The sequence below is a fragment of the Symphalangus syndactylus genome, chromosome 14 (assembly GCF_028878055.3).
Source record: "Symphalangus syndactylus isolate Jambi chromosome 14, NHGRI_mSymSyn1-v2.1_pri, whole genome shotgun sequence".
NCBI lineage: Eukaryota > Metazoa > Chordata > Mammalia > Primates > Hylobatidae > Symphalangus > Symphalangus syndactylus.
Genome location: NC_072436.2, coordinates 92911471 through 93199828, shown reverse-complemented (window position 1 = coordinate 93199828; position 288358 = coordinate 92911471). Strand labels below are relative to the sequence as shown.

General features: G+C 40.6%; 2 protein-coding genes, 1 long non-coding RNA gene, 1 other non-coding gene and 1 pseudogene across 16 annotated transcripts; 3 read left to right on the top strand and 2 right to left on the bottom strand.

Annotated features, from left to right (window-relative positions):
* The first annotated feature begins 44995 nt into the window (after window positions 1-44995).
* Window positions 44996-72533, top strand: MSH6 (mutS homolog 6). 11 transcript variants are annotated; one of them, XM_055240842.2, is made up of 10 exons: window positions 44996-46370; window positions 56052-56248; window positions 61569-61738; window positions 64277-65255; window positions 69052-69317; window positions 70531-70648; window positions 71231-71320; window positions 71797-71951; window positions 72045-72244; window positions 72363-72533. In XM_055240842.2, exons 1-10 carry the CDS (start codon window positions 46111-46113, stop codon window positions 72442-72444), a joined length of 2517 nt encoding a protein of 838 aa, XP_055096817.1. In that variant the 5' UTR covers window positions 44996-46110; the 3' UTR covers window positions 72445-72533. The 11 variants fall into 11 exon arrangements, with proteins under 11 accessions (XP_055096817.1, XP_055096811.1, XP_063474117.1 ...); XM_055240836.2 differs by having other exon boundaries at window positions 64277-66821; XM_055240841.2 differs by having other exon boundaries at window positions 46001-46370; window positions 64277-65957.
* A 1133-nt stretch (window positions 72534-73666) lies between these two features.
* On the bottom strand, window positions 73667-174848 carry FBXO11 (F-box protein 11). 3 transcript variants are annotated; one of them, XM_055240857.2, is made up of 23 exons: window positions 173836-174848; window positions 105536-105663; window positions 105313-105394; window positions 104756-104900; window positions 101806-101935; window positions 100730-100813; window positions 100521-100653; window positions 98892-98998; window positions 98697-98808; window positions 98500-98606; window positions 98277-98414; window positions 88719-88936; window positions 87799-87884; window positions 85893-85987; window positions 84488-84610; window positions 84306-84391; window positions 79289-79365; window positions 78737-78880; window positions 75845-75955; window positions 75128-75235; window positions 74692-74800; window positions 73893-73991; window positions 73667-73811 (listed from the first exon to the last, which is right to left on the bottom strand). In XM_055240857.2, exons 1-23 carry the CDS (start codon window positions 174059-174061, stop codon window positions 73682-73684), a joined length of 2778 nt encoding a protein of 925 aa, XP_055096832.1. In that variant the 5' UTR covers window positions 174062-174848; the 3' UTR covers window positions 73667-73681. The 3 variants fall into 3 exon arrangements, with proteins under 3 accessions (XP_055096832.1, XP_055096831.1, XP_055096834.1); XM_055240856.2 differs by having other exon boundaries at window positions 104756-104897; XM_055240859.1 differs by lacking the exon at window positions 173836-174848 and adding an exon at window positions 173423-173669.
* Window positions 117850-117954, bottom strand: LOC129463295 (U6 spliceosomal RNA). Its single transcript, XR_008651092.1, has one exon. It is a non-coding gene; the product is annotated as a U6 spliceosomal RNA (small nuclear RNA).
* LOC129461644 (ubiquitin-ribosomal protein eS31 fusion protein-like) lies at window positions 151594-154405 on the top strand (annotated as a pseudogene).
* Window positions 174849-174963: 115 nt separating the features above from the next.
* Window positions 174964-175795, top strand: LOC129461647 (uncharacterized). The gene is made up of 2 exons (XR_008650634.1): window positions 174964-175323; window positions 175645-175795. It is a non-coding gene; the product is annotated as an uncharacterized lncRNA (long non-coding RNA).
* Window positions 175796-288358: the final 112563 nt, after the last annotated feature.

The window sequence follows — 288358 nt, the reverse complement described above, 5'->3', positions numbered from 1 at the left end:
CCTGAAACTTAAAATAAAAATAAAACTTTAAATTAAAAAAAAAAGGCTTTTTTACCATCTATCCTCTCTGAGGACTGCTACCTGTGAGGCCTCATCTATATAACAAAGCCATCTTTGCAAGCCAGGCCTCTTTCTTTCTCCCTTTCACACCATGTCTTGCTACTAAACATGATTTACCAACATAAACCATTTGGGGCCATACTCTTAGCCCGCATTCTTTTTGTAACCTCAAGATGGTATATAAGTTTCTATATCTTATTGTTGGGTTGAGTCTTCATTCCGAAGGCTCCCATGTAAATACATTAAATAAATTTGTATGTCTTTCCTCCTATTAATCAATTTGCCTCATGTCAGTAGTTTTTCAGTGAACTTTTAGGGGCCAATGGACATGACCCCCACCAGGGTGATGGGCAAGTGCACGGTTCTAGAACCAGACTGCTCAGTCTCAAATGCTAACTCTAATTCTTACTAAAACTTGGGAAAGTTACCCGACATCCCTGTGCCTCAATTTCCTGTTCTGTAAAATGGAGAAAATGTAATACCTATTTCATAGGATCCTTGTGAGGACTGCATTAACACATGAAAAATGGAAGACAGCCTGGCATGTAGTAAGCCCATGATACGTGTCAACTATTATTTGCCTTATTTTTACCTATCTCAGTTTTTCTCCTTCTCTTCGTACCCCTGATAAATCTGCAACTGTTGAATGGCTGATTTTTCTTTTGAAGACACTTCTTAGGCTTTTAAGTCATTTAATAGTCAGCTTACCACATTGCCATGGCCTTCCTGGAAGATCAATATACAGATGGCCTCCAACTTATGATGGTTCAACTTACAATTTTTAGACTTTACAATAATATCAATTTGATATACATTCAGTAGAAACTGTACTTTTCCCAGGCTAGCCATATGTGGTACTATACTCTCTCAAGATCCTGGGTAGCAATGATCATGAGGGTAAAAAACTGGTACGCTACAGTGTACTGTGTTGCCAGTGTTTGCGGATACTGTGTTTTATGCTTTCACAACTCATTATGTCTGCAAAATGCCCATTTGTGTCTCCTGCCTCTGGTGAGAAGAAGAGGAAGGCAATTACCCTTGAGATGGAACTCAAGATCTTAATTCCTCAGCATGAAGGTGGTAAGGCAGTAATGGCCATCTCAGGCTAGTTAGGACTTTCACATTCCATAATTTCCACCTTCTTAAAGGAAAGAAGTGCATAAGTGACGTAGTGAAATGATCAGCCTTGGTTAAATCCACTGTCATCACGAAGAAAAGAGGTGAGCTGACTGATGATATGGAAAAATTACTTGTCATGTGGATGGAAGACCAGATACAGAAGCACATGCCACTTAGCCCTCTGATGATCCAGGCTAAGGCAAGAAGACTTTTCAATACTTTAAAAGAGCGTGCTGATGATCTTTTGGATATGTAAAAGTTTATAGCAAGTCATGGGTAGTTCCAACACTTCAAAAGTTGTCATCATTTTCATAACGCGGAGGTCAGCAGTGAGGCCACAATTGCAGATACTAAATGTGCCAAAGCTTTTAAAGAAGAGCTGTGTAAGATAATTGTGAATAAGAAATACTAGTGAGAGCAAATATTTAATGTCAATGAAACAAGCTTATTCTGGAAGCGTATCCTGGAGCATCCATACATTCATCAAGAGCATAGGAAGATGCCAGGATTCAAGGCATTCAAAGACCTTATAATGCTGTTTTTGGGTGGAAATGCTGCATGGTTCAAATTCTCCTCTTGGAGAACCCTAGAGCATTCAAGAATGTGAATAAGCATATACTTCCTTTTTATTATTGCCATAACAAGAAAGCCTGGATTACAAGCCTTGAAAACAAGTCGGCATTGTTTTCAGACTAGTTTTTAAACTGTGTTATGCTATTGACAAGAGGATATTGTAGGCAAAACAGCATCTGATTCAAAATTCTTCTGATCTTAGACAATGTTCCAGGGCACCCACAGCATATCATCGACATGCATCCTCATGTAAAGGTTGTGTATTGTCGCTGAACACAATTACACTCATTCAGCCAAAGAACCAAGGTGCAATAGCTGCATTCAAAGCATACTATTTATGCCAAATGTTCACATAGGCTGTTGAAGCAATGGAATCTGGCCAGACTCTCCAAGAGTTTTGGAAAGGTTTTAACATTCTAAATACTATCTGGAACATTGCTTCAGCTTGGGAAGAAGTCACACAGCAATGCATGAACGGCATTTGGAAGAAAGTTTAAAAGACATATGTTGAACACATTCAAAGGCTTTAACAAAAATTCTGCTGTTGATGAAATAGTAAGTAACAAGATATTAGTGCTTGGGAAACAGCTAGAATTAGACATAAATAAAGAGGATATTCATGAGCTTGTTGGCATTGAGGCTGAAGAGCTTTCTAATGAGGAACTGATCAAACTGGAGGAAGAAATAAGTGAAGAAGCTGAGGCAGAAGAAGAAGTTATACCTGAGGCACCAAGAACAGTCACAGCAAAGAAACTGGAGGAGGTGTTTGCTACTATCAGCAGTGGGGTATAAACCTTAGAAGAAATGGATATCAGTGGATCCATTTTCCACATAATCTTTACTGAAGATTTGTAAGAACTGACAGTGAGTTACAATATGCTCTAGCTTGCTATACAGAAATACATAATGAAAAGAAGAAACAAACTTTACAGTCAAAACTTAGTATCTTCCTGAAGAACAGGATGCCTGCTAAACCAACAATAAGTGTCCATGCCTCAGTGCCTTCTGCCAGCTATTCTCAACCCTCATCAGAAGAGAGAGAAATTTATCACCTTGTCACTGTAGCATCCCTATCATCCAGCAATTAATTTTAGTTCAATGCTTCAAACATTCTTCAAGCCCAATGTGCTTTCAGCTATGCACATTAATGGTGAGGACCCATACAAGCATTCTGTCTTTCATTTTCAGTACAGTATTCATAAATTACATGAGCTAGGCCAGGTGCGGTGGCTCACACCTGTAATCTGAGCACTTTGAGAGGCCATGGTGGGCGGATCACTTGAGGCCAGGAGTTCGAGACCAGCCTGGCCAACATGGTGAAAACCTATCTCTACTAAAAATACAAAAATAAGCTGGGCATAATGGTGTGTTCCTGTAATCCCAGCTACTTGGGATGCTGAGGCAGGAGAATTGTTTGAACCTAGGAGGCAGAGGTTGCAGTAAGTCAAGATCGTGCCACTGCACTCCAGCCTGGGCAACAGAGTGAGACTCTGTCTTAACAAAAACATAAAAAATAAAAAATTACAGGAGACATTCCACACTTTATTATAAAATAGGCTTTGGATTACATGATATTGCCCAACTATAGGCTAATATCTGAGCACAGTTAAGACAAGCAGGCTAAGCTACAATGTTTGGTAGTTTAGGTGAATTAAATGCATTTTTTACTTATGATGGATTTATCAGGACATAACTTCATTTTAAGTCAAGGAGCATCTGTATAGATTTTTTTTTCACCTTAGTTATTCATTCTCAATAATTACATATTACAGAAAATCTGCTTTGTGAGTTATACAATTTGGCTGGTAGTGAAAGGTGACCAGCTGAGTTTTGATTACCGTGTCCCACACCACCACCCTAAAGGCCAAGGTACATGTATGACCCCAGAATTGTCTGACAAGCAAGGCCTGTGCTTCTCCTATTGGACTCATTCCATTCTTCCTCCATTAGCTTGGGATATCCCCAATGGAGGGGACTTGATCTGCCTGGTTCCATCAGGGAATCCTCAATATTGGAAAATCCTTCTTTCATAGGACCAGGAGTTGTCCAAGAGTAAGGTCTCAGTGCTTCAAATCCACCAGAGATTTCCCAGAAAGGCATTTCTACCTATCCCACTGGAATGGGATCATTGAAGAGTGGGGCCTATGTCTACTCCGAGGCTGAATACTTTTTTTCTAAATACTTTAATATTTTTACCACTGTCAGCATAAAACAATCAAGAGGCTCAGACTCTAATCTAAAGAGAGTTTATTCAAGCACAAAGTGTAAGGACTGCTGCCTGGGAAGCACAGATTCCAAAGAATGAAAGAAAGTCAGTGTTCTGAAGTGTAGGAATTTGGAATTGTTTACATAGATAAAGTTTAGGGAAACTTAACAGAATTTCAACATCTTTCTGTTTTTGTTTTGTTTTGTTTAGAAACACCCTGTTGCCCAGGCTGGAGTGCAGTGATGCAATCATAGCTCACAACGGCCTCGAATTCCTGGGCTCAAGCCATCCTCCCGCGTCAGACTCCCAAGTAGCTGGGATTACAGGTATGCACCATCATGCTTGGCTTCAACATCTTTCTATATAAGGCTTAATGCATAGTTACAATGATTCTATTAGCCAAAGGGGACTTTTTCTTTTGGGAAGGGTATTGTTAACATCCCACAGTGAAGATGTAAATCATGGGGTATTTTGCACCATCTGGTCTCAGTTATGTACAGGACAATGAAAGAGGCAGTTACTCTACAACATTTTGTGATTTGTGATTGGAAGTGGAGAGGTCTGGTCTCTGATCTCTCCTAGTCATTTGCAGAATAAGAACAGTGAGGAAGAGAGTTAATATAATCTAAGAAACAGAATGGTAATCATGCTATGTGACTCAGTCTCCAGGGCTTATGGCAAAATAAATTTAGATGGTCCTGAAACTTTATTTTCTTTTACACCATCATAGTTCTAAAATGGATTGCTTTTCCCTGACTTCTTTTTTTTTTTTTGAAATGGAGTTTCACTCTTTCACCCAGGCTAGAGTGCAGTGGCGTGATCTTGATTCACTGCAACCTCCACCCCCCGGGTTCAAGCAATTCTCCTGCCTTAGCCTCCTGAGTAGCTGGGATTATAGGTGCCCACCACCACACCCAGCTAATTTTTTTATTTTTAGTAGAGATGGGGTTTTGCCATGTTGGCCAGGCTGGTCTCGAACTCCTGACCTCAGGTGATCCACCCACCTCGGCCTCCCAAAGTGCTGGGATTACAGGCGTAAGCCACCACGTCCAACATTTCCTGCCTTCTTGAGAAGAATTCACTGAGTATCATTTAACCTTTCTTTGATAATTGAAAGCTATAGTCATATACACCAATGGCTGTAGAGTGATGTCATGATTGGGGCCATGTAAGGCATGCAGGTTGTTTATGCTGAAGGAAACCAAAAATATGCCACCCTAAAATATACTTCTTTGGCATATTTTGAGATGGCTATTCTGAGGGGCTGCAAACACGAGAATAGTCCTGAAAAACTGTCTTTTGTGGGGGAGACTTGCATCTGTAGAGGAAATCAACATTAGTGGAGTGAAGTAAACAGCAGATGCAAACAGGCTTTCTCTGAAGCCCCCTAATCCAAATTTAGGAAAGGCTGACTCACATGAAAAGAAGAGCAAAGGTCTGGTAGACACCTTACCCCAGGCTGCCACCTATTTTTTCTGAGAGCTGCTACCTTTTGGAGTTTTATCTGCATAAAAAGACAGCCTTTCCCTGCCTTGCTTTCTTCGCTTCATTGTTCCATAACCCGTGAGGCTACCTCCATCCCAAGAGTCCCCAAACCCCTATCGTTTCTGTAATCTCTGAATAGTATTAAAACTTCAGCCATCTGACCCCTCCTTTGAGTCTCATACTGTGTGTATAGCTCCTATGATCATATGCACATTAAGTTTGTATACCTTTTTCTCCTATTGGTCTATCTTTTGTTATAGAGGTATCCCAGCTAAGAAGTTATGAGGATTGAGAAAATAAATTATATTTTTTCTCCCTTTCAATACCCTGCTGTAAGCTGAAAATAAAATTCTTTTTTTTTTTTCAAGACAGAGTCTCGCTCTGTCGCCCAGGCAGGAGTGCAATGGCACAATCTTGGCTCATTGCAACCTCCACATCCCAGGTTCAAGCGATTCTTGTGCCTCAGCTTCCTGAGTAGCTGGGATTACAGACATGCACCACCACGCCTGGCTAATTTTTGTATTTTTAGTAGAGACGAGGTTTCACCATGTTGGCTGGGCTGGTCTCGAACTCCTGACCTCAAGTGATCCACCTGCCTCGGCCTCCCAAAATGCTGGGATTACAGGTGTGAGCCACTGTGCCCGGCCTGACATATTTTTAAATGGCCTTGCAAAGCTGTCTCTTGTGGAGAAAATCTATATTCTTTAGAGAACTCCCTCTTCTTTCCAAGTTTTTTCCTGATCCAGGAAAGAATTAACTAAGAGTCTGGCACATCTTAAGCCCTCATAAAAGACATTTACTATCTATTCTACAAATAAGAACTTTGGTCTCCACAACCCGTTAGGCCAGGTTGCACTGTGTTAGGGCATTCTTGCATTGCTATAAAGAAATACCTGGCCAGGTGCAGTGACTCATGCCTGTAATCCCAGTACTTTGGGAGGCCAAAGCAGGTGGATCACTTGAGGTCAGGAGTTCGAGACCAGCCTGGCCAACATGGTGAGATCCCGTCTTTATGAAAAATACAAAAGTTAGCTGGGCATGGTGGCAGTTGCCTGTAATCCCAGCTACTTGGGAGGCTGAAACGTGAGAATCACTTGAACCCAGGAGGTGGAGGTTGCAATGAGCCGAGACTGTGCCACTGCACTCCAGCCTGGGCAACATGGCGAGACTCTGTCTCAAAAAATAAATAAATAAATACCTGAGACTGGGTAATTTTTATATATATAAAAAAGAGGTTTAATTTGCTCATGGTTCTGCAGGCTGTACAAGCGTGGCACCAACATCTGCTCAGCTTCTAAGGAGGCCTTGGGGAGCTTTTACTCATGACAGAAGGCAAAGCAAGAGCAGGCATGTCACATGGCAAGAGAGGGAGCAAGAGCCGGGGGGAGGGGGGGTGATGCCATACACTTTTAAACAATCAGATCTCATGAGAAGTCACTCACTACCATGAAGACAGCACCAAGCCGTGAGGGATCCACCCCCAAGACCCAAATGCCTCCCACCAGGCCCAACTTCCAACATTGGTGATTATATCTCAACTTGAGATTTTGGGAGACAAATATCCACACTATATCAACCCCTTATCTTAACCCAGACACTCGCTTCTATTGATTGCAGGTCTTTAAATAATAACCCTTTCAACCAATTGCCAATCAGAAAATCTTTGAATTTATCTATGACTTGTGAGCCACAGGTTCATGTTCTCCCACCTTTCTGAATCAAACCAATGCATAACTTACATGTATTGATTAATGTCCTATGTCTCCCTGAAACATATAAAACCAAGTTATAACCCAACCACCATGGGCACATGTTCTCAGAACCTCTTGAGATTGTGCCTTGGGCCTTGGTCACTCATGTTTGGCTCAGAATAAACCTCTTTAAATATTTTACAGAGGCCGGGCACAGTGGCTCACGCCTGTAATCCCAACACTATGGGAGGCTGAGATGGGTGGATCATGAGGTCAGGAGATCAAGACCATCCTGGCTAACACGGTGAAACCCCGTCTCTACTAAAAATACAAAAAAAATTAGCCAGGTGTGGTGGCAGGCGCCTGTGGTCCCAGCTACTCGGGAGGCTGAGGCAGGAGAATGGCGTGAACCCGGGAGGCGGAGCTTGCAGTGAGCCAAGATCATGCCACTGCACTCCAGCCTGAGCAACAGAGCGAGACTCTGTCTCAAAAAAAAAAAAAAAAATTTTTTTAACAGATTTTGACTCTCTTCATCGACACTGCCCTAATGTCTTGAAGGAAACCAAAATATTCCACTCCAAAATACACTTCTTTGGCATATTTCCTTTTTTTTTTTTTGAGATGGAGTTTCACTCTTGTTGCCCAGACTGGAGTGCAATGGTGCCATCCTGGCTCACTGCAACCTCCGCCTCCCGGGTTCAAGCAATTCTCCTGCCTCAACCTCCTGAGTAGCTGGGATTACAGGTGCCTGCCACCACGCCTAGCTAAATTTTTTCATTTTTAGTAGAGAGGGGGGTTTCACCAGGTTGGCCAAGCTGGTCTCAAACTCCTGACCTCAGGTGATCCACCTGCCTCGGCCTCCCAACGTGCTGGGATTACAGGCGTGAACACCACACCTGGCCCTCTTTGGCATGGCTAAGGCCGGGCGCGGTGGCTCACGCTTGTAATCCCAGCACTTTGGGAGGCCGAGGCGGGCGGATCACGAGGTCAGGAGATCGAGACCATGGTGAAACCCCGTCTCTACTAAAAATACAAAAAATTAGCCGGGCGTGGTGGCGGGCGCCTGTAGTCCCAGCTACTCGGAGAGGCTGAGGCAGGAGAATGGCGTGAACCCGGGAGGCGGAGCTTGCAGTGAGCCGAGATCGCGCCACTGCACTCCAGCCTGGGCAACAGAGCAAGACTCCACCTCAAAAAAAAAAAAAAAGATGGCTATTAGAAGGGTGGAAATACACAAAGAGCTTAAAAGCCATCTCCTTATGAGAAAGATTTGCATCTGCAGCAAGAATCTGCATTGATGCCGCCAGGCTGTTTCTGAAGCCCTCCCCTATCTGGATCTGGGCAAGATTAGAAAGTCTGACACCTTAAAAGTCTGAAAGAAACACCTACCATCTATTCTTTCTGAGGGCTGCTACCTGTAAGGTTTCATCTGCATAACATGTTCTCCCTATCCCAGAACGTGTTTTGCCACAATCCAAGGTGGCATTCCTTCTGTAACCTCAAGATGGTACACAAGCTTCTGAACCCCATGAAAGGGTGGGAGTAATCACTCTGTGGTTCTCCTTGTGCACATTAATAAATCTGTATGTCATTTCTTCTGAGAAAAGAAAAACAGCTGAGAGAAGTCTGAGCTGTGTGAGGTATGCAGGTCCAGAGAGACATGAGTAAGGGACTTCAGTCACACCTCACCACATGCGTCCATGTCTGGGGGCAATTGCTTAAAGTCATTTTGTTCCTGATTAGCTGCCTCACCCATTATCTTCATGTTCCTGGACAAAGAACAATGGATAGCCAATCAATAGCTTATGTTATTTAAATGTAAATTATTGGTAAAGAATTTAGGAACTGCCTCTTCTTTTCCTTTAAAAATCAACTTGTATCTGTTGCTAATCAGAGGGCAACTTGAATCTATGCTCCCAGGTTGGAGTCCTCAAGCTTGGCCCAAATAAACTCTCTACTTACAGTACGTTGGCCTCAGCTTCTTCCTTTTAGGTTGACAAATCTGGTGAAATTGGCAGGATTCAAAGTAACTCCCCCAACCACCCTGTGTTTCTCTCTGAAAGTGATACTTGGTACCAGCATGAACATTCCCTCCAGTGTCCCATCTGGTGTTTTGGGTGAGTTCTCCTGAATTAGAACCTCCCACTCTTTGATTGAAGGTCCAAACGTTGTTTGAACTATTTTTCAAACCCTCTCTGTCCTGGGGAGAGCTTCAGGCTTTGCCTTTTAACAGGACATTTGAGTAAAGAACTCTTCAGGGAGCTACCTTTTTTCTCCCTCTGCCTTGGTATCAGGGGTTCTGGTCAAAGTTTTTCTACCCCTGTGACACAGCAGAATTTTTGATCAAAAGATTGACAGTTAGGTACTGGTGGTTTCATTTTGTTGGGGCTCAGAAACCAATACCCCAAAAGATGGCATTTTGACAGATTGAAATTAAGAAGCCTCAAAGTCTCTCTGACCTCTCCCTCCCACCACTGTCTCCCCTGTAGAGGTTGAAGTTCCTTTATCTGCTTAAGATCCAGACCCACCAAGGAGAACGACTGTTTTTTGCTTCCCCTCCCTGTTTTCTCATTATCTATCACAGAAAATAAGACCAAGGCGTAACCACACCTGAACAGACCTGTTTTAATGACAGTTTCCAAGGATCATTTAAATTCCAAAGCGAACTATTTACAAGTTCATCTCTGTTCCCAGATCCATTCATTCTCCCTAATAATCCCCTCAACAGAATTCTTCTTCTCCCCACCTCCATAACCTATTTTGCCAGGATCCAAGTCCCCATTCTTTCTGTAACCTCAAGATGGCATATAACCTTCCATTTGTGGAGAGTTCTTAGCATGAGAGAAAAAAAAAAAAAAAAGATGGTTTCTGAGCTTCTGTACTCATTAGGAGGTTGGGTCTTCATGCTGAAGGCTCCTGTGTATACACGTCAAACAAATCTGTGTGGCTTTTCTCCTATTAATCAATCTGCCTTATGTCAGTGATTTTTCAGCAAACCTTTAGGGGACCAAGGGCTTTGGCCCCCATGGTTTCATATAGCTTGCTTTTAAGATTGCAGCTCAGCCAGGCACGGTGCCTCACATCTGAAATCCCAGCACTTTGGGAGGCCAAGGTGGGAGGATTGCTTAATCCCAGGAGTTCGGGGCTGCAGTGAGCTGCGATCACGCCACTACACTCCAACCTGGCCAACAAGCACGACCTTGTCTCAAAAAAAAGAAAAAAAAAAAAAAAAAAGGTGGCTGCTGTTTTCCATCACTTGAAAATGTGGACTTAGCCTTTCATTTGTGACCAGTTCCTGTTAGTTCCTAACTGAAAAGTGTACCCCCTTTTTGCTCTTCTGGACACGTATAACATGACAGTCTGGTCTCCCATGCCTTGATCACTCTGCTGCCACATGGTAGTTAAAGATAGTGTGAGACACGTCACACTTTGACCTTTAACACATTCCCCCATTGGCCACTTTTGAAAAGTTCTTAAATTATGGGAAATCGCTTCAAAATCTAAGCAAATCAGCTTCAAAATCTAAGCACTCTTTTTAGAAATACCAGCTGGATTTATGTATAACCCTTATAGGTGTCTTCTTGTAAATATCTAGGAAAAGTGAGCTCGCTTAACCTGGGACACTCACAAGCAGCAGAAGCCAAAGTAGGGATCTTCTGAAATGTCTAAAATAATTCAGCTGGGCGCCATGGCTCGCACTTGTAATATCGGCATTTTGGGAGGCCAAGGTGAGAGGATCACTTGAGCCCAGGAATTTGAGACCATCCTGGGCAACATAGTGAGACCTCTCTACAAAAAATAAAAAAATAAGTGGGAGGATCACTTGAGCCCCACAGGTTGAGGCTGCAATAAGCTGTGATCACACCACTGCACTCCCGCCTGGGTTGACAGAGTGAGACCTTTCCTCAAAAAACAATAATAATAACTAATTCATTTGCATTCACAACTAGAAAAAAAGCTGGTTTTAAAACCAGACAAACTGAATGGGAGACCTAATTTATGTTTTTCCTGGCTGAAATCTGATAATAAGAGATTTGAAAAGATTCTTTTTTAGAGTTCTATGGGAAGAAGTCATCTTCACTAAAAGTTGATATTTAGTACTAAGAGCAGTGGCTCACTGCTACAATCCCAACACTTGGGGAAGAATTGATAGCAGCAGGAGGCAGGCAAATATCTAGGCAGATGGAGGTGGGGTCCCCTGTGAAACCCCACCTTCAATCCAAAGAGTTTAAAGCCTGAAAGCCAAGCTACAAGTCAAGTCTACAGACTGGATTGGGAACCTCTCTTCCCATTTGGTGCGCTTTCCTCTGTTTGATCCTCACCATTCACCTATTTTACATATCCTACCCTTCCCTAATTGTTTTTTTTACACTGTCTTCCCCACCTTTGAGTGGTGTCTTTCTTTTGGGTCTTTTGCATACTCACAAACCAGTCACCACACACTCCCCAATTCTGATCCCATAAAAGCCCCAGACCCAGCCACACTGGGAGAGAAATCACCTGAAATCAGGTGGGAGACCACCCTCATGTCCCCTCTCCACTGAGAGCTGTTCTGACACTCAATAACATTCTTCTTCTCCTTCCTCACCCTTCAATTTTCAGAATAACCTCATTCTTCTTGGATGAAGGACAAGAACCTGGGACCCGCCAAACAGTAGGGGATGAAAGGAGCTATAAGCTGTATCCCTCCCATCCTTTGCCAGTGCCAGGCAGCTGCCCCACATGATGGGAAGCGGCTTGCAGGGCCAAGCCAGCTGGGAGCCATGGGCTGGAGTGGGGTGGTGGGAAGAAATAAGCAGAGGCCCTGCCAGCCACAGAAGTTTCCAGTTGGCAAAGTGGGACTGAGAAAAATCCTGCATCAGAAAGAATGAGGCAGGAGGATTACTTGAGGCCAGGAGTTCAAGACCAGCCTAGGCAACATAGCAAACCCCGTCTCTACAAAAAATGTTAAAAAAAAAAAATTAGTCAGGCATGGTGGCACAGACCTGCAGTCCTAGCTACCCAGGAGGCTGTGTTAAGAGGATCGTTGACCCCAGGAGTTCAAGGTTTCAACGAGCTGGATTATGCCACTGCTTTCAGTCTGGGTGACAGAGCAAGACCTTGTCTCAAAAAAAAAAAAAAACAAAAAAACAACAAAAAAAAACTGATATTTAGGCTATAATTTTTTTGAGAAAAAAAATTTCTTCTTTTTCCTTTTTTTGATTCTGTTTCTGGGATTTTTCTCAGTCAGCTAAAGCCCCTTTTTAAATGTGTTTGATCCCTCTGTTTGCTTCCTATCTTATTGGCATGATTTTTGCTGAGAAAAATGTAAAACTTCATTGGCCCTTTTGAAAGCGGAAAATCTTCCCAAATTGGCTCCTCTAAGACTTGTTCTTCTATTTTCTTCCACATCTGCTTCTCCTTCCTTTTGTCATTTTCAATACCACATGAAGCTTAGAAGAGACTTCTAATGACCCTGAGACCCCTTGAAGAACATAGAACACAGCACCACTCACCTGCTTTTTGGAGTTTCTGTTTTCCTTATGGAGTCTGAAGTGTTGTGGGCAATTTCTTTCAGGTCTAAAGCTCTATTCCTTTTTTGCATTGTATCACCTAATCTCTTTGGTTTTAGTGGGTTCCATGAGTTGCTTTGTGCTGTGAGCGGGAACCTGACGGTTGTGTGTGCACTGGCTGACAAGTCACTGGTGAAGGCTGCAGTTTTGGAAATGGCTGACGGGGATACAATGAATAGTTGCTACTGCAGGCAGGGCACACTTTTCTTTGTGCATTTAGATGAGAAAGGCATCATTTGAACACTTCAAGGGTGTAAGAGTGCTCATCATTGAGGGATAAGACTCCCATGGGGGATAGGCTAGAATGGGTTTATTGGGTCACTCACCACATGGCTGGTCTCATGGCATTTCCAACTTTTGGGGAACCAGGATTCAATAAAAATGGGACCCTTGATTTTAAAAATTTTGATGCCCTGCCTTCCACTGGTGCCTGCTTTTCACATTTAAATATTTAACCCTGAAGACTACAAATGCTTCCTTTGCCCTATTCACTAAAGTGTTCCACCCTAAAGTCAGTAATCTAATTAAGAAGAAACAAGCTAAATTGAAAAGACCACCTATCTAACTAGATTGGTATTTAAAATAAGACTTCTGGCATTTAGCTGGCTATTTTGTAACACTTTGTAAAATAAATATCTATAAAGGAAATCTCAATTTTTAAGAGCATCTTCCTACACTCAAGCCACAAGAAAACCTTTATAATGGGAAAGATATTGCTTAAAGTTTACATAACAGGCTGGGCATGGTGGCTCACACCTGTAATTCCAGCATTTTGGGAGGCCGAAGTGGCCAGATCACTAGAGGTCAGGAGTTTGGGACCAACCTGGCCAACATGGTGAAACCTCATCTCCACTAAAAATTAGCCAGGTGTGGTAGCCTGTAATTCCAGCTACTCTGGAGGCTGAGGCAGGAAAATCACATGAACCCAGAAGACGGAGGTTGCAGTGAGCGGAGATTGTGCCACTGCATTCCAGCCTGGGTGACAGAGAGAAACTCCATCTCAAAAAAAAAAAGATGACTTTTCCAAAAGGAATGCCTGTAAGTCCAAGAGAGCCATGTTAGGCTTATCTGGTATGTTAAAATCATACAGGAAACATTGTCAAGTAAGAAATATTTGTATAACTATGTTATTGATATGTTAATATACTTTGGATCAGTGTCCCCACCAAATCTCATGTTAAATTGTAATCCCCAGTGTTGGAAATGGAGCCTGGTGGGAGGTGATTGGATCATGGGGGCGGAGTTCTCATGAATGGGTTAGCACCATCCTCTTGGAACTATTCTTGTGATAGTGAGTGAGTTATCATCAGATCTGGTTGTTAAAAGTTTGTAGCAACCCCCACCCTTCCTACTCCAGCCATGCAAGATGTGCCTGCTTCCCCTTTGCCTTCCACCATGATTGTAAGTTTCCTGAGGCCTCTGAATAAGCAGAAGTTGCTATGCTTCCTGCACAGCCTGCACAACCATGAGCCAATTAAACCTCTTTTCTTTATAAATTACCTAGTCTCAGGTATTTCTTTATAGCACATAATGGACTAATTGGTACTGAGGAGTAGGTCATTGCAATAAAGACACCTGAAAATGCAGAAGCAGCTTTGGAACTAGGTAACAAACAGAGATTGGAACAGTTTTGAGGGCTCAGAAGAAGATAGGAAGATGAGGGAAAGTTTGGAACTTCCTAGAGACTTGTTAAATTGTTGTGACCAAAATGCTTATAGTGATATGGACAACGAAGTCCAGGCTTAGGAGGTCTCAGATGGAAATGAGGAACTTTTTGGTAACTGGAGCAAAGGTCACTTTTGTTATGCCTTAGCAAAGAACTTGGAGGCATTGTGCCCCTGCCCTAGGGATCTATGGAACTTTGAACTTGAGAATGATGACTTAGGGTATCTGGTGAAAGAAATTTATAAGCAGCAAAGTGTTCAAGAGGTAGCCTGGCTGCTTCTAACCACTTGTTCCCATATGCAGGAGTAAAGAAATGATGTAAACCTGAAATTTATATTTAAAAGGGAGGCAGGATGTGCACAGTGGCTTATGTGTGTAATCCTAGAATTTTGGGAGGCCAAGGCAGGCGGATTACATGAGCCCAGGAGTTCAAGACCAGCCTGGGCAACATGGACAAACCCTGTCTCTATAAAATAAATAAATAAATAGCCAGGTGTGGTGGCACATGCCTATAGTCTCTGCCACTCAGAAGGCTGAGCCCAGGAGGTCAAGGCTGTGCAAGGCAATGATTGTGCCACTGCATTCTAGCCTGAGTGACAGAGACCCTGTCTCAAAAATAAATAAATAAAAACTAAAAGGGAAGCAAAGCATAAAACTTTGAAAAATTTGGAGCCTGGCCATGTGGTAGAAAAGAAAAGCCCACTAGCCGGGTGTGGTGGCTCACGCCTGTAATCCCAGCACTTTGGGAGGCCAAGGCAGGCAGATCATGAGGTCAGGAGTTTGAGACCAGCCTGGCCAACATGATGAAACCCCATCTCTACTAAAAATACAAAAATTAGCTGGGTGTGGTGGTACATGCCTGTAATCCCAGCTCCTCAGGAGGCTGAAGCAGGAGAATCATTTGAACCCGGGAGGTGAAGTTTGCAGTGAGTCGAGGTTGTGCCATTGCACTCCAGCCTGGGTGACAGTGAGAGACTCCAATTCACAAAAAAAAAACAAAAAGAAAAGAAAAGCCCACCTTCAGGGGAGCAATTAAAACCAGCTGCATAAATTTTGTGTAACTAAAAAGAAGGTAAATGCTAATAATGAAGACAATGGAGAAATGGCCTTGAAGACATTTCAGAGACATTCACCACAGCCCTTTTCATCAAAGGTCTGGAGACTTAGAAGGGAAGAATGGTTTCCTGGGCCAGGCCCAGGGCCCCATCACCCTGCACAGCCTCAGGGCACAGCTCCCTGCATCCCAACCACTCCAGTTCCAGCCTTGGCTCAAAAGGGCCCAGGTACAGCATGGGTTACCACTTCAGAGAGTGCAAGCCAGAAGCCTTGGTGGCTTCCACAGAGTGTTAAGCATCCAGGTGTGCAGAGTGCAAGAGTTGAGGCTTGGGAGCCTTTGGCTAGATTTCAGAGGACGTATGGAAAAGAGTGGATGTCCAGTCAGAAGCCTGCCACAGGGGTGGAGCCCTCATGGAGAATCACTTCTGGGGCAGTGCAGTGGGGAAATATGGGGGTTAGAGCTCCCTCACAGAGCCCCCATTGGGCACTTCCCTGTGGAGCTGTGAGAAGAGGACCACTATCCCCCAGACCCCAGAATGGTAGATCCACTGACAGCTTGCACCCTGCACTTGGAAAAGCTGCAGGCACTCAACATCAGCCCTTGAGAGCAGCCCTGGAAAGCCACAGGAGCAGGACTGCCCAAGGCTTTGGAATAACACGCCTTGCAACAGTATGCCCTGAATGTGTGACATGGAGTCAACAGAGATTATTTTGGAGCTTTAAGATGTAATGACCACCCTGCTGGATTTCAAACTTGCATGAGGCCTGTAGCCCCTTTCTTTTGACCAATTTCTCCCTTTTGGAATGGAAACATTTATCCAATGCCTGTACCCTCACAGTATCTTGGAAGTAACTAACTTGTTTTTGATTTTATAGGCTCATAGGCAGAAGGGACTTGTCTTGTCTCAGATGAGATTTTAGACTTTGGTCTTTTGACCTAATGCTGGAATAAGTTAAGACTTTGGGGGACTGTTGGGATTACAGGTGCACACCACTACTCCCAGCTAATTTTTTTTTTGTATTTTTAGTAGAGATGAAGTTTCACCATGTTGGCCAGGCTGGTCTTGAACTCCTGACCTCAAGTGATCTACCCACCTCTGCCTCCCAAAGTGCTGGGATTACAGGCGTGAGCCACCGTGCCCAGCCATGAATACAAGTTTCTGATAACTTTGGAGATCATATCATTGGATTAAGTAAAAACTTTCAGAATTCTAATAAACTGATGCATCATTCATGAATATTGCTAACCCAACATCAAGCAAAACAAGAATCAATTATATGCAGCTGATCTGATAAAGGGATAAAATGGCTTTTATGACTTTTCATTTGAAACACTGCTGATTCCTTTTATATTTTGTTCTGTAGAATCAATAAAACTTTTGTCTTTTGAGTAATTTATAGCTTATAGACATGGAGTAAAAGATACATTTATTAGCAAAATGGAAACATTTACCTGTCTCTCTCTACCTGATTTCTCCAAAGTTTAAAAATTATTCATGAGTATTCTTATTTTATGGCAATCTAGTTATTAGCATAAGTTTAATAAGAATCTATTCTTCTTGTAAAAAAAAAAAGAATCTGTTCTTCTTGTAACAAAGCACGTTGGAGACACTGGTTGTTTTATTAAGGGTTTGACTGAAATGTCACATTTTCAGCTATGACCAGACAGCTTTAAGGAACTAGGATTGACATTAGGAAGCCAATAAACACCCTTGGAAAAACTGATCCCATACTTTAAATTTGCAGTTCACATGGTTGCCTTGAAGTAAATAAAGAATGTCACTTTCTTTTTCTGATTATTATTTTTTTGAAACAGGATCTCATTCTATCACCCAGGCTGGAGTGCAGTGGCACTCCACCATAGCTCACTGCAGCTTTGAACTCCTACGCTCAAGCAATCCTCCCATCTTAACCTCCCAAGTACCTGGGACTACAGGCATGCACCACCATGCCCAACTAATTTTTTAAAAAAATTTTTTGTAGAGAAGAGGTCTCACTATGTTGCTCAGACTGGTCTTGAACTCTTGGGCTCAAGCAGTCCACCCACGCTGGCCTCCCAAAATCTTGGGATTACAGGCATGAGCCACCACACCTGGCCAAGAATGTCCCTTTTGAGAGGCTCAGGAACCTCAGGATATTATGGACACCTGGAGAAAAGAAGAAATCACCCAATTTGTACATATATTACAGGTTCAGTCTAATGGTGAATCCTTGGCTTGGCTTCAAAGTCTTGAAGGTTTTAAAAGTCTAATTTTAAATTCCTTATGAAAGTTCCAGCAGGCTGGGTGCAATGGCTCATGCTTGTAATTGCAGCATTTTGGGAGGTCGAGGCAGGAGGAATGCTTGAGCTCAGAAGTTCAAGACCAGCCTGGGAAACATGGTAAAACCCTGTCTCTACAAAAAATACAAAAATTAGCTGGGCATGTTGGTGCATGCCTATAGTCTCAGCTACTCAGAAGGTTGAGGTGATGGGATCGCTTGAGCTCAGGAGGTTGAGGCTACAGTGAGCTGAGATCATGCCACTGCACTCCAGCCTTGGCAACAGAGTGAGACCCTATCGTAAGGTAAAAGGTAAGGTAAGGTAAGGTAGTTCCAGCAAAGCCAACTTAAAAGAACCTATATGGCCATTACTATTCTTGTTGTACCTTATCAGGCAACGTATAATACTAAAACTTGCTTTTGAGGCAGAGTCTTGCTCTATTCCCCCAGGCTGCAGAGCAGTGGCACGATCTCGGCTCACTGCAATCTCTGCCTCCCAGGTTCAAGTGACTCTTGTGCCTCAACCTCCCAAGGAGCTGGGACTACAGGTGTGCGTCACCACATCCAGCTAATTTTTGTATTTTTAGCAGAGAGGGTTTTGCCATGTTGGCCAGGCTAGTCTTGAACTCCTGACCTCAGATGATCTGCCCACCTTGGCCTCCCAAAATGCTGAAATTACAGGCATGAGCCACCGAACCTGGTCTGAGACAACTGTTTAAAGTCAGTTTGTTCCTGACTAGCTGCCCTATCCATTATTTTCATGTTCCTGGGCAAAGAACAATGGATAGCCAATCAATAGCTTATGTTATTTTAATGTAAATTCTTGGTAAAGAATTTAGGACCTGCCTTTTCTTTTCCTTTAGAAACATACTTGTAACTGTTGCTAATCAGAGTGTATATTCAAGGCAACTTGAATATATGTTCCCAGGTTGCAATCCTTAAGCTTGGCTCAATTAAACTCTCTATTTATATTCATTTTGCCTTAGATCCTGGCAGGGTGGCTCATGCCTGTAATCCCAGCACTTTGGGAGGCCAAGGTGGAGGGGATCACCTGAGATCAGGAGTTTGAGACCAGCCTGGCCAACATGGTGAAACCCCGTCTTTACTAAAAATACAAAAATTAGCTGGGCGTGGTGGCAGATGCCTGTAATCCCAGCTACTCTGGAAACTGAGGCAGGAGAATCACTTGATCCTGGGAGGCAGAGATTGCAGTGAGCCAAGATCTTGCCATTGCACTCCAGCCTGGGTGACAGTGAGACTCTGCCTCAAAATAAACAAAGAGTGAACTCTGCCTCAAAATAAACAAACAAAAATAATAATTTTGCCTCAGGTTCCTCCTTTTAGGTTGACATATCTATTAATCTACCTTTTGTGAGTTGACTTGTCAGAAAGGGACAGGGAAGTTTTTTTTGGCCCACATGTGGTGAATCCATTACCGGTGGGTCAGCAGCAACCTCAATTCCTGCCTCCTCAGAAGAAAGAATTTGAGTGAAGGGCATAAGGCAGGTTTATGAGCAGCAGTGAAGGTAAGTTTTAGAACAGGAGTGAAAGTTTATTTAAAATCTTTAGAGCAGGAATGAAAGGAAGTCAAGTCCACTTGGAAGAGGCCCAAGCAGGCAACTTGAGAGATCAGTGTGCAATTTGACCTTATGGCTAGGGGTTTTATACGTTGGCACACTTCCAGGGTCTTGTTAATTCTCCCTGTTTCTCCTTGGGGTGGGCTGTCTGCATGTACATGCCTGAGCCCACTTGCTCGACTCCTGAGATCTTATCAGGAAGCTGCCGATCACCTGTTTTGGTGTTTTCTCTCTATTAGGAGACTGTGCTTCCCTGGCGCTGGCTGTGACCAATTATTATTTTAGAGAGACAGTTTGACAACTGCCTGGCCATCACGATGGTCACCTGACATTTTTGGTGTGTGGGCTCTGCTTACGCCCGACCAGCTCCCTGCTGTAACACACGCAGTCTAATGGACTTTCCTGCAGATTAAGTGTATGCCCTTCCTCCTTGGCCCCTGCTGATGCTACCGGTTTCAGGGCCCATCTCTTTGGTTCTCTAAGGTAAAAAATGAACCTGGAAATTAGCAATGTTTCACTATTAACAGCACTAACAATGAGAAAGAGAAGAGACAGGAGCCAGCCTGGCACCCAGAGCCAGGCCGTAGTGTTCTGCTGTTGAACACTGATGCTCAGGGAACATCAACAGAAGACAAGGCCCCTTTGAGAGTGACAAAGAACAAGACTGTTCATTCCATCATCATTTCACAACACAGACCAAACAAGAACATTGCCCAAACCACAAAAATGAACAAAAGTCCCTGTTTCTGTCTCATAGGAGTGAGTGGTGCTTCTTTTTCAATTACAGCTTTAGCCTCAGTTTGTTCTACTAGATGAGAAATATTAAGATTCCAGCTGAGCCGGGCGCAGTGGCTCACGCCTGTAATCCCAGCACTTTGGGAGGCTGAGGTGGGCGGATCACCTGAGGCTGGGAGTTCCAGACCAGCCTGACCAACACGGAGAAATCCCATCTCTACTAAAAATACAAAACTAGCCGGGTGTGGTGGCACATGCCTGTAATCCCAGCTACTCGGGAGAGTGAGGCAGGAGAATCGCTTGAACCCGGGAGGCGGAGGTTGCAGTGAGCCGAGATCGCACCATTGCACTCCAGCCTGGGCAACAAGAGTGAAACTCCATCTCAAAAAAAAAAAAAAAAAAGAAAAAGAAAAAGAATCCAGCTGAGCACAGTGACTCACGCCTGTAGTCTCAGCTACCTGGGAGGCTGTAGTGGGAGGATCACTTGAGCCTGGCAGGTAGAGGCTGCAGTGAGCTGTGACAGCCTGAGTGACAGAGTAAGACTCTGTCTTTTAAAAAGAAAAAAAAATTATTAAAAAATAAATAAATATTAATTCTCAATAGAGCCAGGTAATGGTTTACACCTGTAATCCCAGCTACTGGGAAGACTGGGGTGGGACGATTGCTAGAGACCAGGAGTTCAAGACCAGCCTGGGTAACATAGTGAGACCCTGTCTCTATAAAAACAAAAAACATGAGATCATGCCACTGCACTCCAGCCTGGGCGACAGAGCAAGACTTGTCTCAAACAAACAAACGAACAAACAAAACCCTGTAGTCTCAGCTACTTGGGAGAAGAAGGGAGGAGAATTGCTTGAGCCCAGGAGTTCAAGGCTACAGTGAGCTGTGACTGCACCACTGCATAATAGCCTGATCTCACTCTGTCACCCAGGCTGGAGTGCAGTAGCACAATCTAGACTCACTGCAACCTCTGCCTCCCAGGCTCAAGCGATCCTCCCACCTCAGCCTCCCAAGCAGCTGGGAACACAGGCGTGTGCCATCATGCCCAGCTAATATTTGTATTTTTTTTTTTTTTTTTAAGTAGAGATAGGGTTTCACCATGTTGCCGAGGCCGGTCTTGAACTCCTGAGCTCAAGTGATCTACCTGCCTCAGCCTCCCAAAGTGCTGGGATTACAGGCATGAGCCATTGCACCCTGCCAAAAAGATTCTTAATAGAATTACACCCACTTTCTGACTGTATCTAATCCAGAGCAAAGCCTGTTTCTTTGATCACTCCTCAAAATCACATAACAGAAGCCCAAATTCTTAATAAATTCATAGTATGCAGTTCTGCAAGTTTTGAGATACAATGTTTAATGCAAAGGGGAGGATCCCAGTGGAATTACAGGAACCACAGCAGGGCTATTGGGAAGCTTTCTGTGCCTCTCAGATCTCAAACCTTTGTAGAAACCTGTTTATGCTTAAAATGTGGGTGAGGAGTACTCATGAACTAGACTTACATATTTTGGATCAACACAAACTCCAATTAGGAATATGATACTTTCTGCTCCCCTCCCACTCCCACACTCCAGATTATCCTGAGAGAGTAATATGTTTAGTTGTATTGCACTAAGGAGAAAAAAAAATGAAACTGCTCCAAAAATTATTAGTAGAACAACGTCTGCCAATAATGATTGCTTCAATAATGGAGCCCAAAATAGAATGAACAAAAAATAAAGCTGTTGAGACATCTACAGGTTTGGTTTCAGCAAGTGTTTGCCACTATTTAGAAGACATAAAAATGAACTTCGCAATGAGCAAGTAGTGTTTTATTTCTGTAGGGGAAGTATTTATCATTTAACCCATTTCCTTTCCTTTATTAAACACAAAGGCTGGACCCAGTGGCTCATACCTGTAATCCCAGCACTTTGGGAGGCTGAGGCAGAAGGATTGCCTGAGCCCAGGAGTTTGAGACCAGCCTAGGCAACATGGCAAGACCTTATCTCAAAAAATATATAAAACAAAATAAATTTTTAAAAAAGCAACAGGAAGGGTCTCACTCTTTTGGAAGATAATAGCATAGAGTATAAAAATGCATCTGAGCTTTGTGTACATGTGAAGCTATTTGGTCCATTGTAGCTAAAAGTTTGAATTTGGGGCTAATGTTTTATTTATTTATAGGGTCGTGCACTATTGCCCAGACTGGAGTGCAGTGGCATGATCATAGCTCACTGCAGCCTCCAACTTCTGGGCTCAAACAATCCTCCTGGTTCAGCCTCCTGAGTAGCTAAGACTACAGGTGTGGGCGACCATGCCCAGCTAATTTTTTTCTTTTTTTTTTTTTTGAGACACGGTCTCCCTCAGTTGCTCAGGTTGGAGTGTAGTGGTGCCATCACAGTTTACTGCAGCCTCAACCTCCCAGGCTCAAGCAATCTTCCCATTTCAGCCTCCCAAATAGCTGGGACTACAGGTGTGTACTACCATGCATGGCTAATGTTTTCATTTTTTGTAGAGACTAGCTCTCCCTGTGTTGTCCAGTCTGGTCTCAAACTCCTGGGCTCAAGCAGTCCTCCTGCCTGGGATTCCCACAGTGCTGGGATTACAGGCATGAACCACCAAGCCCCACCTAATTTTTTAATTTTAATTTTTCTTTTCTTTTGCAGAGGTTGGGGGCGGGGGATTCTCACTATGCTGCTCAGGCTGGTCTCGAACTCCTGGCCTCAAGTGATCCTCCCAGCTTGGCCTCCTAATGTGCTGGGATTACAGGCATGTGCCACCACTCCTGGCCAGGCTAATGTTTTAAATGTAAAATAAGAATATTGATAGTCCAGACATTGTGTTGCATTTTATTCTTCTGTGCCCATGGTCATTTCAGAAGGAACTTACGGTTCCTTGAAGCAGAAAGTAAGTTTGCATTTCATAGTGGGTTGGAGATGAGAGCAAGCTGGGAACCCACAGCAGGGAGCGCTGTCTCCTTCTTCTTCCCATCTTATTTTCTCAGGAACTTGGTGGATCAGGAAGAAGCCTCAGACTGGAGCCCATGGTAATTTTCCATTCTCCTAGAGACAGTATTCCTTGTTGCTATGCCTCTATAATGCCCCATATCTGCCTATGAGCAGAAGGAAATAATCATTTTCTTCTCTATGGCAGTGTTTTGGTTTTCATTCCTTACTGAGCCATTGTTAATCATGGAATTGTCAGGGGAAATCATTTTAATCTCTTTAGGGGTGTTTTACAAGCCCCTGAAGGTGATTCAAGTACATCTAGGTAATATTTCACTACTAAATTAGAGGATGAATGAACTGTTAGAAAAACTCATTTGCTGTGTAACTTGACTGTCTCTATCTCTAGAGGTGGCCCCCAGCTGAATGCCTGGCTGACAGGCACGGCCTCCTCCTAGCTGGCTCCCCTCCTGCTGCCTTGGAAACAGCTGCAGCCCCCATTTTTGCTCTCCCCTGGCACACTCCTAATCCCTGCTGCTGTCTTAACTGCTAACTGACTAGAGCTCTGGAAAACCACAATGGGAGGGTTTGCAATTAAAGATACCAGAAAAACTTGTGAGAATCAAAGAGCTGCAGTATTGTGGTGGGATTATAAGCAGGGAGGCTGATGTTCTGAGGCAGGAGTAGGTAGCAAGGGAGATTGCTCTAAGGATCTTTGCTTTACCTGCTTCCAACCTGAAGAGCTTTCAGATTTTTTTTAACTTTTATTTATTGTCTATTCATTTTTATTTTTTTTTGACACAGTGTCTCACTCTGTTGCCCAGGCTGGGGTAGTGGTGTGATCATGGCTCACTACAACCTCGACTTCCCCAAGCCCAGATGATCCTCCCACCTCAGCCTCCCGAGTAGGTAGGACTACAGGCATGCTCCACCATGCCTAGCTAATTATTTTATATATATATATACACACACACACACATATATATATACACACATACATATATATATACACACACACACACACATATATATATATACACACACACATATATATATATGTATTTTTTTTTTTTTTTTTTGGAGACGGAATCTTGCTCTGTCACCCAGGCTGGAGCGCAGTGGTGTGATCGCAGCTCTCTGTAACCTCTGCCTCCCTGGTTCAAGTGATTCTTCTGCCTCAGCCTCCCAAGTAGCTGGGATTACAGGTGCGTGCCACCATGCCTGGCTAATTTTTTTCTGTGTTTTTAATAGAGATGGGGTTTCACCATGTTGGCCAAGCTGGTCTCAAACTCCTGACTTCGGGTGATCTACCCACCTTGGCCTCCCAAAGTGCTGGGATTACAGGCGTGAGCCATCATGCCCAGCCTGCCTGGCTACTTATTTTATTCCTTTTTTTTTTTTTTTTTTTTTTGAGACAGAGTCTCACTCTGTCATCCAGGCTGGAGTGCAGTGGCACAATCTCAGCTCACTGCAACCTCTCCCTCCCGAGTTCAAGTGATTCTCCTGCCTCAGCCTCCTGAGTAGCTGGGATTACAGGCACGTGCCACCACACCTGGCTAATTTTTGTATTTTTAGTAGAGACAGGGTTTCACCATGTTGACCAGGCTGGTCTCGAACTCCTGACCTCAAGTGATCTGCCTGCTTTGGCCTTCCAAAGTGCTGGGATTACAGGAATGACCTAACACACCCAGCCCGGCTAATTTTAATATACATTTTTCTTTTTTCGAGATGGAGTCTCGCTCTGTCGCCTGGGCTGGAGTGCAGTGGAACGATCTTGGCTCACTGCAACCTCTGCCTCCCAGGTTCAAGCTATTCTCCTGCCTCAGCCTCCCAAGTAGCTGGAACTACAGGCACCCACCACCACACCCAGCTAGTTTTTGTATTTTTAGTAGAGATGGGGTTTCACCATGTTGGCCAGGCTGGTCTCGATCTCCTGATCTCATGATCTGCCTGCCTTGGCCTCCCAAAGTGCTGGGATTACAGGCGTGAGCCACCGCACCCGGCCTAATACGCATTTTTTAATAGAGACAGTATCTCCTATGTTTCCCAGGCTGTTCTCAAACTCCTGGGCTCAAGTGATCCTCCTACCTTCACCCCGCAAAGTGGTGGGATTACAGGTGTGAGCCACTGCACCTGGCCTTCTGAAGCGCTTTTAAACTTGCAGGTTTTCTACTCTTTCCTACCTTCCAGAAACTCCTCCTACCCACGGAATCTGCCAGCAGTTGGATTCTTGACTGTCTTTAGGACTTTTCCTAATCTCAGCTTCTCCATCTGTGAAATGGAAATAATCAAAGGGTAAACTGACTTGCAGTCCTGGTCAGGCCACTAATTGGAAAGGGTGAAGGGAGCCAAGATATTTCCAAAAGGTGGAAAAAGCCTTTTTTAAGACAGAGTCACCCAGGCTAGAGTGCAGTGGCGTAATCTCGGCTCACTGCAACCCTCTGCCTCCTGGGTTCAAGTGATTCTAATGCCTCAGCATCCCAAGCAGTTGGAATTACAGGCGTACGCCACCATGACCAGCTAATTTTTGTATTTTAGTAGAGATTGAGTTTCACCATGTTGGCCAGGCTGGTCTCAAATTCCTGACCTCAAGCAATCCGCCCACCAAGGCCTCCCAAAGTGCTGGGATTACAGGTGTGAGCCACTGCACCCAGCCAAAAAATACTCGTTATAAAACTTCCTTGAGAACCCAGAATTGAACAGTACGCTCTTGGAAATAATTATTAATGTATTCTGTATTCTCAGAGCAATATGACAGAATCCCTGCTTTATTAGCCTGACCCAATCAAAGCTCACAGATCAGAAGAATTGGGAAGAACCTCAAAGACCATTTAATTAGGGGCTCTCAATTCAGTTGCTCATTATAATCACTTACTGAGGTTTTTAAAAAACACCTTGCCCGAGCCTCAACCTAAGACCAGTTATTAATACATCAGAGTCTCTGGAGGGGGCCGGAGGCTACTTTTGCTAAAGCTCTCTAGGTGACTTCCGTGTCCAGCCAGGGCCAAGTGCCATGGTTCTGGTCCAACAATCTCTAAACAAGGATAAAATAACCTGAGAAGGTTACATGAGTCAAACCAAAGTCTCATAGCAAGCCAGGTACCATGGCTCGCGTCTGTAATCCCAGCACTTTGGGAGGCTGAGGAAGGAGGATTGCTTGAGCCCAAGAGTTCAAGACCAGCCTGGGCAACATAGTGGGACCCTGTCTCTACAAAAAGTGAATTAAAAAAAGAAAGAAAGAAAGCAAAATTAGCAGAGTGTGGTGGTGCACACCTGTAGTCCCAGCTACTCGCAAGGCTGAGGTGGGAGAATTGCTCTAGATACTGAAAGTTTTTTCCCCTTGTCTTGTTGCTTCTCTAAAAATGTATCGTTCTTTGTTGAAGATGTTATATAAGCTGGAATTGAAAGCCACCTCTTGGCAGGGCGTGGTGGCTCAAACCTATAATCCCAGCACTTTGGGAGGCCAAGGCAGGTGGATCACCTGAGGTCAGGAGTTTGAGACCAGCCTAGCCAACATGGTGAACTGCACTCCTGCCTGGGTGACAGAAGGAGACCCCATCTCAAAACAACAACAATAAAAGTCTCGTAGCAATAGGAGAGTATGGCTTGTGGCAGCTGTAGGGGAGGAAAATTATTTTTTTCCTCAACTTCCGTAGGTTCTTGGTTGGAATGGGCCCCTGTAATGAAAGACAGATTAACAAGAGAAAAACGAACAGAAGTTTATTAGCATGTATATTTCATATCTACATGGGAAACACTCAGAGAATGAGCAGCTCTCAAAGAGGTGGCTTTCAATTCCAGCTTATATAACATCTTCAACAAAGAACGGTAAATTTTGGGCCAGGCATGCTGGCTCACCCCTGTAATCCCAGCACTTTGAGAGGCCAAAGTGGGCGGATCACTTGAGGTCAGGAGTTCGAGACCAGCCTGGACAACATGGTGAAACCCCGTCTCTACTAAAAATACAACTAGCTGAGCATTGCAGTGGCACCTGTAATCCCAGCTACTTGGGAGGCTGAGGCAAGGAGAATCACTTGAACATGTAAGGCAGAGTTGCAGTGAGCCGAGATTGCACTCACTGCACTCCAGGCTGGGCAACAGAGCAAGACTCCATCTCAAAAAAAAAAACAAAAACAAAAAACAACAAATTAGCCGTGCATGGTGGTGGGTGCCTGTAATCCCAGCTACTTGAGAGACTGAGGCAGGAGAATCACTTGAACCTGGGAGGCAGAGTTTGCAGTGAGCCAAGATTGTGCCACTGCACTCCAGCCTGGGCAACAGAGAGAGACTCTGTCTCAAACAAACAAAAAATAAAAGGATTGGTAAATTTATTTTTAGAGAGGCAACAATATAAGGGGAAAAAAGACTTTGAGTCTCCAGGGGTTACAACTTAGGGGAAGGCAAATAAATGGCAGATAAAGGTAAGTTAGGAAAGCTTGTTAATTAGATTCTTCTGGAGCCATCTCTAGGCCCATAAGGGTGTCAAGTTGTCTTCAGTGGTTAGTTAACCTTTGTCCTCCCTGACAGAAAGGTGGGTGCAGGATACGTTTTGTCTGTATATGTACGTCCTGCTTTTCGGTAAACACAAGGAGGGCAGAGAGTTTTCCTGCATCTGCTACTTTCTTGCCTTCAGCTCAACAATCCTTCTGTGAAAGGCATATTTTGTGGTGCTATGTGCTGATCTTCCACACAGCCAAATGGAGGCAGAAGTCACGGAGGAACTAGAAGGATGGAAAACTGCAGGAGAGTCTCGTTGCCATCACTCAGTCAATCAACCAGTTCTGGATACCTGCCATGTGCCAAGCCCTGACTGCAGTAAAAAGGATACCAAAATAAATTACTCACTGCTCTCAAAGAGCAAACTGTTTGCTGGCGGACTTGACCATATACCAATGACTGGAGGAAGGGGAAAGTAAGCTTTTTTTTTTTTTTTTTTTTTAGTAGATACGGGGTTTCACCGTGGTCTCGATCTCCTGACCTCATGATCCACCCGCCTCTGCCTCCCAAAGTGCTGGGATTACAAGCGTGAGCCACCGCGCCTGGCCAAAAGTGAGCTTTATGGTCAAAGATGTTCAATGGCAATATTTAATTAATTAATTTATTTATTTTTGAGACAGAATTTTGCTCTTGTTGCCCAGGCTGGAGGGAAATGGCGCGATGTCAGCTCACAGCAACCTCCACCTCTCGGGTTCAAGCGATTCTCCTGCCTCGGCCTCCCGAGTAGCTGAGATTACAGGCATGTGCCACCACACCCTACTAATTTTGTATTTTTAGTAGAGACGGGGTTTCTCCATGTTGATCAGGCTGGCCTCAAGCTCCTGACCTCAGGTGATCCACCTGCCTCGGCCTCCCAAAGTGCTGGGATTACAGGCGTGAGCCACCGTGCCCGGTCTGGCAATATTTATAATAGTAGAAAACAGAAAACAATTGTTCAGTAGTGGAAAAGTTTTTGTGTTTTTTTTTTGAGATGGAGTCTCGCTTTGTTGCCCAGGCTGGAGTGCAGTGGTGCAATCTCCGCTCACTGCAACCTCTACCTCCTGGGTTCAACTGATTCTCCTGTCTCAGCCTCCCAAGTAGCTGGGATTACACGTGCCCGCCACAATGCTCAGTCAATTTTTTTTGTATTTTTAGTAGAGACAGGGTTTTGTCATGTTGGCCAGGCTGGTCTGGAACTCCTGACCTGAGGTGATCCACCTGTCTCGGCCTCCCAAAGTGCTAGGATTACAGGCATGAGCCACCGCGCCCAGACCAGAAATTTCTTAAATAAACACTAGGTTGTATTTGTTACCGGAAAGGGGTCACAATTCAGACCCCAAGAGAGGGTTCTTGGATCTCACTCAGGAAAGAATTTGGGGCCGGACATGGTGGCTCACACTTGTAATGCTAGCACTTTGGGAGGCCGAGGCAGGCAGATGACCTGAGGTTAGGAGTTCGAGACCAGTCTGGCCAACACAGTGAAACCCCATCTCTACTAAAAATACAAAAATTAGACAGGCGTGGTACTGAGTGCCTGTAATCCCAGCTACTTGGGAGGCTGAGGCAAGGGAATCGCTTAAACCCAGGAGTCAGAGGTTGCAGTGAGTTGAGACTGTACCATTGTACTCCAGCCTGGGCAACAAGAGCAAGACTCTATCTCAAAAAAATAAAAATAAAGAAAGAATTCGGGGCAAGTCCACAGAGTAAAATGAAAGCAAGTTTATTAGAGAAGTAAAGAAACAAAAGAATGGCTACTCCATAGGCAGAGCAGCCCCAAAGCCTGCTGGTTGACTCTTTTTTTTGAGACAGTCACACTCTGTCACCCAGGCTGGAGTGCAGTGGCATGATCTCAGCTCACTGCAACCTCTGCCTCCTGGGTTCAAGTGATTCTCATACCTCAGCCTCCCGAGTAGCTGGGATTACAGGTGTGCGCCACCACACCAGGGCTAATTTTTGTATTTTTAGTAGAGACAGAGTTTCACAATATTGGTCAGGCTGGCCTCAAACTCCTGACCTCAGGTGATCCGCCCACCTCGGCCTCCCAAAGTGCTGGGATTACAGGTGTGAGCCACCAATCCTGGCCTGGTTGACTATTTTTAATGGTTATTTCTTGATTATATGCTAAGCAAGGGGTAGATTATTTATGAGTTTTCCAGGAAAGGAGTGGGGAATTTCCAGAACAGAGGGTTTCTCTTCCTTTTAGACCATATAGAGTAACTTCGAGATGTTGCCATAGCATGTATAAACTGTCATGGTGCTGGTGGGAGTGTTGTTTAGTATGCTAATACATTATAATTAGCATATAATGTACAGTGAGGGTGACCAGAGGTCACTCCCATTGTCATCTTGGATTCGGAGAGATTGGGCTAGCTTCTTTACTGCATCCTATTTTATCAGCAGGGTCTTGGTGACCTGTATCTTATGACCTCCTGTCTCATCCTATGACTAAGAATGCCCCACCTCCTTCAAATACAGCCTGGCAGGTGTCAGCCTCATTTTACCCAGCGCTTCTTCAAGATGGAGTCACTCTGGTTAGAATGCCTCTGACATGTTTACTTGATGCAATATTTTGGAGCCATTAAGTTCAGTTGTCCAAAGATATTTTAATATCACAAGGAAATGCCCTCACTGTAAGTAGAGAAATCATATATGAAATTGTACATAGGCTATGATCCTAAGTTAGATGCATAGACAAAAAGGCTAAAACACACCAAAATGTTAACAGGTACTGGGAACAGGGTACTTGAGTTGTTGAGAATGGGATGCTTCATTTTCACTTCTTCCTTCCTTTTCTGTTTTTCAATTGTTATTATATTAGTCAGTGTTCTCTAGAGGGACAGAACTAATAGGACATATATATATATATATATATATATGTATAGGAGTTTATTAAGTATTAACTTACATGATCACAAGATCCCACAGTAGGCTTGAGGAGCAAGGATAGCTACTCCAATCCCCAAAACTGAAGCCCCACATTGGAGTCCAATGTTCAAGGACAGGAAGCATCCAGCAGGGGAGAAAGATGTAGGCTTTTCATGTTTTTCTGCCTGTTTTATATTCACTGGCAACTGATTAGATTGTGCCCACCAGCTTAAGGGTGAGTCTGCCTTCCCCAGCCCACTGACTCAAATGTTAATCTCTTTTGGCAACACCCTCGCAGACACACCCAGGATCAATACTTTGTATCTGTCAATCCAATCAAGTTGACACTCAGTATTAACCAGCACAATTATTATTACCTTTTTTTCTTGTGTTAGGGTCTCATTCTGTAGCTTAGACTGGAGTGCAGTGGTGAGAACATGGCTCACTGCAGCCTCGAACTCCTGTGCTCAAGTGATTCTCCCACCTAAGTTTTCAAGTAGCTGGGACCACAGGTGCATGCCACCACACTTGGCTAATTTTTTAAATTTTTTTTGTAGAGACAGGGTCTCTCTCTGTTGCCTAGGCTGGTCTTGAACTCCTGGGCTCCAGCGACCCACCCACCTCAGCCTCCCAGAGTGCTGGGATTACAGGCGTGAGCCACTGCATCCAGCCAATTTAATTTTTTTTAGAGATGGGGAAATGGGTTTTGTGAAGGGTCTGCTAATGGGCTATCTGGAAAGTCAGAACACAGGTCTCCTGTTTTTGAGTCTTGATCTGGGTAGGTCTGCAGTCTGCATGCCTGGGCCGGCCTGAGGAATAGAGGGGAGGCTGTGGTGAGTGGGGAGGTGCCTATTCTGGGAGGGCTGGGCCTCACTGGAGACCTGGGGTTTGCTCCCCATCCTTCCCACCCTCCCAGGCAGGAATGGAGACTGGGGAGCTGCACACCTTCCAACGAAGTGATGCAAGGAAGTGCCTGTAGGGGACGGGCTCCTTGAAATTATCACCAAAACAGGCCGGGCGCGGTGGCTCACGCCTGTAATCCCAGCACTTTGGGAGGCCGAGGCGGGCAGATTACAAGGTCAGGAGTTCAAGACCAGCCTGGCCAATATGGTGAAACCCTGTCTCTATTCAAAATACAAAAACAATTAGCCAGGTATGGTGGTGGGCGCCTATAGTCCCAGCTACTTGGGAGGCTGATGTAAGAGAATTGCTTGAACCCGGGAGGCAGAGGTTGCAGTTAGCCAAGATCACGCCACTGCTCTCCAGCCTGGGTGACAGAGCAAGACTCCATCTCAAAAAAAAAAAAAAAAAAAAGAAATTATCACTAAAACAATCTTTGAAACAAACCTAGGTTTGTTTTGCCTGAGGTGAGGCAGAACATTACCTGAACAAAATTTTAGGAGCTTCTGGCAGAGAGAGGGCAGTCTGGTTTAAGGTGGGCATTTCAACGCACAGACTTCATTAAAATTCGGTGAGAAGCATCTTACAATAGTTCAGATTAATGGATACAGCAAAGCAAGGGTTTAGAGGCAAAGATGTTGAAGAGTCTTGGGGAGTGAACTGTCTTTTGATGTTTCCTATTAAATAACTGAACACTGGCCGGGTGTGGTGGTTCATGCCTGAAATACCAGCACTTTGGGAGGCCGAGACGGGCAGATCACTTGAGGTCAGGAGTTTGAGACCAGCCTGGTCAACATGGTGAAACCCCGTCTCTACTAAAAATACAAAAATTAGCTGGGCGTGGTGGCTCATGCCTGTAATCCCAGCTACTTGGGACACTGAGGCAGGAGAATCTCTTGAATCCGGGAGACAGAGCTTGCAGTGAGCCGAGATTGCACCACTGCACTCCAGCCTGGGCAATAGAGCGAGACTCCGTCTGAAAAACAAAAACAAAACCAAAAACACAAATAATCGAACACTTTGATGTTCATGTAAATCAGGATTTTTCCATCTCAGCCCTTTTGATTTTGGGGGCTAAATAATTCTTTGTGGGGGTGGGGGGTGCTCTCCTGTGCATTGCAGAATCTTTAATAGCATCCCTGGACTCTACTCAGTAGATGTGGGTAGCACCACCAGCACCATCCCAGTCTGACAACCTCAGATGTCTCCAAATGTCCCGGGAGAGGGGGGTGCATTTAGATTTTAATGAGTCTTTCAGGAAGTTCCTGGAATGAATAAAGTCATTTGCAACTTTTATCATTCTTGCCAAGAGTTTCCTATAATAGTAAAATCACATTGATAAAAACAGTGGAAGAGTAAAGTAGTGTTGATACAGACTACAAGCCTGGTTGGGGAAGACGGTTTAGGCTCGCACTCACACCCTCGGCTCAGCCTCCTGCCTTGCTTCTCCCAGTCCTGTGGGGTTTGGACTTCTGTCTCCTAGTCTCCTATTCATGGTCAGCTTTGTCCTAGAAGAGATTACATCTCTGAAGTCCACAACCAGGCTGAGCACGGTGGCTCATGTCTGTAATCCCAGCACTTTGGGAGGCTGAGGCTGGTAGATCACTCGAGGTCAGGAGTTTGAGACCAGCCTGGCCAACATGGCAAAACCCTGCCTCTACTAAAATACAAAAATCAGCCAGACACAGTGGTGTGTGCCTGTGGCCCCAGCTACTTGGGAGGATGAGGCAGGAGAATCGCCTGAACTTCTGAACTGCAAAGGCAGTTTCAGAAGGTATCCTCACCCATTTCTGTGCTGAAGTTCAGAAGAGGGGAGGACCCCTCCTGCCACTCAGTTAGTGAATGTGTTAAAGAAAAAAATGCTTCATGACACTCGTTGAAGATATAACTATCTTTATAGTTATATCTTTATTAAAGGAGGGACTATGAAGATAGCTATAGAAACCACTGCAATGGGCTGCTGAAGGTGGGGAGAGATTGGGAGATTGAGCTCAACTCCAAACACAGCACTGCAAGTAGGAATGTATAGCCAAGGAGCAGTGGCGGGCAGAGGTGGGTGATGCATGGAAATTATTAAGAGGAAACACTGGGGGAAGGGGATATCCTGGCTAAACTGATCTGACAGGATTCTTGTTGAAGGCAAGCAGAGTGATCAGACATTACCTGGAGTGCGGTGGAGGATAAGGAACCTTGTTAGATATTGTCAACCTAAAAGGAAGAGGCCGAGGCACAAAATATAAAGAGTTTACTTGAGCCAAACTGAGGACAGCTGCCTGGAAGACTCAGACCCAAGTAACACTTGGATATGAGCTTTGTTTGATCTTCGTCACAAGCAAGTTTTTAAAGGTAAAAAACGGAGGCTAGGGAGCAGACTGATACAAAGTTGTTTGTGGGCCAGGCCCAGTGGCTCATGCCTGTTGTCAGGAATTCTTCTCATTGGTTGACAGAAATAGCATTGATTAGTGATTGGCTATACGTTGTTAAGCTGTAGGGCGTGGTAACAATGTCTAGGACGGCATTATTAGGTTAATTTATAGCTACTTATGGCAATAACGAGCCGTTTCAAGAGAAGAAGGCATAGCTCAAAGAGGGTAGTTAGGGCATGATTGCTTGTCTCATTTTAGAGTCTCTCTGGGAGTGATAATTTAAAAGAACTCACCTCCTAAAATAAAAGTGATCAGGGTTGGGCGCGTGGCTCATGCCTGTAATTCCAGTACTTTGGGAGGCCGAGGCGGGTGGATCACCTGAGGTCAAGAGTTCGAGACCAGCCTGGCCAACATGGCGAAACCCTGTCTCCACTAAAAATACAAAAATATTAGCTGGACGTGGTGGCATGTGCCTGTAATCCCAGCTACTTGGAAGGCTGGGGCAGGAGAATCACTTGAACCTGGTAGGCGGTGGTTGTAGTGAGCCGAGATCTCGCCATTGCACTCCAGCCTGCGTGCAAGGAGGGAGACGCCATCTCAAAAAAAATAAAAGTGATCAGCTATTGGCCGGGTGCGTTGGCTTGTGCCTGTAATCCCAGCACTTTGGGAGGCTGAGGCAGGAGGATCACCTAGGGTCGGGAGTTCGAGACCAGCATGGCCAACATGGTGAAATTCCATCTCTACTAAAAAAAAAAAAAAAAAAAAAAAAAAAAAATTAGCCTGGAATGGTGGCACACGCCTGTAATCCCAGCTGCTTGGGAGGCTGAGGCAGAATTGCTTGAACCCCAAAGGTGGAGGTTGCAGTGAGCCAAGATTACGCCACTGCACTCCAGCTTGGGCAACAGAAGTGAAACCATCTCAAAAAAAAAAAAAAGTGATCAGATATCAAGGATGGGGAGTTCTTGCTCAACTGACTTAGGATTCTTGTAAAAATTGGATAATGCAAGCTGGGCACCATGGCCAAAGCAGAAGGATCATTTGAGGCCAGGAGTTTAAAACCAGCTTGGGCAACATAGTGAGACTCCCATCTCTACCAAAAAAAACCTTTTTTTTAAATTAGCTAGATGTAATAATGTGAGCCTTAGTCCTAGCTATTCGGGAGGCTGAGGTGGGAGGATCCCTTGAGCCCAGGGGTTTGAGGCTGCAGAGATAACACAGAAACCCAAAAGTCAAGCCTAGCTGGAAAAGAGCTCAGAAGTGCCTGAGTAAAGTTTGGTCAAGTAGAGAATTTTTGTCAAAAGTGAGGCTGGAATCCCAATGCAAAGGTCTGATTGCACAATAGGGTTGCCAGATTTAGCAAAACGATTGCACTGGACATATGCTAAAAAAAAGTATACCTTTCCACAAAAGATGGTGGCCTAGGAAAAAAAAATACTATTTGTTTATCTGAAATTCAAATGTAAGTGCATGTCTCTTTTCAATACTCCTTCTCTGACCTTGCGTGGTGCTTGCCTTTGGGATTAGGGCGAGGGGTGTGGGGGTGCCGGCCACTGAACTGGAAGACCAGGGGCCAGACCCTGGAGTCCAGGGACAGTGGGAAGATGAAAGAGGGGCTGCAAAGCCCAGTCTCGCGAGCTTGTTCCGGCGCCTGGCCAAGAATGCCCTCTGGTGGCCACACGGCGCCCTGCACCCGCAGCCAGCGCAGCCCAAGCAGTGGGGACCCGTGAGGCGGACACCTATTCTTGGTTCTGACCTCTACTAAGAGCACAAGTTCGCTCCGGGACTGTAGAGAAGGAAGCCGGGAGGACAGGACAAGTTCAGAGCCACCTGGAATAGATTTTTCAAACCAGGCGTCTCGACTGGAGGCTCTGATCTGCTCCCTGCCAAGGGTCAGCCACTCTGTCTTGCCGGGGCAGCTGATCTGCAAGATCCTCATACCCCTGAATTTTCAAGGCCCAAAGGAGCAAACCGCTGATATCTGCTCTTCCTCAAACCTCTCACTGCCCACCACCCTCCTGGCCCCTCTGCTCACTTCCAGGGTGTGGGAAGTCAAATCAAAACTTAGGGCAAGCCGCCGCAGTGGCACGTGCCTGTTAGTCCCAGCCACACGGGAAGGAGTGGGAAAGAGGTGGGAATCGCTTGACCCCAGGACTTCCAGACTGCCAAGCGCTGTGATCAGGCCTGTGAACAGCCACTGTACTCCAGCCTGGGCAACACAGCAGGACCCTGTTTCTAAACAGGTGAATAAATGAATTAATACAATTAAGAAAGAAAAAACAGCCAGGTGAGGTGGCTCACGCCTATAATCCCAGCACTTTGGGAAGCCTAGGTGGGCAGATCACAAGGTCAGGAGTTCAAGACCAGCCTGCCCAACATAGCAAAACCCTGTCTCTACTAAAAATACAAAAATTAGCCTCGTGTGGTGGCATGCGCCTGTAGTCGCAGCTACCCAGGAGGCTGAGGCAGGAGAATCATTTGAATCCGGGAGGTGGAGGTTGCAGTGAGCCAAGATCACACCACTGCACTCCAGCCTGGGCAACAGAGCGAGATGCCATCTCAAAAACAAAACAAAACAAAACAAAACAAAACAAAACAAAACAAAACACTAAGGGCAGTACCGGGGGCAACTCATTATTAAAACCGGCCAGGGTGAGTCCCTTTCTGGGGTGGAAGACTGGTGTGAATCTGCTTTTCAGTCGATCAGGTTGATCATACAGGGTCCACATGTACCCCTTCTGGGACACATTCCTTCCCCAGACTTTCACTGTGCCCCCCTGTGCCCCAGGATATTTCCAATTCTGAAGGTGTGAAGGTTGTGTAGGGGAGAAAAAGTGTATTTGCCTCACCCATCGTGAAGTTCATGCCTGTAACAAAAGACATTAGCTAGAGAAAAGCATCATAAATTTGTTTTTTTGTTGTTTTTGTTTTTGTGACGAAGTCTCACTCTAACACCCAGGCTGGAATGCAGTGCCATGATCTCGGCTCACTGCAAGCTCCGCCTCCTGGGTTCACGCCATTCTCCTGCCTCAGCCTCTCCGAGTAGCTAGGACTACAGGCGCCCGCCACCACGCCCGGCTAATGTTTTTGTATTTTTAGTAGAGACGGGGTTTCACTGTGGTCTCGATCTCCTGACCTCGTGATCTGCCCGCCTCGGCCTCCCAAAGTGCTGGGATCACAAGCGTGAGCCACCGCACCCGGCCTTGTTTGGTGTTAAGTGTTATTTAACACAGGGAGAAGAAAGTTTGTTCATTTCAGTTCTTTTTTTTTCTTTTTTTTTTTTTTTGAGACAGAGTCTCGCTCTGTTGCCCAGGCTGGAGTGCAATGGCGTGATCTTGGCTCACTGCAACCTCTGCCTCTGGGGTTCAAGCAATTCTCATGCCTCAGCCTCCTGAGTAGCTGGGATTACAGGTGTGCACCACCACGCCTGGCTAATTTTTGTATTTTTTTTAAATAGAAATGGGGTTTCGCCATGTTGGCCAGGCTGGTCTGGAACTCCTGACCTCAAGCGATCCACCCACCTTGGCCTCCCAAAGTGCTGGGATTACAGGCATGAGCCAATGTGCCTGGCCTCATTTCAGTTCTAAGCTTCATTAACTAAGTGTTCTCAGGCAAGAATCTTTTCTTCAGGCAAGCACCCTTTAATAATAAAAATAATGATTATACAGTGCTTACTCTATGTCCAACAGCTCTGAGCACTTTATGGGCATTAACTCATTTAATTCGCACAACAACTCCGTGAGATGAGTACTACTATTTGCCCAATGTCATAGATGTGCCTAAGCACAGACAGGTTAAGTAATCCACTCAAGGTCACACAACTAGTAAGTGGGAAATCTGGGCCCCTACGTCCAAAATCTGAATCCCTCCCTCCCTCACTTAGCTGCTTAACTTCTCATTTTCTCCTTATATTGAAGGGGTTGGCCCAGAAGATAAAGGATGTTGGGGAAAAACTTTTCCTCTATATTCTTAAGTTGAAGTACTGGATATTTGCAAATTGAAGTGACAAAAGACAGATTTGCAAATTTGTTTATGCATGCAATGCCCATATTCACAGGAGTACTCTATGATGCACAGCTCAAAGGGCTGGTTAAAATTTGCGGCTTGTACACTGTAGTAGGGGAAGTCGAAGGGGCAAGACAAGGCTCCTATGGGAAGAATGCACAGGTTTCTTTATGAAACACAAATGAGTTTTTAGGAAAACAAACTGGAGATAAAAGTTTGTGATAACATTTGCTTATGCAGGGGACCATGGTCTTTCTATTATATCTTCATAGCCATGAAACTCCCCTGGAGAGGGAATCTGAAGTAGGTTTACTCTTGGTCTCTTTCCTGGTAGCTTCTGGAAGAAGAAATATATAGCAGTCTTCATTTCTCAAAGGTTTCTGCTTTTCTTATAAAAATTAGCCTGCACTTGGCTGGGCATGGTGAATCACTCCTGTAATCCCAGCACTCGGCAGGCTGAGGCAGGTGGATCACTTGAGGCCAGGAGTTTGAGACCAGCCTGACCAACATGGCAAAATTCCATCTCTATTAAAAATACCAAAAATGAGACGGGCATGGTGGCGGGCGCCTATAATCCCAGCTGCTCGGGAGGCTGAGGCAGGAGAATCACTTGATCCTGGGAGGCAGAGGTTGCAGTGAGCCGAGATCATACCACTGCACTCCAGCATGGGTGATGGAGTGAGACTCTATTTCAAATAAACAAACAAAAATTAGTCTGCACCTGTACCTCTGGCTATTGGGGGTGGAGGTGGGGTGCTGAAGTGGGAGGATGGCTTGAGCCTAGGAAGTCGAGATTGCAATGAGCAATGATTGTGCCACTGCACTCTAGCCTGGATGATGGCAAGACCCTGTCTCAGAAAAAAAAAAAAGTTTCTTCTGCTTTTAGTCAGATTTAGGAAGCTCCGAGAAGGCTTCTTTCTGCATCTGTTGAATCTCAAATGTCTTCAGCCTAAAATAATCTTTATACACCAAATCAGGGATTCTGAGTGGTTCCCCACAGGGCTTATCCAGTTCCATCATACTTTGGCTCATTGTGAAATGGCAAAGGGGGCAAAAGCAGCCTGAGGGGAAGGGAAAGATTTGTATTTATAGTGCGTACATTAGACGCCTGGCAGCAGTTTTCACTTCATCTCATTCCATCCTCCCCATACCTCCATAAGCAAATATTAGTGAATCCCCATTTATCAGATTAGGAGACCAAGGCTCAAGTGCAAAAAATTTACCCAGGGTGCCCACCCTGTACCTGAGGTTGCCAGGATTGAGAACAGGTCTGCATGGCCTCAGAGCAGGACTGATCCCAGAACAGTGAATGCAGAGGGCAGGAATGGCCAGTCAGTTGGGAAGCAAGACTGGGGCCAGACTTTGGAGATCAGAGGCTGAGACCGTATTAGAAAAGTACCTTGCAATTCCACCTAGGATGGCTTTGGAGAGCTAGAGAAATGCTGGTGCTAGCCCTCCCCATCTCTCTATCACCCAAGGCCGTTTGTGGTCTGAGATAATGAAAGTTTCCAGCCAGTTAGTCGAGGTGGCTCATGTCTGTAATCCCAGCATTTTGGGAGGCTGAGGCGGGAGGACTGCTTGAGCTCAGGAGTTTAAGACCAGCTTGGGCAACATAGGGAGACCCCATTTCTACAAAAACAATTTTAAAAATTAGCCAGGCATGGTAGTAGTGTGCCTGTAGTCCCAGCTATTCTAGAGGCTGAGGCAGGAGGACTGCTTGAGCCCAGGAGGTTGAGACTGCAATGAGCCATGTTTGCACCACTGGTGACAGAGCCAGACCCTGGCTCAAAAAATGAAATAATAATGGATGTTAGCCACAGGATGGAGAAGATAGCTGGAGTGGGGGAGGGGAGTGCCTCCAGGCCATGGAAGCCCTCAGGCCCATCTTCCCTCTCTCCAAGTGGACTCTGGGCCTGTCTTCCTCAGCTAGTCTCCCAGAGCCTCCACCACACTTTGGGTACTTAGGGGAGTACACAAGAGGCTTTGATTTCTGTACCCTTGCTGACCAAAGGTAGACTGCAAGTGCTATTTCTTTCCACCTGACTTGCACAAAGTTTCTCCCCTACTTTTTCCTGAGAATTGAGGAAGTTAAAATAAGCAAGGAATGAGAAATTTGAAACATTCCGTGCCATTCATCTGGCTGGGATAACAAAGAGAAAGTCAGCTACAAAGTTAAACAGGAAACACAATCTCTCCCAAGGATAAACTGCCATCCCAAAGTAGCATAAGGAAAACTGTTTTTTTTTACTCTTGGCAATCTCAGAAATCTTGTTCCCTAAAGTCATAGGCTTTCAGAAACTTTGCTGGCTGAAATTATTGTTATTATTTATTTATTTATTTAGAGACAGGGTCTCAGTCTGTCACCCAAGCTGGAATGCAATGGTGCGATCACGGTTCACTGCAGCCTCGACCTCAGGGGTTCAAGTGATTCTTCCACAACCTCGCCAGTAGTTAAGACTACAGGCATGCGTCACCATGCCCAGCTGGTTTATTTTTAATTTTTGTTTTTTTTTGTAGAGAAAGGGTCTCACTCTGCTGCCTAGGCTGGTCTTGTGCTCCTGGACTCAAGCAATCCTCCCACCTCAGCCTCCCAAAGTGTTGAGATTACAGGCGTAAGCCACCTCTCCTGGCCTTGCTGTTTGAAATTATATCAGCGAAAATGAAACATCCCACTCTTGCCTGGAGCATCTTACTTTGACACAGAAACAGCTTTGATTTACAACCCAGGTGTATAACTTTAGATACGGGATTTGTGGACACTATTCCACATCTATCTTAACTTTGTTGTTTCCAAGGAAATGCAACCTTGCGTGGACTTTGTAGTCTAGCTTTGTCTTTACACACAGCTAGATTTGAACTTTCAAAACACTGTTTCAGGTAAATTTATCCTAAACTCCACCCTCTCCCTCCCTTTTGTAGTTTGGTGAGATGCCCCATGGTTCCTCTGCTGTGGAGGCTCCGCCGCTGTGGAGGCTCCCCCACTGTGGAGGCTCCCCCGTTGCAACCAGCAAAACAAACCCTGACTTTGGCAGACTACAGGCTTGTCCCTGGTGATCGTGAGCTGCTTGGGCTAGGACAGAACCGTCACAAAACATGTCCCTCCTTTCTTCATCCTTGACTTTATCTCCCAAGGCCCAAGACAAAGACACAGATTGCTGGGTCACGCTGTTCCTTGGATGGGCAGAGAGGGGAACACAGGGCACTGTATTCTTCTGGAGAATACTTGTTTTCTTCTTCTGTTTTGTGCGTGTGTGTGTGTGCGTGTGTTTTGTTTTTGTTTTTTTTCTGAGACAGGGTCTCAAGGTAGGAGTGCAGTGGCCTGAAGATAGCTCATGGCAACCTCAAGCTCCTGGGATCAGGCAATCTTCCTGCCTTGAGCCTCCCGAGTAGAGAGTTGCTAGGACTACAGGCACGCGCCACCACTCCTGGCTAAATTTTTAAAATGTTTTTGTAGAGAAGGGGATCTCACTATGTTGCTAGCTGGTCTTGAACTCCTGGCCTCAAGTGGTCCTTCTGTCTTGGCCTCCCAAAGTGTTGGGATTGTAAGTGTGAGCCACTGTCCCTGGCCAGTTGGTAATTTATTTGTATAACTGTCCAATTTATTGAATACATATGGTGTGCCAAGCACTGGGCTGAGGGCTTCATAATGCTCTTTCACTCAATGCTTAGCACAACCCATGAAGAAGGTAGTGTTAACATCATCCCTGTTTTACAGATGTAGAAACTGAGGCACAGGCTAAATAACTTGCCCAACAAGCTCATGCAGTTTAGTAAGCAGCTCAGCTGAGATGTGAACACAGACTTTGAATACAGAGCTCTTAACCAGTAGGCCAGAGGTTCCCAAACACCTAGTATATTTACTACCTTAGTACTTTCCTGCCACATCTCCTAGGCCAAAACAACTCCATTGATTGTTATGCAATTTACTAAGTGTAGCCATTTGAAAAAAAAATACATATAAAAGAAAAATATTTTTATTCAGTTTTCGAAATAACCCATATATAGTCATGGAATGTATGTGTTGGTTGGGCATTGCAGACTAAAGATAGTTTAGGGCTGGGCACGGTGGCTCAGGCCTGAAATCCTAGCACTTTGGGAGGCCAAGTAGAGAGAAGGGCTTGAGCTCAAGAGTTGGAGACCGGCCTGGGCAACATAGCAAGACCCAATCTCTACAGAAAATAAAATTATCAGGGTGTGAGGATGCACACCTGCAGTCTTAGCTGCTTGGGAGGCCGAGGCAGGAGGATCAGCCTGGGCAACAGAGTGAGACCCTGTCTCGGAAAAAAAAGACTTTTATTCAGATATGCATGCAGGAGTTTACAGAAAAAAAAAATATGAGTCCAGGAGGCTGTTATTTGGCATTTATACAACTTTTTTTTCTTGAATCTCTAAATCTACTTTATACATACCACTTAATAGGGGAAGAGGAGGGAGAAAAAGGCTTCTATGGGAAGAACAAATAGGTTTCTAGGGGAACAAATGGGAGATAAGAATGTTTGTTTTTGCAGGTGCAAGTGGTCTTTGTCTTTTTTTCTGGCCACTAAAACTCCCCTAGAGAGGAGATTTACGGCAGCTTCACTCCCAGAAATTTCTGCTGTTAGTCACATAAGGGAAGCTTTGAAAAGGCATCTTTCTGCATCTGTTGGCTCTCAAATGTCTTCAGTTCCAAGTAACATTCACGCCAATTCTGGGGGTCTGAGTGGTCCTCACATAATATATGTGTTCTCCTGTCTTTTAATGAAGTTTGTGGGAGGCATCTAACTGTAGCCTCCAAACTTTGGCCCATAGGTACTACTGTCCTCATCAAAGATGAGGAAACAAGTTCAGAAAAGTATTAATAGAATTGCTCCGAGTTATCTGCTTGGCTAGCTAGGATCAGAGCTCAGTTCTCCATTTTACCCAAAGCATAGGCTGTTAACCTCTTACAACTGGCGCATCCCCTCTGAACCTCCATTTCCTCCCCGTAAAAGAATAACATCGGCCGAGCGCAGTGGCTTACACCTATAATTCCAGCACTTTGGGAGGCAGAGATGGGCGGTCACGAGGTCAGGAGTTTGAGACCAGCCTGGCCAACATGGTGAGACCCCATCTCTACTAAAAATACAAAACTCAGCTGGGTGTGGTGGTGCCTGTAACCCCAGCTACTCAGGAGACTGAGGCAGGAGAATTGCTTTAACCTGGAAGGCGGAGGTTGTAGTGAGCCAAGATCGCGCCATTGTACTCCAGCCTCGGTGACAGAGCAAGACTCCGTCCCCAAAAAAACAAACAACAACAAAAAGAGAATAACGTTACATTCAGTTGAACCAAAATGAATTATATATTAATATTTGTACTTCAAAAACGGTCCAGCTTGGCTGGGCGCAGTGGCTTATGCCTGTAATCCCAACACTTTGGGAGGCCGAGGCAGGTGGATCATTTGAGGTCAGGAGTTCGAGACCAGCCTGGCCAACATGGTGAAATCCTGTCTCTACTAAAAATACAAAAATTAGCCGGGCAGTAGTGGCGCGTGCCGGTAATCCCAGCTATTCGGGAGGCTGAGGAAGGAGAATTGCTTGAGCCTGGGATGTGAAAGTTGTGGTGAGCTGAGACTGCACTACTGCACACCAGTCTGGGAGACAGAGTAAGACCCTGTTACAAAACAAAACAAAACAAAACAAAACACCAAAAAACCAAAAAGGTCCAGCTTGGGCAACATAGTGAAACTTTGTCTCTATAAAAATTTTTTAAAAAATTAGCAGGGCACTGGGCACAGTGGCTCACACCTGTAATCCCAGCACTTTGGGAGGCTGAGGCAGGCGGGTCACTTGTGGTCAGGAGTTTGGGACCAGGCAGGCCAACATGGTGAAACCGTGTCTCTACTAAAAAACAAAAATTAGCTGGGCATGGTGGTGGACACCAGTAATCTTAGCACTCAGGAAGCTGAGGCATGAGAATTGCCTGAACCTGCAAGGCGTGGGGGTTGCAGTGAACCAAGATGGCGTCACTGTGCTCCAGCCTGGGTGACAGAATAAGACTCCTCAATTAAAAAAAAAAAATTAGCTGGGCATGGTGTTGCGGGCCTGTGGTCCCAGGTACTCAGGAGGTTGAGGTGAGAGGATTACTTAAGCCTGGGGGGTTGAGGCTACAGTAAGCCAAGATCACGGCACTGTACTCCAGCCTCTGTGACAGAGCCAGACCCTGTCTCAAAAAAATTTTAAAAAGGGCAAATTTTGGCAATTTCACATAGTTCAACCTAGTATAAAGTGGTTGTAATAACTAAATGAGATAAAATGGTGTTAAATTGGAAGTATTATAGTATTTCTGTTAACAACATAGGGCTCCAGAACCAGCTTCCTTGAGTTTAAATCCAGACTCCACCACTTTCTAGCTATGCAGTCATGGGCAAGTTACTTGACCCATCTGTGCCTCAGCTTCATCCGTGATATGGAGATACAGGATAAACAGCCTCTTACGTGCAATTCTGAAATCCAAAAAGCTCTGTAAACCAAAAGTTTGGGGGTAAATTTGGTAGCAAATTTGGACCTGAGGCTATTTATAGTCTATATTCTGTATTCTTTCTACTTAGTATGAATAAGCATGTAAGTTTTACTGCATGTTTGACTTCAGGATGTTCCCCCAGACTCTCTGGGAGTGTTACATATGCCGGTGGGGGAAAGAGACCAACTCTCAAATTTTATCTGAAACAGTTGGTTTCACTGTGCTTGCTTGGGTAGCACATATACCAAAATTGGAATGACCCCTGCACAGGGATGAAATGCAAATTCGTGAAGCATACCGTATTTTTCTTAGCACATACCACCTTTGGCAATATTCTTTTTTTTTTTTTTTTTTTTTTTTTAGACGGAGTCTTGCTCTGTGCCCAGGCTGGAGTGCAGTGGCGCAATCTCGGCTCACTGCAAGCTCTGCCTCCCGGGCTCACACCATTCTCCTGCCTCAGCCTCCCGAGTAGCTGGGACTACAGGCGTGTACCACCACGCCAGGCTAATTTTTTGTATTTTTAGTAGAGACAGGGTTTCACTGTGTTAGCCAGGATGGTCTCGATATCCTGACCTCGTGATCCGCCCACCTCGGCCTCCCAAAGTGCTGAGTGCTGGGATTACAGGCCTGAGCCACTGCGCCGGGCCCCCACCCTTTTTTTTTTTTTTAGGTTGATTTTATTACTTGCCTAGCAAAGGAGAACCCTCTGGCAGAAAAGTCTCCAAGAACAAGGCAAAGAACTAATCTTACATAGGTTTTTACCAATGTACAGCTGTTGATTGTGACTGGTTTCCGGTAATCTGGATTTCATATTTATTTACAGTTTGGGATAAGGGGACAAACAATTGTCTGTCTTCCACTTTCTTTCTTGAATTTGAATACAACCTTTTTATTCTCATAGCCTCTTAGCTTTCTTTCTTTTTTTTTTTTGAGACGGAGTTTCGCTCTTGTCGCCCAGGCTGGAGTGCAGTGGCGCGATCTTGGCTCACTGCAAACACCTCCTCCCAGGTTCAAGTTATTCTCCTGCCTCAGCCTCCCAAGTAGCTGGGATTACAGGCGCATGCCACCACGCCCGGCTAATTTTTGAATTTTTAGTAGAGACGGGGGTTTCACCATGTTGACTAGGCTGGTCTTCAACGCCTGACCTCAGGTGATCCGCCCGCCTCGGCATCCCAAAGTGCTGGGATTACAGGCGTGAGCCACCGCGCCCGGCCTTCTCATAGTCTCTTAGCTTTCTAAAATTTGAAAAATCCTGTAAAGACATACCTGGGCCAAAGGGTTCAGATAACGGACTGTGGCCCTTAAGTACCTACCTCACAGGTTATTGAGAGGATCGATTTAGTTACCAGATATAAAATGCTGAGATCAGTGCCCGGCAAAGGAAAACTTTGTACAGCTGCAGGCTTTTACCATATACAACAGCATCGTTAACGAATGCTATTACAATATTCATTTAGCATTTACCAAGTGCCTGCTCTGTACAAATCTTGAGAATACAACGTGAAGGTGAACTGCTGACTAAACTTTGGTCCCTTTCGCTCCGGCTCCTTGCGAAAATGCTCTAACGGCAGGAGGTCACACGAGCGCCGGACGCGATTCTCCCCGCGAGCCCCTTTCCCGGGCCTTTCGGGTTCTCCCAGTTATCCCTGCCCAGGCGGTGCTCGCCCCCGCTGTTCCCGCTTCCGGTCCAGAGAGGGAGGGCTTTCCGAGCCCGCTAGCCCCGCGGCCGCAACCAACCTCGGGTCGGAGTGTTCCGGCCCGGCCAGCCCCGCGGCGTGAGGTAAGTGGAGCTCAGCAGTTCCCCGCGCGGGGCCCAGGCAACGGCGGCAGGGCGGGCCCCTCACCGCTAGCGTGCCAGCCCCGCCCCTCCCCACTATTGTGCCAGCCCCGCCCCTCCCCACCATTGTGCCAGCCCCGCCCCTCCCCACGTCGCCGCGCGCCCGGGGGCGGGGCCTGGCGCGCACCGCCCGCGCACGGCGAGGCGCCTGTTGATTGGCCACTGCGGCCCGGGTTCCTCCGGCGGAGCGCGCCTCCCGCCAGGTTTCCCGCCAGCAGGAGCCGCGCGGTAGATGCGGTGCGTGTAGGCGCTCCGTCCGACAGATCGGTTGGGCCTTGCCAGCTGTCGCTATGTCGCGACAGAGCACCCTGTACAGCTTCTTCCCCAAGTCTCCGGCGCTGAGTGATGCTAACAAGGCCTCGACCAGGGCCTCACGCGAAGGCGGCCGTGCCGCTGCTGCCCCCGGGGCCTCTCCTTCCCCAGGCGGGGATGCGGCCTGGAGCGAGGCTGGGCCTGGGCCCAGGCCCTTGGCGCGCTCCGCGTCGCCGCCCAAGGCGAAGAACCTCAACGGAGGGCTGCGGAGATCGGCAGCGCCTGCGGCCCCCACCAGGTAGCGGGGTGGGGGTGGGGTCGAAGGCAGGGGCATAGCGGCGGGGCGCTTGGAACCCAGCGAGGGGAGGCTCGCACAGGGGGTTGGAGGGTGCACGGCCTGGCCTTGGACTCGGAGGAGGCGGGGCCGCAGAGTTGGCTTGAATGAGTGCAGGGGTCGAGTCTGGAGCATTTGGGGGTGTAGCTTGTAAACAGGGTCGGAGGAGAGAGGCTGTGCAGGAAGAGGACTGCAGGGAAGACGCGGAGAGTTCGGGCCTTTTGGAGGGAGGAGACGCGTCCCGCCAGGTGGGGGTGCTGGACTAAGGAAAGGGCGACGCGCGCAGCTCCGGGTGGGGAGGGGGCGTGGGAGGTGGGAGCACTGGGGGTGGGGCGAGAAGGGGAAGGCGCCGGGCCCACTTGGTGGGCGGGGCGGGGCGGGGCGGGGCGGGGCGGCGGGAAGGAAGAATGCCTGTGGGAGGCCGAACGCCGAGAGCCCGGTGGTGTGGGGTGCGAAAGAAGGTTCTTTGGCCGGCGCGGAGACAGTGAGTTGGGGCTCCAGTAATCGATCGAGGTAGACACTTAGAGGTAGTTAAAAGCCGCGGTCGCCGAGACGCCTTGGGGACGTTGGGCCTTCGGCCTACGTGAGGGGCCGCCGAGGGGGGTGGGCCACGAGCTGCGAGCCCGGGGGGGTGTGTCACCATGGGGACCGCCGGGCCTGATTGGGCGGGGTGCGGGCGGGGCGGGGCCGGGGGGAGCCGAAGTGTTGGAATCCGGCTGGGTCCTTCGGTAGGTAGGCTGCACGTGCACCGAGACGAAGATAGAAGCTATATTTTGACGTATGTGGAAATTCGTGTCGAGTGGAAAATATTTTATTTTATGAAACAGTGTAATTTTTGTGGGGCACCACTGGGCTTTTAGAGGCCTTAATCGGGCGCTGGGCAAAGATGTGTGGATGTGACCCCGGGGAAGCCTGCCGGGAGTTGTCCTCACTTTATGGGCAGTTAAGTGCTTTTTTTTTTTTTTTTTTTTTTCCTTTTTGAGAGTTTCGCTCAAGTCCAGGCTGGAGTGCAGTGGTGCGATCTCAGCTTACCGCAACCTCCGCCTCCCGGGTTCAAGCGATTCCCCAGCTTCAGCCTCCCGAGTAGTCGGGATTACAGCAATGCGCCCCCACACCCCGCTAATGTTGTATTTTTAGTATAGACGGGGTTTCTCCATGTTAGTCAGGCTAGTCTCGGAATTCCCGACCTCAGGTGATCCACCAGCCTTGGCCTCCCAAAGTGCTGGGAATACAGGCGCCAGCCACCGCGCCTGGTCTGTTTAGGGCTTTTTATCCGGGCAGCTGGCTACATTTTGAAAAGCTTGCTTTTACCGTTTGCCAGATATATATATATATATATATATATATATATATATATATATATATATATATATTTTGAGACGGAGTCTTGCTCTTTTGCCCAGGCTAGAGTGCAGTGGCGCGATCTTGGCTCACCACAACCTCTGCCTCTCGGGATCAAGAGATTATCCTGCCTCAGCCTCCCAAGTAGCTGGGACTACAGGTGCGCCCCACCACACCTGGCTAATTTTTGTATTTTTAGTAGAGACGGGTTTCACTATGTTGGCCAGGCTGGTCTCGAACTCCTGACCTCTTGATCTGCCCGCCTTGGCCTACCAAAGTGCTGGGATTACAGACATGAACGACCGAGCCTGGCCGTTTGTCAGATATTAAACACAAAGTTTAATGGTCGCTATTTGAACAAATGAAGAAATAGAGGCTCAGAAAAAATAACTCATTCAAGATAAGAGATCCAGTTAGTGTCTTTTGTTTTGGTTTTGTTTTGAGATGGAGTCTCGCTCTGTCGCCTAGGCTGGAGTGCTGTGGCTCTTTTTCGGTTTACTGCAACCTCTGTCCCCCGGGTTCAAGTGATTCTCCTGCCTCAGCCTCCTGAGCAGCTGGGATTACGAGTGTGCGTCACCGCGGCCCGGCTAATTTTTCACCATGGAGTTTCACCATGTTGGCCAGGCTGGTCTTGAAACTGCTGACCTCAAGTGATCCACCCACTTCAGCCTCCCAAAGTGCTGGGATTACAGGCGTGAGCCACCGTGCCCGGCCGCTAGTTAGTGATTTTGAGTAATGGATTTCAAATCCATTTAGATCCAGTTTAAAGTGTCCTAAAGGAATTCCGAGATTTTTCTAAGTGTAATTATAGTGTTACCCTTGTTTAAGCGACCCTTTGCCGCAGTTTAAATATATATAGTTGTGCATTAGTAGAATATGCTTGTGGGGAACAGAGCCAGCATCCGCAATAACAAACTCCTGGTTAGAAAAGCATGACGTATTGTTTACTTGAGCATGAATTGATTGTTGAATCCAAACCAAACGGGTGTATTTATTGTAAGGACGTACTTTACATTCATATTGAATAGCATATGTTATTTGTTTCTTGAGGTTGAGTTTAAGAGACTTGCAAACATAAAACGTTGTATACACTTCACCTCCCATTATGGAGAGGATTCCAGGGTATTCAAGAAAGATGGGCATTTGATACTAGGTTTCTAAAGAAATTGCAGTGTCTAGATCACTCTGCCGAGCACAGCATTAGGCATTATGGATCCTGGATACAACCATGAACACGACAAAGCAAAGGGGCAATTCTAGACTCCAAGTGGAAAGGGGACAGAGAGGATGCGGGTCAGGCTAGGCTCTCAGCTCTGTAAACCGAAACCAGAAGGACAAATAGGGTTAGACAGATTATAGTGAGAGTGGGAAGCTGGTTCAGGAAGAAGAAGGTCTGCAAATTGTGGGTAGGATGAAAGAAAGGAGGAGGAGGCAGCATTGGAGAAGTTAAGCAGAGATCCAATCATGAACAGTCTGATGAGCTACAGAGACATTTGGACTTACTCCATGAATCATTTAAGCCTTAAAACATGTTGAGCTTTTTTTTTTTTTTTTGAGACGGAATTTCACTGTTGTTGCCCAAGCTGGAGCACAGTGGTGTGGTCTCAGCTCACTGCAACCTCCGCCTCCTGGGTTCCAGCGATTCTCCTGCTTCAGCCTCCCAAGTAGCTGGTATTACAGGTGCCTGCCACTACGCCCAGCTAATTTTTTTTTTTTTTTTTTTTTTTTGAGGCAGAGTCTTGCTCTGTCGCCCAGGCTGGAGTGCAGTGGCGCAGTCTCGGCTCACTGCAAGCTCCGCCTCCCGGGTTCAGGCCATTCTCCTGCCTCATCCTCCTGAGTAGCTGGGACTACAGGCTCCCGCCAACACACCCGGCTAATTTTTTGTATTTTTAGTAGAGACGGGGTTTCACCGTGTTAGCCAGGATGGTCTCGATCTCCTGACCTCGTGATCCGCCCGCCTCGGCCTCCCAAAGTGCTGGGATTACAGGCTTGAGCCATCGCGCCCGGCCTCCAGCTAATTTTTGTATTTGTAGTAGAGACGGGATTTCACCATGTTGGCCAGGCTGGTCGTGAACTCCTGACCTCAGGTGATCCACCCACTTCAGCCTCCCAAAGTGTTGGGATTACAGGCGTGAACCACTGCACCTGGCCGTGAGCCACCGTGCCTGGCCCAGCATCTTTTAATGTTTGTCATTTAGATTTCCTCTTGTGCTGAAGTGTTTGTCTTTTGCTGTTTCTTTTTTTTTTTTTTTCCTAGTTCTTTGTCAGTTGTGTGTGATGTAAATGTCTTCTTTCACAATGAGTTCTTTCATTTAGTTATGGCTTTGTTGTTGTTGTTGAATAATAGAGGTCTGTGTTGCCCAAGCTGGTCTTGAACTCTTGCTCTCAAGCGATCCTCCCACTTCAGCCTCCCAACCTATTGGGATTACAAGTGTGAGCCACCACACCCAGCCTTATGGCATCTTTCGATGAACAAATTATTGATTATAATGTGGAATTTGTCCTTTTATTTTCTCTGTGGTTAGTGTTTCTATAGGTTTTATTTAAGAAATCCACAGGGAGGCTGGGTGCAGTGGCTCATGCCTGTAATCCCAACGCTTTGGGAGGCCAAGGCAGGCCAACATGGCTAGACCCTGTCTCTCCGAAAAATACAAAAATTAGCCACGCATGGTGGCGTGTGCCTGTAGTCCCAGCTCCTTGGGAGACTGAGATGGGAGGATCGCTTGAGTCCAGGAGGTTGAGGCTGCAGTGAGCCAAAGAGATCATGCCATGCACTTCAGCCTGGGTGGCAGAGTCAGACCCTGTCTGCCAAAAAATAAAAAAAAAGTTGGTGAAAATGTTGATTTTATATTTTAGGAACAACTAGTAGTTGACACCATAATTATGGGCTAAAGAGAAAGCAAAAATATTGTGATTTTAAACCAGAATTCAAAAGATCTGTTTAACGTATGTTGAGACAAAGTCATTACTTATTATATCAAAGTTTTAACATTTATTTTGTGAGCTGTCAGCTTTTCCTCTTAACATTTTTCCCCACTGTCTTAAAAAACCCCAAGAATACCAGACATTTAAGCTTAAATGTCTTAAATACTTAAAGCTTTAAAAGCACTTGCAAAATCCTAAAATCATAATTTAAGGTGTTTTTGGAGGGCAGGAGCAGTGGTGGCAGGCAGTGTTTTGCTTTGTTGCCCAGGCTGAAGTACAGTGGCAGATCTCGGCTCACTGCACCCTCGACCTATCCGGCTCAAGCGATCCTCCCATCTCAGCTTCCTGAGTAGCTGGGACCCCAGGTGCACACCACCCCATGCCTGGCTAATTTTTAAATTTTTTTGTAGAAATAAGGTCTCACTATGTAGCCCAGACTGGTCTCGAATTCCTGCGCTCTCAAGAGATCCTCCCAAAGTGCTGGGATCATAGGTGTGAGCCACCACACCTGGCCTATTTTGGCATTCTTGAAAACTGCAGGATTACCACAGATAAAATTTTAAAATTACCTTTAAAGAATTAAAGTTTACACACATAAAAAGTTTGGTTTGTTAGCACTGAGTGAAGAAAAATTTTGAGAAATGTTTAAAATTTTTAGTTTTGTTACACAATACATTTTACTACCTGTTTAATTATCTTTTTTCGCTCAGAAACCAGTTTCCTGGGCCCAGGATGTTTAGTGGTACTCTTTTTCTTCAAGCTTTTTAGCATTGGAGGAACTGCATATTACTAAAATTTTTAGTCTTAGCATTTTATAGCTTACTGCTATTTCTTTTCTTTCTTTCTTTTTTTTTTTTTTTTTTTTGAGATGAGGTCTCACCCTGTCACCCAGGCTGGAGTGCAGTGGCACGATCTTGGCTCACTGCAACCTCCGCCTTCTGGGTTCAAACGATTCTCCTGCTTCAGCCTCCCGAGTAGCTGGGATTACAGATGTCTGCCACCATGCCCAGCTAATTTTTATATTTTTAGTAGAGACGGGGTTTCACCATGTTGGCCAGGCCAGTCTCGAACTCCTGACCTCGTGATCCACCCGGATCGGCCTTTCAAAGTTCTGGGATTACAGGCATGAGCCACTGAGCCCAGCCTTTTTCTTTTTCTTTCTTTTCTTTTTTTTTTTTTTTTTTTTTGAGACAGAGTCTTGCTCTGTACCCAGGCTGGAGTGCAGTGGCATGATCTGGGCTCACTGCAACCTCCACCTCCCGGGTTCAAGGGAGTCTCCTGCTTCAGCCTTCTGAGTAGCTGGGATTACAGGCGCCTGCCACCATGCCCAGCTAATTTTTGTATTTTTTTAGTAGAGGCAGGATTTTGCCACGTTGGCCAGGCTGGTCTTGAAATCCTGACCTCAGGTGTGATCCGCCTGCCCCGTCCTCCTGAAATGTTGGGATTATAGGCGTGAGCCACCGCGCCCGGCCCAGCATACTGCTATTTCTTTCTTTCTTTCTTTTTTTTTTTTTTTTTTTTTTGTGAGACAGTCTGTCGTCCAGGCTGGAATGCAATGGCATGTTCTTGGCTCACTGCAACCTCTGCTGCCGGGGTTCAAGTGATTCTCCTGCTTCAGGCTCCCAAGTAGCTGGGATTATAGGCCTCTGCCACTGCACCTGGCTAATTTTTGTATTTTTAGTAGAGACGGGGTTTCACCATCTTGGCCAGGCTGGTCTTGAACTCCTGACCTCGTGATCCACCTGCCTCGGCCTCCCGAAATGCTAGGATTACAGACCTGAGCCACCGCACCCGGCCCATACTGCTATTTCTTTTTTTTTTTTTGGATTCGGAGTCTCGCTGTGTCGCCCAGGCTGGAGTGCAGTAGCGCGATCTCGGCTCACTGCAAGCTCCGCCCCCTGGGTTCACAGGATTCTCCTGCCTCAGCCTCCCTAGTAGCTGGGAATACAGGCGCCCGCCACCACGCCCGGCTAATTTTTTTTTTTGTATATTTAGTAGACACGGGGTTTCACCACGTTAGCCAGGATGGTCTTGATCTCCTGACCTCGTGATCCACCCGCCTCGGCCTCCCAAAGTGCTGGGATTACAGGCTTGAGCCACTGCGCCTGGCCCCATATTGCTATTTCTTAAAAGCAGAGAAATTATGTGTGAGATTCTGTAAGTATAATGGTATATAAAGGATAAAATGATGTTGAAAAACAAAATTTTTTGTTTAAATGCTTATGTTTCTAATATTTTATTTCAAAAAGGAATTTATTTCAAAACTGATAATGGTTGGATCCAGCTTTTCACACAAACTTGTTTTTCCTAGTGAGGATGCACATTTATCCTGTAAACAAATTGAAGACTTTTTTTAATTGCTTGCTTAGAAATGAAATAATTCTTTTCTAATGATCTTTTAAAGCATGAGACCTCACTCATCATTTAAAACAATTTATACCGTATTTTACACATGACAAAGTTCTAAAGTAACAGCCCTTTTCTAAGACTAAAGTTACAGTCCTCCCTTTGTATCTGAGGGGGATTGGTTGCAGGACCCCCCTGTGAATACCCAAATCCTTGGATGTCCAAATCCCTTATGAGATGTAGTATTTGCATATAACCTATACACATCTTCTCCTGTACTTTATCTCTAGATTACTTACAATACCTAATACAATGTAAATGCTTTGAAATTAGTTGTTCAACTATATTTTAAATTTTGCATTTTTTTTCCTTTTTTTTTGAGACAGAGTCTTTTGCTCTGTTGCCCAGGCTGGAGTGCAGTACAGTGATCACAGCTCACTGCACCTTTAACCTCCCAGGCTCAAGCTGTCCTCCTGCCTCGGCCTCCCAAAGTGTTGGGATTACAGGTGTGAGCCATCATATCTGGTCACTGTTTTTTATTAGTTTAAAATTTTTGATTTAAAATTTTTAATCTAGGTTGGTTGAATCTGGACTGGAACCCAAGGATATGTTTGTTGAGCATACTGTATTTACTTCAGAATAAAACTAGAATGCTTAACTTATATGTTAAAAATACTTTATTTGGCCAGGCATGGTGGCCCACGCCTGTAATCCCAGCACTTTGAGAGGCCAAGACAGGAGAATCATTTGAGGTCAGGAGTTTTGAGATGAGCCTGGCCAACATGGCAAAACCCTGACTCTACAAAAAAATGCAAAAATAAGCCAGGTGTGATGGCGTGTGCCTGTAGTCTTGGCTATTCAGGAGGCTGAAACACAAGAACCGCTTGAACCGGGGAGGCAGAGGTTGCAGTGAGCCGAGATCGCGCCACTGCACTCCAGCCTTGGCGACAGAGCAAGACTGTCTCACGCACACAAAAAAGAAGGCCAGGTGTGGTGGCTCACGCTGTAATCCCAGCACTTTGGGAGTCTGAGGCGGGTGGATCATTTGAGGTCAGGAGTTCAAGACCAGCCTGGCCAACACGGTGAAACCCCGCCTCTACTAAAAATACAAAAACTAGCCAGGAAGTAGTGACACACGCCTGTAATCCCAGCTACTCGGGAGGCTGAGGCAGGAGAATCACTTGAACCTGGGAGGCAGAGGTTGTGGTGAGCCAAGATCATGCCACTGCATTCCAGACTGGGTGACAGAGTGAGAACCTGTCCCCCCCCCCCCCAAAAAAAGAAAACTTGATTACATATTATAGTTATCAGTATAAAACTTTTTTTTTTTGTTGGTTTTTGTTTTTTTTGGAGACGGAGTCTTGCTCTGTTGCCCAGGCTGGAGTGCAGTGGCGCGAACTCGGCTCACTGCAAGCTCCACCTCCCGCGTTCACGCCATTCTCCTGCCTCAGCCTCTCCGAGTAGCTGGGACTACAGGCGCCCGCCACCACGCCCGGCTAATTTTTTGTATTTTTTAGTAGAGACGGGGTTTCACCGTGGTCTCGATCTCCTGACCTCGTGATCCGCCCGCCTCGGCCTCCCAAAGTGCTGGGATTACAAGGGTGAGCCACCGTGCCCAGCCCAAAACTTTTAAAATGAGGTCTTTTTTGCACATACCTTTCAGGTCTCAGTCAGAAACTTGAGTTACATTTTTTTTTTTTTTTTGGAGACAGAGTCTTGCTCTGCCACTCAGGCTGGAGGGCAGTGGCCTGACTGTGGCTTGCTGCAGTCTCAACCCCCTCAGGCTAATCTTCCTGCCATAGCCTCCCTAGTGGTTGGGACTACAGGTGTGTGCCACCACACTTCGTCAGTTTTTTTGGATTTTTTTGTACAGTCAGGGTCTCACTATGTTGCCCAGGCTGGTCTCAAACTCGTGGGCTCAAGTGATCTTCCCTCCTTGGCCTCTAAAGTAGCTGGCACTACAGGGGTGTGTGCCACCACAACCAGCTAATTTTTTAAAATTTTAAGTAGAGACCACGCCTTACTATATTGCTTAGTCTGGTCTTGAATTCCTGGTCTCAAGTGATCTCCCTCCTTGGCTTCCCAAATTGCTCACATTACATGCGTGAGCCACTGTGCCCGGCCTATACTTACATTTTTTGAAGAAAGGGATACTTTATATTCCATGATTGGGTCTAAATCATGTGGTTTCAACTGGCTAATTGTTTTTCTTAAATGTCTAAAATGTTCTGGTTATGTGCATCTTTTAATTTTGAAGTTATTCTGTGAAACCTTTAAGCAGGCCTAGGTATCTAATAGGTAGAGATTATCAGCAGTTTGTGGCCTCCCCATCACTGATAGGCAGCTCTTCTGTATTCTGTTAGATTCCTCCCCCCTGCCGCTGAAAACTCACAGGGCTAAATCTGTTTTTGTGAAGATTCAAAATCTGGTTTTGATTTTGTAGCAATATATACTCTGGCACGTTAGGCCCTCAGTTGTTGACTTGAGTTTTTCCATAACTAGTTTGGAGGGGGAGGGTAATAGAGTGTTAGATAGCTTTTGGAATACATAGGAGTGTAACTGGAAAAAGATTCCAAGCAATTCTAATGAATTAGATAATTTACCTGATTAGTAAATTATATAATCAGTATGCTTTATAATAATATTGTGAGTTAGATCCTGTTTCTGATATGTACATACCATATCGTATAGGTGCTACTAATTTGGAGAGCATATACAGTGAGTCCATGCCTTTTTCCTGCCATCAGCATTATACCAAAATTCTGCCATGGTTTTTAAACTTTGATTCTGAGGAAGTTTCTCACCCTAATAACATAACTACATTTGTGTTTGTCTTCATAGTTAATATGCATTATGATATCAGCTTGCATACGTTTTTAAAATGACTTGAATGTCTGACTTTAAAAATTATTCTAGAATTTCTGTGCTTCAGCATTAATGCCAGAAGACTTGGAATTGTTTATTTGTAGGTAACTGCCTTTAAGGAAACTTGACCAAATATTAACTAAGTTATGTATTTCCTTTTGGCAACAGTTGTGACTTCTCACCAGGAGATTTGGTTTGGGCCAAGATGGAGGGTTACCCCTGGTGGCCTTGTCTGGTTTACAACCACCCCTTTGATGGAACATTCATCCGCGAGAAAGGGAAATCAGTCCGTGTTCATGTACAGTTTTTTGATGATAGCCCAACAAGGGGCTGGGTTAGCAAAAGGCTTTTAAAGCCATATACAGGTAAGAGTCACTACTGCCGTGTGTGTGTGTGTGTGTTTGTGTGTGTGAGAGACAGGCAGACTTTTTTCCATATGATGAAATTAAGTGTATTTTACCCCAGTAAATTGCAAGGGGTGGCAGTTGTGAAAGCTTCTGGCATGGGAAGGGGATGTAATGTGGTCTCTAGCTGGTTTGTTTTGTAGAATGGAATTTTTATTTCTGTCCTTTGAGTGACTTACAGCAATTATACCCTTAATAAGGGTAAACTAAACTGTCCCCCCATCTTGAAGGGTCCAAGAGAAAGTTAATGTCATCAGGATACATAGCCTATAGATCAGCGACATTCCCTAGGAAAGATGGAGATGCATACTACCTGGCCTCCAAACTACCACTAATGAACACATCTGAGTTGAATTTCACACCAAACTCCTGGAACCATAACTTTCTTTTCCCAGACCTAGTCTTGTTTATCACAGACATCAACAGCCTGGCATGTTTAGCCTCACTTGGGCTAGGTGCACCCCATCGTCTCTTGTACACGTTCTCTTTCTTTCTTTTTTTTTTTTTCTTCTGGTGACAGAGTCTCACTCTTGCATAGGCTGGAGTGCAGCGGCACAATCTCGGCCCACTGCAACCTCTATCTCCTGGGTTCAAGAGTTTTTCCTACCTCAGCCTCTTGAGTAGCTTGGGATTATAGGCACACACCACGTTGCCTGGCTATTTTTTTTTTTTTTTTTTGAGACGGAGTTTTGCTCTTTTGGCCCAGGCTGGAGTGCAATGGTGCAATCTCAGCTCACTGCAATCGCCACCTCCCGGGTTCAGGTGATTCTCCTGCCTCAGCCTCCCGAGTAGCTGGGATTACAGGTGCATACCACCATGCCCAGCTAATTTTGTATTTCTAGTAGAGTTGGGGTTTCACCATGTTGGCCAAGCTGGTCTTGAACTCCTGACCTCCAGTAATCCACCCACCTCCCCCTACCAGAGTGCTGGGATTACAGGCGTGAGCCACTGTGCCCAGCCGCCCAGCTAATTTTTGTATTTTTAGTAGAGACGGGGTTTCACCATGTTGGCCAGGCTGTTCTCCAACTTCTGACCTCAGGTGATCTGCCCACTTCGGCCTCCCAAGAGTCTCCAGTCTAGTATGTTGTTGTACTCGGTGTTGTAAAATCCAAACAAGGGTCAGTTTCCCAGGTAACTGGGAAATTCCCAGAATCATACTCTTTCGTCATAGTGCTCATCCTACAAAAACGGGTTGGGGGCATTTTGTCTAAAATTAAATCTAAATGGTGATCTGACATACAGGTGGAAAGAGAATTGGGAAGTTTTGTTCTGTCTTCTACCAACTTGCCATATAATCTTGGCCAAGCAAAGTAACTTGTTTTTTTTTTCTTTTTTTTTTATTAATTTTTTTTGCACACAAAACGAACATTTCCTAAAAATACGTACGAACAAAAAGATGCATATCAAACATATTAGGAAGGTTGCACATGGGAAGACGGGGAATAGAAATGGGGAGTGGGAATTAAAGAAAATAAATGAGAGAGGGACTTTGTATGGATCAATGATAATAACTCAATCCTCTATTTGACAAAGAAGAAGGAGAAGGAAGAGGAAGAAAAAGAAAGTGGGATAAAGGATCAGAAAGGGAGGAAAATAGAAAAAATTAGAGTATGACTCCAGGGTAGAACTGTTTTGTTGTCGCTGGGTTGGTTGGTTGGTTTGTCTGTTGTATTTTTCATATGTTTCGCCATGTTGGCCAGGATGGTCTCGAACTCCTAGCCTCAAGTGATCGACCCGCCTCAGCCTCCCAGAGTGCTGGGACTACAGGCATGAGCCACCACGTCCAGCCCAGCCCCCACATGGCTTCTGGCCTCCGTGGTAGACCTCCCAGACGGGGCGGTCGGGCAGAAGCGCTCCCCACATCGCAGACGGGGCAGCCGGGCAGAGGCGCTCCTCGCTTCCCAGCAAAGTAACTTGTTTTTTCTTCTAATCTTTTTAAAAGAAATAGAGACAGAGTTTTGCCATGTTGCCCAAGCTGGTCTCAAACTCCTGCCTGAGCTCAAGCAGTCTGCCCACCTCAGCCTCCCAAAGTGCTGAGACTACAGGCATAAGCCACCATGCCCCTGGGCTCAGCCAACTTTTTTGTTCTGTTTTCAAGAGATGGGGGTCTCACTCTGTCACCCAGCCTGGAGTATAGTGTTGGAATCATAGCTCACTGGAGCCTTGAACTCTTGGGTTCAAGTGATTCCCCCCTGCTTTAGCCTCCTCAGTAACTGGGACTAGAGGTGTCTGCCACCACACCTGGCTAATTGTTAAATAGTTTTTTTTTTTTTTTTTTTTTTTTAAAGAGATGAAGGTCTTGCTATGTTACCCCCAGGGTGGCCTTGAATTCTTGGCCTCCAGTGATCCTTCTGCATCAGACTCCCAAGTAGTTGGGTGATCTGGCTAAAGTAACTTATTTTCTGATACTGTTTACTTATATTTAAAATGAATCTCATTGGGGTTGCACTGGGGCCGGGCATGGTGGCTCACGCCTGTAATCCCAGCACTTTGGAAGGCCAAGGCAGGTGGATCACCTGAGGTCAGGAGTTCGAGACTAGCCTGGCAAACATGGTGAAACCCCGTCTCTACTAAAAATACAAAAATTAGCTGGGCGTGATGGCACATGCCTGTAATCCCTGCTACTTGGGAGGCTGAGGCAAGAGAATTGCTTGAACCTAGGAGGCGGAGGTTGCAGTGAGTCGAGATCATGCCACTGCACTCCAAACTGGGCGACAGAGAGAGACTGTCTCAAAAAAAAAAAAAAGCTGGGCGCAGTGGCTCACGCCTGTAATCCCAACACTTTGGGAGGCCCAGGCAGGTGGATCACGAGATCAGGCATTCAAGACCATCCTAACCAAGATGGTGAAACGCTGTCTCTACTAAAATACAAAAATAAGCTGTAATCCCAGCTACTCGCGAAGCTGAGGCAGAGAATTGCTTAAACCTGGTAGGCGGAGGTTGCAGTGAGCTGAGATCGCGCCACTGCACTCCAGCCTGGGGAACAGAGTGAGACTTCATCTCAAAAATAAATAAATAAAATAATACATAAATAGAATGATCTCTCATTGAACCAGATGATATATGAAGTCTCTTTTAGGACCAATTTTGAGATTTAGAAAAGTTTGGCAGAATTACCTTTTTTTTTTTTTTTTTTGCAACGGAGTCCCGCTTTATCACCCAGGCTGGAGTGGAATGGCACAATCTCAGCTCACCTCTGCCTCCTGGGTTCAAGCGATTCTCCTGCCTCTGCCTCTGCCTCCCGAGTAGCTGTGATTATAGGCGCCCACCACCAGGCCCAGCTAATTTTTGTGTTTTTTAGTAGAGTTGGGGTTTCACCATGTTGGCCAGGCTGGTCTCGAACTCCTGACCTTAAGTGATCTGTCCACCTTGGCCTCCCAAAGTGCTGGGATTAGGTGTGAGCCACTGGGCTGGCCCAGAATGACTTTTAAAAAGAGATCGATAAGGCCAGGCGTGGTGGCTCACACCTGTAATCCCAGCACTTTGGGAGACTGAGGTAGGCGGATCACCTGAGGTCAGGAGTTGGAGACTAGCCTGGCCAACATGGTGAAACCCTGTCTCTACTAAAAATACAAAAATTAGCCAGGCATGGTGGCACATGCCTGTAATCTCAGCTACTCAGGAGGCTGAGGCAGAATTGCTTGAACCCGGGAGTCAGTTTCTTTTTTTTTGAGATGGAGACCCACTTTGTCACCCAGGCTGGAGTGCAGTGGTGCAGTCTTGGCTCACTGCAACCTCTGTCTCCGGGGTTCAAGTGATCCTCCCGCCTCAGTCTCCGTAGTAGCTGAGACTACAGGTGTGCACCACCACGCCTGGCTAATTTTTGTATTTTTAGGAGAGATGGATGTCACCATGTTGGCCAGGCTGGTCTTTAAACTCCTGACCTGAAGTGATCCACCTGCCTTGGCCTCCCAAAGTGCTGGGATTACAGGTGTGAGCCACCACGCCCAGCCCTAAAGTTGTATTTTGATGGAATGAACTGTTTTGAGAAATAAATTTTAACGCATTGAGTCTGAACTGGGCTACCCTTTCAAAATGTGAAGGCCCCTTAAAGTAGCACATTGGTTGGTTATTCTTTTATGTATTTAGATATATCTGATCTGGTTGTCTTTGGGACAAACTCATATTTAATATCATAGCTTCATGTAACTGACAGTGTAGTCTTTGTCTTCCTGAAGTGTTTGTTTGTTTGTTTTTTTGTTTGAGATGAAGTCTTGCTCTGTCACCCAGGCTGGAGTGCAGTGGTGTGATCTTGGCTCACTGCAACCTCCGCCTCCCGGGTTCAAGTGATTCTCCTGCCTCAGCCTCCCGAGTAGCTAGTACTACAGGCATGTGCCACCACACCCAGCTAATTTTTGTATTTTTAGTACAGATGGGGTTTCACCATATTGGTCAGGTTGGTCTTGAATTCCTGACCTCGTGATCTGCCCACCTTGGCCTCCCAGAGTGCTGGGATTACAGGTGTGAGCCATTGTGCCCAGCTAGTAAGTTTTTAAGAAAGGTTCTCAAACCCCTTTTAAATCTTCTGTCTCACTTGAAGAGGTAGGCCCTACCTGTTCAGGGCTGTAGCCCCAGGTCATTAGAAGACAGACTAAGTAGTCCTGGGTGACCCCGTAGAGCACCTTCAAGGAGGTAAAATTGGTGATTTTAGTTTCACCGGTAGTTTTTCCCTGAATATTTATTCCTTTTGTGCTTTATTGATCTATCTATATCAATAAAAAGTAATGGGGCATTACAAATTATACTTGTCATTCTTGTTCATTAGGGCAAATGTTGTAGGTTGAGTCAAGTGTCCAGCCAACAAGTTATTTTACGTGTGTGTGTGTATATACATATATATATACACATAATTTTTTTTCTTTTTTCCCATTGAGACAGGGTCTTGCACTGTCGCCCAGGCTGGAGTGCAGTGGTGCAATCTCGGCTCACTGCAACCTCTGCCTCCCAGGTTTAAGTGACCTTCCCACCTCAGCCTCCCAAGTAGCTGGGACTACAGGTGCACACCACCACCCTTGGCTAATTTTTGTATTTTTTTTGGTAGAGATGGGGTTTCACCACATTGCCCAGGCTGGTCTCGAATTCCTGACCTCAAGTAGTCCGCCCACCTAAGGCTCCCAAAATGCTGGGATTACAGGCGTGAGTCTGTATACACCTGGCATGTATATATTTTAAGATAGAGATGGGGTTTGCTGTGTTGCCCAGGCTGGTCTTGAACTGCTGGGATTACAGGCGTGAGCCTCTGCACCCAGCCCTTATTATTTATAAATACATTTCTTTCTAGGTTCAAAATCAAAGGAAGCCCAGAAGGGAGGTCATTTTTACAGTGCAAAGCCTGAAATACTGAGAGCAATGCAACGTGCAGATGAAGCCTTAAATAAAGACAAGATTAAGAGGCTTGAATTGGCAGTTTGTGATGAGCCCTCAGAGCCAGAAGAGGAAGAAGAGATGGAGGTGGGACACTGCAAGCATTCAGTTGTTATTTATGTTAGGGTGATGGGGGAAGAAAGGGGGAGGGTGTATGAACAAGATACCTTGTTTTATATATGTGTGTGTATATGTATTATTTTATTATACATACATGCATACTTCTGTACTTCCCTGGACTGTAGGATAAATTAGGTTACTTAGAATCTCAACAGCTAGCATCGTTTTTCTTAGTTTTCAAGCCTACTGGCAGGGTAGGCAAGAGGTAGTACCATTTTGGTAAGAAGTAGAGAGCTAGGGACAGTAAAGATGGAGTAATATATATATGAGGGTATAGTCAGGCCCTAGAAATTAATTATCCAGTTTTATGTTTTTTATAAAAAAACTGAGATGGGGTCTTGCTATGTTGCCCAGGCTGGTCTCAAACTCCTGAGTTCAAGGGATCTGCCCGCCTTGGCCTCCCAACGTGTTGGGATTACAGGCGTGAGCCACAGCGCCCAGCCACAGCTTTATGCTTTTAATTCTAAAACTTTTTTTGTTGTATTTTGCATTGATAAGAATAGATGTTAAATAAACCTTGAAATACAACCTTGGCTGAAATGTTAATGGTCATGGATAAAGTGAATTAAAACTTGTCAGGGGACAGGTGTGGTGGTTAATGCCTGTAATCCCAGCACTTTAGGAAGCTGAGGCAGGTGGATGTCTTGAGGACAGGAGTTCAAGACCAGCCTGGCCAACACAGTGAAACCCTGTTTCTATAAAAAATACAAAAATTAGCTGGGCGTGGTGGCACACACCTGTAGTCTCAACTACTTGGGAGGCTGAGGCATGAAAATTGCTCGAACTTGGGAGGCAGAGGGTGTAGGTGTAGTGAGCCAAGATCGCACCACTGCATTCCAGCCAGGGTGACAGAGCAAGACGACTGTCACCAAAAAAAAAGAAAAGGCTAGGGAAGTGAAAAAAATTGATTAATTTAGAACAAGCTTGTCCAGTCTGTGGCCCAGGATGGCGTTTAAATCAGCCCAACACAAATTCATAAACTTTCTTAAAACATTTTGTGATTTTTTTTGTTGTTGTTGTTGTTGTTTAGCTCATCAGCTATCACTAGCATTAGTGTATTTTATGTGTGGCCTAAGACAGTTCTTCCAATGTGGCCCAGGGAAGCTGAAAGGTCATTATTCTCTGATCTATCAAATTAATAAGCTGCATCCTAAAAGACATTCATCTGTAACTAAGCTCAGTTTCATGTTTTGTTCCTTTTTCAATAGATGAGATAGGGAATGAGCAAGTTAATAAAGTGGGTATTTTAATTTTAAGGTTGAAACTAAGGATCATAACTTTATCAGAGGTCTAGAACTGGATGGTAGCTACAGAGATCATTTAGCCTAATACTGGTTTAACAAATGATCCGGGAGATCCATGATACGTGAATGTGCTAGGTCTGAGATGAGACAGCCAGTTGTGGAAGAGGAAACACTAGAACCAGTATAAGTTGCTTACCGGTTTCTTATGCTATTAATGAGCACATTGCCTCCTGATAGTTATGATATATGGTCACGCTAACAGCTTTGTCATTAAATAGAACTCCCATGGCAGCAATCACTTAATCCTGTAGTTAAAGATGGGGTCTCGCTATGTTGCCAAGCTGGCCTTGAACTCCTGGGCTCAGCGATTCTCTCCACAGGCACCTGCTACTGTGCCCGGTGCAGCACTTTGTGTTTTTGAACATAACCTCAAGATGTTATTGTCTTCATAGTAAAACAAAAGATGAGGCTTAGAACTGGATCACTTTGCCTGTCTCTTCTTACCTCCTCCCAGTTCAAAATGCTTGCATGTCTTAATAGCTAGCATTCCCTTGATTTTGCACTTGAGCTCAAACTCAAGCCTCAGCACAATCTTTTTTTTAGTTTTAGTCTTTTAGCCAGAGAGTCGACTTACCCCCCATACCCACTCTGCTTCCTTCATAATGCTGCTTTCCCTGGGCAGAGAATCCTTTCCCTTCTTGTATTATGTCACTTTGTGGGGTTGGTGTCTGCCACACTTACAGCAAGTCCAGAGAGTTTTTTTCCACCATGTTTGCAGGAGAACTATTGTCATGGAAAATGACAATTGTTTTAATGTCTGGTGAAACTGAAGTTGATGTTCATTGAGAAGTTTCAATTTCTAGAGGTGGGTTCTTTTTTTGGCATATGAAGTTGCAGCATATTAAGAGAATTTACAGTAGTACAGATGGCTCCACAACTTATGATGGGGTTACATAAACTAAAAATGTGTTTAATACACCTACCCCACCGAATATTGTAGCTTGGGCTTAGCCTAACCTATCTCAGACGTGCTCAGAACACTTAAATGTTAGCCTAAAGTTGGGCAAGATCATCTAACACAAAGCCTATTTTATAATAAGGAATTGCCTATCTCATGTAATTTATCGAATACTGTACTAAAAATGAAAAACAGTAGCTGCACGGGTACCATTATAAAGTCAAAAAATCCTAAGTCGAACTGTCTATATTATGGTTTTCCAAATTTTGATTTGTTTTTAAATACTCTTTCCTTGCCTGGCAGGTAGGCACAACTTATGTAACAGATAAGAGTGAAGAAGATAATGAAATTGAGAGTGAAGAGGAAGTACAGCCTAAGACACAAGGATCTAGGCGAAGTAGCCGCCAAATAAAAAAACGAAGGGTCATATCAGACTCTGAGAGTGACATTGGTGGCTCTGATGTGGAATTTAAGCCAGACACTAAGGAGGAAGGAAGCAGTGATGAAATAAGCAGTGGAGTGGGGGATAGTGAGAGTGAAGGCCTGAACAGCCCTGTCAAAGTGGCTCGAAAGCGGAAGAGAATGGTAACTGGAAATGGCTCTCTTAAAAGGAAAAGCTCTAGGAAGGAAACGCCCTCAGCCACCAAACGAGCAACTAGCATTTCATCAGAAACCAAGAATACTTTGAGAGCTTTCTCTGCCCCTCAAAATTCTGAATCCCAAGCCCACGTTAGTGGAGGTGGTGATGACAGTAGTCGCCCTACTGTTTGGTATCATGAAAGTTTGGAATGGCTTAAGGAGGAAAAGAGAAGAGATGAGCACAGGAGGAGGCCTGATCACCCTGATTTTGATGCATCTACACTCTATGTGCCTGAGGATTTCCTCAATTCTTGTACTCCTGGGATGAGGAAGTGGTGGCAGATTAAGTCTCAGAACTTTGATCTTGTCATCTGTTACAAGGTGGGGAAATTTTATGAGCTGTACCACATGGATGCTCTTATTGGAGTCAGTGAACTGGGGCTGGTATTCATGAAAGGCAACTGGGCCCATTCTGGCTTTCCTGAAATTGCATTTGGCCGTTATTCAGATTCCCTGGTGCAGAAGGGCTATAAAGTAGCACGAGTGGAACAGACTGAGACTCCGGAAATGATGGAGGCACGATGTCGAAAGATGGCACATATATCCAAGTATGATAGAGTGGTGAGGAGGGAGATCTGTAGGATCATTACCAAGGGTACACAGACTTACAGTGTGCTGGAAGGTGATCCCTCTGAGAACTACAGTAAGTATCTTCTTAGCCTCAAAGAAAAAGAGGAAGATTCTTCTGGCCATACTCGTGCATATGGTGTGTGCTTTGTTGATACTTCACTGGGAAAGTTTTTCATAGGTCAGTTTTCAGATGATCGCCATTGTTCGAGATTTAGGACTCTAGTGGCACACTATCCCCCAGTACAGGTCTTATTTGAAAAAGGAAATCTCTCAAAGGAAACTAAAACAATTCTAAAGAGTTCATTGTCCTCTTCTCTTCAGGAAGGTCTGATACCCGGCTCCCAGTTTTGGGATGCATCCAAAACTTTGAGAACTCTCCTTGAGGAAGGATATTTTAGGGAAAAGCTAACCGATGACATTGGGGTGATGTTACCCCAGGTGCTTAAAGGTATGACTTCAGAGTCTGATTCCATTGGGTTGACACCAGGAGAGAAAAGTGAATTGGCCCTCTCTGCTCTAGGTGGTTGTGTCTTCTACCTCAAAAAATGCCTTATTGATCAGGAGCTTTTATCAATGGCTAATTTTGAAGAATATATTCCCTTGGATTCTGACACAGTCAGCACTACAAGATCTGGTGCTATCTTCACCAAAGCCTATCAACGAATGGTGCTAGATGCAGTGACATTAAACAACTTGGAGATTTTTCTGAATGGAACAAATGGTTCTACTGAAGGAACCCTACTAGAGAGGGTTGATACTTGCCACACTCCTTTTGGTAAGCGACTCCTAAAGCAATGGCTTTGTGCCCCACTCTGTAACCCCTATGCTATTAATGATCGTCTAGATGCCATAGAAGACCTCATGGTTGTGCCTGACAAAATCTCCGAAGTTGTAGAGCTTCTAAAGAAGCTTCCAGATATTGAGAGACTACTCAGTAAAATTCATAATGTTGGGTCTCCCCTGAAGAGTCAGAACCACCCAGATAGCAGGGCTATAATGTATGAAGAAACTACATACAGCAAAAAGAAGATTATTGATTTTCTTTCTGCTCTGGAAGGATTCAAAGTAATGTGTAAAGTTATAGGGATCATGGAAGAAGTCGTTGATGGTTTTAAGTCTAAAATCCTTAAGCAGGTCATCTCTCTGCAGACAAAAAATCCTGAAGGTCGTTTTCCTGATTTGACTGTAGAATTGAACCGATGGGATACAGCCTTTGACCATGAAAAGGCTCGAAAGACTGGACTTATTACTCCCAAAGCAGGCTTTGATTCTGATTATGACCAAGCTCTTGCTGACATAAGAGAAAATGAACAGAGCCTCCTGGAATACCTAGAGAAACAGCGCAACAGAATTGGCTGCAGGACCATAGTCTATTGGGGGATTGGTAGGAACCGTTACCAGTTGGAAATTCCTGAGAATTTCACCACTCGCAATTTGCCAGAAGAATACGAACTGAAATCTACCAAGAAGGGCTGTAAACGATACTGGACCAAAACTATTGAGAAGAAGTTGGCTAATCTCATAAATGCTGAAGAACGGAGAGATGTATCATTGAAGGACTGCATGCGGCGACTGTTCTATAACTTTGATAAAAATTACAAGGACTGGCAGTCTGCTGTAGAGTGTATCGCAGTGTTGGGTAAGACTTTGAACAAGCTTGTTCCTCAGGCTTTGATAAGTAGTGCTCTGTGCCAGCTGTATATTATCTCTAAACATAAGTAATAAGGTATATATACATATTTGCATCCTGACTAGGCTGCCCACAGCAATTTAAGTTACTTGAAATTCGCTGTTATCTTAGTAGCCCTTTAGCCTTTCTTCATTTTTTTTTTTTTTTTTTTTTTTTTTGAGACATGGTCTTGCTCTGTTGCCCAGGCTAGAATATGGTGACACAACCACGGCTACTGCAGCCTCGACCTCCCAGGTTTAAGTGATCTTTTCACCTCAGCCTCCCAAGTAGCTGAGACTACGGATATGCACCACCATGCATGGCTAATATTTAAATGTTTGTAGAGAGATGGGGTCTCACTGTGTTGCCAGGACTGGACTGGTCTTGAACTCCTGGGCTCAAGTGATCCTCCTGCCTCAACTTCCCAAAGTGCTGAGGTTACAGGCATGACCCATTGCGCCTGGCCCTTTCTTCAGTCTTTAATAATCGAACAAAAGGGCTTTTAGACAGTGTCTTGCTCTGTTACCCAGGACAGACCTCTCGTGTCAGCCTCTTAGGTAGCTAGGATTTACAGGTAAGCACTGGCGTGCCCCGCTTTATTTTTTTGGTGGGGGAAGGGGGAAGGGAGTTGAAGCTTCCCTATGTTGCCCAAGCTGGTCTTGAACTCCTGGCCTCAAGTGATCCTCCAGTCTCTCAAAAGTGCTGCGATTACAGGCATGAGCCACCACTCCCGGCCCAAAAGATTTTTAAATGTGTTATACTTCGAGACAGGCTTTATTTTAGATCAGATTTTATTTATCAATAAAAAGTTGAGCTTTTTATTATTTGGTGAATACTGTTTCAAGGTGGTGCTTTGTTACACTATCTGTTGATCCATCATTTTAAAATTTCGTTTTATTACAACCTTTGCATTTCAGTGTATCCATCTGCATACAATTTTAAAAGGTCAATCATTCCTTTTTTCTGTAGCCAAATTGTCAAAGATTCTTTCCTGCAATTGATTTTTCAAAGCCCTGAGTTAGGAATTTACAATTTCGCAACCATCTCAACTTCATAAGCAATTTTGTTCTTTAAATGTCATGGCCTACATTACCTGGAACCATTGCTGTTTTATAGTTTAGGTTTATGTTGTATATGTTTTTTTAATTTTTTAGAGATGGGGTCTTGCTGTTCTCAGACTGGAGTACAATGGGATGACTAGCTCATTGCAGCCTCGAACTGCTGGGTTCAGGCAGTTCTCCTGCCTCAGCCTGCCGAATAGCTGGGACTACAGGTGGTCACCATCATACCTGGCTAATTTTTGTATTTTTGGTAGAGACAGGGTTTTTACCATGTTGGTCAGGCTGTTCTTGAATTCCTGACATCAAAGCGATCTGCCCGCCTTGATCTCCGAAAGAGCTGGGATTACATGCATGAGCCACTGCGCCCAGCCCTGTTTTTTTTTTTTTTTAAATAACTGTAGTTTACCTGAATTTGTAACACAGTAACACAGAACTATTTTGATCTGAACGCAAGTATCTAATGGAACAGAATAATATACTTCCTTTTAGTGTGTTGCATTTGGCTACTGGGTAATTTAAAATCCTTCCTCAGCACAGGTGTTCAAAAACCAGTCTTCAGAGATTGTTTTAATATCAGTGTGCCAACTTTGGCACATTTTGCTAAGTAAGAGGCTTAAGTGTAGCATGTCTCTGCGGTTTTTGTTTTTTTTTTTTTTTTGAGACAATCTCTCTGTTGCCCAGGCTGGAGTGCATTGGCACAATCTTGGCTCACTGCAACCTCTGCCTCCCAGGTTCAAGTGATTCTCCTGCGTCAGCCTCCCAAGTAGCTGGGATTACAGGCATATGCCACGTGTATTAGGCACCGCTAGTTTTTGTATTTTTAGTAGATGAGGTTTCACCATGTTGGTCAGGCTGGTCTCGAACTGCTGACCTCGTGATCTGCCCCTCTTGGCCTCCTGAAGTGGTGAGATAAAGGCGTGAGCCACTGTGCCTGGCCTCTGCTCTATCTTTTAGCTTTCCCTTGGCACTTCTCTGGTCCAGATGTTAGAGGATAAGTATTTTGAGGGGGGAGATCTTTGGACTGTAATTGAAAGTTATCTCTCTTATAATGAAATGTGTTATAACGAAGACCTGTAAAACACTTAGGCTGATAAAACCCCCAAACGATGAAGCCTCACTTTTACCCTCTCTTTTAACAGATGTCTTACTGTGCCTGGCTAACTATAGTCGAGGGGGTGATGGTCCTATGTGTCGCCCAGTAATTCTGTTGCCAGAAGATACCCCACCCTTCTTAGAGCTTAAAGGATCACGCCATCCTTGCATTACGAAGACTTTTTTTGGAGATGATTTTATTCCTAATGACATTCTAATAGGCTGTGAGGAAGAGGAGCAGGAAAATGGCAAAGCCTATTGTGTGCTTGTTACTGGACCAAATATGGGGGGCAAGTCTACGCTTATGAGACAGGTAGGTAACTGATTCTTAAAGTCATTTGTGACTTAGGAATAACATACTTAGGTGATCATTTTCCAAACACAGTTACATAAAATTCAGCCAGTGACTTAATAGGAAGCAAAGGGAAATACTCCCTGTGTTATAAAATTGAGAATTATATTTACCTGAAACATTGCTGCTTAATGTTAAGGGGAATATATGTTAAAAAGGGGAAGGAGGTCAGTCATTCAGGTCATGAGGCTCTTTGACTTGAATTCATTTCCTCAGAGGTTAGGTATATTCATAATGAACAAAAATACAAAGGCTGTATGAAAAGATGAAAATGTTACAGGTTTATCCTTAAATTAATTGGACTCATTTGCAGAAACACAAATGAGGTAAGAAAGCAAATATAGTTCATGACCTCTAGCAACTGTTGAAAACTCTTCTTTAGGGATGACATGCTGGCCCTTTTTTTGTTATTGCCAAGGTTGAAGTGCAGTGGCACCATCACAGCTCACTGCAGCCTCAAACTCCCAGGTTCAACCCATCCTCCTGCCTCAGCCTCCCAAGTAGCTGGGAGTACAGATGTGCACCATTGTGCCTAGCTGATTTTTTAAAAAAATTTTTATGGCACTGTATTTATCTTCTCTTTATAACCAGGAGTTGACCAGCCGCAGAACTTGTAAAGTTTTTTGTATTTTTAAAAGGTTGTAAGAAATAGTAGTAGTTGGCTGGTCCCCGCTGCTCTCCTGCATTATAGTATACTTTTGTTCACCTAGTTTGCTAGAGACAGGCAGTATAGTGTGTATAGTGATTTCCAAACTTTTTCGTTAAATCAGAATCACCTGAAAGAATGTGACAACGTGTAAAAAAAAAAAAAAAAGTGCAGAGATTCCATCCTGAAATGGATTCACTTGATTGGAATTGATTCTAGGCATCTCAGTAGTTTTAAAAAGCTCCTAGGTGATTCTATTCTGGCTACCATTGAGAATCACTAGGGTAGTGGGTTGGTAAGCAGGCTCTGATGTTGTTTTAAAGGCCAGTGAGGCCCTATGCCTCTTGTCTCTCTTAGCCTCAACTTTCTCCATTTTAGCAAATGGATTTCAGAACAGAACCAACCTGCACGGGATTGTGAAAGTTTTTTTAGAGTGCCTAGCTCTTACATAAGGGTTCATAAGAAAGACAAAAGTTTATGAAACTGTTACTACCAGTCATAAAAGACCTTTTCCTCCCTCATTCACAGGCTGGCTTATTAGCTGTAATGGCCCAGATGGGTTGTTACGTCCCTGCTGAAGTGTGCAGGCTCACACCAATTGATAGAGTGTTTACTAGACTTGGTGCCTCAGACAGAATAATGTCAGGTGAGTTTTTTGTTTCCCACTTAAGTTCTCATTCATTCATTTAGATGTGATAAAAGATATTTGCTTCTTGTATATGAGCCTTTTAAATCTAGTATTTGATTTTTCTGGTGTTACTTTAAAAACATCACTTTCTAAGAATTGCATAGTCTCTCTTTTTTTTTGAGATGGAGTTTCCCTCTTGTTGCCCAAGCTGGAGTGCAATGGTACAATCTTGGCTCACTGCAACCTCTGCTTCCAGGTTCAAGTGATTCTCCTGCCTCAGCCCCTCCAGTAGCTGGGATTACAGGCGCATGCCATCAAGCCCAGCTAATTTTTTGTATTTTTAGAAGAAGTGGGGTTTCACCATGATAGGCTGGTCTCGAACTCCTGACCTCAGGTGATCTGCTTGCCTCGGCCTCCCAAAGTGCTGGGATTACAGGTGTGAGCCACCGTGCCCGGCCAATAATTGCGTAGTCTCTTAATGAGATTTAATCTTTTATACCAATATGTGTAGCTCATGATAGCTATATAACCTAGAAGATGAATTTATGTAATATGACTTGCAAAATGAGTATTCATTTGTGATTTTTTTTTTTTTTTTAGGTGAAAGTACATTTTTTGTTGAATTAAGTGAAACTGCCAGCATACTCATGCATGCAACAGCACATTCTCTGGTGCTTGTGGATGAATTAGGTAAGACATTAAACTTCTCATTTGAAGGCTATCTATCTTAAAAACATTTGTACACAGAACTATTTTTCTAGAAGATTATCTGAAGTACATCTAAACAATATGAAGGTCTTCAGAGCATGCACTCACCATTGTGGCACAGACCCATAGTTGGAGATAAAAGGTGATATTGTGAAAGGTTTTTGATTACCCATTAATTACTAGGCCTTACACTGTTTAGTTATAATAAAACACATTTGTTATAATACGGGGATGAGAACACTAATAGGACAACTCAGGAAGTTTATGACCTTGAGCGATACTGTATTTAAAGGAAACCTCACTCCCCATGCGCTGCTAAGCAGACTCGTTTAGCTAAACAAGGCCTATTTATAGAATGCTTTTAGATGTGGATGTACTAACCAATGCTATTTTTCTGTCCTAGCATTTTTATTTTAATTCCTTTGAGTTACATCCTTATGCATCTTTTACTTTAACAGGAAGAGGTACTGCAACATTTGATGGGACAGCAATAGCAAATGCAGTTGTTAAAGAACTTGCTGAGACTATAAAATGTCGTACATTATTTTCAACTCACTACCATTCATTAGTAGAAGATTATTCTCAAAATGTTGCTGTGCGCCTAGGACATATGGTATGTGCAAATTGTTTTTTTCCACAAATTTGGTTTTTTGAGAGGGCACTTCTGTTGCTAGCACATGTATCGCTAATATTTTTCTTTCTTAAGGCATGCATGGTAGAAAATGAATGTGAAGACCCCAGCCAGGAGACTATTACCTTCCTCTATAAATTCATTAAGGGAGCTTGTCCTAAAAGCTATGGCTTTAATGCAGCAAGGCTTGCTAATCTCCCAGAGGAAGTTATTCAAAAGGGACATAGAAAAGCAAGAGAATTTGAGAAGATGAATCAGTCACTACGATTATTTCGGTAACTATAATGGAATTATAACTGACCTTAAGTTTCAAAAAAAACAAACAGTAAAAGGGGAAGGGATGATATACTATGAAAAAACAAAAAACAATTTTTTTTTTTTTTTAATTTTAAGGGAAGTTTGCCTGGCTAGTGAAAGGTCAACTGTAGATGCTGAAGCTGTCCATAAATTGCTGACTTTGATTAAGGAATTATAGACTACATTGGAAGCTTTGAGTTGACTTCTGACAAAGGTGGTAAATTCAGACAACATTATGATCTAATAAACTTTATTTTTTAAAAATGACCATTTTTCCATTTTCTTTCTAGGAAATTAAACCCTTTTAATTCTTATCTACCTTCTACATAATGGTTATTGAATACTCCACAATATATTAAGTCTAGATGTTATGGTACATGCATACACTTTCAGGCTGTTTTATACCCACTGTCACCAATACACATAAATGGGGGAGGAAAAGCTATGAAACTGTATAGGGCTGTATATATACTTGTCTCAGCTTAATGCAGGAAATTGTTTTAATTTCCAGCAGTTTTGTCTAAACTGTTCAAAAAAAAACTATGAACAGAGTTCAAATACAGGACTGTTTTGAAGAGACTTTCTAAAGTGTACTTTAAAACATAGTAGTTTTTTACCTTTCACAAAACTGAGTTACAAGAATACTTTTGTTTTACAGTGCATCCCTTCCTAGGAAGTCTCATTAAAACACTCACTTTTTCTAGGGGTGATTTTGAATGCTGCACAGGGAAGGGAAGGAAATAATAGTCTTAACTTTTCTTAAAGGATACCAGAAACATTGCTGGATATAATTTAAGATTAGTGTTTTCTCTTTCATAGAAAGAACGTACATACTGGGACATGAGTACAGTTACAGCAAGTCTAGGTGTGCTAACAAAACAGGGCACATTCAAGTACAATAAGATTTTGCTTGAAATTAAAAACAAACTACATGAGATTAAAGCATTAAAATCATATTTCTCAATCTGAATACATGTTAAAAAAAAAAAAGGAACGCAGAAGTGCTAGCTCACATTTTTACCATGTTACAAAAGCAATTGGTACCCATGTCCATAAAAGCAGCAACAAAGCTGCTTGTCTATTGAAGATTACTACTGCAAATTGGACTGCATTCAATGCTAGTTGTAAAAACACCAGCTTTTCAGAAGTTGGTATCTGTACAAAATTGCAGCTTATTTTCTTCACTTCTGTCCCTTCAAGTCTTTACACAGTAATGCTAAAACACCCAGCTTTGAGATCCTGAGTCAATATATTGCCACTTTCTTTTTGGTAGCTTGAGCTTCATAGTGTCAACTGACCTTGTGTATCCATTTTAATACAGTCTCTTCCTGTAGCATGGGCAAATATTTTAAATCTTCTTCCAAAAAAATGTTTTAAGTTATGATGTTACAATGGCAGGACTTTAGGGAAGGAATTCAGTTGTGCTGCAATGTATTAGATTCTATGGGTGGAGCAGAGTCATATAGTGTATCTGTATCATGTGTAGGCTCACCAGCTAATGTACAAGGATTAGACAGTGTTCCAGCACCACAGTCACAGAAAAACCTAAAGCAAAATGAAACCCAAATATTAGAAAAGTGAGGGGGAAAGTAATTGGGTAATATATCAAGCAAGTGTGCTACATACCTATCATGTCTAATAAACTCTACATCATGTCCCTGATGGCACTTCTTAATGCAGTTCACACATATGGCATTTCGATCTGTGGTGTTACAAGTATGACATCTAAAAAGCAAAAGCTTAAATTACTTTTCTCAAACATGTCATTAATGCAAAACATTCCATTCTGTTTATATATTACCCTATGACCTTTGGCTTTAAGAGGACCAAAACAAAATTCTTTGTGGCTCCAGCCCAGATTAATTCTGAAAAGGAACTTTAATGGAGTAAGTGATTTTCCTGTCGTCTGTGTCTTCTGAGGGAAGAGGAATGATTTCTAAGTTGTATAAAGGCAGTTCTTTCCACTTTAAAAGCCTCTCAAATCTTTCTGGGCTGAATCAATTGGGAGGAGTGAAGAGTCAAAACTGTCACGGTGATTGGGATATATCAAACACTTAACCCCGACATCTTTACCTTGAAATTTCTAGGAAAACAATACATTACACAACATGAGTTACATGACGTCAGTTACTGTAGTATTAGGTTTTTCCATAGTTATGGTCTTTGTTTTGTTTTGTAGAGACAGGGTCTCCCTATGTTGCCCAGGCTGGTTTAGAACTCCTGGGCTCAAGTGATCCTCCCACTTCAGCCTCTCAAAGTGCTAGGATTACAGGCATAAGCCACCACGACTACCCACAGTTATAAAATTGATTAAAAATTTGTTAGTTATAGTCTCAACACTGGCAAATAGCCAAAAATGCTAGGCATTAATTTAAAAAGGAAATCAGTCTTCCTCTTTCAGGACTCAAATATATTTCTAAGTTACCTGTAGAAATCATGCATGGGATAGCTGGTATAACTTGAAATTTTATATAAACATTGGCCTCTACTAACAGCCTTTTCTATGGCATCTTGATTGTTCATTATTTTGTTATCTGCAATAAAAAAGAATAAAAATCCAGAGGACTGTTAATATTTTAAAAATTAAAGATTATAGGATTATTCTAACAGAAGAGCCACTATTTTTAAGAGCTTTAAATGAAGCTAACCAATGAAATAATTGTAAGAAATCAGCTAAGAATAGAATTTTCCTTGTATAAGATACTCCAACCATTTAGAACCAAAGCTCTGTTTCTTTCAAAATCTATCTTAAAATGTTGCCAACTTGGAGAGTGACATAAGGAATCAAGCTATAAAACGGCTTCTGATTATCTTTCATAGCATATTGCATATATTTATAGGTATAACAGACTCCAACATACCTTTCATTGTCACATTAACACCAGATGCTAAAAATAAGCCTCCAAACCGGTTGTTAAAAATCTGATTGCCTTCTAGTGTTGCAGTTGCGTGATTTGTAATTTCAATACCTGAAGTAAAATTTACAAAGTAGATACATCACTTTATACTGCTTCTTAAAAACCTGAAATTAGCAAGCAAATGTAAACTGCTGCTTTTATAAAAGTACATTAACCCTCTTAATGTCTACTAAATAAAATGCAGATACTTATTTCAACCACTAACAGTAACATTCACTTATCAATGATTATGGTCAAAACCGCAATTAACTTTCTCACCAACCTAACTGTCTTAAAGTTTAAATACATGATACTTGGATTTCATTTGCATCCATTCTAACATCTGTGTTTCTGTTGCAGATTTAAATTGGTAAATTCATCTGAGGAATTCAATCTATCTGTATTCCTAGTGGTAATACAAGCCTGCATTTATTCTATCCCAATAAATGTTTCATAATCACGACTAAGCAATAAGAGCAATATTTCTTAGAAGTCCGGCTTAGAGTAGAAGAATCCAGAACTTGATTAGGTGCTCTTGTAAGTGAATGAATAAACGGGCATTCAGCCACTTCAGCACACTTTGCACATTTTAGTTAATAAGCAAAACAGAATGAATATACTACACATCAAATACTTTGCAGAACTATATATAAGCCACAGGTAAGAAAAGAAAATACAAACCTGCAGCAAATCCATCAAATATTCTGTTTTTCCTTAAGATTGGATGACTATTAGTGCTGATGAGAACACCTGCTTGAGCGTTCCTGAAAATATCATTTTCTTCAAGGAGACCTATAATAAAATATTTCCTTAGATTAAGGCTAATGCATATAACAGACTCTACTAACCTTTTTGGTGGTATTTAGGTTTGCTTTTAGTTTCTTATTTAACTGCATGGTAAAATTCCCAGGACTATTTTTTCAGCCAAAACCAAGGTTTATTAGTAATTCAGAGGTATTAAGGATCTAACAAACTTGCTAAAATGACAGGTAAGAGCATTCTAACCAATAGTCTGCCATCTCCATGACAGCAGGGACCATGTCTAAGTTTACTCACCACTTCATCTTCAGAGCCAGGTTCATAGTTGATTCTCAATGAGTATTGCTGAATTAAAGTTAATTCCTTTGAAATATTTCTAGAACCTTTGTATTCTCTTATTTTTAGTTTAGGCAAGCAAGCCCTTATTTCTGGCCTTTATTACTATAATCATTTCCTGATGAGTTTCCTTTATTCCAGTTTCATCTGCTGCATAGTTTCCAATCAGTTCACTGCAACTCTTATCATGCCTCTTTCTCTAACAAACTGCTTTCAGAATAAAGTTTGATATCACCTTGCCTTTCAAAATATCCCTCCAACCTACTTGTTTGTCTTAATGTGAGACATGGTTTTATTTCTGTAGACATTTAACCCCTCTGGTATTTCACATTATTGACCTAAACTTTCATCTGGATGAGTGGGAAAAATCTGACTCTGCGACTTCTTGGGGTCCTCCTTCTGTTCACTCTCTGGGTATTAATATTTCTGGGTTCTGTCCCTCATTTCCCTCTGCATACTCTTTGGGTGATCTTACATTTTGCAACTATTACATACACGCTGTTGCTTTTTTATTTTTGAGACAGTCTCACTCTGCCACCCAGGCTGGAGTGCAATGGTGCGATCTTGGCTCACTGCAACCCCTGCCTCCGGGTTCAAGCAATTCTGCTTCAGCCTCCCACGTAGCTGGGATTACAAGCACCTGCCACCACACCTGGCCTTTTTTTTTTTTTTTTTTTGTATTTTTAGGTTTCACCATGTTGGCCAGGCTGGTCTCAAAACTCCTGACCTCAAATGATCCACCCACCTGGGCCTCCCCAAAGTGCTGGGGTTACAGGCATGAGCCACTGAACCCGGCCACTGTTGCTAATTCTTAAATCTATTCCTTTAGCTTAGTATAATTAATCACATTCTGGTCATAACCAATTTGGATATTCCAGAAGACAACCTTGGATTCAATGTTTAAAAACTGACCTTACTAATGTTTTCCAGAAACCATTTCCTATATAACTCACCTCAGTGAAAAGGAGTCACCCAAATCAGAATCCTGATCATCCATATTTCACTTTTCTTTCAACCCCCATATTAAATCAATGACCCAGTCCTGTTGGTTCCACCCTTTTTATAGATACGGTCTTGCTATATTGCCTAGGCTGGTCTCTAACTCCAGACTCAAGTGATACTCCTGCCTTAGCCTCCGGAGCACCTGGAAGTACAGGTGTGAGCCACTGCCCAGCTGGTTCTGTCCTTTTAAGTATCATTAACATGTCCCACCACCCCCAACCTTTTCACACCCTTATGCTATCATTTTAGTTTAGGCTCTCATTATTTATTGCCTGACTTATTCCAAGTCCCTGTCTCTAATCTTGATTATTTCCACTAAACCTCAAGTGCTATTGCTAAGATGGAGTCCAAACTCCTTATTGCATATAGAAAACCTCATGATTTGGGCCTTGCCCCTTCCATAGCCTCAACTTTCTGTACCTCTTCCCTTTCAGTTTCCTCTAGACGCACTCCATCACACTATACATTTTATGGATGTAGTGCTGTTTTGATTTAGCGTATCTCTAGCATCTGTATCATAGTGGTTGGTACAGAGGTGTTAAATCAGTATTTAAAGAATAAAAGTGAAATAACATCTGGAATGGTCTGTTTGCCTCTCCCAAACCCATTTGCCAGTAAATATCTACTCATTTTTCAAAACACAGCTCAAAAGTGATTTGACTTGCACGAACCATTTCTCACCACCTTGCAAATAAACCATTCTGTATTGTGTGTCTTCACTATATTTTGTAAAAACTATCTGAGATATGTCACTTTACTGAATTACTAGATTATAAGCTCCTGGAGAGTCTGTCAATGGAATCATCACTGCTTGGCTGTAGTATTAAATTTTGTTCATTAAGTCTTGGTATGTTAGAGTAATAACTAGCTATTCTATGTAAGATAAGTACAAATGTTGGGTTATTGACATTTCAGGAACAGTGATTTGCATTTGGCAGCTCTGTGAATCTCTGTATACATGCATCTGTAAGGGGCAGGCACTATGGAACTTTTGCCTCAATGCAAAGTGAGTTGACCTTTATGAATACCAAACCAGGCACATTTTGGCTTCATTAATTCCACTCTCCAACAAACACAGTTGAAAACAGTTACAAAAGCAATACCCGTTTACTAAAGACATTTTCAAATATTTCAGGTCAATTAATTTCTCACACCTATTTCTATAACTTGACTTTGAAGTTTATTATAATCATATTACTATTCTGAATTTTAAAAGGTCCAGAGAATGTAAACAAATTCTATCTTTAAAAAGGCTTACTGACAACTGCAGACTCAAAGTGGCTACAAAAGGAAAAGTATTGTAAACATTTGTCTCTTAACTCTAGGCACTAATCTCCTAAACCAGCTCAACTTGATAAGGAAAAAGACTTGAGATTCACTCATTTATAACTTAGTTAGCAATGTCATTGATCATTAAAGATATGGAAGAATAATGGAAAACTGGATTTTTCACTAATGCAAAATTAACAACAATACCTCGACCCCCATTAAATATACAGATGCCACCATCTCTTCCATCATGGATTTTATTTCTTCTTAGTGTAGGATTACTATCTGTCTTAATCCAGACTCCAGCCATTGCATTGTCAAATATTTCATTGTCTTCTATACAGCCTAGACCTATAAATGCAAAAATGTAGGTTATCTAGAAGGTATATTTCTTTTTAATTTTTTTTTTTTTTTTTTTTTGAGACAGTCTTGCTCTGTTGCCAGGCTGGAGTGCAGTGGTGCGATCTCAGCTCACTGCAACCTCCGCTTCCCGGGTTCAAGTGATTCTCCTGCCTCAGCCTCCCAAGTAGCCGGGAATACAGGCGTGTGCCACCACATCCAACTAATTTTTGTAATATTTGGTAGAGACAGGGTTTCACCATGTTGGCCAGGCTGGTCTTAAACTCCTGATCTCGGGTGATCCACCCATCTCGGCCTCCCAAAGTGCTGGGATTACAGGCATGAGCCACCGTGCCTGGCCTAGAAGGTATATTTCTACAGTTTATTAACACAGAGAAAAAGATGACAGATTAAACCTACCAGAATTATAAACTAGAATTCCACCATTCTGTCCTCCCCAGATTTTGTTGCGTCTAATTTTGGGGTTGCTTCCAGTCCTGTAAATAGAATAGAAAATAATACCATTTCAATAGCTTCTACTCCCATATCTTCATGTTACGTGAGGTAAACAGTGGAGAAATCCACATAAGTCACGTAGTAAGAATTAACTAGACAATGGAGTCCAAGATGCCCTGAGAAGAAAGTGGTTTAATTTTGCTTAATCTTGTATTTCCCACAGAACATACTTTACTACAGATTATTACTGTAGAGTTTCCTAACATGTAAACTATATGGGGTTATATTAAGTGACTTATATATTCCCCTCATATGTAAAATGAAGGAATGAATTACAGGCATACCTTGGAGATAACTGCAGGTTCTGTTCCAGACCACCACAATAAAGAGAGTCGCGTGAATTTTTTGGTTTCTCAGTGTCTTTACATTATACTGTAGTCTATTAAGTATGCAATAGCATTACATAAAAAAAGCACATACCCTAACTTAAAAATACTTCATTGCTAAAAATGCTAATAACAATCTAAGTCTTCGGGGAGTTTTTTTTGTTTGTTTTTGTTTTTTTTTTGTTGTTTTTTTTTTTAAGAGATGAGGTCTTGCTCTGTCACCCAGGCTGGAGTTGCAGTGGCATGATCATAGCTCACTGCAGCCTGGAACTCTTGGGCTCAAGCAATCCTCCTGCCTAAGCCTCTCGAGTAGCTGGGACTACAGGTGCACGCCACCATGCCCAGTTAATTTTTGTATTTTTTGTAGAGATGGAGTTTTGCCATGTTGCCCAGGCTGTTCTCAAACTCCTGGGCTCAAGTGATCCACCTGTCTCAGTCTCCCAAAGTGCTGGGATTACAGGCATGATCTACTGCGCCTGACCAACTGGCAGTCTCTTAAAATAAGACAATTAGGTTTGCCACATAGATTGACTCTTCCTTTCACGGAAGATTTCTCTGTAGCATGCAATGTTGTTATAGCATTTTGCTCACAGTAGAATTTCTTTCAAAATTGTTGTCAATCCTTGCCAACCCTGCTACTACTTTATTAACGGCTCATGCAATATTCTAAATCCTTTGTTGTCATTTCAACCATGTTCACAGCATCTTCAACAGGAACAGACTCCAAGAAAAACCACTCTTTGCTCATCCATAAGAAGCAATTCCTCATCGCCCAAGTTTTATCATGAGGTTGCAGCAACTCAGTTACATCTTCAGGTTCCATTTTCTAATTCTACTTCTCTTGTTATTTCTACCACGTCTGGAATTAGTTCCTCCACCAAAGTCTTATACCCCTGAAGTCATCCATGAGGGTTGGAAGCAACTTCTTCCAAACTCCTGTTAATTTTTTTTTTATCCTGGCCATAAAAACATTTATTTTTGTATTTAGGTTTGATGAATGAACAGCCATGCAGAAATGTGATTAGACACAAAGGATTTGGCCTAATGGTGATGGACAGAGTTGGGAAACCCAACAAAGCCTCTCTGTACAATTCCCCTTCCCCTGGGTACCCCCCTCGGGAATGAGGATCTTCCAGGGACAAGGGAGAGAGTGACCTTGCTAGGTTTTATGGCTGGGTTTGAGAGAAAGGAATTCCAGTTTCTAAGACCTGCTTTGAGGAAAAGGAATTCTGGTTTCTGGGACTCAATTTGGGGGAGAAAAGAGGGCAGGAACCAGGAGGGAAGGACAAAGACCTGACTTCTGAGGCCTTCCAGTCTCCTCTGGGTCATAGTAGTCCACATGCCAAGGTGCCACACTTCGGGGTTTAATGAGCCCTGACAGCAGGTCCTTGCAGATTTCACAGGTAACTTGTGATCCAAGTAACTGCCTTTCAGTCTCCCAATTTCAGAGGACTTTAGCAAAGCCTGGTTGAAATTGGCCAAGTGTTAGAAGAACCTCTTCAAAGCTGAAATTCATTGAGTTCTTCAGCTGAGGGCGTAAGAATCCCAGATGTAAGGTTAGCAAGAGTTAGAAGTTCCGGAGTCTTCCCTGCATGCCCCAGCTCTTGAGCATCAACAGGCCAGAAGCTCACAATATCTGATCCTCCTGTGGCTCAGCAGGGATGTGTTTTAGAGCAGCATGTTCAGAATGAAACTGGCGCACGTCGTCAAGCCTTGAGGGCCTTTTGAAGTCATGCGTGGCCCAGACTGGCCTCATGGGAACACAGGTGCTCCAGCACTCGTAATGTGTTCAGGACTAGGTAGGGGGGAAACTTCAGCCCTGAAAACATCCCCCTGCTGTCTAGACCAGCCTGCCCCATGGCCAAGGGTGGTGAGAACTCTGGCCACCCCTTGGGTTGCACCTCTGCCAGTACTAGAATTTTGCCCTTCGTGGGCAGAAAAGCTCAACATTTGGCTCAGGGCATAACTGTAATTTTTTTTTTTTTTTTTTTTTTTTGAGACAGGGTCTCAGTCATCCAGGCTGGAGCACAGTCGTATGATCATAGCTCACTGCAGCCTCAACTTCCTGGGCTCAAGCGATCCTCCCACCTCAGCCTTTCGGGTAGCTGGGACCACAGGTGCATGCCACCATGCCTAGCTACTTTTTTCTATTTTTTACAGAGACAGGGTTTTGCTATGTTGCCCAAGCTGATCTTGAACTCCTGGCCTCAGGAGATCCTTCCACTTCAGCCTCCCAAAATGCTTGGATTACAGCACTTTTTCAGATCTCCTCCCAGGAATCATGAATGTTCTTAATGAAATCTGGAATGGTGAATCCTTTCCAAAGTTTTTCAATTTACTTTGCCCAGATCCATCAGAGGAATCACTATCTATCAATGACAACTACTGCTTTCTAAAAAGTATTTCTTACATACAAAAATTTAAAAATTGAAATTACTCCTTGATCCATGGACTGTGGGATGGATGCTGTATTAGCAGGCATGAAAACAACATTAATCTCCTTGTACATCTGCATCAGAATTCTTGGGTTACTGGGTGCATTGTCAATGAGCAGTAATATTTTGAAATATTTTTTCTGAGCACTAGGTCTCAATAGTGGACTTAACATATTCAGTAAACTGTACTGTAAATTCACGTGCTATCATCCATTTGTTGTTCCCTTTATAGCGCACAGGCAGAGTAGATTTAGAATAATTCTTAAGGGCCCTAGGGTTTTCAGAATGGTAAATGAGCACTGTCTGCAACTTAAAGTCATCAGCTGAACTAACCCTTAACAAGAGATCAGCTTGCCCTTTGAAGTCAGGCATTGACTTCTCCCCTCTAGCTATGAACGTCCTGGATGCATCTTCTTCCAATATAAAGCTATTGAGTCTACACTGAAATCTGTTTAGTGTAGCCACCTTCAACAATGATCTTAGCTGTATCTTCTGGGATAACTTTCTGTAGCTTCTATCTCAGCATTTGCTGCTTCACCTTGCACTTAGCTTTTTTTCTTAAACCTCATCAATCAACCTCTGCTAGCTTCAAACTTTTCTTGTGCAGCTTCTTCACCTCTTTCAGCCTTCATAGAACTGAAGAGAGTTGGGTCCTTCCTCTGGATTAGGAATTGGCTTAAGGGAATGCTGTGGCTGGTTTGTTCTTCTATCCACATCACTAAAATATTCTCCATATTAGCATAAGTCCATTTTTTGGTTACTATTTTATTTTGCTTTGAACCCTGAGAAACTAAGCAATAAGGTTGTTTTGCTTTGCTTTCTTATCATTCATGTGTTTACTGGAATAGCATTTTTAATTTCTTTCTAGGACTTTTCCTTTGCATTCACAACAAGAGGCCTAGCTTTTGGCCTATTCAGCCTTTTGACATACTTTCCTCACTAACCTTAATCATTTCTAGCTTTTGATTTAAAGTGAGAGATATGCAACTCTTCCTTTCACTTCAACACTTACAGAGGCCATTTGAGGATTACTAATTGGCCTAATTTCAATACTGTTGTGTCTCAGGCAATAGGGAAGCCTGAGGTGAGGGACAGAGATGGGAATGGCTGCTTGGTGGAACAGTCAGAACACACACGACATTTACAGATGAAGCTTGTTGTCTTGGGTGCAGTTAATGGTGTTCCAAAACAATTACAATAGTAACATCAAAGATCACTGATCAGGGTGGGTGTGGTGGCTCACGCCTGTGATCTCAGCACTTTGGGAGACCGAGGCGGGCAGATCACCTGAGGTCAGGAGTTTGAGACCAGCCTGACCAATCTGGAGAAACTCCGTCTCTACTAAAAATACAAAGTGAGCCGGGCGTGGTGGCACAAGCCTGTAATCCCAGCTACTTGGGAGGCTGAGGTTGCAGTGAGCTGAGATCGTGCCACTGCCCTCCGGCCTGGGCAACAAGAGTGAAACTCCGTCTCAAACAAACAAAAAGAAAAGGATCATTGATCAGAGATCACCATAACAGATATAATGATAATGAAAAAATCTGAAGTACTCTAAGAATTATAAAAAAGAGACAGAGACAGGAAGTGAGCACATGCTGCTGGAAAAAAATGGCAAAGAGATCTGCTCAACACAGTATTGCCACAAAACTTCAATTTGTGAAAAAACACAGTATCTGTGAAGCACAATAAACTGTAAAGTGTAATAAACAGAGGTAAGCCAGTATATGATCATTAGTACTGCTAGAATTCCAAAAACTTAAAATATTAGAGGGATATCAAAAACTATTAATTTTACAGAAATAGCATAAAACAGAAGCTTCATTTTATTGAGTGCCAATGATATGCCAGGCATAATGCACAAGTATTTTAATACAGACTTCCACTCTCCAAGTATGAAGGATCATATTGGCAGCTGATGTGACTCTCATAGCGGAAAGCAGAACAGTGGAAGTGAGCTCTTATGGCACATGTGCCACTGGCTTCTGTCCTCACCTAGACCAAGGAAAGCTACATTCTGACAATTTAAGTCAAGATTATTTTAAGAATGTGAATACAATAGGGGGATAAAGATTGGGCATTAAACAATAAGCAAATTTCTTCTACACACCCCACATACTTCTAACTCCCTCCCAAAAGAAAGCCAAATGTGAAAACATTTACCTTATCTGAACCCCTGAATACATATGATTATAGATATCATTGTCTTCTAGCACTCCATGTCCATTGTCATAAAAATAAACACCAACCTAAAATTAAAAAAAAAAAAAAAAAAAAAGCTTTTTCAAGGGACAAGTTTTTACAAAACAATATATTTCCCATCCGAGAGTCCAGGCTAATCCTACCTGCTTGCCACTGTGTATCCGGTTTCTTCTCAGTACTGGAGTGCTGCCAGTTGTCACCCAGACTCCAGCTAGAGTGTTACTATAAACTTCATTCTCTTCTATTACTCCTTGTCCCTTTTCATGCTAAATAAAAATTACACTGGTTATAATATATATCTTCTATAAGCAAGGCATTTATAGTCTGTTACCCCCTTTACAGACAGTTAAAAAATTTTCCATTTTTGTTTTTTCATCTGAGTAAGGAGGTAATGGCAACATTCTTTTTGTTTTGTTTTGTTTTGAAATGGAGTCTCGCTCTGTCGCCCAGGCTGGAGTGCAGTGGCACAATCTTGGCTCACTGCAACCTTCACCTCCCGGGTTCAAGCAATTCTCTGCCTCAGCTTCCCGAGTAGCTAGGATTACAGGCGTCCGCCACCACGCCTGGCTAATTTTTGTATTTTTAGTAGAGATGGCATTTCACCATCTTGGCCAGGGTGGTCTTGAACTCCTGACCTCGTGATCCACCCGCCTTGGCCTCCCAAAGTGCTGGGATTACAGGTGTGAGCCACCGCGCCCGGCCAACATTCTTTTTATGTAGCCTCTACCTGAGTTTTAAGCATTCAAAAAATTTTATACTGTTCTTTAAGTGGTTTTATACTTTTAATATCACAGTAAGAGTAGTAGTAGCATTCAAATTTTTCTTTAGCAAAAGAAATTAATTCACCCTAGGATGTGTAACAAACTGACGACCTCTCATTTAGTAATAAATTAACAGTTACTTCAAACCTATTTCTGGAGAAATCAATTCAAAATGATATGGCTTCATGTTCCCAAAACTTTTACTTTTAGCAGATAATTGAGGACATGTGCATCTCTAGAATCATAAATGAAAATTAAAAGTCATGCCTTGCATAAGGACCTTTTTGAAATTTCCTACATTTTCTTACTTGAATCAGTTGCAAAATTTTAGATACCATGAGTGAAGACGATTAATACACAGGTTTCGAAATTTTGAAAGTTAATTATATTTTAACATAAATTCAAGTGAAAAAGTGGCAGAACTTCAGAGACTCATACAGTAGTCATACTCGTAAAATTCTGGTGTAACAAACAGACTGCAAATGAACTGCTGCTGAGGTTAGCCCACATTGCCAATAATAAAGACTTTAATAAAAAGGTGTATCTCTTATGCCTAAATTTAGTCAGCTGCTGATTAAATTTTACATAATTAAACACAAATTTAAAATCAGAAGTCATTAAGATACTGGCAGGGAGAACAAGAACGTTATTTATTGTCTAGCTATCAAAGACAGTCACAAATTCACACTTCAAAAGTTGAATATGGCCTACCTAAAAGCTTAAGGAGAAACCCTTTATCCCCCTGGTTTTGATGCATGAGTTTATAGAACTATATACATTAACTTACCACATAAATCCCACCATGCTGGCCATCATGAATTTTGTTATGCCGAACAATTGGACAACTGTTTGTCCTAATTTGAATTCCTGCTAATGCATTGCCTATTTAAAAATAAAAGTTACAATGTCAACATTTGTGAGCCTAGGGAATACAATAAGGATTTTATATTAGGTAGTGGTTAAAATTCTTACACTAGAATTTTAGTGACCATTACAAGACAAAATTAAGAGAACTAGAAGTGTAAATAGATGCAGAGAGCTTCAGGCTGTATAGCATAGTTGTGCTATGCTATACTGTGCTATGCTATACTGTGCTATGCTATGCTATAGTTGTGGAGCCCAGCTGCCACATTTCAAATCCCAGGAATTCTACTTCTTGTGTGACCCTGAGTAAGTAATTTAACCTCTTTGTGCCTCTGTATACTGATCAGTAAGTATCTTTGTGCCTCTCTATCCTTATCAATATTTAATGGTATCAACCTCACAGTGTTGATGTGAATATTATATGACTTAACTCAGGTTAAGACGCTCTGCAGAGTGCCTACACTTAGTAAAGCTTTATGTAAGTATTAACCAGGTTAGAGTTACCAGAAGCGAAAGCCCAGGCACATATTGGTGTCTGGCACACAGATATCTACTGATTGTTTGCTGATTTAATGTTCCTAAAACTTTAATGAGGAATAAATATTTTCTTTCTGTAATTAGTACAAAGTACATTAAACTACCACAGAAACAATTAACTATTAAAAAACAGAGTGAAACTATGGAAACTGCAGATACTCCTTGGGACTAAGGTCTTATTTATATTTTCATTCCTGGTATCTGGCATAGTGCCTATGAATAAATATCACGGAATAATCTTTATTAAGAATTTAGGCCGGGCGTGGTGGCTCATACCTGTAATCCCAGCAATCTGGGAGGCTGAGGCTGAAACAGGCAGATCACTTGAGGCCAGGGGTTGAAGACCAGCCTGGCCAACATGGCAAAACTTGTCTCTATTAAAAATGCAAAAATGGCCGGGCACGGTGGCTCACGCCTGTAACCCCAGCAGTTTGGGAGACCGAGGCGGGCGGATCACAAGGTCAGGAGATGGAGATTATCCTGGCTAACACGGTGAAACCCCGTCTCTACTAAAAATACAAAAAATTAGCCGGGCGTGGTGGCGGGCGCCTGTAGTCCCAGCTACTTGGGAGGCAGAGGCAGGAGAATGGCATGAACCTGGGAGGTGGAGCTTACAGTGAGCTGAGATCGTGCCACTGCACTCCAGCCTGGGCGACAGAGTGAGACTCCGTCTCAAAAAAAAAAAAAAAAAAAAAAAAAAGCAAAATTGAGCCGGGCATAGTAACATGCACCTGTAATCCCAGCTACTCTGGAGGCTGAAGCATAAAAATCACTTGAACCTGGGAGGCAGGGGTTGCTGTGAGCTGAGATTGCATCACTGCACTCCAGCCCAGGCAACAGAGTGAGACTCTGTCTCAACAACGACGACGACAACAAAAATTAAAGGGCAGCGCATGAGACTCACACCTGCAATCCCAGAATTTTGGGAGACCAAGGCGGGAAGATCGCCTGAGGCTAGGAGTTCAAGACCAGCCTGGGCAACGTGGCAAAACCCAGCCTCTACAAATAAATGAGTGGGGCATGGTGGCACATGCTTGTAGTCCTAGCTACCAGGGAGGCTGAAGCAGGAAGATCGCTTTGAGCCTAGAAGTCTGAGGCTGCTGTGAGCCATGTTTGTGCCATTGCACTCCAGTCTGCACAAGAGAGTAAGACCTCAACTCTTTAAAAAAGAAAAAAATTAAAGAGCTGGATCAGTGCTTCCACTTGGGTAGTTTCAAAATGTTCCATCATTTTGCTAATATCAAGAAGACATACAAATCTGTAAGTTTTATAGAACAAAACCATATGCTTACCATAAATGTCATTTCCTTCAATAAGGCCTCGTCCATCACCAAAGATGTAAACTCCTCCTTGATTTCCATTAAATATAGAATTTCCCCTATAAGTATGTGAAATAAAAAAAAAGAAGACATCTATTCAGCCAAACTTACTTGTTTTGTACAACTGTAAGGCCCCTCATGGTCATATAACAAATTATGTAACTTCTAAGGCCTCAATTTCTTCGTTATTTCTAAGGCCTAAGACTTTGGAAAAGTTAGACTACTATTTGAGAGAACATATGTAGCATTCTTAAAAATTCCCCTCAAAACAGCTAATACATTCAAAACAATTTTTTAGCTGATCTAGAAACATTTGATGAATATTAACAAGATGGAAATCCCAAAATCTACTTCCATAAAGCCAATGGAAAATAAAATTTGACAATTAAAAATAATTCATAGTGTTTGATTAAATTATAATACCTCTGGTTCTACAATTTTGGCTTATTAAGGGAAAATGACAGCTTACAGTTTTCGACTTTTTGATAATTTTAGTCTTTCTGGTCAAGAATCTTTGAGATATTTTTCCTGAGTTATTCTATTTGCTAACTATCAGAAAAAAGAAGACAAAGTCCTTCAAGCTCCAAGGGGAGGTAACAGCCCTATTTACTCATCTATAATGCAGTTTAATGAATTTAAAATAAAAATCACAGCATTTGCAATTTTTCATAATATCACATATGGTTTATATCACTAACGAAAAAAAAAACACCAAAAAATAAATCTGCAACAGCTATGGCTCATTCAGATGCATAGACTTTAACTAGGAAAATCTATTTTATAGTAGTCAAATGTCTAACAAAAGCTTTTAGGAGTTAAAGCTCAGTATCTTGACTTTTAAGACAAACCTTTAAGTGAAAAAGTAATTTTCACCCATAATTATATGTAAATACCTTATTGTTGGGTCACTATTTGAGGTAATCCATACACCTGCAAAGTTGTTTGCATAGATTTTATTCTCTATGAATTGTCCTCTTCCTTTTTCATGGACATATATTCCTCCAGTCTGCCCATGGTGAATTTCACATCGAACCACTGTGGGGTTAGCATAGGCTTTTACTTCAAAGCCTGCTATCCTATTTCTGTGTATGTTGCAACTTTCAAAGTAACCCTGAAAAATACAGAAATTAAATCTGTAGGTAAAGGCTACTTTACAAAAAATGAAATGCCATTTAAAAAGCATTTCAATGCATATCTAAAAATTAAGTATTAGAAACATTTAAGGCTGGGCGTGGTGACTCACGCCTGTAATCCCAGCGCTTTGGGAGCCCTAGGAAGGTGGACCACCTGAGGTCAGGAGGAGACCAGCCTGGCCAACATGATGAAACCCCGTCTCTACTAAAAATACAAAAATTAGCTGGGTGAGGTGGCTCACACCTGTAATCCCAGCTACTTGGGAGGCTGAGGCAGGAGAATTGCTTGAACCCGGGAGTCAGAGGTTGCAGTGAGCCGAGATTGCGCCACTGCACTCCAGCCTGGGTGACAAGAGCGAAACTCCATCTCAAAACAAATTTAAAAAAAGTTTAAGAATAAAAAATAGGTATATACACTAAGCTTCAAGTAATAATCATGGAAAGAAAAAGATTTAAATGTTTTAATTTTTTTTTTTTTTAACAGACAAGGTCTCACTCTGTTGTCCAGGCTGGAGTATAGTGGCACAATCATAGCTCATGCAGCCTCAAACAATCCTCCCACCTCAGCCTCCTGAGTAGCTAGGACTATAGAAAGGCACACACCACCATGCCTGGCTAATGATTTAAATGTTTTAGCAAAACAAAGAGCTATACATCCTCTAATAAATCCAAGTACATTCAAAGGCATGAAGGAAAAACAGCAAAAGATCTATTCAATAAATGTAGATGAATACCATTAACTAGTAAGTATATATCCTTCAACAAAAGGTTAAAGTCATTAAGAATATAAACCCTGGCTGCCTTAAAAATGTCCCAACAAGTCAGCTTCTAAAAGTTGTGGCTGGGCCTCCCAGCGCTTTTGGAAGGCCAAGCGGGGAGGACTGCTTGAGCCCTACAGCTCGAGACCAGCCTGGGTAACATAGTGAGACGTCGTCTCTACAGAAAAAGTTAAAAACAAAATTAGCCAGGTGTGGTGGCATGTGCCTATAGGCCTAGTTACTAGGGAGGCTGAGGTGGGAGGATTGTTTGAGCCTGGGAGGTTGAGGCTGCAGTGAGCCGTAATCACACCATCGCACTCCAGCCTGGACAATAGAGTCTCAAAAATAAATAAAGGTTGACCAAAGAACACAATCAGAGTCTTAAAATAAGAGCAATTTTTAAAAAAAGTTCACCTTAGCCCATTAATAGAGAACTGGCTAAATACAATGTTTTTGAAAACTTACGTTCATCCTACACATGTTTAATGAAAAGAACAAGTTTTAAAGTAGTATACATTATGTATAATCTCAATTTTGTTTAAAGGGAATTTGAAGGATGGAACAAAAATGTGAGATGATTATGAGTGGTAGAATTATGGATAATTATGTCTTTCTTCATACTTTGAATTTCTTAAATTTCCTATATGATGGACATGTTTTACTTTTATAATGATAATGGAAGTCACCATAATTCTGATATCCTAAGGCCAAAGACTCAATGCAGACTGGATATTAAGAAAACACTGAATGTGCTTACTCTCTTTCCTCTTTAAAATCCTTTCAGCACTAAGTATTTTTCTCATGTTAGTTCCATGTATTTTGCCTTATATTATTTCTATATTTATATATGTCAATTTCTACCCCATCATAAGCTCCTGTCTGGACTATTCTAACTTCTAGAGCATGTATGTAAGACTTTACACACAGTAAGTACTCAAACAGGATTTGATGAATTTTTTGCCAAATTTAGTAGAGGATAAAAAGGGGATATTCTGAATACTCTAGTATACTACATGTTTAACTCTTCAAGAAAATAGACCTCCAAGAATAATATACAGAGTAGTTTTCAGACTTCATTTTCTAATAAAGAACAAATTATCTATAAATTATATCTCTACATTTGGATTATAATCTTATTCTTTTTTAAAACAAATCGGCCGGGCGCGGTGGCTCACGCTTGTAATCCCAGCACTTTGGGAGGCCGAAGCGGGCGGATCACGAGGTCAGGAGATCGAGACCACGGTGAAACCCCGTCTCTACTAAAAATACAAAAGATTAGCCGGGCGTGGTGGCGGGCGCCTGTAGTCCCAGCTACTCGGAGAGGCTGAGGCAGGAGAATGGCGTGAACCCGGGAGGCGGAGCTTGCAGTGAGCCGAGATTGCGCCACTGCACTCCAGCCTGGGTGACAGAGCGAGACTCCGTCTCAAAAAAAAAAAAAAAAAAAAAAAAAAAAAAAAAAACAAAAAAAAAAAAAACAAATCAGGAGCTATATAAAAGATAGCATCTTCAAATATAAAACTTCTTTCTTTGATTTTATACAGAATAAAATGAATACACACTGGGTGTATAAATACACTGTTACGGCAAAACTGACCATCAAAAAAACAAAAGAGGCTAGACAAAGAGACCTTAATACTAGACTAGTATTATTCACCATTTCAGATGTTTTCACCCATGAGGAGGGAGCACAATTAGTATAACTCTTAGTCTCTCTCTGCCAAGAGTTGAATGACACATCTGGTGGATTTTGTTTTTTCTTTTTTTCTTTCTTTTTTTTTTTTAGAGACAGGCTCTCACTCTGTTGTCTGGGTTGGAGTGCAAGGGTGCAATCACTTACTGAAGCCTCAACCTCCTGGGCTCAAACGATCCTCCCCACTCAACCTCCCAAGTAGCTGAGACCACGGGTGCATGGCACCAAGCCTGGTCAATTTTTGTTTTTAGTAGAGATGGAGTTTCATCATGTTGCCCAGGCTGGTCTCAAACTTTCAGCCTCAAGCAATCCTCCTGCCTTGGCCTCTCAAAGTGCTGGGATTACAGGTGTGAGCCACCATGCCAGGCCGACAAATCTGATTGGTAAACTTTTACAGAGCTGCAAGCAAAATTTGATTATCTCTGAATGCAGTGATCCAGTAAAAAAAAAATTGATATACACTGACTAAACAGTATTCAAATGCAAGGGATAATCTTTTTGTTTTCTTTAGGTTTTGATTTTACGGAGTTAAGAGACTCAACTAGATACACAAGTTTTTTTTGTTTGTTTTGTTTTGTTTTGTTTTTGAGAGGGAGTCTCGCCCTGTCACCCAGGCTGGAGTGCAGTGGCACGATCTCGGCTCACTGCAACCTCCACCTCCCGGGTTCACACCATTCTCCTGCCTTAGCCTCCCGAGTAGCTGGGACTACAGGCGCTGCCACCATGCCCAGCTAATTTTTTGTATTTTTAGTAGAGACAGGGTTTCACCAAGTTAGCCAGGATGGTCTCGATCTCCTAACCTCATGATCCACCTGCTTCGGCCTCCCAAAGTGCTGGGATTACAGGCGTGAGCCACCGCGCCCGGCCGATCCACAAGTTTTTTAAGGCAAATAGCAGCCCTCTCCCTCATTTCCTTTATCCAGAGGCCCCCACTTTTAACTCTTTTAGCTGATTCCTTTGATTCACCTCTATTTTATTAAGTAACACACTGTACTTAATCTTGACTTTCCAGTTTGAGGTATTATCCACTGACTTCTATTATGGGAGAGCAGAATTTAGCTCTCCTACCTCTCTATCCCCCACAATATATACTCACACATTGTATCCTTTCAGTGTAGTTTTACCTTAATTTTGGTTACATTAGTGTGCTATTCAGAGTTGAGCCATAAAATATGACTTCTTTGCCGCAGAACTTTTTAGATTTTTTTCTCCTTGGCTTAGCTTTCTAGTGACAACTCTATCCTAAACTTGTTGCTAGTTGTCCAAATCACCTCTTCTTTTTATTTTTTTGAGACAGAGTCTCACTCTGCTGCCCAGGATGGAGTGCAGTGGCCCAATCTTGGCTCACTGCAACCTCTGCCTCTCAAGTTCAAGCGATTCTCCTGCATCATCTCCTATAAATCACCTCTTAATACATTTACATTTGGTTTACCAATTTATCTTTCTAAACAGCTTTATCGGAGCTTTAACTTGCTCTAATCTGGTTGGCTGCCCTGGTCACAGGCATGCAGTCATTTACCACATTGTATTAGTAATTTAGGTTAAGGATTAAAAATGTCACTTAATTCCATCAAATATGGAGTTTATAATCTGTATCTTTTGTTTCAGAGTAACTTTCAAGAAAACAAAGCAGCAAAAAGTTTTCTTTTCTCAATGACCTTAAAATGAGAAGCCTCTACATTGGCACAACAATGATTTTACTACCTTTAGAAATGACAAAGATTGATTGACTTACAGTTTCATAATTTTGCAAGGAAACTTATCTTTATTATGGATTCAGCTAATGTAATTTTGCTTCAAGATTTTTTTTTTTTTTTTTTTTTTTTTTTTTTTTTTTTTTTTTTGAGACAGAGTCTCTGTTGCCCAGGCTGGAGTGCAGTGGTGCAATTTCGGCTCACTGCAACCTCTGCCTCCTGGGTTCAAGTGATTCTCCTGCCTCAGCCTCCCGAGGAGCTGGGACTTTTGGTGTGAGCCACTATGCCCAGCTAATTTTTGTATTTTTAGTAGAGATGGGGTTTCACTATGTTGGCCAGGCTGGTCTGGAACTCCTGACCTCAAGTGATCTGCTCGCCTCGGCTTCCTGAAGTGCTAGGATTATAGGCAAGAGCCACTGAACCCGGCCTGCTTCAAGATATATTTTAATAAAATGCAACTATTTTGTTAAGAGATATCTCTAGTACAAAATAAATCAATAATATAGAACTGTAAGAAATTAGAATTTAAAAAAATTTTTTTTTTTTTTTTGAGGTGGAGTTTCACAGTCTCCCAGGCTGGAGTGCAGTGTTGTGATGTTGGTTCACTGCAACCTCCAAATCCCAGGTTCAAGCAATTTTCATGCCTCAGCCTCCAAAGTAGCTGGGATTACAGGCGGATGCCACCATGCCCAGCTAATTTTTTTATTTTTAGTAGGGACGGGGTTTTGCCATGTTGGCCAGGCTGGTCTCGAACTCCTGGCCTCAAGTGATCCACCTGCCTTGGCCTCCCAAAGTGCTGCGATTACAGGGCTACCAAGCCCGGCCAAAAAAAATTTTTTAAGAAGACGGGAATCTCCCTGTCACCCAAGCTGGAGCTATCACAGCTCATTACAACCTTGAACTCCTGGGCTCAATCAATCCTCTTGCCTCAGCCTTCCAAGTAGCTAGGATTATAGGTGTGTGCCACCATGCCCAGCTAATTTTGAGAACATTTCTTTCGTAGAGATACGGTCTGTCTTGCCCAGGTTGATCTTGAGCTCCTGGGTTCATGCAGTCCTCATGCCTCAACCTCCCGAAGTGCTGGGATTACAGGTGTGAGCCACTGTGCCCAGCCTCTGCTTTGTTTTTTTAATGCAAACCACAAAAGTTCCAACATGTATAAATTTTCTAAAGTAAAAGATTCTTTATTAAACATGACAAAGTAGGCCAGGCACGGTGGATCTCTTGAAGTCAGGAGTTGTAGACCAGCCTGGCCAACATGGTGAAACCCTGTCTGTACTAAAAACACAAAAGTTAGCTGTGCATGCTGGCAGGCATCTGTACTCCCACCTACTCGGGAGACTGAAGCACAAGAATTGCTTGAAGCCTGGAAGGTGGAGGTTGCAGTGAGCCGCGACTGCACCACTGCACTCCAGCCTGGGTGACAGAGTGAGACTCTTGTCTCAAAAAAAAAAAAAAGACAAAATAAAAGGCATTCAAGAGTTTCACAAGAAACTCTCCAGATTAAGAAGAGAAAAATGCTATCTTCATTGAAATAAACTTCCACAACTCTAATCTATAACAACACTTACCAAATACTGTGAAATCTGGGTAAGAAAGAGGAGGGTGCTGGGAACTAACCAATGTTAGTACCTTAGACTTTCAATGAAGGGTAGTTTTCCCCAAGTAACTAAAGGCTATAATAAGCTTAGCTTATTATTATCTTCTAACCGAAGTGATGAAATCTAATGGCATGAATATGCCATGAATTTTTTTATTTTTTGGACAGAGTCTCACTCCTCTGTCGCCCAGGCTGGAGTGCAGTGGCATGATCTTGGGTCACTGCAACTCCCACCTCCCCACTTCAAGTGATTCTCATGCCTCAATCTCCTGAGAAGCTGGGATTACAGGCACACGCCACCACGAGGCAGCGTTTCACTGTGTTGGCCAGGCTGGTCTTGAACTCCTGGGCTCAAGTGATCTGCCTACCTTGTCCTCCCAAAGTGTTAGGATTACAGGCGTGACCCACCACACCCGGCCTCAAAACATTTTATAGCAATTTGGCATTGCTATGACATTTTATTTATTTATTTATTTATTGAGACAGAGTCTTGCTCTGTCGCCCAGGCTGCACTGCAGTGGCACGATCTTGGCTCACTGCAACCTCTGCCTCCTGGATTCAAGTGATTCTCTTGCCTTAGCCTCTCGAGTAGCTGGGACTTGAGGCGTGCGCCAACATGCCCGGCTAATTTATGTATTTTTAGTAGAGACAGGGTTTCACCATGTTGGCCAGGTTGTTCTCAAATTCCTGACCTCAGGTGATCTGCCTGCTCGGTCACCCAAAGTGCTGGGATTATAGGCATGAGCCACCACGCCTGGCCTGCTATGACATTTTAATCTTATCTTACAAAAGTAACAACTCTGCACTGAACTGAATATTAAACAAACAAAAGACAATTGGAGAACTGTGAACATTAACAGAAAATTTGATGATATTAAGGAATTATTCCTGATTATTGAGGAGTGGATTAGCACTGTGGTTATGTGAAAGCAAAAAAAAACACCCATCTTTTAAAGACACATGGTAAAATATTTACAAGAGATGATGAAGTCTGGTATTTACTTCAAAATAATCCAGAGTGTAAAGAAGGTAGTAAAACGTATGAGGTATAGATTAAACAAAATTGGCCATGAAATGATAGTTGTTGAAGGCAGACAATTGGTACCTGGAGAGTCATTATACTATTCTCTCTACTTCAGTGTATGTTAGAAATATTTCATTAAAAAATATAAAAATTAGAGGCAAGACCCACACTGGAAGCAAAATAATAACAGAAAAACAAACAAAACTATGGAGACGTGGTAAGGAACACAGATTTGAGGAACTCACACAACATTAAACAGGACAGAACACAGCAATATAAATAACAAGAAAGATAGCTAACTTTCTAAAGAAAGGAACATATGGAACAGAAAAATAGTAAAACAATACAACATCAGCAAAAGCCAAAATCTGGATACTGAGGTAGAAGAGCAATCTTTCAAGCAAAGAAGAAAGAAAAAAAACCCAGTGTGATCTCAGAGTTCTCAGCCATGCTCAATGCTAGAATAGAAAAATGTCTACAGAATCGTGAGGGAAAAAAATAAACTCAGCTAAGTTAAAAAGCAATGGATAGGGATTCTCACATAGCAAGAATTCAAGCTACAATACCCATAAGCCTTTCTTTAAAAAAAAAACAAACAAAAAATGGCTGGATGACAAAACCTAGCCACACCAAGAATGAATCAAAATTTAAATTCAAGAATGGAGAAACCATGATAAAAGAACTAATGATAAATAAATACAGAATAAATATAGACCAGTAACTGTAGGAATGCAAATATTTTAAACCTTTGCAAAATAAAAATAAAAATGATGGGGTGGAGATAGATTGAAATACTTCATAAATCTTAAAATGTATAAATCTCATTAATCTTTAATGGAAATATCTATCTACAGCATTGCCTAGACTTATTTTTAAAAATGCTGTAATATTTACAAGCCCAAATCTATTCTTTAAAATGGTATAAGGAGCGTGTGTGTGATGGAGTAACTTACTATGTGAACTTTCATAAGGGACCATCCCATCACCAGAGGTCTTTCAAAAATGAACTTGGCCAGGCGTGGTGGCTCACGCCTGAAATCCCATGCAATGGCACGCATCTTACATCTTGGCTCACTGCAACCTCTGTCTCCTGGGCTCAAGTGATCCTCCTGTCTCAGCCCCCCAAGTAGCTGGGATTACAGGTGTGAGCCACCATGCCCAGCTAATTTTTGTATTTTTTGTAGAGACGGAGTTTCACCATGTTGTCCAGGCTGGTTTTGAATTCCTGAGCCCAAACGATCCAACTGCCTTGGCCTCCCAAAGTGCTGGGATTACAGGTGTGAGCCATTGCACTTGGTCATAGTCTAGTTTAGTTTAAAAAAAGAGCTCTGCCTTGGCCAGGCGCGGTGGCTCATGCCTGTAATCCCAGGACTTTGGGAGGCCGAGGCAGGTGTATCACTTGAGGCCAGGAGTTCAAGACCAGCCTGACCAACATGGTGAAACGCTGTTTCTACTAAAAATACAAAATTAGGCAGGCGTGGTGGTGCATGCCTATAATCCCAGCTACTTGGAAGGCTGAGACAGGAGAATCACTTGAACCAGGAGGTGGAGGTTGCAGTGAGCCAAGATCACACCACTGCCATTGCCTGGGCAACAAGGGTGAAACTCGGTCTCAAAAAAAAAAAAAAAAAAAAGAACAATGAAAATAAAAAATTTTCTTTGTCATTGAAAATTTGTATATATGAATCCAACATTCCTAGGATTGCTTAACATTGTATAATAGGCAACAAAACCTCACCATAATCCTATTTGCTACAATGTGATGACCCTCTCTCCCATCTCGGACTCCGCAACAGAAAATTTTACCAATGCTGTATTAGGACTTGAAAATTACCTCAAGGAAAATTTGACATTAAATGAAAAAAAATCTGAAAAGACATTCAAAACATTATTTTGAAATGGTGATCTCAGAGCTCAAAAAGTCATGTCTCTAGAAAATTATGTAAAACTATATAGTAATATTTAAAACACAGTATATTCCATAAGGATGCCTAATGTTAACTGCTGCATAATGGTTTTAAAATTGATATTTTATCACTATATCTCCTATTAAAGTTCTGCCAGTTTAAAATTTTCAAGAGGAATTAAATGAAAAGCAAAATAACGATGAAACCATTATTTCTCAAAGTATACTCTACAGACAAACAGTGTTAGATTCGCTTACGATGTTTATTAAAAATACATATTCTAAGCCCCATCCTTGGAAATTTTGATTTATTAAACCTGAGGATACAGGAATTTTCATTAAAACAGAAAGCTTTTGGGTGGCTTTTATGAACACACATTTGAGACTTAATTAACTAGTTATACCTTACTCCCCTCAAAGATCACATATATTGCCTAAGAACGCTATCACCTCTACATGGATATATCTGGTGCATAAATTTACAGAATAAATATTTCATATTGATTTTAAAATATAATGCTGAAATTGCTTTTAAACCTATCCTCTTCAATTCAGATAATTTGGTGATGAGAAAATAATGCTGAAACATACTTGGAATCTAACTGATACAGAAGTCGGTTTTTCTATTAAAAATAAGTGTTCTTACCATGCCATGATCAAATGTGAACACACCAACATCACGTCCATGATGAATATGATTCCGTCTAATAATTGGGTTTCCATGATTTTTAACCCAAATCCCAGCTAACGCATTATTGGAAATTTCATTATCCTCATATATTCCCTACAACAAGTAATCAGCAACAAACATCAGTAGAGCTTTTAAACATTTTTTAAAAAGAAAAAAATCCCACAAAATTCAAAAATACCTGTGCATGATCTGTTATATACAGTCCAACATTTTCACAGTCGCTGATGTTACAGTGCTTGATGGTGGGACATGCTCCTTGACCACTAACACATACTGCAGAACCAACTGTAGAAAAATTATTCATTTATGTAAAAACCTACTGGGCAACATGCAGTGACTCAAAATTTTATTGTAAAATATAAAGAAAACACTAACCTGTACATGTACTTCGGATGATACAGTGATCAATAATAGGGCTACAATTTACTGTAATCTCTAAGCAGTGGTGTGCATTGTGGTGTTGTGCAGATTTGTCATCAGGGTTAAACTGAAAAGTAAAAATTTTGTTTGAAATAAACAATTACTGCCTTTATGATTTCAATGTGTATTTTAAATCTTAACATTTCTTACCCTTATTGTCATATATCCAACATAAGCATCTTCAGAGCCTTCCATAAAAACGAAGGTTGAATCTCTAGTGTTTTCAATTATAACTTTGTCTGCCACTTTCCCAGGTGCTGTGGAGAAGATATTTTAAATATTACCTTTATTCAATTTCAACAGATGGGTATCTTTATGGAGGGGGAACTTACTAAAAACATTAGTACTAAGTAGTAGGACTAATAATCACTATCAGTTAACTATGTTTCATCATCAGCCTTTACTATATTCAAATCCATGCATAGTAATACTTCTAATAACATTTAACTATAAATACTATGAATATAAAATGCAATGGCATATTAAAAAATGGTTTCTTGTGGAAACAAAAACAAAAAATGGTTTCTTGTGGAAACCATTCTGTTTCCAGCAGCAGCACTGGAAACAGAAGCTCAAGAAGAGAAGAGATCTCTATTTAAATTCATTTCCAACAGTGGCCTCAATTTAGAAAGTAATAACATCACCAGACAAAAATTTGCTCTAATCTATACTCCCCATCTTCATGGAGAGATAGAGGAAGAAAGCAAAAGAGGCTGTGAATGCAAATTTCACTAGCAAATAATAATTACTAGCTATCTTAAAATGTTCTATGTACTGTATCCTCAACATAAAAAAAAAAAACACAAATCTTCAAATGACTCAGTGTTTGACAGATATTACATTTATTCTTAGAAACCTGACCATAAATAGCTTTGAAATAGCACAGAAGTATTTAAAAATTCTATTTCAGTTCCTTTAAAAACATAGCAATAAAAACATTAGCATCTTTCTTTGCAATTCTCCTGCCTCAGACTCCAGAGTAGCTGGGATTACAGGAGCACACTACCACACCTGGCTAATTTTTTTTGTATTTTTAGTAGAGATGGGGTTTCACCATGTTGGCCGGGCCAGTCTTCAACTCCTGACCTGAAGTGATCCACCCACCTCAGCCCCCCAAAGTACTGGGATTACAGGTGTGAGCCACCGCACCCAGCCGCATCTTTATTTTCAAATAAAAGATGAAAAAACTATTTTTCTTTGTTTAATGAATAACTGAAGGCAACTGGAGAAAGTACTAACATCAGGAAACATATACAGCCAGGCATAGTGGCTCACGCCTGTAATCCCAGCACTTTGGGAGGCCAAGATAGGCAGATTGCCTAAGGTCAGGAGTTTGAGACCAGCCGGGCCAACGTGGCGAAACCCTATGTCTGCTAAAAATACAAAAATTAGCCAGGCATGGTGGTGCATGCCTATAATCCCAGCTACTTCAGAGGCTGAGGCATGAGAATTGCTTGAACCCAGGAGGCAGAGGTTGCAGTGAACCGAAATTGTGTCACTGCACTCTAGCCTGGGTGACATAGCTAGACTCTGCATCGAAAAAAAAAAAAAAAAAAAAAAAAGGTTGGGGGGGGCAGAAAAATTTATATACAGCTATAATTTCTGAACTCTTATGTTTTCATTTCCTTCACTTAAAATATGTGTGATATCTTCATTCCTACTTTACCAGCAGGATATTATAAAAATTCAACTGGATTTTAAAGTCACTAGCATTTTGAAAATCCTATCACATAAATGAGTAAAATATTAAAATTTTAATGACAATGCATTTCAAAATACCTGCACCAATCATGGTGATTGGAGATTCAATATATATCCATTCATCAGTATATATTCCAGAATGAACAAAGATAAGTCCATCAAAATGAGCCTCTTGTACCCCACCAAGGGCATCTTCAATAGTATCATAATACTAGAAAAAAATAAATGTGTCAGTACACAACTGAAAGATTACCATTTTAAATCATAAAAATAAAAATCAAACATACCAACATATTTTCTCTTCCTTTATATCTTGCAGGGTTACTGTAGAAATGTTCAGCAAATCCTGGCTTTACATGTGCACCTTTATACTAAAATGTCAAAAACAAAACCAGTGACTACTAACATAAACCTTATATTTAAATTAATGTACAACTGCATGAACAACTTTTATTACAAATCAAAAATAATTCTCAACTATTCCAAATAATTTTCTGTCATAAAGTACAATGTAAAATCTAAAACAAGTTATGATCCAGTAATATCCAGAAACAAAGAACAGGGTTTCTCAATCTCAGCATTACTGATATTTTGGGTCAGTTAATTCTTTGTTATGGGGGCTGTCCTGTGCATTGTAGGATGTTTAGAGGTATCCCTGGCCTCACCCAGCCAAATAGCAGCAGCACACTCTCCTCCCACTGTGACAATCAAAAAATGTCTCCCGACATTGCCAAATGTCCCGCAAAAAGCAAAATCATCTCCAGCTGAGTCACTCATGAAGGGCCGTATAACAATTAAGCTAAATGTGGAACTGTAAAACAACTGCTGAACACTAATAATTTAAATATAAGTTCAAGCAGACCCACTGAAATCACAAGTGCTCTCAGGCTACTGATGCTTACTGTACTAACTTATTAAGGGATATGTCAGTAGTGAAAAGAATTGCTGAATACTCTGTTGGTTGATAATTGTTCATTAAAACCTACTCAACTTTTTTTTTTTTTTTTTCCCTGAGACAAGAGTCTCACTCTGTCGCCCAGGCTGGAGTGCAGCAGTGCAATCTCAGCTCTCTGCAACTCTGCTTCCTGGGTTCAAGCAATTCTCCTGCCTTAGCCTCCCGAGTAGCTGGGACTACAGGCGCGTGCCACCACGTCTGGCTAATTTTTGTATTTTTAGAAGAGATGCAGTTTCGCCATGTTGGCCAAGCTGGTCTTGAACTCCTGACCTCAGGTAATCTGCCTACCTCAGCCTCCCAAGGTGCTGGGATTACAGGTGTGAGCCACCACGCCCAGCCTAAACTTATTTCTTAAAATTATTTATAAATGTATAATATAAACCAACATATTCTATTTATATTTCATACCAACTGCTGGAAACTCTCTTTCCAGGGATTTGGATGTTCATACTCTTCTGGATTAATCTGGTAGAATTTACCAGGTTCAGGATGCATCATAGGGCGAGTATATTCAAATACTTCCATATATAATCGTTTCCTGAACAGAGAAAGGAATTAAAATTTTCTTGATAAAATGTCCTTTAGATTAATACACTTTTGAACTATAACAATTATTTGAGGCCTCAAAAACTTAAGAAAGTAAGAATACACAAAAATGAATATTAAAACACAGGATTTTTTTTTTGAGACAGAGTCTCACTGTCATCCAGACTAGAATGCAAGTGGCACGATCTCGGCTCATTGCAACCTCCCTCTCCCAGGTTCAAGCGGTTCTTCAGTCTCAGCCTCCTGAGTAGCTGAGATTATGGGAATGCGTCACCACGCCCAGCTAAAAACAGGATTTAAAATGTGAAAACGTTATTTTTCACATTTAAAATTTTCAGTGTAGTTGCATATGGAAATTATGTTTTTTTCCTTTTTTTTCTTTGAGACATAGTCTATTTCTATTATCCAGGCTGGAGTGCAGTGCCACGATCTCAGCTCACTGCAACCTCTGCCTCCTGGGCTCAAATGATCCTCCCAGACCTCAGCCTCCCAAGTAGCTGGGACTACAAGCACATGCTACCCAGGCTGGTCTTCAACTCTGGAGCTCAAGTGATTTACCCACCTCAGCCTCCCAAAGTGCTGGGATTACAGGCGTGAGCCACCATGCCTGGCTGAAAATTAGTTTTTCTGTGAAAATTTTCACAATGTAACTGCGTATGAAAATTAGTCCACACAGACCAACAAAAAGTTCCGATTTCCTTACAAACTGTTTACTCAGGAAGGGGAAAAAAAAGTTATCCTTACTGTAAAAACATCATGATTATCACTTAAAAAGATAATTTTTTCTTTTTCTTTTTGAGACATAGTCTCACTCCCATTGCACACACTGGAGTGCAGAGGCGTGACCATGGCTCATTGCAGCCTTAACCTCCCAGGTTCAAGTGATCCTCTTGCCTTATTTTTTTATTTTTTTGGAGAAACGAGGTCCCAGTATGTTGCCCAGGCTGGTCTCAAACTCCTGGGCTCAAGTAATCTGCCCACTTCAGCCTCCCAAAGTGCTGGGATTATAGGCGTGAGCCACTTCGCCTAGCCTAAAAAGATAATTTTCAGTAAAAAATACTTTGAACTTAATTTGTCCTGTATCTTCAGTCCATTTATATCCTATCAAGAACCATCAAATCTTCAAACTGGAGTAATGGTTAACTATTATCATTTTTGGTACAGTGAGCAATGCTGTTTTGTTCTGCTGCTCTTCATTCTCATTTCTCCTTTGTAATTTTTCTCTTAAATGTAAGGTGTGGGCCGGGCACAGTGGCTCATGCCTGTAATCCCAGCACTTTGGGAGGCTGAGGCAGGAGGACCACCTGAGGTCAGGAGTTCAAGACCAGCCTAGCCAACATGGTGAAACCCTGTCTCTACTAAAAATACAAAAAATAGCTGGGCATGGTGGCAGGCGCCTGTAATCCCAGCTACTCAGGAGGCTGAGGCAGAATTGCTTGAACCCAGGAGGCAGAGGTTGCAGTGAGTCAAGATTGTGCCACTGCACTCCAGCCTGGGCAACAAGAACGAAACTCCGTCAAAAACAACAACAAAAACATACATATATATATAGTGCACATTTTGTGCATAATAAAAGTAATACACATAACCGTTGTAAAACAAAAAAGTGTAAAGAACTATAGTTTCAATATATTAACTATTAACAGTCTGCCATATTTGCTTCCACTCATTTTAACTACAGATCATTTATTATAGTTGTGATTACATAGCAAATTCAATTTTGTACTCTGTTCTTTTCTTTAAAAAACAGGGTCTCCATCTGTTTTCCAGGCTGGAGTACAGTGGCACGATCACGGCTCTCTGCAGCCTTGACTTCCTGGGCTCAGATGATCCTCCTGCCTCAGCCTCTGGAGTAGCTGGGACCACAGGCAGGAGCCACCACACCTGGCCTCTTTTCACTTTTATAACAGCATTTTTTTCATGTTATTAAAAACTTGGGCTGGGTGCGGTGGCTCATGCCTGTAATCCCAGCACTTTGGGCGACCGAGGTAGAAGGATCACTTGACCCCAGGAGTTCAAGATCAGACTAACAGTGAGACCCTTTGTCTCCAAAAAAAAAAAAAAAAAAAATTAGCTGGGCATGGTGACACATGCCTGTGGTCCCAGCTACTCAGGAGGCTGAGGCAGGAGAATGGCTTGAGCCCAGAGGGTTGAGGCTGCAGTGAGCTGTGATCCCGACACTGCACTCCAGCCTGGGTGACAGAGCAAGACCCTGTCTCTCAAAAAACAAATGAAAATCTCTGTAAAAATTACTATTAGTGGTTATATCACAACTCTCCAAGTACACATTACACAGTTTACGTGGTTCATTCCCTTATTTCTGGATATTTAGATTTTTTACAATTTTTCTCATTTTAACTAGGCTGTTATGAAAAATTTGTACATAAGGCAAAAAAACTTTTCAGAAGTAGAATTACTGGGTCAAAGAGCATGAATTATTTAAAGATTCATGAATGCAACTGTTTTCCAAAAGTGATGTATAAAACCTACATTCTAATCTATCAGATTTAAAATTCATTAGCTATTTTAAATTACACTGTTATATTTCTAAAAAGCTATTAAAAGAAAAACATTTCCCATAATCACTCAGTTGCTATTAACTGATAAATAGCAGAGAAAATACTTCATTTACTGATTTATAAATACCACCTGGACTGACAGCCCCCATTTGTAACTTGGAATTGATAAGCATTTTAATTTTGTTTCAACTAATTGTAACTACCAACTGACCGCTCCGACTTTCCTACCATGTTTAGCATTTTGGGCAACAAATAATATATCTCAAGTTAATAAGGAATAGGTTTTTACTTACCACAAAATTGGATCATTAGCAAGTTCACTGAAGCGTTTACATACACAAGCTGCTCTACAAAGATCCTGTTCCAGCAAGTAAGAGAAGATTTTTAGAACCACTTCATCTGGCAGTTTCTCCTGAAGATACTGTTCAGCAGGTGCTGCTATAAAGAGATTAACATATAAACTATCATTCGAGCAATAACTTTCTCATTATTTAAAGAACACAGTTTCCATTTTATCTAATGAATAGCTTTTTTTTTGGATAATGGTCATTTTATAAGCATGTGGGTTTCATGGGTAACACATATTTATCTCTACCCTGAACTAACAAAAGTACTCCTTCGTTTAGGTATTATGTGCCATCTCAGAAATGGTTAAAATAAATACATAAAAAGCATTTTTATACAACAATAAAAGTCAGAGGGAGAGGTCAGGGTTCTAAAGTTTATTCTGTAATAATCACTTTCTGAATCCCAAAGGTAATACTCGAATACATTTAATTTTCATTTTTTGGTATCAAGCAAAATTTTAAAAAATTATTTTACCCATTTCTTACTTTCCCACAGGAAATACCTGATAGATCTTGTGATTTTCCAGACACTCTTGCACGTTTTGCACGATGACCAAAGTTTTCTGTAGTTGAAGTTGAGGCGCCCTTCAAAAACAAAACAGAAACTAGTAGAGCAAATATTCTTATCATCCATAATCATTACTTCTAAAAAAGGATGACATTCCCGTTTTCGTTTCTTGAAAATTCTTTCATTACAAAAAGACAAGCAATTACATTTAAAGTTACCTCCATACTGTTCTTTGTGGGACACGCTGTTCTTTTCGGCAAAAGAGTTTTTCTACGAAGTTGGTATGGACTATTTTGTGCACCAGGACCTGATTCTTCTGCAACCATATCTGCAGGCACATCATCATCTGTTATAAACAAAAGCAATGAGAAAAATTACACCGTTTTAAAAAAAAGTTCTATGGATACAGAAAACTTTCTTAAAACTTCAAATTCGGGAGGGAGCAGATACAAGTTTTACGTGAAATTCCAACCAACTCAATAGCCTTATGAAAGAAATGTTAGATTTCTATAAAATGTGGAAGATTTTTTTTTTTTTTTGAGATGGAGTCTCGCTTTGTTGCCCAGGCTGGAGTGCAGTGGCACGCTCTCGGCTCACTGCAAGCTCCGCCTCCTGAGTTCACACCTTTCTCCTGCCTCAGCCTCCTGAGTAGCTGGGACTACAGGCGCCCGCCACCACGCCCGGCTAATTTTTTGTATTTTTAGTAGAGATGGAGTTTCGTTGTGGTAGCCAGGATGGTCTTGATCTCCTGACCTCATGATCCACTCACCTCAGTCTCCCAAAGTGCTGGTATTACAGGAGTGAGCCACCGCGCCCGGCCGTGGAAGACTTTTTTTTAAAAAAAGGTGAGGAGGATGTCCACTTGCTGAGAGGAGTGGGAAGGGAACTGGTACTACATGGTTAGAGACCATATATGGTGAAGGCAGCTTAGCAAGGAGTGTGTCTATGAAGAAGAACAGCTCAATATAGGGCATGAGATACCAGGTAGGGTAAAAAGGGTGTCAGAGGGTGGTCTGGTGTATGAACATCTTTTTTTTTTTTTTGGAGATAGAGGGTCTCATTCTGTCGCGCAGGCTGGAGTGCAGTGGCCCGATCACAGCTCACTGCAGCCTCAACCTCTTGGGCTCAAGCAATCCTCCTGCCTCAGCAACCCGAGCAGCTGGGGCTACAGGCATACGCCACCACCCAGCTAATTAAAAAACAATTTTTTTTTGGTAGAGATGGGGTCTCACTATATTGCCCAGGCTGGTCTCAGACTCCTGGGTTCTAGCAATCCTCCCACCTTGGCCTCCAAAGTGCTTTCAACAGGTCATGGCTACAGTGAGCTATGATCACACATCTGCACTCCAGCCTGGGTGACAGAGCAAGACCCTGTCTAAAAATAAGTCAGTCAATCCATCCATCTGTGAGTTTATAATAATACTTTAAACATTAAAAAAAAAAGATTATTTGAAAGACGCTAGTGGAAACCAACCCACCATGTTGAAAACTGGTAAATAACGCAGTGGCTCAAGCCTGTAATCCCAGCACTTTGGGAGGCCAAGGCGGGCGGATCACGAGGTCAGGAGATCGAGACCATCCTGGCTAACACAGTGAAACCCCATCTCTACTAAAAATACAAAAAATTAGCCTGGTGTGGTAGCAGGCGCCCGTAGTCCCAGCTACTCAGGAGGCTGAGGCAGGAGAATGGCGTGAACCCGGGAGGCAGAGCTTGCAGTGAGCACTCCAGTCTGGGCGACAGAGCAAGACTCCGTCTCAAAAAAAACCCAAAAACCAAAAAACAAAACTGGTAAATAACAAGATATAAGCAAACACTTATTCTTCCTCTCTTACATAAACTGAATCACCAGGTAGCTAAGTATTAGATGAGGGGAAGCTTCTCTATAGAAACATTCCAGTAATGAAGAGATAATAAAATTAGAGAATCACCATTTTGTTATCTCTAATGAGTTAACAGATTTAACCAATGAGTATCAATAGTTTGTAAAATCACAAAAACAACCAGTAGTGTATATATCTCCTATACCACTACCTATGAAGTCTGGCTAAAAACATCAAACCTGAATCTGATCAAACCTTTAAGAAACTCTACAGGTCAAACTACCAGTTTCTTAACAAATAAATTGGACAAAAACAGTGGGAGAAAAATAAAGAAAACTTTATAAAACACATTAAGAATATAAACTTTGGTATTCAAATTATTATTATTATTATTATTATTATTATTATTATTATTATTATTAGAGATGGAGTTTCATTCTGTCGCCAGTCTGGAGTGCAGTGGCGTGATCTCCGCTGACTGCAACCTCCACCTCCTGGGTTCAAGTGATTCCCCTGCTCAGCCTCCTGAGTAGCTGGGACTACAGGCACACACCACCATGCCTGGCTAACTTTTTGTATTTTAGTAGAGACGGGGTTTCACCATGTTGGCCAGGATGGTCTCTAACTCCTGACCTCGTGATCCGCCCACCTCGGCCTCCCAAAGTGCTGGGATTACAGGCGTAAGCCACTGTACCCGGACAAATTATTTTTTAAAAAGCTAGAAAATGATTATAATACAAATGCTTTTAGTGGGGAAGGAGGAGAATATAATTTTTTTTTTTTTTGAGACAGAGTCTCGCCCTGTCGCCCAGGCTGGAGTGCACTTGCGTGATCTCGGCTTACTGCAACCTCCACCTCCTGGGTTCAAGCGATTCTCCTGCCTCAGCCTCCCGAGTAGCTGGGACTACAGGTGCGCTCCACTATGGCCAGCTAATTTTTGTATTTTTGATAGAGACGGGGTTTCACAATGTTGGCCAGGATGGTCTTGATCTCTTGACCTCGTGATCCGCCCACCTCGGCCTCCCAAAGTGCTGGGATTATAAGCGTGAGCCACCGGCGCCCAGCAGCAGGAGAATATAATTAGAATGGGAAACATAAAAGGCTTAGTATGGCTGGCAAAGTTCTATTTCTTGACTTGTTGGTATTACAAAGATAATAACTTAATAATAACTCAACAAGCTCTGTATTTGTGTTTTATGTAGGTTTCTCTACCTAGCTATATTTCATAATAACAAAGGTATAAAAAGGGGAGAGAGTTTGTAAAAGTGTAATATTTAAAAGTAGAGATTTACAATCAGCTAACCTTGGGTGTAAATTAACATTTTTAAGCCTACATTTTCTCATCTATTAAAGATAATAGTATGTTATAATTGAAAGCTGCTAAAAACTTAAATATATGTAAAACACACAGTATGCCTGGGCTCATATGCAGAGTTCAAGAAGTATTTCAATTACTATTATTTCATTTAAATATTATTTGATTAACATCACTTTCAAATGAAACTTGGAAAAACAGGTAAATTTTTCTTTTTTCTTTCTTTTTTTTTTTTAAAAGATACAGGGTCTCACTTTGTCACCCAGGCCGGAATACAGTGGCACAATCATGGCTTGCTGCAGCCTGAATCTCCTGGGCTCAAGCAGCCCTCCCATCTTGGCCTCTCGAATAGCTGGAACTGCAGATGTGAACCACCACACCTGGCTAATTAAAACAATTTTTTTTGTAGACACAAGGTCTCACCATGTTGTGCAGGCTAGTCTCAAAACTCCTGAGCTCAAGTGATTCTCCTGCCATGGCCTCCCAAAGTGATGACATTATTACAGCTGTGAGTCAATGTGCCCAGCTTGTAAATTTTCCATGTAGTGCAGGAATCACCAAAAGTAGCTAGTATGATACACCTAGGCATTTGTGGAACTCTCTCCCTTTGAGGTCTAATATGTGTAATTCTATAAATGTTTGTATATTAATAATATGACTAGTAAATGTCCTATGTGTGCTTGAAAGGAACATCAATACTAATTTTTAGAGTACGGTTTAAACATGTCTAAAAGATCTAGCTTGTTAATTGTGTTGTTCAAATAGTCTCTATGCTTTCATTTTTTCACTTTTGTTGAGGGTGGTGGTGGTTTATTCATTGGCTTCTGAAGGAAATGTGCTGAAATCTCTCACTGTATTTGTAGCTATTCTTTTTTTTTTTTTTTTTTTTTGCCTGCAAATTTTTGCTTTATGTGCTTTGAGACAATATTATTTGGACACACAGATTCAAGATAACTATTTCTTCCTGGTGAATTATTCTATTCTTCATTATGTAATGGCTTTCTTCATCATCTTCATTATGTAATGGCTTTCTTCATCACTAACAATGCTTTCTGCCTTAAAAATATATTTTTGGTCTATGAGCTTTCTGTTTTGGTTTGTGTCAGTCTAGTATTTTTTAAATCCTTTATTTTCAATTTCTTACTTTTATGGATTACATTTTAGATTTGCTGCTTCTTTTTTTTTATTTTTTTTGAGATGAGTCTTGCTCTGTTGCCCAGGTTGGAGTGCAATGGCGTGATCTCGGCTCACTGCAACCTCCGCCTCTTGGGTTCAAGCTATTCTCCCGCCTCAGCCTTCCAAGTAGCTGGGATTACAGGCATGCGCCACCACGCCTGGCTAATTTTTGTATTTTTAATAGAGACGGGGTTTCACTATGTTGGCCAGGATGGTCTCGAACTCCTGACCTCAGGTGATCCGCCTGTCTCAGCCTCCCAAAGTGCTGGGATTACAGGCATGAACCACTGTGCCTGGCCTAGATTTGCTTATTCTTAACCATTTATTGCTAGACTTTTCCTTTTCAGCCAAAGCAAGAGTATCTGTCTAATCTGAAATTTAACCCATCTACTGCCAATTTCCATGAGTATATTTTTAATTTCTAAAAGTTATTTTTTTCCAAGTTTTACTGTTTCTTTTTCACACTGATCTATTACCTCATCGCTTCATTTCCTTCTTTTATCTCTTCAATCATTTCACTCTCATTTTATATTCTCTCTTAGATTTTTCTGTCATTGAATTTGTTCTTGAGTGAGCATTTGATTAGTGGGCACTTTTTCTAATCTCTATGCATAATTAGGGAAGTTGTTTCAGGCTCTAGGCCACATGCCTGGGTCTTTGTTCCAGATATATTTTGAAAAGGCCCAAGGCCATATATCCTATCCCCATGTGTGCAATAAAATTCAACCCCAGACCCCTTAGAACATATGCAGGACCAAAAGACCCCTGTGTTATATACAGCAACACTAGCTCCCGCTTAGTGTTCTAATTTTCTCTGATTTCTGATACCTATGAATTTTCCTCCTCTTTCCTTCCTTAGAAGTTTAGTTATACGTTTATAGTTTTGTTCTTAATGCATATTTCTTTGGTTTGTTTTGTTTTTGAGACAGGGTCTCACTCTGTCACCCGGCTGGAGTGCAGCGGTGGGATCTCGACTCACTGCAACCTCCGTTTCCCTGGCTCAAGCAATTCTCCCACCTCAGTTTACAGGTGTGCACGCCACCATGCCTGGCTAATTTTTGTAGATACATGGTTTTGCCATGTTGCCCAGGATGGGTCTCAAACTCCTGAGCTCAAGTGATCCGCCCACCTTGGCCTCCCAAAATGCTGGGATTACAGGCATGAGCCACTGTGCCCAGCCCTTATTGCATATTTCATTTTGATATGTTTGTAGTATGCATGCATGTGGGTTAATGTCTCTATCAGCTTGTTTGCCATTGCCTTCAGTAGTCAGTCCAATTCTACAACACTCAAAAGTACATTCTCAAACTTTTCATCCTATACAACTCCCTCTTCCCTCCCTCACCTTCACCTTTTTAAAATCTGTAGACCTTATTACTACAGACACCCACCCACCCCACCCTGGAATCCTTTCCTTCTCACCATCGACTAGCAAATAGTAAAGATTGAAAAGTAAGGAATTCAAAGGTCGTAACAGGAAAGAGAAGGTGCTGATTAATTCATTTGCATCCTAAAATGTACAGCAAATAAATTCAAGAAGCTACACGATTTAAGTCATGAATACCACAGAAATCTCAACTTCCCATTTGTAAACACTGTCCTAAAGTGCTCATGAGTTATAAAATTACTGTTTTGAACTCTGCGCTGAAGAATATGTGCTAATTTCTACATAGTTCTCATATTAAATTACTACTGACTGTTCTGAGAATCAAGTACAGTGCCAGAAGTTACTTAAAAAGGGATCATTCTGGGAAGATAGGTTGGCTACTACCGTGATAAGCTGCAAAAAAGCTTAAAAGAAATCTCTAGTCATTTGGGTTCGCTTCATCTTTTGAACTCCTGTAGTACTGAATATATACCATATATCCCTTACTATACCTTAGCTGCCTTATGTTGTATTTACTTTTTTTATTATATGCCATATTTCCCTAACAAAATTAGAAGCTCTGAGGGCAAGGTAGGGTAAAAAGGGTGCCCTCTTTTATATTCTTCAGTGTTTAACTTGGTGCCCAATCAGTACTCAATAAATATTGATTCCCATCAATGGAGAACCCTTTAATTTTACTCAATTCAGGGAGTTCTTCGTAGAAGCCATCACTAGTGGTGGCTATGTTGACCTTATGTCCTACTTTACAGGAAAAAAAAAAAAGCCAAATAAGAACTGCCTAAACTTCCTTCCAACATCCAAATCCACAAATGCATTTACATGTAGATCCATTATTTTTTGTTCCCTCCTGAAATTATGGAGAAGTATTCCGCAAGACAGACTTAGCATACGTGAAACAAAAAATACTTGTTACATTAAATAAAAATGAGTAAAGCCAATGATCCATGATAGATGCAGCAAACTGGCTCCAACCCAAGAAACACGAAATCATGGATTAGTTATGGTTTTGTGCCAACAAGTCTAAAAGCAAGACCTTAAAATAACTTTGGCCAGGCACGGTGGCCCATGCCTGTAAATCCCAGCACTTTGGGAGGCCCAGGCGGGCAGATCATCTGAGGTCGGGAGGTCTAGACCAGCCTGGCCAACATGGAGAAACTCCGTCTCTACTAAAAATACAAAATTAGCCAGGTTTGGTGGCGCATGCCTGTAATCCCAGCTACTCAGGGGGCTGAGGCAGGAGAATCGCTTGAACCTGGAAGGAGGAGGCTGCAGTGAGCGGAGATCATGCCATTGCACTCCAGCGTGGGCAACAAAAACGAAACTGTCTCCAAAAAAAAAAAAAAAAAAAAAATTTAATTTTATAGTTTTCATTTTTATATCTAATAGAATATTAACACCAATGATTAATGTCAAGTTGTAATCAGACTTAAAAATAACCCTCTACCAAAAATGTTCAATTTTAACCATAATTTACAGAAAAATTTTTTAGTTAGAAAAAATGTTCTAGACCAGAAATGTCCACCAGAAATAGAATGCAATCCACATATGTAATTTAGCTGCATTAAAAAATAAAAGTGAAATTTTAATATACTTAACATATTAAATCTGAAATATATCATTTCAACATGTAAATATAAAATTATTAGAGATAATTTACATTTTTTTCATACTAAATCTTTGAAAATAGTACGTATGTGTAATACAGCATGCCTCTATTCAGACTAGGCATATTTCAGGTGCTCAAAAGCCACATGCAGCTAGTGGCTACCCTTAATTGGACAATGCAGACACATACGGTCACTTATCACTTAAAAACAAGAACACATTCTGAGAAGGCTGGTCGTGGTGGCTCACACCTGTAATCCCTGCACTTTAGGAGGCCAAGGAGGCGGTTCACCTGAGGCCAGGAGTTCAAGACCAGCCTAGCCAACGTGATGAAACACTATCTCTACCAAAAAAAAATAAAATAAATCAGCCAGGTGTGGTGGCACCTGTAATCCCAGCTACTCAGGAGGCTGAGCCAGGAGAATTGCTTGAACCTGAAAGGTGTAGACTGCAGTGAGCTGACATTGTGCAACTGCACTCCAGCCTGAGTGACAGAGCGAGACTCTGTCTCAAAAAAAAAAAAAAAAAGAAAAAGAAATTAAACACTTAGGCTATAATGGTATAAGCCTACTGTTCCTAGGCTATAAGCCTGTACAGCATGTTACTGTACTGTACTGAACACTGTAGACAATTGTAACACAATAGTAAATAACTGCCTATCTAAAGAAAGTAAAAAGGTACAGTAAAAATACAGTATTGTGGCTGGGTGTGGTGGCTCATGCCTGTAATCCCAGCACTTTGGGAGGCCAAGACGGGAGGATCATTTGAGGTCTGGAGTTTGGGACCAGCCTGGTCAACATGGTGAAACCCTGTTTCTACTAAAAATACAAAAATTAGCAAGGCGTGGTGGCACACGCCTGTAGTCCCAGCTACCAAGGAGGCTGAGGCAGGAGAACCGCCTGAACCCAGGAGGTTGCAGTTAGCCAAGATCACACCCACTGCACTCACTCCAGCCTGGGTGACAGAGCGAGACTCTGTCTCAAAAGAACAAATAAAATATAGTATCATAATCTTTTGGGACCACCATCATATACAGTCTGTTGTTGATGAAAACATTGTTATGTGGTGCATGACTGTGTTAGACAGACTGTGTGTGTATATAAAAACACACACATATGGCCAGGCACAGTGGCTCATGCCTGTAATCCCAGCACTTTCGGAGGCTGAGGCAGGTGGATCATGAGGTCAGGAGACTGGGACCATCCTGGCTAACACAGTGAAACCCCATCTCTACTAAAAATACAAAAATTAGCCAGGCGTGGTGACGGGTGCTTGCAGTCCCAGCTACTTGGGAGGCTGAGGCAGGAGAATGGTGTGAATCCGGGAGGTGGAGCTTGCAGTGAGCTGAGATCACACCACTGCACTCCAGCCCAGGCAACAGAGCGAGACTCCATCTCAAAAAAAAAAAAAACAAAAAACAACCAAATACACAAACACACACACACACACACACACACACACACACACACACACATCTTTCACTAAACCTTTATCAGTTCTCTTAAAGCAGAGATCCCCAACCCCCAGGGCCAGTTAGGAACTGGGCCACCCAGGAGGTGAGTGGTAGGTGACCAAGCAATACTGCCTGAGCTCCGCCTCCTGTTAGATCAGATACAGCATTAGATTCTCATAGGAGTGTGAACCCTATTGTGAACTGCACATGCGAGGGATCTAGGTTGTGCACTTCCTATGAGAATCTAATTATGTGGTGCATGTCTGATGATCTGAGGTGAAGAGTTTCATCCTGAAACCACCCACCCCTCTGAGTCTGTGGAAAAATTGTCTTCCACAAAACCAGTCGTTGGTGCCAAAAAAGGTTGGGGACCACTGTCTTAAAGCATAAAAAGTTAATATGCAATTTAAAAGTATGCTATTTGCACACACATATACATCAAAATTTATTTTATAATTTCTAGATTTTACTACAAATCCTATGCTATAAATACACTACAATCTTCACTATTAATAGAAACCACAGAAATAAGTAAAGGCTTCTGGAAAATAAACATGTTTCTTTAATTAAAAAATAATCTTTGACATCTTTGATAATAAATGTAGCACTGAAAATTTATTTTAGGATTCAAATAAGATTCCTAACTGTCTTGACTCTATTTATTCTGAGGCTAGCAGAATACCTTGCTTTTTATATACCCTTTACCTTGAAAGTTTGCAAAAAAACTATACTATTGATTGGCTGGGGTTTAAAGTCTACACATTTTAGGTTATAAAGTTAAGAGTAGTTTATGGAATTTAATTGACAGAAGTTTTTTTCCCCACAAATATACAAATTCCAATTTACTTACCCATAGTCACAGATCAGATTGGAAACTTAGGCAAATCTGTGCTACTAACAACTTTGTGTTTAGAAACAGCTCCCAGTCTCATGGCGTAAAGGAACCACACTTGACAACTGTTTCTAACACAGTTGGAAACTACCACAGCTTTTCTCTAACTGCTAAAAAAATTCACAAATGGAAATCAAGACAAAATTTAAATACTTATAAAGTTAAATGGTTTACTTAAAATTTAAATATTTTATAGTGGAGAGCCCAAAAGTAAAGTTATAATTAAAAAACCTTTTTAAAAGCTTGACTTGCTGTAAAGCAAGTGTTTCTGATTTTATAGTTACATTTTAAAATTATTTATTTAGGATACTGTTACACAATACTTCCATTAATGTATTCCGTTACTAACACACATACACTCTTACATTGAATTTTTGCCACTACAGGATCATTATACTTAAAATGACTAAAAAAAATGTGCATTTTCGTTACTTAGCAACAACCTTCAAAAGCCAAATCTTGCCATGTACTGTGCTAGGTATTGGTGAAACAGGTCAATCAAACAGAATATTGTATTTGCTCTTCAAGAGCCTAAGAGACAGACATTAAACAGGCAGTAATAATGCAGTGTGTCACATGCTGACAAGGATAAGCAAAAAGTATTGAGGGAATATTTAACAACATCTAATCCAATATTAGATGATGTGGGTACTGGTATAAGGTTTTCTAGTCCAAGCTGAGAAATGGATGACAACTGAGAGTTAGTCATGTAGAAGGAATAGTGTGTGTGAAGACCTGAAGGTGCTCATCTCCAGCACAGGTATCAAGGAACTGCCAGCTGCTCCATATGTATGGCTATACTACGTAGCAGAGGCCAAATTATAAAGGCTGTTACAAACACTTAAAATAATTTAGACTTTATCTTAAAAACAAAATATGGTCCCTGAAGGGTATTAAAAAGAACAGTAATGTGTTCTGATTTTGGTTTTAGGAAGATCACCCAAACAATGCAAAACTGGAAATGAATAGCACTGGTGGGAGGAGACCAGTAAGGGTGCCACAGCACAAAACAACTCAGAGAGGAAGATGGCTACAGTAATAAATATGGAAGAAATGGATATATAAGATACAAGATAAAGCTCATAAAACTTTATGAGTGGGTATGGTGGGCTGGGGGTGGAGAGGTTGGAACCAAATTAATACTGACTTGGGCAATTCAATGGATGGTGGTGCCATGACTTTGGAGGTGACTCCAAGGCAGTGACTTTGGAGGTTGAAGGTGGGGAAAAAAGATGAGTTAAGGGTTTGGATTTTGAGTTTTGAGGTACCTGTGAGACATTCAAGTGGAAATGCCCAACACAAAACTAAATATGTAGATCTCAAGCATTAATGAGTCATTTGGGTTGGAAATAAATAAGAGAATTTTGTCACTCAGAAAATACACTAGGAATGGGGAGTCAGAAAGCATAGACTAGCTATCACAGCTATCATAATATACATATGGTACAATACTGTTTCATGTTAGACATGCCATTCAATTTTTGAGAGGTAGCCATATGATGTAAAGTGGACTGTTAGCTGTTGATGTCAAAATTAACAATACTGTATATAGAAAATGTCCACAGATTCATGAATTTGAAATGAATTTAAAAAATAAGGAAAAAATGTCTGTGGGCCCAGAATTGACAAAAGTTCGTAACTTTAGTTTGATTAAAAAGAAAATCTCCAACTGACAGCTACTAATTCAAGGATTAAAGTCTCTTGAGAATAGCTTAACTTTATTTTAATTCTTTCCTGTTTCGTATCACGTTCTGTTCTCCCAAGACATTTTCTCTCATTGCTTTTGGGAAAAGGAGTGTAAAACAGTCTCTCCCCAGAATGGAACATGTGAAAACGTTTTCTTCCATTCTCATATTTGTTCCCCTAGTTTTTCACGTTCGATATTTCCTATGAGTCAAAATTCATAAAATACATACAATAATTTTCTATTTTAACAAGCAAGAAAAAATTTTTTAAAGTTAGTAACTTCCAAAGATTTAAAATACTTAAGTTCAATCCAAGTTCAACTGGACAATGTAATTCAAAAGTAGTGTTACGTCCAAGTAGAAACTGATATGGCCAGTTATGAAATATATCATTAATTCAAGACCAGAATGACCATAGCCCCAAATTAACAATTAAGTCAAATCTAGCTTTAGCCTAACCTTGCATTCACAGACGTTATCAACTAATTGCTATTAATTTTTTTTCTTTTCTTTTCTTTTTTTTTTTTTTTTGAGCAACAGTCTCACTCTGTTGCCCAGGCTGGAGTGCAGTGGTGTGATCTCGGCTCATCACAACCTCCGCCTGCCAGGTTCAAGCAATTCTCCTGCCTCAGCCTCCCAAGTAGCTGGGACTACTAATTTTGTATTTTTACCATGCCTGGCTAATTTTTGTATTTTTAGTAGAGATGGGGTTTCACTATGCTGGCCAGGCTGGTCTCGAATTCCTGACCTCATGCTCCGCCCGCCTCAGCCTCCCAAAGTGCTGGGATTATAGGCGTGAGCCACCGTGCCCAGCCTATTAATTTTCATCTTTTTGCTAGTCATTGTGAATATAAAGGTCCATCACTGAGGGAACTGTTCTAGTAGGGGAGTGAGATATGTAAACAAATAAAGCAATATAGTAAGTGCCATAACAAGGACACACGCAGGTGTTATAAAAGTATAAAATAGGACACACAAATCATCATATGCACACAGCTTAAAAGAAAACAATTTAGCCTGTCCCTAATGTATTTTCACATAAAATTTAGAAATTTCTAGAAATGTCTTTAGTTTACGGGCAAGGAGTTTAAGAGCAAGAGTGTGAAGTATGAAAAGCAAAATGAAAATATGGCTATATTCTTATAAGCATTAAATGCTTAACCTTTCCTTTGTGAATTCACACAAGAAAAAACTTTTTTTTAATATAGAATGCTTTACAAATTTGCGTGTCAATTTTGGGCAGGGGCCATGCTAATATTCTCTGTATCAAGCAACCTTTTTTTTTTTTTGAGACTGAGTCTTGCTCTGTTGCCCAGGTTGGAGTGCAATGGCACTGTCTTGGCTCACTGCGACCTCCGCCTCCTTCAAGCGATCCTCCTGCCTCAGCCTCCTGAATAGCTGGGATTACAGGCACCCGCCACCACACCTGGCTAATTTTTGTATTTTTAGTAGAGACAGGGTTTTGCCATGTTGGCCAGGCTGGTCTCGAACTCCTGACCTCAGGTGATCCACCTGCCTCGGCCTCCCAAAGTGCTGGGATTACAGGCGTGAGCCACCACGTCCGGCCAGCAACCATTTTATTGAAAGAAGAAAAATGGACCTCACCAGAGAGAGAAAAGGATGGGGAGGGGGCTCAGCATCATCAGTTCTTTCCCAGTCCCATTCTTTGACTATAATTTGTGGTACTGCAACATGATTTCTAGTAATGTTTTTCACAAATCAAGAAATCACCCGACAAGAAAGGTATTAATTTGTTCTATTGACAGGCAGTTCAGGCCATTAAGGTTAAGTGAAATGCTTAAGGTTAGAAAGCCAATAAATGGCAGCAAAATAATTTTTAAGTCAATGGACTCTAGATATAATATTTTTATTTTTACTTTTCACTACGAAGTAATTTGGGTGTCTTTTAAAACTTTATTGTATCAATACAAATGATGATGGATGATAATAATGATAGTAATTCAAATAAATAGTGCCATTACTGCTAACAGTGTATCTAACACTTACTGAAAACCTACATGTACAGGCACTAATGTTTCAAGTGTTTTATACGTGTATCAACTCATTGAATCCTTGCATCAACTTCATTAAGGGACATATTATTATTCCTATGTTATAGATGAGGAAACCAGGCAAAGAGAGGTTAGGCAACTCACGCTAGGTCACACAGTATTAAGCAGCAGAGGCAGATCAGATGGTTAAGCTCCAGAGCCCCCTACTCTTAATCTCTGCTTTACAATTAATTTTGCTAAATAATACTGGATACATTTATTAGGAGTATATTAGCCTATAAAAGAATACCATGGAATGGGACATAAACCTTTTGGAAATGTTTAATTTGAAGAATTTTTTTTTTTTTTTTTTTGAGATGGAGTCTTGCTCTGTCACCCAGGCTACAGTGCAGTGGCACGATCTTGGCTGACTGCAACCTCTGCTTCCTGAGTTCAAGCCATTCTCCTGCCTCAGCCTCCCCAGTAGCTGGGATTACAGGCACACACCACCAAGCCCAGCTAATCTTTGTATTTTCAGTACAGACGGGGCTTCACCACGTTGGCCAGGCTGGTCTCGAACTTCTGACCTCGTGATCCACCTGCCTCGGCCTCCCAAAGTGCTGGGATTACAGGCATGAGCCACCGTGCCTGGCCCAGGAATTAAAAAATAAATAAAATAATACTTTTCCATGTCATATTTTATTCAAATATAGAAAAATACCACAATATTAAATCAGATCCTTTATTTTATTAATAGGTAGCTCCTCAGATGTTTTAGTATTGTAAATAGTAATATGTGGAGACAGTATAGCACAATGACTAAGAATACAGGCTCAAAAAAAACTGGCTCTTGGTTACATTCCTGGCTTAGTAGCCACCCTGTTATCTTGCATAAGTACCTTAGCCTCTTTAACTTAAGCTCCTCAACTGATTTTCAGTTCATCTATAAAATGGAGATAATCATGGTGCCTACCTTATAAAATTATTGTGAAGATTAAGTAAGATTGATAATACTTAACAGTACCTGGCAGAGATGACCTCTCAACGTTAGCTATCATCATAATTGAGATGTGATACTGAAAGTTACCAAGGTCCACTCAAAATATATTTCAAATTCCACCTGGAGGCTTAAAAAAAATTATCCAATTTCATCTTCTAAAAACTCTATGAGGTAGAAATAATGATTTCTATTACAAAATATTACCCATGACAGGTATTTAGAATGGTTCTAGAAGCTTAGAAGATAATGTTAAATCCACAAATGCCAAGTGCTGACCACAGATAAAAATGAATACTGTTCCCTTTAAAGTATCAGTAGTCATTTGCAGAGGCTATAAAACTATTCCAACAATCCTGCCAGTTTCAAAGTATGTGTCACATTAATTCTTTCTGAATTATAAAAGTATGTTCACTTAGAAAATATGAATATAGAAAAACACACAAAAGAGAAAACAGTTACTTAACATCTCAGTTTAAGAATATTTTTTTTTTTTCTTTTTTTTTTTTTTTTTGAGACGGAGTCTCGCTCTGTCGCCCAGGCTGGAGTGCAGTGGCGCACTCTCGGCTCACTGCAAGCTCTGCCTCCCGTGTTCAAGTGATTCTCCTGCCTCAGCCTCCCGAGTAGCTGGGACTACAGGTGCATGCCACCACGCCCGGCTAATTTTTGTGTATTTTTAGTAGAGATGGGGTTTCACTGTGTTAGCCAGGATGGTCTCCATCTCCTGACCTCGTGATCCGTCCGCCTCGGCCTCCCAAAGTGCTGGGATTACAGGCGTGAGACACCAAAGAATATGCTCAAAGAAGATTCTTTGAGCAATGTTTTAAACAAATTATATAATTTGAGACACTACATACTGCTTGGTATCTTTCTTTTTCATTGTTATTACATCATGAGTATGAAATAAGTTCATGATGCATGTCATAAAATTTTTTCTGAAACACAGTTTTCAATGGCTACAGGATATCAGTGTCCCATAATTTATTTAATCAGTCCCGTGTTATTAAAGTTTACTTAACTAGTCCCCTGTTATTAAGGTTTTCTGCCTTGGCCATAGTTGTGAACTCTTTTCAATCATGACAAATTTACCCTTTAGAATAAATATGATTTTTGACATTAACTCACTCAGAATCAAATGACTTACCAAGCCAAGACATATAATAGTTGACATTAAAGTACTTATTATAAAGCAGTTTGAGCATCAACATACATTTTCTCATTTGTTATAACCACCCTATGAGATTGATACTATTATTCCCATTTTACAAATGTGGATGATGAAGTTTAGGAGAGATTAACTTTCTGGAAGTCAAACAGTAAGTGGCAGGGCTGAGATTTGATTCAGAAACCCAGTCTTAATTTCGGTTCTGTCTGGCTTCCCTAATAATGGTAATAACAAAATCAACAACACAACCAGTAACACCAGCCAACAACAATAATAATGAGCAGTTAACATTTATTAACACATCAGGCACTGTAATAATTAATTTATTCCTATAAAGGAAAACCTAGTTGTTATTAGTCCAACTTGCCAATTCTGTCCCCAGGACTTTTTTTTTTTTTTTTTTTGAGACGGAGTCTCGCTCTGTCGCCCAGGCTGGAGTGCAGTGGCGCACTCTCGGCTCACTGCAAGCTCACGCCATTCTCCTGCCTCAGCCTCCGACTAGCTGGAACTACAGGCGCCTGCCATCACGCCCAGCTAATTTTTTGTATTTTTAGTAGAGACGGGGTTTCACTGTGGTCTCGATCTCCTGACCTCGTGATCCGCCCGCCTCGGCCTCCCAAAGTGCTGGGATAACAAGCATGAGCCACCGCGCCCGGCTGACTTTTTTTTTTTTTTTAAACCTACCTATCTATACCTTTATTCACTGTGGTCCTACTGCTTAGAACACCCCTCTCTTTCCTCTCTACTTAGTGTTTACTGTTCAGTCAAATCTCATGTTCTCTATTAAAGTTTTCCACAACTTTCCCATCTTAGACTTATTTGTAATTACAACTTGTAAAAAGTCAAGTCAAATATAGAGTATTGGAAAGAAAACTATGAATACTGGGGGTAAAGTGAATAAAATAAAAATAAATAAATAAATAATAGAAAACTGTACCTAGCTGTATGACTGGACAAGTCAATTAACCTCTCTAGAATTCAATTCTTTGCCTGCAAAATGAGAAGGACAAAGTAGATCAGCAGTTCTCAAAGCATAAATTAATTAGAATTATGTGGAAGTTTGGTTAAAACAGATTGCTGGGCTCCACCTCTGTAATTTCTGATTTAGAAAATTAGGGAGGAATGAGAATTTGCAAAGCTAACACATTCCCAGGGATGCTGATGGTGGTGGACCACTGTGGTAGGCCAGGATCACGCTTTGAGAACCATGGGAGTCAAAGAAAAGTCTTTGAATGCCAAGGTAAAAGAACTGATCTTTATTCTGTTTGTTTTTTTTTTTTAGTGGAAAAATTTCAATTGTTGTTGTAACACTCATCAAAACTTTTATTAAGAGATGGCTTTGGCAGCAATGTGCATATAAGAAACTAAGGCACAATAAAAAAGACTCCTTCAATGCCAGCAGTAAATTAGAAAAAGGCCTGGATTAGGGTGGCGGTAGTAAGAATAGGAACAAAACAAAATAAAAACCGAAAAACATTACAGCTCAGTCACTCACCCTGCTAATGTTTTTGCCATTATCCACAGCAAAGTTGTATATATATATATATATATATATATATATATATATATACATACACATACACACACACACTCCTAATAGCTATAAAACAGAACATGAAATCAGGAATCACTTTCTAGAATTGTGAGATCACTATATCATTTTTAGGGATTTAGTGTTCAAGTTACTTTCTTAGTACATTTCAATTTCCAATGTTTAAAAATAAAAATTTGGGGGAAAATGACAGACTGGGTAGACTCACTTTTTTTTGTTTTTGTTTTTGAGACAGGGTCTCACTTTGTCGCCCAGGATAGACTGCAGTGGTGTGATCACAGCTCACTGCAGCCTCGACTTCTGGAGCTCAAGTGATCCTCCCACACCTCAGCCTCCTTAAGTAGCTGGGACCAAAGGCGCACGTTTGTTTTTTGTAGAGATGGGGCCTCACCATGTTCCCAGGCTTGTAGGTAGACTCATTTTATCTCCAAGACTATTTAATGTAATTAGTAAGAAAATAAAAATATATAAACCCCTACAACAAAGAAAACAGGATGGACACCATCAGTGTACATAAGAAATTTCAACAGATTTCTGGAACACACAAAAGTAAACGAACGTGGCCAGGTGCAGTGGCTCACGCTTGTAATCCCAGCACTTTGGGAGGCCAGAGTGGGCTGATCACCTGATGTCAGGAGTTCGAGACCAGCCTGACCAACATGGTGAAAACCCATCTTTACTAAAAATACAAAATCAGCTGGATGTGGTGGTGCATGCCTATAATCCCAGCTACTTGGGAGGCTGAGGCAGAAGAACTGCTTGAACCCGGGAGGGCGGAGGTTGCAGTGAGCCGAGATTGCGCCACTGCACTCCAGCCTGGGCAACAAGAGTGAAACTCCATCTCAAAAAAAAAAAAAAAAAGGAATGTTGCCTGGTGAAGCAAAGCAGAAAAAGCTACATTGCCTGGTAAAATACAGATGAGCCTACAACAGAAGACAGAGATATCAAGTTCCTTCAAAACCTGAGCAAAAGCCAGGCATGGGAGTGAACACTTGTAGTTCCAGCTACTCAGGAGGCTGAGGCAGGAGGATCACTTGAGCCTAAGAGTTCGAGGCTGCAGTATGCTATCACTGCATTATGCACTCCAAGCCTAGGCAACCAAGTGGACTCCCGTCTCTAAAGACGAAAAACAAACAAAAACCTCAGAGAAGCTTTCAACTCGGAAAATGCAAGTACAACAAAGGACACAGTGATATGTGGATCTCAAAACAAGCCAAATCTCCTTATCAAACCACCAAACAAGCATAAAGGTAGATTAAATAAATTGCCAGACACACAGAGACTTATAAAGTTAATCTTCTCCACAATCTTTCTTAAGAAATTACCTGAAGACATATTTCAGCAAAACTAAGGAGGAAACACCAAAAGAGGAAGACACGGTATGCAGCAATTAATGAACTATCTTAGGAAAGCAACAAAGAGAAGGAATCCCATGATAAAGGGTATAAAATAGGTCCAAAGAAACCAGTATACATTGGAAGAGGGCTCTGGGAATGAAATGTCCTTGAAAAAAAGTTATAGATTAGATAGTAGGGAACTTGGAAAAACTTGAGGACATAAAAGGCCGTAAGTGGTATGTAAAAAAGAATCCATCAAAACAGCTAGAAATAATCTTTTGAGTGGCCTACGGACAGTAGTATCAGTTAGTGGAGAATGAAACATAATTTTAGCACATATTCAGCACTACAGAGATAAAATGTCCATATTCGTAAGGTGAACATTTACTTTTTAACTTCAACAATCAACCTACATATAAATCAATGAAGAAAACTTCACTAACAATAGGATAATTATGTTATCAACTGTGATAATGAAAATGTAGAACTGAAACAGCACAGTGTCAAAGGCAAGAACCATGAATGTCATAATGCAAAGGAGGGAGTCTAGATATTATCCAAGTTGAAGAAACATAAAATTAAGCTTTAAGTATATGATTTAAGGCTATACTGGGATGAGTTGGATGGTAAGAATGTTGTATGTAGACCATTACAGCAGAAATCAATAGACAATGTTTAAATGTGATAGTGGGATAAACTCTGAGCAGCCAATATAGATATTACACTATTTATGCACAGAAACTCATCTGCTTTACTCAAAGTTCACCACTCAGGATCTTTACTTTGCACACAATTGTTTTAATTAGGGCACCAGATTCCCAAGCCTGCATACCTAACAGTGCATGTGGATTTATTAGAGATTACAAAATCAGTATATAAATTGCCCCATAAACAAACAAGATGCTATTTGTTTGGAGAGAAAAGATATACACAGCCATGAATGAGCAAAAAGGTTATTTTTTTTTTTTTAAATCAGCAGAGACAGGGTTTGTTTTGTTGCCCAGGCTGGTCTCAAACTCTTGGCTTCAAGTGATCCTCCTGCCTCAGCCTCCCAAAGTGTTGGGATTATGGTCGTGAGCCACCATACCTGGCCAGTAATTTTATGGTCTCATACAGACATATATATAACTATACTATATATACAACCAGATCATGTGAGACAAGACTACAAATATAAAATAAGATGCTGTATCTGCAGTACAACTGATCTACATAGAAGCTTAGAAAATCAATAAAAATAATCATGGGGGGTAGATTTCATAGCAGGGATAGGGTTGTGGTTTAGGGGTAATATAAGGACAGACCATGAAAGATGAAAAACTACATGTTCAGAGAGAAGGGACATTAACAAATGCGCAAAGCTAACTCAGGAGCTTTGTCACAAGAAGCCATAGTAAACTAGAGAAGGAAGTCTTCAGGAACTCAAAGTCATTGAATGAATATACAAAACTGGCAGACGCAGGACTACAGAAATATTTTTTAGGCAAGCCTGTTTCTTACCACCAAAATTACAAGATAGCCTTTGCAGCTGGAAATACAAGAATCATAAGGGAGATGCAGCAGACTTTTAAAAATCGCCATTATTTTGTGCTTTATATGGGCAAATATATATATATATACACACACACACATACATATATTTCAAACCTTTACCAAAGTAGATGAAATATCGCATTAAAGAACAGCAGATGGCGCCAAAATATCTTTTTTAAAAAATCATTGCCTTGGGTCACTATAAAAGAGCGTAAACTAGAAAAAAAAATACAAATTATCCAAGTTTTCTTTTTTTTTCTTTGAGGCGGAGTCTTACTCTGTCACTCAGGCTGGAGTGCAGTGGCGCGATCTCAGTTCACTGCAACCTCCGCCTCCCAAGTTCAAGCAATTATCCCTGCCTCCCCCTCTCAAATAGCTGGGATTACAGGAATCTGCCACCATGCCTGGCTAATTTTCGTATTTTTAGTATTGACAGGGTTTCGCCATGTTGGCCAGGCTGGTCTTGAGCTCCTGACCTCAGGTGGTCCACCCACCTCGGCCTCCCAAAGTGCTGGGATTACAGGCATGAGCCACTGTGCTCGGCCCAATTATCCAAGTTTTCATGTAGTAAATCTACAGACTGATGTCAATAACAATGTTCTAAAGCATGTTCTAAAGCATGAGTACTTAATGAAAAACATAATACAGGCCTGGCGTGGTGGCTCACGCCTGTAATCCCAGCACTTTGGGAGGACGAGGTGGGCAGATCACCTCAAGTCAGGAGCTCGAGACCAACCTGGCCATCATGGTGTATCCCCGTCTCTACTAAAAATACAAAAATTAGCCGGGCATGGTAGCACATGCCTGTAATCCCAGCTATTCAGGAGGCTGAGGCAGGAGAATCCCTTGAACCTGGGAGGCAGAGGTTGCAGTGAGCTGAAATCGTGCCATTGCTCTCCAGCCTGGGCAACAGAGTGAGACTCTGTCTCAAAGGAAAGGAAAGGAAAGGAACGGAAAGGAAAAGGGAAAGGGAAAGGAAAAGGAAAAGGAAAAGGAAAAGGAAAGGAAAGGAACGGAACGGAACGGAAAGGAGCGGAACGGAATGGAAAGGAAAGGAAAGGAAAAAGAAAAACATAATACAAATGCAAAACCTGAACTGACTTATCTAGAAAAAGGGTCGGGCGCAGTGGCTCATGCCTGTAATCCCAGCACTTTGGGAGGCCAAGATGGTGCGATCACGAGGTCAGGAGTTCATGACCAGGTCAACATGGTGAAACCCCGTCTGTACTAAAAATAGAAAAAATAGCTGGGTATGGTGGCACGCGCCTGTAATCCCAGCTACTCAGGAGGCTGAGCCAGGAGAATTGCTTGAACCCGGGAGGCAGAGGTTGCAGTGAGCAGAGATCGCGCCACTGCACTCCAGCCTGGGCGACTGAGCCAGACTCTGTATCAAAAAAAAAAAAAGAAAAGAAAAAGTATTAATAGCTAGAAAATTAAAGGAATTCATATCAACATTTACTTCAACTCTTAATGGCACTAACAGAACTGATGAGCAATACGGGTAATTTAAAGCCACTCTTCAGAGATACGTATTTCCTTTCTTAATTCTAGGATGCGATGTATAAGCAGAAACACTACAATAAAATGTACCCAACTAATCTGAAGATCATCCAGAGTTCAAAATATTAAAATACAAAAATAAAAAATGAAAAAAATTAAGGATTTAGGGAACTTGTGCCAAAGTCAATGGTTCACTTTTATCATGATATCGGAGTTAAGACTGAATTGAATTTCAGATGTCTTGGAGGATTTTTTTAAAAAAGATTAAACTAATTTCACCAATTGGTGCTGTGAAGAGAGGTGGGGAAAAACTTGGCAAAGATTTAAAAGTAACAGGCTCCAGATGATTTACATACATACACAAAAAGAGTACATTTTCATAAATGGATGAGACCTCAAGAAAGATTCTCTTCCAATCCCTTGTATACAAATAGCTGAAGCTTTACTCTTGTCTTTCTTATTTGTAGCCCTCAAAGTGTTTTCACAGTTACGCTTTCAAGGTAGCCGGGGGTTTACACCCTTCAAGCACTGAAACAGAATTTTAACTTTAATCATTTTGATTAAAAATATTTTCAAAGCCAATTATGTTGTCTTTTAAGACAAGAATATTCTTAAAATAATATTAATACTTTCTTATTATAAGATAATCATTAGGATCATGAAATAGTCTCTTATTTTGTGCTAGGATGAGACCTGAGATTCTGAGGCCCCATGTATCAGTACAAAGCCATTTTCTAGAATCAGTTATCCTAAATGCTTAGCTTGAGATTCTCATGAAAAGTTCATAGACTTTTCCTCCCTTTCTTGCTGTCATGTTGCTGTTTCTAGCTGTCCATAGCCTAACTATAAAATCCTCTCTTCTCTGATAAACCGATAAAATAAGCTTACTAGACATGTCTGTTTTTAAAGTAAGAGTAAACATGCACTAAATGAGAGCTTAAGAGATTTTTTTCCAAGAAAGAATATGGGTTTTAGAACTATGCTATGCTGCTCAGAAGTCTTTATTGCTTCTGTTTCTTAGTGTTAAATGAAACTGCTGGGCACTTTATTCCAAATAGTTAAAACTACTCATTTTTATCACTGTGCCTTGACTAGCTAACTCATTTGCCAGAGAGCACACAACCCCAGAGAGAGAATCTCCAACAGCCAGGGCATGAGAAATTGGCTATATTTCACATGGCTGGCTAATAAATGTAAACAACAATTATGAATCTAAGTTTTCAATCCTTAGCCTTAAGAATTATTTTACCCTGGATTTTTTTTTTTTTTTTGGAGACAGAGTCTTGCTCTGCCGCCCAGAATGGAGCGCAGTGGCACAATCTCGGCCCACTGCAACCTCCACCTCCCGGGTTCAAACAATTCTCCTGCCTTAGCATCCCAAGTAGCTACTTGGACTACAGGCGCATGCCACCAGGCCCAGCTAATTGTTTGTCTTTTAGTAGAGACAGGGTTTCACCGTGTTGCCCAGGCTGGTCTCGAACTGCTGAACTCAGAAAATCCGCCTGCCTCGGCCTCCCAAAGTGCTAGGATTACATGTGTGAGCCACCGCGCCCAGCCTACCCTGGGTTATTAACTAAGGCTAATCAAAACTTTTCCCTGCAGGAGAGAGAGAGAAAGAAAGTCAAACCAAACAGTCACACAGAATAACTGTGTTCCACTGGAAAATAGGAAAAAAAAAAAAAAAATTAGTTGTTTTCCCCTATTTCTTTTTTTTTTTTTTAAGACGGAGTTTCACTCTTGTTGCCCAGGCTGGAGTGCAATGGCACAATCTCGGCTCGCCACAACCTCCACCTCCCGGGTTCAAGTGATTCTCCTGCCTCAGCCTCTGGAGTAGCCGGGTTTGTATTTTTAGTAAAGTCACTACGCCCAGCTAAGTTTGTATTTTTAGTAGAGATGGGGCTTCTCCATGTTGGTTACGCTGGTTTCGAACTCCCAACCTCAGGTGATCCACCCGCCGCGGCCTCCCAAAGTGCTGGAATTACAGGCATGAACCACCACGTCTGGCCTTCCCCTATTTTTAAGTCTTAAACTGGGAAGTGTAGCCGTCCTCAAACTTAGTTGTACACTGAATCACTTATGTATCTTGTAAAAACATATACATCCACACTTCCTATGGAGTAGATATTGTAATTGACTTCATAATATTCATTCTGTCTCATATGAATAGTCTGACTTTTTTTTTTTTTTTTTTGAGACAAGATCTTGCTCTTTTGCTTAGGCTGAAGTGCAGTGGCACAATCATGGCTCACTGCAGCCTCGATCTCCTGGGCTCAAGCGATCCTTCCACCTCAGCCTCCCAAGTAGCTGAGCCCACAGGTGCATACCACCATTCCCAGCTAATTAAAAAAATTTTTTTTGGAGAGATGGTGTCTTGCTGTATTGCCCTGACTGGTCTTGAATTTCTGGGCTCAAGCAATCCTCCCATCTCAGCCTCCTAAAGTGCTGGGATTACAGAAGTGAACCACAGCACCCAGCCCATTTATGGTGACTCCATACCCTAGGATTGACAGGTCCAAGCCAATGTGGCCCAATGAGACACAAGAAGTTAACTTGCTTGGTTTTGGCTTCTGGGAAAGAGACATCCTTCTCTCTTTCCTCCTGATAGATACAAACAAGGATCACGGATGCATTATTTATAGAAGGCAGCCATCCTAGGTCCTTAAGGAGAACTAACCTAAGGCCCGTGTGGGCACAATGAATAGGGCACAGCTAAGACAACAGCAGAAAATCAAAGACAAAACTTCTTGTCATGTAGGGTTATGTTTTGTTTTGTTTTTTTTCTTGAGATAGAATCTTGCTCTGTTTCTGTTGCCCCAGGCTGGAGTGCAGTGGCACAATCTGAGCTCACTATGACCTCTGCCTCCCAGGTTCAGGCGATTCTCCTGCCACAGCCTCCCGAGTGGCTGGGATTACGGGCGCATGCTACCATGCCTGGCTAATTTTTTTTATTTTTTACTTTTAGTAGAGATGGGGTTTCACCATGTTGGCCAGGCTGGTCTCAAACTCTTGACCTCAAGTGATCCGCCTGTTTCGGCCTCCCAAAGTGCTGGGACTACAGAGGTGTGAGCCATCGTGCCTGGCCAGTTTTCTTATAGTTTAAGTCAATTTAAATCAGATTTAAGTTACATCCAAAAGCATCTTGAAATTTGAAAAAGCTCCACTGTTCAAGATACATAACCAGGGTTGAAAGCCATTGGACTAGAGCAGTAATAGCCTGAAATTCAAAAGAAATTAAACAAAGGGAGGTGATATGAAGAACTGGAAAGGAAAATGAAAATAAGAATCAAAATCTAATCTGTGGGGCAAACTTGTTTTTTTTTTTTTTAGAGATAATGTCTTGCTATGTTGCCCAGACTGGTCTTGCACTCCTGGGCTCAAACAATCCTCCTGCTTCAGCCTTCCAGAGCAGTTAGGAATATTGTGCCACCACGCTTGGCTAAAAGGGCAAATGTTTAATCATAAAAATGTAGGTGCAAATCTCAAAATATGCACAATGTATAATTCTTTCTCTGGATCATCTTTTAGCAGTGATTATCACAGTACAAGCACATAAATGCTGTATAATAACTGTAACAAATCTAAGAACCATTAGCCCAAAGACTTACAGCAGCTTCAAAAATGTTTTCAGCCAGGCATGGTGGCTCACACCTGTAATCCCAGCACTTTAGGAGGCTGAGGCGGACGGATCACCTGAGGTCAGGTGTTTGAGACCAGCCTGGCCAACATGGTGAAACCGCATCTCTACTAAAAGTACAAAAATTAGCTGGGCATTGTGGCGTATGCTTGTAATCCCAGCTACTTGGGAGGCTAAGGCAGGAGAATCGCTTGAACCCTGGAAGCGGAGGTTGCAGTGAGCCGAGATCGTGCCATCACACTCCAGCCTGGGTGACAAGCGTAAAACTGTGTCTCAAAAAAAAAAACAAAAACACCATACAGACACAAAACAAAACGAAACAAGTTTTCCCCTTGCCTTCATATTTATTTCAATATAGAAAATAAAACCAAAACGTTGTTAGGTTACCTCAACATATAGTAGTCTCAAGTTAAAAATGCTATAGGAGAGCTAATGAGCTCATTATTAAATTAGAATTCTATTGACACTTTCTTGTTAGGAATAATCACTAGTTGATTTTATAAAAGATATTCTGCTTTCAGGCCAACAGAGAAACAGAATTAAATAAAAGTATACTTTAATTTCTGCAAGAGCTCTTAAACAGCTCATTTACATGGCTCTGAAACAACCCAGCTAAAGAAAACTTCAGTGAAATCTATAATCAAATCATAAGGGCATTAGTTTAATAAACTCTTCTTTAAAGAAAGGGTCTACAGACAGCTCCTAATTTATGAAGTACCTAAATAAAAGTGGTAACTTTATTTCAAAAGTTTCCCCTAGTTCTCACTAGACCTAATATTTTGGGGTTATGGCATAACAATTTTTCAAGGAATTGGTTAAATCTGAAGAAATACAGCATCCTCCTCTAGAACACAAAGGCCGGGTACGGTGGCTCATGCCTATAATCCCTGCCTGAGGTGGGCAGATCACTTGAAGTCAGGAGTTTGAGACCAGCCTGGCCAACACGGTGGAACCACGTCTCTACTAAAAATATAAAAATAAGCTGGGTATAGTGGCACATGCCTGTAATCCCAGTTAATTGGGAGGTTGAGGCAGGAGAATCGCTTGAACCCTGGAGGTGGAGGTTGCAGTGAGTGCCAATGCACTCCAGCCTGGGAGACAGAGTGAGACTCTGTCTCCAAAAAAAAAACCGCATAAAGATAAATCAATAAATCTAAAGCTGGATTTAGGGTGTTGCTATTTTAGACAAAATGATAGTCAACTTACAATACGGCATATGTGCTGGAATTTTTAATTTATTTCCATTAAAAAGCTGGTAATTTGGTCATGTTTACAAAGGCATGTGACTTCAATGATCTTCACAGTTATAAGACTAACATAACTATGGCAGTTAAACAGAATCCCTCCTAATTAAATGTTCCTATTCATTAAATAAAAAAAGCATTTATTAAGTACTCATGGTATTTCATGAGAAACCATATAAAGATAATGAAAGAGACAGAAACTACCGTTGAACAACTCATAATTAAAGACAGGAATTGGCTGGGTGTGGTGGCTCACACCTGTAATCCCAGCACTTTGGGAGGCCAGGGCAGGCAGATCACCTGAGGTCAGGAACTCGAGATCAGCCTGGCCAACATGGCAAAACCCCATCTCTACTAAACATACAAAATTAGCCAGGTGTGGTGGTGCATGCCTGTAATCTCAGCTACTTGGGAGGCTGAGGCAGGAGAATTGCTTGAACCTGGGAGGCAGAGGTTGCAGTGAGCCAAGATCTCACCACTGCACTCCAGGCTGGATGACAAGAGTGAAACTCCATCTCAAATAAAAAAATTTAAAAAAAAGACAAAAATAAACAAGAATCTAGATTAAATAATGGTAAATAAGAGCCTAGATTTAATAAATTATTTATGTTATAAACAAACAATAGAGGCTTCTGTCAAGATGAATAGAAGTCCACAGAGGTCATGTAAATCACTAACTTACTCACTAGGGCAATGACACATCTATGAATTAGGTATTTTCACCCACATCAAGTGATAGAATTGAAAAGGAGCAAAGCCTTGAAATTTAGTTCTACTAAATGAATCAACATGTATTATAATAGTCTATTTGTTACGTGAGACAAGAACAACACTCTTTCCTCATTTATTTGCCAACAATACTTAAAGTAAAATATTAGTGTAACACTCGACAAGACTTTCATTCTATGTGTACAAACAAAACACCTGGGCACTCGTTAGTTTAAACCTATTTATAGAGTAAAATTTTCTTAAACTAAAAATTTCCTGAACTGTTTCCTGTTTCCACAGGAATTAAGAGAGTTGTGTTAATTGTAGATACATATGAACCACAGTGTCTGGCAGGTAATAAATGCTCAATAAATACCTATCAATAAACAAACTGAAGCAGAACCTGATTGTATCTTTGTGACAGAAACTGCTATCACCCCAAATCTATTCACCCCTTCTGTGATAGAACCCAGATTTTAACCTGTGCAGATGAACATCTTGAATAAAGCTCACATTTCTCAGCTGCTCTTATTACTGAGTTGGCCATCTGACTAGGTTTTGGCCAATGGGATACATGGCCAATGGGTATACATGTGTCCTGTATGACTTCTGAGATACGTTCTAAAAGAAAGGAAGGCGGCCCTTCTTCACCCTTTCTGCTTCCTGCTAGGAAGAATGTTGGAGAGTGAACAAATAGTCTGAACCATAAAAGCTGTGTTTACTAGTCTGAACCATAAAAGCTGTGTTTACGGATTGCAGAGTAGTAAATAAAACAGGGGCCTAGGCCCCTAATGTCACAGTGGAGCCTTCATACCAACTCTAGATGCTTACCTGTAGACTTTCATCACAACAGAGAGGAATAAACTTCTATCTTGTTAAACAACTGTTGTTTTGGGTTTCCTGTCACTCTGGCAGATCTAATTTTAATTAATAGTCATACAAAGTAAAAACTCTCTCTACATTTGTGTAAAAATCTTAAATAAATTTAAGACACTGGTGGAAACAACATGGGATATTATTGGAGTTAACAGAATGTGTTCAAATACCACCCCCAATACTTAGCTATATGATTGTGGGCAGACACTTGGCCTCATTGAGCCTCAGTTTCCACATGGGTAAAATGACAGAAAAATATTTACTTCTGAGAACCACTGTGAGGATTAAATATGATAAAGGGGGAAAGAAGGAAGCAAAGGAAAAACAAATAATCAGCAAAGATACTTTTAAAAATATTAGCTGGGGTCAGGTACAGTGGCTCATGCCTATAATCCCAGCACGTTGGGAGGCTGAGGCAGGAAGAATCACCTGTGGCCGGGAGTTCAAGACCAATCTGGGCAACATAGCAAGACTCCCATCTCTACCGAAAAAAAATTGGCTGGGCATGGTGGCACACAGCTGTAGCAGCTACTTGACAGCCTGAAGCAGGAGGAACTCCTGAGCCCAGGAGTTTGAGGCTGCAGTGACCTAGGATCTTGCCACTGCACTCCAGCCTGGACAAGTCAGACCTCTTCTGCCTAAAAAAAAAAAAAAAAAAAAAAAAGCGGGAAAGGGAGATAAAAATGATTCAAAACCCCAAAATGATGTGGAAAGCAGGTAATTCAAATATACTCTATCTCATCTTTTATAACATACATCTACAAAATGAGGGTGTTGTGTTACATGGTATCTAAAGGTTCTTCCAGCACTAAAAAACTGCATCCCAAAATTATGTGTTCTGTTGCACATATCTACGCTAGCAAGTTTTTTTTTTCTTTTGAGATGGAGTCTCACTCTGTCACCAGGCTGCAGTACAGTGGCGTGATCTAAGCTCACTGCAAACTCCGCCTCTCAGGTTCAAGCGATTCTCCTGCCTCAGCCTCCCAAGTAGCTAGGATTACAGGCGCGCCACCATGACCAGCTAATGTCTATATTTTTAGTAGAGATGGGGTTTCACCATGTTGGCCAGGATGGTCTCAATCTCCTGACCTCGTGATCCGCCCACCTCGGCCTCCCAAAGTGCTGGGATTACAGGCGCGAGCTACTGCACCCGGCCTATGCTAGCAAGTTTTCCTAAAACCTTTCAGCTCCATGTCACTTTGAGAAAAAATACCCACCCTCCAAACATACTTTGATAACAGCCAGGATTCTCCATGATGAGTCTTGATCATCTTCAGACTACTTTTAAGTATGTAACACTGTTCTGACTCTGCGAGATGTTTTGTGTTCTCTGGCATCTTTTATATGTACTCAAAAACAGAGTTGCAATATCTAAGAATTAAGGCCCGCTGATGATACTCACAACTTATAGATAAGCCACCTGAAAACGAAAAATCCAATTGCTCCCAGGTTCCAGATTTTGTCTAACATTGCTTCATTTAATTAATTGCTTTAATTACTTAATATCATTATTCTCTCTTCTCTTTATTGGTACAGTGTAGTATCAGTCAGATACGTTAGTTTAAGCTGCAGTAACAAATCCCCAAAATCTCCAGTCTAGCTTAAAACAACAAAGATTTATTTGTTGTTCACTTTACATGTTTATCATGAGTTAGTGAAGAGCTCTGCTCCATAGAATCATCCTCCACTGGAACTCAGCTTATGGAGCAGCTATTCTTTTGAAACACTGCTAGTTGCAGCAGCAGAAATAAAAGAGAGTTCTGGAAGTTCTCTTACTGGCAATTAAATGATTGGCCTGGAAGTGACACACCAACTTCCATTCACAACTCTTTGGTCAGAACTGTTCACACGGCCCAATGACAAAGGAGTCAGGAAGCGCCAGATGGAGGAGAGCCAAAAATAATTACTAAGCAGTATAAATGATTACTCTAAGTCCCAGTCTAATGACACATATGAAAAAGGTTAAATGTTTTTAGTGATATAGATTTGAGAAATTATTAATTCTAATGGTCATTTGATCACTTAAGAACATCAGGACCTTAAGCTTCACTGAATTCACAAACATAAACTTCCAGATTCCAGGGGAATCTATATCAAATGCCTGGAGTAAGTCAATAAAGAACTGACACACATTATCTGCATATTGTTATCTATGTAGACATGGATACATACATACATACATATTCTCCTAAAGACATAGTACATTTCCAGGGAAATAGAGATGACAATGTCAGCCCAAATTTGAGGCTATAAAAAAAACCCATTAATTCATCCCATGTTAGTTTCTCATGTCCAATAATTAGAAACAACAATTTTTTTTAAGTCTCTGAATATGGGCCAAATAGTTAGCAAGGGTCATATACTTAAATGCCTGAAGATCACAGGCAAAGAGAGTGAGTGAAGTAAAACATTAATATCAGAGGATGCAGAAAACTGAAGAACTTATGGCCCACACAATCCTTACCCAGTGCAAATCCCTGGACAACTATCGCCATGTTAGAATTCAAGCCACTGTTACTGGATGGTCCGAAAGGTATAAAGAAGCTGGAAATCCAGCTATTCAGGAGGCTGAGGCAGGAGAATCACTTGAACCTGGGAGGCGGACGTTGCAGTGAGCCGAGATCGCGCCACTGCACTACAGCCTGGGGGATAGAGCAAGACTCTGCCTCCAAAAAAAAAAAAAAAAAAAAAAAGCTGGGAATCAAGACTATGTGAAATCTCTGGAAGCTTTCATGTTCTTCTCATTATTCCTGGGTACCCTGAAATTTCACAATATGCCACAGTGTGGGCCTTTTAACATTCACTGTCATGAATGCTTGGTGGGCCCTTCCAATTGCAAATTCATGTACTTTATTTTTGAGAAATTTTCTTGAAATATTTGTTTGAATTACTTCTCAATTTTTTATTTCTGGAACTCCTAATATTTGAGAGTTGGACCTCTCAGACTGACAGCTCTCTACTTTAATCGGCCTACATTACATATTTTTGTTTTAAAATTCCAGTTCCCCAACCATTGTTGTCATTGCCCAGTAGGCTCATAAACAAAGTGGCCATAGTGGCAGGAATGGAGGTTATACCTGGGCTTAGCAACAGGGACTTCTACTTGCCAAGGTTGATTTGGCTATGGCTGCTGTTGAGTGTCCAATGTGGTAGCAGCAGAGGCCAGTACTTAGCCCCCAATATAGTACCATTTCCTGGGGTGATCAGCCAGGTACCTAGTGGCAGGTGGATTACACTGGACCATTTCCATCATGAAAAAGGCAGCATTTGTTCTCACTGGCATAAACACTTCACAGCAAATGAAAGGCAGCAATGGGCCCATGTTCATGGAATTCACTGGTCTTACCCTGTTCCCAGCATCCTGAAGCAGCTGGCTTCATAGAACAAAGAAATGGCCTTTTGAAGATTCAGTTACAACGTTAGCTAGGTGGCAACACTTTGTAGGGTTGAGCCAAAGTTCTACAGGAGACTGTGTGTTCTGAATCAGTGTCCTATATACAGTGTTATTTCTTCCACGGCCAGAATTCACAGGTCCAGGAAACAAACGGTGGAAATAGGAGTGACACCACTTATTACCCATAGTAACTCACTAACGAAATTTCTGCTTCTTGTCTCTGTGAGCTTATGCTCTGCTGGCCTAAAAGTTTTAGTTCTAGGCTTTTATCAAGAGACACAATAATGATTTCACTGGAAGTTAAGATGGCCACCTGGCCATTTTGGACTCCTTATACCTTTGAATCAACAGGCAAAGAAGGGTGTTATTGTGCTGGCTGGAGTGACCGATCTTGACAACCAAGGGGTAACTAACTGCTACTCTACAACGAAGGAACGGAAAAGTTATGTCTGAAATACAGGAGATCCCCTAAGGCGACTCTCTTAGCAGTACCATGCCCTGTAATCAAATGCAATGGAAAACTACAACAACCCAATTCAGGTGGGACTACTAATGGCCCAGATACATCAGGAATGAAGGTTTGGGTTACCTAACCAGGTAAAGATCCATGGCCAGATGAAGTACTTGCTGAAGGCAAAAAGAGTACAGAATGGGTAGTGGTAGTTATAAAGAAGGTAGTTATAAATACCACATAGTATGTAAGTTATAGGATTTCAAGAAGAGCAAATCCCACCCAAGTGTTTTGCATCCTTTTTTGGGGCAAGGGTTAGTACACTTTTGGTCATAAACAGGATAGTCATATCCTATTAGGTAGAAGTATGACCTGGCTAATTGTTTTATTTTTAGTAGAGACAGGGGCTTCATCATGTTGGCCAGGCTAGTCTTGAACTCCTGACCTCAGGTGATCCACCCACCTTGGCCTCCCAAAGTGCTGGGATTATAGGAGTGAGCCACCATGCCTGGCCAAGATTAAAATTTAAATTGGTGAACTCTGAGTAAGCTGACTGCCTCCCATGTGGGTGGGCTTTATCCAGTCAGTGGAAGATCTGAATAAAACACAAAGATAGGCCTCTCCAAGCAAGAAGGAACTCTCCAGTCAACTGCCTTTGGTGTTCATCTGTACCGTCAGCTCTCCTGAGTGTCTCTCTCTCTCTCTCTGTCTAGGAACATAGCCTATTGAGTTCTGCTTCTCCGGAGAACCCTAATACACATGGATTTTTAAATTAGTGTTATTGCTACTTACCATCTCATTCTGCTTCTTATGTTTTCTGCTCTGTACTATACATAAATCTAAAGGGTTGCTTCTGATTGCTACATAAATAGTCTCTGTGGGTGGGCTGAACTGTGCCTCTTAAAATGGTACTATGTCCTAATCCCTGATACCTGTGAACGTGGCCATATTTGGAAATAGGGTCTTTGAAAATCCAAGTTAAGGTGAGGTCTTTAGGGTGGTCCTAATTCAATAGGACTAGTGTCCTTATAAAAAAAGGAAAGTGCCAATGTGAAGACAAACACAGAGGGAGAATGCTATGTGACAAGAGGCAGAGACTGAAGTGATGCAGCCGCAAACCAAGGAATACCAAGGATTAACAGCTACCACCATAATCTACAAACAGGCAAGGAAAGATTCTACGCAGATTCTCAAAGAAGCATGGTGCTGCTGCTACCTTGATTTTAAACAGAAATGTAAGAGAATAAATTTCTGTTGTTTAAAGTTCCCAGCGTGTGGCAGTTTGATATGGTAGCACTAGAAAAGCTAGTATGAGCACTCACAAATTTTACTTATCTACATTCAGACTGGTATGTGGAACACACAGGCTGTCCCCAACTTCCTGCCACTACAAATAATATGGCAATGAATACCCATGTACATATCCCTTTATGAAACTCTTACAAATACTCTGAGATGTCTAAAAATGAAATACTGGATCACAGGACATGCATATACTTACTACTAGTTGAGCTCCAGAATGGCTGCAGAGTCTACACTCACTAACACTTGGCATTATCCTCCGCAGGGGTTTTAGAAAGTCCACAAATGCTTTGATACTCCTCTCCGTAAGTATTGGTTGAGCTTAGTGACTTGCTTCTAAGGAACAGGAAGTGGTGATAGTATGCAATTTGGAAGAGTAGGTGATAAAAGACACAGTAGCTACCTGCTTGCTCTCTTGGATTACTTGCTCTGGACAAAGCCACGTGCCTTATCACCAGAAGACGCTTTATGAATCCACTCAAGCAGCCCTGTGGATAGGCCCAGGCAACAGAAAATTGAGACCTTCTGCAAACAATTAGCAAGAAACTGAAACCTTTTGCCAACAGCTACGTGAATGAGACATCCTGAAAGCACATACTCCAGCCCCAGTCAATCCTTCAAATGACTATAGCCCTGGCCGACGGTTTGACTGCAACCTAATGAGACTTTGATAAAGATGTTAAATTTGGGCGTAATCTGTCATGAAAGATAACTAAATGCATTCATTCAGTTTTCTGGTTTTTCTTCCCCTCAAACTAATAGGTATAAAATGAGATTTCATTTTAATTTACATTTTTTCTGACAACTAATTATTTGAACATGTCTTCATAGGTTTATTAGCTTTGAGGTTCGTCCCATAAACCGCTTACTTAGAACCTTTGTGTATTTTTATATTAGGGTGGCTATCTTTTTCCTTTTGATTTCCAGGAGTTCCTTGAATCCTGTAGATGTTAAATCCCTTGTTAGATTTCACATTTTGAAAACATCTTTTCCCATTCTATCATGACGTCCCTTCAATGCACGGAACTCTTTAATTCTGATATAAACAAATTCATTCCACTTTTTGACACGAGCCATGTGCTTTTAAAGTTCTGTAAACAGTCTTTTCCCACTACTGCGGATAATCTGTCAACATTTCTATATGTCCCACATTTCATATATATTTTAATGTTTTTAATTTACAAGAGCTCATTTTTGTTCTTTGATGCTCCTTATTTATAACCTCCAGTTCCGACTTCACAAATAACAGTAGCTTCTTTTATCCCTCTGAATCTTAGTTTCTTTCACGTTTTCTTCTTCCTGCACCATTTCTGCTGCTTCCAAGTTACTTCCATCTTTCTGCTCTGCCTTCCATCTTTCCTGTTGTAAGTTTACCTCAATTGTCTGGTAATCCCCAGCTATCCATAAATATATTAGAGGTAAGGCACAAAATGCTGTTTAGAAATTCTGTGTGAGGTTTTAACTGGTAGGATTTAGTGTAGAGCTGCTGTTCTCAAAAAGTGTAGTCTGGGAATTCCCGGCAGTCATCAAGGGATGGCTTTCGGAAAGTATTAAAGTCAAAACTATTTTCATTATTGTATTATTTGTGTGTCTGAGACAGAGTTTCGCTCTTGTTGCACAGGCTGCACTGCAATGGTGCAATCTTGGCTCACTGCAACCTCTGCCCCCCAGGTTCAAGCAATTCTCTGCCTCAGCCTCCCCAGCAGCTGGGACTACAGGCGTGTGCCACCATGTCCGGCTAATTTTTGTATTTTTAGTAGAGACAGGGTTTCACCATGTTGGCCAGGGTGGTCTAAAACTCCTGACCTTACGTGATCCGCCTGCCTCGGCATCCCAAAGTGCTGGGATTACAGGCGTGAGCCACCATGCCTGGCCTTATTTTCATGATTAATAGACATTAAGACATTGTATTTTTTTGCATACTTTCTTACAAGTACACAGTAGAGTTTTTCCAAGGCCACATACATAACATGGGATACCACGACAGCCCAAATGCAGAAGCAGATATTAAAATTTAGTCAATTCCTGTTAAGCTGGCCATTAGATTCACAAATATGTAAAACTATTCCACTCTAAATTTTTGTTTTGGAAAATAGTTATTTTCCACAAAAATTATGTCATGTAACATATTTAATAGACTACTGTTGCTTTTAAAGGGACAATTTAACATTTTTATTTCTTTAATACAGTAAATATTGATAGCTATAACCCACATTAAAAAAAGTCTACTGAGGCACAGGGCTCCACAAGCAGTTAAAAGGGTCTTGTTTTAAAAAAGTTTGAGAACTGCTATTGTAGAGTAATAAAGTACGAACACAGTAAGTTTCAGTGTCACTACTGGTAAGTCTATGGATTTATTTTTAGACAGGTTTTCCCAGAAAGTACTCTTCTAGCCTCTTCTTGAAAGGTGTAAATCTAGAAGCTAGTATTCAATGAGGCAGAAATTTAAAGCACTGGGATGCTCAACTTTTCATATGCAGACTTTCCATTTAATCAACATTTTAGGTTTGAAGGCCCTTCCCTTATCTGTATCTGGTATTTCTCTCCCACAATAAGCCTCAGCTTTCCGCCTTGATGGTAAAGAGGTAAATACCTGGTTGCACAGGACACAGAAAAAGGAAGCTAAGAAGTCTAATTGCTCTTTTTAAAGTCTTACAACCAGTGCTCCTGGGTTTTATCCTTGCCCTACACATGGCCCTCAAAGGCACCTGTGTCTCTAATTCCTTAGTTTTTTGAGGTTCTTTGGCACAATTTGGATTATTTCTTGTGGCTTCCATACTTGCCCAGTGCTCCTGGGTTTTATCCTTGTCCTACACATGGCCCTCAAAGGCACTTGTGTCTCCAATTCCTTAGTCTTTTGGGGTTCTTTGGCATGATTTGGCTTATTTCTTGTAGCTTCCATAGCTGCCGGCTGTTTCAACTTTATTGGGTACACTAAGTTAGTACCCATTCACTCACTTTTTAGTTTCCAGATTGATTTATTTTGTCCCTCTTACCCTTTTCTCTGTTCTTGTGGGTTTATGCCTTTTAAAAATTATGTTACTGTAACATGATTTCAATTAAAAGCAAAGATATATATGTGTTCAACTTACCACATTTTCATTCCTTTACATTTAACCTGTGTCCCTCTGCTTTGAGTATAACTATTGTAAGGGCAGCTAGCTTGTTTTTAAAATATATAACTTTAAAGCCGGGCCCGATGGCTCGCGCCTGTAATCCCAGCCCTTTGGGAGGCTGAGGCGGGTGGATCACGAGGTCAAGCGTTCGAGACCAGCCTGGCCAACATAGTGAAACCCCGTCTCTACTAAAAAGACAAAAAATTAGCCGGCTATGGTGGCGGGCACTTGTAATTCCAGCTACTTGGGAGGCTAAGGCAGGAGAATCACTTGAACCTGGGAGGCGGAGCTTGCAGTGAGCAGTGATTGCGCCACCGCACTCCAGCCCGGACGTTAGTGCGAGACTCCGCCTCAAAAATAAATAAATAAATACATAATAAATAAAATATATAACTTTAAAATATACATTAATCCACTGTAATTATATTTCTATTTTGTCATGTTACATTTATTCTGATTTTCCTTTACTTCCTACTCCCCCTTTTCCTCTCATGCTTTAACCCTCAACATACCATTTACTACCGGGGTCCAAAGGATACCTTAAAAATTTTTTTAGGTTATTTTACAAATAATTTACAGAGACAGTGCAAGACAACTTTTAAAATAAATTTTAATAGGAACTTAAATACAGCAAACACCTCTTTGTACTAAGTAAGTTTAACACACAAACACCATACAAAATTAAAAAAAAAAAAAAAAAAAAAATTTTGAGACAGAGTGCTCCGTTGCCCAGGATGCACTGCAGTGGTGTAATCTCAGCTCGCTGCAACCTCCAACTCCTGGGTTGAAGCAATTCTCATGCCTCAGCCTCCTGAGTAGCTGGGACTACAGGCATGCATCACCATGCTCAGCTAATTTTTGTATTTTTAGTAGAGATGGGATTTCACCATGTTGGCCAGCCTGGTCTCTAACTCCTGACCTCAAGCGATCCACCCACCTCAGCCTCCCAAAGTGCTAGGATTATAGGCATGTGCCACTGTGCCTGGCCACATACAAAATTTAAAAAACATTGTCTCCGGACTTTTTTTTTTTTTTTTTTTTAAAGCAAAAAGGGATGGTTCAGGTTCATGTTGTGAAATATTCCTGTTAAATGACTAACTGGATAAAAATACTGTATTTTCTTTCTGTCAAAACATCTTATGCATTCAATTCTTAAGTCTGAGAAAATTTATACAGGATATGATCATCTCAAGAATCATAGTCTGAGACTTCATTTATATGCTCAATTTCACTATCATTATTGGCGTATAGAACAGCAATATCTAATATAACTTTCCACAATGATGAAAATGTTCCGTATCTGTGCAGTCCAACGTGGCAGCCAGCCACCGTGAAGTGAGAGTAATTCTAAGTTGTATTTTTCTCCTACATAACCCCTTAAAAGTGTGATGAGGAATGGAATTTTAAATTTTATTAATTTTAATTAATTTAAATATACATAGTCACATGTGGCAAGTGGCTACCATATTGGACAACTTAGGTCTAGAGTGCCATTTCTCTTCACGTTATCTTCTAATTCGTATGTCTCCTAAATTTTCTTATACCTTTTTGAAGTAGGATGTAGTATTTGAGCAATGCAGTGAAAAAACTGAAAAATGACTATTTATTACATCTTCCATCTTCCTTCTAGGAGATTCTATCATTCTTTTCCATCTTTTTTTTAGCATAGTATAAATAATTGATAAGTAATGATAAAATTCCTATAGTAGTAAAATATTTCAATATATAGGAAAAGCCAAGATTATTAAGATCTCATAATGGATGTTAGGTTTATAAAAAAGGGTCTAATGGACTCATATGGTAACTGTAAGATAGAATAATTTTTTAAAATAAATTTTCTCTTTGTTCTTTGGTAGATCTCTAAGAATACAAGTCATAAAATATCTACCCTTCTAAATAGTTAGCACTGCTCAAAAATGAAAATTAAAAATGAAAATTATTCCAACTGACCCTGATGGTATACCAAGGGTTTAGCTTTCTTCATTCTCTTATTTTCATTCCTTTAGGTCTGCTGGTCTGGAAGACATCTATTTTATTTCTATTCCTTTTGTGGTTACACAAGTTAAATAAGAAAAGCAGCAGCAGCAGCAAACATGTATAGAGTAGTACTAACCAGTGGCTTTGTATGTATTTCACTTAATCCTCCCCACAACAACTATGAGAAGGTATTATTGTCATCCCCATTTATACATAAGGAAATTTATGCGCAAGAAGGTGAAATAACTCCTTAATGTCACACAGCTAGTAAGAAATAAGCTGGTCTTTCATTCACGTAGTCTGGCTGCAGAGCCACAAAATAGCTATTTAGTTTTGGTAAAATACCCTGAAGTTGGTCAGTGTCTCTTTTTGTGCTACTTTTTGGGAACAAAGCAAGAATAGTAGCATTCCTGACTCAATGAACTCTATTTTCCAACTTTCTTGTTATTGTCTAAAGTTTTGACTCTACTTTAAAAAATTATATATTTGCAATCAACTCAACCTGATTTATCAACATATTTTGCCAATTCTTTGTTTGCCGCTGTATTCTTTTTTGCAATTCCTCCTTCTCCCCAGTTTACTATTCTTGCTGAAGTACAATCTTTGGTTCTCGCATCAAGCTTCTGAAAGTGAGGAGCTCTCCATTTTGTGTATTTCCTCACTTTAGGCCTCATTCTTGCTGACAGATAATAGTTTAAATGAGTATAGAATCAAGGTCAACAGTTATATTCCTTATATATTCTGAGGAAAGAAGATCCTATCTTTTGGAAGACACTGTTCTGGTAAATACGTTGTTAATTTAACTAACATTTTGGTGTAGGGACTGTGGCATTTTTCATTTTGAAAAGCTTTTATGTTTTATGATCTGCAATTTCACTTTTGAGCATCTAGAAGATTTTAAAAATTTATCCTGGTAAGCAATTGTTCAGCAGTGTGCTATTTCAATATGAAAACTTAGTTCAATATGAAACCTTAAATTCTGGAAACCTTTTAATCATTATCTCATTGAATACTGTTTCTCTACTACTCTGTCTAATCTCTCCTAAAATTTCTTTTGAATATTGAACTTAGGTTTGAATCTCTCAATCTAAATTCAATTTTTTTTTCCACTTCTCTCTTACTACATTCTCGGTGAATTCCTTAATACTATTTTCCAAATCACTGTTTCATTGACCATGTTCAGTCTAGTACACATCTAATGACATCTTAATATAGGGTTTTTGACAGGGTCTTGCTCTGTTGCCCTGGCTGTAGTGCAATCATGGCTCACTGCAGCCTCCACCTCCTGGGCTTAAGCGATCCTCCCACCTCAGCCTCCTGAGTAGCATAGGACCACAGGTGTGCAGCACCACACCCAGCTAATTTTTCTATTTTTTGTAGAGATGAGGTTTTGCTATGTTGTCCACACTGGTAATTTTGGTTCTTCTATGGCAATTATTCCTTCCTTTACCTCCCTGAGGATTTTAAACATACACTTTAAAATTGTTCTATGATTTACACTTATAGACTAAGGATTCACTTGAATATCAATTATTCCCACTCTTGCAAAAAAGAAAACATACTATAAATACTGTTTCATGATTCCCATTTTTTCCCACTAAGCAACAAAACTTAGGAGGTATTTCTGTGTCAGTATACAGAAAACACTCTCTTCTTTCTGATGAAGAAGGTGTTGACTTGGTTATTTTAGGTTTAGTTTTTCTTCTATATTTTCGAATTTGTTTGGCAGGTTCATTATAACTCTAAGTTGCATGGTGTGTGTGTATCTTTGTGTGCTTACCTCACCCTAACGATTTTTCATTTTCTCCATCTCTCACTCAAACCTCCCACCTCAGAATAAGGTTTTTCGTTTCGTTTCGTTTCGTTTTGTTTCTGAGATGGAGTCTCGCTTTGTCCCCCAGTCTGGAATGCAGTGGTGCAATCTTGGCTCACTGCAACCTCCGACTCCCAGGTTCAAGCGATTCTCCTGCTTCAGCCTCCCAGGTAGCTGGGATTACAGGCACGTGCCAACACGCCCGGCTAATTTTTGTATTTTTAGTAGAGATGGGGTTTCACCATGTTGGTCAGGCTGGTCTCAAACTCCTGACCTCATCATCCGCCTGCCTCAGCCTCCCAAAGTGCTGGGACTACAGGCGTGAGCCACCGCGCCCAGCCCAGAATGAGGTCTTATAATTGCTACAGATGTCTCCTCCTGAAGATCCAGTCCCTAAGTCATGGGCAGGTAGGCCCAGCTTTTACCCAGGAGGCTGTCACGGCTTCCTTCCAGCACTCTGGACCTGCAATTTATGTAAGCCATATCCCTAAGCAACAGTCATACATTCTTTTTGTTTTTTCCTGATTCAGCCCTTTAGTTTCTGGGGTAATAAAAACAGGCTGTTCATCTCCCTGCTCCAATCTGTCTACCAATATACAGTAAAGTATGGTCTCTATTCTGCAGATGACCTCTCAGAAGCATCTTCCTGCTTGCAAAACAGATTTTGATAGATTCATTTATTTAGTCTCTATTTAACACCTTGCTTTTTGTTCTTCTTTTTTTTCTTTTTTTAAGACAAGAGTCTCACTCTGTCACCCAGGCTGGAGTGCAGTGGCACGATCTCAGCTCACTGCAACCTCTGCCTCTGGGTTCAAGCGATTCTCCTGCCTCAGCCTCCCGAGTAGCTGGGATTACAGGTGCCCGCCACTATGCCCGGCTAATTTTTGTATTTTTAGTAGAGATGGGGTTTCACCATGTTGGCCAGGTTGGTCTTGAACTCCTGACCTCGAACTCCTCGATCCACCCACCTCGGCCTCCCAAAGTGCTGGGATTACAGGTGTGAGCCACTGCATCCAGCTTTTTTTTTTTTTTTTTTTTAAAGGGATGAAAGTTCTCAGCCAGGTGCGGTGGCTCATGCCTGTAATCCCAGCATTCTGGGAGAGAGAGGCAGGCAGATCCCTGAGGTCAGGAGTTCGAGACCAGCCTGGCCAACATGGTGAAACCCCGTACCTACTAAAAATACAGAAATTAGCCCGGCGTGGTGGGGTGCCTGTAATCCCAGCTACTGGAGAGGCTGAGGCAGGAGAATCACTTGAACTGGGGAGGCGGACATTGTAGTGAGCTGAGATCACGCCACTGCACTCCAAGTGAAACTCTGTCTCAAAACAAAACAAAACAAAACAAGCCGGGCGCGGTGGCTCACGCCTGTAATCCCAGCACTTTGGGAGGCTGAGGCGGGTGGATCACGAGGTCAGGAGATCGAGACCACGGTGAAACCCCGTCTCTACTAAAAAAAATACAAAAAAATTAGCCGGGCGTGGTGGCGGGCGCCTGTAGTCCCAGCTACTCGGAGAGGCTGAGGCAGGAGAATGGCGTGAACCCGGGAGGCGGAGCTTGCAGTGAGCCGAGATTGCGCCACTGCACTCCAGCCTGGGTGACAGAGCAAGACTCCGTCTCAAAAAAAAAAAAAAAAACAAAAAAAAACAAAACAAAACAAAACAAAACAAAACAAAGCCTCCCTCCCAATCTTTCTATGTATTCAGTTCCTCTCCCCTTTCTCCAGGTAACGCATTTAAGATTTCCTTGTCCATTCTTTCTAAGTTTGTTAGTGTAAAAAAACGTACGAATATAAATTATGCAGCCCCAGAATTTTGCCTTTTTCTTACAGCTGCATGGTATTCCATTATGTGGTTTTTCCATAATTTCTTTGACTAATCCCCCACTGATGGACATATGGATTGTTTTTCACCTTCTGCTATTACAAACCATAGTACAAAATAATCTGACACACGTATTATGTGGTAAGTATAAGATAAATTACAGAAAATTCAACCTGCTGGGTAAATACATTTTTACTCTGGCAGATATTGACCAATTGCCTTCCACAGGGATTATCTCAATTTGTATTCTCAATAGCAGTGTATGAGCAGGTTTTCCCCCAAAGCTTCACAACCAACAGAGTATGTTGCCCAACTTTTGTTTTTGCCTAATAAGGGAACTATAATCATTGTAGTTTTAATTTCTCTTACTGTGAATGAGATACTGGCCTCATTAGCTTAAAAGCCACTTATATTTAATTTTCTGTGAATTATCAATTCATATCTTTGCTCAGTTTTTATGGGGTTGCAAGATCTTTTTCTTATCGAGTTTCCAAGTACTTACTGTATGTATATCAGGAAGGCTACCCTTTGTCTATGATTAAAATTACCAATAAGTTTTGCTAATTCCTAACTATAAATAAGTTTTGGCTGCAAAGTAAGTTTTACTAGTTTTGCTGCAATTCTATATCCACTGAACAATTCCCTTTTCCTCCTTCCCCTAGCTACCACCATTCTACTTTGTTTCTAAGGGTTTGACTATTTTAGATATCTCATTTAAGTGGGGTCATGCAGTATTTGTCTTTTTGTGACTGGCTTTCACTTAGTGTAATATCCTCAAGGTTCATCTATGGTTGTATCACACAACAAAATTTCCTTTTTAAAGTTTGAATAGTATTTCATTGTATGTATATACATTTTCTTTATCCATTCAGAGAATGCTTTTTTTTTTTTTTTTTTGGAGATGGGGTCTCACTCTGTCACCCAGGTTGGAGTGTAGCGGTGCAATCTTAGTTTACTGCAACCTCCGCCTTCTAGGCTCGAGAGATTCTCCCACCTCAGCCTCCGGAGTTGCTGGGACCACAGGCACATGCCATCATGTCCAGCTAATTTTTTTGTATTTTTGGTAGAGTCGGGGTTTTGCCATGCTGCCAGGCTGGTCTCAAACGCCTTGGCTCAGGCAATCTACCCAACTTGGCCTCCCAGAGTGCCCTGAGAGTGCTTTAATGTAATAGAATTTATAATTTATTTCATGACTTCTGGGTTGAGTCAGTATAAAAGGTCTTCCCCATACTAAAATTATAAAAAGACTTCTACTTTTAGTATTTTCATGGCTTTATTTTATTCATTGATCCGTTTGGTATTTATGTGAAAAACATCCAATTTCATTTTTTCAGTTTTCCTGGCTTTTCTTTGTTTACTTTTCCTTATGAGCTTTGGAATCAGAACGTCCAGTGTTTTAATTTATAAAATTAAAAAACATTGTGTTGTTTCATTTGTTGAAGCTTGTTTGGCGTCTTTCACATAAACATTTCCTGCTATGAATGTATTTCCATTTCTCCTTGTATTTTTGGTAATTTCTGCTTCACCAAGGTTGCTATGTTATCTGACATATTGCTATTCACAACTATTAAATTTTCATTGTATCCTTTAAGAAATAAGTGCCACTCTTTACTGTTTTTTAGTATGAACTCCACCTGGTATGTTAAAATCATGACACTCCTAAATTATTTTCATTTGCATTTATATCTTATACCTTTTCTCTATCTTTTAAAATACCAATCTTTCACAATCACTGCCTTAGGTGTGTACCCTGTATAAACCACAGAGTGGGTTTTGCCTTGAATCTAAACTAAAAATATTTTCCTTCTAAAGGTGAGTTAAGCATATTAATATCTTTTGTTAAGAAAGGCACGTTTGGGCCGGGCGTGGTGACTCACACCTGTAATCCCAGCACTTTGGGAGGCTGAGGTGGGCGGATCACAAAGTCAGGAGTTCAAGTCAAGCCTGGCCAACATGGTGAAACCCGTCTCTACTAAAAATACAAAAATTAGCCGGGCGTGGTGTCGGGTGCCTGTAGTCCCAGCTACTTGGGAGGCTGACGCGGTAGAATCACTTGAACCCGGGAGTCGGAGGTTGCAGTAAGCCAAGACTGCGCCACTGCACTCCAGCCTGGGTGACACAACGAGACTCTGTCTCAAAAAAAGAAAGAAAGAAAGAGAGAGAGAGAGAAAGACGAAAGAAACAAACAGAAAGAGAAAGAAAGAAAGAAAGAAAGAAAGAAAGAAAGAAAGAAAGAAAGAAAGAAAGAAAGAAAGAAAGAAAGGGAAGGAAGGAAGGAAGGAAGGAAGGAAGGAAGGAAGGAAGGAAGGAAGGAAGGAAGGAAAAAAAAGAAAGAAAAAAGAAAGAAAGGCATGTTTGGTCTTAGGGCTGTCTTGTTATGTACGTGGTTATATATGAATATCTTTTCACTAAATGATGTTTTATTTTTAACGGGTTTGTAGTTCTTTCAATATTTAGGAAGGTTTATAGCTTTGTTCTAGTGTTTACCTTTATAAGTTCTATCTCTTTAGACAATACCTATTCCTCAATATGAGTAATGTTAAAATTAGCATGCTTCCTCTCCCACTACCCGATTTAATCAATAGTATTGAAACTAATAGCATTATCTTTAGTGTTTTAGTTTTCTTTATTTTAATGTTTCTTTTAAAGTGCTGAGTATGTTTGTATTTCTATTATTTGATCTGTGATGTTTAAACATCTTTTTCAATACCAGTTATTACCATAGGGCAATTCCTTCTCTCAAATTTTATTAGTTTGATCATTTGTATATCATCAGGGTATATACAATGTTAACATTATATTCTGCCATTATGATCTCCACATTTTAGTCTTTTTTTTTTGAGACACAGTCTCGCTCTATCACCCAGGCTGGAGTGCGGTGGCATGCATAATCTCTCACTGCAACCATCTACCTCCCAGGTTCAAGTGATTCTCGTGCCTCAGTCTCCCAAGTAGCTGGGACTACAGGTGTGTACCACCATGCCCAGCTAATTTTTATATTTTTGGTAGAGACAGGGTTTCACCATGTTGGCCAGGCTGGTCTTGAACTCCTGGCCTCAAGTGATCTGCCTATTTTGGCCTCCCAAAGTGCTGGGATTACAGATGTGAGTCACCACGCCCAGCCCACATTTTAGTCTTTATGTCTATATATAAATTCACTGCTTACACACCAATCATTTCCCCATGTCTATCAGCTGAAGTTTGTACTCTAGTATTTTCCTCAAGAAGGGCTCACATAAACAATATTCTCTGAGTACTATTTGTTCCTTAAGAACAATGTGACTGGATATAAAATCTTTAGCTCGCACTTTACTTTCTTATCTTATAAATGTTGTTCGACTGGGGTTGAATGTTGTGGAGAATTCTAAGGCCAGCCAGATTTCAATGTCTTATAAACAACTTGGAGTGGGGTAGTTAGGAAGGTTTCTGGCTATTGAAAGGAATCTTTAAGATCTTTCTGGTCAGTTCTCCCTGCCACAGATGCCCTTTCAATATGTAAGTTTCATCTCAGTTAGTTTTTCTTCAATTGTGTTTTTAACCACTTGTTCTATTGTCATGTTTTGGTTTTCTTCTATAGGGGTTTCAATTCTAAGTTTGTTGGATCTACTGTATTTTCCAAAACTTAAAAAAATAAAATCTTTATCTCCATCTTTTAAAATCTTTGTGTCTCTTACTATGTTTTCCTTGGGGCTAGTCTGCTTCTTGTGCTCCTTCTTATTTCATCTGTATTTCTGTACTATTTTTTGAGACAGGGTCTCCCCTCTGTTGCCCAGGCTCAAGTGCAGTGGCGCAATTTTGGCTTACTGCAACCTCCGCCTGCTTGGCTCAAGCCATCTTCCCACCTCAGACTCCCAAGTAGCTGGGACTACAGACGTAAGCTACTACACCCGGCTAATTTTGTACTTTTTTTAGAGACAGGGTTTTGCCATGTTGTCTAGGCTGGTCTCAAACTCCTGAGCTCAAGCGATCTCCCTGTCTCAGCCTCCCAAAGTGCTGGGATTACAGGTGTGAGCCCCCATGCCCAGCTGTTTGCTTTCTTCTACTTCTTTCCCAAGTTCCCTCAACTCACATTTTATCTCCTCCTGTTGCCCTGCCATCTCTTTTCTGAGTTCTTACCATTCCTGCGTTGTAATCTTCTTTTGTAGAACTATTTACAAGCTTTACTCAAGTCTAAAAAATAGATGGTGAAATGGTGGGTCACAGTTTTCATCTGTTCTGTAGCAACACTTCACTAATGACTGTTCTTTGTGTTTGGGAAGTTTTGCTGCCATATCAGCTTCTTTTGTATTTTGCATAACAAGAATAAACTGAATTTTCCTGAAGCACCTATTTACATAAATTCCTGGGAGTGGGAAGGGAAGGAAATACAGGCTTCACAGTCCAAAGACTCTCACTCCTTTGATGCTATAAATAATAAAGAGAGTGTGTGCTCTTCTGCTGCTCTGCGACCAGTGCCCTGTGCATTGCCTTCTCCTGTATTCCCTAATCTAACTCATCTCTTTCTTTCACTCAACCTCAGAGCCGCCAGCAAAATGCAGATTTTTGTAAAAAAAACCCTTATGGGGAAGACCATCACCCTCAAGATTGAATCCTTGGATACAACAGAAAATGTAAAGGCCAAGATCCAGGATAAGGAAGAAATTCGTCTAGATCGGCAAAGACTGATGTTTGATGGCAAGCAACTGGAAGATGAACGTACTCTACCTAACTACAACATTCATAAGGAGTCTACTCTTCATCTTGTGTTGAGACTTTGTGGTGATATTAAGGAAGAAGTCTTATACAACTCCCAAAAAGAATAAGCACAAGAGAAAGAAGGTTAAGTTGGCTGTCCTTAAATACCACAAAGTGGATGAGAATGGTAAAATTAGTCGCCTTAGTCGGGAGTGCCCTTCAGATGAATGTGGTGCTGGAGTGTTTACAGCAAGCCACTTTGACAGATATTATTGTGGCAAACGTCTGGCTTATTGCTTCAACAAACCAGAAGACAAGTAATTGTATATGAATTAATAAATTTTTTGGCTGGGCGCGGTGGCTCACGCCTGTAATCCCAGCACTTTGGGAGGCCGAGGTGGGTGGATCACCTGAGGTCAGGAGTTCAAGACCAGCCTGGCCAACATGGTGAAACCCCATCGCTACTAAAAATAAAAAAGTTAGCCGGGCTTGTGATGCACACCTGTAATCCCAGCTACTTGGGAGGCTGAGGCAGCAGAATCACTTGAACCCGGGAGGCACAGGTTTCAGTGAGCCGAGATTGTGCCATTGCACTCTAGCCTGGGTGACAGAGCAAGACTCCGTTTCAAAAAATAAATAAATAAATTTTTTTTAAAAATACAGAGAAAAGCTGGTTCCTGTACATGTGGCTCTGTGTGCACATGTGTACAGCTCTACCTTCTCTTTTCTGAATATAATCAGGTACTTCGCCACCAACTCTCGTCATTACAAACAAGAGATTTACCTTTTGAACTTCAACATGAACCCCTTACTGTCAGTAAGTATATTTAAACTAATAGCTTCTGTCCCTTTCAGATGTTTTTGATAGCCCTCAAATAACATAATCTGGAGTTTACATGTCTTTCAGTTCACTGAAAACAGAGGTTGATGCATTTTTCCTCTTTATGATTTCTACAGAAGATGCAGATTTATGCATCTACATTCATTCTAAAAGTATGATTATTAATTGTGTGTATGTTTATCATTGCTGTCTTTGAAGAGACACAGAATCTCAATACTGAAACTCACAGCACCATCCTGATGGCTATTCCTTACAGTGTAACTTCAGGTATTTTTGAAGTATTTTTTAAAAGGTTTTACATGGGAGATGATTATTGATGCATTATAATATAGTAATTAAAACTTCATTCTGGCTGTTTAATCAGAAAAACATGGATTCTAATCCTAAGGTTGCCAATTACTAACTCTTGTGAATTAAATTCAGTAAAGAGAAGTTTACTGTAAAACAGGTTCTTGTTACGCATAATATATTAATTATACATCATTTCTATTGTGCATCATAAGTCCATATACTGATATCAGACATCTATTAATGAGGAAATACATTCTGGTAAGAATATAGAAACTTCATTACCAAACAGTATTATAAAGAAAGCATTCAGGATAGTGAACAAGATGAGCTTACTACATAAAACATTGTCAAATAAATATTAACTGGTAATTCTTCATCAAGCATAAATGGGCCTAACAACAACTGTAAATGACAGCAAACACCTGAGGCTGGGATATGGAAAAGCTATCAAGAAGACATAAGACATATAAAAGGAAGTGATCAAATACTGAAGTCAAGCAGCCACTGAGTTCACAATTTTACTACGGCGTCAAAAAAAAAGAAAATTGCAGTAGAATGGCATATGGCTCACTCAAGAACAATGTGTAAGCCAGGTCTTGTGGCTCACATCTGTAATCCCAGCACTTTGGGAGGCCGAGGTGAGTAAATCATAGAGGTCAGGAGTTCGAGACCAGTCTGGCCAACATGGCAAACCCTGTCTCTACCAAGGGTGTAGTTTATGCCTGTAATCCCAGCTACTCGGGAGGCTGAGGCACAAGAAACTCTTGAACCCAGGAGGTGGAGGCTGCAGTGAGCCGAGCTCACACCACTGCACTCCAGCCTGGGCAACTGAGGGAGACTCAGTCTTTTTTAAAAAAAAAGAACAATGTGTAGATGAGTTTGTCTAAGGAAGAATCTTGTAAAAGAAAAACAGACAAAGCATAGAAGACTTGGAAAAGATTGTTCCACAAGTGGTAGAGTAAAGCCTTGAAGACAAGAGAGTGCCTAGTTCCTTTTCCCCCCACCAAAAAAATGCCAATGTAAAGCGAACTGAGAGACGAAAAGAGTATGACAACAGAGTAAAAATTGTCCTGGTAAATCTTCTATGGCCTTTGGCCCATTCTCTCTAAGAATATCCTTTTTCTCCTCCTTTCCTCTATCTGTGGCATACTCATTCCTCAAGGTATAGTTTAAGTACCCCCACTATCTCTGAACAGTCCTTCCAAATCATTTCAGCCCTAACACTAGTTGCCTCTTTATTCTCAAGTATCTCACGTATTCATTCATTCAATACTTAACCTCATGCATTAATGATGGGATTATAAATTATGCAACCTTTTTTTTTTTTTGAAAACAAATTTGGCAACATTTACCAAACTTTAAAATGCAAATATCCCTCCAAATTATCAAAATGTATACATTAAACATGGGCATTTTAAAATATATTAATTTTAACTCAATAAAGCTTAACAACAGAAAAACCCTTTGACCCAATAACCCACTTTTAAAAAGTGAAACTTTCACCAGGCACGGTGCCTCACACTGTAATCCCAGCACTTTGGGAGGCCAAGGCGGGCAGATCACAAAGTCAGGAGTTCAAGACCAGCCTGAACAACATGGTGAAACCCCCGTCTCTACTAAAAATACAAAAATTAGCAGGGCATGGTGGCGTGTGCCTGTAATCCCAGCTACTCAGGAGGCTGAGGCAGGAGAATCGCTTGAACCCAGGACGGGGAGGTTGCAGCGAGCTGAGATCGCACCACTGCAATCCAGCATGGGCGACAGAGTGAGACTCTGCCTCAAAAAAAAAAAAAAAAAAGTGGCCGGGCGCGGTGGCTCACGCTTGTAATCCCAGCACTTTGGGAGGCCGAGGCGGGCGGATCACGAGGTCAGGAGATCGAGACCACGGTGAAACCCCGTCTCTACTAAAAATATAAAAAAAAAAAAATCAGCCGGGCGTGGTGGCGGGCGCCTGTAGTCCCAGCCACTCGGAGAGGCTGAGGCAGGAGAATGGCGTGAACCCGGGAGGCGGAGCTTGCAGTGAGCCGAGATCGCGCCACTGCACTCCAGCCTGGGCAGCAGAGCGAGACTCCACCTCAAAAAAAAAAAAAAAAGTGAATCTTTCTACTAAAATTGTGATATAAACATGTAAAGATATTTGTATAGGGTTGTTTGCTGCAGTTCTTTAACACCATACAAGAATTTAAATGTTAACAGATAAATATTTAATACATTGTGGTACATTCATGTAATAAAAGACTACTCTGCAACTGTAAAAAAGAATGAGGTAATCCTCTATTTATACTGATACAGAAAAATGCCCGGGATATCTTTAAGCAAAAAATGAAACTTAAGTTACAAAATAATACATACAGTGTGGTTTGTTTTCAATGAAAAGAAGTGTGTTTATATACACATCATTCAAAAAATTAAAAATAAGCCTGTGCAACAGTGAGACCCCTGTCTCTACCAAAAAAAAAAATTAAAAATTAACTGAGCATGGTGGCACATGCCTGTGGTTCCAGCTAATCGAGAGGCAGAGGTTGAGGCTACAGTAAGCTGTGATCAAGCCATTACACTCTAGTCTGGGTAAAAGAGCGACAAGGCCAGAAGCCGTGGCTCATGCCTGTAATCCCAGCACTTTTGGAGACTGAGGTGGACAGATCATCTGAGGTTGGGAGTTCAAGACCTGCCTGACCAACATGGAGAAACCCCATCTCTACTAAAAATACAAACTTAGATGGGCATGGTGGCATATACCTGTAATCCCAGCTACTCGGGAGGCTGAGGCAGGAGAACCACTTCAGCCCGGGAGGTGGAGGTTGTGGTGAGCTGAGATTGCACCATCACACTCCAGCCTGGGCAACAAGAGCGAAACTCTGTTTCAACAAAAAAAAGGGGGGGGGGTTAGGGGGGAAATGAGACCCTATCTCGAAAAAAGTTTTTTTTTTTTTTTTTTTTTTTTCCAAAAGAACCAACACAAAAGAACAGTTAAGAGCTACCTCTGTAGAAAGAAAGAACAGGGAAAACAAAATAACTGGCTTTCCTCCCTAAATTCTATGTCCCATGCCAGTGGCTTATATACCTGTAATCCCAGCACTTTGTGAGCCTGAGGTGGGAGGATCGCTTAAGGTCAAGAGTTCAACACCAACCTAGGAGACAAGGCAAGACCCTGTCTCTACAAAACACTTTGTGGGGCCAGGCATGGTGGCTCATGCTTGTAATCCCAGTACTTTGTGAGGCTGAGGTGGGCAAACTGCTGGAGCCCAGGAGTTCAAGGCCAGTCTGGGCAACATGGTGGAATCTTGTCTTTACAAAAAACACAAAAATTAGCTGGGCATGGTGGCACATGCCTGTAGTCCCAGCTACTTAGGGGACTGAGGCAGGAGGATCACTTGAGCCTGGGAAGCAGAGGCTGCAATGAGCCGAGATTGTGCTACTGCATTCCAGCCTGAATGACTGAGACTCTGTCTCAAAAAAAACCTATTAGCGGGCTTGGTGGGACACACCTGTAGTCCTAGCTACTGGCGCAGGTGAGGCAGAATGATCTCTTGAGCCTAGCAGTTCGAGGCTGCAGAGCAGTGACTGTGCCACTGTGTTCCTGCTGGGTGACAGAGTGAGACCCTGTCTGAAAAAAAAAAAAAAATCCCTAAAAAATAAAAGATATATATGTATTCTTTAATTCACTTAAGAATTTCTAGGGTGCCAGGCACTCATGATCTATACTGCTCACTTGGCACTTACACATTTCTTATTTTATTTATTTTTATTTATTTATTTTTTTTATTTTTATATATTTTTTTGAGACGGAGTCTCGCTCTGTCGCCCAGGCTGGAGTGCAGTGGCGCAATCTCGGCTCACTGCAAGCTCCGCCTCCCGGGTTCTCGCCATTCTCCTGCCTCAGCCTCTCCGAGTAGCTGGGACTACAGGCGTCCGCCACCACGCCCGGCTTATTTTTTGTATTTTTTTAGTAGAGACAGGGTTTCACTGTGATCTCGATCTCCTGACCCCGTGATCCACCCGCCTCGGCCTCCCAAAGTGCTGGGATTACAAGCGTGAGCCACCGCGCCCGGCCGGCACTTACACATTTCTTTTGAGAGAGTATTCCATTCTCCCATCTATCCTTTGGAACCATAAACAGATCAACAGGTCCAACAACTCACTAATATGAAAAATGACTAGAATGATGATACAATTTTGGAACCAGAACAGGTAACATTATCATTACTGACTGCGAATCTGGAGATTTGGGCTCTAAATCCAAACATCACTCTGAACAAACCTCAAGAATTGGGACAGTGGTTCCTTCTATTCCAAACATTCTATAATACCATTCCTGACTAATTTACCATCTCCAAGATAATTTTAAAGTATCTAAACTAAACTGACACCCAAAAAGAAAGGATATAATCTTCTTTAGTGCCTCATTTTAGAATTTACCAGATGTTCTTTATGTCAGTCTAATAATTTAAATTCATTTTCTTTAGGTATCTTTTGAGTATATAATAGGAAAAAAATAGCTGAGCAACCTTTTTCTTTTAAAAATTACTTTCAACCACTCTGAAAGGTTAACTTACTTTTAGGCTTGTTCCTCTTTGGAATAACACTTAAAATTTCCTGTTAGACAGTTTTTCAGCCATTGCAATGTTTTACAAATCTTATTGCTATGATACAGTATCATGTGTTTATACACACCCAAGCACCCAAACCACACACACTTCAGAACTTCAACTGTAGCCCCTATCTGCTATATTTGGTTCTAGCTAGATAGTTCGAAGAGTCTGCTCATTTTTTTTGTTTCCACACAGATTAAAACACATCTGCTTTTTTTAAAACAGGTTACTCAAAGTAATTTCATTTGTTCTTGGTTGAGTACTTAACTTCACCCAGTTTTTAATCATCTATGAACATATTTAATATGCTCAATAATGTAAATAAGTAATTATATGAACACACCTTGGACTAGAGAAGATGAAGGAAAACAGAAACAATCATTCACTAAGTGTCTATGTGCAAATGGTTAGCAGTACTTTTTTATAAGCTAGTTTCCATAACATAACTTTTAAAAATCTCCCCCAACTGACACAACACCAATACGACCACTTCATGAAAAAACAAAAGCTTTGTTTAAATCCGGTTATGTTGCTTTTGTTCCTTCTTCGGCTACTAAAAGTCACTGTTTCAGAGAAATACATTAAATAAATCTGTGATCGGCTCTTCATAAAACCATGTAGACTATTCCCTAGAATCTATACTTACTGATTCTTCCTTAACCACACCAGTAGCTTCCACTTAAAAAACAAAAAAGCAACAAAATTTAGTTGATCTCTTTAATGAAGGTTTTTTAGTGTGCTTTCTCAGGAAAACACTTGTTTTCTCTTGGTTTAGGTTTATAAGAAGCCTGTAAGATGGTCTGATAACTAATCAAGTGAGTGTGAGATGAGTCAATTAAAAATCTAAGAACTAAATTTATGTTTCAAAGTCCTACATTTTTTAAAAAACTGGTTCCTACTTATTCCCAAACACATTCTTCTTAGAAATCCTCTTAGAAAGTGAGAGGGTTTTTTTTTAAAACCAATAATGATGAAATTATTTCCCTTAGCAATCTGTTTCAACACCTAATAAACTGACAGTCACTAATTTCTTCACAGGTAAACTCAAGTTTTACGAAAAGAAAATATGCCCCACATAAAATTATTAAACAGACATGAGTCCATACCACTAGGGTACCTTCAGAAAAAATAGCCACCTGTTGTGATCAACATTAAATTCCTCTTTTCTAATTATCCAGTTCATTTGCACACTAAATTTTTCATCTTCCATCATTCAACAGGCATGTGAGCAAAATATTTGTACGTATTTACTACCATAATCAAATTATCTGACGCAAAAAGAATTTTATGCTACAGTCGTAAACTTATCCTGGAAAGACAGAATCACTGGTTCAGAGTCCCAAGTATCAACTTCCTGGGCTCAAGCAATCCTCCTGCTTCAGTCTCCTGAGTAGCTAGGACTACAGGTACATGCCACCAGGCCTGGCTAATTTTTATTATTTATTTATTTATTTATTTCAGAGACAGGGTCTCAGTATGTTGGTAGGCTGGTCTTGAACTCTTGGTCTTAAAGAATCCTCTCACCTTATCCTTCCAAAATGCTATGACTGCAGGCATGAGCCACGGTGCGTGGACTAATTTTAATTCTGAACTGACTTCCTGATTATCAGTTATCCTTATTTACTAGAAATAATATAGTCAATTATCATCCTAAAGTTGCTGTGAATAAAAATATAGATGTCTATAAATTAATAAGCACTTAAAGAACACTTCCAGCATTAAAAATATGTAACATTTAAGCTTTTATTCAAATTTAAAATGCCCTACATGGGAACTGTGTCATCAATCAAGTAGTATGAGTTCACGACACAATCAGAATTATAAAATTATTGGCAGGGCACGGTGGCTCACACCTGTAATCCCAGCACTTGGGAGGCCGAGGTGGGTGATCACCTGAGGTCAGGAGTTTGAGACCAGCCTGGCCAACATGACGAAACCCCATCTCTACTAAAAATACAAAAAGTTAGCTGGACATAGAGGCAAGCGCCTATAACCCCAACTACTTCGGAGGCTGAGGCAGGAGACTGCTTGAACTCAGGAGGCAGAGGTTGCAGCAAGCCAAGACTGCGCCATCGTGCTCCAGTCTGGGCGACAGAGCGAGACCCTGTCTAAAAAAAAGAAAAAAAAAGTATTATTATTATTATTGAGACACAGTCTTGCTCCATTGCTCAGGCTGGAATGCAGTGGTGCCATCATAGCTCACTGCAGCTTTGACCTCTAGAACTTAAGTGATCCTCCCATCTCAGCCTCCTGAGCAGTTGGGACCACAGGCATGTGCCACCACACCGGGGTATTTTTTTTTTAATTTTTTTGTAGAGATGGAGTCTCCCTATGTTGCTCTGACTAGTATCAAACTCTCTGGCTCAAGCGATCCTCCTGCCTCTGCCTCCCAACATGCTGGGATTACAGGCGTGAGCCACTGCCAAATTATTACTTTTTACTTTATTCTCATACATGAATACTATCTTCTTAACAAATGTTTAAGTGTACAATACAGTACTGCTGACTACAGGTACAATATTGTATGGCATAACTTATTCATCCTGCTTAACTGAAATTTCATGCCTGCTGACTAGTAACTCCACATTTCCCCCTCCCCTCCCTTTCACCCCTGACAACCACGATTCCACTCTTTGATTCTATAAATTTGACTATTTTAGATAATTTAAGTGAAATCATGCAGTATTTGTTTGTGACTGGCTAATTTCATTTAGCATAATGTCCTCAAAGTACATCAATGTTGCACACTGCAGAATTCCTTAAGACTGAATAATATTCCATTGTATGTATACACCACATTTTCTTTTTTTCTTCAGCTGTCAATGGACATGTTGTGGGCTGTTTCCACATCTTGGCTATTGTGAATAGTGCTATTATAAACATGGGTGTGCTGGTATTTCTTCAAGTTCTTGATTTCATTTCTTTTGAATAAATACTTGGAAGTAGAATTGCTGGATCATATGGTAGTTCTATTTTTAATTTTTTGAGGACCTCCACACTGTTTTCCATAATAGTTACACCATTTTGCATTTCTACCAACAGTGTATAAGGGGTTCAATTTGTCCATATCTTCACCAACACTTGTCTTTTGTGTTTTTTTTAACAGTCATCCTAATAGGGATGAAAAGATATCTCATTGTGGTTTTTATTTGCATTTCCCTGATGATTAATGATGTTGAGCCTTTTTCCATATACCTGCTTGCCATCTGTATGTCTTCTCTGGAGAATGTCTATTGAAGTCTTTAGCTCATTTTTAAATAGGTTATTAGTTTTTCTGCCACTAAGTTGTAGAAGTTCCTTAAATATTTTGGAGATTAACTCCTTATCAGATAAATGGTTTGCAAATATTTTCTCCCACTTCATAGGATGTCCTTTCACTTTGTTGACTGTTTCCTTTGCTGTGTAGAAGCTTTGTAGTTTGATGTCTCACTTGTCTATTTTTACTTTTGTTGCCTATCCTTTAGGTGTTATATCCATGAAATCACTGCCAAAGACAATGTCACGAAGCCTCCCTCCCTGTAGATTCCACATACAGTATTTGAAAAGCAAAGAAATGTAAAAGAACAACAAAAATCAACTCACCACCATCCCAAGATATTAGTTAACAATTCACCCAAAACTTTTAGATATTTCACCCAAAAGGGTATATATTCTGTTTCACTGCATATGTTATTAACACATGTCATTGATTGGTATGTAACACTTTCCTAGCCCCCTAAAACCAGGGACTTAACTTTATATACTCTGATCAACCTCCCTATATCCAGATCTTCCAGCTCAGTTTTCAACTCTAGATATTTCAGCTACAAGGTTCTCACATAATACAGAAATAGAGTACAGGTTTCCTCTGACATGCTGCAATGCAGAATCAGAAAGATTCATAAAGGCATCCTGGGAGTTACAACTACTACTTGCTATGTGGGATTAAACATGCTTATGAGGAAACAAAATGTTGTTTTATCTTTGCAATTGAGGTGCTTAGATTCTAGCAACATATAATTTAATTTAAACCTGTCCTCCTACCTTCAATTTCTAAATACACGGCCAAAACAATGAATGTAACAGCCAAAACAATGAATATAATGAAAAAAGCTAATACCACAACAACAAGATTAATAACCCCAACTCTGCAGTTAATTTTCTTATCAGGCATTTTTTTTTAAGTCATTTACATCAAAATGCTATAACCTAATTGCTAGGCTGCAACAACTTTTGAAGTGTGGTCCAAAGGTAATTCAATAAATAATTACCAGCCTGGTTCACATGGTGAAACCCTGTCTCTACTAAAAATACAAAAAAATGAGCCAGGCATGGTGGCACGTGCCTGCAATCCCAGCTACTCCAGAGGCTGAGGCACGAGAACTGCTTGAACCCAGGAGTAGAGGCTGCAGTGAGTCAACATTGCACCACTGCACTCCAGCCTGGATGACATAGTGATACTCTGTCTCAAAAAAATAAAATAAATAAATAAGCAAATAAATAAATAAATGACAGAACATATACCAGACCGTGGGGGTCAAAACAAGCCTTCATCTTATTAACATTTCACAGAAAACTCTTTTAACATACTCTGCTGGTCTTGCAAACAGTCTAAGGCTAAGGTTACAAATGAAACTTCAGTGTTTTATAAATACATATAAATCACATGTGTATGTGCATATATATACACACATTGGAGATATAAGGATAGACAGATTTATGTATCTCTATCCTTAGAAATACGTAGGTATCTTATTCAGGCAGAAAAATATGGGGTGGCTCAGGAGATAAATTATTAATCTATTCAATACAAAAGTTGATTTCTACTTGATAGAAGAAAAATTAAAAACCAGAAGACAATGAAAATAAAACCAACAAGGTTAGTTGCAATTCATACTAATTTCAAATTTTATTTAAACTCAGTTTCTTAACTTTAAGTTCCACAAGGGCAAGAACTACGTTTGTAGGGTAATAACCTAACAAATTCAAACCTTGCTGATTTATACTGGCAACCCAAATGATACAGAATTTTAGAGCATCTCAGAAGTCATCTTATTCAAAAATCCTCTAATTTAAAGATAAGATTAAGAAACCACTCTGGAAAAAGGGAAGACATAAAAGTCATCCTGAAGCAGCTCAGGCTCCTTATTCCCAAACTTAGGGATAATGTTCAGTAAATGGCAACATTTACTGAATGAGGCTATGTGTTGAAAAAAGAAAATGGAAAGCAAGGGCAGTCTCCTCCACACTGCTTTTTGTGGATAAGAAAGAGCAACTGCTAGCTAGCATTAACATTGGACTGGTTAAGTGCTGAAAGAGCAAACGTGAAATAATGAAATGTTTCTCCTTTGCTATCTAAGGCTACTATATCATCAATTTCAAGCAAGTAGTACCTGATGAACACAGTCCCATCTGTCATTCTCAGGGGATACTTGTATCATGAGGAATACAAGTTTATATGCCACTAGCACTTTAGTACAAGCTTTCACTTGAAGAACTTATCAAGGATGCTGGGCAGAGGCACTTTTTCACCTTCCTCTTATACACCAGGAACAGAAAGGTCCAGTCAAGGACCAGAAAAACATCTCTAAAAGCAAAATATGCCCCCATTTTTCTGTGAAAGTTTCACAAATTTAAAATAAGCTTATTGTAAGACAATAAAGGGTAGTCAAGAATACGCAGAAAACTAGAAATAACTATCCAAATAATAGCAAAATATTTTCATAACAGTTAAAGAGATAAGCTTTAAAGAAGTAAGAAACAGGTTCCAAACTTAAGTGGAGAAACAAAATTACTTATCACCACTTCAGCAGCAAAAGGAAGCAAGTTTTTGGAATGAAGGCCCAGAATCACATATTAAAGTCCACAGTATATTTTTAAATTCTTAAGTACAAAAAAGATGTCTTCCTCTCCTCAAAGCAACCCAACCTACAATCTTTGAGGGGAAATCAAAGCGATATTAAGTTAGTGAATAAACTTTCTGACTACTGGGAAAAAAATTCCTTAGATTTTTAGACTGTATACTTGAAAAAGTTAAAATTAAAAGAACTATTAAATGTTTATGTGTCCAAAGTTTAAATGAATCAAATCTGTGGATAAAAAATTTTAGCACAAAACAATGTTTACAATAATCCAACATATTTTAATAACAAATGTGGCTACCTGCAAAAAAATGAAAATGGAAAAGAACATGGCAGTCTCCTCCTCTGTTTTTTGTGGAAAAGGTTAACGCTGTAAGCCTCAAGACTGAACTGTTAAAGGCTACCAAGAGACTCAAGAAAAACATCAATATTTAAAATAAAATAATTTCCAATTATTTTAGTAACATAATTATGATGCCATTTTCACACACCTTAAAGCTGTTTTAGTTTCCATTTCTTGCAAAGTAAATGGAAATTTTGTCTTTGAGAAAATATCAGCAATGATATATGCTGAGGTATAAAACTCATATAGAATGTGGCAAATGTGTAAGAATGCTCACAAATGCAAAGAAAAAAATGCAGAAAAATAAAAAAAAGGAATGCTCACAGTAGCACTACTCCTGACATCCAAACACAAAAACAATCCTATATCCATCAACTGTAGAATGGATAAACTGTAGTATATTCATACAATGTAATATTAAACAGCAACAAGAATGAACAATGAAAAAACTAATGCTACAAGCAGCAATATGGATGAAGCTCACAACAATTATTAAGGGAGAATTCTGTCAGACACATAGGAGTACATACTGGGGGGTTACATTTACATAAAGTTAAGAAACAGGTACAAGTAATCCAAGCAATCAGAAAGATGGGGTTGGGAGTAGTGACTAGGAAGGCCCTTCAAGGGGGACACTTCTGGGATACTGGTAGTGCTTTATTCCTTGCTGTAGGTATTTTTGGTTACACAGATGTGTTTACTTCATGAAAAGTAATCAAGCTGTACACTGATGATTTGTGCACTTATATATTTCAATTACAAGCTTAAAGAAGATTAATAGAAATTATTTCCACAATTTAAATAACCATATAGTTTTTGTTGTTGTTGTTGTTGTTTTTGGGACAGAGTTTCACTCTTTCACCCAGGCTGGAGTGCAGTGGCACGATCTGGGCTCACTGCAACCTCTGCCTTCTGGTTTCAGGCGATTCTCCTGCCTCAGCCTCCCGAGTAGCTGGGATTACAGGCACCTGCCACCATACCCGGCTAGCCAATTTCTGTATTTTTAGTAGAGACAGGGTTTCACCACGTTGGCCAGGCTGGTCTCGAACTCCAGACCTCGTGATCCACCTGCCTCAGCCTCCCAAAGCGCTGGGATTGCAGGTATGAGCCACCATGCCCAGCCGTAACTATACAGTTTTAAATGTATATAGCCCATTTATTTTTTAAAAACTATAGACTGTTTCTAATTCAAATGACTATTGCTAATGCAAATGATTCATACATACTCTACTTCTCTCCCTCACAATCCTCAACCCAAAATTAGTCTTTTGAGTATTTTTTAAAAAGTGAAACTTTAAGAGAAAAATTTAAAAGTCAGAAAAAGATCAGGAAAAGAAATAAACATGTAATGTTAAGTGATTCTTGCAGGAATCCTCTACTCTCCCCCTCCTCCAATACCTTATTTGCCTCTGAAGAATCACTCCTATCCAAAAGGTCTTTCTCCAAATTGTTTCTTTTCTTTTCTTTTTTTTTTTCTTTTTTTTGAGACAAGGTCTTAAAACTCTGTCACCCAGGCTGGAGTGCAGTGGCTCCATCACAGTTCACTCTAGCCTTGACCTCCCTGGCTCAGGTGATCCTCTCACCTCAACCTCCTGAGTAGCTGGGACTACAGGCATGGGCCACCACCCCCCAGCTAATCTTGTATTTTTTGTAGAGACAGGGTTTCGTCATGTTGCCCAGCCTGGTCTCAAACTCCTGGGCTCAAGCGATCCACCCCACCCAGCCTCCCAAAAAGTGCTAGGATTACAGGCGTGAGCCACTATGCCCAGCCCAATTGTTTAATTTCGCTTCCCTCTTTTACTCGGTCTAAAATACCAAAATTTGACAAGTTACCACAATCAGTCTCTTAAAAATGCAAATGTCTTTCAGAGAATTAATGAAGACATCAGTCATTCATACATAACTGTGAAGTAGTTTAGTGGCTACTTTTATGTATTGCTGACCTTATATGAAAAAAATGAGCGAGTCTATAATTTCCTTTACCATAAGAACACTTTGCTAAAAATACTAGCTTTCAAAATATAGTGCCTTACTCCAACTTGTATTTCTTTCAACAAATCTTCTTTGATCTTTCTTCTTTACTATGACAGAAGTCTGGAAAGACTCCTACTTTTCATGTGTTAAATTTTATTCACTTCTAATTCCCTTTAAAGCTTTTTTTCTTTTTTCAAAAAGTTATGACTAATTATGTGGGAAGAAACAATAACTAGTGACATACATACCAAAGTTGTCCATCTCAAAATATAACAAGAGAATAAAAAATAGTTATATGCTCTTCCTCTTCCCCATCCCCTTTCCTAAGTGTTAGAATCTCATAAAGCCACATGTTCTTATATACAGTATGTTAATATACTATGAATGCAAGATAGAAAAATCAATGCTTGGATATAAAAAAGAATTAATTGTATCTAAACCCAAGTAGAGTTGGCAAATCAGCAAAGGCTAAACTGATTCAAGTCAGTTGGTTATACTACAGTAACAAAGACACCAATATCAAAGGTTAAACCCACATAGTGGCCAGTTAATTTCACAGTAAAGAAAAACTTCTGGTCGGGTGAGGTGGCTCACGCCTGTAATCCCAGCATTTCGGGAGGCTGAGGCAGGCAGATCACTTTACATCATGAGTTTGAGACCAGCTTGGCCAACATGGCGAAACCCCGTCTCTACTAAAAATACAAAAATTAGCCAGGCGTGGTGGTGTGCTCCCAGCTACTCAGGAGGCTGAGGCAGGAGAATCGCTTGAACCCAGGAGGCAGAGGTTGCAGTGAGCCAAGATCACACCATTGCACTCCAGCCTGGGTGACAGAGTGAGACTCTGTCTCAAACCAAAAAAAAAAAAAAAAAGGAAAAGAAAAAAGAAAAATTTCCAACAAAGATTTCGCTACAATTCAACTTGACCATCTGGAAAAGGAGTGTTGTTCACTAGGGAAAAAGAGTAAAAATGAGATTATCACTATTATCAGAAAAATAACTAAAAGTACATATTCTTACTCCATTTCTAGCCTTCAAATAATTTCTAAGTATGAGAAAATACAAAAGCTCTCTTCACACACACACAAAAGGATGAATGACACCTCTTCTCTCATGAGATGTGAAAATATTCCTTAATGTTTTTTAAGGTTTAGTCACCATATGGAAGAAAACAATTTTCTCCCCTTTTCGAACACAGCCCCATGATCTTCATTTGTTAAAAAGAACAAAACATTTAACAACGGGGTTTTCGGAAACTGGGAGAGCAAGCAATTAACATATTGAACTCACACTTGCTTTAACATGCTATCTTATTTGGGGTGTTTAAAAAATGTTTTAAATGCAATTAATGCATTCATTTTCAAAGGAAAATAAATATTTTTGGTATTTGCCTTCAACTGAAATAAATCATGTAAAGGAAGTTAGTTGGTTTCATTTCTCTATTTTCTAAGGATTAAGTTTAAGCACATTTTTCGTGCTAACCAAACACATATAAAAACTCCAAGCTACACATATAAGAAATACACCAAACCATGGTGAGAAAAGAATATTTAGTCCACAAACCAGTCAAAATTACCACTGAAGTCTAAAACTAATTTAAAGCATATTTTTCTCCTCCTGAAACAGTCCAGCCTATAACTATGAGCTAAAATCAGTTAATACCCTTTATTCATAACTTATGAGTAATTCAGGGGAAATCTACCCTTCTTTGTATAGTGAGTGCTTAATGATCTCATCAACACACTGGAAAAACATGCTGGTAAATCAGTACAGTCTCATCTTGAGACAAATCTACATGAGAGGTAAAATTATAATCAGAAGATTACTTGAAAAATATGAAACCAGATAAGTCAACAATCAATAGCATCACACTAGTATAGCCATCTCCAATAGGACAGATGGAATAGGACGGGGATAGATCTGCTTCAAGGGCCAGGTTATTGCATCCCCTGAAAGTTATACAGACATTCTGCCAAATGTATTTTGTTATCTTCCCTTGTTTATAGAAAGATTAGGTGATACAAATCAATTTTGAAATTTTTTTGCTACTTACTATGCATCTTCATTGTTGTATAGATGAGCCTCTGTTTCTTCATTTATTAAAAAAAAAAAGTAATAAAATCTCTTACAGAATTGGTATAAGGGGTCCAGGCACGGTGGCTCACGTCTGTAATCCCAGCACTTTGGGAGGCCAAGGCGGGTGGATCACAAGGTCAGGAGATCGAGACCATCCTGGCTAACGTGGTGAAATCTGGTCTCTACTAAAAATACAAAAAATTAGCCAGGCGTGGTGGCGGGCACCTGTAGTCCCAGCTACTTGGGAAGCTGAGGCAGGAGAATGGTGTGAACCCGTGAGGCGGAGCTTGCAGTCAGCCAAGATTGCGCCACTGTACTCCAGCCTGGGCGACATAGCAAGACTCCATCTCAAAAAATAATAATAATAATAATTAGTATAAGGGTTCAACAAGTCAGTTTCTCTGAGGTTATAACAAGTCATACAGATTGAATTTTATCTCTTGGGTTTAATTTTATATAGCACTGATACAATCCCTTATTTTTTATATTTAAAAGACCTATCATTTATTAAATATCTATCATGTGCTAGGTACTTTACTATCTCTCATCTTTACAAATATTCTATAAGGCAGGTGTGATTCCCACTTGAAATATTACAAAGGCTCAGAGAGGTAACATTGCTCACCAAATGTTAAATAGCTAATCAGATGTGTAGTCAGGATTAGAACCCAGATCTAGCTAGCTTTAACCCTGAGCTCTTTACCTCATACTGTCTCCTTCCTTATAGTGTATCTTCCTAATTTTATTTTCACAGGGTAGCAACTGCAATTTGGGGAATACTTTGCCAACAAAGTCACATACTATAATTCTGTGGAAGGTAAGAATGTATTTCAAAGGTCTGATAAATCAGTCGTAAGGTCTAAAACAGAGTAATACTTCAAAGTAAGTGGACAAGATAGAAACAAAATAAGAGTAACTTTAATATCAGGGATAAATGGGGGACAATAAAAGACCTCATGTTGAAATAGCTCATTACTGTAGACTGGTTATTTTCAAAGTTAAAACAAACAGCGGGGGGGCGGGGAGACTTGAGAAAATACTCAAACCAGGGGTTCTCACTAACAGATCAGGAACTACTTGTGGTTCCTGCCTTACCTAGTAGGTCTCCAAGCTGGTTGGCCTTCCCTTGGGTTTGTCAGAGTTTCCAGTAAAGGGAGAAAAGCAGGATAAGAAGAGCTCTTAGGCCTCATCAGCAGAACTTTATCACTAATAGCCACACTACTGTGTTTCTATCCCTCAAGTAAGTTCCAAGCTTTGAGAAAATAGGCTCTTTTTACAGCTCCCATACTTTCTGCCCCCAAAAGGTTGAGTGGCACTGTGTCCTCTCATGGGATACATTTGGAAGGGTTAGCCACCAGATAACAGAGTAGTACCCCACAGTACTTACTTCCTAAAACAGGAAAAATCATGTTTCTTGTCCAGAACTCCTCTATTAAGACTGCAGAGGATCCATGAAGGTAAAATATCACGTGCTAGAACAATGCCACAGAAAGTATAACTAGCATTCCTGACTAGAAGAGCAAGGAGTGTTTCCTGGCTGCTGCATATTATAAATATATAGCTCATTCCTCATTAGTACAGTGTCAAGAAAAAAGTATATATATATGTGTATATATATGTGTGTATATATATGTGTATATATGTGTGTGTATATATATGTGTATATATATGTGTGTATATATATGTGTGTATATATATGTGTGTATATATATGTGTATATATGTGTGTATATATATGTGTATATATATATGTGTGTGTGTATATATATATCCCGACCAGGAATATTTTACGTAATATTATACATACTGAATGATTTCAATTTTTAAAAACCCTGTAATTCCATTGTCATAGGTAAGATTTTTATCCCACAAATATGGGATTAGAGAGACTAGGTGTTTATTCTACAAGATTAGTTCAGAGTAGAAATGAATAGCAAAATCTATTAATGCATTCATTAAATTTCTTGAACCATAAATATCACAATTAAATTTTCAGCACTTCAAAACAGTCCTGTGACTTTTCCAGTAACTAGAAAAAAATTACATCTATTTTCAAAAACTCCCATGTCAAGATTATTTCCAGAACCCAAATTCATCTTCTATTAAAAAGTAATAAATGAGAAACTAATAACAGTTATTAGATTCCAGGTAGGAGAATTTAGTAGCTGGAGGCAGGTGTACGAAGGGGACTTTTGAATTTTAAACTATGTAGAAATACTACCTATTCTAAGTAATTAATTTTATTTATTATTTATTTTTTTGAGATGGAGTCTCATTCTGTCACCCAGGCTGGAGTGCAGTGGTGCAATCTCAGTTCAAAGTAACTAATTTTAAAACTAAAAATTACTGATGAGAACACATAGCACTTCTGTAGACTTGTAAGCTTTCCCCATACTTTGTAGTATCTAAAAAAAATTACAAAATACATTCCTGCAGTAAAGACAATAAATTCATCAGAACGGGTTGCAAAAGCTAACTCTTTCTAGAATTTTAAAACAAAACAAATATCAAAAGTTCAATCCCACACTGTTTCATTAAATCATGGACTATATTACCGAATTGTCACTGCGTAAAATACAATTTTTTTTTTTTTTGAGACAGAGTCTTGCACTGTGTCGCCTGGGCTGGAGTGCAATGGTGTGATTTCAGCTCACTGCAACCTCAGCCTCCCGGGTTCAAGCGATTCTCCTGCCTCAGCCTCCTGAGTAGCTGGGATTACAGGTGTGAGCCGCCATGCCTGGCTCACTTTTGTATTTTTAGTTAAGACGAGGTTTCACTATGTTGGCCAGGCTGGTCTTGAACTCCTGACCTCGTGATCCACCTGCCTCGACCTCCCAAAGTGCTGGGATTACAGGCGTGAGCCATCGCTCTGGGCCTGTAAAATACAATTCTACTAGCTTAATGTGGTACATGAAATCCCAATCTCAGGAATTTAAGAAACTAAAAAAGCTAATGATTAGGCTAGTATTTAGTCTTAGGATAGCTGATCATTTCAGCTAACGAGTGAACACAATATTCCGTGAAATACCCAGGCCAATATTTCCTTACGTGGGGTGTAAGAAATGCTCCCCCATGGAAAGCTTCGAAAAATCCTCATAAGATTTTAATCTATAGGGTCTAGTTTCTTTCTTCTTCAAACACTGGCCATTACAGATAAGACAAAGTGTATATACACACACATACATAATGTATGCACAAACATATATATACACAAATATACCCACATACACACACACATACACATGTACATACACACGTGTGTATGTAAGTATATTTAAAAGCGCTGTCAAGGAAGTTTTTATACCAATTAACCTGTGGGCAAGGAAACAGCTAAAGACCATTCTGACAGACTTTTTGCCTGAAAACATATTATACTGTAACTATTTTACTACACTAAAGAACTAAAATGCATTTTTATATAAAACAAATGATTTTATATGCAGTCTGAACTAGTTTGTCTCAAAACAGCGAGTCTCACTTTGATTCCCTATCTGGAAAGTTGTCTGATCCACTATCAAATAACTCTATCCAAGATCCTAATGCAAATGTTACATATCCATTAAGAGTTAGTAAAAGGTAAAAAAAATAAAAAATAAAAACAAAAACACCACACATACATTCTTAGCTTGTTCTTTAATTATCTTGTAATAATTAAACCCAGCATATTCTTAAACTAGCAACAACAAAATCCCTCCTTTCTTTCCAAACTAGAAAGTGACACTTTGTGTGCTCCATAAAACTTTCGAAATAGAGTATTCTTAGCTAACTTCTGATCATTATATGAATTGGACATTTAAAAAAACGTAATTAAAATGTCAAATTTTCAAAGGATAACATTTTTACATATGGCTGGCAACATCTTTATATTTTAGTTTACGAATTCATCTTAATGTTTCATTCATTTTAAGGCCATTTATGTGCCCTCTTTAAGACTCACACTATTTTCCCTAAAGCTCTGTTTCCTTCTGTGCCAACACAGAATCTCCAGAAAGGTTTCTACTAGCTGCAGAGAAGCAACAATTCTACAGTGAATTCCATTTACCATTTGGTTGGGTACACACTGAAATTTAGATTCATGAATATTGACAGCTTATGGACATCAATGAGAAGAAAATTGACACTCTGGCATATGACTGCCGACAACCAAGGCACTTTACTTCAAATAGAAATGGAACTAGACCTCAGTAGCTAATAATTTTGAACAAATGAATAAAAGTGTCCAAGACAAAATTACATCAACTAAGTTCGAAATTACACACAAATCTTGAAATGAAAATTCAGAGTAAACATTTTAAAATACACAGAGACTAAACTGTATGCCTGACACGTTTTGATCTAATGCTAATATTATTAACCAATTACCACATGTTGAAAAAGCTCACTGTAGCAATAGAATCCTTAATACTAAATGCTAGAATTTCAATCGAGTGTCATTGTTTTCACAAAAATATTTGTCTACTACATATAGTGCCAATTCTGGAAGAAGACGAACATTATTTGAATGGAACATCAGAAGAACACTGATATACATATGTGAAAGGCAATAATGAGACTACAGATTTTTAAAATTTACCCCCAAAATGGTAAATGTATCAAAGAAATGAAACACTTTTACCAATTATGTTGCACAAGATCTCCAACTGCCTTGAAACATCACACTCTTTCAAACAACATATAGCAAACCGCTTTCTCTAAGGTAACTACCTTTAACAGTGACTGGTGAAAGCCTTTTAAACTATTTTCCGATTAACATCTCCCTCCTTCATTTGTTAAATATTTTGATCCAAGTACAACAATGAAACCGTTTTTAAGGAAAAATGTATAATTTAAAAGCACATTTAATCTCAATCCCTTTAATCAACAGAGGTGTGACAACCAACGCATGTAAAATTAACCTTAATCCGCCAACTAAAACACGCAAAATGTCTCCTAACAATTCTCCTCCTCCTTAAAACAACAACCGTACACATAAATACGGTTCTGACCTCCACCACTACTGCGAACAGCTAATTAATAAAGAGAATGGTTATGTCTGGAGACCAAGGTGCAACACCCCCACCTCATAAACCTCCCAAAATAACCACATCATCCAAGTAGAACTGAACATTATTTTTGCTAAAGCAGGATTTCAACCTCGGGGAGCCTCAGCCCTTAGACAATGGTGGTTACCAGACAGTGCTGCACAGTTGGGTCCAAATGACACATTTCACTAGGCCTTGGACACAACACACGCGCGCGCGCGCGCGCACACACACACACACACACACACAAAATATCCCAAGGGGCCAGTTCTAAAGAAGGGGCGTTCAAATCCCACTAGGAGACAGAGAGTAGCACCGCGGCATGGGGGGTCGCTAGGGGAGGACAGGCGAGGGGGTGTCGATAGAGCGGAAGGGTAAACTGCACACGAGGGAGGGGACTGGAAATGGCCGATGGATTCTATATTTATTTATTTAAAGGTCTTGATTAAACGGGTCCTTCCCAGGGGTTCTGTAACTAAAGGCAAACTGCGCAGCAAACTGTGCGGTTGGGAGAGGAGTCGCTGCTCCCCCTACCCCGTGACCAGGGACGGGGGGCGGGGGAAACAAGTTCCCCTGCCAACACCACAGACCACCCCGATTCCCCTCTCCCGCTCCTCCCCAGGAAGGGGTAGGCTAACAGAGAAAAAAGGGGGAAAACAAGTTCCCCAGCCAACCCCACCACCCGATCGCTCCCAGTCGCTCCCCCCACCTACCACTAGAAAGAGGCAGACTAAACCATGGAAGGCGGCAGAAAACAGAGAAATCGCGCCGCTCGTCTTCCCCCCGGCCACCAACAGACTCCCGCGGGGTCTGTGAGCGAGCCGAGAAGCCAAAGGGATGGGTGGGGGTGGAGGGTGCCGAGCCCCCGAAACCAAACAAAGCGCGGCCTGAGCGAGAGCCCGGGAGAGTAGGGAAGCCGCGGCTTTTCCTGCCGGCCGGGCCCGGCCCGGGCTGACACTGCGGCACCGGGGGACCCGCCTCCGCTCAGCTTGGGTCTCCCACCCCCCAGGGCGCGCCGGCCGCCCCCGCCCGCCCGCCCCGGCCCGCCCCGGCCTCCCTTCCCGCCCCGGCCTCCCTTCCCGCGGTGCCCGGGCCGGCGGGCGGCTGGGAGGGAGCGCGGCCTTACCCCGCTCGCCGACGTTGTTCCGCTCCTGAGGCAGCGGCGGAGGCGGCGGTGGCGGCGGCGGAGGCTGCTGCTGCTGCTGCGGCGGCGGCGGAGGCTGCTGCTGGGGCGGCTGCTGCTGGGGCGGCTGCGGCGGCGGCTGCTGCGGGGGCTGCTGCTGCTGTTGCTGCACCGGGCGCGGCCGCGACACTCGCCTGGGTCTCCGGTTGGCGGCTCGGACGGAGTTCATTTGCCGGGCTGAGGTGGCGGCGTTGGCGGAGGGACACACACACGCACACGCACAGCGAGCTTTGGGGCAGGAGAAGGGGGTGGGGAGAGTAGGAAAGGGGGGAGGAAGAAGAGGGGGCGAGGGGAAGGGGAGACGCTGAGGGCGGAGGGGGCGAGCGGGACCCCGAGTCCGGAGAAAGGCCCGGATAGACAGACGGAGACCGAGCGACGCCGGCGGGCCTGACGCACGGGGAAGGCCGAGGCCGCCGGGCGGGGCGGCCGCGAGGGACGAAGGCAGAAAAACGGGCAGAGCGAGAGAAAGAAAGAAAGGGCGTCCGCCGCTTGGGGATCCCGAGGCGAAGCGCGGCGGCGGCGGCGGCTGAGGAGACAGATCCCGGTCCCGCCGACTCGCGAGCGGCGTCTCCGGCAGCGGGGGGGAGTGGGTGGGCGGGTGAGGAAGGGAGAAAAAGAGGGAGAGAAGGGAGGGAGGGAGCAGGGGGCGCCTGGCTCTTTTTTTTCCCTCTTCCTCCCCCCCACACCCCCTGAAAGAGATTTCTGTGAGGAATTTTTCTCTCTTTCTTCGGCCTCTTCTCTCTCCTCCCCCCCTTCTCTCCTCGGCGAAGGGGAAATGAGTGTGAAGGGAGGAGATAGGGGGAAAAAGAGGCGTCGTCGTTTCTCCTCCTTAAAGGAACCGTTCCTCCTCCTCCTCCTCAGCCCTGTCGCCGCTGCTTCTGCTGCTGCTCCGTGGCAGGAGGAGCCATTGACACCGCCGGAGCCTCCACTCGCCCAGTCGGTCCCTCCCCGCCGCGGGGCTGGCCGGGGGCGCGGGGGAGGGCCGCGGGGCGGCGGGGGGAGGGGTGAATGGGCGGGGAAAGGAGGGGCGGGGATTCCGTCCAGGCGGCCAATCTAAGGCGCCCGTACAACCTTCCGGCCAATGGGGCCTCCGCTCTTATCGCGAAGTCCCTTCAACGCCCTGTTTCCTCTCTCGGGTTTCCTCCCTCCCCCGCCTAGGAGGGGGAATGAGGAAAGGGGGAGTGTGGCGGGGCGGGTGATAATGGGGAGGTATCAGGGCAAATAATAGAGCAGGGGGTGGGCGAAGACAGCGCCAGTGCGTAGCGACGATTCTGGGAGAGGAGGTGCTCGGAGGAAAGGGCGGGGGTTGCTGATGTAATGGGGAGAAGTGATTAATCCTTCGGTTCGCCGTTTCAGCTTCCCCCTCTACCCCAACCTTCACCCGATTTTTTTGAGCTGAAAAAAAAAGTGGAACGAGGGAGCCAATCTTTGGTAACTCGGGTTTTCTGTGGTAGGTGGGTTCAAAAACTGAGCTGTAGGGAGCGCTAGAGATTTCGTGCCCTTTAGCCAAGCTGAGGGTATTTGCAAACCCTGGAGATTTCCTTCTCCGAGCTTTGGGCTTGGTAACCGAAGTTTGGAGTCGGTGCCTAATCGTAGATCATCTAAACCTTGAAAAGGCTTTGACCTTTGGCCAATTTGATTTGTTCTTTGAAGAAGTGTATACAATGTGTGGGAAAATAATATGTGAGAGGAGAGAAGTAAATGTGTTGATGTTGTGATTGTTTATGTGATTTACTTTTTAATTTTTTTTAGGTCCCACAAACTGCAAGGAAAAGAAAAACCCTCAAGAGGAATTACCTTTATACCTGATGCCCCCAACATAATCTCTCTCCAAGAGAAACTTGTTTTTATTCCCTTGAGGCTGTTACGATGACTGAAAATGTATTCTCTATTCTCCCCCTTCTCTCTCTTGTTTTGCATTTTTTGGATGTGGTAAAACTGGCAGTTTATCTGATTATCTGGTTTTCAGAACTTTGGGCGATGTCTCTGAGTGTCATCAGTTGCTGTCTAGGTTTGACATCGATAATTAAGCAACTACAAAGCGTGATAAAGCTTTTGAGAGGGAGAAAAGTGTATTTTGGAAGGAGGGAGAGACGCAAAGAGGCGAGCCTGTGTGTTGAGTCCCAGACTTGGTGTGTGACTACAGGCAAAGTACTTCACCTTTCTAGATGTCAGCCCCGCCCCCCTCACCTCCCAAGTTTAAATGAGAACTTATTTTAGACTATATGATCCTGTTTTCAATTTTTAAGAGTTCTGTGATTTTGAGATGATCTCTCTTTAGTCCAGAAAAATGGAGAAACTTAGGTCTATGTTTGTTTCTCAAAAAAAATTTGAGGAGGACAGCTGTTACAAAACAGCTGGAGAACTCCAAATTTTTATGGTTGTTAGCTAGGTGCAAATGGGTACAATTTTAGGTTTGTTCAAATAAACATAGGGGAAAAGTAAAAGTACAGGAAAATTACATTATACATATAAGTGTCCATCATTTCTGATTTTTCTAAAAATTTACTTTTTTACTTATAACAAGTACTTTTTGGCTCCTTTTGTGTATGCATTAATATATAAGGTGTTATGGGAAATACTAATAAAAGGAAAATATTGGGCATAAGGAGTTTGTATTTTGGTGTGGCAGAGTTGAAGGTTTACTTACATTAATTCAGATGTAAAGAAAATGTAGCTTGTTTATTTTCTGTAATTTTAACTTCAAGTCCCCACATCATCTCAATTTTTTAAAAAACATTAACTGCTTTCACCTTTTATTTCCCCAACTCTCCTTCTAATATATTAATGGGAGGGTGGGGTTTAGGGTTGTTATATGTAGTATAAGGGGTATCTTTTACATACCCTAGATTTCTAAGCTTATTGCAATAATTCTCTGACATATGGCAGTAAAATGCCTTGTTTTAGCAAAATTAGTATATTATGACAATTTCCTGATAGATGGTAGTAAAGTGTCTTGAGAAAGGGAGCACCTTTTTCAAATTCACAGAGTAACTGGTAGGGTGGTAGCATCCCTGAGGAATAGGGAGGTTTACAAGGGCATCTAAGCCACTAATGCCAGTCCTTATGTTGTCTTCTGGCATGGAGTGGCTAGTATTGTCTGATGGCAGCCACTGTCATTTATCATTTATTACTGATAAAACTGGTCATTTCTGTACTTTTGAGGCTGATTTATTTTGCTGAAATCCCTACATGAGCCATTTGCCCTATACACTATAACCTCTTTGTACTGACCCCAAGTCCCCACAGGTCCCTTGATCCTCATGGTTCTCACTGAGACACATGGGTACTTCTGGATTCCCCGAATACCACATGTAGGCCTTGATGAGCCAGGAGCCTTGCTTTGGGCTTACTAGTTGTTGAGCCACTGTCCAACAATGTTGCATTTTTCTCCCTATGTCATACTGAACATGCTGGCAGGCTGGAAGTAGAACTCCTAGAGGTCTTAGTGTTTCACAGACGTGTCCAGGGAAGCAAACTGCTATCTCCAACTTTCTTGGATTTCCCTATGTCTCTGTGCATATGTGAACTACATACCTTCAATTCTAGTTTCCACCCTGAGAGGGGATGGAAAGTAAGCACACTGGGTCTGATTACCTCTTCCTTGTACCCTTTTCTTCTTTCCATCGTGCCCCAGGGTTTTTAAGGAATGGATTTTTCTCCTTCCCGTATGTCAGGAACTTTCCTTATGTACTGTATCCTCTTCATTTTTGAGATTTGGCATTTCTTCTGCTCCCTTTCTTGGAGCTATGATAGCTGATGAAGTGCTCAAGAGAGAACCCAGTTTAACAATAATGGAACACCTACTGGGAGATATTAAAAAATATTATTCTAGCCCCACATTACTGGTTTCTACATATGTTTAGTTTATTTCAGGGATTAAATGTTAAAGTCATCTTTGTGTAAAAGTGTTCAAACTCAATTGTGGAACTTAAGAGTTGTCAGGACTGACCTTGGAGATCATTAAATCTCATTTCTGTATTCAACAGGCTAGGAAACTAAACTCAAAAGAAGGGAGGTGACAAAACCATAACTATTTGGTAGCAAAGCCACTGTCTGCCAATCCAGGGCCCTTTCCATTCAGAAGCATTGTAGACAATATTTTGAGTTCTGGTGAGAACCCAAAATATCCTGGAAGGTTTTATCCATAGGCAGATCCACCTATATTGGTAAATAATTCTGTCAATTAGCTGTCATAAAAGTTATATATGTTAGAAAACAGGAGAAAAATTTAAAAGGATTTCTTTTAGGGGTGGGAGTCACCTAGAATTATTTCAGTAATACTTAGCATAATTTCAGAGGACGGAATTCCCTCAGGGTTTGCTCTGTCTTCAAGAACATTTGTGTTTGTTTTTCTCAGCTAATTACTGGTGCTTAAAAGGTTAGTGTACTTAAAATTATTTGTTTATAAAACCTATCACAATAGCAGTGTGGAAAAAATAAGCTCTTTAATCATTTTAATACCTGGCAGGTGGTATTTACTGTGATTCTTAAATTATAATTTTACCATTTCAAAGATTCAGCTTCCCTTTCCTCTGTCATTCTATCATCTAGTCCCAAGCCATCAGCACTTAGTCAGTTACATAAGACACCTCAAAGCTGCTCACTCCTTTTATGTCATTTAAGAAATTAGTTTGATCTGAATATGGTTTCCCTGCAGGAATAACCAGTTCTGTTTAAAATATTCTTGTTAAAGTATGAATGACTTATCTCACTAAGCTGCAAAAATTCATTCTTCAGTACATGCCCAGATAATTTTTTATCAGTTAGGTAGTGAAAATTAACTCGGAACTAAGGATTTAAATTTAATGTATATGTGGGAAAACCTGGTAAGCACACAATCCAATGATACCCAGAAGTTATCTTTAAAGAATTATAGAATCTGACTTTAATACCTTTCCCTGTGAAATAATACAGAACACTATTAAAAGAAATTAATTTTGTTCAAGTTTTAGAATGGACTGTGATAGACAGTGGTAAATCTTTGTTTTTTAAGAGCAGAACCAATTTCTTTTTTTTTATTATTATTATACTTTAAGTTCTAGGGTACATGTGCACAATGTGCAGGTTTGTTACATATGTATACATGTGCCGTGTTGGTGTGCTGCACCCATTAACTCGTCATTTACGTTAGGTAAATCTCCTAATGTTGTCCCTCCCCTTCCCCCCATCCCACGACTGGCCCCAGTGTGTGATGTTCCCCTTCCTGTGTCCAAGCATTCTCATTGTTCAATTCCCACCTATGAGTGAGAACATGCAGTGTTTGGTTTTCTGTCCTTGCGATAGTTTGCTGAGAATGATGGGTTTCCAGCTTCATCCATGTCCCTACAAAGGACATAAACTCATCCTTTTTTATGGCTGCATAGTATTCCATGATGTATATGTGCCACATTTTCTTAATCCAGTCTATCATTGATGGGCATTTGGGTTGGTTCCAAGTCTTTGCTATTGTGAATAGTGCTGCAATAAACATATGTGTGCGTGTGTCTTTATAGCAGCATGATTTATAATCCTTTGGGTATACACCCAGTAATGGGATGGCTGGGTCAAATGGTATTTCTGGTTCTAGATCCTTGAGGAATTGCCACACTGTCTTCCACAATGGTTGAACTAGTTTACACTCTCACTAACAGTGTAAAAGTGTTCCTATTTCTCCACATCCTCTCCAGCACCATTGTTTCCTGACTTAATGATCGCCATTCTAACTGGCATGAGATGGTATCTCATTGTGGTTTTGATTTGCATTTCTCTGATGGCCAGTGATGATGAGCATTTTTTCATGTGTCTGTTGGCTGTATAAATGTCTTCTTTTGAGAAGTGTCTGTTCATATCCTTTGCCCACTTTTTGATGGAGTTGTTTGATTTTTTCTTGTAAATTTGTTTAAGTTCTTTGTAGATTCTGGATATTAGCCCTTTGTCAGATGGGTAGATTGCAAAAATTTTCTCCCATTCTGTAGGTTGCCTGCTCACTCTGATGGTAGTTTCTTTTGCTGTGCAGAAGCTCTCTAGTTTAATTAGATCCCATTTGTCAATGTTGGCTCTCATTGCCATTACTTTTGGTGTTTTAGTCATGAAGTCCCTGCCCATGCCTGTGTCCTGAATGGTATTGCCTAGGTTTTCTTCTAGGGTTTTTATGGTTTTAGGTCTAACATTTAAGTCTTTAATTCATCTTCAATTAATTTTTGTATAAGGTGTTAGGAAGGGATCCAGTTTCAGCTTTCTACATATGGCTAGCCAGTTTTCCCAGCACCATTTATTAAACAGGAAATCCTTTCCCCATTGCTTGTTTTTGTCAGGTTTGTCAAAGATCAGATGGTTGTAGATGTGTGGTATTATTTCTGAGGGCTCTGTTCTGTTCCATTGCTCTATATCTCTGTTGTGGTACCAGTACCATGCTGTTTTGGTTACTGTAGCCTTGTAGTCTAGTTTGAAGTCAGGTAGCATGATGCCTCCAGCTTTGTTCTTTTGGCTTAGGATTGTCTTGGCAATGTGGGCTCTTTTTTGGTTCCATATGAACTTTAAAGTAGTTTTTTCCAATTGTGTAAAGAAAGTCATTGGTAGCTTGATGGGGATGGCATTGAATCTATAAATTACCTTGGGCAGTATGGCCATTTTCATGATATTGATTCTTCCTATCCATGAGCATGGAATGTTCTTCCATTTGTTTGTGTCCTCTCTTATTTTGTTGAGCAGTGGTTTGTAGTTCTCCTTGAAGAGGTCCTTCACATCCCTTGTAAGTTGGATTCCTAGGTATTTTATTCTCTTTGAAGCAATTGTGAATGGGAGTTCACTCATGATTTGGCTCTCTGTCTGTTATTGGTGTATAGGAATGCTTCTGATTTTTGCACATTGATTTTGTATCCTGAGACTTTGCTGAAGTTGCTTATCAGCTTAAGGAGATATTGGGCTGAGATGATGGGGTTTTCTAAATATATAATCATGTCATCTGCAAACAGGGACAATTTGACTTCCTCTTTTCCTAATTGAATACCCTTTATTTATTTCTCCTGCCTGATTGCCCTGGCCAGAACTTCCAACACTATGCTGAATAGGAGTAGTGAGAGAGGGCATCCCCGTCTTGTGCTGGTTTTCAAAGGGAATGCTTCTGGTTTTAGCCCATTCAGTATGATATTGGCTGTGGGTTTGTCATAAGTAGCTCTTATTATTTTGAGATACATCCCATCGATACCTAATTTATTGAAAGCTTTTAGCATGAAGGGCTGTTGAATTTTGCCGAAGGCATTTTCTGCATCTATTGAGATAATCATGTGGTTTTTGTCTTTGGTTCTGTTTATATGCTGCATTACATTTATTGATTTGCGTATGTTGAACCAGCCTTGCATCCCAGGGATGAAGCCCACTTGATCGTGGTGGATAAGCTTTTTGATGTGCTGCTGGATTCGGTTTGCCAGTATTTTATTGAGGATTTTTGCATCGATGTTCATCAGGGATATTGGTCTAAAAATTCTCTTTTTTTGTTGTGTCTCTGCCAGGCTTTGGTATCAGGATGATGCTGGCCTCATAAAATGAGTTAGGGAGGATTCCCTCTTTTTCCGTTGATTGGAATAGTTTCAGAAGGAATGGTACCAGCTCTTCCTTGTACCTCTGGTAGAATTCGGCTGTGAATCTGTCTGGTCCTGGACTTTGTTTGGTTGGTAGGCTATTCATTATTGCCTCAATTTCAGAGCCTGTTATTGGTCTATTCAGAGATCCAACTTCTTCCTGGTTTAGTCTTGGGAGGGTGTATGTGTCCAGGAATTTATTCATTTCTTCTAGATTTTCTAGTTTATTTGCATAGCGGTGTTTATAGTATTATCTGATGGTAGTTTGTATTTCTGTGGGATCAGTGGTGATATCCCCTTTATCATTTTTTATCGCATCTATTTGATTCTTCTCTCTTTTCTTATTAGTCTTGCTAGCAGTCTATCAATTTTGTTGATCTTTTCAAAAAACCAGCTCCTGGATTCATTGATTTTTTGAAGGGTTTTTTTGTGTCTCTATTTCCTTCAGTTTGAGCAGAACCAATTTCTAAGTGTTGAGAGAAGACTAGGCCAAAACAATAAAAGCATGTTATATTAGGGAAGGACTGGTAGGTGATAGAAGTTTGGGCAGATGTGAGAGTGGAAAACCAACAGGGAGCTTTGCCACTTACCTTGGGCAAATTCCTTAACCTCTCTGTGCTTATTTCTGCATCTGTAAAACGGAGGTGATAATAGTCCTCATTTTGTGGGATTGCTGTGAGGATCAAGCAAATTAATACCTATAAAGTGCTTAGAACAGTGTTTTGTGCATAGTCAGGGCTCAGTAAACTGCTGGCCATTATTGTTACTGTTGGTGGTGGTGGTGGTGGTTTCATTTCAGGCTTTGATGATTTTTTTTTTTAAACGAAGTCTCACTCTGTTACCCAGGCTGGAGTGCAGTGGCACGATCTTGGCTCACTGCAATCTCCCAAGCCTTAATGAATTTTAAGATTACGGCCGGGCGCGGTGGCTCACGCTTGTAATCCCAGCACTTTGGGAGGCCGAGGCGGGCGGATCACGAGGTCAGGAGATCGAGACCACAGTGAAACCCCGTCTCTACTAAAAATACAAAAAATTAGCCGGGCGTGGTAGCGGGCGCCTGTAGTCCCAGCTACTCGGAGAGGCTGAGGCAGGAGAATGGCGTGAACCCGGGAGGCGGAGCTTGCAGTGAGCCGAGATTGCGCCACTGCACTCCAGCCTGGGCGACAGAGCGAGACTCCGTCTCAAAAAAAAAAAAAAAAAAAAAAAAAAAAGATTACATGGACATTGTATGTGGGGAAGCAGGTATGCTTTTCTTTTTGAAATGGAGTCTTGCTCTGTCGCCCAGGCTGGAGTGCAGTGGCGCGACGTCGGCTCACTGCAGCCTCTACCTCCTTGGTTCAAGTGATTCTCCTGCCTCGGCCTCCTGAGTAGTCAGGAATATAGGTGCGTGCCACCACACCCAGCTAATTATTTTATTTTATTTTATTTTATTTTTTTGAGACCGAGTCTCACTCTGTCACCCAGGCTGCAGTGCAGTGGCACGATCTTGGCTCACTGCAGCCTCCACCTCCTGAGTAGCTAGGATTACAGGTGCATGCCACCACGCCAGGCTACTTTTTGTATTTTTATTAGAGACAGGATTTCCCCATGTTGGCCAGGCTGGTCTCAAACATCAGGTCTCAAGTGATCCACCCATGTCGGCCTCCCAAAGTGCTGGGATTACAGGAGTGAGCCACCATGCCTGGCCAGGTATGCTTTTGTTATAAGATAAAAAAGGCTAGAAAATGAACAGCATTAGAAAAACTTAAAAAGATGCAAGAAAGACACCACCAAAGGAAAGAGGCAGAACAACAATAGGTAGTGATTAGACATGAGTTGAAACCGATGGGAGGAGACCTCTTGTGCAGGATTTCTCCACTCAATATTTTAGCTAGGATCTTGTGGTAGATGCAGATTTTTTTTTTTTTTTTTTTTGAATGGGAGATTCTCAAGAATCTATGGAGTAGGTAAGAAAACAAATGCATAGGCCTAGGGGAAAAAAAGACAAAAAGGCAGCAGTTGAAAGTTACCTGTGCTAGACGAATAATTGGATTCACTTAAGTAGCAGGTTAAAATTTAAAAACTCATCTGGGCCTCCTTGAAAGGAGTAGTGAATGATAGAAAGAAATGGAACAGGAGTCAGCAGTAGAGAAAGAAATGGCAGAAAGTAATGCACGAGGCAGCACAAGTAACTCAAGGGCTAGGGAATCTGAAAGCTAAAGGAAGTGGGGCTTTACGGGGACAGCACATGTCAGAGGACACATTAGACCCCACTATGATCCTGACTCAAAAGGGAAATGGAAATAGAAGTATTCAAAACATGGAAAGGATACTGAGAAAGAGAGGAAGACTTGGATAAGTTATAGACATTGGAGATGCTACCACTGAAAACCTTCTCAAATCTCTTTGTAACTCACTAGGCCCTATTCCCATCCTTGAATTAATCTCTGGCAAGGGTGAGGGAGATTACTCTTAGACCAATCAGACTTGCTCTTATAGCTTCAGATGGGATGAACTGGATAGAGGGGATATAGGTCCCTAGAAAAAATTACAGCTTTTGGGGAGAGGATGAACATTTTTATAGGAAGTCAGCTATGTTCTTATTGAATATAACATAGAGTCACAATTTAGGCCGGGCGCGGTGGCTCACGCTTGTAATCCCAGCACTTTGGGAGGCCGAGGCGGGCAGATCACGAGGTCAGGAGATCGAGACCACCGTGAAACCCCGTCTCTACTAAAAATACAAAAAAAATTAGCCGGGCGTGGTGGCGGGCACCTGTAGTCCCAGCTACTCAGAGAGGCTGAGGCAGGAGAATGGCGTGAACCCGGGAGGCGGAGCTTGCAGTGAGCCGAGATTGTGCCACTGCACTCCAGCCTGGGCGACAGAGCAAGACTCCGTCTCAAAAAAAAAAAAAAAAAATTAACCTCTTGATGAGAAATTTATCCCAACTAAATTTAAATTCACATGTAGCAGTTGGAAAATGGACATGTTCTAAAAGGCATCATGGCAATAAGGAAACCAAGAAGATGTTCTCTCTTCATTTTTGTTTCTTCTACATTATTCTTCTTACCCAAGAGAACACTAAGCCTGCTGAAGTCTTTGATAGGTCACAGCAACAAGGGTTTAAACATTGGGTTCTAGGAACATCATTTTGTTTTATAATGCTGTTACTATAGGAGTCACATCTGCTTCTGCATTTTTGAGACATGAGAGATTTGGGTGGATTACTTCAATTTTGAAGGTACTAAAAGTGCTACACCCATTGTAATGGAAGAAGATGCAGTGGCTGCTGAAGGACTCGGAACCCCAAGGCCTTTGAGGGAGAGCCCTCTGACAGGTACTGAAAAGATCAGGAAACTAGAGAGAAGAGTATCTTGGGCTTTAAGGTCTTTGGAGTTCTGTTGACAATAGGAAGAGGAATTCATTTTGGACTTGAATTTCCCCGGGAATTTAATAATGGGAAGGGCTTCACATTGTTCCATATTCAGCCACTCTGTTGTTTTATTTGGACTTTCAAAAGTAATCTCTGTTGATCAATTTTGGACAATATGATGACATAATTTCTGATGGAAAATAGACTGGGGAGTGAATATTTGGCCTAGGATGCAGTATGGTCTTGAAGTTAAGTTGATTAATGACCTATCCTGACCCATAAGAAAATCTTGGGAAGAAGAGCTTAACTGTGCATCTCACTGGTCTCAGGAAGTTACAGTGGAGCAATGGCAATAACTGAGGGAACTGCTAATCTCTCCTAATTGGACAGTCTTAGTTGAACAAAGGTTTGATTATTTAGCCCAGTTGTTAAAGAGAGAGTAGGAGGGCCTGGAGAGTGGGGGGCTGGTGGATATTCAGCTTTTCTCCCTGCATTTCTGCCAGAGCTCATAAAGAAGGGAACCCCCACCTAAGCTTCTGCCCCTCTATCTACTCTCTTATTAAATCCTCCACGTGGAAGAAGTGACTAGTCTGTTCAGAGACACTGGGGACAGTTCACTAGAGAAAGGGATCATGACATTGAAAGGCACTCACTTTCATTTCGGGCAGGATCTAATGCCTCCTTTTTCATCTCATACTCCTAGGAGCAAGAGGCTGTTTTGCACATTTTCCCCCTTGTACTAGGTAAATAAAGAGGCAGTGAGGGTCACAGGGGAAGAGGCAGATGGGTACCTCTGGTGAGAAGCTCCAATCTTCCTCCTCTCTCTCCCCTTTCTGTTCCCAACTCCAGGGGTCTGGCAGGCCAGCCTCATCCTGATACCTGGTCAGGTAGGTGGACTTGTGCTCAGCTCTTGATACCTCTCTGCTTGAATCTTGTTCTTGTCTTATCCTCACTCTCACTCTGAGTTCTGGCATGCTTGGAGGGGTCCTAAGATTTTGTTTTGGAGTTGGAAAAGTAAGAGGCCTAACGTAGGCTTTCTAGCCTCTACCCAGCCATGACACAAGCTTCACTTTAAATTTGGTTGTTTGACTGTTTACTAATAAAATAGTACTGGAGTTCTCTCACTGGAGTATAGATACAGGTGTGCATGCTCCCTCAGGAAAGCTGGTTAGAAAAAGAGGTGGTGGTAGGATTTGTGTTTGGAATTCTACCCCAAAATTGTACACTATTTTGTGGGACAGTTGGCTATTTTCTACATTTTAAAGCCAGAACATGTCTACATGAGATTGTCTGGCTCAGAAATTCCCAAAAGAAAAATGAAGAAAGAATAAGTACTTTGGAAAAGTTAGAACTGTTTTTAGGGCATAAAAACTAGGAGAAAAAAAGAAATTGTAAGTAGATTTTTGAGCAAGATTTTGAAAGTATAATTTACCTCTCTGCTTGGTGAGTGAGTAATTATTGCTATTCGAGTGATCAGTGATGGGACAAATGTTAAATGAAAGATAATTCCAAATAAGTGGAAATATTGTGATATTCGGTGCATATAATAAATTCTTTATTTTGACCATAAAGAGCTATACATTTTATATTAATAGAAAATGGATGTCTCTCTGCCCTCAGCTATTTAAAGAATATTGGTTTGAAGGAGTGCCAAATCACTTCTTTTCCCAAGACTCCTGCGTGACTTGAGTCAGTCCATTCTCAGCTTCTCTTTCATCCTATTGCTTAGTTTGGGCTATCTGCTGTGCAGCATGGCACAGCCCTCATCTCCCATGGCTCCAAACAAGATAGGTTACTGAAAGGAGTGGTGGTCATGGAGAGGAAGGAAAGGGTGAAAACTGAAAAGATAAGGAGAAAAAAATTAAGATTTCTATGTTTTGTTTTCCAGAAAAACTATATTACTGAAGAGACTGTTTACACATATGATGGACATTCACTCCCCAAATGCTGCTCTAGAGGAAGAAGGCTGATTAGCCACATACATGTGGCAACCATGTCAAATGGCATCAGCTCCATAGGGTTTTTTTTTTTTTTTTTTTTTTTTGAGACAGAGTTTTGCTCTTGTTGCCCAGGCTAGAGTGCGATGGCACGATCTCAGCTCACTGCAACCTCCGCCTCCTGGGTTCATGTGATTCTCCTGCCTCAGCCTCCCAAGTAGCTGGGATTACAGGCATGCACCACGACGGCCAGCTAATTTTGTATTTTCAGTAGAGATGGGGTTTCTCCATGTTGGTCAGGTTGGTCTCGAACTCGCAACCTCAGGTGATCTGCCCACCTCAGCCTCCCAAAGTGCTGGGATTACAGGCATGAGCCACCATGCCCGGCAGCTCCATAGGGTTCTTGTCTCTGTCTCCTAGCTATTCAGTGGACAGTGAGTGAATCATTAAGGTCAGTACATATATTTATATATAAAATAATTGTTGAGAAAATATTAGTAGTTTTTGTACATAGCTGGAGAAGAGGCCTTGGTATAGAGTACCAGTTTTTGGGATGTGAAAACATCAAGGTGTCTTACCCAATCCATTCTCATAACTTCCCCTCCCCCATTTCAAGACAGCCTCTGAAACTAGAAATTTACACTTACGGAAATTGAAAATTAGGGAACTGATCTTTTTGTCTAAGTAAAATCCTTTAAGCTGCTACTTACCCAGAATCACAAATGAAAGGAGTCAGATTTTTGAAAACAAACAGATCAACAGATTAAACACCTTCTAGAGTTCTAATAGCTTTAGTTAAAAAGTAAATAATTATGAGATACTCATCAAAGATGGATAGCTTTTAGCCCAGAAGCTTGTGATTTCGGGTGGGTGTGGGGACAGTGAGGGAGGTGGGGAAACTATTTGGATCCATCTTGTCCTAACAAGAAGGAAATGGAGCTCTCTAGTCATTACAGACCACATTTAAAGGACCAGGCCCCACCACAGGATGTGTCTCCCTCTTGATACAGATCAACTTTATTAAGTGACTTATTTTAATGAATGCTTAACATAAAATTGAGGGTATTTTTGTTTTAAAATATAGTTTGTTATTAGACTTCAGGTCAGGATCCTTTGGGGAAGTAAGCAGGCAGGGCAACAATTGTTCACCTATAAACCAGAGTAGGGTGAACAAGTACAACCAGATATTCTTGCAGCCGCCACTGATGAGGCCCCTTTCTAACACTACTTCATGAACCTAAATGGTTTCCCTTCTCCCCCTGACTCCAGCCTCTCGTGTCCTACCTTTGATGACTTGGATTCTGATCACTTTTTATTCCTACCTTGTTTCCTATTTGCTGTATCTGCTCCTCCCAAGATCCTAATCTCTATGTTGTGGACCCTGAGCTGGTAACTTGATCAAGATTTCCTGTTTCCTTGCTTGATAATTTAATTTGGCACTATAATGAAGCAGAAAAACATGGGCTTTGCAGGCAGACTTGGGTTTAAATCAGACTATGCTACTAACTGGTGGTCTGACTTGGGTAATGCACTTCTCTGAGGAAGTTCCTTTTTAGTAAAATGAGGATAATTATACCTACCTCAAAATATGATTGTGATTGGAAATAGTAGTGATGGTTCTACAACATTGTGAATGTACTTAATGCCACAGAATTGTACACTTAACAATTATTAAAATGGAAAATGTAATGTTATGTGTATTTTGCCACAGTTGGGGCCTGGTAGCTCATGCCTGTAATCCTAGAACTTTAGGAGGCTGAGGTGGGAGGATCACTTGAGCCTGGGAGTTCAAGGCTGCAGTGAGTTATGATCGTGCCACTGCACTCTCCAGCCTGGGCAACAGAGCAAGACCTTGACTGAAAAAAAAAAAAAAAAAAAAAAGCCAAAAAACACCAAAATGGTTGTGAGAATTATTCTTTGTAGAACACTCATTACAATGCCTAGCACATAGTAGGCTCTTAACAAATAGTAACTGTATGGCATAAAATATTTTATATTCCAAGTAACAGAAAAAGTAGAACTTGAACTGGCTTAAACAATAAGAGAATATGTTGGTTCATAAAATTGAAAAATCAAGAGGTAGTGTAGTGTACACTTTGGTGTTAGTTTATGTTACTAAGAATTCAGATTCTTTAAGTCTTATGTCCCTAAGAACTCAGCCATATCACTAAGGACTCAATTTCCTTCCATCTCCACTCTGCTTTCTGTAGCAACAGCTTTATTCTAAAGCCAGCAATCCTCATGATCACAAGATGGCTGCCAACAGCTCCATAGAAGTGCACGTTCCCTTGTCCATATCTAGAGAGAATAACTTGGTCCCAAAATATCCTGACATTTACTTGGTTAAATCACATGCCTCCCCTGGAACCAAAAGTCATGCATAGGAAGATGGAATATGATGGTTAGTTTTAATGAACCAGGGAATGGATCAGCTTCTCTGGAAGCACATGGGCTGTGTGGGGAGGAATGGATTCCCCGAATGAAATAAAAGTGCCATGGAGAAGAGAAGGCAGGACTAATACACTGAGGAAGCAACCAACAAATGTCCGCTATGTAGCTATTATCATTATTATTGGCTTCCTTGGCCCTTAGCCCTTGGTTCTTCGCAATTTTTTTAAAATCATTTTTTTAACCCAAAAAACTAAGAGAGTGCTTATTTTGAGTAACTGTAGTCTCTCTAGCAAAGAACGATCAACAAGTATAAACTAAGTTTAACTAGTTGTTAGCTACCTGGACCACTGGCCAAACAAGCAACAAAATGCACTGAATGGAGCCTTGAACAGGAATGAATATCAGGAATGGAGTACAGGAAGAAAGCTAGAAAGACAGTGACTTGCCAAAAAGGCAAACACAGAAAAGTGAGGTTAGTTATTGACTTGTTCTTTACTGAGGCCATGTTAGAAGTCATGACATGTGTTAGGACAAAGGGACTAATTAATGAGAGGAAGGAACATTCCCCAAAACTGAATTAACAGAAGCTGTCTGATGAAACCTGATTAAACATGATTTTGACTGCTCTATTCACCCCTTCACAGCTTCTACGTGCCCATCTATGAGATTCCTCTTTCTCTTTTTGCCTCAGCCCCCATCTGAAGACTTGCCAATTTCTGCCTGTTTTATTCTGTTCCTCCTTCCAAGAAGGCTCTTCCATACTCCTTTGCCACATTTCATCTTGCTAATTTCTATTCATTAGTTAAGACTTTAAATTCTGACTTTTCCTTTGCAGGAAGGCCTTCCTGTGTACCACTGCCATCCCATCTTCCACCTGCAAGACACACACTGCAGACTTGGAAACATATCCAGAGACACATTGAAGATGTTTTATAACAGTTTGTATCCAGTTAAGTCTTTGAAAGTAGATTCCAAAGTGAATTCTGAAGGCAGAATCAAAACTGCCAAAAATATTCAAAATGCCGCTTTTCCTTTCTGGTGTTTTTTGTTTGTTTGTTTTGGAGACGGAGTCTTGCCCTGTTTCTTAGGCTGGAGTGCAGTGGTGCGATCACTGCTCACTGCAGCCTCAACCTGCTGGGCTCAAGTGATCCTTGAACCTTAGCCTCTTGAGCAGCTGGGACTGCAGGCACACACCACCATGACTGGCTAAATTTTTATTTTTGTTTTTTTGCAGAGACAAGGTCTCACTATGTTGCCCAGGCTGGTCTTGATCTCCTGGCCTCAAGCAATCCTCCCACCTTGTCCTCCCAAATTGTTGGAATTACAAGCATGAGCCACCGTACCCAGCCAAAATGCCTCTTTTTTTTTTTCCTGTTCTCATCTTCAAACACTGTTCTTACTCCCAAACTGTTAAAAGATATTTGTTTCACTTATTTAGTCACATAGTACCCACAATTTTTATGGTGTTTATTCCAGTTAGAGAATAAGGATGTGATTATTACATGAAAGTGGCCATTATAATAGTTCAGACTTACAAACACTAGTTATTGGCATTTACAGAGTGAAGCAAGCCACCAGAACTAAATACCAGGTGCTCAGTAAACTTCTTGTAATACCTCATTCCTCTTTATAAAAAGCTCATATGACCTTTATGTAGAGAATTTGTTTTCTGTTTAATTTATTTTTTCCATTCTGAAGCAGATTCATCCATTACAGGAAAGGAGCCAATTATTGGGCTAACACAGTAACATCTAATGACTTATACCCTCTGATATTCAGTCTCAAAACATTTTGCATTTCTTAACACATAGAATTAAAAATATTTTAACATTACACTAAAATGGGATTAAATATAATTTAAAGTGTTTAAGGAGGTGGAACACTCAGGCGTATTTCTCAAGCAGGCTAACTGAAAGGTCATGTGCTTTTGCCTGTTATGTTAACAATAAGCCAGGAAAAGTTTCAGACGTTTGAGAGCCCACCCTAGTAACTTCTTGTAGGTTTCTGGTTATTTATGATGATTTGGGGTCAGAGCCAGACCTAGACCAGTTTCCTGATGTCATGTATCTTTGTGCCCCACCCCTGCATGACCCATGGCTGTCTTCAAGCTTCCTTTCTCTGCTTTTAGTATTCTTCCCCCATGTCCTTGAGCTTGGATGCTACACCTTTGTGACCAGAGCTGAGGGCCACCATACTATCCCTACATAATGACCCACATGTATACCTTTCTCTGACTCCTGTCACTCCCTAAGGCCTTCATAAGAATAACTTTCATAACTCTAATGCATTCTTAAATATTTTTAGTGTTTTCTCAATTCTAAGACATTTAGTACATACTTTTTTCACATTTCGGTGTTCCTGAAATTAGAATTAACTTTAGAATCTTTTTATTTTTCTTCTAAAAAAGTGATTACTATATTTTTAGCCAATGCTATGATCAAAAGTATCTTGGAACTGGAAATATGCAATATTAATGTACTTTACTGGAAATAACTAATTTTTTCAAGAGTCAGAAAATGTTGCCTCTCTTGGAGATTTTAGTCATCATGCAGCAGATAAAGGGTTTTAGGGGTGTGAATATATGGATAGTTTAGGTAAAACAAATTAACTAGTTGCTCATTGGTTATCAGGATAAACTGTTGTCCAGATAATTACCTTGGCCTCTTTATACTCTTGCATTTTCTAATTTGTGGATCGCATGCAAAGGAAATATGATTCTAAATGTCTCCATCATACAGAAGATAAGGGATCTCAAACTCTCTCTCTACATTAATGTCCTAAGGCCTAATGTTTTTTTGTGTGATTGTTTGTTTTTTGAGACAGTCTCAGTCTGTCTCCCAGGCTGGAGGGCAGTGGCGCGATCCCGGCTCACTGCAAGCTCCGCCTCCCGGGTTCACGCTATTCTCCTGCCTCAGCCTCCTCAGCAGCTGGGACTACAGGTGCCCGCCACCACGCCTGGCTAATTTTTTTTGTATTTTTAGTAAAGACGGGGTTTCACCATGTTAGCCAGGATGGTCTCGATCTCCTGACCTCGTGATCCACCTGCCTCGGCCTCCCAAAGTGCTGGGATTACAGGTGTGAGCCACCGCGCCCGGCCCCTAAGGCCTAATGTTTGTATTGAACATGAGGCTGGGATTATAAACAGAATTATCTACAGAACATTCTTTTTGTTTGTTTTTTCAGACAGTGTCTTGCTCTGTTGTCCAGGCTGGAGTGCAGTGGCAAGATCACAGGTCAAAGTAGCCATGACCTCCTTGGCCTCAAGGGGTCCTCCCACCTCAGCCTCCTGAGTGGCTAGGACTATAGGCATGCACCACGATGCCCAACTAATTTTTAATTTTTTTTGTAGAGACAGGGACTTACCATGTTGCACAGGCTGGTCTCAAATTCCTGGCCTCAAACAATCCTCTCGCCTCAGCCTCCCAAAGTGTTGGGATTATAGGTGTGAGCCACCACTCTTAACCCTGTACAGAACATTCTTAATATGGATGACCAGTTATCTCGAATCACCCCTATTCTCTTCCCTGAAAGGATTGTAACTTGATCTCATCTATTCTTGCTAAAGAGATGATGGCTGTTTTGGGGGTAAAAAGGGGGTACAGTATCAACACAACCATGAATATACATGATTCCTGCTGAGGGTAAAATATTCAGAGATATCCAAGATCCAGATATCTCAGAAATGGATCTTATACCCAGTAAAATTATACAATGTTTTTCTAAAATATTTTGGGGAAGACAAATTTAAGTTAAATAAAATTATTATACTGGGAATCCTCACCCAAACATTCTTAGTTGTTAAAATTAAGAATAAAATGGAAAATCTGAGAATAATATGCATGTCCCTAACATTTGCTGTATCCAGGACAAGAGTTCAAGTAGAGGGCTATGTACAATGGCCTAAATCATTGAGATTATAAATGAAGCTAACAAACCATTAAATAAATATGTTCTATCCACCTTCCTTGACAAATTATCAAGTATACCTTTATGATGACAAAATCTTTTTTTTTTTTTTTTTCTTTTTGAGACAGTCTCACTCTTGTTGCCCAGGCTGGAATGAAGTGGCGTGGTCTCGGCTCACTGCAATGTGGGTTCCAGGGTTCAAGCGATTCTCCTGACTCAGCACCTGAGTAGCTGGGATTACAGACACCCAGCACCATGCCCAGCTAATTTTTGTATTTTTAGTAGAGATGGGGTTTTACTATGTTGACCAGGCTGGTCTCAAACTCCTGACCTGAGGTGATCTGCCTGCCTCAGTCCCCCAAAATGCTGGGATTATAGGAGTGAGCCACTGCACCTGGTCTCAAAATTTTTAAAAATATGCGTAAAGCAATGGTTTTCATATAACTGAAAGTCAGCTAGATAGCAAAAATAATTGGACTTAGTTATTGTTGTGCATTTGGGTGTTCCATTGATGGACTGGTAATGTTGGATGACTAATAAATATGCACATAATTCATAAATTATAATTACATAATAAAATGTATTTTCTTTTTAGCAAAATAATCATATTGTTATAATTCAGATTTTCATGTACTTTGTGCTTTGTTGACAATAATAGCAAAATAAACAACTTTTCTTGAATCTGTACTTGAAGGGTATTAGAATATGCCACCAAAAACATGCTACTTTGGCATAAGGATTTATTTTGAGCTGAAGGCAATTAAGAAGCAGCAAACACAAAAAGAGTTATTTGTCCTCCTATCTTCCTAAAATAGGGCATAAATTTCCCTTTGTGAAGGTATTCTCCCTCCCTTTTTCCATACCAGCAGGAGAATAACATCACTGGAGATAGAAAGCACTGAGATGGATCTGCACAAACTTTACTAAAATAACCCTTATCCTCTATTAGTTTCCCCCATATATTTTCCTTCTCACAATTTACAGCTCTTAGAAGACAAACCCCTTTTCACAATTTATTACTCTTTGTTAAAATGATATATAAGCCCCAGGTTATAATCGCTTCTTGAGGCCTTCACTTCTTTTCTATGAAGGCCTCCATGCATGTAAAAATTAAACTGTTAACATCAGATGAAGTCTATATGTCTTTTCTCCTGTTAATCTGTCTTTTGGCAGTTTCACTGGCAGTCTCCAGTTACAGAACCTATGAGGGTAGAGGAGAATATTTTTTTCCTCTTTCTTATGCTTCTTAAATTTTTGTTTAACATTATGGGAAATTTCAAACATTCACAAATGTATATAATAGATTATAAAGAACTCCTATGTACTTAACATCCAGCCCCAATAATTATTAACTCGTGGTCAATGTTGCTTCATTTGTATTCCCCAAGTTTCTCTACCCAATTACTTTTTTTTTTAATTGAGGCACAGTCTCACTCTGTTGCCCAGGCTGGAATGCAGTGGTGCCATCTTGGCTCACTGGATCCCTGCCTCCTGGGTTCAAGTGATTCTCCTACCTCAGCCTCCTGAGTAGCTGGGATTACAGGCGTGTGCCACCACACCCAGCTAATGTTGTATTTTTAGTAGAGATGGGGTTTCACTATGTTGGCCAGGCTGGTCTCGAACTCCTGACCTCAAGTGATCTACCTGCCTTGGCCTCCCAAAGTGCTGGGATTACAGACATGAGCCACTGTGCCCAGCCTTCTCAATTACTTTGAAGTAAATCCTAGATATCTTATAATTTTATCTATGAGCACATCAATATACATTTCTAGCAAAGAAAAACTCTTAAAAATTTTCCTTAATAATATTTTCACATAAAAAAACTACTGAAGCTGGGCCGGGCATGGTGGCTCACACCTGTAATCCCAGCACTTTGGGAGGCTGAGGCGGGCAGATCACCTGAGGTCAGGAGTTCGAGACTAGCCTGGCCAACATAGGGAAACCCCCTCTCTACTAAAAATACAAAAATAAGCTGGGCATGGTGACATGTGCCTGTAATCCCAGCTACTCAGGAGGCTGAGGCAGGAGAATCACTTGAACCTGGGTAGTAGAGGTTGCAGTAAGCCGAGATTGCACCACTGTGCTCTAGCCTGAGTGACAGAGCAAGACTCCATCTAAAAAATGAAAGAAAGAAAGAAAGAAAGAAAGAAAGAAAGAAAGAAAGAAAGAAGGAAAGAAAGAAAGAGAGAGAGAAAGAGAAAAAGAAAGAAAGAATGAACGAAAGAAAGAAAGAAAAGAAAGAAAGAAAGAAGAAAGAAAGGAAGAAAGAAAGAAAGAAAGAAAGAAAGAAAGAAAGAAAGAAAGAAAGAAAGAAAGAAAGAGAGAGAAAGAAAGAAAAAAAGAAATACTGAAGCTGGGCACAGTGGTGTGTGCCCATAACCTCAGCTACTCAGAGACTGAGGTGAGAGGATCACTTGAGTCCATGAGTTTGAGGCCACTCTGGGCAGCATAGTGAGATCTTGTCTCCAAAAAATAATCCTTAATATTAGATGTTTTCAAAATGAATTTTTTTAAAGTAAAAGCCAGTTTATTAAGAAAGTAAAGAAATAAAAGAATGGCTAATAGACAAAGTAGCCCTGAGGGCTGCTGGTTGCCCATTTTTATGGTTATTTCTTGATTTAAAAATGAATTTCAATGGAATTGGAAATATTTTATTCTGTGGAGGCAGTAGCAACAGGCATTGTTAATAGAATGTCTAAATCAATACTTACATTTGGAAATGAACCATGAATTTTACATATCATATTCAGACATTGTAATAGGACTGTAATAATGATAATTGTCATGGAAAATATTATAAATTTTTAATTTTATCACATTAATTCTATTACTTATATTGTGATTTTTTTTGCCAGCCCTTAAAGTAATATCTATTTATATAGTATTAAGTTGTTCTTTCAATTTTTCCAATGCTGGGATATCATAAAGAAAAATAGAACAATATGTGGTTCAATTTGTTCAAATCTCTCTTTAAGGAGACTATACTGCTATCTGGAAAGAATAGAAAATAATATGTATATATAATACATATATACAGATTTGTATGTGAACTTTATAATCATGCAATCATTTTTGTTTTCTTGTTTCTGTTTTGTGGAATATTTCATTGTATGTGCAATAGTTAGTATCTTTCTATTTAGAAAAATCATTTTCTTTCAAAATTTAAAAAGTACTTTACTTTTTAAAACTTGTGCTTTTCTTTTGTTCTTTTATGTTTTTCTTACACTTCATAGAACAGCCAAATGCAATAAAAATTATTTTAAATGATTTAAAAAGCAAACTAGGCAAACTTAGGTAAGTGTGTATTTTGTAAGCTTTTGCTAACATTATTAATAGCAAGCAATAGTCCATACCAAATATCTGTGATTAGTCCAAAATCAAAAGTATTTCCCACCATAGACCACAATTCCTTTGTTTTTTTGAAGATCCTCTATTGTTTCGCATAACTGTCCTAGTGCAGCTCACTATCTTGTTTAAGTTAAACCTAACTGCTCTAACAGCATTTAAATGACATCTCCATTGTTAACCAAGAGTGGCTATGAAATTATGTTTGATATGTGTTTAAACAAATTGATCTATTTTGAGGCATATCTAGAAAATATTATATATAATCATTGAATCACTTCAAAGAATGTCATTGCTATTGTCAGAGTTGAGGCCATATCTCCTAGGAACATATTGACAGATGTTTAATCAATTTTTGGGCATTTGTGTTTGTGCTATGCAGGGCCTTCTGAAGTACAAGGCTCAGGGCAGGCGCCCCTCTTGCTGAAGTCTAAGAGTGGCATTGCAGACCAATAATAAATATAAGTATTAATAATACCTTATAATATGCATGTGCTACATTTTTTGAAGTGCTTCCATACATATGATTCCTTTTGATCTTCATTATAACCTACAGACAAGATTAATTAGAGGTGAGAAACAGAGGTCTAGAGAGGTTAAGTGATTTATCCAAAATTACACATCTAATTAGTGGTAGAACTAAGCTGGTAGAACTTAAGCTGGTAGAACTAAGTGGTCGAAGTAGAACCTAGGTCTCTCCAAACACAGGTCTTCCTGTTTTTCTTTTTTTGAGACAGAGTCTCACTCTGTCACCCAGGCTGGAGTGCAGTGGCGCGATCCCGGCTCACTGCAAGCTCCGCCTCCCAGGTTCACGCCATTCTCCTACCTCAGCCTCCTGAGTAGCTGGGACTACAGGCGCCCTCCACCAGGCCGGCTAATTTTTCGTGTTTTTAGTAGAGACGGGGTTTCGCTGTGTTAGCCAGGATGGTCTTGATCTCCTGACCTCGTGGTCCGCCCTTCTCGGCCTCCCAAAATGCTGGGATTACAGGCATTAATTTTTTTTTCAGACCAAGTCTCACTCTGTCGCCAGGAGTGGAGTGCAGTGGCACAATCTCGGCTCACTGCAACCTTTGCCTCCCGGGTTCAAGTGATTCTCCTGCCTCAGCCTCCTGAGTAGCTGAGACTACAGGCGCATGCCACCACGCCAGCTAATTTTTGTATTTTTAGTAGAGACAGGGTTTCACCATGTTGGCCAGGATGGTCTCTATCTCTTGACCTGGTGATCCACCCGCCTTGGCCTCCCAAAGTGCTGGGATTACAGGCATGAGCCACCATGGCCCGCCAGGTCTTCCTGTTATACTATGCTATACATAATGCTTCTGAAACAAAGAGACTTAATAGTTGGACAGGTTGCATCCCAACATTTTTTATTCCTTAAAACCCTTGGGATTTTAGTAGAGAAAATAAATATAGGACAATGAATGAAAAGAAAGCCTTATGGTCTTTCATATCTTTTCAGCCCACGTGGGACCAATATATATATTGACCAATGTTTCAGAAACTAGAGATTTATCTTCTTCCAGGCAAAGGTTCATTTGAATAATACAGAATAAATCTTCCAAAAGGTGAGGATCATATTCTATAACCTACTCATAAGGTACTAAGTACAACTTTGGGAATATAAACAGTATCTTTGAAGAGCCAGAGCTTTTTGGAATGGTTACCTCATAGTTCGATATACTTAGAAGTACGCCTAGAAGTACAAAACATTCGCATGAAAATGAATAGAATCCTCTTTTCTTGCTGATTCCCCTGTACAGTTTGCTCAGGCCTACCTCATTGCCTCTACTTTTTGCTCATACAGATTCAAGACTTCAAATGCTCACAAAAGTCCTTTTTGTTCTCTACTTTTCAGCACCTTTGAATTTAGAATGCATCTTATAGTCAATGGCATCTTAGATGAAATAGAATATAGCAAACTGTTAATGATGGTTGCCTCTGGGGAATTCTGTATTGTTTACACCTTCTGCAATAAGAGTACTTTGGGAGGCCAAGGCAGGAGAATCACTTCAGCTCAGAAGTTCAACACAAGCCTGGGCAAAATGGTGAAACCCTATCTCTACAAGAAATACAAAAACTAGCCAGGTGTGGTGATGCACACCTGTAGTTCCAGCTACTTGGGAGGATCTCTTGAGCCTGAGAGGTTGAGGTTGCAGTGAGCTGATTGCACCACTGCACTTTAGCCTGGGCGACAGAATGACAGCCTGCCTCAGAGCAAAAAAAAAAAAAAAAAGAAAGGAAAAAAACGAAAAGAAAAAATTTAAATTTGCATTAAATAAGTTAATTTTTATTTTAAATAGAAAAATAAGAAGAATGTATTACTTTAATAATGAAAACAAATTTTAAAAATTTTAGACACAAAATCTTAGGTGGTTTATGTAGCTTGTCTCTTAGTACTAAAAGAGTACGGAGACTGTAATAACAGTAATTAATATTTTATGAAGTTTTATATTCATAATGGATTTTATAAGCCCCTACATGTTAGCAATCGGCATGATACTCAGAGGTAAACTTCACAGCACTTAGCTGTGAATTATCCAAGATGGAAACATTCATTAGAGCTCCTTGGTACTCACCATATTGTGCTGCAACTATCTAGTCATTTTTCCCACCAGAGTGAGAGCTCCTTGAAGGCAGGAACTGCTTACTCATTTTTGTGTCTCTGGGGCCTGACACAAAGCCTCTCATGTTTGTAAAATAAAGGAATGAATGAAAGACCTGTAGGTATTCAATATTTTTTTAAATGTTATTTCCACTTACGCACTTTAACAGTTTGCCACTGGAGAGGGCATTTATTCCCTGCTAGGACATGGCTTGTTGGCTTTTCATTTGTGTATGATGAATGGATAGGCACAAGCAGGAAATGTTATTTTTTAAAAATGTCTCTATATTCTCCCCTTGGGCATATTCAGCTTTAGCTTTCTGTTGTCAAATCTGTTAATCTGCATAATTTTTATGTAAGGAGGTAGAGAAAAACCACTTTCTAGTTTGCTACTAAATTAAATATCTTACTGAGACAAATTGTAAATAGAGGAAGTTTGAAATATTTTTTTCTTATTATTTAACCCTGAAGAAGACATTCTGCCAATGATTTCTTTTCTTTTCTTTCTTTTTCTTTTCTTTTTTTTTTTTTTTTTTTTCAGACAGAGCCTCCTTCTATTGCCCAGTACAGTGGCACCATCTCAGCTCACTGCAACCTCTGCCTCCCAGGTTCAAGCAGTTCTCTGTTTCTTGTGCCTCAGCCTTCTAAGTAACTGGGACTACAGGCATGCACCACCATGCCTGTCTAATTTTTGTATTTTTAGTAGAGATGGGGTTTCACCATGTTGGCCAGGCTGTTCTCAAACTCCTGACCTCAAGTGATCCTCCTGCCTCAGCCTCCCAAAGTGCTGGGATTACAGGCGGGAACCACAGCACCCAGCTGCCAGTGATTTCTTAACTGGACTTTAAACTGTGGTATCATGTTTATGTGATACCATAGAGGAAGCCTGTTCAAGGAGTATTCTTAATTCCTAAAGCTCCATAGTGAAGGGTTGAGTATAATTTTTTTAGGATCTGGTACATGAATAAAAATAAAAATACTTGGCAACACATGTAATGGGAGAAAATATTTGCAAATCATCTGTCAGATAATGGATTAATGTCCACAATATATAAAGAATACCTACAGCTCAACAACAACAAAACCAACTCAATTCAAAAATAGGCAAAGGTTTTAATAGAAATTTCTCCAAGAAGAAAAACTGATGGCCAATAAGCACATGAAAAGACATTCAATATCACTAATTATTAGAGAAATGCAAGTCAAAATTACAATGAGATACCACTTCACAACTATTAGGATGGTTGTTATTAAAACAAAAACAAAATTGAAACCAGAAAATAACAAGTGTTGGCAAGGATTTGGAGAAATAGGACACCTTGTGGGATGCATTGATGGGATTGTAAAATGGTGCAAACGTTGTGGAAAACAGTATGGCAGTTTCTCAAAAAATTAAACATGGAATAACTATATGATCCAGAAATTTGACTACTGGGTATGTACCCAAAACAATTGAAAGCAGTGACTTGAACAGATACTGGTATGTCAATGTTCATAGCAGCATTATTCACAATAGTCAAAAGAGGAAACAATCCAAACATCCATTGACAGATGAATGGACAAAGTATGGTATATACAGTTAATGGAATATTTTTCAGCCTTAAAGAGAAAGGATATTCTGACATATGCTACAACAGGGGTGAACTGTGAAGATATTTTGCTAAGTGAAATAAGCCAGACACAAAAGGACAAATACTGTATGAGTCTGCTTATACGACGTACCTACAGCAGTCAAATTCCTAGAGACAGAAAGTAGAATGGTGCTTTCCAGGGGATAGGAAGAGGGAGGAATAGGGAGTTACTGTTTAATGAATTTACAGTTTGGGAAGATGAAAAAGCTATAGAGATGAATATTGGTGATGGTTGCACCACAATGTGATAGTATTTAATACCACAGGACTGTATACCTAAAAAATGGCTAAAATGGTGAATTTTATGTTAAAAATATTTTGCTACACTAAAAAAGTAAAAATAGGCTGGGTGTGGTGCCTCACACCTGTAATCTCAGCACTTTGGGAGGCCGAGGTGAGCAGATCACCTGAGGTCAGGAGTTTGAGACCATCCTGGCCAACATGGTGAAACCCAGTCTCCACTAAAAATACAAAAATTAGCCAGGCATGGTGGTGTGCGCCTGTAATCCCAGCTACTTGGGAGGCTGAAGCATGAGAATCGCTTGAACCTGGGAGGTGGAGGTTGCAATGAGCCAGGATCACGCCACTGCAATCCAGCCTGGGCGACAGAGTGAGGCTCCATCTCAAAAAAAAAAAAAAAAGTAAAAATAAAAGTACTTGGTAGTTACTTAGCACTTTACAGTTTGTAAAGCACTTTTCACTTGCATTATTTGTTCCATACAACTCGGCAAGGTAGGCAAGTCAGTTATTATTATCTTCATTTTACAGATAAGAAAATGAAAGCTCATTAAGTGAATTGCCAAGAGACACTAAGCTAAAAAGTGGCAGGGTCAGAATTAAGACCCAAGACCCTAGTCCAGTGCTCTTTTCTCTCAACCTGCCCTTCACGGAAGGGTTCCCGGCCAGTGACAATTGACAAACTTTCACTTGCAGTGCACATGTAAAACCTGATTCCAAAGAATGATCTTGAAAGGGTTTTCTGGAGAATATGGGCAAAACAACAGGCACAGAAATCATTAACTAGGTGTACCTTTCCCCATCACAACAAAAATATTGTGAAGGGGAAAACATAACAGCTGGGAAATGCTCAATAGCTGTTTTTTTTTTGTTTGTTTGTTTGTTTTGAGACAGAGTCTCACTCTGTTGCCCAGGCTGGAGTGCAGTGGCGCGATCTCGGCTCACTGTAACCTCTGCCTCCTGGGTTCAAGCGATTCTCGTGCCTCAGCCTCTCAAGTAGCTGGGATTACAGGCGTAAGCCATCACACCCAGCTAATTTTTGTATTTTTAGTAGAGACTGGGTTTCACCATGTTGGCCAGGCTGGTCTCAAACTCCTGATCTCAGATAATCTGCCTGCCTCAGCCTCCCAGACTGCTGGGATTACAGGCGTAAGCCACCGTACCAGGCCCTCAATAGTCGTTTGTTAATTCACTATTATAGCTCTAGTTCCTTTTTAACAGTGTTTTTTGTTTTTGAGACGGAGTTTTGCTCTTGTTGCCCTGGCTGGAGTACAATGGTGCAATCTTGGCTCACTGCAAACTCTGCCTCCCGGGTTCAAGCAATTCTCTTGCCTCAGCCTACCGAGTAGCTGGGATTACAGGCATGCACCACCATGCCCGGCTAATTTTTGTATTTTTAGTAGAGAAAGGGTTTCTCCATGTTGGTCAGGCTGGTCTCGAACTCCGGTCCTCAGATGATCCACCCACCTCGGCCTCCCAAAGTGCTGAGATTACAGGTGTGAGCCACCGCACCCGGCCATTTTTTAACAATATTTAAGGGACAATATTTTGCTGGACTGGAATTTTTATTTTGTCAAATATTCCTTAAAGTTCATTTGCAGGCTGTCGGATGATTCTTGAGAATGTTTTTATTGTTGTTAAAGAGGGGTTTTATAGCTGCCTTGTAATATAATTTGATCTGTATCTGATAGCCTTTTTGAAAAATAGTTATGATTTAAAAAAATATGGAGACATGAAAAATAACAAAACAGACTTTTATCGTATGACTGTGTGTTTGCATTGTTAATTCAGTCCCGTAAAATCTTTCTGGTAAATTAATTACAGCTAAGAATCAGAAGGGACCATAAAGCAAAAACTGCAGAGGAATCACAGCCAGCTGTTCTTTCAAAATGGAATGCTGATTTTTATTTTAAGTATTCAATGAACATTCCTGAAGCACATCCTCAAGAATCTTAATCATATATTGTTGGTGGACTATGAGGTTTTTGTTTTGTGTACTGAAGAAGAAATATGTGTTATAGAATTTTAATATATTCTAGTGTTTTCAGGTTATTTTTATGGCAGGCTGAGAGCTGAGAGTTTGTGATGGCAAAAACTTTGGAAACTTAAAATGTAATAATTATAGAAAGAAGGCCGGGCATGGTGGCTCATACCTGTAATCCTAGCACTTTGGGTGGCCAAGGTGGGCAGATCACCTGAGGTCAGGAGTTTGAGACCAGCCTGGCCAACATGGAGAAACCTTGTCTCTGCTAAAAATACAAAAATCAGCTCAGCATGGTGGTGGGTGCCTGTAGTCCCAGCTACTCAGGAGGCTGAGGCAGGAGGATCACTTGAACCTGGGAGGCTGAGGTTGCAGTGAGACAAGATTGTGCCACTGCACTCCAGCCTGGGTGACAGAGCAAGACTCTGTCAAAATAAAATAAAATAAAATAAAATTAAAATTAAATAAAATTAAATTAAATATAAAATAAAATAAAATATAAATAATTATAGAAAGGCAAAGGTCAAATACTTCAAAATTTTAATAGTGAGTTTCTTGGAGTATGTAGTTGATTCTCCACTCCACGTGACCATACTTCTTCTTTTCAGTACTTTCCATATTTTCTAAATGAGTATATCTTACATCTGTAATAGAATAAAATATGTGGGGCATGGTCACTCACACCTGTAACCCCAGCACTTTGAGACGGAAGAGGATTGCTTGAGGCCAAGAGTTTAAGAACAGCCTGGACAACATGGCGAGAACTCCAGTCTCTACAAAAAATAAAAATTAATACCTGGGTGTGGTGGCACATGCCTATGGTCCCAGCTACTATGGAGGCTGAAGCAGGAGGATTGCTTGAGCCCAGGAAGTTGAGGCTGCTGTGAGCCATGTTCGTGCAACTGCATTCCAGCCTGGGAGAGAGAACAAGACATAGTCTTGAAAAAAAAAAAAGAATTTTATTTTAAAATAATGGCAATTAGAGGATCATACAGGCCAGGTCACTGGCCAGGGTTTTGTTTATTTTCTTAATTAAAATTAACTGAAAGGGGCCAGGCGCGGTGGCTCACGCCTTTAATCCCAGCACTTTGGGAAGCCAAGGCAGGTGGATCACCTGAGGTTGGGAGTTCGAGACCAGCTTGACCAACATGAAGAAACTCCGTCTCTACTAAAATTACAAAATTAGCCGGGCGTGGTGGTGCATGCCTATAATCCCAGCTATTCGGTAGGCTGAAGCAAGAGAATTGCTTGAACCCGGGTGGCAGAGGTTGCAGTGAGCCCAGATTGCGCCATTGCGCTCCAGCCTGGGCAAAAAAAGTAAAACTCAAATAAATAGAGGGTGGAGCAAAGATGGCCGAATAGGAACAGCTCCGGTTTACAGCTCCCAGCCTGAGTGACACAGAAGACGGGTGATTTCTGCATTTCTGTTTGAGGTACCGGTTTCATCTCACTAGGGAGTGCCAAACAGTGGGTGCAGGACAGTCGGTGCAGCGCACTGTGCGCGAGCCAAAGCAGGGCGAGGCATTGCCTCACTCAGGAAGCGCAAGGGGTCAGGGAGTTCCCTTTCCTAGTCAAAGAAAGGGGTAACAGACGGCACCTGGAAAATTGGGTCAGTCCCACCCTAATACTGCGCTTTTCCAACAGGCCTGGAAAACAGCACACTAGGAGATTGTGTCCCGCACCTGGCTTGGAGGGTCCTATGCCCACAGAGTCTCGCTGATTGCTAGCACAGCAGTCTGAGATCAAACTGCAAGGCGGCAGCGAGGCTGGGGGAGGGGAGCCCACCATTGCCCAGCTTGCTTAGGTAAACAAAGCAGCCAGGAAGCTCGAACTGGGTGGAGCCCACTACAGCTCAAGGAGGCCTGCCTGCCTCTGTAGGCTCCACCTCTGGGGGCAGGGCACAGACAAACAAAAAGTCAGCAGGAACCTCCACAGACTTAAATGTCCCTGTCTGACTGACAGCTTTGAAGAGAGTAGTGGTTCTCCCAGCACGCAGCTGGAGATCGGAGAACGGACAGACTGCCTCCTAAAGTGGGTCCCTCAGCCCCGAGCAGCCTAACTGGGAGGCATCCGCCAGTAGGGACAGACTGACACCTCACTCGGCTGGGTACTCCTCTGAGACAAAACTTCCAGAGGAACTATCAGACAGCTGAATTTGTGGTCTCACGAAAATCCACTGTTCTGCAGCCACCGCTGCTGACACCCAGCCAAACAGGGTCTGGAGTGGACCTCTAGTAAACTCCAACAGACCTGCAGCTGAGGGTCCTGTCTGGTAGAAGGAAAACTAACAAACAGAAAGGACATCCACACCAAAAACCCATCTGTACATCACCATCATCAAAGACCAAAAGTAGATAAAACCACAAAGCTTGGGAAAAAACAGAGCAGAAAAACTGGAAACTCTAAAAAGCAGAGCACCTCTCCTCCTCCAAAGGAATGCAGTTCCTCACCAGCAACGGAACAAAGCTGGATGGAGGATGACTTTAACGAGTTGAGAGGAGAAGGCTTCAGACGATCAAACTACTCCGAGCTACGGGAGGAAATTCAAAACAATAGCAAAGAAGTTAAAAACTTTGAAAAAAATTAGACGAATGGATAACTAGAATAACCAATGGAGAGAAGGGCGTAAAGGAGCTGATGGAGCTGAAAGCCAAGTATCGAGAACTACGCGAAGATTGCAGAAGCCTCGGTAGCAGATGCGATCAACTGGAAGAAAGGGTATTGCTGATGGAAGACGAAATGAATGAAATGATGTGAGAAGGTAAGTTTAGAGAAAAAAGAATAAAAAGAAATGAACAAAGCCTCCAAGAAATTTGGGACTATGTGAAAAGACCAAACCTAGTCTGATTGGTGTACCTGAAAATGACGGGGAGAATGGAACCAAATTGGAAAACACTCTGCAAGATATTATCCAAGAGAACTTCCCCAATCTAGCAAGGCAGGCCAACATTCAGATTCAGGAAATACAGAGAACGCCACAAAGATACTCCTTGAGAAGAGCAACTCCAAGACACATAATTGTCAGATTCACCAAAGTTGAAATGAAGGAAAAAATGTTAAGGGCAGCCAGAGAGAAAGGTCGGGTTACCCACAAAGGGAAGCCCATCAGACTAACAGCTGATCTCTCAGCAGAAACTCTACAAGCCAGAAGAGAGTGGGGGCTGATATTCAACATTCTTAAAGAAAAGAATTTTCAACCCAGAATTTCATATGCAGCCAAACTAAGCTTCATAAGTGAAGGAGAAATAAAATACTTTACAGACAAGCAAACGCTGAGTGATTTTGTCACCATCAGGCCTGCCCTACAAGAGCTCCTGAAGGAAGCACTAAACATGGAAAGGAACAACTGGTACCAGCCCCTGCAAAAACATGCCAAATTGTAAAGACCATCGAAGCGAGGAAGAAACTGCATCAACTAACGAGCAAAATAACCAACTAACATCATAATGACAGGATCAGATTCACACATAACAATATTAACTTTAAATGTAAATGGGCTAAATGCTCCAATTAAAAGACACAGACTGGCAAACTGGATAAGGAATCAGGACCCATCAGTGTGCTGTATTCAGGAAACCCATCTCACGTGCAGAGACACACATAGACTCAAAATAAAGGGATGGAGGAAGATCTATCAAGCAAATGGAAAACAAAAAAAGGCAGGGGTTGCAATCCTAGTCTCTGATAAAACAGACTTTAAACCAACAAAGATCAAAAGAGACAAAGGAGGCCATTACATAATGGTAAAGGGATCAATTCAACAAGAAGAGCTAACTATCCTAAATATATATGCACCCAACACAGGAGCACCCAGATTCATAAAGCAAGTCTTGAGTGACCTACAAAGGGACTTAAACTCCCACACAATAATAATGGGAGATTTTAACACCCCACTGTCAGCATTAGACAGATCAACGAGACAGAAAGTTAACAAGGATATCCAGGATTTGAACTCAGCTCTGCACAAAGTGGACCTAATAGATATCTACAGAACTCTCCACCCCAAATCAACAGAATATACATTTTTTTCAGCACCACACCACACCTATTCCAAAATTGACCACATAGTTGGAAGTAAAGCTCTCCTCAGCAAATGTAAAAGAACAGAAATTATAACAAACTGTCTCTCAGACCACAGTGCAATCAAACTAGAACTCAGGATTAAGAAACTCACTCAAAACCGCTCACCTACATGGAAACTGAACAACCTGCTCCTGAATGACTACTGGGTACATAATGAAATGAAGGCAGAAATAAAGATGTTCTTTGAAACCAATGAGAACAAAGACACAACATACCAGAATCCCTGGGACACATCCAAAGCAGTGTGTAGAGGGAAATTTATAGCACTAAATGCCCACAAGAGAAAGCAGGAAAGATCCAAAATTGACACCCTAACATCACAATTAAAAGAACTAGAAAAGCAAGAGCAAACACATTCAAAAGCTAGCAGAAGGCTAGAAATATCTAAAATCAGAGCAGAACTGAAGGAAATAGAGACACAAAAAACCCTTCAAAAAATTAATGAATCCAGGAGCTGGCTTTTTTAAAAAGATCAACAAAATTGATAGACCACTAGCAAGACTAATAAAGAAGAAAAGAGAGAAGAATCAAATAGATGCAATAAAAAATGAAAAAGGGGATATCACCACTGATCCCACAGAAATACAATCTACCATCAGAGAATACTACAAACACCTCTATGCAAATAAACTAGAAAACCTAGAAGAAATGGATAAATTCCTCAACAAATACACCCTCCCAAGACTAAACCAGGAAGAAGTTGAATCTCTGAATAGACCAATAACAGGTTCTGAAATTGTGGCAATAATCAATAGCTTACCAACCAAAAAGAGTCCAGGACCTGATGGATTCACAGCCGAATTCTACCAGAGGTACAAGGAGGAACTGGTACCACTCCTTCTGAAACTATTCCAATCGATAGAAAAAGAGGGAATCCTCCCTAACACATTTTATGAAGCCAGCATCATCCTGATACCAAAGCCTGGCCGAGACATAACCAAAAAAGAGAATTTCAGACCAATATCCTTGATGAACATTGATGCAAAAATCCTCACTAAAATACTGGCAAACCGAATCCAGCAGCACATCAAAAAGCTTATCCACCATGATCAAGTGGGCTTCATCCCTGGGATGCAAGGCTGGTTCAACATACGCAAATCAATAAATGTAATCCAGCATATAAACAGAACCAAAGACAAAAACCACATGATTATCTCAATAGATGCAGAAAAGGCCTTTGACAAAATTCAACAACCCTTCATGCTAAAAACTCTCAATAAATTAGGTATTGATGGGACGTATCTCAAAATAATAAGAGCTATCTATGACAAACCCACAGCCAATATCATACTGAATGGGCAAAAACTGGAAGCATTCCCTTTGAAAACTGGCACAAGACAGGGATGCCCTCTCTCACCACTCCTATTCAACATAGTGCTGGAAGTTCTGGCCAGAGCAATCAGGCAGGAGAAGGAAATAAAGGGTATTCAATTAGGAAAAGAGGAAGTCAAATTGTTCCTGTTTGCAGGTGACATGATTGTATATCTAGAAAACCCCACTGTCTCAGCCCCAAATCTCCTTAAGCTGATTAGCAACTTCAGCAAAGTCTCAGGATACAAAATCAATGTACAAAAATCACAAGCATTCTTGTACACCAATCACAGACAAACAGAGAGCCAAATCATAAGTGAACTCCCATTCACAATTGCTTCAAAGAGAATAAAATACCTAGGAATCCAACTTACGAGGGATGTGAAGGACCTCTTCAAGGAGAACTACAAACCACTGCTCAATGAAATAAAAGAGGATACAAACAAATGGAAGAACATTCCATGCTCATGGGTTGGAAGAATCAATATCGTGAAAATGGCCATACTGCCCAAGGTAATTTATAGATTCAATGCCATCCCCATCAAGCTACCAATGACTTTCTTCACACAATTGGAAAAAACTACTTTAAAGTTCATATGGAACCAAAAAAGAGCCCGCATCACCAAGTCAATCCTAAGCCAAAAGAACAAAGCTGGAGGCATCACGCTACCTGACTTCAAACTATACTACAAGGCTACAGTAACCAAAACAGCATGGTACTGGTACCACAACAGAGACATAGATCAAGGGAACAGAACAGAGTCCTCAGAAATGATGCCACATATCTACAACTATCTGATCTTTGACAAACCTGACAAAAACAAGAAATGGGGAAAGGATTCCCTATTTAATAAATGGTGCTGGGAAAACTGGCTAGCCATATGTAGAAAGCTGAAACTGGATCCCCTCCTTACACCTTATACAAAAATTAATTCAAGATAGATTAAAGACTTACATGTTAGACCTAAAACCATTAAAATCCTACAAGAAAACCTAGGCAATACCATTCAGGACATAGGCGTGGGCAAGGACTTCATGTCTAAAACACCAAAAGCAATGGCAACAAAAGCCAAAATTGACAAGTGGGATCTAATTAAACTAAAGAGCTTCTGCACAGCAAAAGAAACTACCATCAGAGTGAACAGGCAACCTACAGAATGGGGGAAAATTTTTGCAACCTACTCATCTGACAAAGGGCTAATATCCAGAATCTACAATGAACTCAAACAAATTTACAAGAAAAAAACAAACAACCCCATCAAAAAGTGGGCAAAGGACATGAACAGACACTTCTCAAAAGAAGACATTTATGCAGCCAAAAAAACACATGAAGAAATGCTCATCATCACTGGCCATCAGAGAAATGCAAATCAAAACCACAGTGAGATACCATCTCACACCAGTTAGAATGGCCATCATTCAAAAGTCAGGAAACAACAGGTGCTGGAGAGGATGTGGAGAAATAGGAACACTTTTCCACTGTTGGTGGGACTGTAAACTAGTTCAACCATTGTGGAAGTCAGTGTGGCGATTCTTCAGGGATCTAGAACTAGAAATACCATTTGACCCAGCCATCCCATTACTGGGTATATACCCAAAGGACTATAAATCATGCTGCTATAAAGACACATGCACACGTATGTTTACTGCGGCACTATTCACAATAGCAAAGACTTGGAACCAACCCAAATGTCCAACAATGATAGACTGGATTAAGAAAATGTGGCATATATACACCATGGAATACTATGCAGCCATAAAAAATGATGAGTTCATATCCTTTGTAGGGACATGGATGAAACTGGAAAACATCATTCTTAGTAAACTATCGCAAGGACAAAAAACCAAACACCACATGCTCTCACTCATAGGTGGGAATCGAACAATGAGAACTCATGGACACAGGAAGGGGAACATCACACTCTGGGGCCTGTTGTGGGGTGGGGGGAGGGGGAGGGACAGCATTAGGAGATATACCTAATGCTAAATGACGAGTTAATGGGTGCAGCAAAACAACATGGCACATGGATACATATGTAACAAACCTGCACATTGTGCACATGTACCCTAAAACCTAAAGTATAATAATAAAAAAAAAAAGTAAAACTCCATCTCAAAAAAAAAAAAAATTAACTGAAACAAAAGGTAAATAATTTAGTCTCTAGCTGTCAAATGAGTAAATATATTATTAATTTTGTTTTATAGAAGAAAAGACTGAGGCTCTATAAAGTTAAGAGCTTGGGCTAAGATCACCCAGCCAGTAAGCCACAGAACAACAGTAAACTTAACCTTCGGCCCACTGGTGGAGACATAGTTTAGGGGTGAAAATTGGTAGTTCATCTTACTGCACAACCTATGTCCTGCCTGGTGATTCTGAGCAGGGTAGGAACATTTTAAGTCAAACATCAGTATACCATGATGATCTCTAGTTTAATAAGCTTGCATATACTTTTTTTGGTGGGGGTGGACAGGGTCTCTCTCTGTCACTGAGGCTAGAGTGCAATGGCCTGATCACGGCTCGCTGCAGCCTTGACATCCAGGGGTCAAGCAATCTCTTCCAACCTCAGCCTCCTGAGTAGCTGGAACTACAGGCATGCACCACCATTCCCAGCTAATTTTCCTATTTTCTGTAGAGATAGAGTTTTACCATGTTGCGAGGGCTGGTCTCAAACTCCTGGGCTCAAGCGATCTGCCCTTGCCTCAGCTTCCCAAAGTGTTAGGATTATAGGCGTGAGTCACTGTGCCTGGCCAGCTTCAGTATAATGAAAGAAGCTCTTATATCACAGAAACATGATTCATTTGCTCTGAAGTATCTTTCTGTTTAATGATTTAAGACCTTAGTTCATGGGCTGCAAATGGATCACGCCTACAACCCCAATGAGTTTCCACACGTTTTGCAAAATTAACATATCAATACATCTCATCATCCATGTGTGCATTTATATAGTACCTATCACGAGAGATATCTTGCTGATACCTTTGGGGCCCTTCAAGTCATCCTCCATCCCCTTTCAGTGAACGCCCCATTTATCCTCTTCCTTCTCTTGTTTAAGTTATTGCTACATCCTATGATTTTAGGTCCCAGTTTAGACTATAAATCTCACTTCCTTAAAGTTGTCCTCTAGTTCTCTTTCTATGACACATCAAATTAATAATGATATCTACCATTTATTGAGTGCATATCGTGACTAGTGACTTTATACCTAATATTTCTTTTGTTTTTCTGTTTTTGAGACAGAGTTTCACTCTTTTTGCCGAGGCTGGAGTACAATGGCGCGATCTTGGCTTACTGCAACCTCTGCCTCCCGGGTTCAAGCGAGTCTCCTGCCTCAGCCTCCCTAGTAGCTGGGATTACAGGCAGCTGCCCCCAGGCTCAGCTAATTTTTTTGTAGTTTTAGTAGAGACAGGGTTTCACTATGTTAGCCAGGCTGGTCTTGAATTTCTGACCTCAGGTGATCCACCCACCTCAGCCTCCCAAAGTGCTGGGATTACAGGTGTGAGCCACCGCGCCCTGCTTTTTTTTTTTTTTTTTTGTCAGAGTCTCACTGCAGCCTCAATTTTGTGGGCTCAGGTGATTCTCCTACCTCAGCCTCCCAAGTAGCTGGGATTACACGCCTGCTTCATCACGCCTGGCTATTTTTTTTTTTTTTTTTTTTTGTATTTTTTTGTAGAGTTGGGGTTTTGCCATGTTGCCCAGGCTAGTCTTGAACTCCTGGGCTCAAGCCATCCTCCTGTCTCAGCCTCCCAAAGTGCTGGGATTACAGGCGTAAGCCACCGCACCTGGCCACTTATCATCTTTATTGTTTACACAAGATCATAAATTTCACGATAGCAGGGATTTTCATGTTTTGCTCACTACTATACTCCTAGTACCTAGAACAGTACCTGACACAGAGAGTGCAGTAAATATTTGTGGAATGAGTGAATTAATGAAAACATCTCACTCAAGGGCCTCGTCCATGAAACCTTTCCTGCAGCACTCAAGTTGAATTACTACCTCCTTCCTCTGTGCCAGTGAACATCTATTACCGCATTTACTACAGTGAAGATCAATGACTGGTTTGTGGCCACATGGCAGTGGCTCAGGCCTGTAATCCTAACCCTTCGGGAGGCCAAGGCGGGTGGATTGCCTGAGCTCAGGAGTTTGAGACCAGCCTGGGCAACGTGGCAAAACCCCATCTCTACTGAAAATACAAAAAGTTAGCTGGGCGTGGTGGTACGTGCCTGTAATCCCAGCTACTTGGGAGACTGAAGCAGGAGAATCGCTTGAACCCAGGAGTGGAGGTTGCAGTGAGCCGAGATCTTGCCACTGCACTCCAGCCTGGGCAACAGAGCAAGACTCTGTCTCAAAAAAACAAAACAAAACAAAAAAACTAAACAGATTGGTTTGACATATCTATTTGCCCCTCTAATCTGAACTTGGTTTATTCTGGTATCCCAGTGTCTAGCACAGATCTTGGTACATGATAAATACTCATTTAATGTTTCCTAAGTGAATGAATAATTGCTCAACATTAAAAAGTATTTCTATTTTTTAAGAAGATACTTCTCAGAGATTGATTTAAACAGTAAATGATACTTAAATTGGAATTTGATTGAAAACAACAAAAGCAATCATGCTTGCTTTAGACTGTAAAACCACTGGAGGCAGGCTTGTTTTTTTGTTTCTTTTTCTTTTTTGAGACAAGGTCTCGCTCTGTTACCCAGGCTGGAGTACAGTGGTGTGATCTCGGCTCACTGCAGTCTTGACCTCCTGGGCTCAAGTGATTCTCCTGCCTCAGCCTCCTGAGTAGCTGGGACCACAGGTGTGCACTACCATACCCAACTAATTTTTCTGATTTCTAGTAGAGACAAGGTCTCACTATGTTGTCCAGGCTGGTCTTGAACTCCTGGGCTCAAGTGATCCCTGCCTTGGCCTCTCAAAGTGCTGGGATTACAGGCATAAACCATCACACTCAGCCAGGCTCTGGGTTTTATTGAGTCTTTAGCACCATTTTCCACGTGTCACAGAACACGACAGAGAGGGCGCCTGGTCAGTTATCAAGGTGCAGTGTTTACCTGGTGGTCTCCCAGCTACACAGCTTGCTCACGTCATAAATGAAGACTACTGGTGTGTACAGAAAATCCCTATTTTTGTTTGTTTTCTATCATGACCTGCAAGCCCTGCTAATTGGTGAAGTGGAAAAGAATAAAGATCTTTAATCACCGTTTGAATGTAAAATGCCCTTATTGGTTTCCTGTCTTTAAATAACATTTTTCCATCAGTGTCCAGGAAGTAGTCACATGTCAACTAAATAAAACTCTTTCAGTTGTTTACTAAAAACAAGTATTTACAGAGAGATCATTGATTAGGGTCTGGCTGGGGCAGTCAGAGAGACCTGATGGTGGTAGTTGGGTGGGAGTGGGGGATGCTGTAGTAGCAGATTTGGAAGGAAGATTGTGTAAGGAGGGAAGCCGCAAAAAAAGCCAGATCTCAGGCACGTCAGCAATCTAGTCAGGGGTCACTAGTGAAATTATATTGGGATTAAACGTTGTATTTGATAATTTTGCATTCTCTTCTAAGTGATTTTGTGTACTGTTCCTTGAGTTCCATGAAATGCAAGTAAGGTAGTGAGGACACTATCTCCAATTTACAGGTGGAGAAAATGAGACAGCAAGAGGAGAAGTGGGTGGCTTGCCTAAAGTCAGTGACTGATCAGGATGAGAACTGGGTACCTTTTGCATTGGCCCTTTCTACCAAACTATCTTCTGCTTGCTTCAAGGTTTTCTTGTTTTGTTTTGTTTTTGTTTTTGTTTTACTGTTGTTGCTGTCATTTAATTGCATGTGTATAGAGAAATAGAGAAAGAACTAGAAATGTCTTATATGGCAGTGATATGGAGTGTCTGCTTTGTGCTCAAGCACTGAGGTAGATTCAAAGAAAGGTAAAACACAGTCCTAGTCCTCCAGATATTTATAGCCTGGTTGAGAGAAAGACAATATACACAAACAAAAAATGAAACAATATTGTAAAGTGAAAAACAAGTTACAAAAGTGTGTATGCTAAAAATACTTATGAATTTTTATTCATTTCATTTATTTCATTTTGCTAAAAATATTTATACGATCAGTAGTAGGAACACAGACTATTCACTAATCTACTCAGAAGCAAGGACATATGGGTTCTTCATTTTTCTTAACTGATCTAATCTTTTCCCACCCTTCTAATTAAAGTTATCTGAGTCTCCTCTAGAATAAATAATCTCTGTTGATTTAACAGTCTATTTTGATTTAAAAGATCTCTATTGGGTAAATATTCAGTCAATTCAAAATTCAATTCCCCGACAAGGCTGTCTCGCCCCTCCTCCTCCTCTTTCCCAAGCTGGCTTCTATGCCTGGGGGTACTTACCAGTCCTCCTGGCCTTGGAGTCAGGGAGGTGGGGGTTGGTGAGGGGTGGGGGTGGGGGCAGAGCTGGTTTTCATGGTGGGAGGCTAATCTGGTCGATGTGCACTAGCTGCTTCCCAACTGAGGCTGGGCCAGTTTTTATTTTTTATTTTTATTTTTTGAGACACAGTCTTGCTCTGTCGCCCAGGCTGGAGTGCAATGGCACAGTCTCGGCTCACTGCAACCTCCGCCTCCTGGGCTCAAGCGATTCTCCTGCCTCAGCCTCCTAAGTAGCTGGGATTACAGGCCACCACACTTGTCTAATTTTGTATTTTTAGTAGAGATGGGGTTTCACCATGTTGACCAGGCTGGTCTCAAACTCCTGACCTCAAGTGATCTGCCCTCCTCGGCCTTCCAAAGTACTGGGATTACAGGTGTGAGCCACCGCGCCCAGTCTGGCCTAATTTTAGATTCCCCTGGAGGGGTCCCTTCTACCACACTGCCTCAGTCTCCCAAGTAAACTGGGAGCCAGTTTAGGATTGCTATTCAGCCTCGTCTGTCTAGCCTCTCCCACTGTTGCTTTGTCACTTCTAACCCCACCCCCATTCTGGCCTGGGATCTTCCTGAGATCCAGTTTCCTCCGGATTTCTTTTAGGGAGTGAGGCAAAGTCTCCTTTGCCTTTTAACTTACCCCTTAATCTTTTCAACATGATTTCCCCTTTCAGGTATTCAGTCCAGAAAGTGGCAGTCAGAATATATGTGTCTATCTGGTTCCCCTTTCTGGATTTCCTTCTTTTTCACCATAATCCCATGAGCCAAAAACTACAACCTCCTGGCACAGTACACTTCCTACATCTTGACATTTCTCTACTCCTGGCTTTTAGTAAAACTATGATTTAGTTGATTGGTTCTGCCTCTTCTTATGTTAATGGGAAATAAAGTCATTTTAAACATTATTTTCTCTATTCTCAAAGTTTAGCTTTCAGAATTTGTTTTTTTGTTAGTTTTTATATCATAATCATAAACTTAACTCTATAATCCAGCTAGACATGGAAGGGAATAAGATAAATATGAAACTCAAACAACTGCAGTGACAGCACAAAGATTATAGGATTTTACAAGCAAATGGGGTGGAGGGGTGCTCTCCTGAGCTCCAGAAAGAATGGTCTGGTGTTTATGGTAAAACACAGGTCAACTTTATTAGAGTTGTCCATAGTCAGTAACGGTGATCTTCTTTCTGGTCTTGCCATTCCTGGACCCAAAGTGCTCCGTGGCTTCCAAGAAATTTATGCCCTCCTTTACCTTTCCAAGACCACATGTTGCCATCCAACCACTCAGTCTTGGCAGTGTAGATTAAAAACTGGGAACCATTTGTATTGGGTCCAGCAGTTGCCATGGACAAGAGGCTAGGACCCGTATGTTTCAGGATGAAGTTCTCATCATCAAATTTATCCTGTAGATGGACTTGCTGCCAGTGCCATTATGGCGTGTGAAGTCACCACTCTGGCACAGAAACCCTGGAATAATTCCGTGAAAGCAGAAACCCTTATAACCAAATCCTTTCTCTCCAGTGCTCAGAGCACAAAAGTTTCTGCTGTCTTTGGAAATTTGTCTGCAAACAGCTCAAAGGAGACGCAGCCAAAGGACTTGCCATTGACCACAACGTCAAAGAACATAGTTGGCTGGTGCCAGGGGGCTTTGGGCAGCAGCATCTGCAAAGCACTCACAACTCTTAATGTTTGCTCAAGAAATCTTATTCTTGAAGTAAAATCTGAATATTGGCTCTTTTTCCACTCTGCATTTCTGCTGTAAGAAAAAAGGATGCTTCATATAGAATGACAGGTGGTAACATACAAGGAAGAGCAACAGAGAAAATCACATTAATATAGTTCAAAAATATTTTCCCTGTTACGTATGCATAGAAAAATAACCTGAAAAAATATAAACCAAAATGTTAATAGTAGTCTTCTTTGGGTGGTGGTTTTTCAAGTTATTTTATTCCTTATATCCTCTTGGACTTTTTGTTTTGTTTTTGTGGATTTTTTTGGTTGTTGTTTGTTATTTAAAAATATGGTGTCACCCAAGCTGGTAAAATGTAAAATCTCTCTTGACCCTATCCCAAGAGGATTTGTCAAGGAAAACAGTTATTTACATTTTGCTGTTTGGTAATCATTTTTTAGTCTTCATCTTACTTGGCCCATCAGTAGCATCTGACACAGTTTATTACTGTCTTCTTGAAATACTCTTTGCACTTGAGTTTGGGGACATCTTGCTTATCTGATTTCCTCCTATTTTATGGCTGTTTCTTTTCTAATTCCTTTATAGTTTCTCTTCAACTTCCTGAGTCTAAACACTCAGTAATTTGTTGAAAATTCTGGTAGACCCTACCCAAATAAATTCTGATTCCATTGATCTGGGTTGTTGCTCAGACTTTCTCTCTCTCTTTTTTTTTTTTTTTTTTTTTTTTTTTTTAAGAAAAAGCTCCTTAGGTGCTTAGATTTTTAAGAACAGTCAGGATAGAAACTTCTGATCTATCTGTTGACAATATTAAAGTTTATATCTCTACCCTGTACCTCTTCCATAAATGCCAGAATCTTCTATCCGACTGCCAACTTGACATTTCTACTTGAACATCTAATAGCAAGCAGGCTGAGAATTTTGAGAATTGAATAGGCTTCTCAAACTTAACCGAAACCAAATTCCTGATTCCCCCACACCACACCTGCTTCTTCCACAATCCTCCCCCAAAACTATGGCATCATCGTTGACTCTTCTCTTCTCCATTCTACACTCAAACCATCAGCAAATTTTGTTGGCTATCTTCAAAATATATCCTGAATCTGACAGTCTTTCACCACCTCCACTGCTGCCAGCCTGGCCCAAGCCACCATTATCTCTCACCCAGATTATTACAATGGCCTCCTAATCTCTCTGCCTCTGCCCTTACCCTTATGCAGTCTTTATAATAGTCAAAACAAATCACTTTATTTATCTGTTTGACATTCTCCAGTTGGCTTCTCCTGTCACTCTGAGAAAAACTCTCAGTCCTTAAAATAGCCCACAGGACCTATACAATCTGCCTCTCAACACTCACCTCTCTCATCTCCTTCCACACCCTTCCTACTCTGTGCTGCAGTCACGCTGGCTGCTTTGCTGTGTGAACATGCCCATGATGAGCATGTTCCTATACCAGGGCCTCACTGCAGCCTCTGAAGATTCAAGTGGTTAACCTGTCCAAGATCACACAACTAGTCAGTGGCAGAGCTGGGATTCCAACCACCTCTGATTCTAAATTCAATGTTTTAATTAGTGTACCATATGGCCTTTCTACTGTAAACAATATTCATTCAGTCATTTACCAATTGCTGTTCCGGGTCCTAAAGGATATGGTAACTGACAAGACAAAGCTCTTAACTTTGTGGAACTCATATTCTAGTTAGTGGAGACAAGCAATAAATAAATTCAAAACATGGTACAGTAAGTCTTCACTTAATGTGTCCATGAGTTCTTGGAAACTGCAACTTTAAGCAGAATGATATATAACAAAATCAATTTTACTATAGGCTAATTGATGTAAACAGGAGCGTGCATCAGTTAAGTTCCCATGGCATATTTCTGGTTACAAAAATATCACCAAACTTTCATTTTTTATTTATATAAAAATAAATGTTTACAAAATAGAGATGGTGTCTCACTATGTTGCCCAGGCTGGTCTCAAACTTCTAGGCTCAAGTGATCCTCCCTCGTCAGCCTCCCAAAGTGCTGCAATTATAGGCATGAGCCACCGTGCTCTGCCCAAACTTTTACATAAGACCAAAACACTTCTGATGTTAAAGATTGAAATAAATGTGAGCTATACAGACACTTAAGAAAGAATAAGAACAAGTAAGACATTTACTCAGTTATTCCAGTTCAGGGTTGCTGGTGGCTGGAGTCCATCATGGCAGCTCAGGACACATGGTGGGAACCAGCCTTGGACAGGACCTCATTCTTTCGCAGCGCACACACACACACACACACACACACACACACCCACGCTCACTCAGATTGGGACAATTTAAACATATCAATGAACCTAACATGCACATCTTTGGGATGTAAGAGGAAACCATAGTACCTAGAGAAAACCCACACAGACATGGGGAGAACCTGCAAACTGCATACAATGACCCAGGCTGGGAAGCATTTTTTTCTCATTAATGTTGCAATGAAATGATATTGAAAGAAATTATTCAAGGACCTGATGTATAACAGATGGTGTTACATGCTATGGAGAAAAGTATAGCAAGCCAAGAGAGAAAGAGAGATAAGAAGGGCAGGGCAGGGGGTGCTATTTTATTAATCTGTTGGTAGTCAGGAAGCCCTCACAGTAAGACATTTGAGCAGAGACCTGAGCAGAGAAGGAAGTGTGGGAATAAGCCATTAGGGATAGAGAAGGAGAAAAACTCAAGTTAGAGAAAGCCAAAGGAATTCACATTTTCTGTCAGTTTATTTTCAATGTAAGTATTAACATACTGAAATATTTCTTTTTTTTTTTTTAAGAGTGAGCAGCAGCAAGATTTATTGCAAAGAGCGAAAGAACAAAGCTTCCACAGTGTGGAAGGGGACCCAAGCGGGTTGCCCAATATTTCTACACTATCATGGCTCACCTGTGTTTTGAATATTTCTGGAAATAGTGTGAACAGATTGCTCTTAGCAAGACATGCTTGTGATTGAACAGCTGGTAGGGGCTTACACATGCATCTGGAGCAAAGTCTCTCTGGCCTACAGCAGCATGTATCAGGTGGCTGAGAATGTGGGCTCTAGAGTTAGACTGCATGAATGAAATGCCCAGCTCGACTATGTATACTGTTTGTATATCTAGGTTAATTTACACCCCTATTCTAAGCCCCAGTTCCCAAATCTATAATGTGGGGTGATCACAGCAGTTTGATTTTCAACCATATACATCTATGCTTTGTGTGTTCTGATTGGTCATATCAATTGTTAATTATTTTCAATATCATCCCTTTATATGAGGATTTACTTCATGGGAGTTCATTGTAATAATTAAATGAGAGAAATACTCATTATTGTTATATTTATTATTATTATTATATTTATCATTATCATTATAGTCTAAATCAGGGGTCAGTAAACTATGGCCTGTAGGCTAAACCCAAGCCCCCTTCCATCTTTGTAATTTTTGTAGGTAAAGTTTTATTGGGACTCAGCTATGCCCATTCATTTATATATTGTCCATGGCTGCTTTCACACTGCAAAGGTAGAGTTCATCAGTGAAGATGAAATGACCCTTTACAGAACAAGTTCGGTGACTCCTGGCCTAAATGGAGATTGAGCCCTACTTTAGCTTTATTACAACATAATCTAAACAACTTTGCTTTGTATCAAGATATCATATTTTCAAATGGTTCCCAGAAAGGAGTTGTACTTTGCCAAACTTTTCAGGACAGTTCGCTAGGGATTTACTTGGAAATGAAGGAATCTTCTTTCCCATTCCAAGATGAGGATGTTGAGGATGGGCATCCCCAATTAGTTCTGAGATTAAATTCTCAGAAATAAAAAGCCACATATGGCCATGTGATGTTCATGCATATAGTGAGATGCATTAGTGTGTTTGCTTTCTGTTTTTCCCTTGCCCTCTAGTCTCCCCTTCTGGTGTCAGCTTTTACTTTGCAATGCTGGGTCAAGGCAGGGGATAGAAGAATGCTTCCAGGGAAGGCAGAGGGAAAAGACACGTTCTCTGCCACCTTAAGTGAAGGTCAGGGCCATACTTACTCCTCACAGAAACTGGGACCTTCTAAAAAATTATTCAGGCTTTAGTTTTGATTTTGCTTCTTTAGAATGAGTAAGAAAGTTTAAGAATTTTAGTATTTTTAAAAGAGTTAATTGGTTTTTTAAAAAGTGATCATTGGCTGGGCACAGTGGCTCATGCCTGTAATCCCAGCACTTTGGGAGGCCAAGGCAGGCAGATCACTTGAGGTCAGGAGTTCAAGACCAGCCTGGCCAACATGGTGAAACCCCATCTCTACTAAAAATACAAAAATTAGTAGGGCGTGGTGGTGCACACCTGTAATCCCAGCTACCAGGAGGCTGAGGCAGGATAATTGCTTGAACCCGGGAGGCGGAAGTTGTAGTGAGCCGAGATCATGCCACTGTACTCCAGCCTGCGTGACAGAGTGAGACTTCATTCCAAAAAAGAAAAAAGTGATAATAGTTTCAAGCACTTGAAGAAATCAGGCTGAACCCAAAGGAGATCAGGCAGTGAGGTCATAAAATAATAGAGATAAAAAATCCAGCCCTCACTCACCTGAAGTGTTTCCACATGCATGTAGGCTGTGAGGGGTAAAGGAGAGGATTAAAAAAAAACAAAACAACAACAACAACAAAAAACACCAAACCAAACCAAATAAAAAAAATCCAAAACACAAAAAATTCGCATAATCCTTTCTATTCTTTCTAATTTGATTTGACCCTTTTGGGAGTTTGTGTCTCTGGTAAAGCTGACCGTGTAATTGAGCTCTGGATAATGGTCTCACTTCCCTTCAGAAACATGTAGCACAGCAAGAGGGAATGGAGTCAATAAACGTGCTCAATCAATTAATCTCAAGTGAATACCTGCCATGCACAAAGCACTGTGATCATCTATTTTATATGGATCCAAAGAGTTTTCAAACATACATGCAAAGTATATCAACTCTATGTTCAAGAATTATGACTTTGGCTGGGCATGGTGGTTCACACCTGAAATCCCAGCACTTTGGAAGGCTGAGGTGGGAGGATTGCTTGAGTTTGAGTTTGAGACTAGCCTGAGCAACATAATGAGACCTCATCTCTACAAAAAATATAAAACATTATCTGGGCATGGTGGCACACACCTGTAGTCCCAGCTACTCAGGAGGCCAAGGAGGGAGGATTGCTTCAGTTTGGGAAGCAGAGGTGGCTGTGAGCTGAGTTTGTGTCATTGCAATCCAGCCTGGTTAACAGAGCAAGACTGTCTAAAAAAAAAAAAAAAAGACTCATGACTTCAGTTTTTCAAAAAGAAAATCTTGAGATGTTTCTTAATTAATATTTGGTTTCAAGAGAAGACCAAATGTATTTTATATTTAACCAAAGACTCTTATCCTTAGTAAATAAAAATTTTTTTTTTTTTTTTGAAACAGAGTCTTGCTTATTGCCCAGGCTGAAGTGCAGTCACACTATCCGCTCACTGCAACCTCCGCCTCCCAGGTTCAAGCAATTCTCCTGCGTCAGCCTCCCGAGTAGCTGGGATTACAGGCACCTGCCACCACACCCAGCTAATTATTGTATTTTTAGTAGAGATGAGGTTTCACCATGTTGGCCAGGCTGGTCTCAAACTCCTGACCTCAACTGATTCGCCCACCTAGGTCTCCCAAAGTGCTGGGATTACAGGTGTGAGCCACTGTGCCCAGCCAATATATAAAAACCTTGTAATCTTGGTTTTCTAGGAAAAATCCAATTAGAAATCAATTGTTTCTTGTAGAACATCAATTGTTTCATAGAAGTTGAGAGAGAGTGGGCCAAGTGCAGTGGCTCACACCTATCATCCCAGCACTTTGGGAGGCCGAGGCAGGCAATCACGAGGTCAGGAGATCGAGACCATCCTGGCTAATGTGGTGAAACCCCATCTCTACTAAAAATACAAAAAAATTAGCCGGACATGGTGGTGGGCGCCTGTAGTCCCAGTTACTCGGGAGGCCGAGGCAGGAGAATGGCATGAACCTTGGGGGGTGGAGCTTTCAGTGAGCCAAGATCGCACCACTGCACTCCAGCCTGGGTGACAGTGAGAGACTCCGTCTCAAAAGAAAAAAAAAAGAAGTTCAGAGAGAGTGATGTGTAGTAAAAACACTCACAGTGGCAGAAGTTGAGTTGTGCCTCTCCCTGATGTACAAGGCCCAGGGTGGGCTGAGCAGCTGGGCCAGGATGAGGCTCAACACAATCTTTGGAAGCCTTTGGCTCCCTCTGCAAAGGCAATGCAAGATGACTTCCCAGTCTTAAGGAACCCTGAGTGTGTGTCTCCAGCCAAGAGATGTTTCCTTGTCTCTCATTTTCCCAGCCTTTTCCCTTCCAAAATATGGTTTTCTTTCCTTACCCCAATGTTATCCTTGCTGAGAAAAATCAATTTATCATGTTGGAAGAAGAAAGGCGACATAAAACACAGGTGTGTTTTGCAGGGGTGTAGAGCAGACTGCCATTGTGCCTATTTTCTGGTTGTGTCACAGGCTCTGTACTTCTTCCCAGCTGCTTCCTTCTTCCTTTGTGATCCCCTAAGTTGAGGCTGGCTCCTAGCAGAATGTGTAACTTCTTACTGTCAAAGCTAGCCCTGGGTACCAGGAAAGGGAGATGGAAGCAAAAATAAAGAAGAAGAAGAAGAAGAAAAAAACAAAAAACCAGTAGCCCTGGAGAGAATGCCTGGTAAAGCCATTCATGCAGAGGTAGCAATAATTAGTATTAACCTTTGAGAGTATTGCATTTTATCCCAGGAAAACCTTGTTAAAAGGCAAAACTCCAGTAGAAACTCTCAGGTTTTAGACAGTAGATAGCGAAGTCATCCAAGGGCAATAGAGCTCCCTCTGCACCATTAAAATAACCATCTACCAAGGCTGCAGTTAATCTCAAATATGAGACTGTATGTGAATATATGAACATAATTTACCATAACTTTAAGAAGAAGGAAAAATCTGTCACCATCTAAACCGGCTTATTCTAGCTTTTTTGAAAGTTAGATATTTAGAGAGTCAAATAGTAAAGCCAAAGGAGATAATCATCTTTTAGCTTTGCAGAAGATTATTTCGGTCCCTTTTGGCTTTCTTCCAAGGATGTCTGAACAGGACACTAAGTTACTGAAAAGCCAGAGTTTTCAATGTTTCATAACTGCAATCAGTCCTATGCATTAATTTTGGGGAAAGATTAAACTATGAAAAGTTTCATATTAGTGCAAGTACTTCTGTGGGTTTTCTTCTTTTTCTTTTTTTTTGGAGGAGGTGGCAGACTTTGTTTTAGTTAATGTTTTTGTTTTTTAAACTATGGATGGAGGAAAAGAAAATGCTTTGCTGGCACAAGCGAAACTTTCCCATAAAACTCTCTTTGGCCATGGACTAAATACAACACACATAGTGCCAAGAGAGGTTTTATGCCTTTCCTTTTTTTCCTCCTGCAAAGAAAAAAATGAGCACAGGATCAAAATAAATCTAGAATGAAAACCATATTTCCATCACATCAGCTGGGTTTCTATCCTGTCTCTTTTTTTTTTTTTTTTTTTTTTTTTTGAGATGGAGTCTCGCTCTGTTGCCCAGGCTGGAGTGAACCCGGGAAGCAGAGCTTGCAGTAGCCTGATCCTGGCTTACTGCAACCTCCACCTCCTGGGCTCAGGCGATTCTCCTGCCTCAGTCTCCCAAGTAGCTGGGACCAGAGGTGCCCGCCACCATACCAGCTAATTTTTGTATTTTTAGTAGAGACAGGATTTCACCATGTTGGCCAGGCAATCCTGACCTTAGGTGATCCGCCCACCTCGGCCTCCCAAAGTGCTGGGATTATAGGTGTAAGCCACTGCTCCAGCCCCCAAATGATACTTTTTTACTGAAGGTTTTGTAAGAAAGACAGAGGAATATTTTCCAGTCCAGGGCAATTCCTATATTTCCTTCAGTTGTGTCTCATCTCTCAATTCTTTCAAGCTACAAGCCAAACAAGGCTTTCCCTTTGTTTTCCTTCTTTTGGGCAGCACATAGACAGGCTGGTTTCTGGCTTCCTCTATTCCAGACAGTCTTGCTCTGTTGCCCAGGCTGGAGTGCAGTAGTGTGATCTCAGCCCACTGCAACCTCAGCCTCCCAGGTTCAAGTGATTCTCCTGCCTCAGCCCCCTGAGTAGCTGGGATTATAGGTTCATGCCACCATGCCAGACAGTCTTGCTCTGTTGCTCAGGCTAGAGTGCAGTGACTTTGCCTGCCTTGGCCTTCCAAAGTGCTGGGATTACAGGTGTGAGCCACCGTGCCCAGCTGGCTCTTCCTTTCTTAATGGAGTACAATTCATTTCTCCAAATATGCATACATCTATCACTCCACTCAGCAAAAACAAAAAGTTTTGTTATAAGCAATTTTCAGGTTTTCTATAGTAAATTCATATTACTTTGAGAATCATAAAATTATGAATACTCATAGCAGTTCAGTTTGGGGAAATTTTTCTCTAGGCAGCAGAGGTATTGAACACATGTAATTTGCAAGACCAAGTCCAACTGGTTAAAATCAACCTTAGGGCTAGAAATTCCTCACCCTAATAGGAATATGAATATTGGCTACAAATTTATCTGATATTTTGAGTTATCTGTGCAGTAGTTCCTCTTAGTAAGAACAGAGATTGAAGGATTATTTGTATTAGTACATAGCATTGATCAATAACTAGATGAAACAGTTAATTCTGAACTCAGAAAATAGTGGCATGAGCAAACATAAGACACAGGTGGTTAGAAACAAATTCCTGCTTGGTTTTATAATTTTTTAGTAGCAGCATAATGACTTCCTGAAGTCAATTCTGAACTGATGTGGGATGAGGTTGTTTCCCATCCATACCCCAACCCAGGAAACAGGGATGCCCTTTCCATGTGCCAGGCACTGCTGTAGGAGCTAGGGTGCAGCAATAAACAAGGTACATGAAGTCCCTCATTTATAGAGTATATGGGGAAGAGAGAAGGAAACAGAGGAGACATTTTGGAAATACTGTCAGATATATTTCTTTATTCTGTAAATCTTACTGCCATGGGACTTCCCATCCACTGCAGCAATGAGTTTCAGAGCCTAAGGAAAATAATAGATAACTGCTTTTTCCCCCCCTAAGTCATTACTCGGCCTTTTTTCCTCCAGCAAGAAAATTGTGGTAAAAGCCTTGTGTCATTTTAAAAAAAAAAAAAGATTTTTCGAAATTACTTTACACATCAATGGCACTGAAGGACTCTTACACCATACTATTTTTTCCATAATGCAAAGAATACTTCTACCCAAAAACTTTCTGCCTTAGAGTAAGGAGTCCAGAGAACACCAATGCCAGTGTTTGGGGAGGTGGGGAGTGGGGTGGGGAAAGAGAGGGGTTGGGAGAATTGTATTTAAGAAGAATGGAGGGTAGAATAAAAAGAGCCTCAGCAGGTGGGACCAAGAGCACATGGTTGGGACCTGGAGCTCCAGTTGTAGCTGTCAGCGTATCAGCCCCAAGAGTCAGATAGGACTAGTTTTCCCTTTCCTATTATCTCCAGTCCAGGAAACTGTCTGTCTAGTCACTCTACAACCAAGACCAACAAGGAGCCAAAGGACATTGTGGCTGGGCGCGGTGGCTCACGCCTGTAATCCTAGCACTTTGGGAGGCCAAGGCGGGTGGATCGCTTGAGCCCAGGAGTTTGAGACCAGCTTGGGCAATATGACGAAACCCGGTCTGTACTAAAAACACAAAAATTAGCCAGTCATGGTGGTGCACACCTGTGGTTCCAGCTACTTGAGAGGCTGAGACACGAGAATCGCTTGAACCCGGGAGGCAGAGGTTGCAGTGAGCTGGGATCATACCACTGCACTCCAGCCTGGGCAACAGAGTGAGACTGTCTCAAAAAAAAACCAAACGACAACAAAAACCAAACAAAGGACATCACATGGATCTCAGTAATGCCTCCGCTGCCATGTGGTCATGCAAGTTATACCCCAGCTAGGCATGCCGTTTGTTATCTTAGAAGGGAGCAAGAGGAAGGAGAAGAAATCTGAAATACTGAACATTTTCTCCCCGCAAAACTCAACATTTACTAAAAGAGCTCTGACTAGAAAAGGTTTGGCCCTAAGAACCCTCCTCTTTCTGGACCTGAAAGGGTGGGCTTGATTGTGTCCATTGTGCCCCTCATGTCCTCTCTGTTCCTAGGATATGCCCTTTACTCCCTAATTTCTTCTCTATCTGAACCCCAATTCTCAAGCAAAATTCTCATTTTCTCTTTGACCTGATTTCAGTTAATAGTCCAAAGGAAAAAGAGCGAGCAAATTTAATCTAAAATGTAATGAATTCTGATAAGAATTTTGAAGTTATAGGTACATATAAAGACTGGATAATGGTCAAACCCTAATTGGAACAATACTAAGAATTATGAGAATGGAAAGAAGTATTAACAGAAATTAAAAGCTAAAAGGACATCATAACAAAAGTATTCTAAACCTGAATTGTGATGATGGTTTTACAACCGTCTAAATTAACTAAAAATCATCTAATTCTGTGTTGTCCAGTAGTGGTAGCCACTAGCCACATGTGGTTATTTAAATTTATTAAAATTGGCTGGGTGCAGTGGCTCAGCCTGTAATCCCACCACTTTGGGAGGCTGAAGCAGGTGGATCACAAGGCCAGGAGTTCGAGACCAAGCCTGGCCAACACGGCGAAACCCTGTGTCTACTAAAAATACAAAAATTAGCCGGGTGTGGTGGCAGGCGCCTATAATCCCAGCCACTCAGAAGGCTGATGCAGGAGAATCACTTGAACCCGGGAGGTGGAGGTTGCAGTGAGCTGAGAACATGCCATTGCACTCCAGCCTGGGAGACAAGAGCAAGACTCCATCTAAAAAAACAAACAAACAAACAAACAAACAAAATCCCAAATAAATTTATTAAAATTACATTACTACAAAGCCACAGTAATCAAAACAGTGTGGTATTTGGCCTAAGAATATACACATAGACCAGTGGAAGAGAATTGAGTGTTCAGAAATAAACTGATTGATTTTCAACAAAAATGCCAGGACCATTCAATGAAGAGAGAATAGTTTCTTCAACAAATGTTTCTGGGACAATTGGATAGCCACCTGTGAATAAATGAAGTTGAACCCTTACTTAATACTATATTCAGAAATGAACTCAAAAATGGATAAAAGACCTAAATGTAAAGGTGAAAACCACAAAGCCCTTAGAAGAAAACATAGGTGTAAATCTTCATGACTCTTGATTTGGCAGTGGAGTTTTAGATATGATTCCAAAGCACAAGTGATAAAAGAAAAAATAGATAAATTGGGCATCATAAACGTAAAACTTTTGTGCATCAAAGGACACCATCAAGAGTGAAAAGACAACAAACAATAGGAGAAAATATTTGCAAATCATGTATCTGATAAGGTGTAGTAATTAGAAGATATAACAAACTCTTAAAATTCAACAACAAAAAGACAAACAACCCAATTCCAAAAAGGGCAAAAAGCCAAACAGACATTTCTCCAAAGACATTAAAAATGGCCAACAAGCACATGAAAGTTGCTCATCATTAGTCCTCAGGGAAATGAAAATCAGAACTGCAGCGAGATACTACTTCACACCCACTAGAAAAACTATGATTTTTTTTAAAGGAAAATGACAAGTGTTGGTGAGGATGTGGAGAACTTAGAATTCTTGTAGATTGCTGGGAATGTAAACTGGTACAATCACTGTGGAAAACAGTTTGGCAGTTCTTCAAAAAGTTAAACATAAAATTATCATATTGACCCAGGAATTTCACTCCTTTACATATAGTATATCCAACAGAATTGAAAACAAGCATTCAAATAAAAGTTGTACACATATGTTCATAGCAGCACTGTTTACAACAGCCAAAAAGGTGGAAATGACCCAAATATTCAACTGATGAATGGATAAACAAAATGAGGTATATCCATATAATAGAATACTGTTCGGCCGTAAAAAAGAACAGAGTACTGACGTGTGATAACATGGATGAACCTTGAAAACATTATGCTAAGTGGAAGATGTCAGTCACAAAAGGTCACATCTTGTATGATTCCATTTATATAAAATGTCCAAAATAGGCAAATCAAAAGAGACAGGAAGCAGATTAGTGGTACAGGGACTAGGGGAAGGAAGGAATGGAGAGTGACTGCATTTTAGGTGCAGGGTTTCCTCTTAGGGTGATGAAAATGTTTTGAAGCGGGCGGATCACGCGGTCAGGAGATTGAGACTATCCTGGCTAACATGGTGAAACCCCGTCTCCACTAAAAATACAAAAAAAATTAGCCGGGCATGGTGGTGGGCGCCTGTAGTCCCAGCTACTCGGGAGGCTGAGGCAGGAGAATGGCGTGAACCCCATTTAAAGTGCTGAAGGAAAAAAAACTTTTACCCTATCCAGTGAAAGTATCCTTCAAACATGAAGGAGAAATAAAGGTTTTCCCAGACAAGCAAAAGCTGAGGGATTTTGGCAATACCAGACCTGTCTTGCAAGAAATGATAAATGGAGTACTTCAATCAGAAAGAAAAGGCCATTAATGAGCAATAAATAATCACCTAAAAAGGCCATTAATGAGAAATAAATAATCACCTGAAGGTATAAAACTTACTGGTAACAGTAAGTAAACAGAAAAACACAGAATATTATAACATTGTAACTGTGGTGTGTAAACTACCCTTAACCTAAGTAGAAAGACTAAATGATGAACCAATCAAAAATAGTAACTTCAACAACTTTTTAAGACACAGTCAATAAAATAAGATATAAATAGAAACAACTAAATGTTAAAAAGTGGAGAAACGAAGTTAAGGCATAGAGTATTTATTAGTTTTCTTTTTGTTTATGCAAATAGTTTTAAGTTGTTATCAGGTTAAAATAATGGGTTATAAGACAGTATTTGCACACCTCATGGTAATCTCAAATCAAAAAACATACAATGGATACACAAAAAATAAAAAGCAAGAAACTATATTATATCACCAGAGGAAATCACCCTTAAGACAGGAAGGAAAGCAACAAAGAAGAGAAGACCACAACACAACCAGAAAACAAATAACAAAATGGCAGTAGTAAGTCTTTACTTAGCAATAATAACATTGAATATAAATGGATGAAACTCTCCAATCAAAAGACATAGATTGGCAGAATGGATGAAAAAAACAAGATCCACTGACCTGTTGCCTACAAAAAAACACACTTCACTTATAAAGACACTCATAGACTGAAAATAAAGGGATGGAAAAAATATTCCATGCCAATGGAAAACTGAAAAAGAGCAGGAGTCACTATACTTATATCAGACAAAATAGATTTCAAGACAAAAACTATAAGAAGAGACAAAGAAGGTCACTATATAATAATAAAGGGGATGATTCAGCAAGAAGGTTTAACAATTTAAAATATATATGCACCCAACACTGGAGCACCCAGATATATAAAGAAAATATTATTAGAGTTAAAGAGAGAGATAGGCCCCAATACGATAATAGCTGGAGACTTCAACACCCCATTTTAAGCATTGGACAGATCTTCCAGATAGAAAATCAACAAAGAAACATCAAACTTAACCTGCACTACAGATCAAAAGGACCTGATAGATATTTACAGAACATTTCAGCCAAGAGCTGCAAATACACATTCTTTTCATCAGCACCTGGATCATTCTCAAGGATAAGGCATATGTTAGGTCACAAAACAAGTCTTAAAACATTCAAAATATAGAAATAATATCAAGTATCTTCTTTGACCACAATGGAATAAAACAAAAAATTAATACAAGAGGAATTTTGGAAACTATACAAATACATGGAAATTAAACAATATGCTGCTGAATAATCAGTGAGTTAATGAAAAAATTAAGAAGGAAATTGAAAAATTTCTTGAAACAAATGATAATGGAAACACAACATGTCAAAACTGATGTGATACAGCAATAGCTATATTCAAGGGGAAGTTTATAGTTGTAAATGCCTGCATCAAAAAAGAAGAAAAGCTTCAAATAAAAAATCTAATGATGCATCTTAAAGAACTAGACAAGCAAGAGCAAACCAAACCCAAAACTAGTAGAAGAAGAAAAATAATAAAGATCAGAGCAGAAATCAATGGAATTGAAATTTAAAAAGCAACACAAAAGATCAATGAAACAAGAAGTTGGATTTTTTAAAAGTTAAACAAAATTGACAAACTTTTAGCCGGACTAAGAAAACAGAAGATCCAGATAAATAAAATCAGAAATGAGAAAGGAGACATTACAACTGATACTGCAGAAATTCAAAGGATCATTAGTGGCTACTATGAGCAACTATATGCCAATAAATTGGAAAATCTAGAAGAAATAGATTTCTAGACACATATAACCTACCACATTTGAACCAGGAAGAAATCCAAAACCTGAACAGACCAATAAAAAGTAATGAGATTGGAGCCACGATAAAAAATCTCTCAGCAAAGAAAAGCCTGGGACCCTGTGGCTTCACAACTGAATTCCACCAAACATTTAAAGAAGAACTAATAACAATTTTACTCAAGCTATTCTGAAAAAATAGAGGATGAGGGAATACTTCCAAACTCATTCTATGAGGCCACTAATACCCTTGTACCAAAACCAAAGAGACATCAATAAAAGAAAGCTACAGGCCAATATATCTGAAGAATATTGATGCAAAAATCCTCAACAAAATACTAGCAAATTGAATTCAATAATACATTAGAAATATCATTCAGTATAACCCAGTGGGATTTATCTCTGGGATGCTAGGATGGTTCAACACATGTAAATAAATCAATATGATGCATCATATCAACAGAATGAAGGATAAAAATTATATGATCATTTCAATTGATGCTGAAAAAGCATTTGATAAAATTCAGTATCTCTTTATGATAAAAACCCTCAGGCTAGGCGCGGTGGCACACGCCTGTAATCCCAGCACTTTGGGAGGCTGAGGTGGGTGGATCACCTGAGGTCAGGAGTTTGAAACCAGCCTGGCCAACATGGCGAAACCCTGTCTCTACTAAACATACAAAAATTAGCTGGGCATGGTGGCAGGCACCTGTAATCCCAGCTACTTGGGAGGTTGAGGCAGGAGAATTGTTTGAACCCCGGAGGTGGAGGTTGCAGTGAGCTGAGATCGCGCCACTGCATTCCAGCCTGGGTGACAGAGCAAGACTCTATCTCAAAAACAAACAAACAAACAACAACAAAAAACAAAACGAACAAATAAAAACTTCTCAAAAAACTGGGTATAGAAGGAACATACCTTGACATAATAAAAGCCGTATATGACAGATCAAAAGCTAGTATCATATAGAATGGGGAAAACCTGAAAGCCTTTCCTCTAAGATCTGGAACATGACAAGGATGTTCACCATCACCACTGTTATTCAGCACAGTACTGGAAGTCCTAGCTAGAGCAATCAGACAAGAGAAAGATAAAAAGGGCATCCGAATTGAAAACGAAGAAGTCAAATTATCCTTGTTTGCTGATGATACAATCTTATATTTGAAAAAACCTAAAGACTGCACAAGAAATTGACTAAAATTGATAAATTCAGTAAAGGTGAAGGATGCAAAATCAACATACAAAATCAGTAGCATTTCTATATGCCAACAGTGAACAATGTGAAGAAGAAGGTGAAAACAAATCTTATTTACAATAGCCACACACAAAATTAAATACCTAGGAATTAACCAAAGAAGTGAAAGATATCTATAATGAAAACTATAAAACACTGATGAAGGAAATTGAAGAGAACACCAAAAAAATGGAAAAATACTCCATGTTCATGGATTGGAAGAACTAATATTGTTAAAATGTCCATACTATCCAAAGCAATCTACAAATTTATATGGAACAACCAAAGACCCAGAATAGTCAAAGCTATCCTAAGCAAAAATAATAATAGGAGGAATCACACTACCTGACTTCAAATTATACTACATAGCTATAGTAACCAAAACAGCATGATCCTGGCATAAAACAGAGACATAGACCAATGAAACAGAATAGAGAACCCTGAAACAAATCCATGCACCTATACTGAACTCATTTTCATCAAAGTTGCCAAGAATATACACTGGGGAAAAGATAGTCTTGTCAATAAATGGTGCTGGGAAAACAGCGTATCTGTATGCAAAAGAATGAAACTAGACTCCTATCTCACCATATACACAAATCAAATCAAAATGAATTAAAGACTTAACTCTAAGATCTCAGCCTATGAAACTACTATAAGAAAATATTAGGGAAACTCTCCAGGACATTGGACTGGGCAAAAATTTCTTGAGCAATACCCCACAAGCACAGGAAACCAAAGCAAAAATGGACAAAATGAGATCACATCAAGTTAAAAAGCTTCTGCACAGCAAAGAATACAATCAACAAAGTAAAGAGACAACCCACACAATGGGAGATAATATTTGCAAACTACCCATCTGACAAATAATTCATAATCAGAATATGTAAGGAGCTTAAACAACTCTATAGGAAAAAAAATCTAATAATCTAATAAGAAATGGGCAAATTATTTGAATAGACATTTCTCAAAAGAAAGCATACAAATGGCAAACAGGCATATGAAAAGGTGCTCAACATTATTGATCATCAGAGAAATGTGAATCAAAACTACAGTGAGATATCATCTCATCCTAGTTAAAATCGCTTATATCCAAAAGACAGGCAATAACAAATGCTGGAGAGAATGTGGGAGAAAAGGGAACCCTCGCACAATGTTGGTGGGAATGTAAATTAGTAAAACTGCTACAGAGAATAGTTTGGACGTTCCTCAAGAAACTAAAAATTGAGCTACCATATGATCTAGCAATCCCACCGCTGGGTATAGACCTGAAAGAAAGGAATCAGTATATTGAAGAGATCTCTACACTCCCATGTTTGTTGCAGCACTGTTTACAACAGCTAAGATTTGGAAGCAACCTAAGTGTTCATCGACAGATGAATGGCTAAAGAAAATGTGGTACTTACATACAATGGAGTACTATTCAGCCATAAAAAGAATGAGATCCAATCATCTGCAACAATACAGATAGAATTGCAGATTATTACGTTAAGTGAAATAAGCCAGGCACAGAGAGACAAACATCACATGTTCTCACTTATTTGTGGTATCTAAAAATCAAAACAATTGAACTCATGAATACAGAGAGTAGAAGGATGGTTACCAGAGGCTGGGATAAATAGTGCAGGGCTTGGGGAGGGAGGAGGTAGGAATGGTTAATGGGCACAAAAAAAGTAAGAAAGAATGAATAAGATCTATTATTTGATAGCACAATAGGGTTGCTATAGTTAATAATAAATTAATTGTATATTTTAAAATGACTTAAAAATGTAATTGGATTGCTTGTATCTCAAAGATAAATGCATGAGGGGATGGATACCTCATTCACTATGATGTGCTTATTTCACATTGCATGCCTTTATCAAAACATTGCATGTACCCCATAAATATATACACTTACTCTGTACCACAAAAAATTTTTAAAAAGAATATCAAAATTTTATTTTACCTTCATTAATTCTTTCTTTAATAGTCTTTGCTTTTTAAATGTAGATCTGAATTTCTGACATAACTTTTCCCTTTGCTGAAGAACTTTTTTTTTAACATTTCTTGCAAGATAGGTCTAATAGTGACAGATTGCCTCAGTTTTTATTTGACTGAAATTTTTTTTTTTTTTTTTTTTTTTTTTTTTTTTTTTTTTTTTTGAGACGGAGTCTTTCTCTGTCCCCCAGGCTGGAGTGCAATGGCACGATCTTGGCTCACTGCAAGCTCCACCTCCCGGGTTCACGCCATTCTCCTGCCTCAGCCTCCCGAGTAGCTGGGACTACAGGCGCCCGCCAACACGCCCGGCTAATTTTTTGTATTTTTAGTAGAGATGGGGTTTCACCGTGTTAGCCAGGATGGTCTCGATCTCCTGACCTCGTGATCCGCCTGCCTCGGCCTCCCAAAGTGCTGGGATTACAGGTTGAGCCACCGCGCCCGGCCTGAAAAAATTTTTATTTATCTTTTACTTTGGAAAGATAATTTCACTGGATACGGAATTCCAGGTTTGTGGGGTTTTTTTTTGCCCAACACTTCAAATGTTTCACTCCACTCTCTTCTTGCTTGCATGGTTTCTGAAGCAAAGTCCAATGTAATTCTTTTTTTTTTTGAGACGGAGTCTCGCTCTGTCGCCCAGGCTGGAGTGCAGTGGTACAATCTCGGCTCACTGGAAGCTTCCCGGGTTCATGCCATTCTCCTGCCTCAGCCTCCGGAGTAGCTGGGACTACAGACACCCGCCACCGCGCCCGGCTAATTTTTTTGCATTTTTAGTAGAGACGGGGTTTCACCATGTTGGCCAGGATGGTGATCCTCCCGCCTCGGCCTGCCAAAGTGCTGGGATTACAGGCATGAGCCACCGTGCCTGGCCAAGTCCAATGTAATTCTTATTTTTGTTCATCATTAGTAAGTTTTTTCATCCCTAGCTTCTTTCAAGATTTTCTCTTCTAAAGGCAAATATCAAATAGACTTGTCTAAACAAAAATAATACATTTTTATGTGATCAACATACAAAGCAAAACAAATACCACAAAGACATAGACAAAAGACAAACTAAAAAAAATACTTGCAACACACATGGTTAACAAAGGGTTAATATAATAGTCTCGATAGATAAAAAGCTCTTATTAATAAACAAGGTAATTGTTTATAAAATAAGAAAAAGAAAAATAGGCAAATAACATGAAAGGAAACTCACAAAAATTAAAATGGTCAATAAACATATCTAACAAAAAATCTTTGATAACTGAAAATGAAATTAATTCAAGAAAAAGATACATTTTTAACCTCTTCAGATTAGCAAAGATTTGAAAAGTTTGTTACATGTGAGGTAAAGGTACTGTCAGAATTGGCTGATGGCCATATATATTGTTACAATCTTGGGGTTAGTGTGACGAATTTTATTAAATTCTTTCTATTTCTTTTGATTCAGCAATTCTGTTTCTAGAAATTTATCCTAAGGAAATAATTGGACAAATATACACAGATATATTTATAGACATGTTTATCATGGCGGTGTTTGTAATAGTGAAAAATTGGTAATAACCCGAATGTCCAAAAAATGTTTTTTTAAAAGTTGACTTAAAAAAAATGAAAGGATGAGAGATGAGATATAAGAAGGAAAAAACTATTTTGAGAGAGGAAAAGAGTAGTTGTTTATAAAAAAGACTTGTCTTCCTAAGTGGCAACACCCTTCACAGATAAGGAATAGTAGGAGAAGAATGTCATATGACAACTTGTACATGTGACACCTCCACATCTCTGAAGACCTAGAAGGTTGCATTCCTGACAAATGACCACTTTCCCCTGCGAAGACGGGGCCTGGCTCCTTGGTTCGACAAACACACATCACCCGATTCCCTTTCTCAAACAGCATTATCCATCATTCTCTTTGAAGGCTGGGAATTTAGCTCCTTCATTAAAAAACACCCAGTTGAGACAGTGGGTGAGGGTCTCCAGTCGCACCTGTCTGAGCCTGGGAAGATTGATAACAGCAGAATTATTACTTCTCTGGGCATAGAGGTTGGGGAAGAAACATCAGATATATAGTAGATACTTAATAAACCCTAAGAGGCACCCAGAATATGACCTCAGCATGCCCATATCCACCCTGGCTCCTTCGAATGGAATTGATTACCTACATAAGCAGGGACTAGAAACTTCGGGAAAAGTCCTATATTCCTAGAATTTTCCCATATCACTTTCCATTTTTCTACTGACTCTGCTACTCACGACTTTTATGTTTCCAAATCCCCTGACCTTCATATGGCTCCAGATCTTGACTCCCGGGTCTCACATCAGGTGCCTGTGGCTACAGGGACCCTCTTCAGGCAAATCGCTATAGCCTGGCCACACCACCTAGTCTCCTGGTCTTCTCTCCCCATTATCACCCGGAGAAAATAGAATATGCCACTCCCAAGTTTCTCCCCAGTCTTGGTGGGCACTTCCCACCCGCAACCTCTTTTCTATCTCAGGGTAGAGGGATCTGAAACAAGGCAATATATTTACTAGATCAAAGAATGTTAGAGTTAGAAGGGAAAATAAGCTTTTTCCCTCCCTTCCTTCCTCCCTCCGTCCCTCCCTCCCTTCCTCTTTCATTCTTCTTCTTTCTTTCTTTCTTTTTTTTTTTTTTTTTTTGAGACGGAGTCTCTCTCTGTCGCCCAGGCTGGAGTACAGTGGCATGATCTCGGCTCACTGCAAGCTCCACCTCCTGGGTTCAGGCCATTCACCTGCCTCAGCCTCCAGAGTAGCTGGGACTACAGGCACCCGCCACCACGTCTGGCTAATTTTTTTGTATTTTTAGTAGAGATGGGGTTTCACCGTTTTAGCCAGGATGGTCTCGATCTCCTGACCTCGTGATCCTCCCGCTTCGGCCTCCCAAAGTGCTTGGATTACAGGCGTGAGCCACCATGCCTGGCCCATCTTTCATTCTCTTTCTATCTCTCTCTTTCTGTCAATTAATTCCCAGGATTCCATAGGAAGATGATGTTCTGTTCGATCTGTAAGTGGGGATTGACCCAGATGTGATTCAGCCTAAATGGAAATGGACCACGGGTCTAGTCCATGTCTTAGTTTCTCTTATAGGGAGGAAGGAAACGTTCATTTACTTTCTAAAGCTCTCTCCTGCATACTTGTGTCATCCTCCTTCTGGGGAGAACCAAGCCGGTTTGGTGAGGTCCCAGCTTAGAAGTTGATGCCCAGGGTGGCCAGGAGCAGAGGGAGGGAGGCAGAATGAAAGTCCAGACACATTTCTGAGAGGATACTCAGGGTTACACCAGGAGAAGTCCCACCTCTCTGTGAAAGGGAGGCAGGGCCCAAAGGTCAAGGGCCAAGTAAATATAGGAATGGATGGTGGTAGTTCTCAGGGTGGGGTAGGTGGATTGTGGAGATGAGGTATTTGAAAGGTGTAAGGAGGGATTGAGCAGAGAGGAGTTAGGGAGTACTTGATATGTGGGTGAATGAGGCTGAAGTACATACTGCTTTGTGGGTGGCAACTAAAGGCGTGAGGTGAGTTGACCTAATTAAAAGCTCAAAGGAGAAAATGTGGACTTGGCCAAACCTCCTAGCTGCCAACTTCCCACCTGTAGTCAGAGAACACAGCACGACCTGATGACCAGATTGAATGTCACACAGAGCTCGATTCTGTAGATAGTTACAGAAAGGATTTATAGCCATGAAAATTTCTCCAGACTTCTTCTTGCTACTGTCCCAGCCATAATGCTCTACATAGAGAGGTGCACTCACAGAATTCCCTATAATCCCTAGAGCACTGCATATCTCACTGAAGAAAGAGAATAGGGTCTGGAGGCAGGGAACCTAAGGATGATTCACACTGACTTCCTAGAACTAAATCAAAAGGAAACCCAGCTTTCCACACCCAAGTAACAAAAGAACAGAAGCTACTCCCCTTTGCAATCTCCTGCTTTCTGTGTTACAGATGAGAAACGGAAAGTACCTCTGATTGGTCCCCTCTGGCAACCAATCAGACTGATCATGGACCTAGTCTTCATTTGCATAGAGGTGTAACTTTTTAACTTCACTTCAGCCTCTGATTGGTCCCCTCCCATAGCCAATCAGCTGTTTGCATAGAGTGTAATTTTGTAATTTCACTTCAGCCTCTGATTGTTTGCTGTTCAGACTGGTCATAGGCCACTCCTTCATTTAAATAGGGTGTAAACCAAGTAACCAATGGGAAACCTCTAGAGGGTAAACCCCAGAAAATTCTATAACCAGTGCTCTTGAGCTGCTTGCTTGAGCCTGCTCCCACTCTGTAGAGTGTACTTTCATTTCAATAAATCTATGCTTTTGTTGCTTTGTTCTTTTGTTGCTTTGTGTGTTTTGTACAATTCTTTGTTCAAAACACCAAGAGCCTGGACTACTCTCAGTCAAGACCCTCCACTGGTAACATAGCCATTCTTTCTCATTCAACCATGGATATCTATCTCATTATTTTTCCTGAAACCAGATTCCCTAAATGTCTGTACCACAAGTTAAAGTCACACTACTCAAATCCCTGGCGTCAGCTTTGACATTCTCTCATTTATTCATTCACTCATTCATTTTCCCTTTCATTCAGCAAACATTATTGAGCCTTACTACATCCGTACACTGTTCAAGGTTCTGGGATACCCTGTAGTTAACCAAACAGACTGATAATTGTCTCACAGGACATACTATCAAGCATTCGTCAAATCTTACTAACTCTGCCACAGATCTATAGGTCTACTCTTTCAACAACGGCACACTGCCTTGATTTCTGTAGCTTAAAAATAACCCTATAAATTAGGGTTATGTAAGGTTTTTTGTTTTGTTTGTTTGTTTTTGAGACAGAGTCTCACTCTGTTGCCTAGGCTGGAGTCCAGTGGTGTGATCTCAGCTCACTGCAACCTCTGCCTCCTAGGTTGAAGTGATTCTCCTGCCTCAGCCTCCTGAGTAGCTGGTATTACAGGCACAAGCCACCACACCAGGCTAATTTTTGTATTTTTAGTAGAGACAGGGTTTCACTATGTTGGCCAGGGTGGTCTTGAACTCCTGACCTCAAATGATCCGCCTATCTTGGCCTCCCAAAGTGCTGGGAATACAGGTGTGAGCCACTGCGCCTGGCTAATATTAATATTTTAATTTTTGCTTCATATACTGTTATATTAATCCTTTCTTTTCTACTACCATTCCAGTTCAGTAGTCCAGCACACTGGGTCAGAACTTTTCCAGAGGCCTCCTGTCTCCCTGTCTGCATCATTTCCTGCAGTCTATCCATCCTATATTTCACCCATTCCTAAAGTAGTAGAGCATCAGAGACACGTAAGATTTACAAATGCAGACAGAGCCTTGGACCCCAGCCTCCAGCCCAAACTTACTGAATAAGAACGGTGGTAGGCCCAAGGAATCTATATATCTTTAAAGTTAGTTCAATGATTCTGATGCACAGTCAGGTTTGAGAACCGCTTCTATACGTTAGTACCAAATACAATCCTGCTCGCTAAAAATTCTTTGAGAAATTCTCATTCTCTACAGAATAAACTAAAATATTAGCCTAGTATTCAGTATTCCAATGTATGTATTCCAACTTTTTTTAAACTAAAATTCTAGTTTACCTTCAGTTTGTAACCTTGATAAAAATCACTTAACTCTTTTCCTGTTTGCCCCGAGAATACTTGCCAGCAGTGCTTGTGGCTGCGGCTTTTACTTGTGATAACTTTGACACGAAGTATCTTGCTTTTATTATTTTTATGTCGCTGTAGTATATCGACTTTGGAAATGAAAGACATCATTCTATTCATAGCATTGTTTTCAATAGTGGTATTTCCATTTAAAAAATATAGTAATTCTCGATCACTGAAAATGTCAAATCCTAGAAAATGCAGCATTTCTACGTGTGATGTTAAATCGTTCTCAAACAGTTGTTGGCTGAAGATTCATTTGATGAATCTTATCTTTCTGAAATAGATGATTCTGATGACTCAGGCAATTCTGGTGTTAGTTCTGTTTAGAAATAGCTCGAAGAACAGTTTTTATATTTTATTTTCACGTTAAAAAATCAATCAAATTTGCTTCAGCCTCAGAGCGCGTTTATGTACAATTGTATGAACTCTGGCAGTGAGCTGCATTTATTTTTTTCTAAATGGGAAAAGGGTTAAATAAGCAAGTACAAAATAAAGGATACAGTCTTTATTAGTTACTCTGTGCCACAAAAACTCTTCTGGAACTAGTTTTTAAACATTTGAAGTCACAATGTATTTCCTTGTTTCTCCTAACACCTTTTTGATGGTAATTGTTGTCCTCCACCCTATGTTCTTTTTCTTTCCTATCCCCCCTTCTGCTTCTTGGTTCTCTTCCAAATCTTTTTCTCATTTAAATAGTCATACTCACACTTGCCAAAGCAAATTAGTTCATTTTCTTTTTGTTAATCACAAAGTAATACATATTTGTTGTAAAGAATTTTGATGACACAGAAGAAAAATACAATAAAAAGTAAAAGTGCTCTCTCCCCTTCCACCCCAAATTCATTCCTTGGAGGCAACCCCTATCCACAGTTTTGATGCAAAGCTCTTAAACATGTCTTACATTTGCACTTTCCGCAGGAATTTTGCACCTGCTCTCAGAATTGGTTCTACCATGCCAACCACATTTGTCTCTGCTGGCTTTTTCTCCCTGTCTTAAACACTTGTGTATCACAACACACCCAGGACAATTCTTGCCCATGACCTTCTTTCTGACCATAGAAAACAGATTGACCAGTTGTATGCTATTATTTTTCCAACTTCATCTCAAAAACAGTATTTTAATTGCCGCTATCACATACTTTGGGACTCCCTGTTGCACTCAGGACCATGCATTTCTGAAGTGCCCTTTAACAACCAGCAGAAGAGATGACTGACTACATGAGATGATTTCCTGAGCTCTAGAAAGATTTTTCATCACTCTTCCTACCAGATATTTCCTCTGCCAGAGGCCAAGATTTGGAATCCCTCCAAATTTTTTTGTATTGCAGCTTTATTGAAATATAATTCACATACCATAACTTTAAAGTGTATAGTTCAATGGATTTTAGGATATTCACAGATCTGTGCAACCATGAATACAGTCAATTTTAGAACACTTTCATCACCCCAAAATAAACCCCATACCTATTAGTAGACATTTCCTATTTCTCCCCAACTCTCTAAGTCCTATGCAACCACTGATGTACTTTCTGTCTTTATGGATTCATCTATTCTGTATATCTCACATAAGTGGATTCATAAAATATGTGGTCCTTTGTGACTGGCTTCTTTCACTTAGTGCAATTATTATTATTATTATTTTTTTGAGATGGAGTTTCGCTCTTGTTGCCCCGGCTGGAGTGCAAAGGCATGATCTCAGCTCACCGCAACCTCTGCCTCCTGGGTTCAAGTGATTTTCCTGCCTCAGCCCGAGTAGCTGTGATTACGGGCATGCACCACTACGCTTGGCTAATTTTGTATTTTTAGTAAAGACGGGGTTTCTCCATGTTGGTCAGTCTGGTCTCGAACTCCCGACCTCAGGTGATCCACCCGCCTCAGCCTCCCAAAGTGCTGGGATTACAGGCATGAGCCACCACGCCCAGCCAATTAGTGTAATTTTTAAAATTTCAGGCTGGGCGCGGTGGCTCACATTTGTAATCTCAGCACTTTGGGAGGCCGAGGCAGGTGGATCATGAGGTCAGGAGTTCAAGACCAGTCTGGCCAACATGGTGAAACCCCGTCTCTACTAGAAAGATACAAAAAATTAGTCAGGTGTGGTGGCACACACCTGTAATCCCAGCTACTTGGGAGGCTGAGGCAGGAGAATTATTTGAACCTGGGAGGCGGAGGTTGCAGTGAGCCAAGATCATGCCATTGCACTCCAGCCTGGGTGACAGGGCGAGACTCGGTCTCAAAAAAAAAAAAAAAGAGTAATAATTAAAAACTTCATACCTGTCATAGCATGTATTAGTGCTTCATTCTGTTTTATTGCTAAATCATATTCCATTGTAGGAATATACCACATTTTACTCATTTACTCATCAGTTGATGGACACTTGGGTTGTTTCCACTTTTTGCCTATGATGAATAATGCTGTTATGAACGTTCACATTAAAGTTTGTGTATGAACATATGTTTTCATTTCTTTTGGGCAAATACAAAGGAGTGAAATTTCTGGGTCACATGGCAACTCTGTATTTAATGCTTTTAGGAACTACTACATTGATTTCCAACACTGCTGCACCATTTTATAGTCCCACTAGTAGTTTATGAGGGTTTCAATTTTTCTGTATTCTTACCAACACTTGTTATTTTTCATTGTTTTTATAGCCATCCAACTGGTATCTCATTGTGGTTTTAATTTGCACTTCCCTAATGACATGATGTTAAGCATATTTTCATGTGTTTTTTTAGATATTTTTATATATTCCTTGAAGAAATGTCCATTCAGATCCTTTGACTGTTTCAACTGGGTTTTCTTTTATTATTGAATTGTAAGAATTATTTATATATTTTGGATACAAATCCCTTATTAGATATATAATTTGCAATTTTTTTCATTTTGTGTGTTTTTTATCACTTTCTTGATGATGTCCTTTGAAGCACAAAACCTTTTCACTTCTGATGATGCCCAATTTATCTATTTTTTCTTTTGTTGCTTGTGATTTTTGTGTTATATGCAAGAAATCATTGACAAATCCAAGGTTAAGAGGAATTATACCTATGTTTTCTTCTAAGAATTTTATAATTTAGTTCTTACATTTAGGTCTTTGATCCATTTTGAGTTAATTTTTGTATATGGTGTTAGGTAGGGATCCAACTTCATGCTTTTGGCTATTCAGTTGTCCTAGGACAATGTGCTGAAGTGACTACTTTTCCTCATTGAATTGTCTTGGTACTCCTTTAACAATTTAAAAAGACAGAGCACCATAAAATCGTATGTTTTCAGAGTTGGAAAAGACCTTGGGAATCTGTATTGATCAGACTTTTTAGGTGCAGATGTCAGAAAATACTGTTTTGTTTCTTTCTTTTCAGAGACAGGGTCTCGCCCTGTCACCCAGGCTAGAGTACGGTGGTGCAATCATAGCTCACTACAGCCTTGAACTCCTGGGGTCAAGTGATCCTCCTGCCTCAGCCTCCTGAATAGTTGGACTGAATAGGACTACAGACACACAGCACCACAGCTAATTACTTTAATTTTTTTTTTTGGTAGAGATGAGTTCTTTCTATGTTGCTTAGGCTGGTCTTGAACCCCTGGCCTCAAGTGATCCTTCTGCCCTGGACTACCAAAGTACTGGGTGATAGGTGTACGTCACAACGCCCAGCATACTGTAGCTATTTTAATTGGGAAAACATTTATAAATTGTTGTTGGAACAAAAAAAGACAGAGGCTCAAGTCTAGAGATTCTCAAACTTGGCTACACATTGGAATCACCTGGGAGCTAATGCCCATGGCATACCTCATCTCATAAATCAGATTGTTTGCAACAGAACCCAGGCATCAGTATATTAAATAATCTCCTCAGGTGATTCCAATAAACGGCTAAGATTGAGAATCAGTACTCTAGACTGAGCCCTTAGGAGTAATATCTAGACCCACATTGCTGAACTGGCCCAATGAGGAAGCTGTTCAGCAAGCTGTAGCCACTGCTGACAACCCCAGAAACACTGCCTCTGCAGTCATCTGTGCTAGCAAAAAATGTACACTCAGTGGCCAGGCTGTTTCCTTAGGTAGCTCTTTCTGAATCAAAGTCTTACATAGGTGCATCTGAATGGTAGATCCTATCACATGCCCTCACCCTAGTGGTAAAGTAACCTTGGAAAATAGTTTATTTAGATTTTTCAATTGGAAGGTGAGATTCACAATATGAACTATTAAAATGTGATGAGAATGTTAAAAAAATTTTTTTGGAGCAAATAAGAAAAGTAGGGTCAATTGGTTGGTTACAAACCTGGATGTGAAGAATTAGATAACCTGAGCAGACCAATAACAAGCAGAGAGGTTGAAATGGTAACTTAAAAATTACCAACACAAAAAAGTCCAGGACCAGATGGATTCACAGCAGAATTCTACCAGACATTCAAAGAAGAATTGGTACCGATCCTTTTGACACTATTCCACAAGATAGAGAAAGAAGGAAGCCTCCCTAATTCATTCTATGAAGCAGCATCACCCAAATACCAAAACCAGGAAAGGACATGACCAAAAAAGAACACTACAGACTGATATCCTTGATGAACATAGATGCTAAAACCGTTAACAAAATACAAGCTCACTGAAACTAACAACATATCAAAAAGATAATCCACCATGATAAAGTGGGTTTCACACCAGGGATGCAGGGATGGTTTAACATATGCAAGTCAATAAATGAGATACACCACATAAATATAATTATGATCATCTCAATAGATGCAGAAAAAGCATTAGACTAAATCCAGCATCCCTTTATGATTAAAACCCTCAGCAAAATCGGCATAAAAGGGACATACCTTAATGTAACAAAAGCCATCTATGACAAACCCACAGCCAACATAATACTGAATGGGGAAGTGTTGAAAGCGTTCCCTCTGAGAATAAGAACAAGACAAGGGTGCCCACTCTCACCACTCCTGTTCAACATAGTACTGGAAGTCCTAGCCAGAGCAGTCAGACAAGAGAAAGAAATAAAGGGCATCCAAATCGGTAAAGAGGAAGTCAAACTATTCCTGTTTGCTGATGATATGATTGTTTACCTTGAAAACCCTAAGGACTCCTCCAGAAAGCTCCTAGAACTGATAAAAGGATTCAGCAAAGTTTCGGATACAAGGGTAATGTACACAAATCAGTAGCTCTTTTATACACCAACAGGGACAAAGTGGAGAATCAAATCAAGAACTCAACCCCTTTTACAATAGCTTAAAAAAAAAACAACAATTTAGGGATATACCTAAAAAGGAGTTGAAAGACCTCTACAAGGAAAACTACACAACACTGCTGAAAGAAATCATAGATGACACAAACAAATGGAAACATATCCCATGCTCACAGATGAGTAGAATCAATATTGTGCAAATGGCCATACTGCTAAAAGCAATCTACAAATTCAATGCAATCCCCATCAAAATACCACCATCATTCTTCACACAGTTAGAAAAAACAATTCTAAAATTCATATAGAACCAAAAAAGAGCCCGCATAGCCAAAGCAAGACTAAGAAAAAGAATAAACCTGGAGGAATCACACTACCTGATTCAAACTATACTATAAGGCCAAAGTCACCAAAACAGTGTGGTACTGGTATAAAAATAGCCACATAGACCAATGGAACAGAATAGAGAACCCAGAAATAAACCTAAATACTTAGAGCCAACTGATCTTCGACAAAGCAAACAAAGACGTGAAGTGGGGAAAAGACACCCTTTTCAACAAATGGTGCTGGGATAATTGGCTAGCCACATGTAGGAAAATGAAACCGGATCCTCATCTCTCACCTTATACAAAAATCAACTCAAGATGGATTAAGGACTTAAACCTAAGACCTGAAACCATAAAAATTCTAGAAGATAACACTGGAAAAATCCTTCTAGCCATTGGCTTAGGCAAGGATTTCATGACCAAGAACCCAAGAGCAAATGCAAGAACAATGCAGATAAATAAATAGCTGGGACCTAATTAAACTAAAGGGCTTTTGCATGGCAAAAGGAACAAAAAAGCAGAGTAAACAGATGACCCACAGAGTTGGAGAGAATCTTCATAATCTATACATCTGACAAATGACTAATATCCAGAATCTATAACAAACTCAAATCAGTAAGAAAAAACAAAATATCCCATCAAAAAGTGGGCTAAGGACATGAATAGACAATTCTCAAAAGAAGATACACAAATGGCCAACAAACATATGAAAAAATGCTCAACATCACTAATGATCAGGGAAATGCAAATCAAAACCACAATGTGATACCACCTTACACTTGCAAGAATGGCCATAATAAAAAAATTTAAAAAACAGTAGATGTTGGCATGGATGCGGTGATCAGCGAACACTTATACACTGCTGGTGGGAATGTAAACTAGTGCAGCCACTATGGAAAACAGTGTGGAGATTCCTTAAAGAACTAAAAGTAAAACTACCACTTGATCCAGCAATCCCACTACTGGATATCTACCCAGAGGAAAATAAATTGTTATTTGAAAAAGATACTTGCACACGCATGTTTATAGCACAATTCACAATTGCAAAATTGTGGAACCAGCCCAAATGTCCATCAATCAAAGAGCGGATAAAGAAACTGTGGCATGGGGGTCCATTCCAAGATGGCTGAATACGAACAGCTCTGGTCTGCAGCTCCCAGTGTGATTGACGAAGAAGATGGGTGATTTCTGCATTTCCAGCTGAGGTACCTGGTTCATCTCATTGGGACTGGTTGGACAGTGGGTGCAGCCCATGGAGGGTGAGCCGAAGCAGGGTGGACATCACCTCACCCGGGAAGCACAAGGGGTCAGGGAATTTCCCTTTCCTAGCCAAGGGAAGCTGTGATAGACTGTACCTGGAAAAATGAGACACATTCACCCAAATACTGCACTTTTCCCATGGTCTTAGCAACTGACAGACCAGGAGATTCTCTCATATGCCTGACTTCGCAGGTCCCATGCCCATGGAGCCTTGCTCACTGCTAGCGCAGTGGTCTGAGATCAATCTGCGAGGCTGCAGCCTGGTGAGGGGAGGGGCACCCACCACTGCTGAAGTTTGAGTAGGGAAACAAAGTGGCCGGGAAGCTTGAACTGGGGCAGAGCCCACCACAGTTCAGCAAGGCCTACTGCCTCTACAGACTCCACCTCTGTGGGCAGGACAGAGCTGAACAAAAGGCAGCAGAAACTTCTGCAGACTTAATAGTCCCTGTCTGACAGCTCTGAAGAGAGCAGTGGTTCTCCCAGCATGGTGTTTGAGCTCTGAGAATGGACAGACTGCCTCCTCAAGTGGGTCCCTGACCCCCGTGTAGCCTAACTGGGAGACACCTCACAGTAGGGGCCAACAGACACCTCATACAGGCGGGTGTCCCTGTGCGATGACACTTCCAGAGGAAGGATCAGGCAGCAATATTTGCTGTTCTGCAGCCTCCTCTGTTGATGCCCAGGCAAACAGGGTCTGGAGTGAACCTCCAGCAAACTCCAACAGATCTGCAGCTGAGGGACCTGACTGTTAGAAGGAAAACTAACACACAGAAAGGAATAGCATCAACATCAACAAAAAAGACATCCATACAAAAACCCCATCTGTAGGTCACCAACATCGAAGACCAAAGTTAGGTAAAACCACAAAGATGGGGAGAAACCATAGCAGAAAAGCTGATAATTCTAAAAACCAGAGTGCCTCTTCTCCTCCAAAGGATTGCAGCTCCTCGCCAGCAATGGAACAAAGCTGGACAGAGAATGACTTTGACGAGTCGACAAAAGTAGGCTTCAGGAGGTCAGTAATAACAAATTTCTCTGAGCTAAAGGAACATGTTCTAACCCATCACAAGAAAGCTAAAAACATTGAAAAAAGGTTAGATAAATGGCTAACTAGAATAAACAGTGTAGAGAAGACCTTAAATGACCTGATGGAGCTGAAAACTATGGCATGAGAACTTCGTGACACATGCACAAGCTTGAATAGTCAATTTGATCAAGTAGAAGAAAGGATATCAGTGATTGAAGATCAAATTAATGAAATAAAGTGAGAAGACAAGATTAGAGAAAAAAGAGTAAAAAGAAATGAACAAAGCCTCCAAGAAATATGGGACTATGTAAAAAGACCAAATCTGCATTTCATTGGTGTACCTGAAAGTGATGGGGAGAATGGAACCAAGATGGAAAACACTCTTCAGGATATTATCCAGGAGAACTTCCCCAACCTAGCAAAGTAGGCCAACATTCAAATTCAGGAAATACAGAGAACACCTCAAAGATACTTCTCAAGAAGAACAACCCCAAGACACATAATTGTCAGATTCTCCAAGGTTGAAATGAAGGAAAAAATGTTAAGGGAAGCCAGAGAGAAAGGTTGGGTTACCCACAAAGGGAAGCCCATCAGACTAACAGCAGATCTCTCGGCAGAAACCCTACAAGCCAGAATAGAGTGGGGGCCAATATTCAACGTTCTTAAAGGAAAGAATTTTCAACCCAGAATTTCATATCCAGCCAAACTAAGCTTCATAAGTGAAGGAGAAATAAAATCCTTTACAGACAAGCAAATGCTGAGAGATTTTGTCACCACGAGGTCTGCCTTACAAGAGCTTCTGAAGGAAGCACTAAACATGGAAAGGAACAACTGGTACCAGCCACTGCAAAAACATGCCAAATTGTAAAGACCATCGATGCTTGGAAGAAACTGCATCAACTAACGAGCAAAATAACCAGCTAACATCATAATGACAGGATCAAATTCACGCATAACAATATTAACCTTAAATGTAAATGACCTAAATGCCCTAATTAAAAGACACACACTGGCAAATTGGATAAAGAGTCAAGACTCATCAGTGTGCTGTATTCAGGCGGCCCATCTCATGTGCAGAGACACACATAGGCTCAAAATAAAGGGATGGAGGAAGATCTACCAAGCAAATGGAAAACACAAAAAGGAGGGGTTGCAATCCTAGTCTCTGATAAAACAGACTTTAAACCAACAAAGATCAAAAGAGACAAAGAAGGCCATTACATAATAGTAAAGGGATCAATTCAACAAGAAGAGCTAACTATCCTAAATATATATGCACCCAATACAGGAGCACCCAGATTCATAAAGCAAGTCCTTAGAGATCTACAAAGAGACTCAGACTCCTACACAATAATAATGGGAGACTTTAACACTCCACTGTCAATATTAGACAGATCAATGAGACAGAAAGTTAACAGTGATATCCAGGACTTGAACTCAGTCCTGCACCAAGAATACCTAACAGACTCTCCACCCCAAATCAACAGAATATACATTCTTCTCAGCACTACATCACACTTATTCTAAAGTTGACCACATAGTTGGAAGTAAAGCACTCCTCAGCAAATGTAAAAGAACAGAAATCACAACAAACTGCCTCTCAGACCACAGTGCAATCAAATTAGATCTTAGAATTAAGAAACTCACTGAAAAACACACAACTACATGGAAACTGAACAACCTGCTCATGAATGACTACTGGGTACATAACGAAATGAAGGCAGAAATAAAGATATTCTTTGAAACCAATGAGAACACAGACACAACATACCAGAATTTCTGGGACACATTTAAAGCAGTATGTAGAGGGAAATATATAGCACTAAATGCCAACAAGAGAAAGTGGGAAAGATCTAAAATCAACACCCTAACATCACAATTAAAAGAACTAGAGAAGCAAGAGCAAACAAATTCAAAAGCTAGCAGAAGGCAAGAAAAAACTAAGATCAGAGCAGAACTGAAGGAAATAGAGATGCCCTTAACATTTTTTCCTTCATTTCATCCTTGGGGAATCTGACAATTATGTGTCTTGGAGTTGCCCTTCTCAAGGAATATCTTTGTGGTGTTCTCTGTATTTCCTGAATTTGAATGTTGGCCTGCCTTGCTAGGCAGGAAGGAACTGCATAAATTACTCAGCAAAAAATCAGTGAATCCAGGAGCTTGTTTTTTGAAAAGATCAGCAAAATTGATAGACCTCTAGCAAGACTAATAAAGAAGAAAACAGAGAAGAATCAAATAGACGCAATAACAAATGATAAAGGGGATATCACCACCAATCCACAGAAATACAAACTACCATCAGAGAATAATATAAACATCTCTGTGCAAATAAACTAGAAAATCTAGAAGAAATGGATAAATTCCTGGACACATACACCCTGCCAAGACTAAACCAGGAAGAAGTTGAATCTCTGAATAGACCAATAACAGGCTCTGAAACTGAGGCAATAATTAATAGCCTACCAACCAAAAAAAGTCCAGGACCAGACGGATTCACAGCCGAATTCTACCAGAGGTACAAAAAGGAGCTGGTACTATTCCTTCTGAAGCTATTCCAATCAATAGAAAAAGAGGGAATCCTTCCTAACTCATTTTATGAGGCCAGCATCATCCTGGTAACAAAGTCTGGCAGAGACACAACAAAAAAAGAGAATTTTAGACCAATATCCCTGATAAACATCGATGCGAAAATCCTCAATAACATACTGGCAAACTGAATCCAGCAGCACATCAAAAAGCTTATCCACCATGATCAAGTGGGCTTCATCTCTGGGATGCAAGGCTGGTTCAACATATACAAATCAATAAATGTAATCCATCACAAAAACAGAGCCAATGACAAAAACCACATGATCATCTCAATAGATGCAGAAAAGGCCTTCGGCAGAATTCAACAGCCCTTCATATTAAAAACTCTCCATAAACTAGGTATTGATGGAACATATCTCAAAATAATAAGAGCTATTTATGCCATACCCACAGCCAATATCATACTGAATGGGCAAAAACTGGAAGCATTCCATTTCAAAACCGACACAAGACAAGCATGCCCTCTCTCACCACTCCTATTCAACATAGTGTTGGAAGTTCTGGCCAGGGCAATCAGGCAAGAGAAAGAAATAAAGGATATTCAATTAGGAAAAGAGGAAGTCAAATTGTCCCTGTTTGCAGATGATATGATTGTATATTTAGAAAACCCCATCATCTCAGCCCAATATCTCCTTAAGCTGTTAAGCAACTTCAGCAAAGTCTCAGGATACAAAATCAATGTGCAAAAATCACAAGCATTCCTATACACTAATAATAGACAAATAGAGAGCCAAATCATGAGTGAACTCCCATTCACAATTGCTTCAAAGAGAATAAAATACCCAGCAATCCAACTTACAAGGGACGTGAAGGACTTCTTCAAGGAGAACTACAAACCACTGCTCAACGAAATAAAAGAAGACACAAACAAATGGAAGAACATTCCATGCTCATGGATAGGAAGAATCAATATCATGAAAATGGTCATACTGCCCAAGGTAATTTATAGATTCAATGCCATCCCCATCAAGTTACCAATGACTTCCTTCCAGAATTGGAAAAAACTGCTTTAAAGTTCATATGAAACCAAAAAAGAGCCCGCATCGCCAAGACAATCCTAAGCCAAAAGAACAAAGCTGGAGGCATCATGCTACCTGACTTCAAAGTATACTACAAGGCTACAGTAACCAAAACAGCATGGTACTGGTATATAAAACAGATATATAGACCAATGGAACAGAACAGTGGCCTCAGAAATAATACCACACAACTACAAACATCTGATCTTTGACAAACCTGACTGAAACAAGCAATGGGGAAAGGATTCCCTATTTAATAAATGGTGCTGGGAAAACTGGCTAGCCATATGTAGAAAGCTGAAACTGGATCCGTTCCTAACACCTTATGCAAAAATTAATTCAAGATGGATTAAAGACTTAAATGTTAGACCTAACACCATAAAAACCCTAGAAGAAAACTAGGCAATACCATTCAGGACATAGGCGTGAGCAAAGACTTCATGACTAAAACACCAAAGCAATGGCAACAAAAGCCAAAATGGACAAATGGGATCTAGTTAAACTAAAGAGCTTCTGCACGGCAAAAGAAACTATCATCAGAGTGAACAGGCAACCTACAGAATGGGAGAAAATTTTTGCAATCTACCCATCTGACAAAGGGCTAATATCCAGAATCTACAAAGAACTTAAACAAATTTACAAGAAAAAAACAACCCCATCAAAAAGTGGGCAAAGGATATGAACAGACACTTCTCAAAAGAAGATATTTATGCAGCCAACAGACACATGAAAAAATGCTCATCATCACTGGTCATCAGAGAAATGAAAATCAAAACCACAATGAGATACCACCTCACGCCAGTTAGAATGGCGATCATTAAAAAGTCAGGAAACAACAGATGCTGGAGAGGATGTGGAGAAACAGAAACACTTTTACACTGTTGGTGGGAGTGTAAATTAGTTCAACCATTGTGGAAGACAGTGTGGTGATCCCTCAAGGATCTAGAACCAGAAATACCATTTGACCCAGCGATCCCATTACTGAGTATATACCCAAAGGATTATAAATCATGCTGCTATAAAGACACCTGCACACGTAGGTTTATTGCAGCACTATTTGCAATAGCAAATACTTGGAACTAACCCAAATGTCCATCAATTGTAGACTGGATTAAGAAAATGTGGCACATATACACCATGGAACACTATGCAGCCATAAAAAAGGATGAGTTCATGTCCTTTGCAGGGATATGGATGAAGCTGGAAACCATCATTCTCAGCAAACTATCACAAGGACAGAAAACCAAACACTGCATGTTCTCACTCATAGGTGGGAATTGAACAATAAGAACACTTGGACACAGGATGGGGAACATCACAACCAGGGCCTTTCAGGGGTTGTGGGACTGGGGGAGGGATAGCATTAGGAGAAATACCTAATGTAAACGACGAGTTGATGGGTGCAACAAACCAACATGGCACATGTATACCTTTGTAACAAACCTGCACGTTGTGAACATGTAGCCTAGAACTTAAAGTGTAATAATAATAAAAAAGAAACTGTGGTATGTGTGTATATATATATATATATATATATATATATATATACACACACACACACATGCACATATATATATATATATATATATATGAAGGAATACTACTCACCCATAAAAATGGATCAATTACAGCATTTGCAATGACCTGGATGAGATTGGAGACTATTATTCGAAGCAAAGTAACGCAGGAATGGAAAACCAAACATTGTATGTTATTACTGATATGTGGGAGCTAAGCTATGAGCACACAAAGGCATAAGAATGATACAATGGACTTTGGGGACTTGGGGGGAAGAGGAGGAGGGGGGTGAGGAATAAAAGACTACAAATATGGTGCAGCGTATACTGCTCGGGTGATGAGTGCACCAAAATCTCACAAATCACCACTAAAGAACTTACTCATGTAACCAAATACCACCTGTACCCCAATAACTTATGGAAAAATAAAATAAAAATAAAAATAAAGAAAAAAAACCTGGATGTGCATCAGAGTTACCTGGAAAAATTTGCAATAATAAAGAGTCCCAGGCCACACCTCTGGAGAAGCTGATTCAGTAGGTGTGGGTGGGTTCTGGGTTCTGTAAGATTTGGAACTTTTGGGAGTCCAATCTTCCACTTTGAACATCTATTTCCCTAATCAGAAGTCTTTCACTTCTAATCAGGGATAAAGCTTTCTGTTTACATGTTTACAGAGAAGCAACAGAGTGACAGATTCATACTAAAGCATAAATGACCAGGATCTTAAATACAAGAATGGTGCACAGAAGGATGGCAGGAAATGGGGTCTAGATTGGTGAATGTCAGGAATATGGTATTTCTTGATCTTCTAGGATGGCCATTATTCATTCACCCTTGGAAGAACTATACAGTTTGAAAAATCATTTTCAATATTTGAAAACATTTATTTGGCAAATAAAAACAATCCCTTTTTTTTTCTTTTTTTTTTTTGTGATGGAGTCTCACTCTGTCACCCCGGCTGGAGTGCAGTGGTGCAATCTTGGCTCACTGCAACCTCCACCTCCCGGGTTCAAGCAATTCTAATGCCTTAGCCTCCTGAGTAGCTGGGATTGCAGGTGTACGTCACCACACTCAGCTAATTTTTGTGTTTCTTAGTAGAGATGGGGTTTCGCCATGTTGACCAGGCTGCTCTCGAACTCCTGACCTCAGGTGATCTGACCGCCTCAGCCTCCCAAAGTGCTGAGATTACAGGAGTGAGCCACTGCACCCAGCACCCCTTATTATTTTCATAATACAACAACTGCAAATAAAGCTAGATAGAATCAGCCGGTGGGGGATGCAGAAGGTAGTGATTCTTCTTGTTGTTGTTGTTTTTCAGTCAGAGTCTTACTCTGTTGCCCAGGCTAGAGTGCAGTGTCACCATCTTGGCTCACTGCAACCTCTGCCTCGAGGTTCAAGTGATTCTCAGGCTTCAGCCTCCCAAGTAGCTGGAATTACAAGTGCCTGCCATCATGCCCACCTAATGTTTGTATTTTTAGTAGAGATGGAGTTTCACTGTGTTGCCCAGGCTGGTCTTGAACTCCTCACCTCTAGTGATCCACCTGCCTCAGCCTCCCAAAGTGCTGGGATTACAGGTGTGAGCCACCAAACTCAGCCAGAAGGTAGTGATTTCTAAGCTGAGTATGTGTAGAGGCCATCAGAATTTCTGTGGGGGTATGTGTATGAGATTTTTATTTTTATCTGAATAAGGCGTGTGTCCAAAAAAGTTCAATAACACTGCACTAAACCAACTGGTTCTTCCTTTCTGGGGAAGAGAAGGTGTGAATTCAAAGCAAAGCAGGAGGAGGTGAGTCCTCTGATGGCCGCAGATTCCAGCAGCGGCCGCTGGTGCATGGCAAATGAAGTGCTTTCTCCAAAAGATTGTAATTTTAAAGCACTCCCTGGAGTCTTCAACATAAAACTTTTAAAAAATTATTGGAGCCACCCGGCTGTAGCTCAGGTGATGGTCGCCTCTTATTTAATGTGCTGTATGTTCACCGTGTCCTAGGTCAGGCCTACTTCAAATCGCACCTTCCGGGAAAGCTCATTGCTTTTTATCAACAGCTTGATTTACGACCAGCGAAAATCCATAGCCCTGTGTGACCTTTCTAAAAAGCTTGCCTGTCACATCGTGTCCTCTTCAGAGGGAATAAAACACTCTAATTTCTTATATCAGTGCATTGGCTAGAAACACTACCTTCACCAGTGGTTTATTTGAGAGAGACTTGTGCTGAGGGTGAGAGGCCCCAGAGATAGGGCTGATCTCACAACGCACCGAGAGCAATATGTAAGAACCTGTTCTCTGCGGAGAAAACAGAAACAGGAATTTGTACACAATCACAAAGGCAGCTTAGGCTGGCAGACAGTATGTTCTGAACCTTAATGGTTCTCATAACCTCTCTCCATATGTTTTCATAACCTCAGGACTGTTATGTCATGAGGGTGAAGGTGGGGGAGGAAAGATTGGCCCCCCCAAAAATCAGTTAGGTACTTAATTTGTTGGAAAAAATCCCTACCAGTATGATAAATCATTGCTAACACTTATTAATCCAATTGAATCTTTTAAGAATGAAAGATGGAGTCACTTATGGTGTGGTGTTTCCTCTGTGTTTGTCTAACTATATGTCAGGCAGCTAGCAGGAAATCATAATGGAAAGGAATCCAAATAAAACAGAATCTTCTCTATCCCTCTCTCAATCTCCTTTATCGCTAGTAAAGTCAAATTATACCTAAAAATCAAGTGTTAATTAGAGAATTAAGGTGCGGAAAGACTTTATTTTACATAGCCAAAAACAGGAGCAGTGATGAATTAACTTTAGTTGCTTGGGATTAAATAGAGAATTTGAATGAATACCTCCTAAAGCTGGAAATGCAGTATTTAATCAGAAAGCCAGCTTACTACCGCAGTAGGATGAAGAGAGGGAGCAGCTGTGGCTGGCTGCGTCCTCTCAAGTGTTGCTCTGAGAGCTAGGAGGCAAAGGCACATAGTGGTAGGTTCCTGTCCCCTCAGAAATTGGGGAAGGGGCTTGGCATGGCATCTCATGTCTGTAATCCCAGCACTTTGGGAGGCTGAGGCGGGAGGATTTCTTGAGGCCAGCAGTTTGAGACTAGCCTGGGGCAACATAGCAAGACCATGTCTCTACCCTCCAAAAAAAAAGAAAAAAAAAAAAAGGAAAAGGAAGCTGCTACCTCTGGAAATACTGAAATGGTGGTAGAGCACCTCTCAGTTATAGAAATGCAAACACAGCATTATAGGAGATCCTGTAAAATGTCAGGAAGGATTGATTGGCAAAGACTGAAATAAATGCCAACTCTTAGGAAGGAAGAATGCAGTGACAGACATTTTCATATAGTGCTAGTGGGAGTACAGATTGCTGTGATCTTTCTGGAGGGCACTTAAACAGTTTTATCAAAACTTTAAATGTGCATTTCCTTTGATTCAGAAATTTAATTTCTAGGAATTTCTTGAACAAATAAAGATGTATGTCTAAGGATGTTCATCCCAGTATTTTTACAGTAGGAAACTATGGAAAGAATTAAGTTAGTTATAGTGCATTCATACACAGGCACAGTACACAACCATTATAAATGATATCTGGAAAGACGTACAGAAAAATGTTATCAGACATTTTCTTCTATATAGAAAAATTCCAGGATTGTTTTAAATAAGACGAAAAGAAACAAATTCAGAGAACTCCTTACCCTTCAATAACTGCAAAATAAAGCTATTTCCCTTCTTTAATATTAGGGCTACACCGTGAGCCACGTATGCTAAGGATTAAGAAAGGTATTTGTTATAGTTTTCCCATTTAGAGGAGAAGACTTGAGTAATTAATCCTCAACTCTTGGAGTCAAGAGACCATTAGAGAGTTCTGTTAAGGGAAAACTTTCTAGCGATTATGTCTTTAACAAAGCCTTAGAGTGCTTTGCTAACAGTGGATATGTTAAAGTTATTTATAGAATAAATGGACATGCAATGAATGAAGGAATGCAGTGAATGCTTTGCAGGGATAGAAGGGACAAGAGAAACCATCAAAACTCTCATTCTACAAATGAGATACTCAGAGTGGGCAACTAGAGACTTGCACAGGTGCACACAGCTAGTAGGTGGCAGTGACAGAACTAGAGTCCAGGTCCCCCGACCCTTAGCACTTAACACTGCTAAGATCTGTTGTGACTTCACAGAATCAAGAAGGAGCTATGGTGTATCAGATCCCTTCTGTCTCAGGCCAAGTCCAGTAAGGGCCACTTGGATGCAATTACTAGCTGTTGGCAGGACACTGTTCAAGGCTGTGGTTTAACTTAGGGCTGCTGATAACCACAGTATTTCATACGTGGATGATTCCCAGTAAACACTGGTGGTAATAGTGGTGAGAATGCTGTTTCTTCTGCCCTGAGAAGAGACACACTGAATATCTCCTACACATCATCCAGGTCCCCTGTGACTGCAGCCACTGAAAGCAGTCAGGGTGGGCTGAGGTTTGCAGCTGAGGAAGTCCAGTATTCTCTTTCCTCTTGAAGGACACACCCCTAGCAAAGTCCTGGAGAACGTGGTTTTCGACTGTTTTAATATTCCTTCCCATGATTCCCCTTTTCTATCTGTTACATTTCCTTCTCCCTACCTCTTTCTTCCCATGTTTTCGAAAAACCTCCCAGCACATATATCAAAGGACTATAAATGGCATCAAATAAATCTATGGTTCTTAAACCATATTAAAAAGTGTTTTATTATGGAAAATTTCAAATATACAGAAAAGTAGCAATCACACCTATGTCTATATTACTTACTCTTATCAATTGCCCAAAATTTGCCAAACTTGTTTCAACTATTCCCCCTTTGAACTCTTCCTTTTGAGTATTTTAAAACACATCCTAGACATCACTGAATCTCTGAGAAGGAATTTTTTAAAAACACAATCTCTATGCCATTAGTACACAAACAAATTAACAATAGTTCCATAATATCATCTAACATTCAATTAACGTTCAAGTTTCTCCAGCTACCTCAGAAATGTATTTTTATAAGTGCTTTGATTCAGAAACAAAACAAGGTGTAGGTCTATTGTACTTGGTTGATATATTTCTCAAGTTTTTTAAAAAAATCTATCAATCATGAACTTACCTATCTATTTTATTGAGTAAAATTTACATAACATAAAATTAGCCTATTTCTTTATTTATTTATTTTCCAGACAAAGTTTTGCTCTTGTTGCCCAGGCTGGAGTGCAGTGGTGCAATCTTAGCTCACTGCAACTTCTGCCTCCTGGGTTCAAGTGATTCTTCCACCTCAGTCTCCAGAGTAGCTGGGACTACAGGCATGTACCACCATGCCTGGCTAATTTTGTATTTTTAGTAGATACAGGGTTTCACCATGTTGATCTGGCTGGTCTTGAACTCCTGACATCAAGTGATCCACCCACCTTGGCCTCCCAAAATGCTGGGATACAGGTGTGAACCACTGCACCCAGCCAAAATTAGCCATTTTAAAGAGAACAATTCAGGCATTTAGTGTAGCCACAAAGTTGTGCAAATACCACTTCTTTCTACTTCCAAAACATTTTCCTCATACCAAAAGGAAACCCAAAACCCTATTCATTAAACGGTTGCTTTTCATTCTCCCCTCCCACCAGCTCCTGGCAACCATCAATCTGCCTTATGTTTCTGTGGATTTACCTATTCTGAATATTTCATAAAATAGAATTATAAAATACGTGTCTTTTTGTCTGGCGTTTTTCCCTTAGCATGCTTTTGAGGTTCATCAATATTGTAGCATGTATCAGTACTTTTCCTTTTTATGGCTGAATATTTCATTGTGTATATATACCAAACTTAATACATTCATTTGTTGATGGATGTATTAGTCCATTCTCACACTGCTGTAAGGGCATACCAAAGACGAGGTAATTTATAAAGGAAAGAGATTTAATTGACTCACAGTTCTGCATGGCTGGGGAGGCCGCAGGTAACTTACAATCATGGCAGAAGGGGAAGCAAACACGCTCTTCTTCACATGGCAGCAGAGAGAAGAAGAATGAGGGCCCAGTGAAGGGGGGAAGCCCCTTATAAAACCATCAGATCTCGTGAGAACTCACTCACTATAATCAGAACAGGATGGGGGAAACCGCCCCCATGATTCAATTATCTCCACCTGGTCCTTCCCATGACACGTGGGAATTGTGTGAACTACAATTCAAGCTGAGATTTGAATGGGGACACAGTCAAACCATAAAAATCGACATTTTGGCTGTTTCCAACTTTTGGCTATGGTGAACAGTGCTGCTATAACATGCACATACTTGTATTTGTTTGAATACCAGTTTTCAATTCTTTTGGTTATATACCCAGAAGTGGAATTGCTGGGTCATACGGTAACCTTGTTTAGCTGTTTGAGGAGCCACCAAACTGTTTTCCACAAAGATGGCACCATTTTACATTCCCATCAGCAATGTATGAGGGTTCCAAATGTCTCCACATCCTTGTCAGCACTTGTTATTTTCTGTATTTTTGAGCATAGCCATCATACTGTGTGGAGTGATGTGAGGTGGTACCTCCCTGTGGTTTTGATGTGCATTTCCCTAGTGACTAATGATGTTGCGCATCTTTCACGTGCTACATGGCCATTTATATACCTTATTTGGAGAAATGTCTATTCAAGTCCTTTGTCCATTTCTAAATTGGGGTTTTTTTTTTGTTATTGTTGTCTTTTAAAATCTAATAGTTCTGATCCCTCTCCTTTTTTATGCTATTTATTTACTGAATGAACCAGGTCATTTGTCCTGTAGAATTTCCCTCGTTCTCCACTTGGCTGTTTACTCATAGTAAATTATTTGTGGTGTAATTTAACTCGTTTCTCTATCCCCTTACTTCCTGTAAACAGATAATTTGGAAGCAGAGGCTTGATTAGATTTGTTTGTTGTTGTTTTATGAGGGTACTTCACAGATGGTAAAGGTCCATGCCATTTCTAGTGCATTACACTGAGAGGCACATAATACCTAGTTGTCCACTTTTTAATTATCCCCAGTGTATTTTGAGGAACCCTAAGGTTCTGCAGGGTTGCTTAAGGGACCCTGAAAATGTTTAATTGAAATTTTGTTTTAAAAGCACACAATTGACTATTGTTTTCTGGACTTCCTTAGGTTGGAGAGGAAGCCAAGTAGGTGAACCCTTGCCCTCCATCCTCCTTCAGAGTTGCTCTGCATTTGTGTATTTGGGTTCTACGTAAGATTTCATCAGAAAAAGTATTATACTAATTTTTAAAAATATAACATAAAATGAACAGTATAATAAAATGCACCCCTTCTAAAATGTTAGCTGATTATGTTACTCCATCATAACTGGAGACTTTGGAAGTCAGCAAGACCTTAAGACTCAAAGGGAAAAAAGTTATTTAATGAAGGAATAGGTACACTTAATGGGAGACAGGGTGGAATTTTTTTGGTGTCCCTGAAATCATACAACAAGGGAATCATAATAGTCTCCCCAGATCATACTCCCCAGATTGCCTCCCATTCATATCATATGTTCCTGCCTCATTAAATGAAAGTGGACTTTTAATAAAAGCAATTTCACATTTTACAGTACAGCCCAAAGTTTTATGAGAGAAACACAATAAAAAATGGAAGGTGATGTGGTAAGAATAGCTGAGAACCTGGCAATTGCCTCTGGTGTAGTATACAGTTGCCCTTCAGATGTCTTTTGCTGGAAAGATCTCTAATTCTGGTCACAAGAAAAGATACTCTATCTTTCTGACACAGAATATACACACTTTTTGTAATACCTTAAATCAATACCTGATAGTCCACTAGGCTCTTTCCTTGGCATTCTATTAAAATTGAGCTCCTCTCTGTAACTGAATGTTGAACACATCAAGGTGATGGATAGTGCATCAGTCCAGAATCCCCAGGATTCTGGAGGCAAAGTCTCTAGCCTTCTTGTGGCTAGAAGGAGATTTATGAATCTTTGCCTCAATTCCAGTTTAATCCTCAAGTGTCTGCTTTTAAATTGTCGAAGACCTGTAAAGTCTGCCCTTCATGAAAATAGGAACAGCAGGATGGACACAGAACTGGATCACATTGTAAGGAGACAGAGTGATCACTGAGTCCCTGTATTTCTTCTTGGATGAGACTTCGGTTCTAATTATCCTATTCCTCTGCTCTGTAGTATTGTTTCTGGACTAGAAGATTTTGCCAGTAGAAGGAACACTTTAGCCACAGTCATTGCTTATTCATTGAATACAGTCATGAGCCATGCAATGATATTTTGGTCAACGATGGACCCCATACACGAGGATGGTCCCATAGGATTATAATTGAGCTGACAACTTCTTATCATCTAGCAACACTGTAGCCATTGTAACATCTAGTGCAACACATTACTCATGTGTTTGTGATGATGAGGCATAAACAAACCTGCTGCCCTACCAGCTGTATAAAAGTATAGCACATACAATTCTGTACGGTACATAATACTTGATAATGATAATTAACTAGATTACTGGTTTATGTATTTACTATACTATATATTTTTTATTATTAGAGTATACTCCTATTTTTTTTTTTTTAAAGTTAGCTGTAAAACAGCCTCAGGCAAGTTCTTCAGGAGACGTTCTAGAAGAAGGCATTATTATCATAGGAGATGACAGCTCCATGTGTGTTATTGTCCCTGAAGACCTTCCAGGGGGACAAGATGTGAAGGTGGAAGACAGTGAAATTGCTGATCTTAACCCTGTGTAGGCCTAGACTAATGTGTGTTGCTTGTGTCTTCGTTTTTTTTTTTTTTAACAAAGTTAAAAAAGTAAAAAATAAAAATAAAAAACTTAAAAATTAGAACAAAGCTTATAAAATAAGGATATAAAGAAAGAAAATATTTTTGTACAGCCGTATATGTATGTTTTGAGCTAAATGTTATTGCAAAAAAGAGAGATAATTTTTTTAAGTTTCTAAGGTAAAAATGTTACAGTAAGCTAAGGTTAATTTATTACTGAAAAAAATTAAAAATCAATTTAGTATAGCCTAAATGTACAATGTTTATAAAGTCTACAGTAGTGTACAGTATGTCCCAGGCCTTCCCATTCACTCACCCCTCACTCACTAACTCACCCAGAGCAACTTCCAGCCTGCAAGCTCCATTCGTGTTAAGTGCCCTATACAGGTGTGCCATTTTAAAAAGCTTTTTATAAAGAATTGTTACTATACCTTTTCTATGTTTAGATACAAAAATATTTCCCATTGTGTTACAGTTGCCTATAGTATTCAGTACAGTAATATGCTGTACAGGTTTGCAGCCAGGAGCAATGGCTGTATCATACCCTCTAGGTCTGTCCTCACTCAGACATGATCAAGTCCCCACTCTACCCCTTGGTCAGTGTCTGATTTTAGACCAACCACTTACTCTCTCTGTGCTTAAGTTCTTATCGTTATAGTGGCAGCAGCTGCCTCACAGATTTGTGAAGAATAAAAAAGTTACCCCACACCTACTGTTCACAGCAGCGATGAATACATTGTAAGTACACTTTAAGTGGTACACATTCATATATTGGAAACCTGTTAATAACAGAAAAAACTTCAGCTAATATTTCTAAGTGTGAAACTAATGGTCAGTGAAGAACACTGGATTTTAGTTGACATTTTAAGTGTAGCACACGCCTACTCACGTTCCCCTGCGGGTCGTCTGGCTCTGATGATAAATATCGGTCTGTGGGAACTGACAGAATGGCTGCCAAAGATCTGGCAATAGGAAGGATCTTCTTATCACAGGCTGTGCTTCGAATCCTGGGGAATTTCTGTTTTCTTTACCGTTATCTCTTCCTTTACTTCACTGGGCTCAGGTTAAGGTCTACAGAGTTGATTATCAAGCACCTGATTGTAGTCAACTCCTTATTCTTCCTCTCTGGAAGAGTTTGGCAGACAATAGCAGCTTTGGGGTGGAAACCTTCCCGAAGTGATTTCAGGTGCAAACTTCTTTTCTATGTTCACAGAGTGGGCGGGGGTGTTTCCACTGGCACCACCTGCATCTGAGTGTCTTCCAAGGAATCACAATCAGTCCCAGGAACTCCAGGTGGGCAGAGCTGAAAGTAAAAGCTCCTAAATACATTGGTTCCTCCATATTCCTGTGGTGGATCCTCTAAATTCTGGTAAACATCTTTTTTCCTATGTATGTGACTGGCAAATTGAGTAACAAAAATATCACAAAGACAAAAGATTTAGGATACTACTCTCCTGTTCGTCCTGACAAAAGAAGAGAGTCACTCCATGCCACATTGTTACTGTTCCCAGATATTTTATGTTTGGGGATCATGCCAGTGGCTCCATGGTTTTCATTCTTTACAGACACACGCAGCAAGTCCAATACATACATAGGACCAATATCCCCTCCAGATTCTTCCCTGAGTCCAGAGCTACCAAAACCATCCTCCTTCTGGTGAGCACTTTTTTTTTAATCAACTTTATGCCCCCTTCTTCAACTTTCAAGTTTGTTTAGCTCTTTTTAATACTCCTAGTTGGCTGATGGTGCACATTTCTGTAACAACCAAGTCAAGTTTCCCAAATGTCAGCCCTTTGTTCTTAGGAGTAGAGACTCCAATGTATTCAAGCTTTGCTTTTTCTGGGTAAGTAATACAAAACCCCCTAATCTCAGAAAAGTGTGAATTATATGTGTTTGTACAATCTAAGTCTGTATAGGTACACTCTACGATTTTCACACAATGATGACACCTAACAATGCATTGCTGAGAATGTATCCCCAACATTAAGTGACATACGACTGAAGTTCTATTATCATTGCTGACATCATCATCATCATCGTCCTCATTGTCATCACCATCATCATCATTACGCCTGTATTCCAACACAATGTTGGAAGAGAGGACAATTAATGCCTCTCTTAACCTTCTGTAACTCAGAAGAAAAGGGCTCAGAAGCAAAGGAAGAAAAAGCAGCCAGTCCAAGGCTCAGATCAGCTGCTGGCCCCGCAAACTCCATACATACTGTAGGAACTTGATTGCCTTTTTAATTGCCCAGACAGAATTCTCATGGATTGGCCATGAGAATTTTGGCTCGATTTCACCAGCTTTTATTGAAACTGATAAAAAGAACTATATACAATAAAAGTGAATTTTTAGACACAAATATCAAGGTTTGTCAGCCCCCAAGCCCTTTCCCCAAGTCAGTCCCCAACTATGACTGTAAGCCAAGGTGAGCAGATACTGTTAAAAGAAAGGTCATCTCAGGCACACACACAAAATAAAGCTGCATAACAGGCTTTCTAGGGACCTCTTCCCTATTCACCAAGGCCATGTTCCTTATAATATAGAAATCATGCTTTGTGTGTACAGAGTTAGGTGTAAAATGTTCATTATGTCCAACAACTGGAGAAAACCTAAATGCTCAACAGTGGGAAGACAGGGAAGTATAGGTGAATTTTGAAACATTAAAAAGGATGCTACAGAAAATGGACTGATGGGGGAAGATTTTCACGATAAATTACTTACAAAATAAGGCAGGGGGCATTTTATATATTTATACTATTTCTTTTTAGTTTTGGATATGTTTAGTCTTGAAGGAACTATGTGTAGTTTATTTGGGAAGAGAAAGGAGATTCTATTCTAAGCTTTTTGGTATATTTGCATGGATTGGCTTATCAAGCTAGCTAACTGTAGAAGGCACAGACATTTTGGAGCAACGGGAATGAGGCAGAGAGTGAGAATGGCTCCACTTGGGAAGAGGAGGGAAAGGGCTTGGGGAACAAGCCTAGATCACATAGAAGCAGTGCTGCCTGGTTAATGGGGGAAAGTGCAGATGGAAAACTCAGTGGAGTAAATGAAGGCTTAGTGTGATGCACCAAACTCCAGACTTTGAGCCCTTCTTAGTTTGGTCTAAGTATGTGGGGTAGTAGGGTAATGTCAGGGCCTGGGCTCCAGCTGACATGAGGTGGGATAGGAGTGACCCTGTGATGTTACTATTTTGGTGGTATTGTTTCGACCTCTATATTCTTTCTTTAACCTACTTGGTTCTGAGTGGGGAGACTTGACTGTCCCCTCTCGAGTATCTTAAAGCCCAGGAGTGATGCAACAAACATCAGCTAAAAGAAAACAAGTGGGTTCAGAGGGAGGGTGATAATGGGGACAACACATATGCGGATCCTTTTCTCAAGTAGCAGTTCACTGCCCTAAATGTACTGCCCCAAGTAGAAGGTGGCTTAGGATTCAGAGCCTAACATCAAAGATAGGGTACTTTGTTTCAACAGGTTAAAAAGAAACTCATGGTGTCATTGCAACTATATCTGAAAGGCGTTGGCAGCTTCAAAGGGATTCATTTAGAGATTTTCCCATTAAAATACTTGGAAGTTTACTAAACTGCATAAAGGTGCTTTTATAAAAGCAGGCCCAGGAGGCATTTTAATAAAGACCTCCAGTTAGATAACTGGACCAAGAGAGCTGTGTTAAAGGCTTGGAAGGGAGACTAGTTTGTTTTAATACGTCTTCAAGGGTGAAGTTCCCAACCCTTCTCACCTCGGCTTTCCCTTCTTTAAAATGGTAATAAGAATACCCAGCCTAAACTGGGTGCTGTGTGGAGTGTCTGTAGTCCCAGATACTCAGGAGGCTGAGGCAGGAGGATTGCTTGAGCCCAGGAGTCCAGTCAGGGCAACATGATGCAGACCTTTGCCCTAACAATAAACAAATAAATAAACAAACAAATAAATAAAATACTCAGCCTTACAGTGATGTTGAAAGGATTAAATACTATTTTCACTTATTTGTGAACAAAGTCTATTATTAAATTGCCACTAATTAATGTTAATTCTTTTATGGGTAATACAAAAGGTACTCAACATTACCATCTGAACCAAAATCTGTGGCACTTGATTTAGAAAGATCCTAGGTTTTCTCTCAGTGACTCATACCTAAAAGACAAGTGATAGAAGAGGAAGGTTCAACTCAAGGCTCAGAACGATGAAAATGGTGGGATGTTCAAGGAAGGAGGTAGTCAGAAGGTCAAAATTTGAATAAGAATGGAAATATTTTCTCATCCCCATCATGTTCAAGTGACACTTGGTCTTAAGAAGTGAAACATATAAGGTCTGATAAAATTTTGGAGCTTTTTGAAAGAGTGCTCAAAAAGATAAGAAAGAAGAGAGGAGCCATTGTTGAAATGACATACACACACTGTAATAGTGAACCCTGGACAAAGACATACACCATGATTACAATTTGGCTTCCAGTCCAGAGACCAGTACAGCCAAATACTTTGTTCATGTTTTTTAAAACTCAGTGGCGAGTACATACAAATGTCTGCAACCCCGAAGAGGTTGTTAAATTCTTTCTTAAGAACAAGACAGAAAGGAGAAGTGATTTACTGGAGTAGGTTGCTGGGTTTTTTATTTTTATTTTTGCTCTTCTAATTCCCAAGCCCACAGCAGCCCGTCTAGTTGAATCTTGATTTGTTTTTGTCTTATATGAATGTGAACATCCATCCTCCCAGCAGAAATGGTAAATAGCTGTACACATCTCTGTCATGAAGTAGTCATAAATAACCATCATTTATGGGGCTAGTGGGAGGGCAACATTTGGGCTTACAGAACTACCTGCAGAAACACTGTTCTGTGAAGTTTTTTTGTAACTAAAGGAGAGAAAACATTGATTTTTGTTGTGGTTGCTTAAAAGTATTATTTTAAAGTAATACATACATGCAGTAAAAAAAAAAAAAAAAGAAGTTGCTATGTCATAGAGTGGCATTAAATGAAAAGACTGTGTCCTGTGTGATATCCACTTCTCTGCCCCAGTGGTATCCACTTATGGATTATAAGTTTTAGGTTACACAAATCATGCATGAACATGATTATAAAAATTTCAAACCATACAGCATACGGATAAGTGTGAGTCCCTCTTGACCATCACCCCAATTACATTGCCCTTCTCAGAGGTAACCACCATTGTTAACACTGGTTGGTTTTCTCCCAGATCTCTATGATCTTTATAAGTATGCATGTTTTGGCTTTTATTTTACAGAAATGGTATACCACATTTATTATCTAGCTTCTTGCTTTTTTGACTTAACAATATGTTTTGAATATCTTTCCATGTCAGTAAATATATCTTCATTTTGCTTCTTTAAACTGCTGCATACTATGAATGTGGGATAATTTATTTATGTACAATAAACATTTAGATATTTGCAATTCTCGTTATTACAACATGGAGCTGCAATGAACATCATTGTCCCTACTTTTTGGTATAAATGTGGAAGTTTTTCTCTGAAATAGATGAAAAGTATCAATTTTCAGCTTGTAATCCTGGCTACTCAGGAGGCTGAGGCAGGAGGATCACTTGAACCCAGGAGTCGGAGGTTGCAGTGAGCCCAGATGGCGCCACTGCACTCCAGCCTGGCGACAGAGCAAGACTCCGTCCCCTCCCCAGGAAAAGTATCAATTTTCAGCGATTTTTATTTTTATTTTTGTGGGTTTTGTTTGTTTATTTGTTTGTTTTTTGAGACAGGGTCTCATTCTGTTGCCCAGGCTGGAGTGCAGTGGTGCAATCTCAGCTCAACTTCTGTCTCCCAGGCTCAAGTGATTCTCCTGCCTCAGCCTCCCAAATAGCTGGGACTATAGGCATATGCCACCACGCCCAGCTAATTTTTTTATATTTTTGGTAGAGACAAGGTTTCGCCATGTTGGCCAGGCTAGTCTCGAATTCCTGACCTCAAGTGATCTGCCTGCCTTGGGCTCCCAAAGTGTTGGGATTACAGGCATAAGCCACCGCAGCTGGCCTATTTTTAGTTCTTTTGTTGGCTAGTTATCATGATCATTTAGAACAATATGCTAATTATTTATTTCTTGATTTACCAAATATAGATCTTATTAATTGACTTCTTACTATGAAAGATGAGGAATTTAGCCATATATATGACTTTTCACTCCCAAGTTTTATTAATTATATTTTTATTATTGGCTCTTCCATTGATTACCTTTACAACTTTATATAAGACACTTAAGTGTCTAGTTCTTATACAGTCAACTTTAGACAATATCTTTTCATTCTCTACGATGAACAATGAAGATATTAACATTTCTACTTCATCTGCTCTTCTCTTCTCCCAACCTGGGTCAGTTATAGTACTACTTTTCCTCCATCCAGGTGTATAAATTTTCCATTCTATTCTGTAATTATTTCATTACTTCTTATACAACTCTGCCTTCATCTTTTATGTGCTTTTGGGGCTACCAAATGTGCTGCTTTTACCTGTAAATTAAATCTTAATCATTCTCTCTTTTCCAGAAAGTCATCAAATTCACTGGTATATTAATGGATTCTCCCTTCTATTCTTTTTTGTCTATCTTTAATATTGTTTCAATAAGAATTTGGATGAAGGCATTGTAAATGCATGAGTCCCGACATCCATCTTGAACCACACAAAGCAGGAATTTTTAAAAGACCTTCTTCAGTGTCACTGTTTCTTTTAAGGCATTTTCAACATTTCATGGCAACCAGTTTAAGCAAACAAGGCAATTCGTAGTTTCTAATTAGCTAGAGACAAGTGAAAGTGATCTATAAACAAAACCACAGAAGCAAATCTTAAAACCCAGCAAAAATGGTGTTCATCACCGATTCTGTTACAAGACACCTAGTTTAAAAACTTACCTCTAACTCTTATCTGTCATCTTGGATAACAAGGGGAGGGACTGGGGGAAACCCCAGTGATCATAATGGAGCTACGAAGATAGGTTGTTTAATGGCGCATGCTGTACTGGGACTGCCTCCGAGAACTGGCACTGCTCGCAGTCCAGGGCAAGGCAGTGATTCCGAATTTGGAATCCAGGAATTCTGACACTTCAGAGCTGCATGAGTTTTCACTGCTTAATTTCTTAAGTTTCAGCTTCCTTATCTATAAAGTAGGAGTAATAATAGTGTCCACCTCATAGGGTTGTTATGTGTATTAAACAAAAATACACGTAAAGCATTTGGTTCAATGCCGACACATACTAAGCATTCAATAAATGTTAGTTGTTTTTATAATGGACCTTGCATTCTGAATATCACAGTCCTCTGTGGAGTTCCAGAAGGAAACAATATGATCCCGACCCTCCATGGAGCTCCTAGTCTAAGATGGAGATGTGGCCAATATTTTCACTCATGCGAGTTTAATGGATATCTGTTGGATAAGGAATTGAAAAACCCACTGGTCCAGATGGAAGAAACAGCTCTTCCTTTCAGCGAATACTCAGTCTCAGGGAATTTCTATTTCTTAGGGAATATGTGAGAAATAAGACACACATTATATAAACAAATATGGAGTACAATTAATCACAGTTCATTCATATAAGTCTTTCAACCAATATTTGTTACTCTTTTCTATGTGAAGAAATTATGTTAGAAAATGTAACAAGATATGCTTCCTGCCTTCAAAGGGATTAAAGTCTAGTAGATAAGATTTATACACAGAGCTAAATACATCAATGCGATGACATTACTGATTAACTGGGGTAAGGCAATTTTCCAATTTTTTACCTCATTCCCATGTCCAAGTCCTCCCTCCCCTCTTTGGTCACCACCTATCTCTCATGATGTGTCTGTAGCAATGTTTATTTCTGAGGTCATAAAAAAATCATGTGAACTGTGTCTGAAAAAAAAAAGGGATAGGTACATAGCTTCCTACCTCCCTAGATAAATCCATGGGTTTAATCTCCTTGTAGGCCAATGAGTTTCCCAGAGACTACACATTCATATTGACCTCCTAACCCTAACCATTCATCGATTTCTTTTCTATGTGATAGAAACCTTTCACTTCATTAGTTATCTTATTAATACATACCTATGGAGAAGTTGGAAAAAGTCTTCTGCTTGTACTTTTTCTCCACCATCACCTCAAAGTCAGTGTGTTGTATTTCTGGAGGGAGAAAATGGTGTGAAGAAAAAAAATTGAAGCCAGACACACATGGGTCCAAATCCAGTCTATCCCTTACCATAGTAATAGAATTTTTAGATGGCTATGAGGTTGCCTGGAGTAGAACAAGCCCTCCTTGTCGAGGTGAATAAATTCTGGTCAAAGAGATGTAGGTGGAAGCAGTGGTATGCTGGTAAATGTGCAACTGGCTGTACACACACACACACACACACACACTGATCGCACAGTGGTGAGATCATGACTCCTGCAGCCTTGACTTTCTGGCCTCAAGTGATCCTCCCACCTTAACCTGCTCGGTAGCTGGGACTACAGGCGAGTGCCACCATGCCCAGCTAATTTTTACAAAATTTATGTAGCGACAAGGTCTTGCTTTGTTGCCCAGGCTGGTCTTGAACTCCTGGGGTCAAGCAATTCTCTCTTCTCGACCTCTCAAAGTGCTAGGATTACAGGCATGAGCCACCATGTACTGCCCAGAATGGTTTGATTAATTTTTGGTGAACTCTTACATCTGTATGCAACCTATGCAATTCCACCATGGCTTGACAAATGGAGTTGCATTCCAATTCACTAAGTCTTTCCCTAATAGTTGTATTGTTATTAAACCCGAAATGTGATCTACTACTAAACTATTTTTCACCCTTGTACAAATTATATTTATTAAATGGAAATCTCAGCTTCAGCACTATATATCAGAACTTCACTTATTTATCAGTGAGGGAAGTGATTTCTCTGCTGAAGTGAATAACAATTTCTAAATACTGGAATAATATTTCCTTAATGTTTTGTTCTATTCATAATGTAATCATTACAGACACACCATGCTTTTAAGTTGAATCTACATTTTTAACATTTTTCTCTATCATGTTCTTAAGTTTAGAACATCAGTAAAGTAGTAAATCAAACCCTGACCTGTAGCAGATGTTGATTTCTATGGTGCAAATATTCCCATCATGGCTGTGTTCAAACTGCCAGGAGGTCACTGAACACAGAGTTGGGAAGAAATATGCAGTGTTTCTACCATATGAATGCAATAGATCTTTTGTATCTTTATGGTTATTTGGAATACTTCTCTGAATTGTCTATTCATATTTTCTTATCATTTTTCAATTAGGTTGTTTCTTTGTCTCTCACTTGTAAGAACTCTTTGTATATTATCAGTCATATGTATCATTTGTCAGAAGAATGTAAACTCCATGAATGCAGGGATGTTGTTTGCTTTATTCAGCACTGAAATCCCATAGCACCTATCACATAAAAGTTATTCAAGCAAATATTTGTTAACTGAATAAATGTGCTGCAAATATTTCCCCAGATAATCGCTTGTCTTTTATTTTTATGCTTATGTTTTTTGCTGTACAAAAATGTTAAATTGTATGTTGTCAAATATGTCTGCCTTTTTCATTTATTGCATCTGAGTTTTCTGTTCTATTTAAAAATGTTTCTCTCATCTCAAGGTTGATTATTCTCCTAAATTTTCTAAAGATTTTATTTACTTTTTTGCTACATTCAAATCTGGAATCCATCTGGAATTTATTTTTGTATACGACATGCATTTCTTCCAGATGGCTGGCCCATTGTGCCACTTCTGTAAATAAATTACTTTTCTCCACTAAACTAAAATTCTACCTTTATGGTACATTAAGTTTTTATGTATACTGGACTCTATTTATGGTTCTTTACTTTGTTCTGTTATATATTTGCTTACTTCTGGACCTTTGTGGTACTCTTTTGATGCACTGACTTTATGGTAATAGTAATATAATAACATGCGGCAAATTGTAGTATTTGCCATATATTATTCTGAGGAATTTACATTAAATCCTCACACAAACTCTATGAGGTAGGTACTATAAATATCCCCATTTTACTGATAATGAAATTAAGGGACAGAGAGGTTAACAAACATGCCCAGCATCGTGCCACCACTAACAAGCAGAGCCTTAGATTAATTCATGCACTGTAGTTCCAGAGTCCATGTTCTTAACCATTATGCCAAAGTGCTTCCCTGTACAGCATGTGACCCTTTATTTACCTTTTTACTTTATTTTTTAAATTTAAATTTTAATTTTTTTGAGGCAGGGTCTGGCTCTGTCACCCAGGCTGGAATGCAGTGGCATGAACACAGCTCATTGCAGCTTTGACCTCCTCGGCTTAAGCAATCCTCCCACTTCAGCCTCTCATGTAGCTGGGACCACAGGTGCATGCCACCATGCCTGGATAATTTTTATTTTATTTTTACTTATTTTTTAATTTTGAAAATGGATGGGATCTCGCTGTGTTGACCAGGCTGGTCTTGAACTCCTGGCCTCAAGTGATCCTCCCATCTCTGCCTCCCAAAGTGCGGGATTACAGGTGTGAGCCATCATGCCTGGCCTAAGTTTTAAATTTTTTTGCAGAGATAGGGTCTCACTTTGTTCCCCAGCCTGGTCTTGAACTCCTGGGCTCAAGCGATTCCCCTGTCTTAGCCTCCCAAAGTGTTGGAATTACAGGCCTGAGTCACTGTGCCCAGCCTTGTCTTTATAAAAAAATACATATTTTTTACCTGTTCTTGGTACTTATTCTTACATGTTCTTCTTTAAAATAATTTTGTCAGTTCAAAAATAAAAACAAAACCTCTCTATTGGAATTCTGATTAGAATTGCATTAACTTTATATATTAATTTTGAAAAGCACATATTTTTATAAATTAGATTTTTCATTTAGGTACATCATAAACTTTTCTGTATGTTCAAGTCTTACTTTATGTATTCTTCATTAAGATTTTATAGGTCCTATACCTAATAACATTTTATCAAAATATTTTTTAAGTTTTGTCATTGTGAATGAAATTTTTCCCCACTGCTAAAAGTGTAGAAAAAACATCAATTTTTTGTTCATGTGTGTGTATGTGTATATATAGTGCTCACTCATCAAATTCTCTCATTAATTCTATAGTGTTTTAAATTTTATCACTTAAGTTTTCTAGGTAAACAATTATATCCCTTGCAGTCAAAATAATACCGTTCTCTGCCTATCTTTTCCTTCCTTCCTTCTCTCCTTCCTTCCAACTTTTCATGTGAGAATATAATCCCAGGTTGCCATATCATTCAGTCTTTTAAAAGGAACTAGATAGGCTCTTAGGAGGATCTGGAAAAAAATAATAAAAGGAACTAAAAACTTGATTTTAATATTAGATCTTCTAATTTAAATATTGTTTTGAATTTTCAAAAGTACTTTTCAGGTCAAACAACAAAAGGCTAGAAGATGCCAGTTTTTTTTAATTTAATTTTTATTGAGATATTGTCGTTTATTTTAAAATATTTGCAGTAACTGTGTATTTTTTTCACTCTATGCCATTAGCTATGACCTTCAAAATATTGAGTTTTAATGGTGATAGCATTACTATTTGGTTTTGCTTTTAATAGCAATGGCTTAGTAAATTCACTTTTTAGCGTGATTATTGCTATTAATTTTTGGCAATAGGGCTTATCATAATTAAGTAGTTTTCCTTAAGTCTTTATTAGAAATAGATGTTGATATTTTTCTCTTTTACTTGTTAATAACATTAATTATATTGATACATTTGCTACACTTAAACCAGTCTTGAATTCTTGGAATAAACCTAACCCACCATGGTGTATTATATTTTTTGATATACTGATAAATTTAATTTTTCATATTTTATTTCGATTTTAAAAATCTTTCTCATAAGTAAGATTGTCTATTATGGTCATTTGGGGGAGGCGTTCTATTTGTATGAGGTTTAAGTATTAAAGTTACATTAGCTTCATAAAATAATGACTTTTACATATTTTTAACTTGTCACCACTAGACAACCCTACAAGAAATGCTAAAAGAAGTTCTAAATATTGAAACAAAAGTTTGATATGCATCAGTATAAAAACCCTTGAAAGCATAAAACTCAAGGGCTTATAAAACAGTAATACAATGAAGAAAATAAAGCAACCAGGTAACAATCAACATGATGACTGGAACAGTACTTAACATATCAATATGAATGTTGAATGTAAATGTTTCTACATGCCCCATTTAAAAGATACAGATTGGCAGAATGAATTTAAAAAAACACACAAACCAAATATCTGCTGTCTTCAGGAGACTCACCCAACGTGTAAAGATTCTTACAGGCGCAAGGTAAAGGGAAAAAATATTTCATGCAAATGGAAACCAAAGGCAAGCAGGAATAGCTATTCTTATATCAGATAAAACAGACTTTAAAGCGATAATGGTAAAACAAAAAAGACAGAAAGATAAGGTCGTTATATAATGATAAAGGGATCAATACAACAAGAAAATATAACAATCCTAAATATATATGCACCTAAGTCTGGAGATCCTAGATTCATAAAACAGTTACTACTAGACCTAAGAAGAGAGATAGACAGAAACACAATAGCAGTGGGAGACTTCAACACTCCACTGACAGCACTAGACAGTCATTGAGGCAGAAAGTCAACAAACACTGGGTTTAAACTGGACTCTAGAAGAAATAAACTTAACAGACTTTTACAAAACATTCTAATGACAAACTGCAGAATATACATTTTTCTCATTAGCACATGGAACATTTTCCAAGATAGACCATATGATAGGCCACAAAACAAGTCTCAATAAATTTTAAAACTGAAATCATATCAAGTATCTTCTCAGACCACAGTGGAATTAAACTAGAAATCGATTCCAAGAAAAACCCTACAAACTTTACAAATACATGGAAATTAAACAATTTGCTCCTGAATGATCTTTGGTTCAACAATGAAATCAAGATGGAGATTAAAATAATTTTCAAAATGAACAACAGTGAGACAAATTATCAAAACCTCTGGGATATAGCAAAAGCAGTGCTAAGAGGAAAGTTTATTGCACTAAATGCCTATGCCAAAAAGACAGAAAGAGCACAGATTGACAAACCTAACATCACACACATCAAGGAACTAGAGAAACAAGAACAAACCAAACCCAGAGCTCGCAAAAAAAAAGAAATAACAAAGATCAGAGCAGAACTAAATGAAATTGAAACAAAAAAATATATAAAGGATCAATGAAACAAAGAGTTGGTTCTCTGAAAATAAAAACCAAATGGACAGACCACCGGCTAGATTAACCAAATAAAGAACAGAGAAGATTCAAATACACTCAATCAGAAATTAAAATGGAGACATTACAATTGACACCGCAGAAATACAAAGATCATTTGAGACTACTGTGAACACCTCTATGCACACCGACTAGAAAATCTAGAGGAAATGGATAAATTCTTGGAAACATACAACTCTCCAAGCTTGAATCTTGTATGAGATCATTTAAATAGCACTGGAATAACTGATTATTTAAAAGTTAGCTATAACTTAATTGAAAGACTGTTAGAACCTACTGACTTAAAAAACATAGACCCTTAATTATCTTTAAAACTTTAAAAAGGTATAATTGGTTTATATGAATTTCCTGTTTCTTCTTGGGACAATTTATATTTTTATAACCAGTATGTTGAACAAAAACTCCTGAGTGAAATTTTGCTTTTCAACTGTCCCTTTAATCCTGCCCAGTGGAGTAGTCTTGAATAGGTCTACCTTAGGCAGGTCTTAGAAAACAGAAAGTTCAAAATCACCCAGAGTCACAAAAACAATCCCAATTGTTTAATTACACTAGTTCAAAACACTGATAAACACTTAGTCCTCATTCAGAGGCATGACTTTTCCCCTGCTTTTCCATCTGGGGTAGGCGGTAAGTAGGAGAATGTGCTCAGCTTTCTTTGGTTGCTGTAGCTGCTGCTGCCACTTTGTTCTTTTGTTCTTTTTTTTTTTTAAGGGGGAAAATATATAACTTTATTTTAACATAATAATTAAATTCCTCCACAGAATAGGGACACTACGGGATTTGTTTTTCCACTTAATAAATACAAATGAATAAAAATACTTTGTTTTGTAAAGAGAATGCTTTTCCTCTCTCTCCATGTTTCACAGAAGCCTCTAGGCAATTACCTGCCCCTCTGGGGCCTATGATCACAGCCCCTGTCTGTTCACACAAACCACTTTTTCTTTACTCTGTGGGCTACATCTCATTTGCCTGCAAATATTACTTAGGTACAATAACTCTCCTTTCCACATCTTCCAAATACAAGTTCTTGTACTGCATTTCAAATTTTCAGGGCTGGGCACGGGGGCTCACACCTGTAATCCCAGCACTTTGGGAGGCTGAGGTGGGCAGATCACCTGAGGTCAGGAGTTCAAGACCAGCCTGGCCAACATGGTGAAACCCTGTCTCTACTAAAACTACAAAACTTAACGGAGTATGGTGGTGCTCACCTATAATTCCAGCTACTCAGGAGGCTGAGGCAGGAGAATCGCTTGAACCCGGGAGGAGGAGGTTGCAGTGAGCCAAGATCACACCACTGCACTCCATCCAGCCTGGTGACAGAGTGAGACTCTGTCTCAAAACAAACAAAGAAACAAACAAACAAAATAAAACAAAAAACCCACAAATTTTCAGTGATTCCCTTCTCAGAAGGAAAGAATCCGGCATCCACAGAAGCCCAACATGGATTTCCTTCAACCAGTAACTGTCAACCATGACGTTATGTGTGAGATCTCAGTCAAACAGACTTACAGTCCACTGGATCTATTCTGAAAGAGAAGAAAAGGATCATGTAAAATCTACTGTATGCTTCATAAACCACCCCTTATTTGAAAAATAGAAATTCCTATTTAAATTTAACCTGTTTGAAATACGCCAAATATTTGATTCTGCATGCAATAGATCTGTTGTTGCTTAGAATGTGACCTCCTGACCTGGTGCTGCTCAACTGGCCATGTTAGAGAACATTAGAATCATACTAAAATCATAAGTCACAAAAAAATTGGTCTGTCTCCAGCCTGGGGCCAGGGGACCCCACCTGCCTACCTCCACAAGCCTATTCACGTTTGGGGACAAGGCACTCCTCTGTGCTCTGAGCTAAGTAATGGCAGAGTCCCTCTGTGAGTTTTGAAGAATGATTTTGTGCCAATAGTTAAATTTCCAGCGCAACAACAAAAAATGTACAAAATGCTCGAGCTTCTAGTTTTTAGACTGGAAAAGAAAAACTCCTGTAGATCCAGAAGAAACTGTTACTGAAACCTTAAAGATCTCACTTGCACCTGCTCTAGTAAAGCACTAGTAACTATGACACAAATGTAAATTTTTGATAAATGTCATCAGGAAAATACTACCAGTCTTCATGACCAGCAATAAATTTCTTTTCTATATACCCCATTTCTTATTAATTCACATTAAATAAAAAAGCATTTCCTGAAAGTATTTCTAAGTGTGATGGTTTGTAATACAAAACAAATGAAAAAGATGTAACTAGATTATAAGAAAAACATTTGCTTGTAAAGTATGAAATAAGAAAGGGGCCCGGCACAGTGGTTCACACCTGTAATCCCAGCACTTTGGGAGGCCGAGGCGGGCAGATCACCTGAGGTCAGGAGTTCAAAACCAGCCTGGTCAACATGGTGAAACCCCATCTCTACTAAAAATACAAAAAAAAAAAAAAAAAAATTAGCCAGGCGTTGTGGCAGGCGCCTGTAATCCCAGCTACTCAGGAGGCTGAGGCAGGAGAATCACTTGAACCTTATGGTTCAAGGTGGAAGTCGCAGTGAGCCGAGATGGCATCATTGCACTCCAGCCTTGGTGACAGAGACTCCGTCTCCAAAAACAAAAAAACAAAACAACAAAACAAAACAAACAAACAAAACAAAGTAATAAAAACGAAGCGATGGATTCCTCATGTGTGCACAGAGGGAACTAGGAAGGACCTACAAAGAGCACCCCAGCCCTTTCTCTGTGATGTAGCTAAAAGGCCTCATTTCTTCAGAGGGAACATGGTTGGTATTCCATTATCTTCTGGAAGCCTCGCAGGTACAATCCCTCAACACTCCAGGCAGGAAGAGAATTCACAAGAAGTCATGAACTGCTGGGTTTGCTGGTGCTTCAGCTGGGAGAGGTAGTGCTAATAGCTTTGACAGTCTACCTGAACCACCTTGCGAGGAATGCTGTAAAATTGCAGTAAGCTGTCAGTATTCTACATAAGCTGCTTTGTTCTTGTTCTTGTTGTCTTCTTCCTCTCTCTCCTCCTCCTGCTCTTCTTCTTCTTCTTCTTTTTAACATTTTTTATTGTAAAATAAAACACAAATATAGAAATTTGCATAAAATAAATGTATTAATTAATGAATTATTTGTAAGACAAACACCCTTGAAACAATCACCCAAGTCAGAAAGTAGGACTTTGTTGGCCATCCCAGAAGCCTCATCCATGTGTCTCATTCCAGTCACACCTCGCTTTCTCCCTGCAACCACCAGCCTGACTTTTAGAGTAATCACTTTCTTGTATTTTTCAGTTTCATAACCTATAGTGCATCCCTAGACATGATAGATAAGTCTTGTCTATTTAACATTTTTTGCATGCTTTAAAAGTAACTTTTAAACTGTAGTTCCTCCTCCATGTGTTTCTTTTTCTTATAATTTGTCTTTTAAACACCCAAGATGTTTCATTTGTAGCATTTCCCAAGGTCTGGATGTTGCTGATTGCAAAGTCATGTGCTGGTCAACATATTCCTCTGGTCTCTGTATTTTCTGAAAATTGGAAACTGTACTCATATATTTGTGGTTTCTATATCAACATTCCAGGTGGTGGCATTTCTTTCACCAAGTGACACAGAATTGCAAGTTGTTTTTTCTGTTGTGATATTAGTAGTGTCAATGACCAATGCTTGATCTATTAATTCAGTGTGGGTTTGAAAATGGTGATATTCTAATTCTACCATTTTGTTTTCATTGTCACCTGCAATATTTTTTGAAAAAATGCTTCCCATAACTACTTTTTGGTTATCCATGGTAAAAATTTATATAGGTAAGGCAGAATAAATGCTTGATTCTTTCTCTTTTATTTACTAACTTTCAAGATAATGAATTAGTTTCCTATAATTCTCTGAAGGTTATCAATTTTTGGGTTCTTCAAATTTTGGGGAATTTTTGGGTTATCAAATTTGGGGGAAAAATGGGTTTTTCCCATTTTTTAGAAGTTGTAAAATACACATAACACACAATGTACCATTAGTGACATTTAGTACATTCACAATGTTGTGCAACCATCACCACTGTATAGTTTGGAACATTTGTTTATCGCCCTGAGAGGGATCTCCTGTGAACAAAAGTTTTGTGCAAAGGAATTTGGAAGAAACTGACTGTATTCCAATGAACCGTTTGCAAACCAGGGAAACATAGCCTTCAGTGTAAAGCAAAGGTGCATTCCAGAGAACAAAGAGAGGGTTTGGGTATTATGGCAAAAGTTTCTTCCCAGGTTCCCACTCGGATTCCCTTATTTAATTGAAAGATTCAAACTTGCTTCATTCTGATTGGTTGATGCAGCTGAGTTCTGATTGGTAGATAAAGCTGAACCCTGGTTGGCTGAGGCAGGTGAGTTCTGATTGGTTGATTTAGGTAAGCTCTGAAAGTCTCGAAATAAAAAAGGTATGAGACTAAGTGGAACTAAGAGTACTTGTGTAACCTTTGGTCAGCAAATGGCCACTTGGCTCTGTTTTAAATTTAGGCCCAGTTAGTCACTCAGGATCCGTCTTGAAGGATTGGCTTTTTCAGGTTCACCTTTGTTCAAAACCCCTGCTCTTTAAGCAGTCATTTCCCTTTCCTCCTGGCCCCTAGACAGTGGCAACCACTTATCTGCTTTCTGTCTATATGCATTTACATACTCTGGATATTTTGTATAAATCACATAATATGTGGCCTTTAGTGTCTGGCTTGATCAATTAGTTTTTTAAAAATATTATAAATTTGTGAATTTAGACATATTTAATGGATTTCAATCAATTACAGTTATTCTCTTTTGAAGCTCCAATTTTCTTAGGGTTGGTCAGCATAAGTCTCTTCAAGGTGGCTTCTGGGTCCTTTCCATGTGATCATACTATTCCTTGGCAAAATGGCATTACAGGATATTCTAGGCTTATCTTGCATATTTGTTGCCGCAGACTCGTAATCAGCCATTTCTCTAACAAACAAGTTTCTTTTAGCGAGTACATTTTGGGTACTAGATTAGCTAATTGCTATAGGATTAGTTATTGTTTTCAGGCCTTTTCAGTGGACAAAGTTAGATGGTATCTATGTCTAAATCTATATTTTCTAAGATAAAATACTCCATGAGTTTATAGTGATATTTCCAATTCAAATTCAGGTCTACAGGTTTTTACTTACCCTCTTTCATGTTATAATTGTATCTACTGATTTCCACACTAAGAATCCTGCTTCTTAAGGTCACAGGGGATAATAGAACATCCCATGATTACTCATTTGTTTTATCCCACATATCACACATACAATCTCAGTACAACAATATTTAGTGAGAACAATTAAAATGTTTTGTTTTACATTGTGTAATCCCTATTCCCCCTCATTTTTTTTTTTACAATTGTACTATATCTACATTGCTTAAGCATATAAGCATTACATACTATACCTGCTTCCTTATAACTCTCATTTAGTCTTAATTCCATAGATAATTATATATTGTATATTTAATGTTCACCAAAATCCTAATGTTGATATCTCTCCAGTCATTTTGTTTGTCTAAAGTTCATTCTCTAGTAAATTTTTGGGGAAGGGCTCATGGGTACAATATTCCCTGAATTGTTGCTTGTCAAAAATGTTTTATCTATGTCTTTTGTACTTGAAAGTCTGTTTTTCTGAATATAAAATACTTGGCTTAAATTTTCTGTTTTTGAGTATCTTAAATATGTTACATCACTTTTTTCTGCTGTTGAAAGGTTTGATGTTAATCTAATTTTCCTTACCTAATATGCCATTTGCTGTTTTTGCCCAGATAACCAAGGGATGTGTTCTTTCTTTCTTTCTTTCCTCTTTTCTTTCCTTTCTTCCTTCCTTTCTCTCTCTCCCTTCCTTTCTCTCTCTCCCTTCCTTCCCTTCTTTCTTTCTTCCTTCTTTCTTTCTGTTTTCTTTTCTTTCTTTCTTTCTCTTTCTTTCTTCCTTTCTTTCTTTCCATCCTTCCTTCCTTCCTTTCCTTTCTTTTTCTTCTTTCTTTCCTCTTTCTTTCCTTCCTTTCTTTCTCTCTCTCTATTTCTTCTTTCTTTCCTTCCTTCCTTCCTTTCCTTTCCTCTTTCTTTCTTTCATTCTTTCCTTCCTTCCTTCCTTCTTTCCTTCCTTCTTTCCTTCCTTCCTTCCTTTCCCTTCCTCTTTCCTTCTTTCTTTCATTCTTTCCTTCCTTCCTTCCTTTCCTTTCTTTCTTTTTCTTCTTTTTTTCCTCTTTCTTCTTTCTTTCCTTCCTTTCTTTCTCTCTCTTTTTCTTCTTTCTTTCCTCCTTCCTTCCTTCCTTTCCTTTCTTCTTCTTCTTTCTTTCCTCTTTCTTCTTTCTTTCCTTCCTTTCTTTCTCTCTTTTTCTTCTTTCTTTCCTCCTTCCTTCCTTCCTTCCTTCCTTTCCTCTTTCTATCTTTCTTTCTTTCTTCTTTCTTTCTTTCTTTCTTTCTTTCTTTCTTTCTTTCTTTCTTTCTTTCTCATTCTAGAATATATCTTGGTGTTGGTTGTTCTGGGTTGATATTCTCAGGAACAGATGAGTCCTGTAGTTTCAAATCTTTCTGCGCTTCAGGAAAGTTTTTTTCGATTAGATTTTTTAATAGTTGTTCTGCTCCCTTGCTTTGGTTTTCTTCCCCAGGATTTTTATTTTCTGTACATAGAATCTTCTTTGCCTATCTTTTTCTTTTTTTTTTTCTTTCTGAGACAGTTTCTCACTTTGCGTCCAGGCTGAAGTGCAGTTGCATGATCACTGCTCACTGCAGCCTTGACCTCCTCAGCTCAAGCAATCCTCCCACCTCAGCCTCCCAAGAAGCTGGCTGGACTACAGGCACACACCACCATGCCCAGCTAATTAAAATTTTTTTTTTTGTAGAGAAGGTGTCTCATTGTGTTGCCCAGGCTGGTTTTAAACTCTTGAGCTCGAAGCGATCCTCCTGCCTTGGCCTCCCAAAGTGCTGGGATTATAGGCATGAGCCACTGCTCCCAGCCTCTTGTCTATCTTCAGTATGTGTTACTTTCTCTCAAATCCTTTTTAAAGTTTCTTCATTTATCATTCATCTTTAAAAATTAGAAAAATTTCCTTTTCTTTACCTTCTATTTCCTTGGAAACCTAATTTATTGTTTTTATTAGTTCTAGGTTAGTGTTTACTTTTGAAATTTTTTTTCTTTCATTTCTAATTATTTCCTGAGATCTGTTACCTCCTGTGTGATTCTTTTCTATGTTTTGGTTATGTTGTTTTTTCAAATATTGTATTCTGTTCTTTATGTCCTTTAGCTCATTTTGAAATAGTTTCAACAGTTTTGATCTGTTCTGTGAGCATAACTGAGTGCTTTCATTGTGGATAGCAGTGGATCTTGAAGTGTGGTTCAAGACCCTTTCAGATGCTCTGTGAGGTAAAAACTATTTTCATAACTTTACTAAGATGTTATTTCTTTCTTTCACTGTGTTAACATTTGCAATGATAGCTCAAAGCAAGGAGAGATAAAATTGCTGTGTTTTATCATGAATAAAGATTGTGGCATCAAAATGTACTACTAGTCATTTTACATACAGTTTTTTTTGAAAGCCAGTTTCACTTAAGAATGTCCTTGATGAAACAGTAAAAGTTAACAATTTTGTTAAATTTTGATCGTTTAGTACACATTTTTTTAATGTTCTGTGTGACAAAATGGGAAGTACACATAAAACACTTGCTTCATACTAACATATGAGGTTGTTTCAGAAAAAGTATTGTAACTGCTTGAATTGTTAGCTGAACTAGCCACTTTAAAAAAAAATGGAATACCACCTTTACTTGAAAGAATGACTATCAGATAAACTCTGGTTACTCAGAGTTGGGGCATTTGGTAGACATAGTTTGAAAATAAACTAATTGAGCCTGAGACTTCAAGGGAAACCACTGACAGTATTTGCTGCCAGTAATAAATTTTGAGCTTTCAAGTAAAAATTACAATTTTGGAAAATGTGTATTTGGCACTGTGAGCTTAACAGTTTGTTAATACTTAAACACTTTTCTGGTGAGATTGGTGGTAGCATTTACAGTGCGACTTTTTGCTATTGGAGAATGAAATGTTTCAACATTTGGAAGATCTACATAATTCAGTGAACCAATATTCTCCAAGTAATCAACACATTGCTTTTTTTTTTTTTCTTTTTTTTGTTTGAGTCTTCTTTTTTTTTTATTATTATACTTTAGGTTTTAGGGTACATGTGCACAATGTGCAGGTTTGTTACATATGTATCCATGTGCCATGTTGTTTTGCTGCACCCATTAACTCGTCATTTAGCATTAGATATATCTCCTAATGCTGTCCCTCCCCCTTCCCCCTACCCCACAGCAGTCCCCGGTGTGTGATGTTCCCCTTCCTGTGTCCATGAGTTCTCATTGTTCAATTCCCACCTATGAGTGAGAACATGCGGTGTTTGGCTTTTTGTCCTTGCGACAGTTTACTGAGAATGATGTTTTCCAGTTTCATCCATGTCCCTACAAAGGACATGAACTCATTATTTTTTATGGCTGCATAGTATTCCATGGTGTATATGTGCCACATTTTCTTAATCCAGTCTATCATTGTTGGACATTTAGGTTGGTTCCAAGTCTTTGCTATTGTGAATAGTGCCGCAATAAACTTCAAAGAGAATAAAATACCTAGGAATCCAACTTACAAGGGATGTGAAGGACCTCTTCAAGGAGAACTACAAACCACTGCTCAATGAAATAAAAGAGGATACAAACAAATGGAAGAACATTCCATGCTCATGGGTTGGAAGAATTGATATCATGAAAATGGCCATACTGCCCAAGGTAATTTATAGATTCAATGCCATCCCCATCAAGCTACCAATGACTTTCTTCACAGAATTGGAAAAAACTACTTTAAAGTTCATATGGAACCAAAAAAGAGCCCGCATCGCCAAGTCAATCCTAAGCCAAAAGAACAAAGCTGGAGGCATCATGCTACCTGACTTCAAACTATACTACAAGGCTACAGTAACCAAAACAGCATGGTACTGGTACCACAACAGAGACATAGATCAAGGGAACAGAACAGAGCCCTCAGAAATGATGCCACATATCTACAACTATCTGATCTTTGACAAACCTGACAAAAACAAGAAATGGGGAAAGGATTCCCTATTTAATAAATGGTGTTGGGAAAACTGGCTAGCCATATGTAGAAAGCTGAAACTGGATCCCTTCCTTATACCTTATACAAAAATTAATTCAAGATGGATTAAAGACTTAAATGTTAGACCTAAAACCATTAAAATCCTACAAGAAAACCTAGGCAATACCATTCAGGACATAGGCGTGGGCAAGGACTTCATTTCTAAAACATCAACACATTGTTAAAAAGTCGTGCAAAAGGTAAAAAATACATTTAAAGATAAACCAATTAATTTTAATAAAATTAAGTTTGAAAAGTTATTTGACAGAATTTTGTATTCCATGTTGCAACTAACTTCAAGCATCTACCAGTTGTCAATGTTTGATATGATGTCAAAAAATATTGTAATCAGAGCACTTTGGGAGGCCAAGGTGGGCGGATCATGAGGTCAAGAGATCATCAACATGGTGAAACCTCGTCTCTAGTAAAAATACAAAAATTAGCTGGGCATGGTGGTGCATTCCTGTAGTCCCAGCCACTTGAGAGGCTGAGACAGGAGAATCTCTTGAACCTGGGAGGCAGAGGTGGCAGTGAGCCAAGATCACGCCACTGCACCCCAGCCTGGTGACAGGGCGAGACTCCGTCTCAAAAAAAAAAAAAAAAATCACAATTATCTGAAAAGGCTGTTAAGATACTTCTTCCTTTTCCAAATATATATATCTGTAAAAGTTGTATATTTCAATGAAAACAGCATATCACAACAGGTGGAATGCAGAAACAGATGTAAAAATCCAGCTATTTTCTATCAAGCTCAATATTTAAAAGATTTGCATAAATGTAAAACAATGCTATTCTTCTTAAATTACCTTCTATTATTTTGAAAAATATAGGTTTCTTCCATAAAATATGTTACTAATGTTAGCATATGATGGGTAAATTATAATTTTAAATGCAATAATAAATATTTTAAACATCACTCAATTTTAATTTTGCAGAGGGTAATAAATATCAGCAGATATAACCCATATATACAAAAGCCTTCTGGGTTGTCACAATTTTTTAAGAGTATGAAGCAACACTGAGAACAAATGTTTGCAAGCCACTGGATCATGGAGATGCTATCCTATTTCTTATTTTCTTTTATCATATAATATTATAACTGTGTGAAATTTGATCACAATTCTTTTTTATGTTTTTTTGGTAAGAAAGGTTTTTATTCTTTAATATAAAACTAATTATTCTGAACTTTTGCAAAAAAGTGTAATTGAGCATAACTTCTGTTGTTTTCATGTAGCATTAAAAATGATGGCAGCATGTTTTCTGAAATTTTAATAGAAAAATATTGATTTCTTCTATTTTCAAATATATAGCCATAGAGATCAAATTAATATTCACTCACGATATATTCTCATAATATCTATTTTCTTATTCCCAATCTTGTGTTTCTGTCTTCTATATTATTTCCCTTAATTAGGTTTGAGGAACATTTACCTATTAAGCTTTCTGACTTTATTTATACTTCCATAATTTTAGAAACATTTCCATAATTTTGACATTTGTCTTTATTAATTCATTTCTTTTACTTTCTTTTGGTTTCTTCACTGTTATTCTACTACTTTCTTAAAAGTGGAACTCTTTTACTTTTGGTACTCAGGCTATAAATTTTCCTTGGAGTACAATTTTAGCTGTTCCCCATTGGTTTTCTTCTAAAATACTCTCCTTTTCATGATTTTCTATAAAATTTGTAATTTCAGTTTTAATTTCCTCTTTGGTCAAGAAAATTTCATATAAGAATTAATGGGATATGAAACAAAAGCCATACAGATAAGCAATTATACCACAAAGTGAATTTAACCCCCCCAAATTTTAGATCATATCAAAGCAGTACAGTAATTCACTAAGAGGAAGGGATACATTTTGAATAGAATTAGTGAATACATTCTTGGATTGTTTGATAATTCAATTAATCAAGATCACAAAATCATATAACATAATGGAAAAGGATTTATGTTACTTAGTGATTTGACATAAAATATTGGACAAAAAATAATTACGTAAAACCTATGTAAGTCTTACACTGAGAGCAATGATGACAAACTAGCTAATGAAGATCATCAATTCAAAGAGAACTTAAAGTTAGTCACTGAACAAGGAAAATTGAAATGACCTGAAATCTTAGTTCATATATGAAAGAAACTTGATAGAGAGTTCCCCAAATTTAACAAAAATCCTACAAAGTTACATGACAATAGCAATATCACACTGTAATGCTGCAGGAAACTTTTCTAAACCGTCATTAATAAAAAGCAAATTTTAAACATGCTAGAAGAAAAACTGAAGTATCCATTTTTTTCTATGAAAAATAATATAAAATAATTGCCATATAAAGATACAATCAAAGAATCTGGGGCAAAAATATTATAGAGGTATATAAATATTAATTGCCTATGTCAGGCAGTTAATAAAAATATTATTTTCTTTTACTATTTTATTTTTCTGTATTTTCTAATGTTTGCAGAATGCATTAGCTTTATAAAATTTTAGTTTACTATAATTTCTCTTTTCATTCAAAATAAATATTCATGTTTATATCTAGTTTTGTATTTGGAATTTTACATTATGTTTCTTAAAGAATACCCCTTCTTTTCTCTTCCACACGTTTATATGCTTTAGGCCTCATGAAGCTTGTCTGCCCAGACTTGGACTAATCCCAGTTTCTCTGCTTCTCATTCATAAACATGCTACTTATACTAGCTTTTTTCTTGAGGGATAATGATGGTGATTTCCACGTATTACTTGCGCTGGGTTTTCCAGAGGATCTGAAGCTGAAGATAATACCAATTTAGTTTTCTTACTATGCTCCCAAGCATTGTCTAAAAAAGATGAAATGCCAAATGGCTTTTGAACCACTTGGCAGCAATTTGGAAAACTAAAATGAAATTGGATCACTACCTTGCTCTTTGTATCTAATACATTCCAGGTGGATCAGAGATATAAACATAAAAAAATGAAGTTACAAAATGCTAGCAAAAACATAGGAGAATTTCTATATAATAACAATGTGGGAAATGGCTTTTTATGTTTGATACAAATCCCAGAGGCCATAAAAAAAAGGATTGATAAATTTTAATGCAAAAAAATGAAAAAATTTTACTTATCAAGAAATAATAAAGTTAAAAGACTAATAACAAGTTGAAAAAATGACTATAAAACATATCCCATAGGGTTTATTTCCTTAATATAAAAAGAATTCCAGGCCAGGTGCAGTGCTCATGCATGTAATCCCAGCACTTTGGGAGGCCGAGGCAGGCAGATCACCTGGGGTCTGGAGTTCAAGACCAGCCTGACCAACATGGAGAAACCCCGACTCTACCAAAAATACAAAATTAGCCAGACATGGTGGCACATGCCTGTAATCCCAGCTACTTGGGAGGTCGAGGCAGGAGAATTGCTTGAACTTGGGAGGCGGAGGTTGTGGTGAGCTGAGATTGTGCCATTGCACTCCAGCCTGGGCAACAAGAGCGAAACTCCATCTCAAAAAAAAAAAAAAAAAAGAATTCCAACACATTAATAAGAAAAAGGATGAGCAGCCTAATAGAAAAATAGGCAAAAGAGATTAACAGCTAGGTTACAGAAATGGAAATAAAGATAAATTGTAAACATAGGAGAAGTTGTTCAATCACCCTTATTATAAGAGAAATGCAAATTGGAACTGACAATCAGATTGAGGAAGATCTCAAAGTCTGTAACACATTGTATAGGTGAGGATATTGGGAAGTAAGTACACTATTGGTATAAGCGTAAACTGATACAACTTCTGGAAAGGGCAGATTAAATTTGACACAACTTCATTTCTCAGAATTAATATTATAGGTACATTTGTAAATTGTTACAAGTAGAAGGGCATTCACTGTAGCATTGTTTATAATAGCAAAATGTCAAAACAACCTCAATCTCTATCAAAAGGGGACTTGTTAAATACATTATGGTATATCTACCAATGAAACATTATGCAGTCATAAAAAAAAATAGAGTAACTCTGTATATGCAGATATGAAATCTGGTATGGTTTGAATGTGTCTCCCCAAAAGCAGGTGTTGGAAACTTAATCCCTAATGCAACAGTGTTAGGAGGTAGGACATAATGGGAGGTGTTTAGGCCATGAGCGCTCTAACCTCATCAATGAATTGATGCCAATTATAAAAGGGCTTGAGGCTTTGAGTTTGATCTCTGGCTATCTCTTTTTCATGAGTGCCCTCTTGCCTTTCTATCTTCTGCCATGCGATGTGCTTTCTTGCCCTTCCATTTTCCACCAGGAAGTCTCTAGCCAGATGTGGACCATTTAACCTTGGACTTCCCAGCCTCTAGAACTCTGAGTAATACACTTCTTTTCTTTATAAACTACCCAGACTGTGGTGTTTTGTTATAGCAAGACAAAATGAACTAAGACATCATCCTAAAGACACATTGTTAAAAATGCAATATTCAGGGTAGGACACTGACATTTAAATGGATAAATTCAAGGCTTAAAGGTAGTGGTTGCCTCCAGCAGAGAACTAGGGAGTGGGGGGTGGGGGGCGGGTAATGAGGTGGGTAGGTGGGTGGGAAGACTTACTTTTCACTACATATCTTTTTGTACTTTTGAATATTCTTTCATGTACCTATATTATCAAAATGATACAATTATTTATTAACAATAAGAGATACCCAGCAACTAGGCTAGTTCCTGGCCTAGACAATATATCCTGTGGGCATCTGAGCACTGTTGGTAGTTCTTTCCCTGAAAATACATATTTAGTACATGGAGAAAAATCAAGGTAGCCCCAGGCTGAAATACAA

What these genes read in the sequence shown, in the direction of transcription:
- MSH6 (XM_063618047.1), top strand. Translation starts at nt 46,111, where the DNA reads ATGTCGCGACAGAGCACCCTGTACAGCTTCTTCCCCAAGTCTCCGGCG. An exon ending in AGTCTACGCTTATGAGACAG is followed by an intron (nt 69,318 to 70,530) that starts GTAGGTAACTGA and finishes CCTCATTCACAG; the next exon opens with GCTGGCTTATTAGCTGTAAT. An exon ending in CTCAGACAGAATAATGTCAG is followed by an intron (nt 70,649 to 71,230) that starts GTGAGTTTTTTG and finishes TTTTTTTTTTAG; the next exon opens with GTGAAAGTACATTTTTTGTT.
- FBXO11 (XM_055240857.2), bottom strand. Translation starts at nt 174,061, where the DNA reads ATGAACTCCGTCCGAGCCGCCAACCGGAGACCCAGGCGAGTGTCGCGG. An exon ending in AAGGAAGAGAAAATATGTTG is followed by an intron (nt 100,654 to 100,729) that starts GTATGTTTGATT and finishes ATTTTTTTCTAG; the next exon opens with TATTATGATACTATTGAAGA. An exon ending in CCCATGCATGATTTCTACAG is followed by an intron (nt 73,992 to 74,691) that starts GTAACTTAGAAA and finishes TTTGCTTTTTAG; the next exon opens with ATGTCATACTTGTAACACCA.